The sequence below is a fragment of the Mobula hypostoma genome, chromosome 10 (assembly GCF_963921235.1).
Source record: "Mobula hypostoma chromosome 10, sMobHyp1.1, whole genome shotgun sequence".
Taxonomy (NCBI): Eukaryota; Metazoa; Chordata; class Chondrichthyes; order Myliobatiformes; family Myliobatidae; genus Mobula; species Mobula hypostoma.
This window is the reverse complement of record NC_086106.1, coordinates 27,512,525-27,800,882: the sequence shown is the minus strand read 5'-3', so window position 1 is coordinate 27,800,882 and position 288,358 is coordinate 27,512,525. Positions and strand designations below refer to the sequence as shown.

At 50.4% G+C, this 288,358-nt stretch overlaps 1 protein-coding gene and 2 pseudogenes across 1 annotated transcript; 2 read left to right on the top strand and 1 right to left on the bottom strand.

The window, feature by feature from the left end:
- The window catches only part of LOC134352465 (zinc finger protein 208-like), a 37,466-nt pseudogene extending 37,077 nt beyond the window's left edge, over positions 1-389 (top strand).
- Positions 390-65,945: 65,556 nt separating this feature from the next.
- On the bottom strand, positions 65,946-80,294 carry LOC134352464 (uncharacterized; annotated as a pseudogene).
- Positions 80,295-80,485: 191 nt separating this feature from the next.
- LOC134352463 (probable beta-tubulin polyglutamylase) lies at positions 80,486-184,969 on the top strand. The gene is made up of 17 exons (XM_063059743.1): positions 80,486-80,673; positions 111,364-111,398; positions 119,379-119,497; positions 122,654-122,784; positions 130,092-130,248; positions 134,509-134,652; positions 143,221-143,306; positions 148,760-148,985; positions 152,595-152,776; positions 159,376-159,540; positions 161,902-162,070; positions 169,040-169,498; positions 173,203-173,505; positions 175,478-175,907; positions 178,259-178,508; positions 180,716-180,817; positions 183,769-184,969. Exons 1-17 carry the CDS (start codon positions 80,486-80,488, stop codon positions 184,967-184,969), a joined length of 4,347 nt encoding a protein of 1,448 aa, XP_062915813.1.
- Positions 184,970-288,358: the final 103,389 nt, after the last annotated feature.

Here is a 288,358-nt window from a genome sequence, read left to right as displayed (position 1 = left end):
GTAAAGTTGGTTCAGTTAGATCAGGGTTGGGGTGGTGGATTGGACTGTATATTGTTAATTTCATCTGTTTTCAATTTTGTTATGTTTATTTGTATTTTTGTATAATTACCTATCTACATGTAGTTCCATGTTTTCTGCTGATTGCAGTTACCTCTTTATTTTTTGTGGAAACTACTCAGTTCCAGTGGTGGGTATCGCATTATTTAAATTATTGGTTAATTTAAGCAATGTGATTTGGATGAAATGCTCACTATCAGTAGTCTGGTATAAGAAAACCACACTACCTTTTGTTCTCCTCTTTGCCACTCACCACACTTCCCCTCGTTTCCTTTGTTCTTGTACTGCTAATAAAATATTTGTAAGCAACAAGTTTTATGCCTCACTCTTGACTTCTGAAGAAACTAGATCACGAAAATATCAGCATCTGAAAGGCAGGTAGTAATTACCCCGGAATGAACTCTGGTGATTAAGGGAAACACTTTCTTTTAATTAAACTCCATCACAGTTATAGGGTTTGATATTCTGAAATCTACACTAACTAAAGAAGTTCTGTTTAAAGTATTTTTGTCTCTGAAGTGTTTAATGTCTTCCCTGTACAGAACACGTACGGTGCAAAGACCAGCCATTCAGCCCAGCGGTAGCCACAATGGGAAAAACCCGGGACCTCACTTCCTGCCAGAGTTTCTTCTCCACAACTGTGCCTACACAGCTCCCCCTGCTGGAATATTACTGCATCTCCTTCCGCTATCTCTGTTGATTTGGCTTCTGTTTAAATGCATCTCTGCTGCTCATCTGAACTCCACCCCCACCCCCGTCCAAATTTCTTGCAACTTTCTGATTGACAAACCACCTCATGAATTTCCTGTAAGTATTTGTGACAAAGATCCCAGCTTCCGGGCTACACTATCTTCTGTCTGTTACTGTCAGGCAGGAGGTACAGGAGCCTGAAGACCCACCAGTATAGTAACACTATAATGGTTTTACACTAAAGTTGTCTGCATTGTTGTTCCAATTCTGTTGTTTCTTGAAAAGAAAAACTTGTGAATGCTGTTTATCTGATTCTGTGAGCCTGCGACGCTGCTGCAAGTGTTTCATTGCACCCATGCATCCACGCACATATTGTACTGTACTGCTGCCAAAACGACAGATTTCACCATGTGATAATAAAGCTGATTCTGACATTGGCAGGGCATTGGATTAAGCTGATTCAATGTCTTATATCAGTGTGCAATGAATGTGCTCACTGAAGCCCACAGAGTACACCATAAGATATAGGAGCAGAATTAGGCCATTTGGCCCATCGAGTCTGCTCCACCATTTCATCATGGCTGACCCAATTTTCCTTTCATCCCCCATCTCCTGCCTTCTCCCGTACCCCTTTATGCCCTGACTAATCAAGAATCTGTCAGACTCTGCCTTAAATATACCCAATGCCTTGGCAACAAATTCCACAGATCCACCACTCTGGCTAAAGAAATTCCTCCTCATCTCCATTCTAAAAGGATACCCATCTATTCTGAGTCTATGTTCTCTGGTCTTGGCCTCCCATACCATAGGAAACATCCTCTCCATATGCACTCCACTGAGGCCTTTCAACATTAGATAGGTTTCAGTGAGGTCACCCCTCATTCTTCCAAATTCCAGTGGATGTAGGTCCAGAGCCATCAAATGCTCATTACACGACAAGCCTTTCAATCCTGGAATCATTCCTATGAACCTCCTTTGAACCCTCTCATATGTCAGCACATCCTTTCTTAGATAAAGAGGCCCAAAACTGCTCACAATACTCCAAGTGAAGTTTCTCCAGTGCTATATAAAGCCATAACATTTTCTCCTTGCTTTTACAGTCTAGTCCTCTCGAAGTGAATACTAACATCACATTTGTCTTCCTCACCACCAACTCAACCTGCATATTAACCTTTAGATAGTCCTGCATAAGGACTCCCAAGTCCCTTCTACACCAAATATTTTTGAATATTTTCTCCATTTAGAAAATAATCTGCCATTTTATTTCTTCTAGCAAAGTGCATGACCGTATACTTCCATCTGCCACTTCTCTGCCCACTCTCCTAATCTGTCTAAGTCCTTCAGTCACCTCTCTACTTCCCCAAAACTGAATGTCCCTCCACTTGTCTTCGTATCATCTGCAATTTTTGCCACAATGCCATCAATTCCGTCATCCAAATCATTGACATATAACATAAAAAGCTGTCCCAAAAGGGACCCTTGTGCAACACCAATAGTCGCCGACAGCCAACCAGAAAAGGCTCAATTTATTCCCACTCTTTGCCTCCTGCCAATCAGCCAATGTTCTATCTATGCTAGTATCTTTCCTCTAATACCATGGGCTCTTAACTTAAGTAGCCTCATGTGTGGCACTTTGAGAAAGGCCTTCTGAAAATGCAACAACATCCACCAATTCTCCTTTGTCTATTCTACTTGTTATTTCTTCAAAGAGTTCCAACAGATTTGTCAGGCAAGATTTTCCCTTAATGAAACCATGCTGAAAGTGCCCCAAAACCACATTGTTAACAATCAACTCCAACATCTTCCCAACAACCTAGGTCAGAATAACTGTCCTATAATTTCTTATCTTCTGCCTCTTTCCCTTCTTAAAGAGTGGAATGACGTTTGTAATTTTCCGTTCCCCCAAAGCCATGCCAGAATCAATTGGTTCCTGAAAGATCATTACCAATGCCTCCAAAATCTCTTCAACCATCTCTTTCAGAACCCTAAGGTGTAGAGTATCTAGTCCAACTGACTTACCTACCTTCAGGCCTTTCAGTTCCCATGAACCTTCTCCCTAGTAATGGCAACTTTACACACTTCTGCCCCCCAACACTCTCAAACTTCCAGCATACTGCTAGTGTATTTCACAGTGAAGAATGTAGCAAAATACTTATTCAGTTCATCTGTCATTTCCTTGTCTCCCATTACTGCTTCTCCAGCATAATTTTCCAGTGATCCAATATCCATTTTCACCTCTCTTTTATTCTTAATGTATCTGAAGAAATTTTTGGTATCCTCTCTAATATTATTGGCTAGCTTGCCTTCGTATTCCATCTTTTCCTTCTTAATGACTTTTTAGTTGTCTTCTGTTGGGCCTTAAAAGCTTCCCAATCCACTAACTTCCCACTAAATTTTTTCTCTATTATATGCCCTCGCTTTGGCTTTTATGTTAGCTTTGACTTTCCTTGTCAGCCAGGGTTGCATCATCCTGCCTTTAGAATACTATTTCTTTGGGATGTACCTATCCTTTCAGAAATTCCAGCCATTGCTGCTCTGCCATCATCCCTGCCAGTGTTCTTTCCCAATCAATTTTGCTAACTCCTCTCACATACTTCCGTAATTCCCTTTTTTCCTCTATAATACTGATACAGCTGACTTTAGCCTCTCCTCATCAAATTGCAGGGTGAATTCTATGGTGTTATAATCACTGGCCTTTGGTGTCCCTTTACCTTAAGCTCTGTAATCAATTCTGGTTCATTGCAGAATACCCACTCCAGAATAGTTGATCCCCTAGTTGGCTCAACTAAGAGTTGCACTAAAAAGCCATCTCGTGGGAATTCTAGAAAGTCCCCCACCGCGAGATCCAGCACCAAACTGATTTTCCCAGTCTACCTGCAGACTGAAATCTCCATTACCATAGTAACTTTGCCCTTTTGACATGCATTTTCTAAATCCTGCTGCAATTTGTGGGCCACATTCTTACTACTGTTTGTATATAACTCTCATCAGGGTTTTTTCACCCTTGCATTCCCTTAGCTCTACCCACAACCATTCAAGACCTTCCAACCCTGTGTCACCTCTTTCTAATGATTTGAACTCATTTTTTTTTACCAACAGAGCCATGTCACCCCCTCTGTCTACTTGCCTGTCCTTTTGATACAATAAACAGGGTGCAGTCTTTCATTGATTCTATTTTGTTTCTTAGATTTGCAGGATATGCCCACAAGTAAGTGAATCTCAGGGTTACATATGGTGACATATATGGACGTCAATAATAAATTTTATTGAAGCGTCTGACGTTGTGGCGGTATACTGTGAAGGAGGTGGTTGATTCAAAAGTTTGCCAGCCTTGTGGAAGATGTTCTTAAGCCAGAAGGTAGAAGACAGAAGAGGGAACAGCCAGGGTACCAGGTATCCTTGATGCTGCCGTTAGCCCTCCTGAAGGAAGTGACAAGCCTGGAATGGACTGGGCAGTGTTAAGTCCCCTCTAAAGGTTCCTTGCAGGCACAACCAAAAGCAACACACTGAAACAGCACAAGGCAACATCATGCAATATTACTGCTCACTTTGATGGGCGTTGCATTGTCCAAAAAATACAATGAGTCGGTTTGGGAAACATTACAATGACACAGTGTTACAACCACAACTGTTGCAGACCAGGTAACAAGGGAACAACTCACACTGATATGAGTTTGCCATTACCATAGGAGAACATAGTGGTTACAACAGGGAAGGTTAGAGCTTCCATGCCAGTTCAAGCCAGTTGTTCCCATGCCCCCCCCCCCCGTACCACCTCCTTGCCCTCCGGATTGCTTCCCTGCAGATAATTCCCTTTTAAATGATATAATTACATCTGTAAACTACAACACAGACCAGCAGGATCACAAGGGGCCACAGAGGACTGTAGACTCAGCCTGTTCCATCACGGGCACAACCCTCCCCACCATCGAGGTCATGCCTCAAGAAGGTGACATCCATTACTAAGGCCTCACACTGTCTGGCACGTGTCTCCTTTTGCCCTCCATTGCGGAGGAGACACTGGAGCCTGAAGGTTTACACTTAACAAATCAGAATATGCCTTTTCCCTCCCCCATCAGGTTTCTGAAAGGTCTGTGCTCAGAAGTTACCTCATTATTCCTATTCTGTTGTACTCATCATCATCACCAACATCATCATCATCAGGTACCTTGCCCAGTTTGAGCTTTGACTGCCATGGCCCATACACTCCTGTTTCAGGTCAAGTGGATCAATTCATTGGTATTCATTTCCAGTTCTCTGGCTGCTGTCTCCATCATCATTTGTCTTTGTCTTCCTCTTGCTTTCTTCCCTTCAATCTTTCCCATAATTACCGTGCATTCTAACTCCTCTTTCCTAATCACACGTCCAATGAAGTTACGTTGCCTTTTCACGATCTCATACATTATTTCTCTTTTTGTGTTTGCTCTGTTCATGATACCCTCATTAGATATTCATTTCGTCCATGATATTCTTTGCATCCTCCTCAAAAACCACATCTCTGCTGCTACAATTCGTTTCCTCATGTTACTAGATATTGTCCAACTGTTGTACTATTTATACTACTTGGTTGTCTTTGCAAACTACTGCTGTAGAACAACATATTTCATCTAATTGAAGTCAGTGACAATAAATCAAATTCTGATCCTAACCCTTCTCTGTGCCAAAACAGTTCTCCCTCTTGCCATTTTTTATTCTTTTACCTATCAACATCATTCACTGTGCACTGTTTCTTGAGCGTTTGGCCATTGGGAACACTTTATCTACTCCGCCCACGTCTCACATGATTTGAAGTACCGGATTCTCTCACAGCCGCCTCTTCTCAGGTAGGACAATGGCAGTCTCTTTGTTCTGTCAATGCCACAGTTTGGTAGATCCCATACAGTATACGTTCTCTCTCGGAAACACAAGAATGCTGGAAATCCAGAGCAACGCACACAAGATGCTGGAGGAACCTCAGCAGGTCAGGCAGCATCTACGGAAGTGAATAAATAGTCAACTTTTCAGACTGAGATCTTTCATCGGGACTGGAAAGAAAAAGGGGAAACGCCAGACGAAAGGGTGGGGTGGGGTGGGGGAAGGAGCACAAGCTAGAAGGTGATAGGTGAAAGAACACACACAAAATGCTGGAGGAACTCAGCAGGCCAGGCAGCATCTAAGGAAGAGTAAAGTCAATGTTTTGGGCCGAAACCCTTCAGCAGGTAGCGAATACAGCACTCAAAGTTCTATATCTCAATGCACAGGGTATTAGAAATCAGTTGGATGGTCTTGTTGCACTATTACAGGTCGTCAGGTATGATGTTGTGGCCATCACTGAATCGTGGCTGAAGGATGGTTACAGTTGGGAGCTGAAAGTCCAGGGTTACACGTTGTATTAGAGGGATAGGAAGGTAGGCAGAGGGGGTTGGCGTGGCTCTGTTGGTAAAGAATGGCATCAGATCAGTAGAAAGATGTGACACAGGGTTGGAAGATGTTGAATCCTTGTGGGTCAATTTGAGAAAATGCAAGGGTAAAAGGACCCTGATGGCAGTTATGCACAGGCCTTCCAATAGTAGCTGGGATGTTATGATAGTAATGGGAGATTTCAACCTGCAGGTCAATTGGGAAAATCAGGTTGAAAATGAATCCCAAGAGAGTGAGTTTGTTGAATTCCTATGAGATGGCTTTTTAAAGCAGTTTGTCATTGAGCCTATGAGGGGATCAGCTATACTGTATTGGATGTTATGTAATGAACCGGATGTGATTAGTAAAAGATCCCTTAGGAGGCAGTGATCACAATATGACTGAGTTCAACTTGAAATTTGATAGTGACAAAGTGAAGTCTGACATAGCAGTATTTCAGTGGCATGGTGCCAGAGGGCTGGAAAATTACAAATGTTACTCCACTCTTTAAGAAAGGAGGAAGGCTACAGAAAGGAAATTATAGACCAGTTAGCCTGACCTCAGTGGTTGGGAAGATGTTGGAGTCAATTGTTAAGGATGAAGTGATGAAGTACTTGGTGACACAGGACAAGATAGTACAAAGTCAGCATGGTTTCCTTCAGGGAAAATCCTGCCTGATCAACCTGTTGGAATTCTTTGAGGAGATTACAGGTAGGATAGGTAAAGGTGATGCAGTGGATGTTGTATATTTGGACTTTCAGAAGGTCTTTGACAAGGTGCCACACATGAGGCTGCTTATCAAGTTAAGGGCCCATGGTATTACAGGAAAGTTACTAACCTGGTTAGAGCATTGGCTGATTGGTAGGAGGCAGCAAATGGGAATAAAAGGATCCTTGTCTGGTCGTCTGCCAGTGACAAGTGGTGTCCCGCAGGGGTCAGTGTTTGGACCGCTTCTTTTTATGTTGTATAGAAATGATTTAGATGTTGGAATAGATGACTGGCTTTGTTGTCAAGTTTGCAGATGATAAGAAGATTGGTGAAGGGACAGGTAGTGCTGAGGAAAAAGGTAGGATGCAGAAGGACTTAGACAGATTAGGAGAATGGGCAAGAAAGTAGCAAATGAAATACAGTGTTGGAAAATGCATGGTCATGCACTTTGGTAGTAGAAATAAATGTGCAGACTATTTTCTAAACAGGGAGAAAATGCAAAAACCTGAGATGCAGAAGGACTTGCGAGTCCTGAAGGTTAACTTGCAGGTTGAGCTGGTGGTGAGGAAGGCAAATGCCATGTTAGCATTCATTTCAAGAAGAATAGAATACAAGAGCAAGGATGAGGCTTTATAAGGCACTGGTGAGGCCTCACTTTGAGTATTGCAAACAGTTTTGGGCCCTTCATCTTAGAAAAGATGTGCTGGCATTGGAAAGGGTCCAGAGGAAGTTCACAAGGATGATTCTGGGAATGAAAGGGTTATCATACAAGGAATGTTTGATAGTTTTTGGTCTGTACTCGCTGTAATTCAGAAGGATGGGGGGGGGGAGATCTCATTGAAACATTTCGAATGTTGAAAGGCCTAGACAGAGTAGATGTAGAAAGGATGTTTCCCATGGTGGGGGAGTCTAGGACAAGAGGGCACAGCCTCAGGATAGAGGGGTGTCCATTTAAAACAGAGATGCAGAAAAAAATGCCTTAACCAGAGGGTGGTGAATTTGTGGATTTTATTACCAGGTCATTGGTGTATTTAAGGCAGAGCTTGATAGGTTGTTGAATAAACACGGCATCATAGGATACGGGGAGAAGGCCGGGGAGTGGGGCTGAGAAGGGAGAGGGGGGAATGGATGAGCAATGATTGAATGGCCGAGCAGAGTCGATGGGCCAAATGGCCTGATTCTGCTCCTGTGGTGTTGGTGACACTGCACTTATGAAATACCGTGCGCATTTAACAGGATTTTACTGAGCTGGATAGGGTGCTAAAAAGGTTCACGGGCTTACTAGCAGGACTGGAGGGCTTGTTACAGGAGAGATTAGATAGGCTGGGGCTTTCCCCTGGGGTGGAGGAAGCTGGTCGGTCTGTACACATCATGAGGTGGTTGGTCAGAGTCGCTTCCCAAGGACAGGGGAGCTGAAGCTCCCTATCAATGTAGGAAAATGTATGGTCATCTACTCCTCAAGATCCTGTTTCTGTTTATGGTCGTGTGCGTACAATTTCTGACCTTAATCCAGACAGTAAAGCAACGAGGAAGCCGGTACGTGGTGAAGGGCAAACAGGAGAACATCTGCAGTGGCTGGCGATCTAAGTAACACACGCGAAACGGAGAGGCGCAGAGGGCAGCCGGGCCTGGCTACAAGGCGCATGTGCAAACGCCGGCTGTGACATCACCAACCGGTTGCCGGCTGGTGGGAGAACTTCCCCGAAGTTGAGCACTGGGCTCACCTCGGTTTCTCGAGCAGCCCCCGACAGCGGGAAAGTCGGTGGGGCGACAGCAACGGCGAGGGTAACCCCTCTCCCTCCCGTCGCGCCCCACCCCCACCCGAGGACCCCGCTCGGACGGCACGCATGCGCGTTGGCGGAGTAGCGCGGATCCACTGAAGTTTGTTGGTGACGGACGTTGGGTGAATATTGTCCGTGGGGTCATTGTGGCCACCTCCGAATTGTGGGGACCCCCGTGGGCCCGGGCTGCCGTTCTGGCGCAGGTCCTGAGACCAGACCAAAAATATGATTTTGGACAGCCTCCAATTTGATTTGAAATTTTTCCTTTATATTTGTTTGTTCCAAATTACGGCTTTGGTGATCGCTTCTGGTAAGCGATCAGTCAGATCCGATTCAAGTTCCAATTCTTGCAGGCTACTTTGGTAGTGTCCAATTAAAATTTGTCGTGTTTCTTTAGCCCAAGCGTCCACATTGGCAGCAATTTTACGAAGCGTTTCTTGGGAGGGGTTCGCCGGCTTTATGAATTTAATCAGTCTATGTGCCTGGGTAGTGATCCCCTTCGGTGGCCTGTGCATTTGTTCCAAAACTCTTAGGTGGTGCAGAGTCTGGATTATTTTAAATATTAATCTAACCGTGGTGGAAAAGGAATCCCTGGGAAACTGGAGGTTTCTGCAGTTCCCACGGTAGTCTGACGCGCCATGTGCTGGCAAGCCCCCGGTCCTCTCTCTCCAATTTCTCCTCCACATCGCTAAAGTAAGACAATCACCAAACTACCGATGAAGTCCGCTTAATTAAAATTCTTACCGCTTGTTCTGCGTGTTGGGTTCAGTGGTTTCCCCTCCAGCGAAGTGCCTTTAATACTCTCCAATTTCTCCTCCACGTCATTAAAGTAAGACAATAATCAGAAAACTACAGATGAAGTCCAGTTAATTAATGTCCTTATCGCTTGTTTTTCATCTTGGGTTCAGTGATTTCGACTCCTGTGAATTGCCTTTAACAAAGCGTATTTCCCGACTGGGAGAGTCACCAATTTCGCCTCTTCTCTGCGGCTTCCTCGCGGGGAATTCTGTAAAGACTGAGGTGGTCTCTCCTTTAAAATGTTCCACTCCACCCCCGGCCCCCCCACCCAAACCTCCCTCCCACCTCCCCCTCCCACCCCTGTATTGTTTTACCAAACCTGTTTCTCCATTTCTGCTCCATTTCTTCCTCCATTCTGGAGTTTAAGTTACAATGCTGGAGTTATTGCCTATGGATAGTGTTTTGGATTTGGGGTCTTTTTTATAGGGACTGTGTGCTGTGATCTGGGGGTTGTGCGGTAGCTAATTAAGGGGTGTTGTGGGGAGGGACATGCCCAGGGGTAGAGTGAGGTAATGGGGGTTAAGGATTCACAGCGAAGGGAGGTGGGGTGGGATGGCAAATGGCATTGCGGGGGGGGGCGGTTTCCCCTGCAGTAGGGGTGAGGGCTGAAATAGGCGCATACCTGCCGGTGATATTGGGTGAATTTGGCCCCTTGATGGGTAAGGGCTTGGGTTTGAGAGGTTGGAGATGGGGTTGGAGATGTTAGGTTTAGAGGTAGGGTAAAGGACAGTTATATAAGCCCTTTGGTGTGGTGTGGTTTGGGTTATTTGGGGTGCTGTCCGGTTTAGTTGGGGTGCGCGGTCCATTGGAAGTCATGGTTCTGGTGAATGCTGGGGTTGGGGATGTTTGTGGGGTGGTGTGGTGTTGGTGATGTGGGTAAACCTGGCTCCCGGGTGGAGAGAGGGCTAGGGTTTATGGGGGTGTGCTGAAGGGTTGGAGGTGTTAGGCTGAGGTGTATGGCTGGGTAGTGAGGTCATGGGACTTTGTGGTGGTGGGAGGGTTAGAGCACCCAAACCGATGGTGTAGTCGGGTGAACTTGGCCCCCCCAGTGGAGAGAGGGCTCAGGTTTATGGGGGTGCATAGGATGGGTGAAGTCATTATGTTTAGGGATACGGCCGAGGAATGTGTGCACAGGCCTACCCATGGGGGTGTGGGAAGAAGAGGAGCATGGGATCCATCGTTAAGTAGGCCCCTTTGTGGGGCTGTGGGCAGGGTCCACAAAGGGGCCCTTTATTAGTCTGATTTAGTTGGGGTGTGAGGCCCTTTTGGATGTTACGATCAGGTTGGGGGGGTCTGCTGGGTGGTGGGAGGTATAACTGGTGGTGAGGGGTGAGTTTGGCCCCCTGGCGAGAAGAGGACCTGTGTTTATGGGGTATGAAGATGTTAGGTTTCAGGGCAGGGCCATGTGCTGGGGATGCATTCTACCCCACGGGGGCAAGCTGGGAGGTTGGGGCAAGTGCTGTGTCTGGATCAAACTGGTCGTTATGAGTCTATTCTTCCTCGTGGTTATCCCTGTAGAGTTATAATTTCTCACGTTATCCCTCTCTATTTGGGGAATTAGTTTCTGTTCTGGGGCCTAGTTGTTAGTCTCTATTTCCCAAGAAAGACGTACCTTTCCTGTTTAATGGTCACCTGTCTTAATTTTGTTTCAGGGTGGGTGACTGAAGGGGCTCCTCCTCTTCCTCCCTCCTCTAACTTTCTCAATGTTTTTAATTATTGGGCGCAGTGTTGGCCCTCCAGTGGATATATTTTATCTTGTTGGCCTAGCTTTTTAGGCCTCGTTTAGGCCATTTGGGGAATACGTCTGTAGTCTTTCAATCCATATCCTCTCTGCTCTTTTTCTTTGGAGGATTGACCAGCTTATGTTGGTTTCCAGGCCCAGGATTGCTAAGGAATACATTCCATGCTCCAGGAAGTGCCTGCTAACTGGTCTGTTTTGGTTTCCTCTCGTGATATTACTGAGGTGTCCTGTGAGTCTGGTTCCCAAGATGTTGCCTGTCTCCCCTATGTATATAATATGACATTGTTTACACTGGATTGCATATACTACATTCTTTTGTTCACAAGTTATCCTCTGCTCTATCTCGGCCCACTTTCCTGTAACTCTGTTGTGTATGCTTTTTGAAATTCTTATGTATATGTATGTCCTGCAGTTTCCCACCTCGCAGTTTCGCGCTGTTCGTATTTTGGTACTGACTAGTATGCCTTTTAAGTTTCTACCCCTTTTGAAGGCTGAGACTGTGGTGTATTATCCCAGTGTCCACCCCTCCGCTTTTAGTTCTTCGAAGTGTGTTTTAACTGTCTTGTGGATATTCACTGCCATCCCACTGTATGCTATTATCAAGGGTTATGTTGTCCTGGGTTGGGGGATTTGTGATACTTTTTAAAAAGTCAGATTTGATGTGTCTGAGTCTCCGTCTGCTGTAGCCCCTGTGTCTAAGTGCAGAGAAGAGGATAGTAGTGGCTTGGTGGAAGTCCTCTGTCCTGGTGCAAATGTGGTGAAACCGGGTCAGCTGTCCCTTGACAATGCCTCTGAAGGTGTGTTTGGGATGGTGGCTCCCTGTGTGTAGGAGGGTGTGTGTGTCTGTGGTTTTAAAGAATATTTTGGTGGCTTGTTTCTGGTTGCCATTTTCTGGTGCTAGTTTAAATACCGTAGTGTCCAGGAAGTCAACTTTCTCCCTATTTGTTGCGGCCTTAACCTTAATCGATGGATGATGAGTGTTTAGGATTTGAATAAATTCCTCTAATTCTACCTCCGAGTCTGTCCACACTCCCCAGATGTCATCCAGGTATCTATAAAGACACATGGGTATCTTGGGGCACTTTGGATAAACTGTTTCCTCCCATTTTGCCATGTATATATAGGCATAGGCTGGAGCAAACTTCTTTCCCATTGCTGTGCCGTTGACTTGTAAGTAGAATTCATTATTGAATTCAAAGTCATTTTTAGTTAGGCTGAGGTGAAGGCGTTCTGTCAAGGCCTCGTCTGGTCTCTCTAGCTGAGGGTTCTCCCAAAGGATATCCCTCACTGCCTCTATACCCCTGTCCATTTCTATATTGGTGTACAGGCTTTCAATGTCCGTGGTGAAGAGTATGGCCTCAGGGGGCACTGACATGGAACTGACTATCCGGACAAAGTGGTACATGTCTTTGATGTAGCTGGACTGTTTCTGCGATAGTGGGTTAAGTAGTAAAATGGATTCAGCAGTGGCTAGATGGGGGACGCCAAAGAGTAGTGGTGGATAACTGTGTGTCAGATTGGAGGACGGTGTGTAGCGGTGTGCCTCAGGGATCTGTACTGGGTCCAATGTTGTTTGTCATATATATTAATGATCTGGATGATGGGGTGGTAAATTGGATGAGTAAGTATGCAGATGATACTAAGATAGGTGGTGTTGTGGATGATGAGGTAGGTTTTCAAAATCTGCAGAGAGATTTAGGACAGTTAGAAGAGTGGGCTGAAAGATGGCAGATGGAGTTTAATGCTGAAAAATGTGAGGTGCTACATTTTGGTAGAACTAATCAAAATAGGACATACATGGTAAATGGTCGGGCATTAAAGAATGCTTTAACACAGAGGGGTCTAGGAATAATAGTGCATAGTTCCCGGAAGATGGAATCGTATGTGGATAGGGTGGTGAAGAAAGCTTTTGGTTTGCTGGCCTTTAGTAATCAGAGCATTGAGTATAGCAGTTGGGATGTAATGTTGAATTTGTATAAGGCATTGGTAAGGCCAGATCTGGAGTATTGTGTACAGTTCTGGTCACCGAATTATAGGAATGATGTCAATAAAATTGAGAGAGTACAGAGGAAGTTTACTAAAATGTTGCCGGGGTTTCATCTCCTAAGTTACAGAGAAAGGTTGAACAAGTTAGGTCTTTATTCTTTGGAGTGTAGAAGGTTGAGGGGAGACTTGATAGAGGTGTTTAAAATTATGACGGGGATTGATAGAGTTGACGTGGTTAGACTTTTTCCATTAAGAGTGGGGAAGATTCAAACAAGAGGGCGTGGGTTGAGAATTAGAGGACAAAAGTTTAGGAGTAACATGAGGGCGACCTTCTTTACTCAGAGAGTGGTAGCTGTGTGGAATGAGCTTCCAGCAGAAGTGGTTAAGGCAGGTTCGATGTTGTCGTTATTGGACAGCGAAATGGACAGGAATGGAGGGTTATGGGCTGAGCACAGGTCGGTGGGAATAGGATTGGGGAAGAGTTCGGCACGGACTAGAAGGACCCAGATGGCCTGTTTCCGTGCTGTAATTGTCATATGGTTATATGGAAGGCAGCAATGTATTCTGCTATCCTGTATGACTCACTGCTGCAGTCTGACACAATGGTCCTGCCGGGTGGTATTTCTCCCGGAACAGTCCATGAGTCTGGGTTCCTGTGTATTTTGGGGAGGATATAGCACTTTCTTGCTCGTGGCTGTATCCCTGTCAGGTACTCCACCTGCTTCTTCCTGAGGTATCCAGTCCTTTCTAGTTCTCGCAGAATGTTCCTAATTTCTGTGTGTTTCCCAGTATATGGGTTCCTTTAGTTTAGTGCAGTGTTCCGTGTTGTTTAATTGTCTGTGTGCCTCATATAGATATTGCTGTTTGTCCATGATAACTATGCTGCTCCCTTTATCTGCTGGTTTGATAACAATATCCATATTTTCCTTCAGCTCTTTCAGGGCTGTTCTCTGCTTCCTGGTTAAATCGGGCTTATCCTGTACTTCTCCCTCCCTCTCCATTATCTCATCCAGTGCGAGGGCGAGGGCGAGGGTGAGGGTTAGGGTATGTGGGCAGTGGGCAAAATATCCCTCTCGTGTTTGTGGATCTCATACTGGAGATGCAGTATCACTTCACCCTGCCACTTTGTTTTTGGCCCACCTTGTCATCATCTCGGTCCTCGACTGGGATCTTCCTCCTCTTTAACCTCCATTCTGGAGTTTAAGTTAAAATGGTGGAGTTATTGCCTATGGATAGTGTTTTGGATTTGGGGCTTTTTTATAGGGACTGGGTGCTGTGATCTGGGGGTTGTGCTGTAGCTAATTGAGGGGTGTGTGGGGAGTGACATGCCCGGGGTGGGGGGTTGTGTTTGGCCTTTGCAGTGGTGGTGGGGGGGGGGAGGGCTGAAATGGGAGCCTAACTGCTGGTGATATTGGGTGAATTTGGCCCCTTGATGGGGAGAGGTTTTGGGTTTATGGGGGTGTGTAGCAGGGTGGGAGGTGATAGGTTTAGTGGTAGGGGAAAGGACTGTTACATAAGCCCTTTTGTGTGGTGTGGTTTGGGTTATTTGGGGTGCGTGGCCCATTGAAAGTTATAGTGAGTGGTTAGGGTTGGGGATGTTTGCGGGGTGGGGTGGTACTGGTGCTATGGGGTGAACCTGGCTCCCGGGTGGGGGGAGGGCTCGGGTTTATGGGGGTGTGCTGAAGGATTGGAGGTGTTAGGCTGCTTGGGTTATTTGGGGTGCTGTCTGGTTTATTTGGGGTGCGTGGTCCATTGGAAATTAGGATTAGGGTGAAGTGTAGGGTTGGGGACGTCTTTGGGGTGGCGTGGCACTGGTGATGTGGGGTGAACCTGGCTCCCTGGTGGGGAGAGGGCTAGGGTTTATGGGGCTGTGCTGAGGGGTTGGTGTTGTTAGGCTGGGGTGTATGGCTGGGTAGTGGGTTAGGGTTAGGGTAAATGCTAAACCCATCGGATACACAATGCCACTGGGTACACTACAGTCAATGAAAATAAATAGGGGGAGTAGACAGCTATGATCAGTCAAGCTAAATTTAGACAGCAGAAAGACTGCAGAACTAGAATCTACAAGGCAGCTAAAATCCAGTGACACTACCTACGAGATGTTTACATTTTCCAGGGGTAACTCTTTTAAGAGTGTTGTGTATGTGGCCTGGCTACACAACAACGCTATTAATAAAAATGCTGGACGGGAGCTAAGTTTCATGGTTCTTTACTAGTAGAAAACAAATGCAGAACACACACATACGTATCAATGTGCACCTAATAGCGCATGCAATGACGTGTTACTACAACATAAAGTAGTCCCCGTATTATACAGTAGGCTGACCTGGCTGGTGATGTAGTGGCGTCACCCCGAGTTTGAATCCAGCCGGCTCCCCTGCACACTTTCCATCCGTGCTGGGTTACGAGCTGGTGATCTCTTTGGAAACTCACCCGGCAGAAGGCAATGGCAAACCACTGCTGTAACTTGCCTCGTACGTGTTTCCCCACGATGTCAGAGAGGCGTGGAGGGAAATCATCCGCTAACTGGAGAAACTCCGGATGTGACGTAACTTTCCTTTTTCCTATCTGGTACAAAGAGAGAGCAGAAGAAGGTTTTTAAAGATGTCGGCAGTAGATCTCGTTGCAAGTCTGGAGAGCCGTTTCTTGACTCCTTTCTACGATAAGGCAAGCACTAGATAAGAAGGAAAACATGCAGATTAGATATTAAAAGGAGACAAAATGTGAACGTTTCTGAAGATAATCAGAACACGCATCTATCTGTAAGCTATGACGACAGCTTGTGGGAATTCTAGCAATGGAGTATGTCATTTCTAAAATATTGCAAGTGAATTCATATAATTGCCAACTTTTAATTCCTGTTGCTTCCAGACCTATTCGGGCAGATGGGGCTCGTCAGCTCATCTAGGAGAAGGAAAATTCTGATCTCAAACCTCCGCTGCCTTGCGGCTGTATGCACTCACAGGGAAGGCTTCGGGAGTAAACCCGGAGCTGGAGTCCCTAAGGCAGTCCTACGCTGACTGACAACTCCTGTGGTGCTCCTGGAACCAAACTCAATCTGCCGTTCCTTTGGGTGCGTGCAGACGGGGAGCTTGCTACATGGGGCAACAGCTTGCTCTCCATATCGTACTGCCCAGGCTGGCGTATCTGGACAGCTAGGACACAACATCCGTGGTCGACTCTGACCGACGGAGGCCTCAGACACTAGAAGACCTATTGAATGGCAGCACTACAGACATCCCACCTCTCCCGGAAGTTCCGGGAGTCTCCCGCATATGAATAGTGGCTCCCTGATGTCTGCAAATTATATACAATATCACGGAAATCAATCTTTTTGAGAGCGAGCGAGAGAGAGCAAGAGAGAGCATCAGAGAGACCACGAGAGAGAGAGAGAGAGGGAGACAGCGTGAGCGAGAGCACGCCATGGCAGAGTGTTCCAAAAAAAAACAAAACATACATCACCCCAGACTACACTGAAGTGTACCCCTGCCTAACAGGGGTCAAAATAATGACAGTGTTGCTCGCTGCACTGCTTGCAACAGTGACTTTTCTCTTGCCCGTGGTGGGTTAAGACTGTAAAAGACGTGTTGAGGTGAGTTTAACAGGTGTCATTTGTTCATTAGCAGAGCTAACATTATTTAAACTAGCTGGCTAGCTGCTAACGGCTACTCTATTGCAGACATCCCACCTCTCCCAGAAGTCTCCCGTAAATTGATGGTGCTCCCTCCCTGAAATGAGTTTTTGCAGGGTGGGATGTCTGGCACTAGATTTTAACACCTATTCCTAAACCCTAAAAATCACCTAATATAAACACAGAACTCTTTACTGAGGATTGTACTCACAACTCTGGATTGGTTCTTAAAATATTCGGCCTACAGAAACAGGGAGGCAAGTAAGAGACAGAACTGAGAACTTCATGCTTGGCTCTATAACGAGGTTTATAATTCTGAACAATTAGCAAATCCCTCTAACTGGAAACAGTTCCAAATATCACAGCATTGTTCCAGCTCCTCGAATAACCCTCTTGCTGGTTCAGAGTTTTGAATCCATAATTTGTGTTTTATCCCCTTTAATGAACATGCTGAGGACTGCATGTTTTTCCCTGATCCTCACTAATTACACGTGCAGATTACAAAACACACATCTTTAGTTTAAAGAGCCTTTTCTACCATCAGTGCACCTACAGCAGGAACCCAGCAGACACCCACCTTGTCTTGTGCTCATCTTCAGAGACCCAGTGACAGACTCTGGGACAATGCAGGCCACAACTGCTCGAAGGGAGAATGCTTATGCTCGGACCGAGCTGGGTCCAAAGCCACAACTTACCAGTCATGGCTTCCTGTGCAAAGTACTTTACGTCCATATCTTGGTCCCGACCCAATTTCTCCAATATTGGTTTGAACTTGTTCTGTAAAGTGCTGTGATTTAAAAGCAATCTTTAGTACCTCCGACCTTCAAAACAAGACAGCAGCACATTCACTTAAATCTAAAGCGATACTGGATATTACCCAGATTAAAATCTCCTATTTCTGCCTCTCACGCAGGCTCCCACTACCACAACTGATCGTTTACTGGCCAGATACGGGTTCGAGCTCAACTAGCAGACTATGGTCAGAAACTGCAGCTGAGCTCATTTGGGGTAGTGGATGCAAAAGGAGAATAATTTGGATGCCCCATTTTTATGCCGTTGACGAGAGGGGGCACAGAATGCTTGAACTTCCTTTTAATGCAATCCATCTGTTATTGCTTTCCACACAAATTCCAATCAAATCACAAACGCACAATTTCACAAAAATCGTTCACCGGACGGGTTGGCGGGGTGGAGATACGTCGCTACCAAAGGAGATGTAGGGTGCTCCTTCCCTCCGCAGGCCTGCAGGTCACCCTTGGGCAAGGTGCAACACCTGCTTAAGCCCCCCCACCTGATCCGGGTCACGCGATGCCGTGGGAGCAGATGGTGGACAGTCATGTGTGCAGCCGGTGCAGATCACAAGTCCCGGTTGTACGACCACTGACGCCGGGCAGACAATCTCTGAAGAGCACTGATAATGGCTGGGGGGTTTGGGGGGGGGGGGGGGGTCACCTCGTCTTGTAAAGACACACACGGCCCAGAAGGCGCCAATGGCACAAACCAGTTCTGCAGGATAATTTGCCAAGAACAATCGTGGCCATGGAGAGACCACGATCGCCCACACCACATGATGATGAAGATGGTGGTGGTGTTAACTGAAATCTCACTGTGCGGTTTTCACTTCTAACCAGGATTTATCCATCAGTGGTTGAAGGAGAGAGGGAAAATGTATTAAAGAAGATCGGAGGAGTAAACTTTTCATGCAGGAGTTGGTAGCTGAGCTGCCAAAGGAGGTGGTGGTGGTGCAGGCCGGAACAAAACCTGGACAGTCACCTGATAAACCTCTGGTTAGGTCACATTTGGAGTACTGAATTCAGCTCTGGTCTCCCCTTTAAAGGGTGTGGAGACTTTGGAGAAGGTACAGAAGATGTTTACAGGACATTCCCTGTGATAAACCTCTGGTTAGGTCACATTTGGAGTACTGAATTCAGCTCTGGTCTCCCCTTTAAAGGGTCTGAAAAAGGTACAGAAGACATGCTGGCTGGTACTGCAGATGTTACCGGAGAGGTTGCTTTCTCCAGAGTGATGGAGTCTGAGGGACAAGCTGATAGAAGTTTACAAAACTCTGAGGCAAAGACAAACGGCTCACAGTTAAGATGTAAGAGTGAGAAGAGAACAGCTCAAAGATGTGCCGAGGATTTGAGTACAGGTGTCCCACCGCTTTCCCAACGTTCGCTTTACGAAACCTCACTGTTACGAAAGACCTACTTTAGTACCCTGTTTTCGCTTTCAGAAGGTGTTTTCACTGTTATGAAGAAAGGCAGCACCTTCCACATCAGCCACAGCAGACGACGAACCTCGACCTTCGACATCGAGGCGGGCAGTCATAGGAGAAGATGAGCTGCCTGCCCTGATCGACGATGAGATGACACCCCCGTGTCCCACCACCCCAACCCCCGGGCCCTGGACAGATACCGTACCAATTCACGAAGAACTCAGCGGTAGCCGGGAGACACACAGCACATCTTTAAGAAAAAAGCTGAAATAAACATGCTAATTAATTAGGTGCCGCCTGACACGTAATTGTCGGCGCAGATCAGTGCCGATTTCTGATTGCATCGCCTCTCATCTGGGCCGACAATTACGTGTCGGCGGCACCTAATTAATTAGCATGTTTATTTCGGCTTTTTTCTTAACTATGTTCTGTGTGCCACCCGGCTACTGCTGCGTTCTTCGCGGCAATGTATCGGGTCAGCGGCCTGGCCACCGCACCACCCAGCCTGCGACGACTCAGTCTAACACACCATCATCAGTGTGCTCGGCGCTGTTTTCCCAATTCCGTTAAGTGATACTACACTACATACATTATTTCTACTTTATATAGGCTGTGTATTTTTACGTGTTATTTGGTAGATTTGGCAGCTTCACAGTTTAAAGGTTACTGGAGAGCGCGTTTATGCCAACAGCGCTTGCGTGAGATTTTCTGCCGAGAGCGCTTGTGTGAGATTTTCGCTACGGAGATCTGTGCAGGCCATCATTGTAGTGAAGTATTTCTACTTTATACAGGCTGTGTATTTATCATATCATTCCTGCTTTTACTATATGTTACTGTTATTTTAGGTTTTATGTGTTATTTGGCATGATTTGGTAGGTTATTTTTGGGTCAGCGAACGCTCACAAAATTTTCCCATATAAATAAATGGTAATTGCTTCTTCGCTTTACTATATTTCCGCTTACAAACCATTTCATAGGAACGCGCTACCTTCGGATGGCGGGGGAAACCTGTATGTACTCTGAAAATATCAACTTCAAAATTGAAAATCTGAACTGTACTTTAGCTACGGACTTCATTCCAAGATTAGTTTATATGTGGTCTTGAGCGTAGAAAGTGCCTTTTGTTATGGTCTGTCATTAGCAATGATAGCAGAACATTATAAATACAATAAACTCCGTACCGTTATAATGCAAGTGTTTTCCAATAATGGGTTGGTGCCAATTTCACAAGTACTCTGGCAACCTTTATCTTGTTCTGGCATCTTCCCCCTTCCTTTCCAGTCCTGATGAAAGGTCTTGGCCCAAAACGTCGACTGTTTATTCACTTACGTAGATGCTGTTTGACCTGCTGAGTTCCTCCTGCATCTTGTGTGAACCCTTTCCCATGAACTTTCCTTCAACTATCACTTTCTAGAATATTCCCCTTCTCCTCCACCTCCCCCGCCTTCACGTTCCTGTTCTGGCATAGTCCCCCTTCCTTTCCAGTCCTGATGAAGGGTCTCGGCCCAAAACGTCGACTGTTTATTCACTCCCTCAGATGCAGCCTGACCTGCTGAGTTGCTCCAGTATTTTTGTGTCTGTTACCTCACATGGAGCTTATTTTTGAACATGGGTTAGTTATCTTATAAAGACAAACAACATAAAGTCTTCGCCTGTTCCAAGGGTAACAATCCTAAACTGACAAAATGGCTGTGTTTTCTCTGTGCTTTTCAACACCGGTCCATCTGTAATTTGCTTTAATTTTCAATCAGGTTTACAGTTTTGAATTATGTAATTTTATCCTGGGTGGTGGGGTGGAAATACATCTCTACCAAGAGAGGTGTAAGGCGTTCCTTCCCTCCACTAGCCTGCAGGTCACCCTTGGGCAAGGTGTAGCACCTGCTTAGCCAAGCCCACCCACCTCAATCAGGGTCACGTGAAGCCATGGGGTAAGAGGAAAGAAACCCAGAGAAATGTTGCCATTGTGTTCAGATGTTTATCAATGATTGGATACCTCATGCTCTGGTAAAGAAATAAATGAAAGGGGAGAAAAAGGGAATGGTTAGATAAATGATGTCCATTTAGAAGCAGCATTCTTTAGTGTTACCCAGGTAAAACATCGTCATATTCATACTTTATTGATCCCGGGGGAAATTGGTTTTCGTTACAGTTGCACCATAAATAATAAATAGTAATAGAACCATAAATAGTTAAATACTAATATGTAAATGATGCCAGTAAATTATGAAATAAGTCCAGGACCAGCCTATTGGCTCAGGGTGTCTGACCCTCCAAGGGAGGAGTTGTAAAGTTTGATGGTCACAGGCAGGAATGACTTCTTATGACGCTCTGTGTTGCGTCTCGGTGGAATGAGTCTCTGGCTGAATGTACTCCTGTGCCCACCCAGTACATTATGTAGTGGATGGGAGACATTGTCCAAGATGGCATGCAACTTGGACAGCATCCTCTTTTCAGACACCACCGTGAGAGAGTCCAGTTCCATCCCCACAACATCACTGGCCTTACGAATGAGTTTGTTGATTCTGTTGGTGTCAACAGCTGTAATGATCTATCCTTGATAATATATCCACAGATAAACCAGCTGCTTCAGTACAGATTTTACACTCATACAGAACAGAAAGATTTAATCTCAATGCTTTGAGGTGGGACCAGAATTTTCTGGCCTTAAGAGACAGAATTTTAAGTTTTTATAGGAAGGCAAAGTTGAGAAAATATTGTCGTTGATGGCTCTGAATTCGAAAGTATGGTACACAGACAACAACGTGGGCAATTGTAATCAGCTAGTTTCTCAGGTCAAAAAAACAACTAAATAATGTTATTTAATCATTAAACAATGTTTCTTGATTGTTAAATAATATTAATCTGATTGTTACTGTTTGCAATTAACTTATGTAGGCAATGTGCCTTACTTTGAAGATTTGGATCACACTGCGGTGAGAAAAGCACGGAGATTTCAGTAGATCCGAGTGTTTTCCCAGGCTGGGAACGTCTAAGACTAAAGGGCATAGATTTAATTGGAGACACAGAACAGAACAAGCTGTTCCGGCCCTTCAAACTGCACCGCCAGTAACCCACCAACTTGTGCAACAATCTACAATGACCCTTTACCCTACTAACCGGAATGCTTTTGGACTGTGCGAGGAAACCGGAGTACCAGGAGGAAGCCTGAGGCAACAGGGTTTTACACTGAGAACAAAGACCATCTGCTTCAAAAACTATAAACACACAGGAGATTCTGCAGATGCTGGAAATCTAGCACAAAATACTGGAGGAACTCAGCAGGCCAGGCAGCATCTATGGAAATGAAATAAACAGTCGATGTTTCGGGCCGCGACTGCTCTTCAGGGCTATAAATCTGCTGATGACACACTATTGTTGGCAGAATTTCAGATGGTAACAAGGAGCCGAAGAGGAGTGAGATAGATCAGCTGGTTGAGTGGTGTGGCAACAATCTGGCACTTTGTCAGTAAGACCAAGGAACTGATTGTGGACCATAGGAAGGTGAAGTTGAATCACCACCTCCCTACACCATACCCGGTCTGTGTGAAGTCAGCAGTGGGAAGGAACCAGCAAGGTCCAGTCCATCAAAAGTTTTAAGCAGCATTTAATTAATGCACGACATTACAAAATTTACCACAATGACAGTAAGACCAAGGAACTGATTTTCGACGTCAGGAAGGGGAAGTCAAGGGAACATACATCAGTCCCAATCAAGGAGACTGTGGAAAGGGTGAGTAGTTTCAAGTTCCTGAGTGTCTGAGGATCGTCCTGGGCCCAACATATCGATGCAATTACAAAAAAAAAAAGGCACAAAAGTGGCTACATTTCATTCGGAGTTTGAGGAGAATTGGCAGGTCATCAAAGACGCTCTCAAATTTCTAGAGGTGTACCACGGAGAACGTTCTAACTGGTTGCATCGCTGTCTGGTATGGAGGGAACACGACACAGGATCAGAAAAGGCTGCAAGTCGTTATAAAATCAGCCAGTTCCGTCACAGGCATTAGCCTCTCTGGCATCCAGACGCCTTCAAAAGGCAATGCATCAAAAAGAGGGCATCTATTAAGGACCCCATCACCCAAGATATGCCCTCTTCTCATTGCTACCATCAAGGTGGGGGTACAGGTGGCACACTCAATATTTCAGGAACAGCTTCTTCCCCTTTGCCATCAGATTTCCGAATGCACAATGAACCCATGGACACTACCTCAGTAATTTTTAAATATCTACACATTTAATATATTTAGTAATTTTTTAAAATTATGTACTGCAATGGACTGCTGGCATAAAACAACCAAGCTTCACAACGTATGCCAGTGATATTAAACCTGATTCTGGGATGAGGTGAAAGTAAGGAAATAACACCCTTCTTGGAGGAGATAGATGAAAGAGTTGGAGAGTTTGCAGAAGATGTCAATGAGAGGCTGTTGGAGATTCAGAAAAGGAAGCGAAGTGTCAGAATTAATTTGTAAATTCAGAGTAAATCCAGGTAACTCTGCGGCAAGATAAAAGTTGGTGGCAAAGGTGATGAAAATGTTGGGCTCCGCACGAGAGTATGAAGCAGCTCTGATATTATTGATGCCAGGGAGAGGGGGAGGAAGGCGAAGGTGTGTACAGGGATATGTTTGGACAACCAAAAGATAGCTGCAGTGAAAACCCATGTGACTGTGTCCTTTTAGTCCCATTACTCCTCAGGTTTTTTTGAAAATTTGTTTAAGCTTACTACTGGCTTTTCGACCTTTCGGCTCATTTTTAAACAGAACTGAAGTTCCCCTTAACTTCCTCCAGTCAAAAGTAAAAGATATCAGTGTCATCAACCTGTGCACGTGCTGAATCCCCAGATCCCTGGCACTATGCCAACAAGTTTGTTCTAAACCCTTGTCACAGGATTATCCTTCAGATACACTGAAAAAGATCTGAGCTCAATTCAGACCAACTTTGTTCTATTTCACATCCATGTTTAAATACAGGCTAATTAAATGAATCTGGAAAAAAATCTCAGCACCTTTTGGCATGTCAGCCGAACGGCTTTTTATATTAAAAATACGCAGGTGCTTGATTTAATGATTTTTAAAAACTATATTAGAGGAACTAATTGTGTTTTCATGGCTTTTGACAGAATCAGAAGGGATTCGAGCTGGAACAAAAAACTTAAAGACTAGTTTTAAAATATAAATGCATCATATCATCATACCAAAGAGATACACTTTGTGCTTTAGCAATAACACGTACTTCAGAAAATTTATCTGCCACCATATAGCGAACACGCCAGGATTTATCTTCCACTGCCTGCTGGAGGGTCGGCATCACCAACGATTCCAGGTCTTCCTGGGGCAGCAGCTGGGCTGTGCTCACACAAGCCTCAACTGCCAACAGCCTCACCGAATCCTGTGAAAAAGATGTTCAAACCGGGTTTGAGCTGGTTCTTCATTAAAAAACAAAATTAATTTACTGAAGTTAACATTAGGAAGAACTAATCTCATCCAAAAAATCATAAAAATAAATACTGACAATATAACAATTGTTTCCCAGATGATATCCGTTCAGATCACCTAGAAAGTAGCAACAGGTTTCATTACTTAGCAATGTGTGCCGGAATCTTCCCAGGATACAAGTACTGGAATGGAGATACTGAACTTGTAAGTTATCACTGCTGAAAAGGCATGTTTAATTGGGGCCCATGCAATTGTCCGAGGCTACACCTTTAGTTTGGAGAAAGTGGGAGAAACCTAAGTCAAACTTGAGAGTAAGAACTAGTTCTACCAGGTGAGGAAAGATGGTGATGAAGGGGAACTGATAAGGTCTGTTGTCTAGAAAGAAGCAGAACTTTAAGGACTTCCTGGAAGGGGATGAAAACGTATAAACACTAAATCCATAGTGAAAATAAAGTGATCTGGGCCAGGCAACTGAAAGTGATTGAAGTGATGGGGAGATTACAGACCAGATAATGTTCTAAGTGTCGGTTGCCAGAAAAACATTGGCAAGAACTCGAGGAAGAACACTTCCTACTTCTTTTTAAAATTAGGACAACATTATTCGTTACATTGACAAAACCAGACAGGCTTCCGAATACCATTGCATCTCTATTGGTAGAGTAATCCTTCAGTACCGTACCATGTGAATAGCCTGGATTGTGGGACTCCAGGTCGGTCTTACAAGAGATATTGTTAAGCCTGGAAAATTGTAGCTATGGAGGAGAGATTGGATAAGTTTGGGTTGTTTTCTAGTCTTGAGATGTATACAGTTGGGAGGATTAAATGGCAGAAATGAGGACTTATTTCCTGAACAGGGGGATTAAAAATAAACTGAGGAGCATAGTAACTGCTGGTAGTATTAAAAGTATTTTCACTCAGAGAATGGTAGAGGGATATGAAATACTTCCAAGGCATAAATTCCCCTCATATTTAAAAAGTAAATGAATATCTGAAGAGCTGTGATCAACTGGGCTACAGAGCCTGAGGTAGGACGTGGAATTAGAATGGGTAGGTCTTTTCTCGACCATCACAGATACAATTCCCATCATATTTATTCTTATGGTTCTATGAGCTTGGCTTAGGAAATAGGCAGGTAGGTTTTATTTTTAGAAACACAATTTAGTTGTTCAACTAATTTTTACAAGTGTTTATACTTGTAAACTTTCAACTTAAAAGACTTTCTTTTATCAATTTTTTTTGGAATGTGTCATCTCAGGTGTTTACAGAGAGAACATTTTGAGATGCAGACGTACCCTTTTTAACAATGCAGCTCAATGACACATTAGATCCTTCACCCTTTCCAGCTCTTTGCAGATTCAGTCCTGAAAACAAAAAGCAGAAAACTAATTTTGAGCTTAAGAGCTTGGCAGATAAATATCATATTGTCTTTGGAATTTTGCAGTGCAGAGGATCGCAGATCGACATTGTAGACTGCTTTTCTTTTCACAAATTCTGCCCTATTCCGTGCACGTTACAGCAAGCTACTCACAACATTTCTGAGCCAAATCCCAGAGTCTCAGAAGCACAGCAAATTTTACAGATTATCATTAAACTGCAGAATGAATTATGTCACTGGATGGACAGTGAGCTGTTGAAAGAAAACCTGCTAGAAACTTAGGTAAACTTTTTGAAAATAGAAATCAAAATATCACAGATGCTGGAAACGTAAAGAGAATGACAGAAATATTCAGCAGCTGAAGCAGTGTCTGAAAAGAGAGAAACAGAACTGCTGAAATAATATTTCAAAAGTCACTGTCATTGTTTCATGCTCCACCTCCTCAGTAGAAAATACTGTACTACTCTTTAAAGAAGTCCGCTAAATAAATGAACAACAGTCACGTGCAACCTAATTTTAAAAAAAGTACTTTCAATAGGGGAGAAGGCATCCCATTATGTTTAACTTATAAAACAGTGATACTACCAATATTCTGAGAAGTCTTTTTCCAACTAAGGCTGTATTGCCCAGTGTCATTACCTTTGTAGAGAAAGTGGTTTAGCCTTGGGCTTCTCGGCAGCAATGGAGGGAGGGGTTTTGGTTTGTGGTTTGGTGGAACTGGACACTTTGCTTAGTTTTGCTTGAGTCCTTGAATCATTTCATCACAGGACTGGTAATACAAGAGAAAGAAAAAAGGTTAAATGTTCAAAGGTTCATTTTATTGTCAAAGTATGCATGTACAACTCTGATAGTTGTCTTCTCCAGATAGTCCTGAAATACAGAAAGACCATGAGAGTTGATGAAAGAAGAAACCAACTCTCCCCCACCATCAGTACGAAAAAGAAAAGAAACAATAACAATCCCCGACTCCCTGACTCACAGAAAAAAAAGCAACAATAACAATCTGCAATCCCCTGACTCACAGAGAAAAACAGCGACAATAACAATCTGCAATCCCCTGACTCACAGAGAAAAACAGCGACAATAACAATCTGTAATCCCCTGACTCACAGAGAAAAACAGCGACAATAACAATCCCCGACCTGCTCACTTGCAGAAAAATCAGGGACAATAGCATGCTCCCCCACAGGAAAAAAAAATTACAATAATAATCCCCGACCCCCTCACCTGGAAAAAAGAACAGTGACAGTAGCATCAAAACCCCCAACCCCGACCTTACACACAAAATATTTACAGATCACCCACCCACCAACCAGCCACAATTGGAAACCAATATACAGTACTGTCTAAAATTCACATATGTCTCAGAATATTGGAAACAGCTTTCCATCAGCATATGAAGGCAGTGGCTGCAAACTCAACAAATCAGCAAACGCATTTTCAACTTAATAAATCCAATTTTAGTTGGTAAATTAATCAAAGCTGACAACTGAAAATATTCAGAGGATGGCAAATCAATTTGGCTAGATGCTGTAAAAAATAAATTGTAAAGCCTGCAACAATCCAGATTTCTCCAAACTTTCAGAAAGCGTTGCCTCCTGCTGCTTTAACATAGCAGATACAAAGCAGGAGAATACCAGCAATTGGGGAGAGACAACCGAACGCACTATTGAATGCTGCATACTTTTCAAAGACTTTTGAAAGTCAGAAGCAATATAGCAATGCAAACAGCCTTAAGAATGAGTTGAGGGTGATATAAAGGATTTTCCAGCAATGGAACAGAAACAAAAAGAATAAAGGTAGATCAAGTCCTTTGAATACACATATACTTAATTTCCTCAAACACCAGGAAATCTGCAGGTGCTGGAATTTCAAGCAACACATATAAACGTTCACCAGCAACTTTTATGTGTTACTTAAGTTCCTCAACAAATTTCCAAATTAAACAATGAATATTGTGGATAGCAAATTGATTTTGGAGTAGTATATACATACAATTTTCTTATTGCCCTAGTCAAAGACTGGCAGGACAGTCAAGGTGAGAAGGTACGACGATAATCTTACCCTTAGCTCTTTAATGAGACTGGCCTCCTGCGCCTTCAATCTCTCCTTCCAAAGCTTCTGCTCTTTCTTCAATTTGTTTACAACAGATTTATGTTTCCTCAGATCATCTTTCAGTGCATGAATCCTGCCATCAATATCACTCTGCTCAGATACATTCTCTGCTAGGGATGCAATCAAATCAAAGTTATAATAGGTAGGAGCTTCCAATTCAACCAATTATTTATCATTCAAAATACATACCTCAGTAGGGTGAAATCAACTAACAATTTTACTTAGTTTCTATTCATTTATTGTTACTTGAAGCTTAAATTTCCACTTAAAATCCACCTGATTCAATGCAGTAATAGCTGCAAGAATTAAATGGAAACTCTCACATACCATTTTGTTTTGTTTATCACACATGTCCTGAGATCCCCAGTCACAGGAAATGCATTTTGATTTTGACACTGTCCTCCTGGTACCATTCTCCTGTAAATATAATCAAAAGCTGTCACTGTACAGTGCAATCAGATCCATAACTCACCAAATGCACTCTTAGAGCTCAGAATACTACTAACACACAGCTGAGCAAAGCAAAAGACTCTTAAATGCCTTCTTAATTGGCCCAGTAAGCCAACAGATGAAGGGCAAACAGGGAAGGAAAGAAATACTGATATCCCCCAAAATACCAATTACGCACATAAAGCCCCAACCTCGTCGGACACCGACCGGCCAGAGTCACGGCCTCGTTGGAGACATGGCTCACACTCTCAACAGCAAATACAGTTGTGAACTCATTGAGATCATAAGCAGGGAAACATCAGGAAACAATTTAAATATAAAATCGGATTTTTAAAAATGTCCAAGCTAATGGTGAGCATTGCACCAATAGGCAGAGAAACACTTGCTGCAAAATAGATTACATGCAGCAGTTCACTAAGCAAAGTTAGAACTCACTGACCACTGCTTTTAAACCCTTTCCTTTGTGTGGCACAAATCTTGCCAGTGTAGTTTTCACGCTGATTTCCAGAGTTCAATTTGATTCAGGCTATGTAATCCCACACCCTGTCAAATACAGCCTCATTAAAGGCAGTCACTCAAATCACCTGTAAACACTGCACTAACTCTGACCATAGAAAGTCAAAATGGGCATGGGGGAACAGATTACTGAAGAGCAAATGTCCCTTCAGAGCACTGTTGGTGACACCTCCCATTACTTTTACGACAGGACAGTAATTAGCCAGATCGGATATACTCTGTTTTTGGTGGATAGAACGTAACTAGGGACATGTAGTTGCCACTGACAGACCTGTACTGGATATGCTTGGCATGCCAGGCATTTAGTTCTGAAGTGCAACTTTAAGCACGACACATCGGAGGTTACCCATTTTCATTATTATTGCTGTTCCTGCTACTCGCTCATTCTTTGATTTCGCTGAAAACTACCATTATAACACTGAGGACTTTGGGAGGAAGCACAGATGCATCATTCACTCAGTTCTTCAAGTTGAATATAGTTTCACAAAGTTCATTCCAGGCTCTGGTTTAATTGAAGGTGGGGATCTTTACTGGAGAAGTGTCCTCATGTTAGCTAACCTATCACCATCATGACTGTGTGAACCAGGGTGGCAGAACTTTGATCAGATCCATTAGTTGGGGAACTGCTGAACTCTTAATTGAAGATGAGAAAATCTGTAGATGTAGGAAATCCAAAGTAATACCCAGAAAATTCACTCCACAACTCTTCCTATGCTACAAAGATAACTGCATTGGTCCTGCTTCCAGCACCCATGCTGAGCTCATCAATTTCCTCACTTTCTCCAATTTCCACACTGCCCCCAACTGGCCATTTCTGACACCTCTCTCCCCTGTCTCGATCTCTGTCTCCATCTTTGGAGACAGTTTATCTGCTGATACTCTTTACAAACCCACTGACTCTCACAGCTCTCTGGACAAGACGTCTTCCCACCCTATCACTTGCAAAAATGCCATTCCCTAGCCTCAGTTCCTCCATCTCCACTGCATCTGCTCCCACAAAGAAGCTTTTCATTCCTCGTCCCTCCCCACTGATCCCCCTCCTGGCACTTATCCTTGCAAGCAGAACAAGGGCCACACCTGCCCCTACGCCTCCTTCCTCACTAACATTCAGGGCCTCAAACAGCCCTTCTACGCCAGGCGACACTTCACCCGTGAGTCTGTTGGGATCACCTATTGTATCTGGTGCTGCCTCCTATATATTGATCAGACAAGATTGCGAGACTTTTGTCAAGCAGCTTCGTTCCATCTGCCACAACAAGCGGGATTTTCCAGTGGCCAGCCATTCCAACTCTACCTTCCATTCCAATATGTCAGTCCATGGTCTCCTGTCACTGTGAGGCCACCCTCAGGTTGGAGGGGCAACAGCTTATTTTTTGTCTGGATCATCTCCAACCTGATGGCACAAACATCAATTTCTCAAACTTCCAGTAACTGCCTCCTCCTCCTCTCCCTTGGTTTCCCTCTCTCACCTCATCTCCTTACCTGCCCATCACCTCCCACTGGTGCTCCTCCTCCTTCCCTTCTTCAATGGTCCTCTGTCCTCTCCTGTCAAATACCCCCTACTCCAACCCTTTACCCCTTTCACCAATCAACTTCCCAGCTCTTTACTTTAATCCCTCCACCTCCCCCAGTATCACCTATCACCTGCCAGCTTGTATCTCTTCCTTCCCCTCCCCCTACCTTCTTTTTCTGACTCCTCCTTCCTTCTGCTCCAGTCGTGAAGGTTTTCGGCCTGAAACATCGATTGCTTACTCTTTTCCGTTAATGCTGTCTGGCCTGCTGAGTTCCTCCAGCATTGTGTGTGATGCATCTGTTTACTGCATGCTGCTTTTGCCATTTAACAAGCTGATGGTTCTGTGTAGCAGCTCTATTCAGTTCAGATCCACCCATTGCAACTTGTAAAACTTCTTTCTATACTCGCCACTGAACTGGCATTGGTCCCTAGCTTGATAGTAATGGTCAAAAGGAGTGATAGACCAGGCCTGGAGATTACAGTTTGCAGTTGAATACAATTCTGCTGATATGGACAATTGCAACCCTTCATGAGCAACTAAATTTACTCAGACTATCCCATCAGTACTGAACTATAATGTTAGCTGTGGTTACATGGAATTCTGTGAGTACCTACCAAGTATTTTCAATAAATACTGAAAAGCTCACACATAGCTGTTAGAAACTTCATACCTGATTGTGTCACAGATACAGATTCGTCAGACGAGCTGCAGGATCCTTGGCGTGACTATAAACTCGGACTGGAGGTATTCTTCCTATCAGCTTCGTTTGATGCAGGGACACTCACTTCTGAGGAAGCAGACTGCACAAGGGCAAGGGAATGGCAATAGATTAGTTCCCGACCTGTTAGTATTTTCTGATTTGATAAAATAAAGATTAGATGGGCAGGAAGCTTGCAAAAGTTTAACATCCAGCAACTTAAATTCTGTACATCCGTCCACTGGATTGCCCCCTCCCTGCCCTTTCAATGAGTCCCATTATATCCTTCTATATATTTCACTAAACTGCTCCAACCTATTAGCCGAAACCCTCAAAGTTTAATGTTCATCTCAAACATGTTACCCTTGAAAGAACCACACAAGAAACACCCCCTTGACCAAACTGATCTAAAAATAACCTACCAAATCATACCAAATAACACATAAACCTAAAATAACACGAACATATAGTAAAAGCAGGAATGATATGATAAATACACAGTGTGGCAGCTCGCCCACGTGGCAAGCGAACCGGCTCCAGCAGTCGCAGGCGAGTCTGCAGCCAGTGGCAACCGAGAGGGCTCTGAGTGCGGGGCAGACCTCGGCCTGAAAGCCGACGTCACTTCCGCCCTGCGAAGAGCGGGGGATGCTGGGAGCAGGCACTTAAGCGTGCGCAGTTTGAAACAGTAAACAGTTCAACCAGACTATACTCGACTCAGTGTGTTGCTTTCACTCGTTGCATATCAGCGCGACCACAACAGCCTATATAAAGTAGAAATAATATATGTACAGCAGTGGTCCCCAACCTCCGGGCCGCGGACCGATACCGATCCGCGAAGCATGCAGTGGTGCAGCAGTAGCCAGGACATACCCAGCACATTTTTTTCAAAAAGCTGAAATAAACAAGCTAATTAATGCTGAGCTCGCTGCATTGGCACTGCTTCCTGCATGCATGCTAAGCTCATTGACTTCATTAACTTTGCCTCCAACTTTCACCCTGCCCTCAAATTTACCTTTATACTTTATTGTCACCAAACAATTGGTACTAGAACGTACAATCATCACAGCAATATTTGATTTTGTGCTTCACACTCCCTGATTACAAATATTAAATATTAAATATATTAAAAATAGTAAACATTAAAAATTTAAATTTTACATCAGAAATATCAAATAGAAAAATGGGAAGTAAGGTAGTGCAAAAAAACTGAGAGGCAGATCCAGATATTTGGAGGGTACGGCCCTGATCTGGGTCAGGATCCGTTCAGCAGTCTTATCACAGTTGGAAAGAAGCTGTTCCCAAATCTGGCCATATGATTCTTCAAGCTCCTGAACCTTCTCCTGGAGGGAAGAGGGACGAAAAGTCTGTTGGCTGGGTGGGTCGTGTCCTTGATTATCCTGGCAGCACTGCTCCGACCGCGTGCGGTGTAAAGTGAGTCCAAGGACGGAAGATTGGTTTGTGTGATGTACTGCACCGTGTTCATGATCTTCCGCAGCTTCTTTCAGTCTTGGACAGGACACCTTCCATACCAGGTTGTGATGCACCCTCAAAGAATGCTTTCTACAGTGCTTCTATAAAAATTAGTGAGGGTTTTAGGGGACAGGCCAAATTTCTTTAGTTTTCTCAGGAAGTAAAGGCGCTGGTGGGCCTTCTTGGCAGTGAACTCTGCTTGGTTGGACCAAGTCAGGTCATTCGTGATATTGACCCCAAGGAACTTAAAGCTTTTGACCTGTTCCACTTGCGCACCACAGATGTAAGTTGGGTTATGCGGTCCGCTACTCCTTCTGAAATCAGCAATCAATTCCTTCGTCTTGCTGATGTTGAGGGACAGGTTATTGTCTTCACACCATGCCACCAGGTTCTTAATTTCCTCTCTGTACTCAAACTCATCATTACCCGAGATACGGCCTACAATCGTTGTGTCATCAGCAAACTTATATATTGATTTTGATGGAAACTTGGCTACACAATTATGGGTGTACAGTGAGTACAGCAGGGGGCTGAGTACACAGCCTTGTGGAGCACCGGTGTTCAGAGTGATTGTAGAGGAGAGCTTGTCCCCTATTTTTACAGCCTGGGTCCTGTCTGTGAGGAAGTTGAAGATCCAGCTGCAGATCTGAGTGCTAAGGCCCGGGTTCCGGAGCTTAGGAATCAGTTTATTTGGAACCATGGTATTAAAAGGCAGAGCTGTAGTCAATGAAAAGGAGCCTTACGTATGCGTCTTTATTCTCCAGGTGTCCTAAGGAGGAACGTAGGGCCAGAGAGATGGCACCTGCCGTTGACCTGTTGCTCCGGTAGGCGGATTGCAAAGCGTCGAGGTTGACCGGTAGGCTGTGGTTGATGTGTGCCAAAACCAATCTCTCGAAGCACTTCATAGCAATTGATGTCAGAGCCACAGGTCGATAGTCATTCAGGCATGCCACCTTCCTCTTCTTCGGCACCGGGATTATCGTTGCCTTCTTAAAACACGAGGGGATCTTAGACTGAAGCAAGGAGCAGTTGAAGATGTCAGCAAACACTCCAGCTAGCTCCCTTGCACAGGCCTGGAGAACCCATCCTGGGACGCCATCTGGGCCCGTTGCCTTCCTTGGACTTATCTTCAGGAAGGCCCTTCTAACGTCCTCCTCGGTGACGATGAATCTCGATGCCACCAGGTCTGGTTCATCCAGAGGGAGTGGGACGCTCCTCTTCTGTTCGAATATTGCGTAGAATACGTTAAGTTCGTCAGGAAGAGAAGCGCCACAGTTGTTGATATTCCCAGCCTTTTCTTTGCGCCCAGTGATCTTATTTAGACTCTGCCATAGTCTACTGGCATCCCTTTGGTTAGCCTGGGCTTCCAACTTGGCTCGATATTGCCTCTTGGCGCCCTTAATAGCTTTCCGGAGTTCACGCCTGGATTCTGTGTAGCGTCTGGTATCCCCGGACCTAAAAGCCGCAGCTCTAGCCTTTAAAAGGGACTTGACCTCATAATTCATCCAAGATTTCCGGTTAGGGATTACCCAGAACGTCTTGTGAGACACACAGTCCTCCCTGCATTTCCAAATAAAGTCCATGACAGCTGAGGCATACTCATCGAGGTTAGCTGCTGAGGCCTTGAATACTAACCTTGAATATCTGGTCCATTTCTGACATCTCCCTCCCCTTTCTAGATCTTTCTGTCTCTATCTCTGGAGACAGCTTATCTACTGATGCCTACTATAAGCATACAGACTCTCACAGCTATCTGGACTATTGCTCTTCTCACCCTGTCTCCAGAAAAATTGCCATCCTCTTCTCGCAATTCCTCCATCTCCGCCGCATCTGCTCTCAGGGTGAGGCTTTTCATTCCAGAACGAAGGGGATGTACTAGTTTTTTAAAGAAAGGGGCTCCCCTTCCTCCACCATCAACTCTGCTCTCAAATGTATCTCTGCCATTTCATGCACATCTGCTCTCAACCCATCCTCCCACCACTCCACTTGGGATAGGGTTCCCCTTGTCTTCACCTACCACCCCACCAGCCTCCAGGTCCAACAAATAATTCTCCGTAACTCCCGCCACCTCCAACGGGATCCCACCACGAAGCACATCTTTCCCTCCCCACCTCTCTGCTTTCTGCAGGGATCGCTCCCTATGCGACTCCCTTGTCCATTCGTAACCCCCATTCCACCCCACCGATCTCCCTCCTGGCACTTATCCTTGTAAGCGGAACAAGTGCTACACATGCCCTTACACTTCCTCCCTTACTACCATTCAGGGCCCCAGACAGTCCTTCCAGGTGAGGTGACACTTCACTTGTGAGTCGGCTGGGGTGAAATACTGCGTCCCGTGCTCCCGATGCGGCCTTCTATATATTGGCGAGACCCGATGCAGACTGGGAGATCATTTCACTGAACACCTACGCTCTGTCCACCAGAGAAAGCAGGATCTCCCAGTGACCACACATTTTAATTCCACGTCCCATTCCCATTTTGATATGTCTATCCATGGCCTCCTCAACTATAAAGATGAAGCCACACTCAGGTTGGAGGAACAACACCTTATATTCCGTCTGGGTAGCCTCCAACCTGATGGCATGAACATCGACTTCTCTAACTTCCGTTAATGCCCCACCTCCCCCTTGTACCCCATCCATTATTGCTCATCCTCTCAGTTTCCTCCCTTCCCCTTTCTTTCTCTCTCGGCCTCCTGTCCCATGATCCTCTCATATCCCTTTTGCCAATCAGCTGTCCAGCTCTTGGCTCCATCCCTCCCCCTCCTGTCTTCTCCTATCATTTCGGATCTCCCCCTCCCCCTCCCACTTTCAAATCTCTTACTAGCTCTTCCTTCAGTTAGTCCTGACGAAGGGTCTCAGCCCGAAATGTCGACTGTACCTCTTCCTATAGATGCTGCCTGGCCTGTTGCGTACACCAGCAACTTTTATGTGTGTTAATTAATTAGGTGCTGATTGCATCGTCTCTGATCTGGGCCGACATTTACGTGCTGGGCGGCACCTAATTAGCTTGTTTATTTTGGCTTTTTTCTGGGTGCGTTCTGGCTACCGCTGCACCAGATGCTGAGTGTAGTTCCCGGGGAAGAAGTTTGGCTTTTCACCACTCTCGCAGCTCTGGGTGCACGCTGCCTCTATAACGGCTCGCTTCACAACAAACGCTGAACGCTATTTTCGCCACTCTCGCTGCTCAGGGTGCGTGCTGCATTTTTTTGTAACAGTGAAAACACCTTCTTGTCAGCGAAAACAGGTAACTAATGGAGGTCTTTTGTAACAGCGAGGAGTCGTAAAGTGAACGTTCGAAACACGGGGGCCACCTGTGCACTGAACACTTGCTGACAAGTTCGGAATTACCTGAGATCTTTCCTCTTCATCCTGCCTGAGCAAGCATCTGCTCCATCCCAATCCCATTTGTTCGGGAGTTATCACCTCTTTAGCTCTCCAGTATTTCCTAGCTGAAGACTGAGACACAACAGTTTGTGCTTCTTATCTGATATCAATACCAAAATATTTCTCATCGTTTCTGATTTAAAGCAACTGTGATGTCATCAGCCATTGTGATGTCTTGAGCTACTGTGATGTCATCAGCCACTGTGATGACATCAGCCACTGATTAAAACTAATTAAAACATTCAATCTGATAAAATGAAGCTATCCCAAATATTTGAAGCATTTCATTATTTGAACCTTCCCATCATTGATTATAATCATTGGCCACAAATTTCAGTTGTGGTAGGTCTTGTGATTTATTTAATGAAACAGTTATGTCTGACAGACTTTTTGTTCCAATGTACACAGTAAAGAAAACGACACAGAATGACATCATGATCCCAGTACATTAATAGTCACCTCTTTGGGCAAGTTAGCTTTTAAAAAAAGATATCACTCCAAATTGTTCTCTGAGCCCAAAAAAAAGGGGAAAGTTGACAGTTGTCCATACAACAGGAATTCTGCAGATGCTGGAAATTCAAGCAACACACATCAAAGTTGCTGGTGGACTAGTTCTAGGAAGAGGTACAGTCGACGTTTCAGGCCGAGACCCTTCGTCAGGACTAACTGAAGGAAGAGTTAGTAAGAGATTTGAAAGTGGGAGGGGGAGGGGGAGATCCAAAATGATAGGAGAAGACAGGAGGGGGAGGGATGGAGCCAACAGCTGGACAGGTGATTGGCAAAGGGGATATGAGAGGATCATGGGACAGGAGGCCCAGGGAGAAAGACAAGGGGTGGTGGGGGGGGGAACCCAGAGGATGAGCAAGGGGTATAGTCAGAGGGACAGAGGGAGAAAAAGGAGAGTGAGAGAAAGAATGTGTGTATATAAATAAATAACGGATGGGGTACGAGGGGGAGGTGGGGTATCAGCAGAAGTTAGAGAAGTCAATGTTCATGCCATCAGGTTGGAGGCTACCCAGACAGAATATAAGGTGTTGTTCCTCCAACCTGAGTGTGGCTTCATCTTTACAGTAGAGGAGGCCGTGGATAGACATGTCAGAATGGGAATAGGATGTGGAATTGAAATGTGTGGCCACTGGGAGATCCTGCTTTCTCTGGCGGACAGAGCATAGATGTTCAGCAAAGCGGTCTCCCAGTCTGCGTCGGGTATCACCAATATATAGAAGGCCACATAGGGCGCACCGGACGCAGTATATCACCCCAGCCGACTCACAGGTGAAGTGTTGCCTCACCTGGAAGGACTCTCTAGGGCCCTGAATGGTGGTAAGGGAGGAAGTGTAAGGGCATGTGTAGCACTTGTTCCGCTTAATTGGCTTTAATTGATTCCTAATCTAAATTACCTTACCACGAATGGTTAGCCAAATAACCTCACACCTCCTCCCTTGCAGGGAGCAAAGAATCTTTAAAATATAGAAATGGTCTTTGAGAAAAACAAACCCTGGCACTGCTAGGAGAATTGCCAACTGAAGAAAACTCAATTCTACCGTTGACTTGTTTCCAAAATGCATCAGGCTTGTTTAGATGTTCCTTTGCAAACTGCTGATGCTGAAATTTGTGGTGAGGATGCAGGAAAAGTTTTCTTCTGATGACTCTTCCATGAAGATCATATTTGTTCAGTGCTGCTGCACAGTAGAACAGTGCACCACCACTCCAGAGTCTGCTAAATCTTCCTGAAGGTCTTTTGCAGTCAAACAGGGGTTTTGATTTGCCTTTCTAGCAATCCTACAAATAGCTCTCTTGGAAAGTTTTCTTGGTCTTACAGACCTCAACTTGACCTCCACCGTTCCTTCTAACTGCCATTTCTTAATTACATTATGAACTGAGGAAACAGCTATCTGAAAACACTTTGCTATCATCTTATAGCCTTCTCCTGTTTTGTGGGCATCATTTATTTTAATTTTCAGAGTGCTGGGCAGCTGCTTAGAGGAGCCCATGCTGCTGATCGTTGGGACAAGGTTTGAGGAGTCAAGGTATTTATAAAGCTTTTTAATTTGCATCACCTGGCATTTCCTAATGATGACTGTGAACAAGCCATAACCCTAACAAGCTAACTAAGGTCTGAAACCTTGGTAAAAGTTATCTGAGAGGTCAAATCTTTTGGGGTGCCTAAACTTTTCAATGGTGCTCCTTTCCTTTTTTTCACTCTAAAATTGTACAAAACCAAAATAATACACTAATCTTGCTCAAAATGTTGAAAAGAATGTTTCATCTTCAACTTTATGATTTTTGGAGATCAGTTCATCTTCTACTCACTTAACTATTCACAGTAACAGAAATTTTGACCCGGGGTGCCCAAACGTTTTCCTGCAACTGTATGTCAACTTAGGCAGCTGCAAGTATCATGATGTTTACTTCTGCATAGACTGCAAATCAACGTTATTTTTTTTTCAATAATATTACTGGTATTGTGAAAATGGTATTCTTCACCATCCACTTCAAGGTTCGACATGTGTGTTTAGAGATGCTCTTCTGCACACCACTGTTGTAACGTGAGGTGATTTGAGTTACTGTCACCTTCCTGTCAGCTTGAACCAGTCAGTTGTCGTTTTGGGCCAAGATGCTTTATCAGGACTAGAAAAAAAAGATGAAATCAGAGTAAGAAGGCGGGGGAAGACGTACAAGGTTGTGGGTGATAGGAGAAACCATTAGATGGGGAGTGGTGAGGTGAAGAGCTGAGAAATTGGTGAAAGAGATAAAGTGCTGGGGAAGGGGGAATCTGATAGGAGAGGACAGAAGGCCATGGAAGAAAGGGAAGGGGGAAGAGCACCAGAGGGAGGTGATGGGCAGGTAAGGAGAAAAAGTGAGGGAGCAAAATGGGAATGGGGAATGGTGAAGTGGGTGGGGGGGGTCATTACCAGAAGCAGGAGAAATTGATGTTGATGCCATCAGGTTGGAGGCTACCCAGACGGAATAAGGAGTTGTTCTTCCAACCAGAGTGTGGCCTCATTGCGGCAGTAGAGGAGGCCATGGACCGACATGTTGGAATGGGAATGGGAAATAGAATTAAAATTGGTGGCCACCAGGAGAAGTGCCACACCTGCCCCTGGATCTCCTCCTTCACTACCATTCGGGCCCCAAACAGTCCTTCCAGGTGAGGCAACATTTCACCTGTGAGACCCGGCCCAGATTGGGAGACCACTTCGACGAGCACCTACAGTCCATCCAGCAGAAGAAAACAGGACCTCTCGGTGGCCACCAATTGACCTGGATGAGGAAGTGGAGGGATAGGTTAGTAAATCTGCTGATGACACAATGATTGGCGGGGTTGTGGATAGTGTGGATAGCGGGACATTGACAGGATGCAAAACTGAGCTGAGGAGTGACAGATGAATTTCAACGCAGATAAGTGAGAGGTGGTTCATTCTGATCGGTCAAATATGATGACAGAATATAGTATGAATGGTAAGGCTCTTAGCGATATGGTGACCTTTTATCCAATATTTTCATTTAATTATTTATTACTCTTTCAGTCTTTTTTCAAAGTTTTAGATTTCATCAGAAAGTCTTTCTTTCTTTCTTTTTTGATCGTATCCTCAAAATGGAATGCCCAGTCTGTTTTTTTTTAGTGTAGTGGGTTTTTTTTTCCTTTTCATTTAAAACCCAATGTTTTTTCCTTTCTCTTCATAAACTGCTAAGAGAATTGTTATTTTCATTTTTTTATTATATATTTTATACTAGTATAACAATATCTATGATTTTGACAATGTCTATCTTAATCTTGGGTTATATTGTTACTGGTATATATATTTGAATTAATTCTCTTGATTGTATTTATGCTTTTTTTAAATCAATAAAAAGATTAATGAAGAAAAAGACTCTTGGCAGTGTGGGGGATCAGAGGGATCTTGGGGTCCGAGTCCATAGGACGCTCAAAGCTGCTGCGCAGGTTGGCTCTGTGGTTAAGAAAGCATACAGTGTATTGACCTTCATCAACCGTGGGATTGAGTTTAGAGCCGAGGGGTAATGTTGCAGCTATATAGGACCCTGGTCAGACCCCACTTGGAGTACTCTGCTCAGTTCTGGTTGCCTCACTATAGGAAGGATGTGGAAACCATAGAAAGGGTGCAGAGGAGATCTACAAGGATGTTGCCTGGATTGGGGAGCATGCCTTATGAGAATAGGTTGAGTGAACTCGGCCTTTTCTTCTCGGAGTGACGGAGGATGAGAGGTGACCTGATAGAGGTGTACAAGATGATGAGAGGCATTGATCGTTTGGATAGTCAGAAGCTTTTTCTCAGCTGGGACGAGAAGGCACAGTTTTAAGGTGCTTGGAAGTAGGTACAGAGGAGATGTCAGGGGTAAGTTTTTTATGCAGAGAGTGGTGAGTGCGTCGAATGGGCTGCTGGTGATGGTGGTGGAGGTGTTCTAAGAGTAAACCTAAGAGTAAATTGCTAGGTTCTAAGAGTAAACCTAGCAACTATTGGCCTGTGAGTTTGACATCAGTGGTGGGTAAATTAATGGAAAGTATTCTTAGAGATGGTATATATAATTATCTGGATAGACAGGGTCTGTTTAGGAACAGTCAACATGGATTTGTGCATGGAAGGTCATGTTTGGCAAATCTTATTGAATTTTTTGAAGAGGTTACCTGGAAAATTGACAAGGGTAAAGTGGCGGATGTTGTCTATATGGACTTCAGTAAGGCCTTTGACAAAGTTCCAGACGGAAGGTTAGTTAGGAAGGTTCAATCGTTAGGTATTAATATTGAAGTAGTAAAATGGATTTAACAGTGGCTGGATGGGAGATGCCAGAGAGTAGTGGTGGATAACTGTCAGGTTGGAGGCCGGTGACTAGTGGTGTGCCTCAGGAATCTGTACTGGGTCCAGTGTTGTTTGTCATATACATTAATGATCTGGATGATGGAGTGGTAAATTGGATTACTAAGTATGCAGATGATACTAAGATAGGTGGCATTGTGGATAATGAAGTGGATTTTCAAAGCTTGCAGAGAATTTGGGTCAGTTAGAAGAGTGGGCTGAAAGATGGCAGATGGAGTTTAATGCTGATAAGTGTGAGGTGCTACTTTTTGGTAGGACTAATCAAAATAGGACATACGTGGTAAATGGTAGGGCATCGAGGAATGCAGTAGAACAGCGTGATCTAGGAATAATAGTGCATAGTTCCCTGAAGGTGGAATCTCATGTGGATAGGGTGGTGAAGAAAGCTTTTGGTGTGCTGGCCTTTATAAATCAGAGCATTGAGTATAAGAGTTGGGATGTAATGTTAAAATTGTACAAGGCATTGGTGAGGCCAAATTTGGAGTATTGTGTACAGTTCTGGTCACCGAATTATAGGAAGGATGTCAACAAAACAGAGAAAGTACAGAGGAGATTTACTACAATGTTACGTGGGTTTCAGCACCTAAGTTACAGAGAAAGGTTGAACAAGTTAGGTCTTTATTGTTTGGAGCGTAGAAGGTTGAGGGGGGACTTGATAGAGGTATTTAAAATTATGAGGGGGATAGATAGGGTTGACGTAGATAGGCTTTTTCTATTGAGAGTGGGGGAGATTCAAACAAGAGGACATTAGAACAAGAGAGTTAAGGGGCAAAAGTTTAGGGGTAACACGAATGGGAACTTCTTTACTCAGGGAGTGGTAGCTGCGTGGAACGAGCTTCCAGTAGAAGTGGTAGAGGCAGGTACGATTTTGTCATGAAAAAAAAATTCGATAGGAAAATGGACAGGAAGGGAATGGAGGGTTATGGGCCAAGTGCAGGTAGAAGGGACTAGGTGAGAGAAAGCATTCGGCACGGACTAGAAGGGCAAAGATGGCCTGTTTCCGTGCTGTAATTGTTATATGGTTATATGGAAAGCAGGAGATTGCAGCTGAGAGGAAAAATGGATCAGCCATGATGAAATGGCAGATCAGACTTGATGGCCCAAATGGCCTAATTCTGATCTGCATCTTATGGTCTTAACCACATTCTCTACTACCCCTTTATAATCCCTCCCCAATCCTATCGCCCTCTTTTTGATCCCACAGCACTTCCCCACTACCTACAACACAATTGTGTCATGTTCTGGTTGCTTCATGATTGGAAAGGTGCAGAGGAGGTTTGTAAACGTAACTTTGCTGGATGAAATAACAACAGTACAAAAAGATCGTTACTTATCTTTCCACCCGTTTATTTCCGTTTATGAGCTCAGCCGGCGAGTGAATTTGGACCCGACATCAGGGAGAGAACCTTTCAGATCTCCCCGGCAGTTCAACAAATTCACTGCCTGATGTCAGAATTGTCAGAAGTTATAAGGCCACCGATACAAAAGAACAATCAATTTGATAAGCATTCCAGCCAAGTCAATGGACTATTGATACAAAGAACAATCAGCTTGATAACCATTCCGGCTAAGTCAATGGACTACTGATACCAATGAACAATCAGTTTCATAATTATTCCAGCCAAGTCAATGGACTATTGATACAAATGAACAATCAATTTGATAGACACTCTAGCCACCTTAATTAAAGTAAGGAATGTCCTACCTGGTTTGCTAGAGCCACAACATAATTACAAAGATAAGTCAAATTTGTGCTTCAATGAAGAAAGCAATGTTCTGTCTAATTTCCATCAGGTACTGCTTTTTGTCAAAATCAAAAGGTGTGAAAAGCCCAGAGACATCTTATGTGGATCTGGACTAACCTTAACCCTTATCTTGCTCCAAAGAAAGCAGCTGTGAGACATTATTCAAACACACTGCAGTCACAGACATAGTCAGTACCGAATCCATTGTTTACAGGGATCTGAAAATCCCCTATTCCCTTAAACTTTATCAGGTTTTCCAGGATGCTGCCCAGATCAGAGAGCATGTCTTTATGGGAATGGGTGAATGAGTTAGGGCTTTTCTCTTTGGAGCGAAGGAGGGTGAGAGGTGACTTGATGAAGGAGATGAAAAAGGCATAGATCAAATGGGCAGTCAGAGACTTTTTCCCAGGTTGGAAGTGGCTAATGGGGAAGGGGGGCATCATTTTAAGGTAATTGGAGGAAAGTATCGGGGGGATGTCAGAGGTAAATTCTTCACACAGAGTAGTGAGTGCATGGAACACCCTGCCAGGGGTGGTGGTAGAGGCAGATACATTAGGGACATTAAAGAGACTGTTAGATAGGCACATGGATGATAGAAGAATGGAGGGCTCTGTGGAAGGGAAAGGTTAAATTGACCTTAAAGTAGGTTAAAGATTAGCACCACATCGTGGGGTGAAGGGCCTGTACTGTGCTGTCAGGTTCTATGTTCTGTCCCTCCACAGCTATCTATTCTTACCATCATTAAGGACCCCCACCACCCAGGACATGCCCTCTTCTCATTGCTACCATCAGGGAGGATGTACAGGAGCCTGAAGACCCACAGTCAACGATTCAGGAACAGCTTCTTCCCCTGTGCCACCGGATTTCAGAATGGACATTGAGCCCAGGAACACCACCTCACTGTTTCTTGCAGTCTTTTTGCACTACTCATTTAGTTTAATTTTTAGTATGTTTCCTATTGCAACTTACAGTGTTTTTATGTCGCAAGTTTCGCAACAACTTTCCCAATATATATCAATGATGTGAAACCTGATTCTGATCAAGTGTGGTGATTCATCACTGGTGATACGGAACAGAATCAGAATTTGGTTCATATCACTGGGGTACGTCGTGAAACTTGTTGTTACGTGGTAGCAGTACAATGTAATACATAATAATCAAAACTGTGAATTACTGTATATATATAATAGTTAAATTAATGAAGTAGTGCAAAAAGAGGGGGAGAACAGTAGTGAGCTCGTGTTCATGGTTTTATTGTCCATTCAGAAACCTGATGGCTGAGGGGAAGGAGCTGTTCCTGAGTTGTTGAGTTTGTGCCTTCAGGCTCCGGTACCTCCCCCCTGATGGTTGCAATGAGAAGAGGGCATGTCCTGGGCGATGGGGGTCCTTGATGGTGGAGGCCGTCTTTTTGAGGCATCGCTCCTTGAAGATGCCCTGGATGCTGGGGGGGCGGTGAGTGCTCATGATGGAGCTGACTGAGTTCACAACTTTCTGTAGCTCCTTTTGGTCCTGTGCAGTGCCCACCCCCCCACCATACCAGATGGTGATGCAGCCGATTAGAATGCTCTCCATGGTACATCTGTAGAGATTTGCAAGTGTATTTTGCAGACATACTAAATCACCTCAGCCTCCTCATGATATGTAGCCGATGTTGTGCCTTCTTTGTAACTGCATCGATATCCTCAGAGATGCTGACACCCAGGAACATGAAATTGCTCACTCTCTCCACTTCTCATCCCTCTGTGGTGGTGAGCAGCGAGTTAAACGGACCTTCCAGGTCGGAGGAGGGGCGGCAGGTGAAGCTAATGACTCAAATTATCAGCTGATATAAGCAAGGCTCGCTCTAGGGGAGCCGCCTTGTCGAGGGAAGTGCCTTGTGAGAAAAGTGCGAGCCTTTGGCTCGGGAGTCTTCAGCGAGGAGGCTGAGAGTGGAGACTATGCCACAGTTGGACGGGGTGAGAAGTGGTGAAGAAATGGCCGCTAGGCTGATTCAGTGTGCTGCGTGCATGATGTGGGAAGTCAGGGACACTGATAGCGCCTCTGGCTCCTGCACCTGTGGAAAATGTGTCCAGATTCAGCTTCTGAAGGACCTTGTTGCAGCACTGGAGAGGAAACTGGATGACATTAGGTTCATCTGGGAGAACGAGAGTTTTCTGGACAGGACCTACAGTAAGATCATTACACCCAGGATACCAGAAGAGGGAAGGGGGACGACGATGAGCAAGGAAAGGATGCTTTAAGTACAGGAGACCCCGGGAGATGTGCCTCTCGTAAACAGGTTCTCCCTCTTGGAAGCTGTCGGGACAGAAGACAGTGCCAGTCTGAGAGGCGGACGGGTCCGCGAGTCAACAATTGGCGCTGAGGCAAAGCCGAGGAGACAGATGTCAGGCAGAGCCGTGGTAGTAGGGGATTCCATAGTAAGAGGTACAGAAAGGGGTTTCTGTGGCAACAGGTGAGATTGAAGGTTGGTGTGTTGCCTCCCTGGTGCTGGGATCCAGGATGTCACGGACTGATTGCAGGGAATCCTCAAGAGTGAAGGTGAACATCCGGAAGTGGTGGTGCATGTGGGCACAAATGACGTGGGGAAGAACGGGAAAGACATTCTACAGCGTGACTTCAGAGAACTCGGAAGAAGGCTCAAAAGCAGGACTTCCAGGGTGGTTATCTCCGGTTTGCTTCCAGTTCCTCATGCTGGAGTGGTCAAGAACAGGGAGATAATGGATCTGAATGTGTGGCTGAGGAACTGGTGCAGGAAGCAAGGATTTACATTCTTGGACCACTGGGGTATGTTTCAGGGTAAGGATGAATTGTACAAAAGGGACCGGTTGCACCTTAATAAGCGAGGCACCAGCATTCTGGCAGGCAGGTTTGTCTCTGCAACACGGGTGTGTTTAAACTAAGTAGTGGGGGGGAGGGGACGAACTGGAAACATAAGAATGGAGATAAAGGGAAAGTGAGAATAAGAAAAGTTCAGAAAGACAGCAGAATCAACAGAGCAGAAAGCTCAAGAAGGAATTGTACAGTATGGCCAAGTGAAATAGGAATTGATGTGGGAGGTGAGGGGAGTAATGAATTAAAAGTATTGTATATGAATGCACGGAGTATAAGAAATAAAGTGGATGTGCTTGAGGCACAGTTGGAAATTGGTAAGTGTGATGTTGTGGGAATAACAGAGACATGGCTTCAAGTGAACAGGGCCTGGCAAATGAATATTCAAGGGTATACGTCCTATCGAAAGGACAGACTGATGGGCGGAGGGGGTGGGGTTGCTCTGTTGGTGAGGAATGATATTCAGTCCCTTGCGAGGGGGGACATAGAATCAGGAGACGTAGCGTCAGTATGGATAGAACTGAGAAATTCAAGGGTAGAAAGACCCGAATGGGAGTTATCTACAGGCCCCCAAACAGTAGTCTGGATGTAGGGTGTAAGTTGAATCAAGAGTTAAAGTTGGCATGTCGCAAGGGTAATGCTACAGTTGTTATGGGGGACTTCGACATGCAGGTAGACTGGAGGAATCAGGTTGGTACTGGACCCCAAGAAAGCGAGTTTGTGCAATCCCTCCGAGATGGATTCTTAAAACAGCTTGTACTGGAGCCTACCAGAGAGAACGCAATTCAAGATATAGTGTTCTGCAATAAACCGGATTTGATCAGGGACCTCAAGGTAAAGGAGCCATTAGGAGGTAGTGACCATAATATGATAAGTTTTAATCTGCAATTTGAGAGGGAGAAGGGAAACTCTGAAGTGTCAGTATTACATTTGAACAAAGGGAACTATGGTGCTATGAGAGAGGAGCTGGCCAAAGTTCAATGGAACAATACCCTAGCAGGGATGACAGTGGAACAGCAATGACAAGTGTTTCTGGGAATAACCCGGAAGGTGCAGGATCAGTTCATTCCAAAGAGGAAGAAAGATCCTAAGGGGAGTAAGGGGAGGCCGTGGCTGACAAAGGAAGTAATGGACAGTATAAAAATAAAAGAGAAGAAGTCTAACATAGCAAAGACGAGTGGGAAGCCGGAGGACTGGGAAACTTTTAAAGAGCAACAGAAGGTAACTAAAAAGGCAATTCGTGGAGAAAAAATGAGGTACGAAGGTAAACTAGCCAAGAATATAAAGGAGGATAGTAAAAGCTTCTTTAGGTATGTGAAAAGGAAAAAAATAGTTAAGACCAAAATTGGGCCCTTGAAGACAGAAGCGGGTGAATTTATTATGCGGAACAAGGAAATGGCAGACAAGTTGAACAGGTACATTGGATCTGTCTTCACTAGGGAAGACACAAACAATCTCCCAGATGTAATAGTGGCCAAAGGACATGGATGAATTGAAGGAAATTTATATTAGGCAAGAAATGGTGTTGGATAGGCTGTTGGGTCTGAAGGCTGATAAGTCCCCGGGACCTGATGGTCTGCATCCCAGGGTACTTAAGGAGGTGGCTTTAGAAATCGTGGATGCATTGGTAATCATTTTCCAATGTTCTATAGATTCAGGATCAGTTCCTGTGGATTGGAGGGTGGCTAATGTTGTCCCTCTCTTCAAGAAGGGAGGAAGAGAGAAAACAGGGAATTATAGACCGGTTAGCCTGACGTCAGTGGTAGGAAAGATGCTGGAGTCAATTATAAAAGATGAAATTACGACACATCTGGATAGCAGTAACAGGATCGGTCATGGATTTACGAAGGGGAAATCGTGCTTGACTAATCTTCTGGAATTTTCTGAGAATGTAACTATGAAAATGGACAAGGGACAGCTAGTGGATGTAGTGTACCTGGACTTTCAGAAAGCCTTTGATAAAGTCCCACATAGGAGATTAGTGGGCAAAATTAGGGCACATGGTATTGGGGGTAGAGTACTGACTTGGATTGAAAAGTGGTTGGCTGACAGAAAACAAAGAGTAGCGATTAACGGGTCCCTTTCGGAATAGCAGGCGGTGACCAGTGGGGTACCGCAGGGTTCAGTGCTGAGACCGCAGCCGTTTACAATATATATTAATGATTTAGATGAGGGAATTAAAAGTAACATTAGCAAATTTGCCGATGACACAAAGCTGGGTGGCAGTGTGAAATGTGAGGAGGATGTTATGAGAATGCAGGGTGACTTGGACAGGCTGGGTGAGTGGGCAGATGCATGGCTGATGCAGTTTAATGTGGATAAATGTGAGGTTATCCACTTTGGTGGTGAGAACGGGAAGGCAGATTATTATCTAAATGGAGTCAAGTTAGGAAAAGGGGAAGCACAACGAGATCGAGGTGATCTTGTACATCAGTCACTGAAAGCAAGCATGCAAGTACAGCAGGCAGTGAAGAAAGCTAATGGCATGCTGGCCTTCATAACAAGGGGAATTGAGTATAAGAGCAAAGAGGTTCTTTTGCAGTTGTACAGGGCCCTGGTGAGATCACACCTGCAGTACCATGTGCAGTTTTGGTCTCCAAATTTGAGGAAGGACATTCTTGCTATTGAGGGAGTGTAGTGTAGGTTCACAAGGTTAATTCCTGGGATGGCAGGACTGTCATATGTTGAAAGACTGGAGCGACTGGGCTTGTATACTCTGGAATTTAGAAGGCTGAGAGGGGATCTTTTTGAAACATTTAAGATTATTAAGGGATTGGACACGCTGGAGGCAGGAAGCATGTTCCGGCTGATGGGTGAGTCCAGAACCAGAGGTCACAGTTTAAGAATACGGGGTAGGCCATTTAGAATGGAGTTGAGGAAAAACTTTTTCACCCAGAGAGTGGTGGATATAAGGAATGCTCTGCCCCAGAAGGCTGTGGAGGCCAAGTCTCTGGATGCTTTCAAGAAAGAGATGGATAGATCTCTTAAAGATAGCGGAATCAAAGGTTATGGGGATAAGGCAGGAACTGGATACTGATTGTGGATGATCAGCCATGATCACAGTGAACGGTGGTGCTGGCTCGAAGGGCTGAATGGCCTACTCCTGCACCTATTGTCTATTAATGATTTAATCTACAAGATGTAGATGATTTCAGCTGAGCTGACATCTTGTAGATGATTTACAGCTCAGCTCAAAGAGACATCTCAGCTCAATCAGGGTTGCGAATTAAATATCAGGTAATACGGTAGGATAGGCAGGAAGGTAAGGGAGGTGGGGTAGCGCTCTTAATTAAGGATGAGATCAGGGCGACAGTGAGAGACGATATAAGATCTAAGGAGCAGAATGTTGAATCCATCGAGGTAGAAATTAGGAACAGTAAGGGAAAAAAAAATCACTGGTGGGAGTTGTTGATCGGCCACCGAATAATAACATTACAGTGGCACAGGCAGTAAACAGAAATATCTCAGGAACAGAAGAATGGAACAGCAGTTATCATGGGAGACTAACTTGCAGAAAGATTGGGTGAATCAAGTTGATCAAGACAGTCTTGAGAAGGACTTCATAGAATGCATAAATGATGGCTTTCTTGAACAGCATGTTACTTAACCTACAAAAGAATCTGTTATCTTAGATCTGGTCCTGTACAATAAGACAGGTAAAACTAGTGATCTTGTAGTTAGGGATCCTCTTGGAAAGATTGATCACAGTATGATTTAGTTTCCCATACAAATGGAGGGTGCAAAAGTTTAATATAAAACTAGTGTATTATGTCTAAACAATGGAGACTACAATGGGTTGAGGAAGGATTTGGCTAGTGTCGACTGGGAACACAGGCTATATGGTGGGACTATTGAGGAACAGTGGAAGACTTGCAAAGAGATTTTTCATGGTGCTCAATAAAAGTATATTCCAGTAAAAAGCAAGGACAGTAAGGGTGGGGAGAGCCAGTCTTGGATGACTAAGGAAATTAAAGAAGGTGTCAAACTAAAAGCTTGTGAATACAAAGCCTCCAAGAGTAGTGGGAAACTGGAAGACTGGGAAAACTTTAAAAAGCAACAAAGGACCATCAAGCAAGTAATAAAGAAAGGGAATAAAGAAAGAAAATAAAGAAAATATAAAAACGGATAGTAAAAGTTGTTATAATTATATAAAGTGGAAAAGGGTGGCTAAAGTGAACGTAGGTTCCTTGGAGGATGAGAATTGGGAATTGATATTGGATAATGAGGAAATGGCAGAAGCTTTGAATGACTATTTTGTGTTGGTCTTCATGGTGGAGGACATGTTTAACATGCCAAAGAGAGATGCTATGGAAGTGATGGGAGGTGAAGACGTCGATACAATAGCTATCTTTAAAGAGGTAGTGCTGAGCAAACTTGTGGGCCTGAAGATACATAAGTCCTCTGGTCCTGATGGAATGCATCCTGGGGTCCTGAAAGAGATGGCAGAAGTTATAGTAGAGGCTTTGGTGAGAATCCACTAAAATTCTCTGGATTCTGGGCAGGTTCTGGTGGATGAGAAGACGGCGAATGTCACACCACTGTTCAAAAAATGATGTAGGCAAAAGCAGGTAACTATAGGTCAGTAAGTTTAACATCTGTAGTTCGGAAAATGCTTGAAGCTATCATTAAAGAAGAAATAGCGAGACATCTGGCAAGAAATGGATCCATCAGGCAGATGCAGCATGGATTCAGCAAAGGCAGATCCTGTTTGACAAACTTACTGGAGTTCTTTGAGGTTATAATGAGCGCAGTAGGTACAGGAGAACAGATGGACGTTATTTACTTGGATTTCTGGAAGGTGTTTGATAAGGTGCTGCATAAAAGACTTATCCATAAGATAAGGATGCAAGGAGTTGGGGTGACGTCTTAGCATCATACAGGATTGGTTAACTGAAAGAAAGCAGAGTTGGGATACATGGGTGTTACTCTGGTTGGCAATCAGTGGTGAGCGGTGGTGCCATACGGGTCGGTGCTGGGCCTGCAACTGTTCACGATATATATTAACGATCTCGAAGAGGGAATCGAGTGTAGTGTATCTAAGTTTGCTGATGATACCAAATTGAGTGGGGAAAAGTAAATTGTGAAGAAGATACAGAGACATATGTATAGATAGGTTAGGTGAGTGGGCAAGGCTCTGGCAGATGGAGCACAATGTTGGTAAATGTGAGGTCATCTACTTTGGAAGGGAAAATGGAAGAGCAGATTATTATATAAACGGTAAAAATTTCCATCATGCTGCTGTGCTGAGGGACTTGGGAGGACTTGTGCATGAATCACAAAAGGTTGGTTTGCAGGTGCAGCAGGCTATCAAGAAAGCAAATGGAATGTTGGTCTTCATTACTAGAGGGACTGAATTGAAGAGCAGGAAGGTTATGCTGCAACTCTACAGGGTACTGGTGAGGCTGCACCTGGAGTACTGTGTGCAGTTCTGGTCTCCTTACTTGAGGAAGGATATACTGGCTTTGGAGGCGGTGCAGAGGAGGTTCACCAGGTTGATTCCAGAGATGAGGAGTTTAGACGATGAGGAGAGATTGAGTAGCCTGGGACTGTACTCGCTGAAATCAGAAGAATGAGAGGAGATCGTACAGACACATACAAAATTATGAAGGAGATAGATAAGAGAGAGGCAAGAAAATTGTTTCCACTGGTAGGTGAGACTAGAACTAGGGGACATAGACTGAAGATTTGGGGGAAGTGACTTAGGATGGAAATGAGGAGGAACTGCTTTTCCCAGAGGGTGGTGAATCTGTGGAATTCTTTGCCCAATGAAGCAGTGGAAGCTACCTCAGTAAATATATTTAAGACAAGGTTGGATAGATTTTTGCACAGTAGGGGAATTAGTCATCGTCATAGTCATACTTTATTGATCCCGGGGAAAATTGGTTTTCGTTACAGTTGCACCATAAATAATAAATAGTAATAAAACCATAAATACTTAAGTAGTAATATGTAAATTATGCCAGGAAATAAGTCCAGGACCAGCCTATTGGCTCAGGGTGTCTGACCCTCCAAGGGAGGAGTTGTAAAGTTTGATGGTCACAGGCAGGAATGACTTCCTATGACGCTCTGTGCTGCATCTCGGTGGAATGAGTCTCTGGCTGAATGTACTCCTGTGCCCACCCAGTACATTATGTAGTGGATGGGAGACATTGTCCAAGATGGCATGCAACTTGGACAGTATCCTCTTTTCAGACACCACCATCAGAGAGTCCAGTTCCATCCCCACAACATCACTGGCCTTACGAATGAGTTTGTTGATTCTGTTGGTGTCTGCTACCCTCAGCCTGCTGCCCCAGCACACAACAGCAAACATGATCGCACTGACCACCACAGACTCGTAGAACATCCTCAGCATCGTCCGGCAGATGTTAAAGGACCACAGTCTCCTCAGGAAGTAGAGACGGCTCTGACCCTTCTTGTAGACAGCCTCAGTTTTCTTTGACCAGTCCAGTTTATTGTCAATTCGTATCCCCAGGTATTTGTAATCCTCCACCATGTCCACACTGACCCCCTGGATGGAAACAGGGGTCACCGGTACCTTAGCTCTCCTCAGGTCTACCACCAGCCACTTAGTCTTTTTCACATTAAGCTGCAGATAATTCTGCTCACACCATGTGACAAAGTTTCCTACCGTAGCCCTGTACTCAGCCTCATCTCCCTTGCTGATGCATCCAACTATGGCAGAGTCATCAGAAAACTTCTGAAGATGACAAGACTCTGTGCAGTCGTTGAAGTCCGAGGTGTAAATGGTGAAGAGAAAGGGAGACAAGACAGTCCTCTGTGGAGCCCCAGCGCTGTTGATCACTCTGTCGGACACACAGTGTCACAAGCACACATACTGTGGTCCACTAGTCAGGTAATCAAGAATCCATGACACCAGGAAAGCATCCACCTGCATCACTGTCAGCTTCTCCCCCAGCAGAGCAGGGCGGATGGTGTTGAACGCACTGGAGAAGTAAAAAAACATGACTCTCACAGTGCTCGCTGGCTTGTCTAGGTGGGCGTAGACATGATTCAGCAGGTAGACGAGGGCATCCTCAACTCCTAGTTGGGGCTGGTAGGCGACGTGGAGGGGATCTAAGTGTGGCCTGACCATAGGCCAGAGCAGCTCCAGAACAAGTCTCTCTGGGGTCTTCATGATGTTGGAGGTCAATGCCACCGGTCTGTAGTCATTGAGGCCGCTGGGTTCCGGGGAAAAGGCAGGTAGGTGGAGATGAGTCGATGGGCAGATCAGCCATGATCTTATTAAATGGTGGAGTAGGCTTGATGGGCAAGATGGCCTACTCCTGTTCCTTTTTCCTATTTCTTATGTTCCTATGTAGGAGGTGGCAGTCTGGTGCTTATGGTCTCACTCCAAGGCTTGACTGATGAGAAATTTCCACTTTGTATAAGGTGCTGTTCTGGTCTCGGGGGCCCATCTATGTTCTCCTGAGTATCAGGCAGCTTTTTGTGTAGGGCATAGAATGGAATCAAGATATGAGGACATGAGTTCAGTGGGGCAGTAGCAGGCAGAGACAACAGGCCTACCCGGAGAGTCCGATCTGTAGATCTTTGTTGGGAGGTAGAAGCGAGCAGTGCAGGGTAAGGGAACTATGTGTTTGGTAACAGTGGTTGGGAGTTCTCCAGAGTGGATGAAGTCAGTGATGTGTCGGAGACAGTTTTCTGATGGTGTGGGGTGGGGTCCTCCTCGAGGGGTAGGTGTGAGGAAGTGTCTGAGAGTCGCCGCCTGGCCTCAGCAAAATAGAGGTCAGTGGGCCACAATACAACAGCATCCCATTTGCCTGCCAGTTTGATGGTCAGGTTGGGATTGGTGCGGGGAGAGTCGAGGGCAGTGCGTTCAGTGGAGGAGTGAAGGAGTGATGAAGTCGAGACGGTTCATGTCCCGTCGGCAGTTCGAGATGAGAAGATCCAGAGCAGGCAGAGAACCAGAGCGGGGAGTCGAAGGAGAGGAGGAGGTGAGTGAGGGTAATTTCAGAGATGTGAGAGCGGATCTTTGACACAGAGAGTGGTGGGTGCCTGCGTTGGTGGTAGCGATAGATACATCAGAGATTTTTAAGAGACGTTTAGATAGGCACATGAATGTGAGGAAGATGGGAGATATGGACGTTATGTAGGCAGGAGAGATGAGCTTAGTTAGCTATTTGATTACTAATTTAATTGGTCTGGCACAACATTGAGGGCCGAAGGGCCTGTTCCTGTACTATACTGTTGTATGTTCTATGAAAGGACTCCTGCCCTCAGCTGCAGGGATATCTTTGAAGGAACGTCTGAGGGTCACGCCAATGGGTCTTTTCACTGCTTTAGCCTTCAGCCCAAGTGGGGCTTTGGTTCGGAGGTTGGGAACGCGAGCTGGCTTTCAAGTTAGCAACCAAACCTGTTGGCAGATGTTTGCCCTGGCCAGACAGCTTGGTGTCAGCGTGAGTGAGAGAGAGAGAGGATTCCCGTCTTTCTGCATGTAAGGATGTAATGCTGAGGCTTTATAAGGCAGTAGTGAGGCCTCACCTGGAGTCTGGTGTGCATTTTTGGGCCCTTTATCTCAGAAAGGATGGACTGATATTGGATGTTTGAATAGGCAGCTCAGGCAACGCATCACCAAATAATTAGATAGGGCGTCAGAGGTTAAAGGAAAAATAGGTTTGAGAGGGAAATAGATCAGCCATGATAAACAGTGGAGCAGACTCGATAGGCTGAAAGGCCTAACTCTGCTCCAATGTCTTAAGTTCTTCCGGTCTTTCATATGGAGACTGTCCTCCAGTCCGCTGAAGGAGTCTGTTAATGAGCTAGACCTGGAGGTCCTCCATTGGTCGGAATGGACCATGGATGTTGTGTCCCAGCTGTCTACATGATGTGCAAGCCAGGGAAGTACAACACGGAAAGCAAGTTCTTGCCCACACAGCAGGCTAGCTCTCTCCATGCAGCTGATGAATGCAAAGGAATAGCAGAGATCGACAATTTGGCACCGGCAATGTCAGAGGAGTTTCCAGTTAGTGTTGAACTCAATGTAGGGACTCCGGCTTCAGAATTTTCCCTCTGGGTTTACTCCTGAGCCTCTCCCCAATCTGGCAAGGTGGTCCTGTTGGACTGTGAGGGAACGGCAAATTGGAATTACCAATTGCAAGTCTTGTGGAAGAATTCAAATGCACTCACTGAATCTGAAGATGCTGTTATTCGAACAGTGGCCCCCTGTGTGGCAACGGAGAGGATGTGGACTCCATCTGAAGCCGTTCAGAGTGCTAAGTCTGCTCTTCACTTCAGAGATGTGGATGGCCAAGTCCAACATGGGAGAGCCGGGCTCGGGCTTGTCCCAAAGGCTCCTCAATGGCACAGGGCAACACCAGTGCAGAAGGGACGGCTCATGGTGGAGGAGTTGAGAAGACAGGAGGAGGCAGAGTGACACGCCAGGGCCGTCTCAATGACCAAGCAGGACCACTGGACTAATTGGGAGAGCCTGGAAAAGAGGAAACTTAGCTGGCGTGACACCTGGGAGATGGAGGGATCCCGGCTAAGTTTTGTCATCAGAGCCACTTATGACCTCCTACCCACACCCCAGATCTGAACCAGTGGTGGGGAGGAGACCCCGCTTGCTCCCTTTGTCAAGCACCTGGATCACTAAGGCACATTTTAACAGGATCACCACGAGCCTCACCCAGGGGCGGTACACTTGGCGGCATAACCAAGTTCTCAGACAGCTGACATCAACCTTGGAACAGAGGCGAATCACCACAAATGCTCTCCCACAAACATTGGCAGTAAATGTCAACATCACACGATTTGTACCAGCAGGCCAACCTCCAGAGCACCATATAACATCAGAAGATGTAAGCATGCTGCAGGTTGCTCGGGATTGGAAAATGGACGTGGACTTGGAACTTGGAAAAAAAGCTTGTGTTTCCCCCAGACATTGCAGCTACAACACTCGGGCCAGACATGGTCCTGTGGTCCACAACAGCCAAGCTGGCATATATTGTGGAATTGACAGTACCATGGGAAGATGGTGTCGAAGAAGCTTATGAGAGGAAAAAGCCCAAGTACTCCGAACTGGCAACTGAAGCTGCCCAGAAGGGCTGGAAGACCAAGATTTTCCCTGCAGAAGTGGGATGCAGGGGATTCGTTGCCAGATCTACGACCAGTCTATTGAAGAAGATGGGGGTGAGGGGTCACTCCCTCCAACAAACAATCAAGTCCTTGTCAAACGCAGCAGAAGAAAGCAGCAACTGGATTTGGATTAAAAGGAAAGACAACAACTGGGCTGCAAGATGAAGACAGGAGAGTATGGAACTGAGGGGGGTGTATCTGGGACGCCAGGTAGCACCGTTGAGCCCTCTGGAGACGTCGTGGGCTTATCAACGAAACATCAAAGAAGGAGGATGCCCACCTGATGACCCCGATGACGTACCTACCCTCCCTCCTTGTCACCACTCCAAGCCCACTGCCACCATCGAGAGTGCCAACTTACCATAAAGAATTGAACATCAAGTCCTAGTAGCTCTACTACTAATGGAGAGCATTCTAACCGGCTGCATCACTGGTCTGGTATGGAGGGGCCACTGCACAGGATTGGAAACAACTGCGGATGGTTGCAAACTCAGGCGGCTCCAACATAGGAAATAGCCCACCCCACTCCCCCTCAGCATCAAGGACATCTTCAAAAGGTGATGCCTCAGAAAGACGGCATCCATTATGAAGGACCCCCCCATCACCCAGGACATGCCCTCTTCTCATTGCTACCATCAGGGAGGAGGTACAGGAGCCTGAAGGCACACACTCAGCGATTTAGGAACAGCTCCTCTGCTCCGCCATCAGAAAGGAGGTACAGGAGCCTGAAGGCACACACTCAGCGATTTAGGAACAGTTTCTTCCCCCCTGCCATCAGGGAGGAGGTACAGGAGCCTGAAGACACACACCCAATGATTCAGGAACAGCTTCTTCCCCTCTGCCATCAGATTTCTGAACGGACACTGAACCCATGAACACCACCTCGCTGCTTCCTTTGCTCTCATTTTGCACTCTTTAAATTTTGTCTCAGGACCAGGTTTAACATCGCCGGCATACGTCATGGAATTTGTTAACTTTGCGGGAGTGACACAGTGCAATAACAAGCGAATTACAGCAAGTATATGTACAGTATATTAAATAGATAAATTTAAACAAGTAGTGCAAAAAACAGAAAATTTACAAAAAAAAGTAATGAGTTCATGGGTTGAATGTCCATTTTGAAATCTGTGTATATAAGCTATCTTATGTTTTTATATTTATTCTGTTTTTTTTAAGTTACAGTGTTCTTTATCTTATTGTGTTGGTTATCTTGTGTTTTTTTTTGTCCTGTATCAGATCTGGAGTAACATTTATTTTGTTCTCCTTTACACTTGACATTAACCAATCGTGGACTTCTCCTGCGTTCCGAGAATCAATCAGTAACTTCACTGAGGAACTGAATCGACTTGCAGCATCTAAGGTCCCTCTTTTGGGCAACACTCTACGAGCAAGCTGGGTGCATCGGAAGCTTTCAAACTCCCCTTACCTTCGAACGTTACTTGCTGCTGGCGTTCTACCTGACCGGCCTCCTTCGGGACAGGAGCCCAAACAAACGTGCGGTAATCTCCAGCTGTACTCCGTCCAACCTGCGGCAAAACGGAAGGATAGCTAAAAGCCAAAGAGCTGTGCAGGCAGATGACAAAACTACAGGACATAAAGCACTGTGCAAAAGGCTCAGGTATATAGTGGGGTGCCCAAGACTTTTACACAGTACTGTCGTAAATTTATGTATCACACAGAATCAGGTTTATTATCACCGGCATGTGTCGTGTAATTTGTCCAATTAGGAGCGACCGTTCAATGCAACACGTAGTGTAGAAGGAAAAAAGAAAAATAAATAAGTAAATCAATTACAGTATATACATGTTGAATAGAATGTGCAGAAACAGAAATAATATATATTAAAAAAGCGAGGTAGTGTCCAAGGGTTCAATGTCCATTTGGGAATCGGATGGCAGAGAAAGAAGCTGTTCCTGAATCGCTGAGTGTGTGCTGTCAGGCTTCTGTCCCTCCTACCTGATTGTAACAGTGAGAAAAGGGCATGCCCTGGGTGCTGGAGGTCCTTAATAATGGACGCTGCCTTTCTGAGGCACCGCTCCTTGAAGATGCCCTGGGTACTTCGTAGACTAGTACCCAAGATGGAGCCGACTGATTTACCACCCTCTGCAGCTTCTTTCGGTCCTATGCAGTAGCCCCCACCCCCATATCTGACAGTGTCAGAATGCTCTCCACAGAAGTTTTCAAGTGCATTTGTTGACATACCAAATCTCTTCAAAGTCCTACTCTGTAGCTCTCAATTCTGTACTGCTGCCATGAGGAATAAAATTTCACGACATATGTGAGTGACAATAAACCTGATTCTGATGTGGGTGTCCATTGTGGACTGAGAGTAGAAGGGGGCAGGGAGAGGGGAATCATGGTTGGGAAAAGGGAAAGGGAGAGGGGAGGGAGCGGGAAGTACAAGAGGGACATTCTGTAATGATCAATAAACCAATTGTTTGCAATCAGATGACCTTGCCTGGTCTCTCAGGGCTGGGTGTGTTTGTACCTGCCTCTGGCACTCCTTCTCTGCCACCTGTCCCACACCCCTCCCGCAGTGCTCCGTCCTCGCCATTCCCAACGTCCTTTACTCTCATCGGATTTACAAACTCACTCTCCGCTCCACATTGACAAATACAGTACTGTGCAAAAGTCTTGGGCCCCCTACCTATATACAGTACATATATATATACCTAACATCATCATGCGCCGTGTTGCATGACGTGGGCGATCACGGTCTTTCCATGACCATGATTGTTCTCGGCAAATTCTTCTACAGAAGTGGTTTGCCATTGCCTTCTTCTGGCCAGTGTCTTTACAAGACAGGTGACCTCACCCCAGCCACATTATCAATACTCTTCAGAGATTGTCCGCCTGGCGTCAGCAGTCACATAATCAGAACTTGTGATCTGCACCGGCTGCTCATACGACCATCCACCACCCGCTCCCATGCTTTCATGTGACCCTGATCGGGGGGTGGGGGCTACGCAGGTGCTACACCTTGCCCAGGGGTGACCAGCAGGCCAGCAGAGGGAAGCAGCGCCTCACACCTCCTTTGGTAGAGATTCATCTCCACCCCGCCACCCACATGTCCCTCAGTACATGTGACAATAGTAAGGGGTGGGACTCCATGGTAGCCTAGTGGTTCGCGTGAGGCTATTACAGCTCGGGGCATTGGGATTGGTGTTAAAATCCCGTATCCTCAGTCAGCACGTTTGTGTGGTCTTCCTGTGTGCTCGTGGGTTTCCCCCGGTGCTCCGGGTCCCTCACACAGAACAAAGACAGGTAGGTTAATAAGATAATTCCCATTCCCGCATGTCGATCTATGGCCTCCTCTCGTGCCAAGATGAGGCCACCCTCAGGGTGGGGGAGCCCCAACATTCATATTCCATCTGGGTAGCCTCCAACCTGATGGTATGAACATTGATTTCTCCTTACAGTGAAAAAAACTCCCCCCCACCCTCATTCCCGGCTCTGACCTTTCATTTCTCACCTGCCTTCCCTTTCTCCAATGGTCCACTCTCCATCTCCAGTCAGACTCTTCCTTCTCAAGCCCCCCTGACCTTTCCCACCCACCTGGCTTCACCTAGCACCTTCCAGTTAGCCTCTCCCCGCCTCCCTCTCACCCCCACCATTTTATTCAGGCATCGCCCCCCTTCCTTCTCAGTCCTGAAGACGACTCTCCGCCCAAAGCATCACCAGTTTTACTCCTTTCCATGGGTGCTGCCTGATGTGCTGCAGTTCCTCCAGCAGTTTGTGTGTGTTGAGAGGTTGGATTTAAAATCGGTGGGGGCTGGTCGAAGGGCCTATCCTGTGCCGTGTCTCTAAATCGATAAATGGATTACTATTTTGTATTTGCGGGGGGGGGGGGGAGGGAGGTTCTTACCTTGAAAATTCCAATCCAGTCGTTCTTATGGGGTGTGATCCTGGGGGTCAAGGTGTAATTGCATTTTACAGCAACGTCTCTCGTGTACTGCTTTTCTACGTTGACAGAGATTACTTGGGCGAAGGTGCTGGAGTACAGTGAAGAGGTGCCAGTCAATGACTCTTCGTTCATGGTGTCTGGACTGAGCAACAAAGAGAGAAACAAAACGTATTTAGCCACAGTGTCTGAGATCTCCTTCATAGGGGAAAAAAAACACCTTTATGATGCCAGACCACAGATGTAGGAACAGAATTAGGCCATTTGGGACAACAGTTGGGAGGGTGAGTAGTTTCACGCTCCTCGGTATACATATCACCAAAGATCTCACCTGGATTGTACACACCGGCTATGTGGCAAAAAAAAGCACAACAGCGTCTCTTCCATCTCAGACAACTGAAGAGGTTCGGCACGAGTCCCCAAATCCTCAAGACCTTCTGCAGGGGCACCATTGAGAGCATCCTGACTGGCTGTATCACTGCCTGGTACGGGAACTGCACCAACCTTGATTGCTGGTCACTGCAGAGAGTAGTACGGACAGCCCAGCACATCTGTGGATGTGAACTTCCCTCCATTGAGGACATTTACAGCAGCAGGTGCAGAAAGGAAGATCATCGGGGACACCAGTCACCCCCCACCCAACCATAAACTGTTTCTGCTGCTTCATTACCACAGCATTAAAGCCAGGATCAATAGGCTACGGGACAGCTTCTTTCTTCAAACAGGTGGTGGCATCCGTTAGTCTCACGTGACCACGGATCCACGCCTGGAAGGTTTCCAGGGCGCAGGCCTGGGCAAGGTTTTATGGAAGACCGGCAGTTGAAGACCATGCAGCAAGTCTTCCCTCTCCACGACACCGACGTTGTCCAAGGGAAGGGCAAGGGCCGATACAACTTGGCACCGGTGTCGTCGCAGGAGTTGCCAGAATGAGGTTGAAGGCAGTGTCGGATTGCCTTAGGGACTCCCGCTCCGGATCTGTCCTCAGGATTTACTCTCGAAGCCTTTCCCATGAGTGGGTATGGCCGCAAGGCAGCCGAGGTTTGAAAGCAGAGTTTTCCCTCTCTTAGATGGACTGCCTTCCCAGGCTGATGAGCTCGATCTACCTGAAGCACTGGTTTTAAGGCAGTAGGACCCACCTTCGCCCCTTCTCCTGTCAGTAGAAACAGTTCCGCTGGGCTTAGAGGCTAAACCACACGAGAAGGCCAGGAGTTGAACTTGGTTGTCAGAGGCTATTTGAGTCACATGCCGTAAGGAGCACCTTTGGGTAGTGGGAGCTTGTCCCCATTACCACTCCTCGGCTTGACAACCTTAGGAACCAAACTTCTTCAAACTATTAGACTTTTAAATTCACATGTCTGTACACTGCGATAGAGTCAAAGATTTTTACTCCCTCACGTTGTGGGATGGATGCAAGATTTAAATAGACGCAATTTAAATTCAAATTCAAATCTCCTCCACCATTCCATCGAGGCTGATAAGAGCCCAAGAAATAGGAGCAGGAGTAGGCCATCTGGCCTGTCGACCCTGCTCCACCATTCAATAAGATCATGGTTGATCTGGCCATGGACTCATCTCCACCAACCTGACTTTTCCCCATAACCCTTAATTCCCCTGATCTGCAAAAATCTATCCAACCTTGTCTTCAATCTATTTACTGGGGTAGCTTCCACTGCTTCATTGGGCAGAGAATTCCATGGATTCACCACCCTCTGGGAAAAGCAGTTTCTCCTCATCTCTGTCCTAAATCTACTCCCCCGAATCTTGAGGCCATGTCCCCTAGTTCTAGTCTCACCTATCAGTGGAAACAACTTTCCTGCCTCTATCTTATCTATCCCTTTCATAATTTTATATGTTTCTGTAAGATCTCTTCTCATTCTTCTGAACTCTCGTCCCAGTCCCAGGCGACTCAATCTCTCCTCAAAATGTATTATCCCCCTCAACCCCATTCCCCTGCCTCCTCCTTGTATCTTTTGACATCCTTGCTATTTACAAGACAGGTGACCGCAGCCATTATCAATACTCTTCAGAGATTATCTGCCTGGCATCAGTGGTTGCATAACCAGGACTTGTGATCTGCACCGGCTGCTCTTATGACCATCCACCACCTGCTCCTGTGGCTTCATGTGACCTAGATCTGGGAGGGTGTGGGGGGGGGGGGGCTAAGCAGGTGCTACACCCTGCCCAAGGGTGACCTGCAGGCTAGTGGAGGGAAGGAGTGCCTTACACCTCCTTTGGTAGGGACGTATCTCCACCCGCCACCCGGAAGGCGGCAGTGGCAAATTACTTCTGAGGAAAAATATGCCAAGAACAATCATGGTCAAAGACCGTGATTCTGTGAAATGAATTCCACAGATTCATCACCCTCTGCCAAAAGAAATTCCTTCTCATCTCTGTTCTAAAGGGAGGACCTTCTATTCTGAGGCTGTGCCCACCATGTTCACTCTGTCGAGGCCTTTCACTATCTGACGGGTTTCAGTCAGATCCTCCCGTCTCAACTCTGGCGAGAACAGGCCCAGAGCAGAGCATTCAAATGCTCCTCACACGTTAACCCTTCCATCCCTGGGATCATCCCCGTGAACCTCCTCTCTAATGTCAGCACATCCTTGCTCAGATAAGGCTCCCAAAATTGCTCACAATACTCCAAGTGGGGCCTCACCAGTGCCCTATAAAGCCTCATTATCACATCCTTGCTTTCGTATTCTAGTCCTCTCGGGATGAATGCCGACATCACATATGCCTTCCTCCCGGCTGTCGTATCCAGCAACTTATCCTTTAGGTAATCCTGTGTGAGAACTCCCAAGTCCCTCTGTACATCGGGTTTTTAAAATTGTCTCCGTTTCGAAAATAGCCCATGCCTTTACTCCTTCTACCAAAGTGCATGTCTGTACACTTCCCGACACTGCATTCCATCTGCCACTTCTTTGTCCATTCTCCTAATCTGTCCAAGTCCTCCCTGCTTCCTCAACACCACCGGCCCCCACTACCCGTCTTTGTATCGTCCACAAACTTGGCCACAAAGCCAGCAGTTCCGTCATCCAGGGATGGCAGCTGGAGAGGTGAGGGAAGGATCTGAACACACGGATTGCTTTTAAAAAAAATTAATCAAACCTGATCCTCATATATCACCAAAGAAAATGAGACCAACTTGGATCAGTCTGTGCAAGGAAAGAAATTCAAACACAAGTGACATGAAAGGGAATGAAAAAGAAATTGCAGAGAACAAGCTGTTTAAAACAGCCAGAAACACTGCAGCAGACCAGCATTTAAGATGGACAATGGTGGCAGACAGGATCTCATGAAAACCTGACATTAATCATTCGGCATCTATTCAGTCAAAAAGTTGGGACTAGGAATCAGACACAGTTTCTCATATTGAGAACAACAGATCTTACAACACACAAGGTGTACATTATATGTGTGTGTGTGAGAGAGAGAGAGAGAGACACACACACACACACACACACACACACACACACACAGAGCGAGGGAGGTTAAAAATTTGCAGAACACTGTAGTAATTTTATGTATTGTACTGCACTGTAGCCACACAAAATAAAACAAGTTTCATGACATATATGAGTGACGATAAACCTGATTCCGATGTGGGTCTCCATTGTGGACTGAGAGTGGGAAGTCGGGCAGGGAGAGGGGAATCATGGTTGGGAAAAGGGTGGGAGTGGGAAGCATCAGAGAGACATTCCGTAATGATCGATAAACCAATTGTTTGGAATCAAATGACCTTGCCTGGTGTCTCAGGGCCGGGTGTGTCGGTACCCCCGCCAGACACACCTTCTCTGCCACCTGTCCCCACACCCCTACGGCGGTATTCCACACGCAAAATTCCCAACATCCCTTTGCTCCCGCCGGATTTAAAAGCACGCTCTCAGTGCACATTGACAAACACAATACTGTGTGCAGAAGTCTTGGGCACCCCAACTATATACAGGCGCCCGAGATGTTTGCACAGACTGTAAACAGCAGAATTAAGCCATTCAGCCCATCGAGTCTGTTCTGGAAGAGGAGAGAAAACAGGGGTACAGTTGAGCAGTGATAGGATCAATGTTCAGGCTGTGATACAATAAAAGGGTGTACATTTCATAGTGTGCCCAACTTGCTGGAACACAGATGGAAAAATCATATAACTCCCATGAACGGAAAATCCACCAGAGTGGGGCAGAAACATCTGTGAGCAGTAAAATTATATCCCAACAACTGCCTAACACATTAACCAAAGAGAATAAATGAAATGTCCAAATCACTTCTACTGTTTTTGTGTGGGGGAGATAGGGGAAGGGGGGGGGTTGTGGATTGATGTTCAATCTGACGTTTCTGTGTGGACAATCAGTTAGTTTTTGTGTGAGGGAGGGGATTGGGGGGGTTTGGGATTTGATGTTCAATCTGACGTTTTTGTGTGGATGATCTGTTAGCTTTTGTGAGGTGGAGGGGATTCGGGGGGGGGGTGTAGAATTTGGGTTTGATGGTCAATCTGAGTTTCCCTGTGGATGATCTGTTAGTTTTTGTGTATTGGAGGGGATTTGGGAGATTGTGGTTTGATTTTCAATCTGACGTTTCCCTGTGGACGATCTGTTGGTTTTTGTGTGAGGGAGGGGATTCGGGGGCGGTTTGGGGTTTGATGTTCAATCTAACGTTTTTGTGTGGATGATCTGTTAGTTTTTGTGAAGTGGAGGGGTTTGGGGGGTGTTTGGGGTTTGATGGTCAATCTGACGTTTCCCTGTGGATGATCTGTACGGTTTTGTGTGAGGGAGGGGATTGGGGTTTGATGTTCAATCTCACGTTTCTGTGTGGATGATCTGTTAAATTTTGTGTGAGAGAGGGGATTGGGGGGTGTTTGGGGTTTGATGGTCAATCTGACGTTTCTGTGCGGACAATTCTATCTCCTGTGATCAGAATTCCTATCTCCCTTACCACAGCATTGGAGAGGGATAGTAACAGACAAGTTAGGAAAACGTTTAATTGGAGTAAGGGGGAATATGAGGCTATCAGGCAGGAACTTGGAAGCAGAAATTGGGAACAGAGATTCTCAGGGAAATCTACGGTGAAGTGTGGCAAATGCTGAGGGGATATTTGCGTGGAGTTCTGCTTAGAGACGTTCCAATGAGACAGGGAAAGGACGGTCGGTAACAGGAACTGTGGCGTAGAAAGGCTGTTGTAAATCTAGTCAAGAAGAAAAGCTTACGAAAGGTTTAAGAAACTATGTAGTGATGGAGATCTGGAAGATTATAAAGCCAGCAGGAAGGAGTTTGAGAATGAAATTAGGAGAGCCGGAAGGGGCCATGAGAACTTCGGAGCACCCCGAGGTGTCATGGCGCCTTGCCGTTGGCGGCGTTACCGTGGCCCCCGTTTGAGGTTGCGAGGAGAGCGAGTCCCACCTGGCGCGGAATTATTGGGACCCCTTTCGGTTCCCGAGCCAGGAGCTCGGCCTGTGGCGGAGTCTAACTGACCGGCCAACCATGCCTGGTGTCGGTGACTGGCCTCGGCCCCATTCGGACCAAAAGCGCAGCCGAATCTGTTGCTTTGCCTCGGGTCTGACGGGGAGATTTCTCTCTCTCGCTCTGATCTTCCGGAAAAATGAAACGCTCCCTGATGAGCTGTCCCGAGGCTCCTCAAAGAAGGGTCTTCCAGAAGGGAGCTCGGGGGCTGCGACTGCCAGCCACGGGGAAGATGGCTGCGAGACCCTGCAAGACGCTTCCCAAACCGACACCGGAATTCTCTGCCAAGCCCGTGAAGCCCGGGCCGAGATGATGAGGCGGGAGAGGTAACGACCAAATAAATGGCGGGCAATCCGGTATTGGGTGGGTGGGGTGTGTTTGTCCGTCGCCGGTAGTGTTGTGGGCGGGTGGGAGGGTGTTTATGGGTCGGTCCGCTCATCATCCAAGTCGAGTTCTTAAATTTAGCCTCAGAATAGACGGTCGACCCTTGGGAGCAGAGATGAAGGAAAACATTTCCACCATGGACTAGATGGGCCGAAGGGCTCGCTTATGTACTGCAGTGCTGCCTGCGGAGGGCCCTCCTCGGCCAGAGGGCGCCGAGTCTGGGGAATGCGTTGTCACAAGATGGCGGACGAGGCCAAAGCGGGGTTGGTGCCGCCTTGTCGAGTCAGAGCTTCAGAGGTTATGGGGAGAAAGCTGGAGACTGGGGTTGAGAGGGAAAATAAAGGATCAGGGATTAAATATTACGTTTTCCTGTACTAGGAACTTGCTGTGGTGTGTTTGTCAGGACTCAACATATGAAAAACATTCAAAAATTATAAAGAATTGACTTTATTTCTTACATCCTTCACATACATGAGGAGAAAAAAATCCTTTACGTCATGTCTCCATCTAAATGTGCCATGTGCAAATTATTCTACCTGTGCTCCTTTCTAATGGTTGAGGGGTAATAAATGTTCCTGAACCTCATGGGGTGGGCACTGAGGCCCCTGTACCTCCTTCCTGATGGTTGAGGAGTAACAACTGTTCCTGAACCTGGTGGTGTGGCTTATGAAGCTCCTTCACATCTGTCCTGATGGCTGAGGGGTAACAACTGTTTCTGAACCTGGTGGTGTGGGACATAAGGCTCCTGTACATCCGTCCTGATGGTTGAGGGGTAATAAATGTTCCTGAACCTTGTGGTGTGGGACCTGAGGCTCCAGTGCCTTCTTCCTGATGTTTGAGGGGTAATAAGTGTTCCTGAACCTACTGGTGTGGGTCCTGAGGCTCCTGTATCACCTCCACTTATCGTTGAGGAGTAATAACTGCTCCTGAACCTGGTGATGTGGGTCCTGCCATTCCTGTACCTCCTTCCTGATGGTTGATGGGTAATGACTGTTCCTGAACCTGGTGGGGTGGGCACTGAGGCTCCTGTACCCCCTCCTTGATGGTTGAGGGGTAATGACTGTTCCTGAACCTGGTGGGGTGGGACCTGAGGCTCCTGTGCTTCCTTCCTGATCGTTGAGGGGTAATAACTGTTTCTGAACCTGGCGGTATGGGTTCTAACGTTCCTGTAAATCCTTCCTTCTGTTTGAGAGGGTAATAAGTATTCCTGAACCTTGTGGTGTGGGACCTGAGGCTCCAGTGCCTTTTTCCTGATGGTTGGGGGGTAATAACTGTTCCTGAACCTGGTGGTATGGGTTCTGAGGCTCCTGTACCCTCTTCCTCATAGTTGAAAGGTAATAACTGTTCCTGAACCTGGTGGTGTGGGTCCTGAGGCTCCAGTGCCTTTTTCCTGATGGTTGGGGGGTAATAACTGTTCCTGAACCTGGTGGTGCGGGTCCTGAGGCTCTTGTACCTCCTTCCTCATAGTTGAAAGGTAATAACTGTTCCTGAACCTGGTGGTGTGGGACCTGAGGCTCCTGTACCTCCTTCACTTATCGTTGAGGAGTAACAACTGCTCCTGAACCTGGTGATGTGGGTCCTGCCATTCCTGTACCTCCTTCCTGATGGTTGAGGGGTAATAACTGTTCCTGAACATGTGGTGTGGGACCTGGGGCTCCTGTACATCCTTATTGATGGTTGAGGGCTACTAACTGTCTATGAACCTGGTGATGTGGGACCTGAGACTCCTGTACCTCCTTCCTGATGGTTGAGGGGTAATAACTGTTTCTGAACCTTGGTCTTGTGGTACCTGAGGGACTTGTACCTCCATACTGATGGTTGAGGGCTAATAACTGTCTCTGAACCTGGTGGTGTGGGACCTGAGGCTCCTGTCGCTCCCTCCTGATGGTTGAGGGGTAATAACTGTTTCTGAACCTTGGTCTTGTGGTACCTGAGGGTCTTGTACCTCCATACTGATGGTTGAAGGCTAATAACTGTCTCTGAACCTGGTGGTGTGGGACCTGAGGCTCCTGTCGCTCCCTCCTGATGGCTGAGGGGGTAATAACTGTTCCTAAACTGGTGGTGTTGGATCTGAGGCTCCTGTACTTCCTTCCCTTACTGTTGAGGAGTAGTAACTGTTCCTGAAGCTGGTGTTGTTGTTCCTGAGTCTCCTGTACCTCCGTGCTGATGGTTGAGGGGGTAGTAACTATTCCTAAACCTGGCGGTGTGGGACCTAAGGCTCCTGTACGTCCATCCTGATGGTTGAGGGGTAATAACTCTTCCTGAACATGGTTGTGTGGGACCTGAGGCTCCTGTACCTCCTTATTGATGGTTGAGGGCTAATAACTGTCTCTGAACCTGGTGGTGAGGGACCTGAGGCTCCTGTCCCTCCGTACTGATGGTTAAGGGGTAATAACTGTTCCTGAACCTGATGATGTAGGTCCTGACTTTCCTGTACCTCCTTCCTGGTAGTTGAGGGGTAATAACTGTTTATGAACCTGGTCATGTGGGACCTGAGGCTCCTGTACCTCCTTCCTGATGATTGACGGGTAATAACTGTTTCTGAACCTGGTGGTGTGGGTTCTAATGTTCCCGTCATTCCTTCCTTATGTTTCAGGGGGTAATAAGTATTCCTGAACCTTGTGGTGTGCGACCTGAGGCTCCAGTCCCTTTTTCCTGATGGTTGAGGGGTAATAACCATTCCTGAACCTGGTGGTGCAGGTCCTGAGGCTCCTGTGCCTCCTTCCTGATGGTTCAGGGGGTAATAACTGTTCCCGAATCTAGTGGTGTGAGTCATAAGCCTCTTGTGCCTCCTACCTCATGGTTGTGTGAGTAATAATTGTTTGTGGAACTGCTGTTGTAGGACCTGAGGCTCCTGTGTCTTCTCCTTGATGGTTGAGGGGTAATAACTGTTACTGAACCTGGTGGTGTGGGTTCTAACGTTCCTGTAAATCCTTCCTTCTGTTTGAGGGGTAATAACTATTCCTGAACCAGCTAGTCTGGGACCTCAGGCTACAGTGCCTTCTTCCTGATGGTTGGGGGGTAATAACTGTTCCTGAACCTGGTGGTGCGGATCCTGAGGCTCCCGTACCTCCGTGCTGATGCTTGAGGGGTAATAACTGTTTCTGAACCTGGTAGTGTGGGTTCTAACGTTTCTGTAAATCCTTCCTTCTGTTTGAGAGGGTAATAAGTATTCCTGAACCTTGTGGTGTGGGACCTGAGGCTCCAGTGCCTCACTCTTCCCCTCTCCCTCCCTCACTCTCCCTTTCTCCCCCCTCCCTCACGCTCTTCCTCTCCCTCCCTCACTCTCCCTCTCCCTCCCTCACAGTTTCCCTCTCCCTCCTGCACTCTCCCTCTCTCACTCTCCCTCATTTTCTCTGCCCCCTCCCTCACTCTCCCCCTCCCTCACTCTCCCCCTCCCTCACTCTCCCCCTCCCTCACTCGACCCTCCCTCACTCGCCCCCTCCCTCACTTACCCCCTCCCTCCCTCGCTTACCCCCTCCCTCCCTCACTCTCCCTCTCCCTCCCTCACTCTCCCTCTCCCTCCCTCACTCTACCTCCCCTCTCACTCTCCCCTCTGCCACACTCCCTCACTCTCCCCCTCTCCTTTCCTCCCTCCCTCACTCTCCCCCTCCATCCCACACTCTCCCCTTTCCCTCCCTCACACTCCCTCCCTCTCTCACACTCTCCCTCTCCCTCCATCACTCTCCCCCTCTCCCTCCCTCCCTCACTCTCCCCCTCCATCCCACACTCTCTGTCTCCCTCCCTCTCTCACACTCTCTCCCTCCCTCCATCACTGTCCCCTCCCTCCCTCACTCTCCCCCTCTCCCTCCCTCACTCACCCTCTCCCCATCACTCTCTCCCTCCCTCACTCTCTCCTCAACCTCCTTCCTGCACTCTCCCCCTCTCCCTCCCTCACTCTCCCCCCTCCCTCACTCTCACCCTCTCCCTCTCTCACTCTCACCATCTCCCCATCACTCTGTCCCTCCCTCACTCTCCCCTCCCTGACTCTCCTCCTCTCTCCTTCCCTCCCTAACTCTCCCCCTCAACCTCCTTCCCGCACTCTCCCCTCTCCCTCGCTCACTATCCCCTCCTCCTCCCTCACTATCCCCCTCTGCCACTCTCCCCTCCTTCTCTCACTCTCGCTTCTCCCTCCCTCACTCTCCCTCTCATTCTCCCTCCCTCACTCTCGCCCTCTCCCTCCCCTCCCCCTCTTCCTCACTCTCCCCCTCCCTCCCTCACTCCCTCTCTTCCTGACTCTCCCTCTCCTGCCCTCACACTCCCCCTCTCCCTCCCTCACTCTCCCCTCTCACACTCTCCCTCACTCTCCCCCTCTCCCTCACTCTCCCCCTCTCCCCCTCACTTTCTGCATCCCTCCCTCACTCTCCCCCCTGCCACACTCCCTCACACTCCCCCTCTCCCTCCCTCATTCTCCCCCACCTTCCCTCACTCTCCCCTCTCCCTCACTCGCCCCCTCCCTCACTCTCCCACTCCCTCCACCACTCCCTGCCTCCCTCACTCTCCCCCTCTGCCACACTCCCTCACACTCCCCCTCTCCCTCCCTCATTCTCCCCCACCTTCCCTCACTCTCCCCTCTCCCTCACTCGCCCCCTCCCTCACTCTCCCACTCCCTCCACCACTCCCTGCCTCCCTCACTCTCCCCCCCTGCCACACTCCCTCACACTCCCCCTCTCCCTCCCTCATTCTCCCCCACCTTCCCTCACTCTCCCCTCTCCCTCACTCGCCCCCTCCCTCACTCTCCCACTCCCTCCACCACTCCCTGCCTCCCTCACTCTCCCCCTCTGCCACACTCCCTCACACTCCCCCTCTCCCTCCCTCATTCTCCCCCACCTTCCCTCACTCTCCCCTCTCCCTCACTCGCCCCCTCCCTCACTCTCCCACTCCCTCCACCACTCCCTGCCTCCCTCACTCTCCCCCTCTGCCACACTCCCTGACTCTCCCCCTCTCCCTCCCTCCCTCCCTCAATCTCCCCCTAACCCTCCCCTTCCCCTCTCCATCACTTTCCCCTCTCCCTCCCTCACTCTCTCCCTCTCCCTCCCTAACTCTCCCCCTCAACCTCCTTCCCGCACTCTCCCCTCTCCCTCGCTCCCTCCCTCACTCTCCCCTCTCCCTCCCTCACTATCCCCTCCTCCTCCCTCACTATCCCCCTCTGCCACTCTCCCCTCCTCTCACTCTCGCTTCTCCCTCCCTCACTCTCCCTCTCATTCTCCCTCCCTCACTCTCGCCCTCTCCCTCCCCTCCCCCTCTTCCTCACTCTCCCCCTCCCTCCCTCACTCCCTCTCTTCCTGACTCTCCCTCTCCTGCCCTCACACTCCCCCTCTCCCTCCCTCACTCTCCCCTCTCACACTCTCCCTCACTCTCCCCCTCTCCCCCTCACTTTCTGCATCCCTCCCTCACTCTCCCCCCTGCCACACTCCCTCACACTCCCCCTCTCCCTCCCTCATTCTCCCCCACCTTCCCTCACTCTCCCCTCTCCCTCACTCGCCCCCTCCCTCACTCTCCCACTCCCTCCACCACTCCCTGCCTCCCTCACTCTCCCCCTCTGCCACACTCCCTCACTCTCCCCCTCTCCCTCCCTCCCTCCCTGAAGCTCCCCCTAACCCTCCCCTTCCCCTCTCCATCACTTTCCCCTCTCCCTCCCTCACTCTCTCCCTCTCCCTCCCTCACTCTTTCCCTCCTTCTCTCACTCTCCTCATCTCCCTGCCTCACAGTCCCTCTCCATCCCTCACTCTCCCCTCTCCCTCCCTCCCTCACTGTCCCCTTTCCCTCACTCTCCCTCACCCTCCCTCACTCTCCCCCTCCCTCCCACACTCTCCCCTCTTCCTCCCTGAATCTTCTCCTCTCCTCTCTCCTTCCCCCACTCTCCCCCTTTCCATCTATCCCTCAATCTGCCTCCCTCCCTCTCCCCTCCCTCACTCACTCTACCCCTCCCCTCACTCTCCCCTCTCTCCCCCTCCCTCACTCACTCTACCCCTCCCCTCACTCTCCCCTCTCTCCCTCCCTCTCCCCCTCCCTCACTCACTCTACCCCTCCCCCCTCACCCCCTCTCTCTCCCTCCCTCTCCCCCTCCCTCACTCACTCTACCCCTCCCCTTCACTCTCCCCTCTATCTCCCTCCGTCTCCCCTTCCCTCACTCACTCTACCCTCCCCCTCACTCTCTGTCTCGCTCCTTCCTCACTCTCCCTCCTTCACTCTACCTCCCCTCTCACTCTCCCTCTGCCACACTCCCTCACTCTCCCCTCTGCCACACTCCCTCACTCTCCCCTCTGCCACATTCCCTCACTCTCCCCCTCTCCCTCCTTTCCTCACTCTCCCCCTCCCTCCCTCATTCTCCCCTCTCCCTCCTCTCACTCTCCCCTCTCCTTCTCTCAATCTCACCCTCCTCCATTCCCTCACTTTCTCCCTCCCTCCCTCACTTTCTCCCTCCCTCCCTCACTCTTCCATCTCCCTCACCCTCCTCTCTCTCCCCTCTCCCTCCCCATCCTCCTCTCCCTCCCTCACATTCCCCGTCTCACTCACTCTACCTCCCTCCCTCACTATACCTGTCTGCCTCACTCCCTCACTCTCCCTTCCTCCTTCACACTCCCCGTCCCACCCTCCCTCTCCTCTCTCCCTCCCTCACTCTCCCCTCTCCCTCCCTCACTCTCCCCCTCTCTCAATCTCCCCATCTCTCCCTCACCCTCCCGTCCCCCTCTCACTCTCCCTCACTCTCCCCTCTCCCTCCGTCACTCTCCCCCCTCCCTCACTCTCCTCCTCTCCCCCTCACTCTCACTCTCCCTCACTCTCCCCTCTCCCTCTCTCACTCTCCCCCTCCCTCCCTCACTCTCCTCCTCACTCTCCCCCTCTGCCTCACTCCCTCACTCTCCCTCTCCCTCCCATCCTCCCTCTCCCCTCTCCCTCCCATCCTCCCTCTCCCCTCTCCCTCCCTCACTCTACCCTCCCACCCTCAGTCTCTCCCTCCCTCCCTCCCTCACTCGCCCCTGTCTCCCTCACTCTCCCCTCACCCTCCCTCCCTCACTCTCCCCTCTCCTCTCAATCTCACCCTCACTCACTCTCCTCCATTCCCTCCCTCACTCTCCTCCTCTCCCTCACTCCCTGAATCTCCCCCTCTCCCTCCCTCCCTCAATCTCCCCGTCTCCCTCACTCTCCCCTCTCCCTCACCCTCCCTCACTCTCCTCCTCTCCCTCACCCTCCTCTCCCTCCCTCACACTCCCCGTCTCACTCACTCTCCCTCCCTCCCTCACTATACCCCTCTATCTCACTCCCTCACTCTCCCTCTCCCTCCCTCTCTCACACTCCCCCTCCCACCTTCCATCACACTCCCTCACTCTGCCCCTCTGCCTCACTCCCTCACTCTCCCTTCCTCCTTCACACTCCCCATCCCACCCTCCCTCTCCCCTCTCCCTCCCATCCTCCCTCTCCCCTCTCCCTCCCTCACTCTACCCTCCCACCCTCAGTCTCTCCCTCCTTCCCTCCCTCCCTCACTCTCCCCTCACTCTCCCCTCACTCTCCCCTCCCTCTCCCTCCCTCCCTCACTCTTCCTTTCTCCCTCAGTCTCTTCCTCTCCCTCCTTCACTCTCTCCCTCACACTCCCCTCTCCTTCACTCTCCCCCTCCCCCACTCTCCCCCTCTTCCTCCCTCCCTTCCAAACTCTCCCCTCTCCTTCCCTCACTCTCCCCTCTCCCTCCCTCACTCTACCCCTCCGTACCACACTCTCCCTTGCTCCCTCACTCTCCCCCTCTCCCTCCATCCCTCAATCTCCTCCTCTCCTTCCCTCACTCTCATCTCCCCAACCCCCCTCTCTGAGACCACAGACCATCACACATCCCCTGACCATCCCCCACCCCCTCGCTGAGACCACCGACCATCACACATCCCCTGACCGTGTCCCACCCGCTCTCTGAGACCACGGACCGTCACACGTCCCCTGACGGTGTCCCACCCCCTCTCTGAGACCACGGATCATTTCACGTCCCCTGACAGTGTCCCGTCTCCCCCACCCCGCCCTCTGAGACCACGGACCATCACAAGTCCCCTGACCGTGTCCCACCCCTTCTCTGAGAGCACGGACCGTCACACGTCCCCTGACCGTGTTCCACCCCCTCTCTGAGACCACGGACCGTCACACGTCCCGTCCCTCTCCACCCCACCCCTCTCTGAGACCACGGACCATCACACATCCCCTGACGGTGTCCCACCCCCTCTCTGAGACCACGGACCATCACACGTCTCATGACCATGTGCCACCCCCTCTCTGAGACCACGGACCATCACACGTTCCCTGACCGTGTCCCACCCCTCTCTGATACCACAGAGCATTACACGTCCCCTGACCGTGTCCCACCCCTCTTTGAGACCACGGACCATCACACGTCCCCTGACTGTGTCCCACCCCTCTTTGAGACCACAGATTATTACATGTCCCCTGACCATGTCCCACCCCCTCCCTGAGACCACGGACCATCACACGTCCCCTGACAGTGTCCCACTCCTCTCTGAGACCACGGACCATCACACGTCCCCTGATCGTGTCCCGTCTCCCCCACCCCGTCTCTGAGACCATGGACCATCACACGTCCCCTGACCATGTCCCACCCCCTCTCTGAGACCACGGACCATCACACGTCCCCTGATCGTGTCCCGTCTCCCCCACCCCGTCTCTGAGACCACGGACCATCACACGTCCCCTGACCGTGTCCCACCCCCTCTCTGAGACCACGGACCATCACACGTCCCCTGACTGTGTCCCACCCCCTCTCTGAGACCATGGACCATCACACGTCCCCTGACCGTGTCCCACCCCCTCTCTGAGACCACGGACCGTCACACGTCCCCTGACTGTGTCCCACTCCTCTCTGAGACCACGGACCATCAAACGTCCCCTGACTGTGTCCCGCCCCTCTCCACCCCCCCCCCGAGACCACGGACCATCACACATCCCCTGACTGTGTCCCACCCCCTCTCTGAGTCCACAGACCATTATGACCAGGATGGATTAGAGGACTCGTCTAGGGAGGCTATTTGGGTGGAATTGAGGAATGGGAAAGATGTAGTAACGCTTGTAGTGGTGTATTATAGACCACCTAATGGGGAGCAAGAATTGGACGAGCACATTTGTAAGGAGATAGCAGATATTTGTAGTAAGCACAGGGTTGTGATTGTGGGAGATTTTAATTTTCCACACATAGACTGGGAACCCATTCTGTAAAAGGGCTGGATGGTTTGGAGTTTGTAAAATGTGTGCAATGTAGTTTTTTGCAGCAATACATAGAGATACCAGCTAGAGACAGGGCAGTGTTGGATCTCCTGTTAGAGAATGAGATAGGGCAGGTGACAGAGGTATGTGTTGGGGAGCACGTCAGGTCCAGTGATCACAATGCCATTAGTTTCAATATAATTGACACAACAATTGTAGGCCGTATCTCGGGTAATGGTGAGTTTGAGTACAGAGAGGAAATTAAGAACCTGGTGGCATGGTGCAAAGACAATAACCTATCCCTCAACGTCAGCAAGACGAAGGAATTGGTTGTTGACTTCAGAAGGAGTAGCAGACCGCACGACCCAATTTACATCAGTGGTGCGCAAGTGGAACAGGTCAAAAGCTTTAAGTTCCTTGGGGTCAATATCACAAATGGCCTGACTTAGTCCAACCAAGCAGAGTTCACTGCCAAGAAGGCCCACCAGCACCTTTACTTCCTGAGAAAACTAAAGAAATTTGACCTGTCCCCTAAAACCCTCATTAATTTTTATAAATGCACTGCAGAAAGCATTCCTCTGGGGTGCATCACAATCTGGTATGGAAGTTGTCCTGTTCAAGTCTGAAAGAAGCTGCAGAAGATCATGAACACGGTGCAGCACATCACACAAACCAAAAGTGAGTCCGTGGACTCACTTTACACCGCACGCTGTCGGAGCAGTGCTGCCAGGATAATCAAGGACACGACCCACGCAGCCAACAGACTTTTCGTCCCTCTTCCCTCCGGGAGAAGCTTCAGGAGCTAATATTTACTAATTTTAACTATTTTTAATATTTATAATACTTAATATCTGTAATCCAGGGAGTGTGAAGCGCAGAATCAAATATCGCTGTGATGATTGTACGTTCTAGTACCAATTGTTGGAATTTTGAGGGTACAGAATCTTTATGTTATGGGAACAGCGATGAAGAGTCCTTCTACACAGACAGAGATGGGGGACCGTCAATGCTGCTCTCAGGTAGTGAGTAAATAGGTTTTGTTCAGAGGCCCTTCAGTATTCGTCCGCCATTTTGTGTGTGTCCTTCAAGATTTCCAGCAACTGCAGAATCCCCGTGTTTCTGATTTCACTAGTTGAGGAACTTCTGTCAAAGTCAAAGTCCAAACTGAATTTGTTATCAAAGTACCTATCTGTCGCCATGTCTTGTACTACCTTGAGGTTTATTTTATTGCAGGTATTTACAGGAAAATAAAGAAATACCATCGAGTTTATGAAAAGCTGTAAATAACACAGACTGACAAACAACCAATGTGCAAAAGAGGGAATACTGCGCAAATATAAAAAGTAAAGAAGTAATACTGAGAACATGAGTTGTAGAGTCCTTGAAAGTGAGTCTGTGGGTTGTGGAATCAGTTCAGTGTTGAGGCAGGTGAAGTTATCCACACTGGTTCAGCAGCCTGATGTTTATAGTGTGATTGAACCTGGCAGGGTGGGACCTAAGGCTCCTGTGCCTCCTGCCCGATACTTTGGTCAAAACATTTGGAGTACTTTCAGCACCTTTTACTTTTAGTTCTTCTGAACTCCTACCCGACAGAAAGGCTGCACTGTGGGTGGGGTGTCAGCAGTCTGCTCATCGAGGAGTGGGGATGGCATGGGAGATTAGAAGTGCAGCAATAGCACCAGAACGATCCCTTCAAAGTGTCATCGTTCAATGGTAGAATTGATTGTACTTAAGGAGGCTGTGGGTTTCAACGCTCATCAAGCAAAGGATTTAGTTTCCCTGTGGCACTGAGAGGCCTGTTGCCCTGTTGTGGGGCTTTTGGACAATATGAGAAATGGAGATTCCACTTCCCCTTACAGCAGGGCATTATAGTGTGTTTAATATTGGAGTAATGTTGTAAATATATTTTTGATTAAGCATTCTTTGTTGTTTACATAATCCATTACGGGTTATGCAAATGGCACATGTTATTACGTCACCGCATCCCATGTGAGCGCCTCACAAAAGCAAAATGAAGTAGACACGTTTTCTCGCATATTTTTCTCTTGATTGATTTTTGAGTTACAAACATGACAGGCATAATCTTCTACCAACATTATTGAAAGGTGATTTTTGAGTCCTTGGTATGTGATTGTTTTACAATCATAATCAGAACCAGATTTAATACCACTGATATATTTTGTAAAATACGTTGTTTTGTGATAGAAGTGCATTGCAATGCATAAAATATACTATAAATAATAATAATGATAAGTACTTTATTGATCCGGAGTAGGAAATTCTTTCGTTGCAGCAGCAACATTTAAAAACACACTCATCAGTGTGCAGACTTAACTGATAATAAAGTACAGAATAATAATATACACAATAGTAATAAATTGCAATAAGGAATATATATCCTACTGTGCATCAGTCTTAGACACACAGAGCTTGGGTGTCTGAGATTTTTGCACGTACTACATTTGTCAACGTGTAGCAGAGAGCAAGTTTGTAAATCTGGCAGGAGCACAAGATGTTGTGAATGGCCACGGGAGGGGTGTAGGACAAGCGGCAGAGGAGTGCCAGAAGCGGTGGGCAGTGCGGGTGCAGACACACCCAGCCCTGAGACACCAGGCAAGGTCATTTGCAGGGGCGGCGCTGAGGTGGTGCTAGCTGGGGCTGTAGCCCCATCAGAAATTGCAATAGCCCCACCAAGACATTGACTGCAGCTGCTTTGCTTTCTCTGAATAGTTTTGAATACAGCTTGTTTCTCTGGTTGATCTAGTGAGACAGCGCCCCCAATTGCCATAGCACCCACGCAGCAATGAAGTTATAAACTCTGTCGGGTGCACTCTGCACTTCTGCTTATTCGCTCCTTGTCCTCAGATCAGTTCAGCTGATCCCAGTCACTGGAGGTGGTGACGTCACTGACTCTCCGTCCCGGCGCGGACCCGTGCTCTCGCGAGACGAACCGATGCCACGCGCGCACGTGGTGCTTTGACACGCGAGCGCGGGCCCGGCACGTGCACGGTTTTGGCGGGCGTGAGAAATGGGTGGATCGAGCTCATCCAGAGGGATCAGCCTGAGCCGGTCTGAATCGAAAGTGAGATGCAGAAAGGAGTCAGTGGGGATGAGGACGGCAGCGGTTCATCGGAGGAGGAGAGGGACAGGAAATGGAGCGGGATTGGGAAGAGAAGGTCTCAGTGCGAGTGGGAATACTGTTCGCCAGCAGCCTGAGGAAGGACCCTTCGCAAGTCTGGCAATCAGCAAAGGAGTTTTATTCGTGGCTGGTTTGAATATTCACTCACAGAAGATGCTACCTTCTGCTTGGCATGCAGGCATTTCCTGCGTGGAGGACATGGGCTCCATTCTGAGTCTCCGGTTACCGCAACTGGCGGAAAGCGACAGCAGCTTTCAAAACCCACCGTGTCAGTGCAGCCCATAAGTTTGCGATGGAGGCGCGGGCCGAATTCAGATTGAGAAAACAAGACGGTGCAAGGCTGGGAAATATGCTTGATAAAGGACATGCAAAGATTGTCCAAGAAAATGGTGAGTATATGCGAGCAGTGGTTGGGTCTCTGCGCTGTACTGCGAGCCGAGGCGTTGCCCGGCCAGGACACCGGGAGAATGATGGATCTGGCAATAGGGGAAACTTTGTTGAGTTGCTCCCTGTAATTGGGAAGTTTGATTAGACTGCAGCTAAAAAAATAGAGGACAATCCTGGAAATGCAAACAACACCCATCACGATATCCAAAATGCAATTATGGGTATTATGGCAGATATGGTCAGACATCAAATAAGTGCAGAAATTAAGGAGGCTGGATATTTTGCCGTCATGGTGGATGAAGGTAAAGACTTGGGTAAACAGGAGCAAATGTCAGTGGTGGTGCGGTATTTGAATTGAAGAATTCTTGCACTTCACTCCAGCTGAAGGGTTGGACGCAGAGTCGCTTCTTAAAAGCATTGAACAGACACTCGCCCGGCCGGTGTGTTATTGATGAGAACGCGTGTCCGGGTCAGTGTCGGTCCTCATGCGAACCGAGTTTCTCTCGCCTCAGACGCGTCAAAAACTACTTCAGGAACAGCAGCGGCGATGCTCGGAGCAGCAACTTGGCTCTGTTGGCCATAAACAGCCGGAGGACCAGGCACTTGACATGCAGAAAATCATTGATCACAACAACAGGCGGATTGCGCTTCTCTGAAAACATTAATGGTGAGTGCAGTTGATTTTTTAAAAGTTTGGGCCAAGACTAATGCTGATTATTGTTATTATTATTTTGTGGTAGATACCCCATAGTCCTTATGTTTACTGCAAATCCTAAAATATTACGTTTACTGCTATTAAGCCTACTGGTTTTGTTTAGACTTCCAAGCGGTGATTCTGTTGATTTTTGTTTAAATTCAATAGCCGAATTAATTGGGGTATTGCATGGTCAGAGTACGCCTGGTAAAGCCTTGCATCTGTTGTTTGCCTTATTTGACTTTAATAACGGTGTATCTTTTGGCATTGCTGTCTATGTGATGCGAATAGCGGTGGGTTGGTGTTGTGAACACGCATTTGACACTGATTGCGGGATCGGTGCGTGATTCACGTTGTCCGCTGGTGCTCGGATGCTCTGTTTGTTTTGTTTATGCTCCGTGTCGCCCCGGTTGTCTCCGATGCCGTTGACACTGTAACAGTTCACTTCTATATTAGATCTATCAATTGCTGTTGCTTGTGGATCAACGGAGGCATTTGTAGTCGGCTTGAAACTGACTTTTTAACGCCACGCGTCTGGCCTTGCGAATACATGTGACCGTACAGTGCATCCCTCAGCACCATCACTGAATCATTTTGCCCCTCCGTAGCCCCAGCAAGAAAAAATCTCCGGCGCCGCCACTGGTCATTTGATCCCAAACAATTGGTTTATTGATCATTGCAGAATGTCCGTCTGGTGTTTCCCACTCCCTCCCCTCTCCCCCAATCATGATTCCCCTCTCCCGGTCCCCCCTTCCCACTCTCAGTCCACAGGAGACACCCGTATCAGAATCAGGTTTATCATCACTCCCATATGTCATGAAATTTGTTTTTTTTTGTAGTAGCAGTACAGTGTAATACATAAAATGACGACAGTACACTTCAGAAGTCTTGGATACTTAAGACATTTGCACAGTACTCTTCATATAAGTTGACCTGTAAATTTAATTGTTTATAGTATTTATTTTAAATAAATTAAATATGTAGTGCAGAAAGAGAGCAAAAACGGTGAGGTAGTGTTCCTGGGTTGATGGTCTGTTCAGAAATCTGATGGCAGAGGAAAAGAAGCTGTTCCTGAATCGCTGAGTGTGAGCCTTCAGGCTTCTGGATGGTAGCAATGAGAAGAGGCCATGTCAGAGGAGATTTACCAGGATGCTGCCTGGTTTAGAGAGTATGCATTATGATCAGAGATGAAGGGAGCTCGGGCTTTACTCTTTGGAGAGAAGGAGGATGAGAGGAGACATGATAGAGGTGTACAAGATAATAAGAGGAATAGATAGAGTGGATAGCCAGTGCCTCTTTCCAGGGCACCACTGCTCAATACAAGAGGACATGGCTTTAAGGTAAGGGGTGGGAAGTTCAAGGGGGATATTAGAGGAAGGTTCTTTACTCAGAGAGTGGTCGGTGCGTGGAATGCACTGCCTGAGTCCGTGGTGGAGGCAGATACACTAGTGAAGTTTAAGAGACTACTAGACAGGTATATGGAGGAATTTAAATTGGGGGCTTATATAGGAGGCAGGGTTTGAGGGTCGGCACAACATTGTGGGCCGAAGGGCCTGTACTGTGCTGTACTATTCTACGTTCTATCTCCTGGGTGAGGATGCCGGTGTTCTCACATCACAATAGTGGCTGCACTTCAAACGTAAGCTGCAAAGAACCACCGACACTTCTAGACCCACCGCCATTCCAACCCGCCATTCCCGTGGGCTCAACTGTCAAACTGCTGGACATCAGTTCCCAGTTGTGTCGGCGTGACCGGGGGTGTCTGGTCAGGAATCCTGTCAGGGCTCTCTCTCTCTCTCTGTCTTTTCTCCAGAGGGACAGAGATCGATCGGAAAACTCGGGTCTGACGGGGAGATTTCTCTCTCTCGCTCTGATCTTCCGGAAAAATGAAACGCTCCCTGGACGAGCTGTCCCGAGGCTCCTCAAAGGAGGCTCTTCCAGAAGGGAGCTCGGGGGCTGCGACTGCCAGCCACGGGGAAGATGGCTGCGAGACCCTGCAAGACGCTTCCCAGTCCAACACCGGAATTCTCTGCCGAGCCCGTGAAGCCCGGGCCGAGATGCTGAGGCGGGAGAGGTAACGACCAAATAAATGGCAGGCAATCCGGTATTGGGTGGGTGGGGTGTGTCCGTCCGTCGCCGGTAGTGTTGTGGGCGGGTGGGAGGGTGTTTGTGGGTCGGTCCGCTCATCATCCAAGTCGGGTTCTTAAATTTAGCCTCAGAATAGACGGTCGACCCTTGGGAGCAGAGATGAAGGAAAACATTTCCACCATGGACTAGATGGGCCGAAGGGCTCGCTTATGTACTGCAGTGCTGTCTGCGGAGGGCCCTCCTCGGCCAGAGGGCGCCGAGTCTGGGGAATGCGTTGTCACAAGATGGCGGACGAGGCCAAGACATTGGGTGTGGCCAAAGCGGGGTTGGTGCCGCCTTGTCGAGTCAGAGCTTCAGAGGTTATGTGGAGAAAGCTGGAGACTGGGGTTGAGAGGGAAAATAAAGGATCAGGGATTAAATATTACGTTTTCCTGTACTAGGAACTTGCTGTGGTGTGTTTGTCAGGACTCAACATATGAAAAACATTCAAAAATTATAAAGAATTGACTTTATTTCTTACATCCTTCACATACATGAGGACAAAAAAATCCTTTATGTTTTACAGAGAAACACAGAAAATAGGTGCAGGAGTAGGCCATTCGGCCCTTCGGGCCTGCAGTGCCACTCAGTACGATCATGGCTGATCATCCAACTCACCACCCTGTACCTGCCTTCTCTCCATACCCCCGACCCCTTTAGCCACAGGGCCATATCTAACTCCGTCTTAAATATAGCCAGTGAACTGGCCTCAGCTGTTTCCTGTGGCAGAGAATTCCACAGATTCACCACTCTCTGTGTGAAGAAGTTTTTCCTCATCTCGGTCCTAGAAGGCTTCCCCTTTATCCTCAAATTGTGACCCCTTGTTCTGGACTTCCCCAACATCGGGAACAATTTTCCTGCATCTAGCCTGTCCAATCCCTTTAGAATTTTATACGTTTTAATCAAATCCCCCCTCAATCTTCTAAATTCCAGGAAGTATAAGCCTCGTCGATCTAGTCTTTCATCATATGAAAATCCTGCCATCCAAGGAATCAATCTGGTGAACATTCTTTGTACTCCCTCTGTGGCAAGAATGTCTTTCCTCAGATTAGGGGACCAAAACTGCACACAATACTCCAGGTGTGGTCTCACCAAGGCCTTGTACGACTGCAGTAGTACCTCCCTGCTCCTGTACTCGAATCCTCTTGCTATGAATGCTAGTGTATGGGGTCTTTCTTTTTTGTATGTTAAATTTAAAATGGCTTCTTTGTGATGTTAAATGCTGAGAAAGTCTCGAGCTGGACATTTGCTTGGGTTAATACAAATTGCAGGGTGTTATTAGCCAGTGGGTGTTCATGTGTCATTTTTTTCGGATCTCTCTCTCCCTCCCTCCCTCTCCCATTCTCTCTCTCCCTCTCTCTCATTCTCTCTCTCTTTCCCTCCCCCTCCCCTCCCTTGTATCTCACTCTCCCCCTCTCTCCCTCCCTCCTTCTCCCACTCACTCGCACCTCTCCACTGTCCTCTCCCCCTCCCCTTTCTCACCACCCTCTCCCCTTTCTCACCCCCCTATCCCCACCCCCTACCCCTCTCCCTCCCCCTCTCCCCCTCTCTCCCCCTCCTCCCTTCCCTCTCACTCTCTGTTTCCCTCCCCCTCCCCTCCCCTGTATCTCTCTCCCCCTCTCTCCTTCCCTCCTTCTCCCACTCACTTGCGACCTCTCTCAACCCCTGTCCACTGACCTCTGCCCTACCCCTTTCTCACCCCCTCTCTCCCTTCCCCTACCCCTCTCCCTTTCCCCACTCTCCCCCTCACACCTTGCCCTCTCCACTCCCTCTCTCCACCTTCCTCCCTCCTTCGCTCTCTCTCCCTCGCCTACACTCTCCCCCTACTGTCTCCCCGCCTCTCTTCTTCCATCCGTCTCCCCCTCGCTCCCTGCCGCCTCTCCCCCGCTTGCCCTCTCCCCCTCGCTCTCTTCCCCGCCCTCTCTCTCCATCCCTCTCTCTCGCTCCCTCCCTGTCTCCTTCCCTCCCTCTCGCTCGACACCTCTCTCTCCCCCTCCCCTTCTCACCCCCACTCGCTCTCTCCCCCAACCTCCCTCCCTCCCTCTCTCGCCATCCCTCTCTCGCTCTCTCCATCTCTCCCTCCCATCGCGTTATCCTTCACCCTCCCCATCTCCCTCCCTCCCTCCCTCTATCCGTCCCCCTCTCTCACCCCTCTCTCACCCCTCTCTCACCCCTCTCTCACCCCTCTCTCACCCCATCTCTCCCTCCCATCGCATTATCCCTCGCCATCCCCTCCTCCTCTCCCTTTCTCCCTCCCCCTACCTCCCTTAACCTCCCCCTCTCCTCTCCCCCCTGCCCTTTCCCCTCTCCCTCCCTTCCCCTCCCCTCCCCTCCCCTCCCCTCCCCTCCTCCCCCTCCCTATCTCCCTCCCTCCTCTCCTCTCACCCTCTGTCCTCACCTCTCCTCTACTCCCACCCTCCCTCCTCTCCTCTGCTCCCACCCTCTCTCCTCTCCTCTCACCGTCTCCCCCACTCTCCCATCCTCTCCCCTCCCCCTCCCCTCCCCCTCCCCTCCCACTCCTCTCCCCCTCCTCTCCCCTCTCTCCTCCCTCCTTCTCCCTCTCCCTCACCACCTCTCTTTCCCCTCCCCCTCTCCCTCCCCCTCTCCCTCCCCCTCTCCCTCCCCCTCTCCCTCCCCCTCTCCCTCCCCCTCTCCCTCCCCCTCTCCCTCTCCCTTTCTCTCTTTCCCTCCCTCTCTCCTCTCCCCCTCTCTTCCCTCCTTCTCCCTCTCACTCGCTACCTCTCTCAACCCTCTCTTTCTCTCTTCTGCCCCTCCGCTTCTCACCACCCCTCCCCTCTCCCCTCCTCACCTCCCCTCCCCCTCTCTCCCCCTCTCCCCTCTCCCTGTCTCCCTCCCTCCCTCTCCCTTTCTCTCTTTCCCTCCCCTCCCCTGTATCTGTGTCTTCCCCCTCTTCCCTCCTTCTCCCTCTCCCTCGCCACCTCTCTCACCCCCTCTCTTTCCTCTCCTCTTCCCCTCCCCTTCCCTCTCTCTCCCTCCCTTTCTCTCTTTCCCTCCCTCTCTCCTCTCCCCCTCTCTTCTCTCCTTCTCCCTCTCACTCGCCACCTCTCTCACCCCCTCTCTTTCTCTCTTCTGCCCCTCCGCTTCTCACCACCCCTCCCCCTCTCCCCTCCTCCCCTCTCCCCTCCTCCCCTCTCCCCTCCTCCCCTCTCCCCTCCTCCCCTCCCCTCTCCCCTCCCTCTCTCCCCTCCCCTCCCCCTCCCCTCTCTCCCTCTCCCTCTCCCCTCCCTCTCTCTCCTCTCCCCTCCCTCTCTCTCCTCTCCCCTCCCTCTCTCCCCTCCCCCTCTCTCCCCCCTCTCCCCTCTCCCTCTCTCCCTCCCTCACTCTCCCTTTCTCTCTTTCCCTCCCCTCCCCTGTATCTGTGTATCCCCCCTCTTCCCTCCTTCTCCCTCTCTTTCCTCTCCTCTTCCCCTCCCCTTCCCTCCCTCTCCCTCCCATCGCATTATCCCACGCCATCCCCCTCCCCTCCTCCCTCACTCCCTCACTCTCTCACTCTCTCTCTCCCATCTCCCCTCCCCCTCTCCTCGCCCTCTCCCCCTCCCTCTCTCCTCTCCTCTCCCCCTCCCCCTCTCCTCTCCCCCTCCCCTCTCCTCTCCCCCCTCCCCCTCTCCCCCTCTCCCCCTCCCCCTCTCCCCTCTCCTCTCTTGTCTACCCCTCCCTCCATCCTTGCCCCTCTCATCCTCCCCTCTCCCCCTCCCCCTCTCCTCTTCCCCTCCCTCCTTCCTTCCCCCTCTTACGCTCTCATCCTCCCCCTCCCTCTCTCCCTCACTCCCTCTCCCTTTCTCTCTCTCTCCCTCCCTCTCACTCTCTCTTTCCCTCCCCTCCCCTCCCCTGTATCTCTGTCTCCTCCTCTCTTACCTCCCACTCTACCTGAGTTTATCCCTCACTCCCCCTCTCCCTGTCTCCTCTCCCCCTCCCTCTCCCCCTCCCCCCTCTCCCCCTTCCCCCTCTCCTCCTCCCCCTCTCCTCCTCCCCCCTTCTCCTCCCCTCCCTCCCTCCCTCTCTCTCCCCTCCCCTGTATCTGTGTCTCCCCCCTCTCTTCCCTCCTTCTCCCTCTCCCTCGCCACCTCTCTCACCCCCTCTCTTTCCTCTCCTCTTCCCCTCCCCTTCTCACCACCTCTCTCCCTCTCTCTCTCCCACCTCCCTTCACCTCCCTCTCCCCTCTCCCTCCCATCGCATTATCCCACAATATCCCCCCTCCCTCACTCCCTCACTCTCTCACTCTCTCTCTCCCATCTCCCCTCCCTCTCTCCTCTCCTCTCACCCTCCCTCTCTCCTCCCTCCCTCGCCCCTCGCCCCTCGACTCTCTCCCCCTCTCCCCCCTCCCTCCCCTCTCCCTCTCTCCCTCCCTCTCACTCTCTCTTTCCCTCCCCCTCCCCTGTATATGTCTCCCCCCTCTCTTCCCTCCGTCTCCCTCTCCCTCGCCACCTCTCTCACCCCCTCTCTTTCCTCTCCTCTTCCCCTCCCCTTCTCACCACCTCTCCCCCTCTCTCTCTCCCACCTCCCTCCCCCTCCCTCTCCCCTCTCCCTCCCATCGCATTATCCCACAATATCCCCCCTCCCCCCTCCCTCCCTCTCTCCTCTCCCCCTCCCTCCCTCTCTCCTCTCCCCCTCCCTCCCTCTCTCCTCTCCCCCTCCCTCTCTCCTCCATCCCTCTCGCCTCCCTCCCTCTCTCCTCCCTTCCCCTCTCCCCTCTCCCCTCTTCCCCCTCTTCCCCCTCTTCCCCCTCTTCCCCCTCTTCCCCCTCTCCTCTCTCCTCTCGTCTCCCCCTCCACTCTCCTCTTCCCCTCCCTCCATCCTTCCCCCTCTCACGGTCTCATCCTCCCCCTCCTTCTCTCCCTCATTCCCTCTCCCTTTCTCTCCCTCCCTCTCACTCTCTTTCCCCTCCCCCTCTCCTCCCCTGTATCTCTGTCTCCTCCTCTCTTCCCTCCTTCTCCCTCGCCACCTCTCTCACCCCCACTCTTTCTCTCTTCTGCCCCTCCATTTCTCACCACCTCTCTCCCAACTCCCTCCCTCCCCCTCCCCTCCTCCCCCTCCCCTTACCTCCCCTCCCCCTCCCTCTCTCCCCTCTCCCTCCCATCGCATTATCCCACGCCACCCTCACTCTCTCACTCTCTCTCTCCCCATCTCCCCTCCCTCTCCCCTCTCCCCCCTCCCCCCTCCCCCCTCTCCCCTCTCCCCTCTCCCCTCTCCCCTCTCCCCTCTCCCCTCTCCCCTCTCCCCCCTCCCCCTCCCCCTCCCCCCTCCCCTCTCCCCCTCTCCCCCCTCTCCCCTCTCCCCCCTCTCCCCTCTCCCCTCTCCCTCCCTCCCTCCCTCTCCCTTTCTCTCTTTCCTTCCCCTCCCCTCCCCTGTATCTGTGTCTTCCCCCTCTTCCCTCCTTCTCCCTCTCCCTCGCCACCTCTCTCACCCCCTCTCTTTCCTCTCCTCTTCCCCTCCCCTTCCCTCTCTCTCCCTCCCTTTCTCTCTTTCCCTCCCTCTCTCCTCTCCCCCTCTCTTCTCTCCTTCTCCCTCTCACTCGCCACCTCTCTCACCCCCTCTCTTTCTCTCTTCTGCCCCTCCGCTTCTCACCACCCCTCCCCCTCTCCCCTCCTCCCCTCTCCCCTCCTCCCCTCTCCCCTCCTCCCCTCTCCCCTCCTCCCCTCCCCTCTCCCCTCCCTCTCTCCCCTCTCCCCTCCCTCTCTCCCCTCTCCCCTCCCTCTCTCTCCTCTCCCCTCCCTCTCTCTCCTCTCCCCTCCCTCTCTCCCCTCCCCCTCTCTCCCCCCTCTCCCCTCTCCCTCTCTCCCTCCCTCACTCTCCCTTTCTCTCTTTCCCTCCCCTCCCCTGTATCTGTGTATCCCCCCTCTTCCCTCCTTCTCCCTCTCTTTCCTCTCCTCTTCCCCTCCCCTTCCCTCCCTCTCCCTCCCATCGCATTATCCCACGCCATCCCCCTCCCCTCCTCCCTCACTCCCTCACTCTCTCACTCTCTCTCTCCCATCTCCCCTCCCCCTCTCCTCGCCCTCTCCCCCTCCCTCTCTCCTCTCCTCTCCCCCTCCCCCTCTCCTCTCCCCCTCCCCTCTCCTCTCCCCCCTCCCTCTCTCCCCCTCCCCCTCTCCCCTCTCCTCTCTTGTCTACCCCTCCCTCCATCCTTGCCCCTCTCATCCTCCCCACTCCCCCTCCCCCTCTCCTCTTCCCCTCCCTCCTTCCTTCCCCCTCTTACGCTCTCATCCTCCCCCTCCCTCTCTCCCTCACTCCCTCTCCCTTTCTCTCTCTCTCCCTCCCTCTCACTCTCTCTTTCCCTCCCCTCCCCTCCCCTGTATCTCTGTCTCCTCCTCTCTTCCCTCCCTCACTCCCTCACTCTCTCCCTCCCTCCCCGTCTCCCTCTCTCCTCTCCCCCTCCCTCTCCCCCTCCCCCCTCTCCCCCTTCCCCCTCTCCTCCTCCCCCTCTCCTCCTCCCCCCTTCTCCTCCCCTCCCTCCCTCCCTCTCTCTCCCCTCCCCTGTATCTGTGTCTCCCCCCTCTCTTCCCTCCTTCTACCTCTCCCTCGCCACCTCTCTCACCCCCTCTCTTTCCTCTCCTCTTCCCCTCCCCTTCTCACCACCTCTCTCCCTCTCTCTCTCCCACCTCCCTTCACCTCCCTCTCCCCTCTCCCTCCCATCGCATTATCCCACAATATCCCCCCTCCCTCACTCCCTCACTCTCTCACTCTCTCTCTCCCATCTCCCCTCCCTCTCTCCTCTCCTCTCACCCTCCCTCTCTCCTCCCTCCCTCGCCCCTCGCCCCTCGACTCTCTCCCCCTCTCCCCCCTCCCTCCCCTCTCCCTCTCTCCCTCCCTCTCACTCTCTCTTTCCCTCCCCCTCCCCTGTATATGTCTCCCCCCTCTCTTCCCTCCGTCTCCCTCTCCCTCGCCACCTCTCTCACCCCCTCTCTTTCCTCTCCTCTTCCCCTCCCCTTCTCACCACCTCTCCCCCTCTCTCTCTCCCACCTCCCTTCCCCTCCCTCTCCCCTCTCCCTCCCATCGCATTATCCCACAATATCCCCCCTCCCCCCTCCCTCCCTCTCTCCTCTCCCCCTCCCTCCCTCTCTCCTCTCCCCCTCCCTCCCTCTCTCCTCTCCCCCTCCCTCTCTCCTCCATCCCTCTCGCCTCCCTCCCTCTCTCCTCCCTTCCCCTCTCCCCTCTCCCCTCTTCCCCTCTTCCCCCTCTTCCCCCTCTTCCCCCTCTTCCCCTCTTCCCCTCTTCCCCTCTTCCCCCTCCCCCTCTTCCCCTCTTCCCCTCTCCTCTCTCCTCTCGTCTCCCCCTCCACTCTCCTCTTCCCCTCCCTCCATCCTTCCCCCTCTCACGGTCTCATCCTCCCCCTCCTTCTCTCCCTCATTCCCTCTCCCTTTCTCTCCCTCCCTCTCACTCTCTTTCCCTCCCCCTCTCCTCCCCTGTATCTCTGTCTCCTCCTCTCTTCCCTCCTTCTCCCTCGCCACCTCTCTCACCCCCACTCTTTCTCTCTTCTGCCCCTCCATTTCTCACCACCTCTCTCCCAACTCCCTCCCTCCCCCTCCCCTCCTCCCCCTCCCCTTACCTCCCCTCCCCCCCCTCTCTCCCCTCTCCCTCCCATCGCATTATCCCACGCCACCCTCACTCTCTCACTCTCTCTCTCCCCATCTCCCCTCCCTCTCCCCTCTCCCCCCTCCCCCCTCCCCCCTCTCCCCTCTCCCCTCTCCCCTCTCCCCTCTCCCCCCTCCCCCTCCCCCTCCCCTCTCCCCCCTCTCCCCCCTCTCCCCTCTCCCCCCTCTCCCCTCTCCCCTCTCCCTCCCTCCCTCCCTCTCCCTTTCTCTCTTTCCTTCCCCTCCCCTCCCCTGTATCTGTGTCTCCCCCCTTTTCCCTCCTTCTCCCTCTCCCTCACCACCTCTCTCACCCCCTCTCTTTCCTCTCCTCTTCCCCTCCCCTTCTCTCCCACCTCCCTCTCCCTCCCATCGCATTATCCCACGCCATCCCCCTCCCCTCCTCCCTCACTCCCTCACTCTCTCACTCTCTCTCCCCCTACTCCCCTCCCTCTCTCCTCTCCTCTCCTCTCCCCCTCCCTCTCTCCTCTCCCCCTCCCCCTCTCCCCCTCTCCCTCCCTCCCTCTCCCCTCCCCTGTATCTGTGTCTCCCCCCTCTCTTCCCTCCTTCTCCTTCTCCGTCGCCACCTCTCTCACCCCCTCTCTTTCCTCTCCTCTTCCCCTCCCCTTCTCACCACCTCTCTCCCTCTCTCTCCCACCTCCCTCTCCCCTCTCCCTCCCATCGCATGATCCCACAATAATCCTCCCTCACTCCCTCACTCCCTCACTCCCTCACTCTCTCTCTCCCATCTCCCCTCCCTCTCTCCTCTCCTCTCCCCCTCCCTCTGTCCTCTCCCCTCTCCCTCTCTCCCTCCCTCTCACTCTCTTTCCCTCCCCCTCCCCTGTATCGGTCTCCCCCCTTCCCTCCATCTCCCTCTCCCTCGCCACCTCGCTCACCCCCTCTCTTTCCTCTCCTCTTCCCCTCCCCTTCTCACCACCTCTCCCCCTCTCTCTCCCACCTCCCTCCCCCTCCCTCTCCCCTCTCCCTCCCATCACATTATCCCACAATATCCCCCCTCCCCCCTCCCTCACTCCCTCACTCTCTCACTCTCTGTCTCCCACCTCCCTCCCCCTCCCTCTCCCCTCTCCCTCCCATCGCATTATCCCACAATATCCCCCTCCCCCCTCACTCCCTCACTCTCTCTCTCCCCCATCTCCACCCTCTTTCCTCTCCTCTCCCCCTCCCTCTCTCCTCTCCCCCTCCCTCTCTCCTCTCCCCCTCCCTCTCTCCTCTCCTCTCCTCCCTCTCTCTTCCCTCCCTCTCTCCTCTCTCCCTCTCCCCCTCTCCCTCCCACTCTCTCTTTCCCCCTCTCTACTCTCCCCCTCTCCTCTCTCCTCTCGTCTCCCCCTCCACTCTCCTCTTCCCCTCCCTCCATCCTTCCCCCTCTCATGCTCTCATCCTCCCCTCTCCCTCTCTCCCTCTCTCCCTCTCTCCCTCATTCCCTCTCCCTTTCCCTCCCTCTCACTCTCTTTCCCTCCCCTCTCCTCCCCTGTATCTCTGTCTCCTCCTCTCTTCCCTCCTTCTCCCTCGCCACCTCTCTCACCCCCACTCTTTCTCTCTTCTGCCCCTCCACTTCTCACCACCTCTCTCCCAACTCCCTCCCTCCCCTCCCCCTCCCCTCCTCCCTCCTCCCCTTAACTCCCCTCCCCCTCCCTCTCTCCCCTCTCCCTCCCATCGCATTATCCCACGCCACCCTCACTCTCTCACTCTCTCACTCTCTCTCTCCCCATCTCCCCTCCCTCTCTCCTCTCCCCCTCCCCCCTCCTCTCCCCCCCTCTCTCCTCTCCCCCCTCTCTCCTCTCCCCCCCTCTCTCCTCTCCCCCCCTCTCTCCTCTCCCCCCCTCTCTCATCCACCCCCCTCTCTCCTCCACCCCCCTCTCTCCTCTCCCCTCCCTCTCTCCTCTCCCCTCCCTCTCTCCTCTCTCCTCTACCCCTCCCTCCATCCTTGCCCCTCTCACCCTCTCATCCACCCCTCTCCCTCTCTCCCTCCCTCCCTCTCTCTTTCTCTACTCTCCTCCTCTCCTCTCCTCTCTACTCTCCTCCTCTCCTCTCTACTCTCCCCCTCTCCCCCTCTCCTCTCCACTCCCCTCCACTCTCCTCTTCCCCTCCCTCCATCCTTCCCCCTCTCACGCTCTCATCCTCCCCTCTCCCTCTCTCCCTTTCTCTCTTTTCCTCCCCCTCCCCTCACCTGTATCTCTGTCTCCCCCTCTCTTCCCTCCTTCTCCCTCTCACTCGCCACCTCTCTCACCCCCTCTCTTTCTCTCTTCTGCCCCTCCGCTTCTCACCACCCTCCCCTTCCCCACTCCCCTCTCTCCTCCCCTCTCTCCTCCCCTCTCTCCTCCCTCTCTCCCCCTCCCTCTCTCCCCCTCCCTCTCTCCCCCTCCCTCTCTCCCCCTCCCTCTCTCCCCCTCCCTCTCTCCCCCTCCCTCCCTCTCTCCCTCTCTCCCTCCCTCCCTCTCCCTTTCTCTCTTTCCCTCCCCTCCCCTGTATCTGTGTCTCCCCCCTTCCCTCCTTTTCCCTCTCCCTCGCCACCTCTCTCACCCTCTCTTTCCCCTCCCGCTTCCCCTCCCTCTTCCCCTCCCATCGCATTATCCCACCCCAGCCCCCCTCCCCTCCTCCCTCACTCCCTCACTCTCTCACTCTCTCTCCCCCTACTCCCCTCCCTCTCTCCTCTCCTCTCCCCCTCCCTCTCTCCTCTCCCCCTCCCCCTCTCCCCCTCTCCCTCCCTCCCTCTCCCCTCCCCTGTATCTGTGTCTCCCCCCTCTCTTCCCTCCTTCTCCCTCTCCGTCGCCACCTCTCTCACCCCCTCTCTTTCCTCTCCTCTTCCCCTCCCCTTCTCACCACCTCTCCCCCTCTCTCTCCCACCTCCCTCCCCCTCCCTCTCCCCTCTCCCTCCCATCACATTATCCCACAATATCCCCCCTCCCCCCCTCCCTCACTCCCTCACTCTCTCACTCTCTGTCTCCCACCTCCCTCCCCCTCCCTCTCCCCTCTCCCTCCCATCACATTATCCCACAATATCCCCCCTCCCCCCCTCCCTCACTCCCTCACTCTCTCACTCTCTGTCTCCCACCTCCCTCCCCCTCCCTCTCCCCTCTCCCTCCCATCGCATTATCCCACAATATCCCCCTCCCCCCTCACTCCCTCACTCTCTCTCTCCCCCATCTCCACCCTCTTTCCTCTCCTCTCCCCCTCCCTCTCTCCTCTCCCCCTCCCTCTCTCCTCTCCTCTCCTCCCTCTCTCTCTTCCCTCCCTCTCTCCTCTCTCCCTCTCCCCCTCTCCCCCTCTCCCTCCCACTCTCTCTTTCCCCCTCTCTACTCTCCCCCTCTCCTCTCTCCTCTCGTCTCCCCCTCCACTCTCCTCTTCCCCTCCCTCCATCCTTCCCCCTCTCATGCTCTCATCCTCCCCTCTCCCTCTCTCCCTCTCTCCCTCTCTCCCTCATTCCCTCTCCCTTTCCCTCCCTCTCACTCTCTTTCCCTCCCCTCTCCTCCCCTGTATCTCTGTCTCCTCCTCTCTTCCCTCCTTCTCCCTCGCCACCTCTCTCACCCCCACTCTTTCTCTCTTCTGCCCCTCCACTTCTCACCACCTCTCTCCCAACTCCCTCCCTCCCCTCCCCCTCCCCTCCTCCCTCCTCCCCTTAACTCCCCTCCCCCTCCCTCTCTCCCCTCTCCCTCCCATCGCATTATCCCACGCCACCCTCACTCTCTCACTCTCTCACTCTCTCTCTCCCCATCTCCCCTCCCTCTCTCCTCTCCCCCTCCCTCTCTCCTCTCCCCCTCCCTCTCTCCTCTCCCCCTCCCCCCTCTCCTCTCCCCCCCTCGCTCCTCTCCCCCCCTCTCTCCTCTCCCCCCTCTCTCCTCTCCCCCCCTCTCTCCTCTCCCCCCCTCTCTCCTCTCCCCCCCTCTCTCCTCCACCCCCCTCTCTCCTCCACCCCCTCTCTCCTCTCCCCTCCCTCTCTCCTCTCCCCTCCCTCTCTCCTCTCTCCTCTACCCCTCCCTCCATCCTTGCCCCTCTCACCCTCTCATGCACCCCTCTCCCTCTCTCCCTCCCTCCCTCTCTCTTTCTCTACTCTCCTCCTCTCCTCTCCTCTCTACTCTCCTCCTCTCCTCTCTACTCTCCCCCTCTCCCCCTCTCCCCCTCTCCCCCTCTCCTCTCCACTCCCCTCCACTCTCCTCTTCCCCTCCCTCCATCCTTCCCCCTCTCACGCTCTCATCCTCCCCTCTCCCTCTCTCCCTTTCTCTCTTTTCCTCCCCCTCCCCTCACCTGTATCTCTGTCTCCCCCTCTCTTCCCTCCTTCTCCCTCTCACTCGCCACCTCTCTCACCCCCTCTCTTTCTCTCTTCTGCCCCTCCGCTTCTCACCACCCTCCCCTTCCCCCCTCCCCTCTCCCCTCCCGCTTCCCCTCGCATCGCATTATCCCACGCCAGCCCCCCTCCCCTCCTCCCTCACTCCCTCACTCTCTCACTCTCTCTCCCCCATCTCCCCTCCCTCTCTCCTCTCCCCCTCCCTCTCTCCTCTCCCCCTCTCTCCTCTCCTCTCCCCCCTCTCTCCTCTCCCCCCTCTCTCCTCTCCCCCTCTCTCCTCTCCCCCCCTCTATCCTCTCCCCCCCTCTCTCATCCACCCCCCTCTCTCCTCCACCCCCCTCTCTCCTCTCCCCTCCCTCTCTCCTCTCCCCTCCCTCTCTCCTCTCTCCTCTACCCCTCCCTCCATCCTTGCCCCTCTCACCCTCTCATCCACCCCTCTCCCTCTCTCCCTCCCTCCCTCTCTCTTTCTCTACTCTCCTCCTCTCCTCTCCTCTCTACTCTCCTCCTCTCCTCTCTACTCTCCCCCTCTCCCCCTCTCCCCCTCTCCTCTCCACTCCCCTCCACTCTCCTCTTCCCCTCCCTCCATCCTTCCCCCTCTCACGCTCTCATCCTCCCCTCTCCCTCTCTCCCTTTCTCTCTTTTCCTCCCCCTCCCCTCACCTGTATCTCTGTCTCCCCCTCTCTTCCCTCCTTCTCCCTCTCACTCGCCACCTCTCTCACCCCCTCTCTTTCTCTCTTCTGCCCCTCCGCTTCTCACCACCCTCCCCTTCCCCCCTCCCCTCTCTCCTCCCCTCTCTCCTCCCCTCTCTCCTCCCCTCTCTCCTCCCTCTCTCCCCCTCCCTCTCTCCCCCTCCCTCTCTCCTCCTCCCTCTCTCCCCCTCCCTCTCTCCCCCTCCCTCTCTCCCCCTCCCTCTCTCCCCCTCCCTCTCTCCCCCTCCCTCTCTCCCTCTCTCCCTCCCTCCCTCTCCCTTTCTCTCTTTCCCTCCCCTCCCCTGTATCTGTGTCTCCCCCCTTCCCTCCTTTTCCCTCTCCCTCGCCACCTCTCTCACCCTCTCTTTCCCCTCCCGCTTCCCCTCCCTCTTCCCCTCCCATCGCATTATCCCACGCCAGCCCCCCTCCCCTCCTCCCTCACTCCCTCACTCTCTCACTCTCTCTCCCCCTACTCCCCTCCCTCTCTCCTCTCCTCTCCCCCTCCCTCTCTCCTCTCCCCCTCCCCCTCTCCCCCTCTCCCTCCCTCCCTCTCCCCTCCCCTGTATCTGTGTCTCCCCCCTCTCTTCCCTCCTTCTCCCTCTCCGTCGCCACCTCTCTCACCCCCTCTCTTCCCTCTCCTCTTCCCCTTCCCTTCTCACCACCTCTCTCCCTCTCTCTCCCACCTCCCTCTCCCCTCTCCCTCCCATCGCATGATCCCACAATATCCTCCCTCACTCTCTCTCTCCCATCTCCCCACCCTCTCTCCTCTCCTCTCCCCCTCCCTCTGTCCTCTCCCCTCTCCCTCTCTCCCTCCCTCTCACTCTCTTTCCCTCCCCCTCCCCTGTATCGGTCTCCCCCCTTCCCTCCATCTCCCTCTCCCTCGCCACCTCGCTCACCCCCTCTCTTTCCTCTCCTCTTCCCCTCCCCTTCTCACCACCTCTCCCCCTCTCTCTCCCACCTCCCTCCCCCTCCCTCTCCCCTCTCCCTCCCATCGCATTATCCCACAATATCCCCCCTCCCCCCTCCCTCCCTCTCTCCTCTCCCCCTCCCTCCCTCTCTCCTCTCCCCCTCCCTCTCTCCTCCATCCCTCTCGCCTCCCTCCCTCTCTCCTCCCTTCCCCTCTCCCCTCTCCCCTCTTCCCCCTCTTCCCCCTCTTCCCCCTCTCCTCTCTCCTCTCGTCTCCCCCTCCACTCTCCTCTTCCCCTCCCTCCATCCTTCCCCCTCTCACGGTCTCATCCTCCCCTCCTTCTCTCCCTCATTCCCTCTCCCTTTCTCTCCCTCCCTCTCACTCTCTTTCCCTCCCCCTCTCCTCCCCTGTATCTCTGTCTCCTCCTCTCTTCCCTCCTTCTCCCTCGCCACCTCTCTCACCCCCACTCTTTCTCTCTTCTGCCCCTCCATTTCTCACCACCTCTCTCCCAACTCCCTCCCTCCCCTCCCCCTCCCCTCCTCCCCCTCCCTCTCTCCCCTCCCCCTCCCCTTACCTCCCCTCCCCCTCCCTCTCTCCCCTCTCCCTCCCATCGCATTATCCCACGCCACCCTCACTCTCTCACTCTCTCTCTCCCCATCTCCCCTCCCTCTCCCCCCTCCCCCCTCCCCTCTCCCCCTCCCCCCTCCCCCTCTCCCCTCTCCCCTCTCCCCTCTCCCCTCTCCCCCCTCCCCCCCCCCTCCCCCTCCCCCCTCCCCTCTCCCCCCTCCCCCCTCCCCCTCTCCCCTCTCCCTCCCTCCCTCCCTCTCCCTTTCTCTCTTTCCTTCCCCTCCCCTCCCCTGTATCTGTGTCTCCCCCCTTTTCCCTCCTTCTCCCTCTCCCTCACCACCTCTCTCACCCCCTCTCTTTCCTCTCCTCTTCCCCTCCCCTTCTCTCCCACCTCCCTCTCCCTCCCATCTCTTTATACCACGCCATCCCCCTCCCCTCCTCCCTCACTCCCTCACTCTCTCACTCTCTCTCCCCTTACTCCCCTCCCTCTCTCCTCTCCTCTCCTCTCCCCCTCCCTCTCTCCTCTCCCCCTCCCCCTCTCCCCCTCTCCCTCCCTCCCTCTCCCCTCCCCTGTATCTGTGTCTCCCCCCTCTCTTCCCTCCTTCTCCCTCTCCGTCGCCACCTCTCTCACCCCCTCTCTTTCCTCTCCTCTTCCCCTCCCCTTCTCACCACCTCTCTCCCTCTCTCTCCCACCTCCCTCTCCCCTCTCCCTCCCATCGCATGATCCCACAATATCCTCCCTCACTCCCTCACTCCCTCACTCTCTCTCTCCCATCTCCCCTCCCTCTCTCCTCTCCTCTCCCCCTCCCTCTGTCCTCTCCCCTCTCCCTCTCTCCCTCCCTCTCACTCTCTTTCCCTCCCCCTCCCCTGTATCAGTCTCCCCCCTTCCCTCCATCTCCCTCTCCCTCGCCACCTCGCTCACCCCCTCTCTTTCCTCTCCTCTTCCCCTCCCCTTCTCACCACCTCTCCCCCTCTCTCTCCCACCTCCCTCCCCCTCCCTCTCCCCTCTCCCTCCCATCACATTATCCCACAATATCCCCCCTCCCCCCCTCCCTCACTCCCTCACTCTCTCACTCTCTGTCTCCCACCTCCCTCCCCCTCCCTCTCCCCTCTCCCTCCCATCGCATTATCCCACAATATCCCCCTCCCCCCTCACTCCCTCACTCTCTCTCTCCCCCATCTCCACCCTCTTTCCTCTCCTCTCCCCCTCCCTCTCTCCTCTCCCCCTCCCTCTCTCCTCTCCTCTCCTCCCTCTCTCTTCCCTCCCTCTCTCCTCTCTCCCTCTCCCCCTCTCCCCCTCTCCCTCCCACTCTCTCTTTCCCCCTCTCTACTCTCCCCCTCTCCTCTCTCCTCTCGTCTCCCCCTCCACTCTCCTCTTCCCCTCCCTCCATCCTTCCCCCTCTCATGCTCTCATCCTCCCCTCTCCCTCTCTCCCTCTCTCCCTCTCTCCCCTCATTCCCTCTCCCTTTCCCTCCCTCTCACTCTCTTTCCCTCCCCTCTCCTCCCCTGTATCTCTGTCTCCTCCTCTCTTCCCTCCTTCTCCCTCGCCACCTCTCTCACCCCCACTCTTTCTCTCTTCTGCCCCTCCACTTCTCACCACCTCTCTCCCAACTCCCTCCCTCCCCTCCCCCTCCCCTCCTCCCTCCTCCCCTTAACTCCCCTCCCCCTCCCTCTCTCCCCTCTCCCTCCCATCGCATTATCCCACGCCACCCTCACTCTCTCACTCTCTCACTCTCTCTCTCCCCATCTCCCCTCCCTCTCTCCTCTCCCCCCTCTCTCCTCTCCCCCCCTCTCTCATCCACCCCCCTCTCTCCTCCACCCCCCTCTCTCCTCTCCCCTCCCTCTCTCCTCTCCCCTCCCTCTCTCCTCTCTCCTCTCCCCCTCCCCCCCTCCTCTCCCCCCCTCTCTCCTCTCCCCCCTCTCTCCTCTCCCCCCCTCTCTCCTCTCCCCCCCTCTCTCCTCTCCCCCCCTCTCTCATCCACCCCCCTCTCTCCTCCACCCCCCTCTCTCCTCTCCCCTCCCTCTCTCCTCTCCCCTCCCTCTCTCCTCTCTCCTCTACCCCTCCCTCCATCCTTGCCCCTCTCACCCTCTCATCCACCCCTCTCCCTCTCTCCCTCCCTCCCTCTCTCTTTCTCTACTCTCCTCCTCTCCTCTCCTCTCTACTCTCCTCCTCTCCTCTCTACTCTCCCCCTCTCCCCCTCTCCTCTCCACTCCCCTCCACTCTCCTCTTCCCCTCCCTCCATCCTTCCCCCTCTCACGCTCTCATCCTCCCCGCTCCCGCACTCCCTTTCTCTCTTTTCCTCCCCCTCCCCTCACCTGTATCTCTGTCTCCCCCTCTCTTCCCTCCTTCTCCCTCTCACTCGCCACCTCTCTCACCCCCTCTCTTTCTCTCTTCTGCCCCTCCGCTTCTCACCACCCTCCCCTTCCCCCCTCCCCTCTCTCCTCCCCTCTCTCCTCCCCTCTCTCCTCCCTCTCTCCCCCTCCCTCTCTCCCCCTCCCTCTCTCCCCCTCCCTCTCTCCCCCTCCCTCTCTCCCCCTCCCTCTCTCCCCCTCCCTCTCTCCCCCTCCCTCTCTCCCCCTCCCTCTCTCCCCCTCCCTCCCTCTCTCCCTCTCTCCCTCCCTCCCTCTCCCTTTCTCTCTTTCCCTCCCCTCCCCTGTATCTGTGTCTCCCCTTCCCTCCTTTTCCCTCTCCCTCGCCACCTCTCTCACCCTCTCTTTCCCCTCCCGCTTCCCCTCCCTCTTCCCCTCCCATCGCATTATCCCACGCCAGCCCCCCTCCCCTCCTCCCTCACTCCCTCACTCTCTCACTCTCTCTCCCCCTACTCCCCTCCCTCTCTCCTCTCCTCTCCCCCTCCCTCTCTCCTCTCCCCCTCCCCCTCTCCCCCTCTCCCTCCCTCCCTCTCCCCTCCCCTGTATCTGTGTCTCCCCCCTCTCTTCCCTCCTTCTCCCTCTCCGTCGCCACCTCTCTCACCCCCTCTCTTCCCTCTCCTCTTCCCCTTCCCTTCTCACCACCTCTCTCCCTCTCTCTCCCACCTCCCTCTCCCCTCTCCCTCCCATCGCATGATCCCACAATATCCTCCCTCACTCCCTCACTCTCTCTCTCCCATCTCCCCACCCTCTCTCCTCTCCTCTCCCCCTCCCTCTGTCCTCTCCCCTCTCCCTCTCTCCCTCCCTCTCACTCTCTTTCCCTCCCCCTCCCCTGTATCGGTCTCCCCCCTTCCCTCCATCTCCCTCTCCCTCGCCACCTCGCTCACCCCCTCTCTTTCCTCTCCTCTTCCCCTCCCCTTCTCACCACCTCTCCCCCTCTCTCTCCCACCTCCCTCCCCCTCCCTCTCCCCTCTCCCTCCCATCGCATTATCCCACAATATCCCCCCTCCCCCCTCCCTCACTCCCTCACTCTCTCACTCTCTGTCTCCCACCTCCCTCCCCCTCCCTCTCCCCTCTCCCTCCCATCGCATTATCCCGCAATATCCCCCTCCCCACTCACTCCCTCACTCTCTCTCTCCCCCATCTCCACCCTCTTTCCTCTCCTCTCCCCTCCCTCTCTCCTCTCCCCCTCCCTCTCTCCTCTCCTCTCCTCCCTCTCTCTTCCCTCCCTCTCTCCTCTCTCCCTCTCTCCTCTCTCCCTCTCCCCCTCTCCCCCTCTCCCTCCCACTCTCTCTTTCCCCCTCTCTACTCTCCCCCTCTCCTCTCTCCTCTCGTCTCCCCCTCCACTCTCCTCTTCCCCTCCCTCCATCCTTCCCCCTCTCATGCTCTCATCCTCCCCTCTCCCTCTCTCCCTCTCTCCCTCTCTCCCTCATTCCCTCTCCCTTTCCCTCCCTCTCACTCTCTTTCCCTCCCCTCTCCTCCCCTGTATCTCTGTCTCCTCCTCTCTTCCCTCCTTCTCCCTCGCCACCTCTCTCACCCCCACTCTTTCTCTCTTCTGCCCCTCCACTTCTCACCACCTCTCTCCCAACTCCCTCCCTCCCCTCCCCCTCCCCTCCTCCCTCCTCCCCTTAACTCCCCTCCCCCTCCCTCTCTCCCCTCTCCCTCCCATCGCATTATCCCACGCCACCCTCACTCTCTCACTCTCTCACTCTCTCTCTCCCCATCTCCCCTCCCTCTCTCCTCTCCCCCTCCCTCTCTCCTCTCCCCCTCCCCCCTCTCCTCTCCCCCCCTCGCTCCTCTCCCCCCCTCTCTCCTCTCCCCCCTCTCTCCTCTCCCCCCCTCTCTCCTCTCCCCCCTCTCTCCTCCACCCCCCTCTCTCCTCCACCCCCTCTCTCCTCTCCCCTCCCTCTCTCCTCTCCCCTCCCTCTCTCCTCTCTCCTCTACCCCTCCCTCCATCCTTGCCCCTCTCACCCTCTCATGCACCCCTCTCCCTCTCTCCCTCCCTCCCTCTCTCTTTCTCTACTCTCCTCCTCTCCTCTCCTCTCTACTCTCCTCCTCTCCTCTCTACTCTCCCCCTCTCCCCCTCTCCCCCTCTCCTCTCCACTCCCCTCCACTCTCCTCTTCCCCTCCCTCCATCCTTCCCCCTCTCACGCTCTCATCCTCCCCTCTCCCTCTCTCCCTTTCTCTCTTTTCCTCCCCCTCCCCTCACCTGTATCTCTGTCTCCCCCTCTCTTCGGTCCTTCTCCCTCTCACTCGCCACCTCTCTCACCCCCTCTCTTTCTCTCTTCTGCCCCTCCGCTTCTCACCACCCTCCCCTTCCCCCCTCCCCTCTCCCCTCCCGCTTCCCCTCCCATCGCATTATCCCACGCCAGCCCCCCTCCCCTCCTCCCTCACTCCCTCACTCTCTCACTCTCTCTCCCCCATCTCCCCTCCCTCTCTCCTCTCCCCCTCCCTCTCTCCTCTCCCCCTCTCTCCTCTCCTCTCCCCCTCTCTCCTCTCCTCTCCCCCTCTCTCCTCTCCTCACCCCCTCCCTCTCTCCTCTCCTCTCCCCCTCCCTCTCTCCTCTCCTCTCCCCCTCTCCCCCTTTCCCTCCCCTCCCCTCCCCTGTATCTGTGTCTCCCCCTTTCTTCCCTCCTTCTCCCTCTCCCTCGTCACCTCTCTCACCCCCTCTCTTTCTCTCCTCTGCCCCTCCGCTCCTCACCACCTCTCCCCCTCTCTCTCTCCCACCTCCCTCCCCCTCGCTCCCCCTCCTCCCCTCCCTCTCCCTCCCATCGCATTATCCCACGCCATCCCCCCTCCCCCCCCTCTCCCCCCTCTCCCCCTCTCCTCCCCCCTCTCCCCCCTCTCCTCCCCCCTCTCCTCCCCCCTCTCCCCCTCTCCTCCCCCCTCTCCTCCCCCCCTCCCCCCCTCTCCTCCCCCCTCTCCTCCCCCCTCTCCTCCCCTCTCTCCTCCCCCTCTCCTCTCCTCTCCCCCTCCCCCTCTCCTCCCCCTTCCCCCTCTCTCCTCTCTCCTCTACCCCTCCCTCCATCCTTGCCCCTCTCACCCTCTCATCCTCCCCTTTCCCTCTCTCTTTCTCTCTCTCCCCCTCTCCTCTCTACTCTCCTCCTCTCCCCCTCTCCTCTCCCCCTCCACTCTCCTCTTCCCCCCTCCATCCTTCCCCCTCTCACACTCTCATCCTCCCCTCTCCCTCTCTCCCTCACTCCCTCTCCCTTTCTCTCTTTTGCTCCCCCTCCCCTCACCTGTATCTGTGTCTCCCCCCTCTCTTCCCTCCTTCTCCCTCTCACTCGCCACCACTCTCACCCCCTCTCTTTCCTCTTCTCTTCCCCTCCCCTTCTCATCACCTCTCCCCCTCTCTCTCTGCCACCTCCCTCCCCCTCCCCCCTCCATCCTTCCCCCTCTCATCCTCCCCTCTCTCTTTCTCTCTCTCCCTCCCTCACTCTCTCTCTTTCCCTCCCCTTCCCCTCCCCTGTATCTCTTCCATCTCTCTCCTCCCTCCTTCTCCTTCTCCCTCACCACCTCTCTCACCCCCTCTCTTTCCTCTCCTCTTCCCCTCCCCTTCTCACCAACCCTCTTCCTCCCTCTCCCTCCCTCTCTCCTCTACTCTCCCCCTCCCTCTCTCCTCTCCTCTCCTCCCTCCCTCCGTCTCTCCTCCCTTCCTCTCTTCCCCTCTTCCCCTCTCCCTCTCTCCCTTTCTCTCTTTTCCTCCCCCTCCCCTCACCTGTATCTCTGTCTCCCCCTCTCTTCCCTCCTTCTCCCTCTCACTCGCCACCTCTCTCACCCCCTCTCTTTCTCTCTTCTGCCCCTCCGCTTCTCACCACCCTCCCCTTCCCCCTCCCCTCTCCCCTCCCCTCTCCCCTCCCTCTCTCCCCCTCCCTCTCTCCCCCTCCCTCTCTCCCCCTCCCTCTCTCCCCCTCCCCCTCTCCCCCTCTCCCCCTCCCTCCCCCTCCCTCTCTCCCCTCTCCCTCTCTCCCTCCCTCCCTCTCCCTTTCTCTCTTTCCCTACCCTCCCCTGTATCTGTGTCTCCCCCCTTCCCTCCTTTTCCCTCTCCCTCGCCACCTCTCTCACCCTCTCTTTCCCCTCCCGCTTCCCCTCCCTCTTCCCCTCCCATCGCATTATCCCACGCCAGCCCCCCTCCCCTCCTCCCTCACTCCCTCTCTCTCTCACTCTCTCTCCCCCATCTCCCCTCCCTCTCTCCTCTCCCACTCCCTCTCTCCTCTCCCTCTCTCCTCTCCCCCTCTCTCCTCTCCTCTCCCCCTCTCTCCTCTCCTCACCCCCTCCCTCTCTCCTCTCCTCTCCCCCTCTCTCTCTCCTCTCCTCTCCCCCTTTCCCTCCCCTCCCCTCCCCTGTATCTGTGTCTCCCCCTTTCTTCCCTCCTTCTCCCTCTCCCTCGTCACCTCTCTCACCCCCTCTCTTTCTCTCCTCTGCCCCTCCGCTCCTCACCACCTCTCCACCTCTCTCTCTCCCACCTCCCTCCCCCTCGCTCCCTCTCCTCCCCCTCCCTCTTCCTCCCATCGCATTATCCCACGCCATCCCCCTCCCCCCCTCCCCCCCTCTCCCCCTCCCCCTCTCCCCCTCTCCCCCCTCCCCCCCCCCCCCCCCCCCCCCTCTCCCCCCTCTCCCCCCTCTCCTCCCCCCTCTCCTCCCCCCCTCTCCTCCCCCCCTCTCCTCCCCCCCTCTCCTCCCCCCTCTCCTCCCCCCTCTTCCCCCTCTCTCCTCTCTCCTCTACCCCTCCCTCCATCCTTGCCCCTCTCACCCTCTCATCCTCCCCTTTCCCTCTCTCTTTCTCTCTCTCCCCCTCTCCTCTCTACTCTCCTCCTCTCCCCCTCTCCTCTCCCCCTCCACTCTCCTCTTCCCCCCCTCCATCCTTCCCCCTCTCACACTCTCATCCTCCCCTCTCCCTCTCTCCCTCACTCCCTCTCCCTTTCTCTCTTTTGCTCCCCCTCCCCTCACCTGTATCTGTGTCTCCCCCCTCTCTTCCCTCCTTCTCCCTCTCACTCGCCACCACTCTCACCCCCTCTCTTTCCTCTTCTCTTCCCCTCCCCTTCTCATCACCTCTCCCCCTCTCTCTCTGCCACCTCCCTCCCCCTCCCCCCTCCATCCTTCCCCCTCTCATCCTCCCCTCTCTTTTTCTCTCTCTCCCTCCCTCACTCTCACTCTTTCCCTCCCCTTCCCCTCCCCTGTATCTCTGTCTCCATCTCTCTCCTCCCTCCTTCTCCTTCTCCCTCACCACCTCTCTCACCCCCTCTCTTTCCTCTCCTCTTCCCCTCCCCTTCTCACCAACCCTCTCCCTCCCTCTCTCGTCTCCTCTCCCCCTCCCTCTCTCCTCTCCTCTCCTCCCTCCCTCCGTCTCTCCTCCCTTCCCCTCTTCCCCTCTTCCCCTCTTCCCCTCTTCCCCTCTCCCCCTCTCCCCCTCTCCCCCTCTCCCCCTCTCATCTCTCCTCTCGTCTCCCCCTCCACTCTCTTCCCCTCCCTCCATCCTTCCGCCTCTCACGCTCTCATCCTCCCCTCTCCCTCTCTCCCTCATTCCCTCTCCCTTTCTCTCCCTCCCTCTCACTCTCTTTCCCTCCCACTCTCCTCCCCTGTATCTCTGTCTCCTCCTCTCTTCCCTCCTTCTCCCTCGCCACCTCTCTCACCCCCACTCTTTCTCTCTTCTGCCCCTCCACTTCTCACTACCTTTCTCCCAACTCCCTCCCTCCCCCTCCCCTCCTCCCCCTCCCCTTACCTCCCCTCCCCCTCCCTCTCTCCCCTCTCCCTCCCATCGCATTATCCAACGCCACCCTCACTCTCTCACTCTCTCTCTCCCCATCTCCCCTCCCTCTCCCCTCTCCCCTCTCCCCTCCCCCCTCTCCCCCCTCTCCCCCCTCCCCTCTCCCCCCTCCCCTCTCCCCCTTCCCCTCTCCCCCTTCCCCTCTCCCCCCTCCCCTCTCCCCCTCCCCTCTCCCCTCTCCCCCACCCCCTCTCCCCTCTCCCCTCTCCCCTCTCCCCTCTCCCCTCTCCCCTCTACCCCCTCTCCCCTCTCCCCTCTCCCCTCTCCCCTCTCCCCTCTCCCCTCTCCTCCCTCTCCCCTCCCCTCTCCCCTCTCCCCCCTCTCCCCTCTCCCCCCTCTCCCCCTCTCCCCCCTCTCCCCTCTCCCTCTCTCCCTCCCTCTCCCTTTCTCTCTTTCCTTCCCCTCCCCTCCGCTGTATCTGTGTCTCCCCCCTCTTCCCTCCTTCTCCCTCTCCCTCACCACCTCTCTCACCCACTCTCTTTCCTCTCCTCTTCCCCTCCCCTCCTCTCCCACCTCCCTCTCCCTCCCATCGCATTATCCCACGCCATCCCCCTCCCCTCCTCCCTCACTCCCTCACTCTCTCACTCTCTCTCCCCCTACTCCCCTCCCTCTCTCTTCTCCTCTCCCCCTCCCTCTCTCCGCTCCTCTCCCCCTCCCCCCTCCCTCCCTCCCTCTCCCCTCCCCTGTATCTGTGTCTCCCCCCTCTCTTCCTTCTCCCTCTCCGTCGCCACCTCTCTCACCCCCTCTCTTTCCTCTCCTCTTCCCCTCCCCTTCTCACCACCTCTCTCCCTCTCTCTCTCCCACCTCCCTCTCCCCTCTCCCTCCCATCGCATGATCCCACAATATCCTCCCTCACTCCCTCACTCTCTCACTCTTTCTCTCCCATCTCCCCTCCCTCTCTCCTCTCCTCTCCTCTCCCCCTCCCTCTCCCCTCTCCCCTCTCCCTCTCTCCCTCCCTCTCACTCTCTTTCCCTCTCCCTCCCCTGTATCTGTCTCCCCCCTTCCCTCCTTCTCCCTCTCCCTCGCCACCTCTCTCACCCCCTCTCTTTCCTCTCCTCTTCCCCTCCCCTTCTCACCACCTCTCCCCCTCTCTCTCCCACCTCCCTCCCCCTCCCTCTCCCCTCTGCCTCCCATCGCATTATCCCACAATATCCCCCCTCCCTCACTCCCTCACTCTCTCACTCTCTCTCTCCCACCTCCCTTCCCCTCTCCCTCCCATCGCATTATCCCACAATATCCCCCCTCCCCCCTCACTCCCTCACTCTCAAACTCTCTCTCTCCCCCATCTCCCCTCCCTCTCTCCTCTCCTCTCCCCCTCCCTCTCTCCTCGCTTCTCCCCCTCCCTCTCTCCTCTCCCCCTCCCTCTCTCCTCTCCCCCTCCCTCTCTCCTCTCCATTCCTCACTCTCTCCTCTCCACTCCTCCCTCCCTCTCTCCTCCCTCCCTCTCTCCTCTCTCCCTCTCCCCCTCTCCCCCTCTCCCTCCCACTCTCTCTTTCCCCCTCTCTACTCTCCCCTCTCCTCTCTCCTCTCGTCTCCCCCTCCACTCTCCTCTTCCCCTCCCTCCATCCTTCCCCCTCTCATGCTCTCATCCTCCCCTCTCCCTCTCTCCCTCACTCCCTCTCCCTTTCTCTCTTTTCCTCCCCCTCCCCTCACCTGTATCTGTGTCACCCCCTCTCTTCCCTCCTTCTCCCTCTCACTCGCCACCACTCTCACCCCCTCTCTTTCCTCTTCTCTTCCCCTCCCCTTCGCATCACCTCTCCCCCTCTCTCTCTGCCACCTCCGCCCCCCTCCCCCCTCCATCCTTCCCCCTCACATCCTCCCCTCTCTCTTTCTCTCTCTCCCTCCCTCACTCTCTCTCTTTCCCTCCCCTTCCCCTCCCCTGTATCGCTGTCTCCATCTCTCTCCTCCCTCCTTCTCCTTCTCCCTCACCACCTCTCTCACCCCCTCTCTTTCCTCTCCTCTTCCCCTCCCCTTCTCACCAACCCTCTCCCTCCCTCTCCCTCCCTCTCTCCTCTCCTCTCCTCCCTCCCTCTCGCCTCCCTCCCCCCTCCCCTTACCTCCCCTCCCCCTCCCTCTCTCCCCTCTCCCTCCCATCGCATTATCCCACGCCACCCTCACTCTCTCACTCTCTCTCTCCCCATCTCCCCTCCCTGTCCCCATCTCCTCTCCCCTCTCCCCTCTCCCCTCTCCCCTCTCCCCTCTCCCCTCTCCCCTCTCCCCTCTCCCCTCTCCCCTCTCCCCTCTCCCCCCTCCCCCCTCCCGCCTCTCGCCTCTCCCCCCTCTCCCCTCTCCCCTACCCCCTCTCCTCCCCCTCCCCTCCCTCCCCCCTCCTCCTCCCCCTCTACCCCTCTCCCCCCTCTCCCCCCTCTCCCCCCCTCTCCCCTCTCCCCTCTCCTCTCTCCCCTCTCCCCTCTCCCCTCTCCCCCTCTCCCCCTCTCCCCCTCTCCCTCTCTCCCTCCCTCCCTCTCCCTTTCTCTCTTTCCTTCCCCTCCCCTCCCCTGTATCTGTGTCTCCCCCCTCTTCCCTCCTTCTCCCTCTCCCTCACCACCTCTCTCACCCCCCCCTTTCCTCTCCTCTTCCCCTCCCCTCCTCTCCCACCTCCCTCTCCCTCCCATCGCATTATCCCACGCCATCCCCCTCCCCTCCTCCCTCACTCCCTCACTCTCTCACTCTCTCTCCCCTGCTCCCCTCCCTCTCTCCTCTCCTCTCCCCCTCCCTCTCTCCTCTCCTCTCCCCCTCCCTCTCTCCTCTCCTCTCCCCCTCCCCCTCTCCCCCTCTCCCTCCCTCCCTCTCCCCTCCCCTGTATCTGTGTCTCCCCCCTCTCTTCCCTCCTTCTCCCTCTCCGTCGCCACCTCTCTCACCCCCTCTCTTTCCTCTCCTCTTCCCCTCCCCTTCTCACCACCTCTCTCCCTCTCTCTCCCACCTCCCTCTCCCCTCTCCCTCCCATCGCATGATCCCACAATATCCCCCCTCCCCCTCCCTCACTCCCTCACTCTCTCACTATCTCTCTCCCATCTCCCCTCCCTCTCTCCTCTCCTCTCCCCTCTCCCCCTCATCCTCCCCTCTCCCTCTCTCCCTCCCTCTCACTCTCTTTCCCTCCCCCTCCCCTGTATCTGTCTCCCCCCTTCCCTCCTTCTCCCTCTCCCTCGCCACCTCTCTCACCCCCTCTCTTTCCTCTCCTCTTCCCCTCCCCTTCTCACCACCTCTCCCCCTCTCTCTCCCACCTCCCTCCCCCTCCCTCTCCCCTCTCCCTCCCATCGCATTATCCCACAATATCCCCCCTCCCCCCCTCCCTCACTCCCTCACTCTCTCACTCTCTCTCTCCCACCTCCCTCCCCCTCCCTCTCCCCTCTCCCTCCCATCGCATTATCCCACAATATCCCCCCTCCCCCCTCACTCCCTCACTCTCAAAATCTCTCTCTCCCATCTCCCCTCCCTCTCTCCTCTCCTCTCCTCCCTCTCTCCTCTCCTCTCCTCCCTCTCTCCTCTCCATTCCTCCCTCTCTCCTCTCCATTCCTCCCTCCCTCTCTCCTCTCTCCCTCTTCCCCTCTCCCCCCCACTCTCTCTTTCCCCCTCTCTACTCTCCCCTCTCCTCTCTCCTCTCGTTTCCCCCTCCACTCTCCTCTTCCCCTCCCTCCATCCTTCCCCCTCTCATGCTCTCATCCTCCCCTCTCCCTCTCTCCCTCACTCCCTCTCCCTTTCTCTCTTTTCCTCCCCCTCCCCTCACCTGTATCTGTGTCTCCCCCCTCTCTTCCCTCCTTCTCCCTCTCACTCGCCACCACTCTCACCCCCTCTCTTTCCTCTCCCCCTCTCCCTCCCCCTCTCTCCTCTCCTCTCCCCCTCTCTCCTCTCCTCTCCCCCTCTCTCCTCTCCTCTCCTCTCCCCCTCTCCCCCTTTCCCTCCCCTCCCCTCCCCTGTATCTGTGTCTCCCCCTTTCTTCCCTCCCTCCCTCTATCCGTCCCCCTCTCTCACCCCTCTCTCACCCCTCTCTCACCCCTCTCTCACCCCATCTCTCCCTCCCATCGCATTATCCCTCGCCATCCCCTCCTCCTCTCCCTTTCTCCCTCCCCCTACCTCCCTTAACCTCCCCCTCTCCTCTCCCCCCTGCCCTTTCCCCTCTCCCTCCCTTCCCCTCCCCTCCCCTCCCCTCCCCTCCCCTCCTCCCCCCTCCCTATCTCCCTCCCTCCTCTCCTCTCACCCTCTGTCCTCACCTCTCCTCTACTCCCACCCTCCCTCCTCTCCTCTGCTCCCACCCTCTCTCTTCTCCTCTCACCGTCTCCCCCACTCTCCCATCCTCTCCCCTCCCCCTCCCCTCCCCCTCCCCTCCCACTCCTCTCCCCCTCCTCTCCCCTCTCTCCTCCCTCCTTCTCCCTCTCCCTCACCACCTCTCTTTCCCCTCCCCCTCTCCCTCCCCCTCTCCCTCCCCCTCTCCCTCCCCCTCTCCCTCCCCCTCTCCCTCCCCCTCTCCCTCCCCCTCTCCCTCCCCCTCTCCCTCTCCCTTTCTCTCTTTCCCTCCCTCTCTCCTCTCCCCCTCTCTTCCCTCCTTCTCCCTCTCCCTCGTCACCTCTCTCACCCCCTCCCTTTCTCTCCTCTGCCCCTCCGCTTCTCACCACCTCTCCCCCTCTCTCTCTCCCACCTCCCTCCCCTTCGCTCCCCCTCCTCCCCTCCCTCTCCCTCCCATCGCATTATCCCACGCCATCCCGTCTCCCACCCTCTCCCACCCTCTCCCCTCCTCCCCTCCCCCTCTCCCCTCCCCCTCTCCCCTCCCCCCTCCCCCTCCCCCTCTCCCCCTCTCCCCCTCTCCCCCCTCTCCCCCCTCTCCTCCCCTCTCCTCCCCTCTCCTCCCCTCCCCCTTCCCCTCTCCTCCCCCCTTCCCCTTCCCCCTCTCTCCTCTCTCCTCTACCCCTCCCTCCATCCTTGCCCCTCTCACCCTCTCATCCTCCCCTCTCCCTCTCTCTTTCTCTCTCTCCCCCTCTCCTCTCTACTCTCCTCCTCTCCCCCCTCCTCTCCCCCTCCACTCTCCTCTTCCCCCCTCCATCCTTCCCCCCTCACGCTCTCATCCTCCCCTCTCCCTCTCTCCCTCACTCCCTCTCCCTTTCTCTCTTTTGCTCCCCCTCCCCTCACCTGTATCTGTGTCTCCCCCCTCTCTTCCCTCCTTCTCCCTCTCACTCGCCACCACTCTCACCCCCTCTCTTTCCTCTTCTCTTCCCCTCCCCTTCTCATCACCTCTCCCCCTCTCTCTCTGCCACCTCCCTCCCCCTCCCCCCTCCATCCTTCCCCCTCTCATCCTCCCCTCTCTCTTTCTCTCTCTCCCTCCCTCACTCTCTCTCTTTCCCTCCCCTTCCCCTCCCCTGTATCTCTGTCTCCATCTCTCTCCTCCCTCCTTCTCCTTCTCTCTCACCCCCTCTCTTTCCTCTCCTCTTCCCCTCCCCTTCTCACCAACCCTCTCCCTCCCTCTCCCTCCCTCTCTCCTCTACTCCTCCCTCTCTCCTCTCTCCTCTACTCCTCCCTCTCTCCTCTCTCCTCCCTCTCTCCTCTCTCCTCTACCCCTCCCTCCATCCTTGCCCCTCTCACCCTCTCATCCTCCCCTCTCCCTCTCTCTTTCTCTCTCTCCCCCTCTCCTCTCCCCCTCCACTCTCCTCTTCCCCCTCCATCCTTCCCCCCTCACGCTCTCATCCTCCCCTCTCCCTCTCTCCCTCACTCCCTCTCCCTTTCTCTCTTTTCCTCCCCCTCCCCTCACCTGTATCTGTGTCTCCCCCCTCTCTTCCCTCCTTCTCCCTCTCACTCGCCACCACTCTCACCTCCTCTCTTTCCTCTTCTCTTCCTCTCCCCTTCTCACCACCTCTCTCCCTCTCTCTCTGCCACCTCCCTCCCCCTCCCCTCCCCTCTCCCCCCTCCATCCTTCCCCCTCTCATCCTCCCCTCTCTCTTTCTCTCTCTCCCTCCCTCACTCTCTCTCTTTCCCTCCCCTTCCCCTCCCCTGTATCTCTGTCTCCATCTCTCTCCTCCCTCCTTCTCTTTCTCCCTCACCACCTCTCTCACCCCCTCTCTTTCCTCTCCTCTTCCCCTCCCCTTCTCACCAACCCTCTCCCTCCCCTCCCTCCCTCTCCCTCCTTCTCTCCTCTCCCCCCTCCCCCGCTACCACATCTCCCCCCCTCTTTATATCCCTCTCCCTCACTTCCACACCCTCCCTCCCTCTTCCTCCCCTCCCCTTCTCTGTATATCTCTCTCCTCCTCTCTCCCTCAATCTTTCTCCCTCCCTCTCCATCCTCCCTCCCTCCTCTCTCCTCTCTCCTCCCTCCCTCTCTCCTCTCCCCTCCCTCTTTATATCCCTCTTGCTCGCTTCCCCTCTCCCCCCTCCCTCCCTCTCTCTGTCTCTCCTTCTCCCTCGACACCTCTCTCACCCCCTCTCTGCCCTCTCCTCGCCCCCTCCCCGCTCGCTCTCTCCCCCTCCTTCCCTCCCTCCCTCTCTCGCCGTCCCTCTCTCTCGATCCCTCCATCTCTCCCTCCCATCACATTATCCCTCCCTCTCTCCCTCCATCTCCCTCCCTCCCTCCCTCCCTCCATCTCCCTCTCTCTCCCCACTCCCCCTCCCTCTTTATATCCCTCTCCCCCTGCCCCCTCCCCCCCACTCTCCCTCCCTCTATCTCTCCTCTCCCCCTCTCTCCCCCCTCTCTGTCCCTCCTTCTCCCTCTCCCTCTCCCTCTCCCCCCTCTCTCCCCCCTCTCTCCCCCCTCTCCCCCCTCCCCCTTCCCCCTCTCTCCCCCCTCTCTCCCCTTCTCCCTCTCCCTCGACACCTCTCACCCCCTCTCTCCCCTCTCCTCTCCCCCTCCCCGCTCGCTCTCTCCCCCTCCTTCCCTCTCTCCTTCCCCCTCTCCCCCTCTCCCCCACTCTGTCCCCCCTCCCCCCTCTCCCCCTCCCCCTCTTTCACCCCCTCTTTCCCCTCTCCTCTCCCCCTCCCCGCTCGCTCTCTCCCCCTCCTTCCCTCCCTCCCTCTCTCGCCATCCCTCTCTCTAGCTCCCTCCATCTCTCCCTCCCATCGCATTATCCCTCCCTCGCTCCCTCCATCTCCCTCTCTCCCTTCCTCCCTCCATCTCCCTCTCTCCCCCTCTCTCACCCTCCCTCATCCCCCTCTCACCCCGTCTCTCCCCCTCTCCCTCCCTCCATCTCTCCTCTCCTCCTCTCTCCCCCTCTACCCCCTCTCTTTTTATATCCCTCTCGCTCGCTTCCTCCCCCTCTATATCCCTCCCCCTCCCTCCCCCCTCCTTTCAACTTTCCTCTCCTCCTCCCTCTCTCCCTCTCCCTCTCCCTCTCCCTCTCCCTCTCCCTCTTTCCCCATCCCCCCGCCTAAGAGAGAATTGCCCCTTGCAGCAAGAGATTGCCCTTTTTTACCCCCTATTTCTCTATTCATTGAGATACAGTGGGGAGTGGGCCGTTCCGACCCCACTGAGCCGCGCTGCCCTGCAACCCTCTGGATTTAACCCTGGCCCCATCACAGAACCACCCACCTACCCAGTGGTCGGTCTTTGGGAGTGCGGGAGGGAACCGGAGGGACACCCGCAGGTCCACGGGGAGGGGACGGTACATCTCCTTACGGCAGCGGCGGGAATTGAACCCGCCGGCGGCAGCTCTGTAATGCGCTGTGCTGACCACTACTCTACCTTGGTGGGAGGATGATTACCTGTCTGTGTTAGAATGTTCCCAGATGAACCGGGGGTGGGGGGAGAGAGGGAGAGGAAGAAAGAGAGGGAATGAGTGAGAGAGAGGGAGAAAGGGATAGGAATGGGGAGAGGGAGTGTGGGAGAGAGGGAATGAGGGAGAGAAGGAGAAAGGCAGAGAGAGGGGAGAGGGAAACGGAGAGAGACGGGGAGAGAGGGAGTGAGGGAGAGAAGGAAAAAGGCAGAGAGAGGGGAGGGAAACGGAGAGAGATGGGGCGAGAGGGAGTGAGGGAGAGGCAGGGAAAGAGAGAGAGAGAGACTCTGATCTCACATTACAGCACCTATGTTAAAGATGAAAGGTAACAGAACAATTTATTTAGTTCTAATGCCCTTATAGTGATTCTTTTCAACTGCACACAACTTTCATCCCTCCCTCTTCACACCCACGTTACTGACTTCCAGGTAACGAATACACATCAGCCCTGTCTTGTTTTCCATTTAGCTGTGCTTCATGCTTCTTAGGAACCCATTGTTTGGGGTTGCATTTTGAGTTTACTGTACAGTCCATACTCAGATTGGCAGCTGCAGTCAGTTGCTGAAGTTATTTGCTCTTCATGCTAACTCCACTGATCCACACTGATCGTATGGAGGCCATTGGCCATTGTCGGTGGGAAAAATGTGGGGTATTTTATGAAGAAAGATATGAGGTTTAGATAACTACTGTTGCCTTTCTGCTTTGAGGCAGTGTTCTTGTGGATGTGTCTGTCTCTCTGTATCTTTTATTTCAGATGAATATGGATTAATCTTTCCAACTGCAAGCAATCCAGTGGTGAGTATGTGCAGTTCCCTTCAACTCCGCGTGTAACCTGCATTCTATTTCTTTTTGTATACGTCCGTTTGTTCATTCGTTACGTGCCCTTCCTGGATGATGTGGGTGATCACGGTCTTTCCGTGGCCATGACTGTCCTTGGCAAGTTTCTCTACAGAAGTGGTTTGCCATCACCTTCTGGGCAGCGTCTTAACAAGATGGGTGAAATCCCAGCCATTATCAATACCCTTCAGAGACTGTCAGTGGCCGCATAGCTTGTGATATAGGCTGGCTGCTCATGCCTGTTCCCATGGCTTCACCTGACCCTGATTCGAGGCTTGGGGGGTGGGGGGGGGCACTGCTAAACAAGTGTTACACCTTGCCCAAGGGTGACCTGCAGGCTAGCGAAGGGAAGGAACGCCTTCCACCACCTTTGGTAGAGACGTGTCTCCACCCAAGTGTATACTGAGTTGTCGCAAAACCTGCGGAGATAATTGCCTGGTGTTGATAATCTACAGCCTCGGCGAGGCCACCTTCAGGATAGAGGACAAGCAAGCACTTTGTATCCCATCTGGGAAACCTCCAGCATCGACCTGGAACTTAGGATATAGAACAGTACGTGAGTTCAAAGAAGAGATAGGCCATCCCTACTTTGTGCAGTTTCTGGTGATCTCTTTCGTATCAGGGTGTTCAGGTGACCCCAGTCTGGATTAAGTTAACAGGGAGTAATCCTATTCTAAGTGCTCTAACTTTATGGACCCAATTCGTATTCTTAGGCCTAGTTATTAGGCTGAATTTGGGGAGTAAGTGTTGCTTTTAGGCCTAGTTTGTAGGCTTCATTTAGACTGTTAAAGCCCTTTTGGCCCTCAGCATTGTGCTGATCCAATGAAATGGTCAATTAAGCCAGTCTCCTCTGCCTACCCAATGTCCATATTCCTCTATTTTCCTCGCAGTCAGGGGCCTATCTAAACGTCTCCAAAAAAATCCCGAACGTTTCTACCTCTACCACCACCCGAGACAGTGCATTCCAGGGACCCACTACCTTCTATGTGGGGAAAAATAAACTTGCCCTCACATCCCCTTTGAAGCTACCCACTCTTACTTTAAGTGCATGCCCTTTGGTATTAGACGTTTCAACCCTGGGAAAAAGATACTGTCTGTCTACACTCTCCATGCCTCTTATGCATCTCTATCAGATCCCCCCTGCACCTCTGAAGTTAGTTTTCTCTAACTTCCAGTAATTTTCCCCCTCCCCCTTACCTCTTCTTCAATTCTTCACTCTGGCATCTTTTCTCCACTTCACCTGCCTATCACCTTCCCCTGGTTTCCCTCTTCCTCCTTTTTCTCCCATGGCTCTCTCTCCTCTCCTATCAGATTCCTTCTTCAGCCCTTTACCTTTCCCACCTATCACCTCCCAGCTCTTTATTTCATCCTCTGCGCGCGCGCGTGCACACACACACACACACACACACACACACACACACACACACATACACATACACACACACACACACACACACACACACACACACACACACACACAGACCTGGCTTCACCTATCACCTTGTACTCTTTCCCCTCCACACCACCTTACCCCCCCGCTTTCCTTTCCAGACCTGAGAAGGGGCCTCGGCCCAAAACGTCGACTGTTCAATCCTCTCCACAGATGCTGCCTGACCTGCTGAGCTCCTCCAGGAGTTTGTGTGCGCTGCTCTGGATTTCCAGCGTCAGCAGGATCTCTTGTGTTAAAGTTAGTGGGGGACCGCAGCACCCATTATAACGGGAAATTTTGTGTTCATGTGAGTAGGGAGCTCAGTGTGTATTCCATGGCTCACAACTGCTTAGGCTGAACAAATAAACCTGTCCCCATGCTCAACTGGGTGATTCATCCGGGGGAACGATGGGAGCATCTATGTTGGGAAATAAAGAGTTGCCACTTCCGGCCGAGACCCTTTGTCAGGACTGGAAAGGAAGGGAGAAGAGGCCAGGATAAGAAGGAGGGGGGAGGTGGGGGGAAGGAGGGCAAGCTGAGTCAGATCTTCCCCGGCTGGAGAAGGAAACAGGGGCAAGAATTTCACAGAATTTGCCCCAGAAGATGGGTTGGAAGGTTACATCATCCTCATTCACCAACGTTCTTGCCTCCTCTCCTGAGCCTGTGCTTGGAGATGAATGCCAAGACCCCAGAGTTGGTGCGCAGGAGATTTGTTCAAGGGCTTCAGCTGCAGGGAGAGAGACTGGGGAAGCTGTTGCATTGACGGAGGAGTAAACAAGGTTATTCTATAAATAAAGGACAGATTTTACTGTAAACATCTGAAAACGTTGCCACAGTGCCGGGGAAGGGAGCCATTTCAGCGTGAGGAGTACGAAGTCTGGCCGTAGTAATCTCTGCGGCATTCACTAAATGCTAGAGGAACTCAGCATGTCAGGCAGCATCTATGCCGGCCGGTGGTGTGGTGGCATCCGCACCAGACTTCGAGCCGAGTGGCGGTTCGAGTCCGGCCGGTTCCTTGCACGCCTTCCATCCGTGCTGGGTTGAGCGTCAAGCTGGCGACTCGGCCTGGTAAAAAAACAGACAGATGTGAACGAAACGGCAAGGTTACTGCCCAATGCGCCATGAGCCACGGAGAGGAACAACTAAAACAGTCGGCGTTTCGGGCCGAGGGCCTTCATCAGGACTGGAAATGAGATGAGAAGTCAGAGGTGAGGGGAGAAGAAGAAGAAGTACAAGGTGGCAGGTGATAGGTGATAGAAGGGGTGGGGGTGAAGTAAAGAGCTGGGAGGTCGATTGGTGAAAGAGATAAAGGGCTGGAGAAGGGGGAATCTGATAGGAGAAGACAGAAGGCCATGGAAGAAAGGGAAAGGAGAGGAGCATCTGAGGGAGGTAAGGAGATGAGGTGAGAGAGAGAAATGGGGATGGGAAACGGTGAAGGCAAGGGTGTTGGGGGGGCGGGAAATTCGCCGAAGTTCGAGAAATCAATGTTCATTCTATCAGGTTGGAGGCTACCCAGAGGGAATATAAGGTGTTGCTCCTCCAACCTGAATGTGGCCACATCGTGGCAGTAGAGGAGGCCGTGACTGACATGTCTGAATGGAAATGGGAAATAGAATTGAAATTGGTAGCCACCGGGAGATCCAGATGGAGTGTTTATTGCTCGGCGAAGCGGTCTCCCAGTCCACATTGGGTCTCACCGATATACAGGAGGCCGCACCTGGCGCAACAGGTAGTCGACCCCAACAGACTCACAGGTGAAGTGTCGCCTCACCTGGAAGGACTGTTTGGGCCCTGAATGGTAGTGATGGAGAGTGTGGGGGCAAGTGTGGCACTTGTAAGTGCCAGGAGGGAGATCAGTGGGGAGGGACAAATGGACAAGAGCGTCGTGTAGGATTCAATCCCTGCTGAAAGTAGAAAGTGGGGAGAAGGGAAAGATGTGCTTGGTGGTGGGATCCTGTTGGAGATGGCGGAAGTTGCAGAGAATTATGTGTTGGACGCGGAGGCTGGTGGGGTGGTAGGTGAGGATAAGAGGAAATCTCTCCCTGCAGGGGCGGCATGAGGATGGGGTGAGAGCAGACATTTGTGAAATGGAAGAGAGGTGAGGGCAGCTTTGATGTTGGAGGAAGGGAAGCTCCTTTCGTTGAAGAAGGAGGACATCTTCTTTGTTCTGGAATGAAAAGCCTCATTCTGAGAGCTGATACGGCAGAGCCAGAGGAACTGAAAGAAGGGGATGTCATTTTTACAAGTGACAGACTGGGAAGAGGTATATTTCAGGTAGCTGTGAAAATGAGTAGGTTTATAAAAGATATCAGTAGATAAACTTTCTGCAGAGATAGAGACAGAGAGATCAAGAAAGAGAAGAGAAGTGTTGGAAATGGACCAGGTAAATTTGAGGGCAGCGTGGAAGTTGTAGGCAAAGTTGGTGAAGTGGACGAGTTCAGCACTGGTGCAGGAAGCAGCACTAATGCAGTTATCGATGTAGTGTCGGAAGAGTTGGGACATGATACCAGTGTAGGCTTGGAACATAGACTGTTCCACGTAGCCGATGAAAAAGCAGGCATAGCTGGGACCCCCGCGAGTGCTGGTGGCTTCACCTTTTAGTTTGAAGGAAGTGGGAGGAGCCAGAGGAGAATTTGTTGAGGGTAAGGAACAGTTCTGCCAGAGGGAGGAGAGTGGTGGTGGAGGGGAACAGGTTGGGTCTGGTGTCCAGAAAGAAGCAGAGAGCTTTAAGGCTGCTAGGGACTGGAGGTGTGTAGGGACTGGACGTCCGTAGTGAAAATGAGACGACCAGGGCTAGGGAACTTGAAGTGATTGAAAAGATCAAGAGCAAGTGATGGGTTTACCTGGACTAGTAGGTTTGTGGATCTTGGGTAGGAGGTAGAAATGGGAGGTGCAGGTTGAGGGAATAATGAGGTTGGTGGTGGTGGGTTGGAGATCCCCAGAGTCAATATGGTTGGTGATGGTGTGGAGGACAATGGCCTGGTGCTCCTTAGTGGGGTCCTGTTCCAGGGGTAAGTAAGAGGAGGTGTCTGAGAGCTGGCGCTGGGGCTCAGCAAGGTAGAGGTCAGTTCGCCAGACTACTACAGCACCTCCCTAATCTGCAGGTTTGATGGTGAGATTAGGATTAGTGCGGAGGCAGTGCAGAGCGGAGTGTTGAGAAGGAGTGAGGTTGGAAATGGAGAGGAATGTTGAAGTTGAGACGGTTGATGTCCCATCGGCAGTTGGCAGTGAAAAGGTCCAGGGCAGGTAAAAGACCAGGGTAGAGTGTCCAGGAAGAGGAGGAGGGTTAAAGATGGGAGAAGGGGTCACTGGTGTGGGGTGGGACGTCCTTGCCTAAGAAATAGGCTCGGAGACGGAGCTGGTGGAGAAAGAGCTTGGCATCATGGTGGGCGCGGAACTCATTGAGGTGTGCGTGCGGGGGGACAAAAGTGAGGCCCTTACCGAGGACAGAACGGTCTGCCTCAGAGAGGGAGGTTGGAAGGAATTGTGAAGACCTGGCACGGATGAGAGCTGGGATTGGAGTGGGGGAGGGGGTTGGTCGTGTCTGAGGAGAGGGGAGGATTGAGGTGTTCAGGGAAGGTGATAGATGGGTGAATAGAAGAGAACTCGTAGGGGGGGAGCCAAGATGGAATATATTGTGTGTGCTGCTCTGAATATAGAGTATCTGTTGAACCTCTTGTGTTTAATCTCTGGTGTGTTTCTGGTTTTTAATTGTGAGGAGAGTTAATTTGCTCCAAAAACAATAATTCAAACTCAGGGATGGAAGAGCTTCAGGAGTCTATTCAGCAGTGGTGGGAATTGAACCCGGGTCGCCAGTACAGTAAAGCGTTGTGTGGACCGCTACGCCACCGGGCTGCCCCACGGTTCACTTGGAATCCAGCACTGTGTATGGAGTATATGATCGACAGGATTATGTTAAAAACAGATCCAGTGCCCTCCTTGGTTGGCGGGGTGGAGACACGTCTCTACCAAAGGAGGTGTGAAGCGTTCTTTCCCTCCGCCAGCCTGCAGGTCACCCTTGGGCAAGGTGTAGTACCTGCCACCTGCCTAGCCCCCCAATCTGGGCTATGTGAAGCTAAGGGAGCAGGTGGTGGATGGTTGTATGAGCAGCCGGTGCAGATCACAAGTCCAGGTTATGCCACCACTGATGCCAGGCAGACAATCTCTGAAGAGTATTGAAAATGGCTGGGGGGGTCACACATCTTGTAAAGACACTGCCCAGAAGGTGGCAGTGACAAACCACTTCTGTAGAAAATTTTGCCAAGAACAATCATGGTCATGGAAATACTGTGATTGCCCACATCACACGACACGGTGCATAATGGTGACGTCATATGACACGGCACATAATGATGAAGCAGCTTAATTTCCAACTGACAAATGCTGGAAATCCAGAGTAACACAAGCAAAATGGAGCAACTCAGGAGATTAGAGAGCTGGATAAAGAGCCAACATTACGGGCTGACCTCCAAGAGGTCCACAGCCTTGTTGTGGTTTGAAGGCTTGCATGCCTCAGTGACCCAGAGAGCTCTGCTGGCTGGGGTCAGGGCTTTGTGCTTTGGCTTTTGGTAGGATCGCCCACGCCGAACAGGTCAAAGGGTAGAGGTCAAACTAAGAGTGGTCCAGCAGTCCTCCGGATTCGGGGGTTCAGCTCAGAATTGTTACGGAAACAGTAGTGAAGATTCCTTCTACGCCTGAGTGCTGATGATACTCCTGAGTCTCCACCCAGGGCTTGCATGGCTGACAGTAGTGAAAACGGAGAGAAGCCACCGACGTGATGAAGGGAGTCCTGAAGATCGTCAGAGACGGAGGACCTTCATTGCAGAAGATAAAGTAAGTTTCAGTCCGAGACCCTTCATTAGGACTCACTAATACTTTCTGATTCGTGAAACCGACCATTGTGTGTGGGACATCCTGACTCTGCCCAGCTGAAACTACATTGGGGGAAGGCATCAGATCGGTATCGGCACTTTGTGAAAGATATATCCCTGCCTCTTAAGGCCCAGTTCAGGACAGATCTGTTTCATCACTTAAATCTCTGTTTAGTTGTATATTCAGGGTGCCATGCGTCAACCCTGTAACAGAAAGGGTTCTGCTAGTTGGGACGTGCTACCATTGTAATTATGTGATTCTGTCAATCTGCCTGACTCTATTCAAAATGTTCACATTAAGTAGGTGATTAGTTAATCAATCATGGTGTCAACGAAGTCAAAGTCAAAGTAAAATTTATTATCAAAGTAGGTATGCGTTTCCATCTACAACCCTGAGATTCATTTTCAATAAATCTATGGAATAAAAACCTTAACAGAATCAGTGAAAGACCGCGACAACTTGGGGGTCAGCCAGAGTGCAAAAGGCAACAAGCTGTGCAAATCCGAAAAGAAAGAAACAATAAACAATAAATAAGCAATAAATGTCGAGAACATGAGATGAAGAGTCCTTGAAAGTGAGTCCACAAGTTGTGGGAACATTTCAGTGATGGAGCAAGTGAAGTTGAGTGAAGTTAACCCCTTTGGTTCAAGAGCCTGTACCACCTTCCTGATGGTTGAGGGGTAATAACTGTTCCTGAACCTGATGGTGTGAGTCCTGAGGCTCCTGTACCTCCTCCTTGATGGTTGAGGGGTAATAACTGTTCCTGAACCTGGTGGTGTGAGTCCTGAAGCTCCTGTACCTCCTCCTTGATGGTTGAGGGGTAATAACTGTTCCTGAACCTGGTGGTGTGGGTCCTGAGGCTTCTGTACCTCCTTCCTGTTGGCAGCAATGAGGGAGGGAGTCGGATGATGGATGCTAATTTCCTGTGACAATGTTTCATGTAGATGTGCTTTACCTGTGATGGAGTGGGCAGCATCCACTACTTTTTGTAGGATTTTCCATTCAAGGGCATTGGTGTTTCCCTACCAGGCTGTGGTGCAGCCTGTCAGTATACTCTCCACCACACATCTATAGAAGTTTGTCAAAGTTTTAGAGGTCACGCTGACTCTCCACAGGCTATCAAGGAAGTAGAGACGCTGCCGTGCTTTCTACAATGGAATTTACAATAAAAACTCCACGTAAACACAGATTGCCAAACAACCAATGTGCAAAAGAATGCAAGTCGTGTATTAAAGAAAAGCAGGGAACTTGAGTTGTAAAATGTCCTTGAAATGTGAGTTTGCAGTTTGCAGGAAATCTGAAAAATAGTGTCTGGAGAGTAAGAACCTCTCGGATTCACCTACACCCTACATAAGGACTGAAAAGGGTTCTTGGCTTGAAACATCGACTGTGTATTCAATACCTTAGATGCTGCCTGACCTGCTGTGTTCCTCCGACAGTTTGCATGTGTTGTTCTGGGTTTCCAGCTTCTGCAGAGCCTCTCGTGTTTATGAAGACCCTCCCCATTCCTGCATTTGTTGCTCCGGTGTTTCTCCATTCTCCAGTCCCCCACCTTCCTTCCTTCCTCCTGCGACGGCGGCAATCTATTGGTCTCCAGTCTACAATCACAGACTGAACTGGCATTGTTTCTTTCGCAGTTCACCGTGCAGCCACAATCTTTGGGTTGAAAGAGGTCGGCGAAGAGGAGCAATGGACATTGTACTGGTCGGACAATTTCGTGTCATGGGATAAAGCCATGTCACTAAAGCGGTACCAGGTAATTGACCCACGGAAGAGCCAATGAGAAGCTCCCATTCTGCCCCCACCCCCAGAAACTGCACCATTGTGAAACTCCACTCAGCTTTTAAATTTCATGATGTTGATGCTGTAGTTACAAGGCATTCCTTCCCTCCGCTAGCCTGCATGTCAGCCTTGGGCAAGGTGTAGCACCCGGTTAGACCCCCCCGCCCCACTGATCAGGTCACATGAAGCCATGGGGGCAGCTGGTGGATGGCCGTATGAGCAGCCAGTGCAGATCAGAAGTCCTGGTGATATAACCACTGACGCCAGGCAGACAATCTCTGAAGAGTATTGACAATGGTTTGGTGGGGAGGGGGTTAACCATAGAACATAGAATAGTACAGCACAGTACAGGCCCTTCGGCCCACAATGTTGTGCCGACCCTTAAACCCTTCCTCCCATATAACCCCACTACCTTAAATTCCTCCATATACCTGTCTAGCAGTCTCTTAAATTTCACCAGTGTATCTGCCTTCACTACTGATTCAAGCAGTGCATTCCACGCACCAACCACCCTCTGAATAAAAAACCTTCCTCTAATATCCCCCTTGAACTTCACACCCCTTACCTTAAAACCATGTCCTCTTGTACTGAGCAGTGGTGCCCTGGGGAAGAGGCGCTGGTTGTCCACTCTATCTATTCCTCTTAATACCTTGTATACCTCTATCATGTCTCCTGTCATCCTCCTTCTCTCCAAAGAGTAAAGCCCTATCTCCCTTAATCTCTGATCATAATCCATACTCTCTAAACCAGGCCCCATCCTGTTAAATCTCCTCTGTACCCTTTCCAATGCTTCCACATCCTTCCTAAAGTGAGGCGACCAGAATTGGACATGGTACTCCAAGTGTGGCCTAACCAGTTTTATAGAGCTGCATCATTACCTCGCAACTCATAAACTCTGTCCCTCGACTTATGAAAGCTAACACCCCATAAGCTTTCTTAACTACCCTATCTACCTGTGAGGCAACTCATATTGTCCTCACCTTCACCAAGTTCCCTCTCATTGGTGAATACGGAAGAGAAGTATTCATTGAGGACCTCGCTCACTTCCACAACCTCCAGGCACATCTTCCCACCTTTATCTCTAATTGGTCCTACCTTCATTCCTGTCATCATTTTGTGCTTCACATAATTGAAGAATGCCTGGGTTTTCCTTTACCCTACTCGCCAAAGCCTTCTCATGCTCCCTTCTTGCTCTCCTCAGCCCCTTCTTAAGCTCCTTTCTTGCTACCCTATATTCCTCAATAGACCCATCTGCTCCTTGCTTCCTCGACCTTGTATGCTGCCTTCTTCCACCTGACTAGTTTTTCCACCTCACTTGTCACCCATGGTTCCTTCAGCCGATCATTCTTTATCTTCCTCACCGGGACAAATTTATCCCTAACATCCAGCAAGAGATCCCTAAACATCGACCACATGTCCATAATACATTTCCCTGCAAAATCATCATCCCAATTCACACCCGCAAGTTCTAGCCTTATAGCCTCATAATTTGCCCTTCCCCAATTAAAGTTTTTCCTGTCCTCTCTGATTCTGTCCTTTTCCATGATAATGTCAAAGGCCAGGGAGCGGTGGTCACTGTCCTCCAGATGCTCACCCACTGAGAGATCTGTGACCTGACCTGGTTCGTTACCGAATACTAGATCTAGTATGGCATTCCCCCTAGTCGGCCTGTCAACATATTGTGACGGGAATCCATGCTGGACATACTTAACAAACTCTGTCCCGTCTAAACCATTGGAACTAATCAGGTGCCAATCAATATTAGGGAAGTTAAAGTCACCCATGACAACAACCCTGTTATTTTTGCACCTTTCCAAAATCTGCCTCCCAATCTGCTCCTCGGTATTTCTGCTGATACCAGGGTGCCTATAGAATACTCTCAATAGAGTAACTACTCCCTTCCTGTTCCTGACTTCCACCCATACTGACTCAAAAGAGGATCCTGCTACATTACACACCCTTTCTGTAGCTGTAATAGTACCCCTGACCAGTAATGCCACCCCTCCTCCCCTTTCCCCCCTCTCTATCCCTTTTAAAGCACTGAAATCCAGGAATATTGAGAATCCATCCCTACCATCTTGTAAAGACAATACCCAGAAGAAGGCAATGGCAGACCACTTCTGTAGATAACATTTGCTGAGAACAATCACGATCAGGAGACCGTGATTGCCCACGTCATACGACATAATGGTTATGATGTGCACATAGTACTGTATTTGTCATCGTGGAGCAGAGAGCGAGTTTGTAACTCTGGCGGGAACAAAGGATTTTGGGAATGGCGAGGGTGGAGCACCCCAGGAGGGGTGTGGGACAGGTGGCAGAGAAGGAGTGCCAGGGGTGGGGGGGGGGTGCAGACACACCCAGCCCTGAGACACCAGGCAAGGTCACTTGATTCCAAAAATTGGTTTATTAATCATTACAGAATGTCTCTCTGGTGCCTCCCCCTCCCTTTCCCTTTTCCCAACCATGATTCATTTCTCTCTCCCTGCCCCACTTCCCACTCAGTCCGCAATAGACACCCGTATCAGAATCAGGTTTATCATCACTCACACATGTCATGAAATTAGATTTTTTTTGTGGCAGCAGTACATAAAACCACTACAGTACTGTGCACCCCTGGTATTTAGATGTGCTCCTAAGACTTTTGCAGAGTACTCTACCTCATTATGATCTTGCATTTTGTCATTTATCTGTGCTGCATTTTCTGGGCAGCTTTTACACTTTATTCTGTACTTTGATTATTTTACCCTGTTCTGCCTCATTGTACTGATCTGTGTGAACAGTAGGCAAGACAAGCTTTTCACTGATTCTTGGTATGTGCATGAAAATCACAGGAGGTCAGCAGTTTCTGACATACTCAAACCACCCTGTCTGTCACCAGCAATCATTCCACGGTCAAAGTCACTAAGATCACAAATTCTTCCCCCTCTATTCTGATGTTTGGTCTGAACAATGACTGAACTTCTTGACCATGTCTGCATGTTTTATGCATTGAGTTTCTGCCACATGGTTGGCTGATGAGATATTTTATATTCAGGAGCAGGAGCACCTAGTAAAATGGTCACTGAACGTATGCCACGTCATACTGGTATACCGTCTGCATGGATTGATAATTCTTTTCCTCACACAGAAAATGAATTACTTTCTTGGGATGCACGAAATCTGTATGAAGGATTTGCTGGTCATGAACTTAAATCGCATGCTAAGGCAATTCCCAGAAGATTACAACATCTTCCCAAAAAGCTGGCGTTTACCATCTGAGTAAGTTTAAAGACCACCTCGAAATGGAGTGGGGCTCTGTTCATGCGTGTGTGTGTTTCGAACTTTCAAAGTACATTTATTATCAAAGAATGTGTAATTTAAACAACCCTGAGATCTCCTTGCTTGTCAGCAGTTGCAAAGGAAGAAATCCAAAAGAACCCAATTAAAACTAAAGGCCAACACCCGATGCGCGGAGAAAGGGAAAAAGCACAAATCATGCAAACGGTAGAAGCAAGCGACAACATTGTGAACCAAAATCTGTATGGTCTCTCTGAACCATAAAGTGTGTGTGTGTGTGTGTGTGTGTGTGTGTATAGGTTATGAAAAGATTAAAGATTAGCCTTACTTGTCACATGTACAGTACATCGAAACATACAGTGATATGTGGTCTCAGGCACAGAGCCGAGAGTGCATCGAACCGGCAGAGCCCGGGTCCCGAGAACGAGGAACGACCTGAGATTTGGACGAGTTAAGTGCCGGGCCAGATTGAAAAGGTCAGGAGGTGACGAACGGGCTGGTATTCAGCTCGCTGCTCGGCAAGGTTTACTGAGCAGTGCGCTGAACTGAGGCCGTGGCCTGCAACGAACAGGCTCCTGGACTGGCTGCAGTGACGACTGGCTTCGTGTCAGTGCACTCACTTCTGTCAACTTCAGTTCTGAAAGTTATTTGCTTACTTTTATTGTTGGCACGATTTAATTTTGTTTCTGCCCATTGGGTGTCTGGCAGTCTTCACTTTTTTAATGGGTTCTTTTATGTTTCGTTGTTCTGTGGCTGCCTGTAAGGAGACGATTCTCAGGATTGGATGTCGTATACCTACTTTGATAATAAATGTACTTGGAACTGCGTCAATGACACTTAGCACCACTTTCCCATCTCTATTACATCAAAGGTTAAAGTTCAAAGTAAATTTATTATCAAGGTACATATATGATATGACCTTGAAATTTGTTTTCTTGCAAGTACAATAGAATTTGTGAAAGACTATAAATAACAAAGACTGACAAACAACCAGTGTGCAAAAGAAGATGGATTGTGCCAAGTTGCAGAGTTCTTGAAAAAGAGTCCATACGGTTGTAGAATGAGTTGAGGGTGGAGGTGAGTGAAGGTATCCATGCTGATGGTTGAGGGGTAATTACTGTTCCTGAACCTGATGGTGTGGGACCCCAGTCTGCTTGGACCTCTTTGTCCAATGAGCTGAGAGCATGGGTGTGGATGTTGGATGCTGTTTTCTTGTGGCAGTTAAGTGTACTTAATGGTGGGGAGGATTTTGCCTGGCATGGACTTTCTATAAACTCTTCCATTAATGCACATTGGTCTAAAGTTGAGATACGTTTTAAAAAAAGCCTCAACATATCTCATCTTAGCAATCTTTGTTGAACATACACCCAAGTTGCAAGGGTCCATTAAGTTAACACCTAATGGAAAGAGATATTAAATGACCATTACCAGTCTCTCCTCCCATGTACCCACCCTCACCCCCTCTCACTCTCCCTGTCACTTCCTCTGTTGCTTCCTCTTCCCACTCATACCCACTCTCTCTCCCAATACTCCCCCCACTCCCCTGCCACTCTGCTCTTGCACTCCCCCGCTCCCAATCCCCCATGCATGCCCTCCAACACACAGCTCCCAATCCCCCCTTTCACTCCCCCCAACACCCCTCCCACTCCCCTCTCTGAGTCCTCTCTCCCACTCCTCCCTCCACTACCACCTCCCCTCCCCTCTCACATCTGTATCATACAGCTCTCCAGTGATGTGGATGCAGCGTATAAGATATAGCTGACCAATCTCCCATCATTGCCCAAAGGCAAAGGTACCCACATGATTGTTATAATGCCTGCATCCCTCACCTGCTTGAAAAATTATGATGTCAAAGGCAAGTGCTCATTCAATAGTCAACAAATTAGGAAAAGAGATGGCAAGGTGGGACTTGTTAGGCAAAGAGATTGCATGGTGGGACTTGTTAGGCAAAGAGATGGTGTAGTGGGACTTGTTGGGCAAAGAGATGGCGTGGTGGGACTTGTTAGGCAAAGGGATGGCATGGTGGGACTTGTTGGGCAAAGAGATGGCGTGGTGGGACGTTAGGCAAAGGGATGGTGTGGTGGGGCTTGTGAGGCAAAGAGATGGCGTGGTGGGACTTGATAGGCAAAGGGATGGCGTGGTGGGTCTTGTTGGGCAAAGAGATGGCGTGGTGGGTCTTGTTGGGCAAAGAGATGGCGTGGTGGGACTTGTTAGGCAAAGGGATGGCGTGGTGAGACTTGTTGGGCAAAGAGATGGCCTGGTGGGACTTATGGCCTCCAGTTAAATTGACAGCAACAAAAGAGAGTTAATTTAAAATAAGTCTCTGCAATCAGCAGCAAATATATTTCAGCCATGTCTCCTGACTAAAAGCAGTGAGTGAAGGAGAGCTGAACAAGGTACAGAGGGAATGGATCTTTGATGTAGAAAGGAAAGCTAGGGGTCCAAGTTCATAACTCCCTGCAAATGGCCATGCAGATAGGTAGGGTGGTCAAGAGGTGTAGAGAAGTCTTTGCCGCCTTGGTTGTACACTCAGTACCCGAGTAAAGACGACATTTCACAGCTGTATAAAGCTTCAGTCAGCCTCCATTTGGAGTATTGTTGCAGTCTGGTCACCCTATTGCAGGAAGGATATGGAGGCTAAGCCTGCAGGACCATAAGACACAGGTGCAGAATTAGGCCATTTGGCTCATCGAGTCTGCTCCGCATTCCATCATGGCTGATCTATTATCCCTCCCAAACCCACTCTCCAGCCTTCTCCCTATAACCTTTGACACTCTGACTAATCAAGAACTTATCAGCCTCCACCAGTGGTTTGTCGTCCACAGTCATCTGTGGCAATGAATTCCACATGTTCACCACCTTCTGGCGAAAGAAATCCCTCCTCATCTCTGTTCTAAGGGGACGTCCTTGTACTCTGAGGTCTTGAACTCTCCCACGATTCTCCTCTAGGGGAGAAAGTGGTCCAGGGACTGACTTACACAGGCGTGGGGACATTTGGTTGGATTTTGAGGACGGGTAACTAGACCATAGACAGGGGCTTGGCCTCCACAGCTGTCTGTGGCAACAAACTCTGCTGATTCACCACTCTAGCTGTAGCTCAGGAGTTACCAACCTGTTTTATGCCATTGACCCCTACCGTTAACCAAGGGATCCATCGACCACAGAATGGGAATCCCTACAAGACCAGCTGAGAAATTCTTTCTTGTATCCGTTGAAAATGGACGTCTCTCTATTTTGAGACTATGCCCTTTGGTCTGAGACTCATTTGAGAGAGGATGCAGAAAATGTTGGCCAGGACTGACTGAGAGAGTATAAATCTCTTTTGTCTCTACATTGAGGTTGGACAAGATTGGGATTTTTTTCTTGGGAGTGCAGGAGGCCGAGGGAAGTTTATAAACGTTGGACAAGATTAGATTATGAGGACATTCAGTCCACGTTTATTGTCATTTAGAAATACATGCATTAAGAAATGATTCAATGTTCCTCCAGTATAATATCACAGAAACACAGGACAGACCAAGACTAAAAGGGACACAAACCACATAATTATAACATATAGTCACAACAGTGCAAAGGAATACCGTAATTTGATAAAGAGCAGACCATGGGCACAGTAAAAAAAAGTCTCAAAGTCCCGATAGCCCCAACATCTCACGCAGACAGTAGAAGGGAGAGACTCTCCCTACCATGAGCCTCCAGCGTTGCAAACTTGCCGATGCAGCATCCTGGAAGCACCCGACCACAGCCGACTCTGAGTCCACCCGAAAACTTCGAGCCTCTGACCAGCCCTCTGACACCGAGCACCATCTCTGCCGAGCGCTTCGACCCCGCCCCGGCCGCCGAGCAACGAGCAAAGCCGAGGATTCGGGGCCTTCCCCTCTGGAGATTTCGGATCACACAGTAGCAGAGGCAGTGTAACAGGCATTTCAGAAGTTTCACCAGATGTTCCTCCATGCTCTCACGTCTGCCTCCATCAAATCAGAATTGTGCACGGCACCCTACTTGACAGATAACAGACATTCATCACCGGAGTGGCCGCTGCGCGCTGTGTCGCGCCGTCATCTTCTCCTCTGCAATTGGGTTATTTTATCTGGAGTGCAGGAGGATGAGGAAAGTTTATAAAGGTTGGACAAGTTTGGGTTATAGACAATGGACAATAGGTGCAGGAGTAGGCTATTCGGCCCTTCGAGCCAGCACCGCCATTCACTGTGATCATGGCTGATCATCCACAATCAGTACTCCGTTCCTGCCTTCTCCCCATATCCCTTGACTCCGCTATCATTAAGAGCTCTATCTAACTCTTTCTTGAAAGTATCCAGAGAATTGGCCTCCACTGCCTTCTGAGGCAGAGCAGTCCACAGATCCACAACTCTCTGGGTGAAAAAGTTCTTCGTCAACTCCGTTCTAAATGGCCTACCCCTTATTCTCAAATTGTGGCCCCTGGTTCTGGACTGCCCCAACATCGGAAACATGTTTCCTGCCTCTAGCATGTCCAATCCCTTAATAATCTGAAATGTTTCAATCAGATCCCCTCTCCTTCTAAATTCCAGTGTATACAAGCCCAGTCGCTCCAAGCTTTCAACATATGACAGTCCCAGCATCCCAGGATTTAACCTCGTGAACCTCCGCTGCATTCCCTCAATAGCAAGGATGTACTTCCTCAAATTTGGAGACCAAAACTATACACAATACTCCAGGTGTGGTCTCACCAGGGCCCTGTACAACTGCAGAAGGACTTCTTTGCTCCTATACTCAACTCCCCTTGTTATGAAGGCCAACATGCCATTAGCTTTCTTCACTGCCTGCTGTACCTGCATGCTTACTTTCAGTGACTGATGAACAAGGACACCTAGATCTTGTTATACTTCCCCTTTTCCTAACTTGACACCATTCAAATAGTAATCTGCCTTCCTGTTCTTGCGACCAAAGTGGATAACCTCACATTTATCCACATTAAACTGCATCTGCCCGCTCACCCAACCTGTCCAAGTCATCCTGCATTATCTCAACATCCTCCGCACATTTCATACTGCCACCCAGCTTTGTGTCATCTGCAAATTTGCTAATGTTATTTAATCCCTTCATCTAAATCATTAATGTATGTTGTAAATAGCTGCGATCCCAGCACTGAGCCTTGCCGTACCCCACTAGGCAACGCCTGCCATTCTGAAAGGGACCCATTATCCCTACTCTTTGTTTCCTGTCTGCCAACCAATTTTCTAGCCCTGTCAGTACCCTACCCCCAATACCATGTGCTCTGATTTTGCCCACTAATCTCCTATGTGGGACCTTATCAAAGGCTTTCTGTAAGTACAGGTACGCTACATCCACCGGCTCTCCCTTGTCCATTTTCATAGTTACATCCTCAAAAAATTCCAGAAGAATAGTCAAGCATGATTTCCCCTTCATAAATCCATGCTGAGTTGGACTGATCTGTTTCTGCTATCCAAATGTGCTGCTATTTCATCTGTTATAATTGACTCCAGCATCTTCCCCGGCACTGATGTCAGGCTAACTGGTCTATAATTCCCTGTTTTCTCTCTCCCTCCTTTCTTAAAAAGTGGGATAACATTAGCTACCCTCCAGTCCTCAAGAACTGATCCTGAATCTATAGAACATTGGAAAATAATTACCAATTCGTCCACGATTTCCAGGGTTGTTTTATCTGGGGTGCAGGATAGAAACATAAGGTTTCGGGGCTAAGGACTGGAGGACTGTCTGAATGTATGAGTGGATGGGTGAGTAGCAGAGTGGAAGAGGAGCTTTCAGAGTCATAGAAAAGTACAGCACAGAAACAGGCTCTTTGGCCCATCTAGTCCATGCTGAACCATTTAAACAGCCTAGTCTCATTGGCTGCACCGGGACAATAGCTCTTCATACTTCCTACCATCCATGTACCTATCCAAACTTCTCTTAAACATTGAAATCGAGCTTACAGGCACCACTTGCGCTGGCAGCTCGTTCCACACTCTCACCACCTTCTGGGTGAAGAGGCTTCCCTTCAGGTTCCCGTTAAACTTTTCAGCTTTCACCTTTAACCTGTAACCTCCGGTTGCACTCCCTCCTAACCTCAGTAGAAAAAGCCAGCTTGCTTTTACCCTATCTCTACCCCTCATAATTTTGTGTACCTCTCATTCTTCCGCATTCCAAGGAATAAATTCCTGACATATTGAGCCATTCCTTGTAACTCCTCCAATCTATCTCCCAGACCCGGCAGCATCCTTGTAAATTTTCTCTGTATTGTTTCAATCGTACTTACGACTTTCCTGTACGTTTGTAGGTGACTGAAACTGCGCAGGATACTCCAAATTTGCCGTGTTTTGTTGCTTGTGTTGCTCTGCTGAACATGGTGGGCACGCTACGTTGTCACTGGAACATGCTGCCCCCCAGCACACTTTGGTTGTGTTGTCTGTTAACAAAGTGGCATGTTTCACTGTCTGTTTCGGTGCACCTCCGATAAGTAAATGAACCTGATCTGATCTGAATTGTGGTCTGTAAAAAAAATAAGGTTGTATAATCAACGCATAGAGTTGTCGTGATGTTTATCATTGTTTTATGCCCCAAAGCCGGTTTGTTTAAAGATGATCTTAAAGGAGAGTTTAACCTGTCAAATCACACCCATTTTTGCCAGAACGTGTGTCGATATTTGTCCCTGCTCATCCTTTGTTTTGCCAATGCAAATGACACATTTCACTGTATGTTTTGACGTACCTGTGACGTATCTATGAATCTGAACTTTTAACAGTGAAATTAGCAAATCTGGTTGATGGAGGGTTTACAGAAACGTAAACCACAGTAGACAGTAGTGATGGCTGGAGTTGAGTAGTGTGGAAGAGAACAGGGGTGCAGCGGGCGTGCTGGAATCCGTGCTGGTCTGGGGTGGCTGGTTGCTCCTGTCGATGCTCTCTAGTGTCCACTCCATGGAATACAAACTTAATTGGTTGCGGCGGACCCAGCATGAGACAAGCTCATTTGCCCTCGCCTGCTGAACCGGGGCAAGTTGAGGAACTGCTACAAGCTTATTCCTGGCTTCAGGTCAACATCCCAAGCACCCCATCAAACTTCAGGCCTGTGCGATAATTTTTGGTGACTGTATGTCCTATCATAACTGTATGTACTGTGTGTGTCTTTGTGTGCTTGTGCTTTGCAACTTTGGCCCCAGAGAAATGCTGTTTCATCTAGCAGCATACATGTGTACGGCCGGATGAGAATTAAACTTGAGCTCAACCTTGAACTTACAGACCTTATGACCTTCTTCTCTCAGTACTAATGAGTGCTTCTCGCTGCAGATATCTTGATTTTGTGGCCTACTATGAAGCTGAGAAACCCAAGACCTTCATCTGCAAGCCAAATCCTGAATATGACTGGCGCAGCATCTTTTTGACCCAGGACATCAGAGATACGCAGTCCAGGAAGGACTTCATCTGCCAGGTCTACATTCCGAAGGTACTTTACTGCATTCTTGACTCTCTGCCTAGAATGTTAACTCTTTATCTGCATTTTGGTTTCCCTCTCGCCCCTTCTCTTCTCCTCCTCCTTCCCTCTCTCCCACGGTCCACTGTCCCCTCCTATCAGATTCCTCCTTCTTCAGCCCCTTGCCTCTTCCACCTATCACCTCCCAGCTTCTTACTTCATCCCCTACCCCCCCATCCCCACCCACCTTTCTCCTCACCTGGTCTCACCAATCGAGCTTGTGGCAGGTTCCCCTTGCACCCCTTCTCTTCTCCTCCTCTCCCTCTGGAGCCCCTTCTCCTTCCCTTTCTTCCGTAACCAACGGGAGTTGTTATCTTGTTATTTCATCTTCTCATTATTTATTGCTATTGATTTATATTTGCATTTCCACAGTTTGTTGTCTTCTGCACTCTAGTTGACCTTTCACTGATCCTGTGATAGTTACTCTTCGATAGATTTGCTGAAAATTAATCTCAGGGTTGTACATGGTGACGTACACGTACTTTGATAATAAAATTTACTTTGAACTTTGAACATAGACCACTCTCCTCTCTTATTATATTCCTCCTTCAGCCCTTTCCATTTTGCACCCAACTCCTTTTGGCCTCTGATCACCCACACCCACCTACCTTCCCCGCCCCCCCCCACCTCACCTGGCTTCACCTAGCACCTGCCACATTCTCCTCCCCCTCCCAACCCACCTTCTTATTCTGGCTTCTTGCCCCCTTCCTTTCCTGTCCTGGTGAAGGGCCTCAGCTCAAAACATCAACTATTTATTCCTTTCCTTCGATGCTGCCTAACCTGCTGAGTTGCTCCAGCATTGTGTGTGTGTGTCTGAATTTCCAGCATCTGCTGAACCTCTTGTGTTTATGAGTTACTGCACCCTTTCCTGCTGAGTATAGGCTATCATAGAGGTGGATCCTAAAATAGACTTTGCTTTATTCGTTATGTTCTGCGTCATATGACGTGGACGATAGTCATAGTCATACTTTATTGATCCCGGGGGAAATTGGTTTTCGTTACAGTTGCACCATAAATAATTAAATAGTAATATCTAAATTATGCCAGTAAGTAAGTCCAGGACCAGCCTATTGGCTCAGGGTGTCTGACCCTCCAAGGGAGGAGTTGTAAAGTTTGATGGCCACAGGCAGGAATGACTTCTTATGACGCTCTGTGTTGCATCTCGGTGGAATGAGTCTCTGGCTCCATCCCCACAACATCACTGGCCTTACGAATGAGTTTGTTGATTCTGTTGGTGTCTGCTCTCCTCAGCCTGCTGCCCCAGCACACAACAGCAAACATGATCGCACTGACCACCACAGACTCGTAGAACATCCTCAGCATCGTCCGACAGATGTTAAAGGACCTCAATCTCCCAAGGAAATAGAGATGGCTCTGACCCTTCTTGTAGACAGCCTCAGTGTTCTTTGACCAGTCCAGTTTATTGTCAATTCGTATCCCCAGGTATTTGTAATCCTCCACCATGTCCACCCTGACTCCCTGGATGGAAACAGGGGTCACCGGTACCTTAGCTCTCCTCAGGTCTACCACCAGCTTCTTAGTCTTTTTCACATTAAGCTGCAGATAATTCTGGTCATACCATGTGACACGGTTTCCTACTGTAGCCCTGTACTCAGCCTCATCTCCCTTGCTGATGCATCCAACTATGGCAGAGTCATCAGAAAACTTCTGAAGATGACAAGACCCTGTGCATTAGTTGAAGTCCAAGGTGTGAATGGTGAAGAGAAAGGGAGACAAGACAGTCCTCTGTGGAGGCCCAGTGCTGCTGATCACTGTGTCGGACACACAGTGTTGCAAGCACACGTACTGTGGTCTGCCAGTCAGGTAGTCTTGAATCCATGACACCAGGAAAGCATCCACCTGCATTGCTGTCAGCTTCTCCCCCAGCAGAGCAGGGCGGATGGTGTTGAACGCACTGGAGAAGTCAAAAAGCATGACCCTCACAGTGCTCGCTGGCTTGTCCAGGTAGGCGTAGACACGGTTCAGCAGGTAGACGATGGCATCCTCAACTCCTAGTCGGGGCTGGTAGGCGAACTGGAGGGGATCTAAGTGTGGCCTGACCATAGGCCGGAGCAGCTCCAGAACAAGTTTCTCCAGGGTCTTCATGATGTGGGAGGTCAATGCCACCGGTCTATAATCATTGAGGCCACTAGGGCGCGGCGTCTTCGGCACAGGGACGAGGGAACCCTCCGGAGCCTCAGGCTCAGGTTGAAGACATGGCGAAGTACTCCACATAGCTGAGGGGCACAGGCTTTGAGCACCCTGGTACTGACACCATCCGGTCCTGCAGCCTTGCTTGGGTTGAGACGTTTCAGCTGTCTTCTCACCTGTTCAGCTGTGAAGCCCACCGTGGTGGTTTCATGTGGGGAAGGGGTATCGTCATGAGAGCAGGGTGGGGGGCTGTGAGGAGGGGTAGGAGGGGAGAGTGGAATATGTGTTGGTTGGGGGCCGACAACAAATGACTCATGTAGGGGATGGGCAGCGGCCACAATATCAAATCTGTTAAAGAACAGGTTAAGTTCATTGGCCCTGTCCACACTGCCTTCAGCTCCTCTGTTGCTAGTTTGCCGGAACCCAGTGATGGTCCTCATCCCACTCCAGACCTCTCTCATGTTGTTCTGCTGGAGCTTCCACTCAAGCTTCCTCCTATACCTGTCTTTAGCCTCCCTGATCCTAGCTTTCAGGTCCCTCTGTATTGCCCTCAGCTCCTCCCTATATCCATCTCTAAATACCCTCTTTTTAGCGTTCAGGATGTCCTTAATGTCCTTTGTTACCCATGGCTTGTTATTTGAATAACAAAGGACAGTTCTTGTCAGAACATTGCGGTCCTTCCATGAGCATGATTGTTCTTGGCCAATTGTTCCACAGAAGTGGTTTGCCATCGCCCTGTTCTGGGTAGGGGTGGGTGACCCCCAGCCATTATCAATACTCTTCAGAGATTGTCTGCCTGGCACCAGTGATCGCATAACCAGGACTTGTGAACTGTACCGGCTGCTCATATGACCATCCACCCCCTGCTTCCATGGCTTCACGTGAACCTGATCCAGGAGCTAAGCAGGTGATACACCTTGCCCAAGGGTGACCTGCAGACCTTACATCTCCTTTGGTGGAGACCTATCCCACCCCGTTACTCAACCAAGATAATGGAAATTTTATTACTGCTCTGGTGGTAATTTTGTGTTTGGACTGGTTATGCACAGCATTCGGTCACCGCGAATGATAGGCTGGTGGGAATGGTGGAAATTTGGGTAAGAAGGAAATCGGGGGATTTGAAGATGTGTGGGTTGAGTGGGATAGTGGGGGGCATAATTCACGAATGGAATAAGGACTTGAGGGATAGGCTGGGCAGGAATTTCCATTAGCAAATCCCTTTTGTAATTGTCGAGCCAACTTCACATGCTAAACTGATTATGCATTGGAGTGGGATTGATCAGAGGGAATTTTGAGGGTTTCTGTGTCGAGGGCTGGAGTAGGGGTAAGTCCGAAGGAAAGGACCAGATGCAGATAAAGACAAGAGTTTCTGCAGGTGCTGAAAATCCAAAGTAACATATCCAAAATGCTGGGGGAAGTTAGCAGGTCAGGCAGCATCTATGCAGAGGAAAAAAGAGTCGACGTTTCAGCCCAAGACCCTTCATCTGGAATGCAGACACACATTTCAAAAATTAGTTACCAATGCGGATGGCGACCGAGGGTTCAGCACCGGATGCCTGCGTTCTGATCACTGATGGGATCCCTCTGCCTCCAGGGAAGGAGCCTGTGGTAGCCTATCGCTGTGTGGCGGCTCAGGTGGCCAGAGGGTAGGCCTCCGCAGTGTCTCTTTCTCTTTTGACAATGTCAGAGGATGTTACCGAGGTTCTGTGTTCACGGACCGGACTACTGGGTTCTTGTACTCTGGTCTTTTTCAGTCTAATGGATTTTATATTCTGGGTTTTTCCCCATTCTTTCCTGTTTTTTATTTGAGTGGGCAGAGGGTGGAGGGATTTGGGGGTTGATGTTCTGTGTTTTGTGCAGGGGAAGGGGGATTTGGGGGGCTTGATGATTGTGTTGCTGTAGTTTCTACGGGGGGGGGTGCATGGGTTTGATGTTTCTCTTTCAACGACCTCCATGTTTTTTCCTTTGTTCCGTGGCTATCTGGAGAAGATGAATCTCAGAGTTGTTCACTGCATACATACTTTGATAATAAGTGAAACCTTTGAACCTCACAGTGTGTTAACTCTCTCTCTACTTGTGCAGCCCTTCACTTTGGATGGTTTCAAGTTTAACCTCAGGCTCTACGTCTTGGTTACTTCTTGTGACCCTCTGCGGATATACCTCTACAATGAGGGCCTGGTCTGTTTTGCCACTAAAAAGTATTCCGAACCAACCGAAAAGAATTTAGTAAGTGACACATTGACTTATCTTTAAGACATACAGTTAATTCTCTGAAAGTACGATCCTACTTTTATAAGAGGTTAATTCTTGCCTAACTTACTGTTGTATGGAAATAATCGACTTGGGTGGGATCTTGCTGTTACGTTCCCAACCCCAACCAAAAGCTGACTACTCTGGGGGCGCGGGGAGTGGGAGGTTGGTGTGGTTACAGAAGCATCTCCTAATGAGTCTAGTTCGCAAAGCTTACAAGACAAAGTCAGGAAAAGCCCTTCCCACCATTGAACACGTCTACAATGAGCGCTGCCATAAGAAAACAGCAACTATCATCAGGGATACCCACCATCCAGACCATGCTGTCTTCTCATCAGGAAGAAGGCACAAGAGCCGTAGATCTGTCATGGTAAGTTTCAGGAACAGTTATCACCCTACAACCATCAGGCTCCTGAACCAGTGTGGATAACTTCACTCAGTTCAACACTGAACTGGTTCCACAACCTATGGACTAACTTTCAAGGGCTCTACAACTCATGTCCTCAATGCTTCTGTCTGTCTTTATGTACTTGCGCAGTTTGTCTTCTTTTGTACAGGTTATTTGGCCGTGTCTGTGTGTTGTTTTTCGTCAGTTCTATTGTATAAGACCATATGAGATAGGAGCAGAATGGGCCATTCAGTTCATCGAGTCTGTCACCATTTCATCATGGCTGATCCACTTTCCCCCTCAACCCCAATCTCCTGCCTTCTCCCGGTAACCTTTCACACCCTGATCACCTCTGCCTTCAGTATACCCAATGACCTGGCCTCCACAGCCCTCCATCTGCACAATTAATTCCACAGATTCACAACCCTCTGGATAAAGAAATTCTCTTCATCTCCATTCTAAATGAACGTCCTTCTATTCTAAGGCTGTGCCCTCTGATGCTGGAATCCCCCACCATAGGAAACATCCTCTACACATACAATCTGCCTACGCCTTTCAATATTCAATAGGTTTCAATGAGATCGCCTCTCAGTCTTCTGAATTCTCATGCGTACGGGCCCAGAACCATCAAGTGCTCCTCCTGTAGTCATTCTGGTGAACCGCCTCTGAACCCTCTCCAATGTCCGCTTATCCTTTCTTAGATAAGGGCTCACGATACTCCAAGTGAGGCCTCACCAGTACTTTATAAAGCCTCAACATTAACTCCTTGTTTTTATATTCTAGTCCTCTCGAGATGAATGCTAACTTTGCATTTACCATCATCACCACAGACTCAACCTGCAAATTAATCTTTAGGGAATCCTGCATGAAGGCTCTCTCATCCCTTGCACCTCAGATTTTTGGATTTTCCGCCTGCTTAGAAAATAGTCTACCCTTTTGTTCCTTCTGCCAAAGTGTATGACCGTAAACTTCCCGACACTGTAACTGTTATACTCTGTTCTGCATCTGCCACTTTGCATATTCTCCTTATCTGTCCATGTCCTTCTGCAGGCTCCCTGCTTCTTCAACACTACCTGCCCCTCCACCTATCTTCATATCATCCGCCAGTCGGCCACAAAACCAACAATTCTGTCTTCATAGACAATACAGAAAGAAGCAGTTACTCCCGAACCCCAACACTGATTCCTGTGGGACGCCAGTGGGTGCTGTGAACGCCTGCACAAAAATGAATCTCAGGCTAGTATATGGTGATATAGTTGTACTTCGATAATCAATTTACTTTGAAATTTGAACTTTGAAGATTTTATAAGATAAGTTTGTCATATGTACATCGAAACATCAAAACTGGGCTGAGAAGTGGCAGATGGAGTTCAACCCAGATAAGTGTGAAGTGGTTCATTTTGGTAGGTCAAATATGATGGCAGAATATAGCTAATGGTTAGACTCTTGGCAGTGTGGAGGATCAGAGGGATCTTGGGGTCCAAAGCCATAGGACGCTCAAAGCAGCTGCGCAGGTTGACTCTGTGGTTAAGAAGGCATACGGTGTATCAGCCTTCATCAATCGTGGAATTGAGTTTAGGAGCCGAGAGGTAATATTACAGCTATATAAGACCCTGGTCAGAGCCCACTTGGAGTACTGTGCTCAGTTCTGGTCGCCTCACTACAGGAAGGATGTCGAAACCATAGAAAGGGTGCAGAGGAGATTTATAAGGGTGTTGGGGAACATGCCTTATGAGAATAGGTGAACTCGGCCTTTTCTCCTTGGAGCGACGGAGGATGAGAGGTGACCTTATAGAGGTGTTTAAGATGATGAGTGGCATTGATTGTGTGGATAGTCAGAGGCTATGAAATGGCTAGCACGAGAGGGCATAGCTTTAATGTGCTTGGAAGTAGGTACAGAGGAGATGTCAGGGGTAATTTATTTACTCAGAGAGTGGTGAGTGAGTGGAATGGGCTGCCAGCAGTGGTGGTGGAGGCGGAAATGACAGGGGTCCCCACCTTTTTCGCACCGCGGACCGGTTTAAGATTGACAATATTCTTGCGGACCGGCCCGGCCAATGGTGGGGGGGCGGTGTTCAAGTTCGACAGTGTGTGACAGGGAATGAGGAAAGGTGCAGCTGACTCATATCGCGAAGTCATATCATTTCCTCGTGGCCCGGTAGCACATGCTTTGCGGCCTGGTACCTTTCCGCGGCCCGGTGGTTGGGGACCACTGTTTTAAGAGACTCCTGGATGGATACATGGAGCTTGGAAAAATAGAGGGCTATGGATAAGCCTAGGTAATTCTAAGGTATGGACATGTTTGGCACAGCTTTGTGGGCCGAAGGCCTCTGTTGTGCTGTAGGTTTTCTGTGTTTCTATCCTCATAATCCAATCCAGGCAGCATCCTGGTAATCCTCCTAAATATTGAGGAAAATTGATGATTCCATCGTAAAACAGATTGAAAATGGGAGGTTGTGTGATATAACACTCAAGGATATATCTAGCCAGGGTTATTGGCCCTGCATCTTGCCCGGAGTTAATCTGCCTTGATTTCAAGAAAAAGCAATAGAGTCATAGAAAAGTACAACACAGAAACAGGCTTTTTGGCCCATCTAGTTGGTGCCAAACCATTTAATCTGCCAAATCCCATCAACCTGCACTCGGACCATAGCTCTCCATACCCCTCCCATCCAAACTTCTCTTAAATGTTGATATCAAAATCATATTCACATGAGGTTACGCGTTGTATCGGAGGGATAGGAAGGTAGGCGGAGGGGGTGGTGTAGCTCTGCTGGTAAAGAACAGCATCAAATCAGCAGAAGGGTGTGGCATAGAATCAGAAGATGTTGAATCCTTGTGAGTTCAGATAAGAAACTGCAAGGGTAATGGCAGTTATATACAGGCCTCCCAACAGTAGCTGAGACATGGAGCACAGATTACAACAGAAAAAGGAAAAAGGTGTTTCAAAAGGGTAATGTTATGGTAGTCATGGGAGATTTTATCATGCAGTTCGATTGGGAAAATTAGGTCGGTAATGGAATTCAAGAGAGTGAGTTTGTTGAATGCCTAAGAGATGGCTTTTTAGTGCAGTTTGTCATTGAGCCTGCAAAGGGATCACCTACACTGGATTGGGTGTTATGTAATGAACTGGAGGCGATTAGGAAGCTGAAGGTAAAGGAACCCTTAGGAGTCAGTGAACACAATATGATTCAGACAGGGAGAAAGTAGAGTCTGATGTAGTGATATTTCAGTGGAGAAAAGGAAATTTGAAAGGAAAGTAAAGTAAAAGTATGAGAGAGGAATTGGGAGGAGATGCTGGCAGGGAAGACAGCAGAGCAGCAATGGCACAAGTTTCTGGGGAAAAAATGGGGAAGGTGCAGGATAAATGTATTCCAAAAACAAAGAAATACTCGGATGGCAAAATGCTACAACCGTAGCTGACAAGGGAAGTCAAAACTAATGTAAAAGCAAAAGAGAGGGTATACAACAGAGCAAAAATTAGTGGGAAGATAGAAGGTTGGGAAGCTTTTATAACCCTAGAGAGAGCAACTAAAAGAATCATTAGGAGGGAAAAGATGAAATATGAAAGCAAGCTAGCAAATAATATCAAAGTTGATAGAAAAAGCATTTTCAAGTATATAAAAAAAATAAAGGAGAAATGAGAGTGGATATAGGACCGCTAGAAACTGAGCCCAGAGAAATAATAACGGGGGACAAGAGGTGGCAAATGAACTAAATGAGTATTTTGCACCAGTCCTCACTGTGGAAGACACTAGCAGTGTGCCAGATTTGAAGAGTGTGAGGGAAGAGAAGTGAGTGCAGTTTCTATTACAAGGTTGAAGGTGCTCAAAAAGCTGAAAGACCAAAAGGTACTTTTTTCAGCTGGACCAGATGAACTGCAAACTGGGGTTTTGAAAGAGGTAGTGGTAGTGAGTGTTGAGGCATTTGTAATGATCTTTCAAAAATCATTGGACTCTGGTATGAAAATTCCAAATGTCACTTCACTCTTTAAGAAAGGAGGGAGGCAGCAGAAAGTTTGCAGATGATACGGAGATTAGTGGAGGGGCAGGTAGTGTGGAAGAAGCAGGTAGGATGCGGAAGGACAGATAGATTAGGAGAATGGGCAAGAAAGTGGCAAATGAAATACAATGTTGGAAAATGCATAGTTATGCAGTTTGGTAGTAGAGATAAATGTTCAGATTATTTTCTTAATGGGAAGAAAAATTCAAAAATTTATGAGGCAAAGGGACTTGGGAGTCCTTGTACAGAACACCCTAAAGGGTAACTTGCAGGTTGAGTCAGTGGTGAGGAAGGCAAATGCAATGTTAGCATTCATTTCAAGAGGTCTAGAATACAAGAGCAGGGACATGATGCTGAGGCTTTATAAGGCACTGCTGAGGCCTCACCTTAAGCACTGTGAACTGTTTTGGGCTCCTTATCTAAGAAAAGATGTGCTGGCATTGGAGAGGGTTGAGAGGAGGTGCACAAGGATGAGTCTGGGAATGAAAGGGTTATCATATGAGGAACATCTGATGTATCTGGGCCTGTACTCGCTGGAATTTAGAAGGATGAGAGGGGATCTGATTGAAACCTTTCGAATATTGAAAGTCCTAGGCAGAGTAGACGTGGAAAGAATGTTTCCCATGGTGGGGGAGAAGGACAAGAGGGCAAAACCTCAAGGTAGAGGGGCATCCGCTTAAAACAGAGATGCGGAGAAAGTTCTTCAGTCAAAGGGTGGTGAATTTGTGGAATTTGTTACCACAGGCAGCTGTAGAGGACAGGTCGTTGGGTGTATTTAAGGCAGAAATTGATTAGTTCTTCAATGGCCATGGCACCAAAGTTACGGGGAGAAGGCTGGGCAGTGGGGTTGAGGAGGGGAGGAAAAGGATCAGCCATGATTGAATGGCGGAGCTGACGATGAGCCAAATGGCCTAATTCTGCTCCTGTGACTTATGGTTTTATGGTAGTACAGAGAAATTAACACCGTGAACGTTAGGACTGAAAAATGCGTTCAAACAGAGGGATCCATAACTTCTTGAAAAAGAAATCACAGGTAGGTAGGGTCGTAAAGAGAGCTTTTAGCACACTGGCTTTCATAAGTCAAGGTACTGAGTACAGAAGTTGGGATGTTATGTTGGAACCACTTCTTTTTACATTATATATCAAGGATTTCGATGATGGAGTTGATGGCTTCGAGGCTAAGTTAGCGAACGATCCGAAGATCGGTGGGGGTGGGGGGGGCAGGGAGTATCGAGAAAGCAGAGAGGTGCAGAAGGATTTAGACAGTGTAGGAGAATATGCAAAGAGGTGGCAGATGGAAAACAGTGTATGGTCATGTACTTCGGTAGAAAACTTAAAAGCATAGACAATTGTATGACTGGAGAGAAAACTCAAAAATTGGAGGTGCAAAGGAACTTGGGCAGGATTCCATAAAGGCTAATTTGTTGGTTAAGTCAGTGATAAGGAAGGTGTGAGCATTCATTTTGAGAGGAATAGAACATAAAAACAAGGATATAATGTTTTATATGGAACACTCACAGAATGCTGGAAGAGCTCAGCAGGCCCAGGAGCATCTATGGAGTATTTGGGGCCCTGAATGGAAGTGAGAGAGGAGGTGCAGGGCAAGCGGGTGGAACAAGCATTGCACCTGACACTACACCTCGTCCCTCACTGCCATTCAGGAGGCAACACTTCATCTGTGAGTCTGTTGGGGTTCATCTACTGTATCTGATGCTCTTGGTGTGACCTCCTGTATGTCAGTGAGACCCGACGCCGATTGGGAGACCGCCTTGCAGAGCACCTACACTCCGTCTGTCAGAAAAACCCGTTTCAAGTCTACTTCCCATTCCCATTCTGACATGTTAGTCCTCGACTGCCACGATGAGGCCACACTCAGGTTGGAGGAGCAGCACTTTGTATTCCATCTGGGTAGCCTCCAACCTGATGGCATGAATGTCGACTTCTCTAACCTCTGGTAATTGCCCCCAACTTTATCATTCCCATTCCCATTTCCCTCTTTCACCTCATCTCCTTACCTGCCAATCACCTCCTACTGGTGCTCCCTCCCCTTCCCTTTCTTCCAAAGTCTTCTGTCCTCTCCTATCAGATTCCCCCTTCTCCAGCCCTTTATCTCTTTCACCAATTGACTTCCCAGTTCTTTACTTCACCCCCTCCCCCCTCGCAGTTTCACCCATCATCTACCACCTTGTACTCCTTCCTCTCCTCCCCGCCACCTTCTTGCTGTAACTTCTCATCTGTCCTGATGAAGGGTCTTGGTCTGAAACGTCAACCTTTTGCTCTTTCCCATAGATGCTGCCTGGTCTGCTGAGTTCCTCCAGTATTGTGTGTGTGTTGCTCAGATTTCCAGCATCTGCAGGGTTTCTCCTCCTTGAGGCTTTAGAAGGCACTGGCGAGGCCTCCCTCCCTTGGGGTATTGTGAGCTGTTCTGGGCCCCAGAAAGGATATGGTGACACTGGAGAGGGTTGAAAGGAGGTTGACAAAAATGATTCCGGGATTGAAAGGCTTATTATATGAGGAGCATTTGATGGCTCTGGGCCTTAACTGACTGGAATTTAAAAGAATGAGGTGTTGGGAGAGGGTGTGAAATCTCATCAAAACCTATCGAACGTTGAAAAGCATTGACAGAGTGGATGTGGAGAGGATGTTTCCTATAGTGGGGGAGGCCAAGACCAGAGGACACAGCCTCATAGTAGAGGGACATCGATTTAGAACAGAGATGGGGAGGAATTTCTTTAGTTTGTAGAATTCGTTACTACATGCTGTGAAGGCCAAGTCGTCGGGTATACTTAAGGCAGAGCTTGTTAGGTTCTTGATTTGTCAGGGCATAAATGGATACGGAGATTGGGGCTGAGAGGAAAATAGATCAGCCATGATGAAATGTCAGACAAGACTGGATGGGTCAAATGGCCCAATCCTGCTCCTACAACTTACAATCTTGTGACGTGGACTACTCCGAAAAGAAAAGCTCAGCCCATATTTCATCAGCAGAATTGGAATCAGAATCAAGTTTACTATCATTGTCATTTGCCATGAAATTTGAGGTTATGCAGCAGCAGTACATTGCAGTACGTAATAATGAAAGTTATAAATTACAAAAAGAAATATATTTTAAAAATTAAATAAGTTGTGCAAAACAAGACCAAGAGACAAATGTTATTGAGGTACTGTACATGGGTTCATTGTTTATTCTGAAATCTAATGGCGGAGGGGAGCAATCTGTTCCTGAATTGTTGAGTGTGTGTCTCCTCCCTGACGGTAGAAATGAAAAGAGGCTTTACCTGGGTGGCGAGGCTCCCTCAAGATGGATGTTGCCTTTTGAAGATGTCCTCGAAAGTGGGGAGGATTGTGCTCAGGATGGCTGATTTATTATCCCTCTCGACTGTTTTCTCCTGCCTTCTCCTGTTAACCTTTGATGCCCTGACTAAACAAGAACCTATCAACCTCTGCTTTAATACACTCAATGACTTGTCCTCCACAGCGGTCCGTGGCAACAAATTCCACAGATTCACCACCCTCTGGCTAAAGAAATTCCTCACCTCTGCCCTAAAGGGAAGTTCTTCTATTCTGAGGCTTTGCCCTCTGCTCTTAGAGACAGCCGTCCCCCCTCCCACTACAGGAAACATCCTCTCCACGTTGATTTTCAATATTTGATGGTTTTCGTTGAGATCCCCCATCATCCTTTTAAACTTCAGCGAGTACAGGCCCAGAGGGAGCAATGCTCCTCAAATGACAACCCTTTCATTCTCGTGAACCTCCCCCAGACCCTCTCCAATGCCAGCTCACAATTCTTAGATAAGGGGCTCAGAACTGCTCACGATACTCCAAAGTTCGGTCTGAGTTATAAAGCCTCAACCTCGCATCCTTGCTCTGACTGACAGCACCCATCCTTCTGCACTGCGCTTCAGATGAGCGATCCTTTGACTTGGCGATGTTTTGGGGCTGCAAAAACTGCTTTAAGATGCAAGGCTTCCTTCAGTTTCACCTTCTTGCCACCTGCCGACTGCTCTTCATCACCACAGGAAAAGTGAAGCCGAGAGGAATGAGGAAAATAGCATTTGAGCAGCTTCTGGTTGGGGTGGCGTTAGTGTGACACGATAACTGAGGGCAATGTCCCTGACTGAGAAACCAACATCTTTATCTTCTGCCTCTCACAGGATGACGTCCGCAAGCACCTCACCAATTACGCCATCAACAAGCGTATGATGAACGTTGTCCCAGATGAAAAGAAAGGCAGTAAAAGGTGAGACCATATGCAGCAGGGTGCACCCTTCACCACGAGCAGGCACATTATAGAAGGTCAGTGTTGGAGTGATTTTTGGGGTTAGGACATAGACATTTAGCAATTGAATTTGGCTACCAGTCTTCATATCTGAATGTGTGTTGTGGATTTTATTTGGAGTGCAGATCTGAACTTTATATGTAGGCATCCGTCTTGTGAGACCATGGAAGGTACCCCTTGGAAGTTTACACCTTGGAAGCTTTCCAGGGCGCAGGCCTGGGCAAGGTTGTATGGAAGACCAGCAGTTGCCCATGCTGCATATCTCCCCTCTCCACGCCACCGATGTTGTCCGAGGGAAGGGCATTAGGACCCATACAGCTTGGCAGTGGTGTTAATGCAGAGCAATGTGTGGTTAAGTACCTTGCTCAAGGACACAACACGCTGCCTCGGCCAAGGCTCGAACTAGCGACCTTCAGATCACTAGAGGGACTCTTTAACCACTTGGCCACATGCCAACACGTGACCAAGTCTGAACATGTGGCCAGCTCTGAACAATGGGTTCCTAAAAGCCATGAATCCCAGCTGACAATGGTGATTAAAATTCATTTGCATGTGTGTGGTGTGGCTGTGAATCAGGAGGTGTGAAGGTCGAATGTAGTTTCAAAGAAAGCATTGTCCATGCATTGTAAGTATGGAGTTGCCCTTTGCCGTTTGGCACATAAAATATCGAGCCCCACGTCAGGCCGGCCAGACCTTTCGACCAGAAGTGTCTCCATAAAATGCCTTCTCTACCTTGCTTTGTCGAATAAAGAAGCTGCTTTGTATCTACCAGTAATTTTCTTCGCTGGCTTCATTCACGCAACAACCTTAGTGAGCAGGCACGTTGTAGAAGGAAGGGGAGCACACAGCAGCAGCTTAGTGAAGCCCTTAACTCTGTTGCCACTACTTCAGGTTGTCATAACTGGCGGAATGCTCCCAATGGCATGCTATAAGACCATCAGATATAGGGGCAAAGTGGGCCATTTGGCCCATTGAGTCTGCTCTGCCATTTAATCATGGGCTGATCCAATTCTTTCAGTCATCCCCACTCCCCTGCTTTCACCCCATACTCTGGCTAATCAAGAACCTATCTATCTCTGCCTTAAATGAACTCAATGACTTGGCCCCCACAGCCACTCATGGCAACAAATTCCACAGATTTACCACCCTCTGACTAAAGTAATTTCTCTGCATCTCAGTTCTAAATGGACGTCCTTCAATCCTGAAGTCATGCCCTCTTGTCCTAGAATCCTGTACCATGCCCTCCAATAACTTCTCACAACCAAGTCTAGCTCCTGGCCTTCACATGTGGCTTAGCCACTAAGCTGGGCAGAATCATTTCTACTGACAGGAGAAGGGGCAAAGGTGGGTTAATGGCATCTTAAATCCAGTCGCTTCAGGCAGATGGGACTCATCAACCATGGCAGGCCCCTCATCTAGGAGAAGGAAAACTCTGATCTCACACCTCCCATTGCCCTGCGACTACACCCACTCATAGGGAAGGCTTCAGGAGTAAACCCTGAGGGAAAACATCTGCGGCAGTCCCACGTTGAGTTCAACACTGACTGGCAACACCTGCGACGCTGCGGGTGCCAGGCTGTGTTGCTCTCTGCCGTTCCTTTGGGTTCATCAACTGCGTGGAGATGGGGAGCTTGCTACATGGGCAACAGCTTGCTTTCCATATCCGGGCTTAGTAGCTAAGCCACACGTGAAGGCCAGGAGCTGTGACTTGGTTGTCAGAGGCAATATTGAGGCACACGCCATTGGGAGCATTTAATAGGCAGCGGGAGCTCATCCCCATTACCACGCCATGGCTATAACAACCTTAAGGAACGGAGTGAAGCTGAAATTGTTGCAATGGATGACTGGAAGCGGACCCAAGTGCAGAACACCGACACGGAGGTAGCATTAACAGAAGTGTGTTTATTAATAGTTGCGAGGAAGGTCGGAGAGTGAGGATTAGATGCTTACATGGACAACAAACCGGAGTAGCCTGAACCCAGAGCTTGGTTATGGAGCTTGGACACGGAGCCTGGACTCGGACTCAGACATGGAGCCTGGACTCGGACTCAGACATGGAGCCTGGACTCGGTCTCAGACATGGAGCCCATTGGACTCGGACACGGACTCGGACACGGAGCCGGACTTGGACTCGGACTCGGATACGGAGCCCGGACTTGGACACAGAACAACAAAACCAAACAACGACAGACAATTTGTATCTTGATTCGGAGTAGCAGCAAACAGCCAGCAATACTCAGCAGGACACGAAACTACAAAACCAAACTGCAAAACCAAACGACGACAGTCCGTTTGTATCTGGACTCGAAATAGCGGCAAAGGGCCGGCAATACTCAGCTGGACACGAGACGACAGAATTCCCAAAGCAACCCCAGGCACCGAAGCAACTTAGAGTCCACTATTCTCAGCGGCCCGGAACGTGCTTTGCCGCACTGGCTGAGGTGACGGTCCAGTCCCAAGTAGATGTAAGCCGGAGTTATTATGTTTCCAGTTGGGATGAGAATCAGGTGCCTTAGTCAAGGAGCCAGGTAAAACACGGGGAAAAGGAAATGAACAGAAATGAGGAATCAACTGACTGGACCGTGACTGAAATAACAGATAAAAGTGAGTGGAAAGACAATGCTAAACACTCTCTCATTCAAATCTGCAGACAGGAGTCATTATTAATGATCAAACTAAATATATGATCAATAAATAATGACAATAATGAGCAGGAGTCAATTATACGTCCCTTGCCACAGTGAATGTACCTGGATTGGAATATCTGTTAGGATGTCCGGCTAGTTGGGATCGTCCCAATCTGGTATTTCGTGTCCAGCAAGAACCATGGATCTAGAAAAAAGAAATGTGAACTAAATCCCATGAAGGCAGACAAATTTACATCAGTGATGGGATAAATCTGGAATAAAGGTCTGTAAGACATGGCAACTGTTGAGCTGTTGCTGAAAAGCTCTTTAGTGAGGGAAATCTCCCATTTCCTCTTCATATTTGAGGCCTACAACACTGCTGTGGCCTTACCATTGTTTGCAATGGGCCGTAAGTTCATGGACCCTATGCAGGTTACAGAGAAGGAGGTGCTTGCTGTCCTGAGGAAAATTGGGTAAATCCCCAGGGCCTGACAAGGTGTTCCCTCAGACCCTGGGGGAGGTTAGTGCAGAAACTGCAGGGGCCCTAGCAGAGATATTTAAATAATTCTTAGTGACAAGAAAGGTTCTAAACATAAACCAGGAAATTACAGACTGCTCCGTCTGACATCAGTAGTGGGATAGTTATTGGAAAGTATTCTGAGGGACTGGATATATGAGTAAACAACAGGAATTCTGCAGATGCTGGAAATTCAAGCAACACACATCAAAGTTGCTGGTGAACGCAGCAGGCCAGGCAGCATCTCTAGGAAGAGGTGCAGTCGATGTTTTGACGAAGGGTCTTGGCCTGAAACGTCGACTGCACCTCTTCCTGGATATATGAGTATTTGGATAGACATGGGACTGATTCAGGATAGTCAGCATGGCTTTGTGCATGGTAAGTCATGTCTAACCAATCCTGGAGAGTTTTTTGAGCAAGTTACCAGGAAAGCGGATGAAGACAAAGCAGTGGATGTTGTCTACATGGACTTTAGCAAGGCATTTGACAAGGTCCCGTATGTGAGGTTGGTCAAGAGGGTTTAGTCGCTCGGCATTCAGCATGGGTTTGTAAATTGGATTAGACATTGGCTTTATGGGAGAAGCCAGAGAGTGGTAGTAGAGGTTTGCCTCTCTGACTGGAGGCCTGTGACCAGTGGTGTGCTGCAGGGACCAGTGCTGGGCCCATTGTTGTTTGTCATCTCTATCAGTGTTCTGGATGATAATGTAGTTAACTGGATCAGTAAATTTGCAGATGACACCACGTTTGAGGATATAGTGGACAGTGAGGAAGGTGGTCATGGCTTGCAGAGGGATCTGAATCAGCTGGAAAAATGGCAGCTGGAAGTCAATGCAGACAAGTGCGAGGTGTTACATTTAGGTAGGACCAGCCAGGGAAGGTCTTACACAGTGAATGGTAGGGCACTGAGGAGTGCGGTAGAACAAAGGGATCTGGGAATAGAGGTCCAAAATTCGTTGAAAGTAGTGTCACAGGTAGAAAGAAAGCTGTTGTCACATCGGCTTTCATAAATCAATGTATTGAGTACAAGAGATGGGATGTTATGTTGAAGTTGTATAAGACATTGGTGAGGCCTAATTTGGAGTATCGCATGCAGTTCTGGTCACCTACCTACAGGAAAGATGTATAGTAAATAAGGTTGAAAGAGTAGAGGAAAAATTTACAAAAATGTGGCTGGGTCTGGAGGACCTGAGTTATAAGGAAAGATTGAATAGGTTAGGACTTTCTTCCTTGGAATGTAGAAGGTTGAGAGGAGATTTGACAGAAATATTCAAGATTATGAGGGGTATAGATAGGGTAAATGCAAGCAGCCTTTTTCCACTGAGGTTGAGTGTGACCACAACCAGGGATCATGGGTTAGGGTGAAAGGTGAAAAGTTGAAGGGAAACATGAGGAGAAACGCCTTCACTCAGATGGTGGTGACCAGTGTGGAATGAGCTGCCAACACAAGTGCTGCATGCATGCTCGGTTTCAACGTTTCAGCCAAGTTTGGATAGGATGGAGGACTATGATCCTGGTGCAGGTCAATGGGTGTCGGCAGTTTAGCAGGTTTTGGCATGGACTAGATGGGCCAAAAGGCCTGTTCCTGTGCTGTACTTTTCCATGACAATGACTCTAGAAACACTGATTTGTTACGTCAGGCTTGTTACACGGAGCTTGGGAGGGTGAGACTAGAACTAGAGCTCGTGGGTTAAGGGTGAAAGGTGAGAAGTTTAAGGGGAACATGAAGGGAAACTTCTTCACTCGGAGGGTAGTGAGAGTATGGAGCAAGCTGCCAGCAGAAGAGATAGATGGAGGTGCGATTTCAACATTTAAGATAAATTTGTACATGGATGGTAGGGCTACAGACTGGGTGCCGGTCAATGGGACCAGACAGATTAATGATTCAGCATGGACTAGATGGGCCAAAGGGCCTGTTTGTTTACTGCAGTGCTTTCTGACTGTGAATGTAAACCACCAGGCAACTTCACAAGATGGAATATCGTGGGTTCAGGGTGCGGTCAACCTTTTCAAAGGCAACTATGAATCGGCAAGAAATCACTTCCAATAAATCCTGTCAAAAAGGGGGGAAATTAATCAAGAGAGCTGATATTTCCTTCAATGGATACGCAGTCTATCTTGTGGCTTGCAGTGCTGTTGACCTCTCACACAATAACACAAATGGTGGGCAGAGTACTTGATCAGCGAAGTCACTCGGCAATGCCATCCGATGGATGAACGGTGGCCTGCGATAGATTAGAACTGACGGCTCTGTAAAATGTTGTTTCTTGCAGAAAGCTGTCTTTCTTTAACCAGTACATGGAGAGCAATGCCTATGACCTGGAGGTGCTGTGGAGCAGTATTGAAGACGTGATCAACAAAACCATTCTGTCTGTGCATCCGGCCCTGAGGAACACCTACCTCACCTGCTTCCCAAATCACGGGTCTGGGAGTGCTTGCTTTCAGCTCCTCGGCTTTGACATCCTGCTGGACCACACCTTGAAACCCTGGCTGATGAAGGTACGCGCGTCTCTGGGATACATAAAGGTTAAGCAGATAATTTAGGTGACTGCATAAAACATGCAAATGTAACATCATGATGGGATGGCCAGTAATATCGTGAAGGATCGCACCAACCCTGCTCACTGTTTGTCCCCACTCCCATCAGGGAGGAGGCTCTGTAGCATCCACACCAGGACCACCAGACTCAAAAACTGTTACTTTCCCCTAGCAGTCCTCCAAGAGGACCGCAACCGTGTTGTAGGGTTTGGAGACTTGCGCGCCTCAATGTCCCGGAGAGGTCTGCACGCTGGAGCCGGGGCTTTAGGCTTTGGCTCTGGGTAGGGTCACCCATGACAAACAGGTCAAAGGGTAGAGGCCAGACTGAGAGCGGTGTACCGGTCCTCCAGGTTCGAGGGCTCAACTCAGCACTAACAGCACTGACCACTAAAACAAAACCGTTACGCAAACAGCAATGAAGAATCCTCCTACATCTGAGTGTGGCGGTGTTCCTGAGTCTCCACCTGGGACTTACATGTCCGACAGTAGTGAAAACCGAGAGGAAGCTACGGGCATGATCAAGGAATCTCTGAACACCACCAGAGATGGAGGACCTTCACTGTTGTCCTAAACACCAGCGCTGTAATGGGCAGTCAGTAAGTCCCCAAGTACTGAGGCTGATCAACACCCCCGCCCACTAACCTACCCCTCCACACACCCGCAACCACCACTACTTTATCATTTCCTGTCAGAGTCACCTTATGTACAGAAACTCCTGTGCCCAGCGTCACTTTATGGACATACAATCAAGCTATGCATATAAGCTATCTAATGTATTTATATTTACTGTGTTTTTTCCCATTATTATTGTGTTTTTTTTCCGCTTTTCCATTATTATTGTTATCGAAAAGGTGTTATATTTGGATGTGTGCAGTGTAGAGAATAAGGTCGATGAACTAGTGGCACAGTTGCAGATTGGCATAGATGATCAGAATTAGAATCGGGTTTATTATCACCGGTATGTGTCATGAAATTTGTTAACTTAGCAGCAAGAGTTCAATGGAAGTGTTCAGGAACAGTTATTACCCCACTCAACCATCAGGAAGAAGGTACAGGGTCTTGAACCAAAGGGGATATCTTCACTTAACTTCACTCACCTCAGCATTGAACTGCTCCCACAGCCTATGGACTCACTTTGAAGGACTCTTCATCTCATATTCTTGATATTTATTGTTTGTTTATTTATTTATTCTGGATGTTTTGTTTGATTCCTTTTAAATACTGTGAATGTCCTCAAGTAAGTGAATCTTAGTGAATCAACATATGCCTATGGTCATATGTACTTTGATAATAAATTTACTTTGAACTTGACTTTGAGTAGAAGAGCAGAACACAGTGCAGAAGCAGTTTGACAATGACAGCCTTAAGGTAAAAAAAAAAGTTAAACCAACTTTCTGACTGTTATCCCAAAATCTGCTCCCTGTGGAAACAGATAGAAGGGTTCATAAAGAGAGATTTTGGCACATTGGTCTTCATTAATCAAATTGTTGAGTACAGAAGCTGAGTTGTTAGATTGAAGCTCTTGAAGATATTGGTGAGGCCTACTTTGGAGTATTCTGGTCACCTAACTACAGGAAAGATATCAATGATTTGAAAGATAGCAGAAAATATTCACAAGGATGTTGCTGGGTCTCGAGGGCCTGAGTTACAGGGAAAGTTATTCTCTAGAGCGCAGGGAATCAAGGAAGATTTGATAAAGGTGTACGAAACCATGAGGAACATAGAGTAAATGGAAGCATGCTTTTGTCGCTGAGGATGGGTGAGACTAGAACTAGAGGTCATGGGTTAATTGAGAAAGGTGAAATGTTTAAGGGGAACATGAAAGGGATCTTCTTCACTGAGAGAGTGGTGAGAGTGTGCCAGCGGAAGTGGCGGATGCGACATTTAAGAAAAGTTTAGATAAGTATGTGGATGGGAGGGGTATCGAGGTCTATGGTACAGGTGCAGATTGATAGGAATTGGCAGAATAATATTTTGGCATGGACTAGATGGGCCAAATGGCCTACTTCTGTCTTTTAGTGCTCTTAGACTATGACACAATGGAAGATATGCATCTGTAGATGGGTGGAGGACCATGGTCGTTTATGATAGTTCCCATAGACAAAGACCTGGCATTTGTCCATAGTTAAATCCACATTAAAATGGTTCCAGAGAGGAAGACACCAGAGGGTGATTAAAAACAAGAGAAAATCTGCAGAGGCTGGCAATCCAAAGCAACACAGACACACAGACAAAAAGACACACAGACACACAAATACACACAGACTCACAAATACACACACACATACACAAAGACATACAAGGTTGTTGGTGATAGGTGAAACCAGGAGATGGGGAGTGGGGAGGTAAAGATCTGAGAAGTTGGTGAAAGAGATAAAGGGCTGGGGAAGGGGGAATCTGATAGGAGAGGACAGAAGGCCATGGAAGAAAGGGAAGGGGGAAGAGCACCAGAGGGAAGTGATGGGCAGGTAAGGAGATAAGGTGAGGGAGCAAAATGGGAGTGGGGAACAGTGAAGTTGGGGGCGAGGGGTCATTACCAGAAGCAGGAGAAATTGTATCATCAGGTTGGAGGCTACCCAGACGGAATAAGGAGTTGTTCCTCCAATCTGAGTGTGGCCTCATCGCGGCAGTAGAGGTGGCCATGGACTGACATGTTGGAATGGGAATAGGAAGTAGTATTAAAATTGGGGGCCACCAGGAGAAGTGCCACACCTGCACTTGGATCTCCTCCCTCACTACCAATCGGGGCCCAAACGGTCCTTCCAGGTGAGGCGACATTTCACCTGTGAGTCTGTTGGGGTCATCTGTTGTATCCGGTGCTCCTGGTGTGGCTTCCTGTATATCGGAGAGACCCGGCCCAGTTTGGGAAACTGCTTCAACGAGCACCTACAGTCCATCCACCAGAGAAAAACGGGACCTCCCGGTGGCCACCAATTGACCTGGATGAGGAAGTGGAGGGATGGGTTAGTAAATCTGCTGATGACACAAAGGTTGGAGGTGTTGTGGATAGTGTGGAGGGCTGTCAGAAGTTACAGCGGGACATTGATAGGATGCAAAACTGGGCTGAGAAGTGGCACCCTACCTGGGTCACCTTCTTAATGGCTCTGGTCCAGGGCTCCAGCCAGCATTGTTCAATGGTCTTTGCCCCCAGACCCGTGCCTTTGTTTTTTTCAATTCGGTCTGGTTCAAACCAGTTAAGGTAGCTGACCCAGGCACTGAGGTTGTAATGAGGGTGTAGATTTCTTCTCCAAGTCTGCCACTTTACATTATAAATAGCTGCTTGTCTGAGAGTGGTCCCGGGTTAGCCGGTCGTTAGCTGAAACTCCTTGCGTCCACATTCAATTGCTGTGATTAAATAATCCCAGAGCTAGAATCGAAGAGTTCACAAAATGGAGGGTGGGCAAGGACAGTCTCACAAAATGGCCACCTCCACCTCCTTTCAGCATGTGGCAAGAACAAAGACAGTTTGTTTGCCTACTTGCACTGCCCTTGATTCATTTGAATTCACTGATTTGTAGACTGTTGTTCTTTTTGGCCAACACTATTAATTTTTAATTATTAATGTTGCAGGTTAAGCATTCCCTGAGCTCTGTGATGGACTCCAATCTTGATCAAGAGGTGAAGGAGGATCTTCTTTATGATACACTCTGCATGATTAACCTTGCAGCTTGTGGCCGGCAGAAAGACTTGGAGGAAGAGAGGCCGCGAAAGAAGGAACAGCTGCCTAAGATCTGGTGGTCGCGGGAGTACAGGTGACTGAAAGACTGAAGAGTGCCACGTTGGGCAACATTAATTAATGAATATTCCTGCTCTCAAATTCAGCTGCACACACAAAGTGCTGGAGGAACTCAGCAGGCCAGGCAGCACCCATTTAGAACAGAGATGACGAGAAGTTTCTTTCGCCAGAGGGTGGTGAATCTGTGGAATTCATCGCCACAGATGGGAGTGGAGGCCAAGTCATCGGGTATATTTAAGGCAGAGGTTGATAGATCCTTGATTAGTCAGGGCATGAGGGGTTATGGGGAGAAGGCAGGAGATTGAGGCTGAGATGGGAAGGGATCAGTCGTGATCAAATGGCAAAGCAGCTTCGATGGGCCAAATGGCCTAATTCTGCTCCTCTTACGGAAATGAACAAACAGTCGCCATTTTGGGCCGAGACCCTTCTTCAGGACTGGAAAGGAATAAAAAGGTGTGGGGAGGGAGGGGAAGGAGGATAGCTAGAAGGTGATAGGTAAAGCCAGGTGGGTGGGAAAGGTGAAGGGTTGGAGAGGAAGTAATCTGATAGGAGAGGAGAGTGGACCGTGGGAGAAAGGGAAGGAGGAGGAGTGCCCAGGGGAAGGTGATCGGCAGGTGAGAAGAGGTGAGAGGCCAGAGTGGGAAACAGAAGCAGAGGGAAAGGGGAAGGACTATTTCCCCAGAAGGGGAAGCCGATGTATGCGTTCAGAATAAAGAAGTGGGCAGGAAAATCATTGAAGACTGTACCCACCCTGCAAACTCACTTTTCCAAAAGCTCCCTTCGGGAAAGCACCTTGGGTTTCTGAAAACAAGAGACCTCATGCCATCTCAAAAGATTTTTTCCCCTCAGGCAGTTCATCTGATCAACCATCCTAGTTACTCCCCCACCGACCCCCAACCCCCTCTAACTATTACCCTGTCACTGCACTGAACTGTAAACACTATAAACCACATACGCTGATACGCTGTCTACTTTGTAAATCCATACTGGGTATTTATATATTTATGCACATTATGTTCCATATCCAAACTTTAACCTCTGGCTTACCTTTGTCAACTTCCTTATTCTTTAATGGAGTGTCTTGGCCAGAAACATTGACTGTTTATTCCTTTCCGTAGATACGGCCTGACCTGCTGAGTTCCTCCAGCATTTTGTGTCTGTTACTTTGGATTTCCAGCACCTGCGGAATCTCTTTTCTTTATTCTGTATAATTGCTGTACATTGTTGGATTTTGTCGCCTGTCATTTCCCTGACCAACACCACGCAGTGAATTCCAAATACGTGCAAACTTATCTGGTGCATAAAGTTGATCCTCGATCTTAATGTTAGCCTCTCCTATCCTTCTATAAACGCTTCCCCTCCAAAGTATCGCTGCTATTCCCTGCACATTTTAAAGTTCCACATTTTCCCACTGCTCAGGCAGAGCCGCCGAGCACCTCTGTGCCATCCGCCACCAGCGTGACATTCTGCTGGCCAAAGATTTTAATTCTGATTCCCATTCCCACGTGTCGGTCCACGGCCTCCTCGTGCCAAGGTGAGTCCACCCTCAGGGTGGAGGAGTAACACCTTATATTGTGTCTGGGTAGCCTCCAACGTGACAGTATGAATATCGATTTCTCCTTCTGGAAAACAAATTTCAACCCTCCCCCCCATTCTTCACTATTCCTTCCTCCATTCTTTTCTTCTCACGTGCCTATTACATCCTTCTGTGTCCCCTGCTCCTTCCCTTTCTCCTGTTGTCCACTCTGCTCTCCTATCAGATTCTTTCCTCTCCTGCCCTTGACCTTTCCCACCCACCTGGCTTCACCTATCACCTCCCAGCTATCCTCCTTCTCCTCCCCTCACCTTCTTATTCAGGCATCTTCCCCTTCCTTTCCAGTCCCGATGAACGGTCTCAGCCCGAAATGTCGACTGTCTATTCCCTTCCACAGATGCTGCCTGACCTGCTGAGTTCCTCCAGCATTTTGGATTTCCAGCAACTGCAGACTTTCTTGTGTCAGAAGTTCCTCCTGCTGCTTAGAGCTGCAACAAAGGGGAAAGGAGATGGATTCAGCAGGCAGGCAGAGGTGGAGTGAGGACTGTGGGCTAGACTGCGCTCGAGAGGACTAGAACATATCACCAAGGAAGTAATGCTGAGGCTTTATAAGGCACTGGTCAGACCGCACTTGGAGCATTGTGAGCAGTTCTGGGTGGCGGGTGGAGTTACGTTTCTACCAAAGGAGGTGTAAGGTGCCCCTTCCCCCCTCTAGCCTGCAGGTCACCCTTGGACAAGATATAGCACCTGGTTAGCCCACTGATCAGGGAGTAGGTGGTGGATAGTCGTATGAGCAGCCGGTGCAGATCGCAAGTCCTGGTTATGTGACCACTGACGCCAGGCAGACAATCTCTGAAGAGTATTGATAATGACTGGGGTCACCCGTCTTTTAAAGACACTGGCCCAGAAGAAGGCAATGGCAGACCACTTCTGTAGATAACTTTGCCAAGAGCAATCAATAGACAATAGGTGCAGGAGTAGGCCATTCAGCCCTTCGAGCCAGCACCACCATTCACTTTGATCATGGCTGATCATTCACAATCAGTACCCTGTTCCTGCCTTCTCCCCATATCCCTTGACTCCACTATCATTAAGAGCTCTATCTAGCTCTTTCTTGAAAGCATCCAGAGAATTGGCCTCCACTGCCTTCTGAGGCAGAGCATTCCACAGATCCACAACTCTCTGGGTGAAAAAGTTTATCCTCAACTCCGTTCGATGTGGCCTACCCCTTATTCTCAAATTGTGGCCTCTGGTTCTGGACTCCCCAACATCGGGAACATGTTTCCTGCCTCTAGCGTGTCCAATCCCTTAATAATCTTGTATGTTTCAATCAGATCCCCTCTCATCCTTCTGAATTTCAGTGTATACAAGCCCAGTCGCTCCAATTTTTCACCATATGACAGTCCCGCCATCCCGGGAATTAACCGCGTGAACCTCGACTACACTCCCTCAATAGCAACAATGTCCTTCCTCAAATTTGGAGACCAAAACTGTACATGATACTCCAAGTGTGGTCTCACCAGGGCCCTGTACAACTGCAGAAGGACCTCTTTGCTCCTATACTCAACTCAACTCCCCTTGTTAAGCCATTAGCTTTCTTCACTGCCTGCTGTACCTGCATGCTTACTTTCAGTGACTGATGAACAAGGACACCAAGATCTCGTTATACTCCCCCTTTCCTAACTTGACACCATTCAAATAGTAATCTGTCTTCCTGTTCTTGCCACCAAAGTGGATAACCTCACATTTATCCGCATTAAACTGCATTTGCCCACTCACCCAACCTGTCCAAGTCATCCTGCATTATCTCAACATCCTCCGCACATTTCATACTGCCACCCAGCTTTGTGTCATCTGCAAATTTGCTAATGTTACTTTTAATCCCTTCATCTAAATCATTAATGTATATTGTAAATAGCTGCGGTCCCAGCACCGAGCCTTGTGGTACCCCACTAGTCACCGCCTGCCATTCTGAAAGGGACCCATTAATCCCTACTCTTTGGTTCCTGTCTGCCAACCAATTTTCTATCCCTGTCAGTACCCTACCCCCAATACCATGTGCTCTGATTTTGCCCACTAATCTCCTATGTGGGACCTTATCAAAGGCTTTCTGAAAGTCCAGGTACACTGGCTCTCCCTTCTCCATTTTCATAGTTGCATCCTCAAAAAATTCCAGAAGATTAGTCAAGCATGATTTCCCCTTCGTAAATCCATGCTGACTCGGACCGATCCTGTTACTGCTATCCAAATGTGCCGCTATTTCATCCTTTATAATGGACTCCAGCATCTTTCCCACCACTGATGTCAGGCTAACTGGTCTATAATTCCCTGTTTTCTCTCTCCCTCCTTTCTTAAAGAGTGGAATAACATTAGCTACCCTCCAGTCCTCAGGAACTGATCCTGAATCTATAGAACATTGGAAAATAATTACCAATGCATCCAAGATTTCTAGAGCCACCTCAAGTACCGTGGGGTACAGACCATCAGGCCCTGGGGATTTACCATCCTTCAGTCCCATCAGTCTATCCAATACCATTTTCTGCCTAATGTGAATCTCCTTCAGTTCCTCCGCTACCCTAGGTCCTCTGGCCACTATTACATCTGGGAGATTGTTTGTGTCTTCCCCAGTGAAGACAGATCCAAAGTACCTGTTCAACTCGTCTGCAATTTCCTTGTTCCCCATAATAAATTCACCCGTTTCTGTCTTCAAGGGCCCAACTTTGGTCTTAACTAATTTTTTCCTCTTCACATACCTAAAGAAGCTTTTATTATCCTCCTTTCTATTCTTGGCTAGCTTGCCTTCGTATCTCATCTTTTTTCCCCATATTGCCTTTTAAGTTATCCTCTGTTGCTCTTTAAAAGTCTCCCAATCCTCTGGCTTCCCGCTCATCTTTGCTATGTTATACTTCTTCTCTTTTATTTTTATACTATGCTTGACTTCCCTTGTCATCCATGGTCGTCCCTTACTCCCCTTAGAATCTTTCTTCCTCTTTGGAATGAACTGATCCTGCACCTTCCCAGAAGTACCTGCCATTGTTGTTCCACTGTCATCCCTGCTCGGGTATCTTTCCAGTCAACTTTTGCCAGCTCCTCCCTCATGGCTCCATAGTCCCCTTTGTTCAACTGCAATACTTGACACTTCCGATTTTCCCTTCTCCCTCTCAAATTGTATTTGAAAACTTATCATATTATGGTCACTACCTCCTAGTGGCTTCTTTACCTCGAGTTCCCTTATCAAATCCGGTTCATTACACAACACTAAATCCAGAATTGCCTTCTCCCTGGTAGGTTCCAGTACAAGCTACTCTCGGAATCCATCTCAGAGGCACTCCACAAACTCCCTTTCTTGGGGTCTGGACCAACCTGATTTTCCCAGTCTACCTGCGTGTTGAAATCCCCCATGACAACCGTAGCATTACCTTTGCGACATGCCAATTTTAACTCTTGATTCAACTTGCACCCTATATCCAGGCTACTGTTTGGGGCCCTGTAGATAACTCCCATTAAGGTCTTTTTGCCCTTACAATTTCTCAGTTCTATCCAGACTGACTCTACATCTCCTGATTCTGTGTCGCCCTTTGCAAGGGACTGAATTTCATTCCTCGCCAACAGAGCCACCCCACCCCCTCTGCCCACCTGTCTGTTCTTTTGATAGGACGTATACCCTTGAATATTTATTTCCCAGCCCTGGTCCTTTTGCAGCCATGTCTCTGTTATTCCTACAACATCATACTTGCCAATTTCCAACTGAGCCTCAAGCTCATCCACTTTATTTCTTATACTCCGTGCATGGATATATAATACTTTTAATCCATTAGAGTACTCCCCTCACCTTTCACATCGATTCCTATTGCACTTGGCCATACTCTCCGATCCCTTCCTGAGCTTTCTGCCCCGTTAATTCTGTTGTCTTTCTTAACTTTCCTTATTCTCTCTTTCCCTTTAACTCCATCCTTATATTTCCTCTCTTCCCCCCCCCCCACTATTAAGTTTAAACACACCAGTGTAGCAGTGGCAAACCTGCCTGCCAGAATGCTGCTCCCCCGCCTGTTAAGGTGCAACCCGTCCCTTTTGTACAATTCATCCTTGCCCCAAAACAGATCGCAGTGGTCTAAGAATCTAAATCCCTGCTTCCCATGGGGCCATGGCCCAATCATGGCCATGGGACCAAGATCGCCCATGTCATACAGCACGGCACATAATGATGATGTCATGTGACCCTGCACATAATGATAGAAACGTAGAAACGTACAGCTCAATACAGGCCCTTTGGCTCACAGAGCTGTGCCGAACCTCGGGTTACCCATAGCCCTCCATTTTTCTGAGCTCCATGTACCTATCCAGGAGTCTTTTAAAAGACCCTATCATATCCGCCTCCACCACCGTTGCCGGCAGCCCATTCCACGCACTCACCACTCTCTGTATAAAAAAACTTACCCTGACATCTCCTCTGTATCTACTTCCAAGGACCTTAAAACTGTGCCCTCTCGTGCTAACCATTTCAGCCCTTTAACATCAAAAAAAAGATGGGCTGGCATTGGAGAAAGTCCAGAGGAGGTTCAAAAGAATGATCCTGGGAATGAAAGGGTTAAGTTTTGAGGAGCGTTTGATGGCCCTGGGCCTGTACTTGCTGGAGTTTAGAAAAATGTGGGAGGATCACATTGAAATCTATCAAATATTGAAAGGCCTAGGCAGAGTGGATGTAGAAAGGCCGTTTCTTTCTGTACGGGAATCTAAAACCAGAGGACACAGCCTGAGAATACAAGAATGTCCCTTTTCGAACAGAGACAAGGAGAGATTTCTACAGTCGGGGGTGGTGAATCTGTGGAAATAATTGCAAAATATGGCTGTGGAGGCCACGTCATTGGGTAAGTGGAGGTTGATAGGTTCTTGTTTAGTAAGGGGGGGTCAAAGGTTATGGAGAGAAGGCTGGAGAAAGAAAATATCTCAGCCGTGATGGAATTCTGGAGCAGGCTCGATGGGCTGAATGGCCTCATTTTGCTCCTGTGTTTTCTGGTCTTATGGCAAGAGATCGATTTTCAAAAGGAATAACTGACACCTCCTCTTTGCTTTCATATTAGAGCTGACGAGACACGAAACAACCAGGCTACCTGGGTGGAACAGGTGGAAAAGTACGAAGACGAAAACATGGAGAACTTCAAAAGGATCTACCCGAGCTCCACTTCAGAAAAATACGAGAAGTTCTTGGAAACAGTTGACTCCAAGGCTCGGGAAGAATATGTCAGGCAGGTTTACACTGCCCCCTCCCTCCCTCTCCAGTGTCCCACAGCCACCCAGTGTCCCATCACCTGTCAAACGGTGAAAGGCCTCGAAAGAGTGGATGTGGGAGATGCTTCCTATGGAGGGAGAGTCTTGGACCAGGGAACACAGCCTCAGAACAGAAGCGGAGGAGTGTCCTCTTAGAAAGGAGGAGAGGAGGAATTTCTTTAGCCAGAGAGTGGTGAATCCGTGGAATTTGCTCCACAGGTGGCTGTGGAGGCCAAGTCATTGGGTATATTTAAAACAGATGCTGATAGATTCTTGATTGGTCAGGGCATGAAGCGATAAGGGGAGAAGGTAGGAGATTGCGGCTGAGAGGGAAAATGGATCAGCCATGATGAAATGGCAGAGCAGACTTGATGGGCCAAATGGCCTAATTCTGATCTGCATCTTATGGTCTTAACCACATTCTCTACTACCCCTCTATAATCCCTCCCCAATCCTTTCACCTTCTTTCTAATCCCACACCACTTCCCCACTACCCACAACACAATTGTGTCGCGTTCTGGTTGCCTCATGATTGGAAAAGTGCAGAGGAGGTTTACCAGGATGCTGCCCAGATCAGAGAGCATGTCTTTATGGGAATGGGTGAATGAGTTAGGGCTTTTCTCCTTGGAGCGAAGGAGGGTGAGAGGTGACTTGATGAAGAAGATGAAAAGGGCATAGATCAAATGGGCAGTCAAGAGACTTTTTCCCAGGTTGGAAGTGGCTAATGGGGAAGGGGGGCATCATTTTAAGGTAATTGGAGGAAAGTATAGGGGGGATGTCAGAGGTAAATTCTTCACACAAAGAGTAGTGAGTGCATGGAACACCCTGCCAGGGGTGGTGGTAGAGGCAGATACATTAGGGACATTAAAGAGACTGTTAGTTGGGCACATGGATGATAGAAGAATGGAGGGCTCTGTGGAAGGGAAAGGTTAAATTGACCTTAAAGTAGGTTAAAGATTAGCACCACATCGTGGGGTGAAGGGCCTGTACTGTGCTGTCAGGTTCTATGTTCTGTCCCTCCACAGCTATATATTCTTACCATCATTAAGGACCCCCACCACCCAGGACATGCCCTCTTCTCATTGCTACCATCAGGGAGGAGGTACAGGAGCCTGAAGACCCACAGTCAACGATTCAGGAACAGCTTCTTCCCCTGTGCCACCGGATTTCAGAATGGACATTGAGCCCAGGAACACCACCTCACTGTTTCTTGCAGTCTTTTTGCACTACTCATTTAGTTTAATTTTTAGTATGTTTCCTATTGCAACTTACAGTGTTTTTATGTCGCAAGTTTCACAACAACTTTCCCAATATATGTCAATGATGTGAAACCTGATTCTGATCAAGTGTGGTGATTCATCACTGGTGATACGGAACAGAATCAGAATTTGGTTCATATCACTGGGATATGTCGTGAAACTTGTTGTTACGTGGTAGCAGTACAATGTAATACATAATAATCAAAACTGTGAATTACTGTTTATATATAATAGTTAAATTAATGAAGTAGTGCCAAAAGAGGGGGAGAAAAGTAGCGATCTCGTGTTCATGGTTTCATTGTCCATTCAGAAACCTGATGGCTGAGGGGAAGGAGCTGTTCCTGAGTTGTTGAGTTTGTGCCTTCAGGCTCCGGTACCTCCCCCCTGATGGTTGCAGTGAGAAGAGGGCATGTCCTGGGCGATGGGGGTCCTTGATGGTGGAGGCCGTCTTTTTGAGGCATCGCTCCTTGAAGATGCCCTGGATGCTGGGGAGGTTAGTGCTCATGATGGAGCTGACTGAGTTCACAACTTTCTGTAGCTCCTTTTGGTCCTGTGCAGTGCCCACCCACCCCCGCCACCATACCAGATGGTGATGCAGCCGATTAGAATGCTCTCCATGGTACATCTGTAGAGATTTGCAAGTGTCTTTGCAGACATACTAAATCACCTCAGCCTCCTCATGATGTATAGCCGATGTTGTGCCTTCTTTGCAACTGCATCGATATCCTCAGAGATGTTGACACCCAGGAACATGAAATTGCTCACTCTCTCCACTTCTGATCCCTCTGTGAGGACTGATGTGTGTTCCCTCGTCTTACCCTTTGAGGTCTGCAATCAGTTCTTTGGTCTTACTGACGTTGAGTGCAAGGTCAGGTACACTTCCCATTCCTATGTCAAAGAGCACCCCACCCCCCTCAATGTTAGACTCGCGGGTGATTCTTGCCCCCGGTACTGCTCCCTCTGGAACAGCTGAGCGTGCTGGCCCTACTGCGCATGAGGTTGGAACATTGAAGGGGTGGGAGAGGGCATTGTTAATATTGGTGCAATGGCTTGGTATTGAAAATCTCGCTATCTCTCCAGGCAGATGCACGGGGAAATTCAGCAGAGTCAGGAGCAGAAGGAAATGCTCCTCAAAGAACGGGGGTTCCCTGAAGAGAACCTGCAAGAAGAGTCCCAGTTGCAGGAGAATCCGACCCTGTTGATCTTGGTGTCACCAGAAGGACTGCAGACGTCATCATCCTCCACTCCTGTAAGAGTTACTCTTGGTTGACGTGCTAAGTCGCCTTAGGTGGGACTAATGATTTAATCTACGAGATGTAGATGATTTCAACTGAGCTGACATCTTGTGGATGATTTACAGCTCAGCTCAAAGCAACCCCTCAGCTAAGTCAAGATTAGGAATTAAATATCCAAGGATATCAGGTTAGGCAGGAAGGTAAGGGAGGTGGGGTAGCGCTGTAAGGAAGAGATCAGTGCGACAGTGAGAGACGGTATAAGATCTAAGGAGTGGAATGTTGAGTACATCTAGGTAGAGATTAGGAACAGTAAGGGAAAAAAAATCACTGGTGGGAGTTGTCGATCAGCCACCAAATAATAACATTACAGTGGCACAGGCAGTAAACAGAAATATTTCAGGCACGTAAGAATGGAACAGCAATTATCATGGGAGACTAACTTGCACATAGATTGGGTGATCAAGTTGGTTGAGACAGTCTTGTGGAGGACTTCATAGAACGCATAAATGATGGCTTTCTTGAACAGCGTGTTACTTAACCTACAAGAGAATGTGTTATCTTAGATCTGGTCCTGTGCAATGAGAAAGGTAAAATTAGTGATCTTGTAGTTAGGGATCCTCTTGGAAAGAGTGATCACAGTATGACTGAGTTTCCCATACAAATGGAGGGTGCAAAAGTAGTCTGGGAATACAGGCTATATGGTGGAGCAGTGGAAGTCTTTCTCAAAGAGATTTTTCACGGTGCTCAACAAAAGTATATTCCAGTTAAAAGCCAGGACAATAAGGGTGGGGAGAACCAGTCTTGGATAACTAAGGAAATTAAAGAAGGTGTCAAACAAAAGCATGTGAATAGAAAGCCTCCAAGAGCAGTGGGAAACTGGAAGACTGGGAAAATTTCAAACAGCAACAAAGACCCATCAAGCAACTAATAAAGAAAGGGAATAAGGAAAGAAAATAAACTAAAATTCTCTGGATTGTGGGCAGGTTCTGGTGGATTAAAAGACGGCGAATGTCACGCCACTGTTCAAAAAATGATGTAGGCAAAAGCAGGTAACTATAGGTCAGTTAGTTTAACATCTGTAGTTGGGAAAATGCTTGAAGCTATCATTAAAGAAGAAATAGCGAGGCATCTGGCAGGAAATGGATCCATCAGGCAGATGCAGCATGGATTCAGCAAGGGCAGATCCTGTTTGACAAAGTTACTGGAGTTCTTTGAGGATATAACAAGTGCAGTGGATAGAGGGGAACAGATAGATGTTATTTACTTGGATTTCTGGAATGTGTTTGATAAGGTGCTGCATAAAAGACTTATCCATAAGATAAGGATGCAAAGAGTTGGGGTGATGTATTAGCATGGATACAGGATTGGTTAACTGAAAGAAAGCAGAGTTGGGATACATGGGTGTTACTCTTTTTGGCAATCAGCGGTGAGCGGTGGTGCCGTACGGGTCGGTGCTGGGCCTGCAACTGTTCACGATATATATTAACGATCTCGAAGAGGGAACCGGGTGTAGTGTATCGCTTAAGTTTGCTGATGATACCAAATTGAGTGGAAAAGTAAATTGTGCAGAAGATACAGAGAGATATGTATAGATAGGTTAAGTGAGTGAGCAAGGGTCTGGCAGATGGAGTACAATGTTGGTAAGTGCGAGGTCATCCACTTTGGAAGGAAAAATGGAAGAGCAGGTTATTATTTAAACGGTAAAAATTTCTAGCATACTGCTGTGCTGAGGGACTTGGGAGTACTTGTGCATGAATCACAAAAGGTTGTTTTGCAGGTGCAGCAGGCTATCAAGAAAGCAAATGGAATACAGTATTGGCCTTCATTACCAGAGGGACTGAATTGAAGAGCAGGGAAGTTATGCTGCAACTGTACAGGGTACTGGTGAGGCTGCACCTGGAGTACTACATGCAGTTCTGGTCTCCATACTTGAGGAAGGATATACTGGCTTTGGAGGCAGTTTGATGGTCAGGTTGGGATTGGTGCGGGGAGAGTAGAGGGCAGTGCATTCAGTGGAGGAGTGAAGGAGTGATGAAGTCGATGTCCTGTCGGCAATTCGAGATGAGAAGATCCAGAGCAGGCAGAGAACCAGAGCGGGGAGTCCAAGGAGAGGAGGAGGTGAGTGAGGGTAATTTCAGAGATGTGAGAGCGAATCTTTTACACAGAGAGTGGTGGGTGCCTGCGGTGGCGGTAGAGATAGATACATTAGAGATTTTTAAGAGACATTTAGAGAGGCACATGAATGTGAGGAAGATGGGAGGATATGGACACTGTGTAGGCAGGAGAGATGAGCTTAGTTAGCTATTTGATTACTAATTTAATTGGTCTGGCACAACATTGAGGGCCGAAGGGCCTGTTCCTGTACTATACTGTTGTATGTTCTATTAAAGGACTCCTGCCCTCAGCTGCAGGGATATCTTTGAACGAACGTCTGAGGGTCACGCCAGTGGGTCTTTTCACTGGTTTAGCCTTCAGCCCAAGCGGGGCTTTGGTTCGGAGGTTGGGAACGCGAGCTGGCTTTCAAGTTAGCAACCAAACCTGTTGGTAGATGTTTGCCCTGGCCAGACAGCTTGGTGTCAGCGTGAGTGAGAGAGAGAGAGGATTCCAGTCTTTCTGCATGTAAGGATGTAATGCTGAGGCTTTATAAGGCAGTAGTGAGGCCTCACCTGGAGTCTTGTGTGCATTTTTGGGCCCCTTATCTCAGACAGGATGGACTGATATTGGATGTTTGAATAGGCAGCTCAGGCAACGCATCACCAAATAATTAGATAGGGCGTCAGAGGTTAAAGGAAAAATAGGTTTGAGAGGGAAATGCATCAGCCATGATGAAACAGCGGAGCAGACTCGATAGGCTGAAAGGCCTAACTCTGCTCCAATGTCTTCAGTTCTTCCGGTCTTTCATATGGAGACTGTCCTCCAGTCGGCTGAAGGAGTCTGTTAATGAGCTAGACCTGGAGGTCCTCCATTGGTTGGAATGGACCATGGATGTTGTGTCCCAGCTGTCTACATGATGTGCAAGCCAGGGAAGTACAACACGGAGAGCAAGTTGTTGCCCACGCAGCAGACGAGCTCTCTCCATTGCAGCTGATGAATGCAAAGGAATGGCAGAGATTGACAGTTTGGCATCAGCCCAAAGCGACTGGTCTTAAGGCGTCAGTAACCCACCTAGGTGCCTTCTCCTGGCAGTCGAAACTGTTCCGCCGGTCTTAGTAGCTCAGCCAGACGTGAAGGCCAGGAGCTGGACTTGGTTGTCAGAAGCCTGCCCTGCCGTGCAATGTGATCATGTCTGCTCTATGCTGACTACAATTCTTTTTTTCCTGTACTGGTTTACGTATTAATAAACAGCCAGTAGGTGGAGATTGTGTCTCTCTCAGCCTTTGGCAGTCCATCAGGGTCAAGCATATTTTGCTTCCAACCCACAACACACACACCAAGTGCTGGAGGAACTCAGCAGGTTAGGCAGCAACTCTGGTGAGGAATAAAGAGTCGATGTTTCAAACCAAGACCCCCTCATCAGGACTGGAAAGGAACTGGGAAGAAGCTAGAATAAGACTGAGAAGTGGTGGGAGCGTGGAGGGAAGGAGTACAAGCTGGCAGGTGATAGGTGAGACCAGGTAAGGGGGAAGATGGATAAAGTTAGAAGCTGGAAGGGTTTAGGTCAGGGGTTCCCAATATCATAAAACCACAAGATATGGGAGCAGAATTAGGCCATTAGTCTGCTCTGCATTTCATTATGGCTGATCCATTTTCCCTCTCAGCCCCAATCTCCTGCCTTCTCCCTTTATCCCTTCATGCCCTGACCGACCTCTGCCTTAAATATACAAAAATACTCGGCCTTCACGGCAGGCTGTGGCAATAAATGCCACAGATTCACCACTCTCTGGCTAAAGAACTTTCTTCTCATCTTCCTATTCATCTCTAAAAGGACACCTCGCTATTATGAGGCTGTCCTCTGGTCTTAGACTCCCTACCATAAGAAACATCCTTCAAAGTTGCTGGTGAACGCAGCAGGCCAAGCAGCATCTATAGGAAGAGGCGCAGTCGACGTTTCAGGCCGAGACCCTTCATCAGGACTAACTGAAGGAAGAGTGAGTAAGGGATTTGAAAGCTGGAGGGGGAGGGGGAGATGCAAAATGATAGGAGAAGACAGGAGGGGGAGGGATAGAGCCGAGAGCTGGACAGGTGATAGGCAAAAAGGGGATACGAGAGGATCATGGGACAGGAGGTCCGGGAAGAAAGACAAGGGGGTGGGGGGGTTGACCCAGAGGATGGGCAAGAGGTATATTCAGAGGGACAGAGGGAGAAAAAGGAGAGTGAGAGAAAGAATGTGTGCATAAGAATGAGTAACAGATGGGGTACGAGGGGGAGGTGGGGCCTTAGCGGAAGTTAGAGAAGTCGATGTTCATGCACACATTCTTTCTCTCACTCTCCTTTTTCTCCCTCTGTCCCTCTGAATATACCTCTTGCCCATCCTCTGGGTCAACCCCCCCCCCCTTGTCTTTCTTCCCGGACCTCCTGTCCCATGATCCTCTCGTATCCCCTTTTTGCCTATCACCTGTCCAGCTCTCGGCTCTATCCCTCCCCCTCCTGTCTTCTCCTATCATTTTGCATCTCCCCCTCCCCCTCCAGCTTTCAAATCCCTTACTCAATCTTCCTTCAGTTAGTCCTGACGAAGGGTCTCGGCCTGAAATGTCGACTGCGCCTCTTCCTATAGATGCTGCTTGGCCTGCTGCGTTCACCAGCAACTTTGATGTATGTTGCTTGAATTTCCAGCATCTGCAGAATTCCTGTTATAAGAAACATCCTCTCCACAGTCACTCTGAGACCCCTTGCTTAATTGTACTGGTCCATGGCAAGTAAAAGGTTGGGAACCCCTGGTAGAGGTGGAAGAGTTAAAGGGCCGAAGGAGGAGGAATCTGATGGGAGAGGAGAGTGGACCATGGGAGAAGGGGAATTAGGAAGGGAAGAGGGTGAAGATGGGAAGGTCTTCATTGAGTTCACAACATCCAATCTGCTCTGGTACCACAGTATTTATGTGGGCTGTCCTGCTGAGACTCTGGACAATGTTGGCCCCTCCAGGACATTGATAGTTGGGTCTTAAACAACTGTTGGGTCATTGAATATCAGGGGTAAGCAGTTAGATGCCCTCTTGCTGGAGATATCATTACCTGGTGTACTGGTGGCATGATAACTTGGCTTCCTGGTGTCTGGCTATAACACTGAAGAGTCCCAAGCCTACTGTCTCCCCTGTACCACTGGGACCTTTCTTCGCTGTCTGCTGTAGTAGTGAAATCTGCCCCAAAACCTTGTAAATTATAATTCTTTGAGGACAAAGAAATCTGGCTGTGGGAAACAAGCTTTGATTGTGTAGAGCTTTTCATTGATGGCATGAACTTCTATTTTTCCAACTACCGGTAATTTTTTCCCTCCTGCTTCCAATTCCCCATTCTGGCCTCTTTTCCACATCTCCCTATCACCTCCCCTGGTACCCCTCCTCCTTCCCTTTCTCCTGTGGTCCACTGTCCTCTCCTATCAGATTCCTCCTTCCCCAGCCCTTTTACCTTTTCCACCTATCACCTCCCAGCTTCTTACTTCATCCCGCTCCCCCACCCACCTAGCTCCACACATAATCTTCCAGCGAGTCCTCCTTCCCTTCTCCCCACCTTTTTCATTCTGGCTTCTTCCCCCTTCCCTTTCCAGTCCTGATGTAGGGTCTTGGCCCGGAAACGTCAACTGTTTATTCATTTCCGTAGATGCTGACTGACTTGCTGAGTTCCTCCAGTATTTTGTGTGTAGAATTCCATTTGCCTTTGCCATTATCCACATTACTCACAGCTAACTTTCTGTGACCCCCCCAGCTCTCCCTGTACAGTAACATTCTGTGATGTCACTCTCTCTCTCTCTCTGTTTAAAAGATATTTTTCTTTCTTACTCCTTTCACCATCATCATTATGTGTCATGCCGTATGATGTGGGCAATCATGGTCTTTGGCACTGTGGGCAATGGCAAACCTCTTCTGGGCCAGTGTCTTTACAAGACGGGTGACCCTAGCCATTATCAATACTCTTCAGAGACTGTCTGCCTGGCATCAGTGGTCGTATAACCAGGACTTGTGATATGCACCGGCTGTTCGTACAACCAACCACCACCTGCTTCTGTGGTTTCATGTGACCCTGATCAGGAGGGCTAAGCAGATGCTATTCCTTGCCCAAGGGTGACCTGCAGACGAGTGGAGGGAAGGATCACCTTACACCTCCTTTGGTAGAGATGTATCTCCACCCCACCACCCAGCTACACCTTTAACCACACATTATAGTCCAGCTCCCCTGTGGCGTTTACCCTTCAGGGAAATATCTAAAATAACTCACACAAAATGCTGGAGGAACTCAGTAGGCCAGGCTACAGTGAATTCCAAATCACAACTGTCCATGTTAAAAAGAAATTACTTCATTGCCCCTCTGACCCAGGCCTAGGCTGATTCCAGACTGAACAAGAGGCCTGAGCGGAAATCCAAGAACTGGAATCTCAGTAGCCAAAGTGAAGAGATTTATGGCAACTTGAGAATTATCCTCAATCTCTTTCCTCCAGTTATTGACCCTCCTGCCACTGAAAGCTGTTTCTCTTGACCCACCCTCCAGTATTTGATTGCCTCTAATAAATCTGCCTTTATCACCTGTCTCAAAGGGCAGTAGCACTGGGGCTTCTCACATCTCACCACATTAAATGGTCCCCTCTCCCTGGGCCAGCTGCTCACTGACCTGTTCCATGGAAATAAATCTTTGACTACATCGTGTTCTTGTCACTGGTGCCATTGTCAAGGATTCTCCTGCACGCCTCTCTGAGTCTTTGAGGTGAAACTGAATGGTATTCTGAGCGTCACAAGTTCAGGACGTTCATCTGACACTGACTGCCAAGATTGTTTTTTACTGAGTGTTTTAAAATGCCAGCTGTTTTCAAAGTTTTTTTTCTTTTGTATCCTTCAGACCAGCCAAGTGCTAGGAATTGTCTCCAGCCCAAGCCAGCGAGCAGGCGGCTGGGAGGAGAAGAATGTGGGCCACAGCTGTGAATTATCTCCAGGCAGAGCAGATGTTGAGCCAGAGCTGGTTTCTGAACAGAAGGCCGATGGCACAGAACACTGCTCGCTGCTCCAGAACCAATCCCAAGCAGAGCAGAAAGAACCAGGCCAGAAGCAGGAGCAGACAGAGGTTCCATCGGAGATCCCTGCTGAAGCACAAGAGGGAAATGCTGTGAGTGAGGCAGTGAACCAACCGGAGGCCAATGTGCAGAAGTTCCAACAGCAGGCCCAAGTCCCAGATAAACAAGAGGCCGAAGACGGGGATCAGCAGCAGGTTCAAGATCTGGTCCCACTGGAGCCCCAAGCTGTGAAAGAGGCCAAAGACCTGGCACAGCAGGAGACGGGAGATGAATACCCACCTCTACTGGTAATGTTGCAGCTCTAACAAAACCCTAGTTAGACTACGCTTGGGAGTATTGTGTTCAGTTCCAGTCACCTCATTACAGGAAGGATGTGGAAGCTTTAGGTAAGGTGCAGAGGAGATTTACCAGGATGCTGCCTGAACTGGAGGACATGTCTCGTGAAGATAGGTTTAGCCAGCTGAGGCTTTTCTCTTTGGAGCAAAGAAGGATGAGGGGTGACTTGATGGAAGTGTATAAGACAGATCAATTGGACAGCCAGAGTTTTCTTCCCAGGCAGAAATGGCAAATGCCAGGAAGCATAATTTCAAGGCGATAGGAGGGAAATATAGAGGGGATGATAGAGGCAGAGAGCAGTGGGTGCATGGAACACCCTGTCATGGGTGGTGCTAAAGGCAGATACATTAGGGGCATTCAGGAAATGCTTAGATGGGCACATGATGATGGAAAAATAGAGGGTTAAGTAGGAGAGAAGGGTTAGATTGATCTTAAAGTAGGTTAAAAGTTGGTACAACATGGTGGGTAAAAAGGAATGCACTGTGCTGTGGTGTTCGATGATCTCTGTTCTAAATCACACATAGGCAAGTTGAGAATTTGAATTGACCAAGGCCTGTGTCAACAGGAAGCCCAAGTCATAGTCACAGAGCTATCGGTCCCTTTGCCCTAATGCCAACCACGATTACAGGGACTTGAGGACCTGAGTTATAGGAAAAGGCTGAATTGTTTGGGACTTCATTCCCCGGGGCGTAGGAGGTGGAGGGGAGACTTGATTGAGGGATACAAAATGATGAGAAGTATCCATAGTGTAAAGGCAGGCAGGCTTTTCCCACTGAGGTTGGGTGGCACTGAACTGGAGGTCATAGGTTAAGGGTGAAAGGTGAGTTCAAGGGGAACCTGAGGGGAATCTTCTTCACTCAGAGTGTGGAATGAGCTGCCAGCGGAAGTGGTAAATTGTGGTTAGATTGCAATATTGAAGAGAAGTTTGGATGGGTCCATAGATGGGAGGGTAGGGATGGCTACAGTCCAGGTGCTGGACGACAGGACTCGACAGCTTAATAAATTGGCACGGCCTGGATGTGCTGAAAGGCCTATTTATGAACTAAATGACTCTTTGGCTGCTAATCTGTAGTCAAATACTCTACCACTGAGCTTATAAAATTAATTTTAAAATGACAAAATTTTAGAAAATACTAGAAACTGGAGCAGACCATGAATTTTTTGGCCTCTGTAAGACCATAAGACATAGGAGCAGAATTAGGCCATTTGGCCCATTGAGTCTGCTCTGCCATTCCATCGTGGCTGATTTACTATCTCTCTCAACCCTGTTCTCCTGCCTTCTCCCCATATCATTTGACGCCCTGACTAATCAAGAACCTGCCAACCTTCGGTTTAAATATACCCAATGACCTGTCCTCCGCAGCCGTCTTGTGGTAACAAATTTCACAGATTCACCACCCAATGACTGGATGCATTCGATGACCCTTATAGGATTCCAAGCATTTACAGGCTCTCTCAGGGTTAAGACAGGGTTCAGTTCCTGAGAACGGTCTATAAGATGGAAATGAACAGAAATAGTGCACGGGACAGGGTCACGGGAAAAACTACGACAGGGGAGCAAACAGGTGTGGCAAGAGCAGCTGCCAGCCCGTCTCACTGACCCAGTGAGAGGCTGAATTGAATTTGATTGAATTGAATATTATTTCTTACATCCTTCACATACACGAGGAAAAAAATCTTTATGTTACATCTCAGTTTGAATGTGCAATGTGTAATTTGTAGTAATTTGTAATAAATAGTATGTCCAGTAAGTTATACAACAGTACAGTCGATATAGCTCAGAAATACAGTTGTGTCAGCGTGAATTAATCAGTCTGATGGCCTGGTGGAAGAAGCTGTCCTGGAGCCTGTTGGTCCTGGCTTTAATGCTGCGGTACCATTTCCCGGATGGTAGCAACTGGAACAGTTTGTGGTTGGGGTGACTTGGGTCCCCAGTGATCCTGCAGCCCCTTTGTACACACCTGTCCTTGAAAATGTCCTGAATCATGGGAAGTTCACAACTACAGATGTGCTGGGCTGTCCACACCACTCTCTGCAGAGTCTTGCGATTGAGGGAGGTACAGTTCCCATACCAGGCACTGATGCAGCCAGTCAGGATGCTCTCAGTTGTGCCCCTGTAGAAAGTTCTTAGGATCTGGGGACTCATGCCGAATTTCTTCAACTGTCTGAGGTGAAAGAGGCGCTGCAGTGCTTTTTTCACCACACAGCTGATACGTACAGACCACGTGAGATCCTCGGTGACGTGTATACCGAGGAACTTGAAGCTGTTCACCCTCTCAACCCCAGATCCATTGATGTCTCCATTCCTCCTGTAGTCCACAACCAGCTCCTTCGTTTTTGCGACATTGAGGGAGAGGTTGTTTACTTGACACCACTGTGTCAGGGTGATGACCACTTCTCTGTGGGCTGCCTTGTTATTATTTGAGATCAGGCCGGTCAGTGTATAGAGAGTCTGTTCAGTGGTCCCATCACTGCTCGGTCTGAACCGGCCCCCTGATTGTAGTGGCTTGGCTGGATGGAGAATGCAGTGTGGGGAGCGAACACCAACTTACAGAACCACCAATGCCATCTGGGGCACAGGCCTTTGACAGCAGCTCGCCAGAGTCCTCCATCCTGGGAGTCTTTCAACCTGTTCCCAGGTGTGGCCCATCTTCTTGGCATATCCTTCCTCTGCCAGGGATGGAGCTTCTGTTGGGGTTTCTGTAGCTCTAGGTTTTTAAACCCATACCCAGGTGGCGGGGTGGTGGGAGTGAAAGCAGTTGGGAAAGCTCCATTCCCACAAGGTAGAAGATTCCTGCGGCGTCGGAGAGTCATAGAAAAATACGGCAGAGAAGCAGGCCCTTCAGCCCATCTAGTCCATGCCGAGCCATTTTAAACCGTCTATTCCCATCGACCTGCACCGGGACCATTGCCATCCATATCCCCTACCATCCGTGTACCTATCCAAACTTCTCTTAAACGTGGAAACCGAGCTCGCACGCACCACTTATGCTGGCAGCTTGTTCCAAACTCTCCCCACCCTCTGAGTGAAAATGTTTCCCCTCATGTTTCCAGCTGGCAAATGCAGTTACTGATTTGCCCATCCTGAAAGAAACTGTCCGAGTTTTGAACAGATACTAATGGGTCCCTTGCAATTATTTTCCGAGAACATTAAACTGATCCAACACCGTGCCTTTTCTTTAAAATATCTCAGTCAGGTTAGACTGAAATGTCTAGACAGAGCGGACGTGGAGAGGATGTTTCTGAAAGTGGGAGAGTGGAGTACCAGACAGTGCAGCCTCAGAAATGAGGTTTGTCACTTTAGAATAGAGATGGGGAAGAATTTCTTTAGCCAGAGGGTGGTGAATCTGGAATTCATCGCCACAGGCGGCTGTGGAGGCCAAGTCATTGGGGATATTTAAAACCTATCAAGGCTCTTGATTAGTAAGGGTGTCAGAGGTTACGGGGAGAAGGCAGAAGGCTGGGGTTGAGATGGACAATAAATCAGCCATGAAGGAATGGTGGAGCAGACTCGGAGGGCCAAGTGGCCTAATTCTGATGCTAAGATTTATGATCTATCTACGAATAGGTTATGAGGTCAGCACAACATCGTGGGCTGAATAGCCTGCAAAATTATGTGTTCTAAACCTTTCATCTATATTTCTGTTTTTTACAGAATACCCAGTCGGAGATCTTCGAGGAGCTTGACCAGAAGAGCACAGTTGTTGGGGAGGAAACCGAACCAGCGGACGCGTGCAGCACGCTGCCAGCCGAAAGCACAGAGCAGAATGGGAGCTCGAGGCAATTCCTCCCTGAGGTCCAGAGTCAGCCCAGGAACCAAGGTGGCCTCGAGGCCCAGGCGTTCCCCCAAGAGGGGCAAAAGGCCACAAGAGAGACGCTGAGCGCAACGGGCAACCCGCATGCCGCCTCGAAGGCCATCAAGAAGTTGTCTAAGGTCCTGAAACGCAACCGCAGCCAAGTGGGCCTGGCAAGCAATGTGAATTGTTCCGGACAGACTGATGCTGCAGGGCACGCTAATGTCACTGAGGAGATTTCAAATGCACCTCGGGATCAGCGTGATTCCTGTTGCAACTGCTGGGGTTACAGTAAGTGAAATACAACCTTTTAGCCTTCTAAACTCGAAATCTGAGTCCCTCACTTGCAGGGACTCCACAGTTTGTGTTCTCAGTATTACTTGTTTAGTCTTTGTATTTGCACAGTTTGTCTTCTGTTGCACATTGGTTGCTTGTCAGCGATTGTGTGTACAGTGCCTCTAAAAAAGCATTCGTCCCCCTTGGAGGTTTTCATGTTTTGTTGTTTTACAACACTGAATCATAGTGGATTTAATTTGGCTGTTTTGACACTGATCAACAGAGAAAACCTCTTTTGTGACCAAGTGAAAACAGATCTCTACGAAGTGCTCTAAATTAATTACAATTATTAAACACAAAACAATTGACTACATAAGTATTTTTCCCCTTCAAGTCACTATTTAATAGATGCACCTTTGGCAGCAATTATAGCCTTGAGTCTGTGTGGACAGGTCTGAACCGCTGCTCGGTCACTGCTCGGTCTGAACCGGCCCCCTGATTGTAGTGGCTTGGCTGGATGGAGAATGCAGTGTGGGGAGCGAACACCAACTTACAGAACCACCAATGCCATCTGGGGCACAGGCCTTTGACAGCAGCTCGCCAGAGTCCTCCATCCTGGGAGTCTTTCAACCTGTTCCCAGGTGTGGCCCATCTTCTTGGCATATCCTTCCTCTGCCAGGGATGGAGCTTCTGTTGGGGTTTCTGTAGCTCTAGGTTTTTAAACCCATACCCAGGTGGCGGGGTGGTGGGAGTGAAAGCAGTTGGGAAAGCTCCATTCCCACAAGGTAGAAGATTCCTGCGGCGTCGGAGAGTCATAGAAAAATACGGCAGAGAAGCAGGCCCTTCAGCCCATCTAGTCCATGCCGAGCCATTTTAAACCGTCTATTCCCATCGACCTGCACCGGGACCATTGCCATCCATATCCCCTACCATCCGTGTACCTATCCAAACTTCTCTTAAACGTGGAAACCGAGCTCGCACGCACCACTTATGCTGGCAGCTTGTTCCAAACTCTCCCCACCCTCTGAGTGAAAATGTTTCCCCTTATGTTTCCAGCTGGCAAATGCAGTTACTGATTTGCCCATCCTGAAAGAAACTGTCCGAGTTTTGAACAGATACTAATGGGTCCCTTGCAATTATTTTCCGAGAACATTAAACTGATCCAACACCGTGCCTTTTCTTTAAAATATCTCAGTCAGATTAGACTGGAATGTCTAGACAGAGTGGACGTGGAGAGGATGTTTCTGAAAGTGGGAGAGTGGAGTACCAGACAGTGCAGCCTCAGAAATGAGGTTTGTCACTTTAGAATAGAGATGGGGAAGAATTTCTTCAGCCAGAGGGTGGTGAATCTGGAATTCATCGCCACAGGCGGCTGTGGAGGCCAAGTCATTGGGGATATTTAAAACCAGAGTTTGATAGGCTCTTGATTAGTCAGGGCATCAAAGGTTATGGCAAGAAGGCAGGAGAATGTGGTTGAGGTTATAAATCAGCCATGATGGAATAGAAGGACGTCCCTTTAGAAGGAGATGAGGAGGAATTTTTAGCCAGAGGGTGGTGAATCTGTGGAATTCATCCCACAGACGGCTGTGGAGGTGTACTTAAAATGAAGGTTAAGAGGCTCTTGATTAGTAAGGGTGTCAGAGGTTACGGGGAGAAGGCAGAAGGCTGGGGTTGAGATGGACAATAAATCAGCCATGAAGGAATGGTGGAGCAGACTCGGAGGGCCAAGTGGCCTAATTCTGTTGCTAAGATTTATGGTCTATCTACGAATAGGTTATGAGGTCAGCACAACATCGTGGGCTGAATGGCCTGCAAAATTATGTGTTCTAAACCTTTCATCTATATTTCTGTTTTCTTCAGAATACCCAGTCGGAGATCTTGGAGGAGCTTGACCAGAAGAGCACAGTTGTTGGGGAGGAAACCGAACCAGCGGACGCGTGCAGCACGCTGCCAGCCGAAAGCACAGAGCAGAATGGGAGCTCGAGGCAATTCCTCCCTGAGCTCCAGAGTCAGCCCAGGAGCCAAGGTGGCCTCGAGGTCCAGGCGTTCCCCCAGGAGGGGCAAAAGGCCACAAGAGAGACGCTGAGCGCAACGGGCAACCCGCATGCCACCTCGAAGGCCGTCAAGAAGTTGTCTAAGGTCCTGAAACGCAACCGCAGCCAAGTGGGCCTGGCAAGCAATGTGAATTGTTCCGGACAGACTGATGCTGCAGGGCACGCTAATGTCACTGAGGAGATTTCAAATGCACCTCGGGATCAGCGTGATTCCTGTTGCAACTGCTGGGGTTACAGTAAGTGAAATACAACCTTTTAGCCTTCTAAACTCGAAATCTGGGTTTCCTCACTTGCAGGGACTCCACAGTTTGTGTTCTCAGTATTACTTGTTTAGTCTTTGTATTTGCACAGTTTGTCTTCTGTTGCACATTGGTTGCTTGTCAGCGATTGTGTGTACAGTGCCTCTAAAAAAGCATTCGTCCCCCTTGGAGGTTTTCATGTTTTGTTGTTTTACAACACTGAATCATAGTGGATTTAATTTGGCTGTTTTGACACTGATCAACAGAGAAAACCTCTTTTGTGACCAAGTGAAAACAGATCTCTACGAAGTGCTCTAAATTAATTACAATTATTAAACACAAAACAATTGACTACATAAGTATTTTTCCCCTTCAAGTCACTATTTAATAGATGCACCTTTGGCAGCAATTATAGCCTTGAGTCTGTGTGGACAGGTCTCCATCAGCTTTGCACATCTGGACACTGCAATTTTTCCCCTTCCCCTTCCTTCTTTACAAAACTGCTCAAACTCTGCTGGATTTGCATGAGGATTCCGTGGGGCAACACCGTAGCGTAGTGGTTAGCACAATACTTTACAGTACCGGCGACCCCAGTTCGATTTCAGCCGTTGCCCGTAAAGAATTTGTATGTTCTCCCCATGACCGCGAGGGTTTCCTCCAGGTGCTCTGGTTTCCTCCCACAGCCCAAAGACCTACCGGTTGGTAGGTTGATTGGTGGTTGTAAAACTGTCTTGTGATTGGGCTGGGATTAAATCGGGGGATTACTGAATGTGTGCTAGATTTTATTACAGCCTTATGGGCTGAGCAAAACTGAATTATTAGTTGTTGAATTAAGTGTTTCAGGAAACAATTAAATGTCCAACGCGTCACCAGCACCGGACTACCAGCCATCAAGGATGTATTCCAAGTTCAAAGTACAAAGTACAGTAATTATCAAAGTATGCTTACGGTGCACAGCCTCGAGGCTCATCTTCTTCCAGGCAGCCACAAAACAAAGAAATGTCAGAGAGCCCACTTAAAGAAAGCAGCCCACGAAACAAGACCATCAGACATGCAAAGTCACGCAAACAACAGAAACCACAAACGAGTAACGCTGAGAACATCAAACATCAGAACGCAGGATCCCCAGAAGTGGGTCCACACCCACGAGCCACGGGGGGGTGAGTGAAGCTGGTACAGGAGCTTACCCACCATCAAGGGCCAGTAACGTCAGGGAGGATCCCACCCACCCTGCTCACGGACTGTTTGTCCCTCTCCCATCGGGGAGGAGGCCGCATAAGCATCCACGCCTGGACCACCAGACTCAGAAACAGTGACTAACCCCAACACTAACCCACACCCCAACCACCACCACCTGATCATTTCCTGTCAGAGTCACCTTCTGTACAGACACTCAGTGATTCAGGAACAGCCTCTCCCCCGTCATCAGATTTCTGAATGGACATCGAACCTGTGAACACGAACTCACTATTTTCTTTTTGTCTTTTTGCACCACTTGTTTAATTGTTTAATTTTTTATATATTTACTGTAATTTACAGCTTTTATTTTCTATTGCAAGGTTCTGCTGCCGCACAACGACAAATTTCATGGGATATACTGATGGTATTAAAGCTGATTGTGATTTTGAGACACTCCTGTGCCTAGAGTCACTTTATGCACGTACAGTCAATCCATGTATATAAGCTATCTTATGTATTTATATTTATTGTGTTTTTATTATTATTATTATTGTGTTCTTTATCTTAAGGAGTTTATTTTAGTAGTGAGTTAAACATCGATTTGTCGAACTTCTAGTTTTCTTCTTCACCATTCCCCATTCTCATTTCTCTCTCTCACCTTATCTCCTTACCTGCCCATCACCTCCCTCTGGTGCTCCACCATCGTCCCCTTCTTCCATGGCCTTCTGTCCTCTCCTATCAGATTCCCCCTTCCCCAGCCCTTCATCACTTCCACCAATCGACTTCCCAGCTCTTTACTTCACCCCACCCCCTCTTCCGGTCTCACCGATCACCTACCACCTCGTACTTCTTCCTCTCCTCCCCCACCCTCAACGTCTCCTCCCTTCCTTTCCAGTCCTGATGAAGGGTCTCAGCCTAAAGCCTCGACTGTTTACACTTTTCCGTAAATGCTGCCTGACCTGCTGAGATTTTCTGGCACTTTGTGTGTGTTGCCTTGGATTTCCAGCATCTGCAGATTTTCTTGTGTTTGGCTTGGTGTGTTTTATTTATCTCCTGCATCCCATCCAGAGTTATGATTATTTTGTTCTCCTTGACACTTGTGTACTGAAAATGACACTAAACAATCTTGAATGTTTTTCGATAACTAAAGTATTCAGTTCATACCCCAGACAGGATCTGCTGCAGGAGCTGGTTACGGGACAGTGCCGTGGAACCCGACTGCAGGAACCCGCCCGAGCACCAGCAGAATCAAGTTGCCGAGAGGTTTCCCACCGCGTCTGCCTATCCCGAGAGGGTGACCGAGGACAGGAGCGGAGGGAAGCTGTGCGTGTCCTCCGAGCCCCCAGCTTTGCACCTCCATGGCTCTACCTGTTCCACAAAACGCAGGATTAGACAAAGGGACCTCAACAGTCATGGCAGGTAAAAACAAAAGGTGAACGCCAGAAGTTTTCTCTGGGGTTTCCTCTGGGTGCTCCGGTTTCCTCCCACCGTCCAAAGACGTACCGGTCAGTAGTTTAATTGGTCATTGTAAATTGCCCCGTGATTAGGCTGGTGTTAAATCGGGAGATTGCTGGGCGGTGAGGCTCGAAGGGCCGGAAGGGTCAATTCTGTGCCATCTCTCAATCAATGAATCAATCAACCTAACCCTCCCCTCCCGCACAGCCTGCCATTTTCCATCATCCGTCAGCCTACCTAAGTGTCTGTAAAGCACCGCAGTCAGCGTAATGCCTTCAGTGCCACCAGGTTCAGGAACAGTTATTACCACTCAACCATCAGGGTGAAGGTACAGGAGCCTCAGGACCCACACCACCAGGTTCAGGAACAGTTATTACCCCACAACCATCAGGGTGAAGGTTCAGGAGCCTCAGGACCCACACCACCAGGTTCAGGAACAGTTATTACCCCACAACCATCAGGGTGAAGGTTCAGGAGCCTCAGGACCCACACCACCAGGTTCAGGAACAGTTATTACCCCTCAACCATCAGGGTGAAGGTACAGGAGCCTCAGGTCCCACACCACCAGGTTCAGGAACAGTTATTACCCCTCAACCATCAGGGTGAAGGTACAGGAGCCTCAGGTCCCACACCACCAGGTTCAGGAACAGTTATTACCACTCAACCATCAGGGTGCAGGTTCAGGAGCCTCAGGTCCCACACCACCAGGTTCAGGAACAGTTATTACCCCTCAGCCGTCAGGAAGGAGGTACAGGAGCCTCAGGTCCCACACCACCAGGTTCAGGAACAGTTATTACCCCTCAACCATCAGGGTGAAGGTACAGGAGCCTCAGGACTCACACCACCAGGGTCAGGAACAGTTATTACCCCACAACCGTCAGGAAGGACGTACAGGAGCCTCAGGACTCACACCACCAGGTTCAGGAACAGTTATTACCCCACAACCATCAGGGTGAAGGTACAGGAGCCTCAGGACTCACACCACCAGGGTCAGGAACAGTTATTACCCCTCAGCCGTCAGGAAGGAGGTACAGGAGCCTCAGGACTCACACCACCAGGTTCAGGAACAGTTATTACCCCACAACCATCAGGGTGAAGGTACAGGAGCCTCAGGACTCACACCACCAGGGTCAGGAACAGTTATTACCCCTCAGCCAGGGGTGCAGTGCTGCCGGATCTAACCAGAATACCACTCCGGCACCTCTGTAAAAAATGTCAAAATATACAACCGGGGAATTTAACAGCGGCCGCTATAGTTGATTGGAAAGAGGCTCATTTTCTCTTTGTGTTGATAGGAAAAAGAGTAGTGAGCAATGAACGAGAGGAAATACATTTCCAAATCTCCCAAATGACTGCTCTCCTCCCCTGTTAACATTTCTCACTTATAAAATACGGTATTTTCTATTCGTACAGATACAATTATAATTTCTGTAAAGATTCAAGCTTCTTTCACATTTTACATACTTAAAGACTAAACAGGATCTCTATTGGTCTAACCATGTAATACCCGATGTGTGAGGATATTGTGAATATCCACACACACAGGTACACTTCCTGCCCAACCATTTCTGTGAGAGAAACGGTACGAGGCAGAGTTGCCAACCTACCGCTTTTGATACTAATATTCACCAATATTCGTGGCTTTACCAATCGTTCATCAGACGTTCTTGTTTCATACTTGATTACTTGGTTCCAATTTAGGTGGCTGAAAGTGTAAAAACCTTATTTGCTTTGTTTCTGTTATTTTTATACCTGCTTAGGAACACTGCTCAGCACTGCGGGCCCTGCTGTCTGCTCTGAATCAGCCGGAGAAGTAAGGCTACATCTGTGGTGGTCGCCAATACAAAAGTAAATTTTTCTCACTAACAACCCTATGGCTTCTAAGCAAACAACGTTACCTTACTTGCTTGATAATTATATTTTATGATAATTAGTGAGCACAACCATGCAATACTTTGTCATATTATTAAATTAAGTATTATATGTTTTATTGTACCAGTTATACACTGAAGTGTAGTGATAGGCTATAATCTTGTTAATGTCGTAACTATCACTATATTTCTGTGGAGCTTGGGAATTCATGTATTTCTTTCATCTTGGTTCAGTGCCTGACATTATAAGAAGCCCTATTCACATATATATGTCACACCCAATTTGTGTACCTGCTCAAGGCGAGTGAAGAGGACGGACGAGTGCGGGAGCGGTCGGCGATTCCGGGATGGCGGATACCGGAATTCGACGGTTCGGAGGTCGTGTGTGGACGGATCGGGGAGGTGTGAGCTCCGACGACTTAATCTGGTGCACAAAACTGACAAATTTACTGAGTGGCACCTTTGTTTTTTTTTGTGTCCACTAACCACACCACAAAAAGAGTTATAAAGTGTAACTTAACTGTACATTGTGTATTGTCTGATATTTTACAGTGTGGGCTTGTATCGGGGTGCATTACGTAGCGTCTACGCAAACGTGAGTACACAGTTTGGTAGGGCCTACGGCAGTTCCCCTGGACGGACGTGAGTTGATCGAGCTGAGCGTTACATATCTATCCAGCTAGGGTGCCTGAGACTTTTGCACACAGCGCTGTATTTGTCAACATGGAGCGGAGAGCGAGCTTGTAAATCTGGCAGGAGCAAAGAATGTTGGGAATGGCGAGGGTGGAGCACCGCGGGAGGGGTGTGGGACAGGTGGCAGGGGAGGAGTGCCAATGCACTTGTATAGCGTGGTTGCAGACACACCCAGCCCTGAGACACCAGGCAAGGCCATTTGATTCCAAACAATTGGTTTATTGGTCATTACAGATGTCTCTCTGGTGCTTCCCACTCACTGCCTCTCCCTTCCCCTATTCCCAACCATGATCCCCCCTCTCCCAGTCCACAATAGAGACCCACATCAGAATCAGGTTGATCATCACTCACGTACGTAATGAAATTTGTATTTTTTTGCAGCAGTGCAGTGTAATCCATAAAATCACTACAGCACTGTGCAAAAGTCTTTGGCACGCTATTTATATATATGTTTGTGTGTGTGTGTCTGTCCCTGAGAATTTGGCACAGTACTGTACATACTTTGATAGAAAATTTTTCCAAGTTCCAAGTTCAAAGTAAACTTTCACTTTTCATCTTGCAGGCGGTAACAGTCCACGTTGGCAATGATCTGCAGAAAAACCGCTTCAGCCGTTTCTAGGAGATTCAACGCCTCTACAGTACACTGATGCCCCTGTCCACTTACGCTCCAGCCTCTTCCGTCTTGGACATGATACGACGCCGCTTAAATTTGAGAAGAAATCATTTTATAACTTACTAATCTACTGAGTGGAAATTTTAGTCCTTAACTTCCTACTTTTTGTAAATGTATCTCTTTCCAAAACGTATTAAATATATTTAAAGCTTGCAACCCACTGTAATGTTGTATCAGTTCTTTTGCCTCCCCAGTAGATAACGTGTTGATGATATTTTACCTGTATGGTTGAGGGAGGGAGAGATAGCAGTGGGAACATTGACACATAGAAACAAAGAAAATCTACAGCACAATACAGGCCCTTTGGCCCACAGAGCTGTGCCGAACATGTCCCTACCTTAGAAATTACCTAGGGTTACCCATAGCCCTCTATTTTTCTAAGCTCCATGTTCCCACCCAGGAGTCTCTTAAGAGACCGTTTTGTTTCCGCCTCCACCACCACCGCCGGCAGCCCATTCCATACACTCACCACTCTCTGCATAGAAAAACTTACCCCTGACATCTCCTCTGTACCTACTTCCAAGCACCTTAAAACTATGCCCTCTCGTGCTAGCCAGTTCAGCCCTGGGGAAAAGCCTCTGACTATCCACACAATCAATGCTTCTGATTATCTTGTACACCTCTATCAGCCACCACTCATCCTCCATTGCTCCAGGGAGACCGGGCTGAATTCACTCAATCTGTTCTCACAAGGCATGCCCTCCAATCCAGGCAACATCCTTGTAAATCTCCCCTGCACCCTTTCTATGGTTTCCACATCCTTCCTATAGCGAGGCGACCAGAATTGAGCGCAGTACTCCAAGTGGGGTCTGACCAGGGTCCTAAGGAGCTGCAACATTACATCTCGGCTCTTAAACTCAATCCCACAATTGATGAAGGCCAATGCACTGTATGCCTTCGTAACCATAGAGTCAACCTGCTTAGCAGCTTTGAGTGTCCTATGGACTCAGACCCCAAGACCCCTCTGATCCTCCACACCGCCAAGAGTCATCATTAATACTATTTTCTGCCAACATATTTGACCTACCAAAATGAACCACCTCACACTTATCTGGGTTGAACGCCATCTGCTGTTTCTCAGCCCAGTTTTGGATCCTATCAATGTCCCACTTTAACCTCTGACAGCCATCCACACTGTCCACAACACACCCAACCTTTGTGTCATCAGCAAATTTACTAACCCACCCCTCCACTTCCTCATCCAGGTCATTTATAAAAAATCACAAAGAGTAGGGGTCCCAGAACAGATCCCTGAGGCACACCACTGGTCACCGGCCTTCATGCAGAATATGACCCATCTACAACCAGTTCTGTGGGAAAGCCAGTTCTAGATCCACAAAGCAATGTCCCCTTGGATCCCATGCCTCCTTACTTTCTCAATAAGCCTTGCATGGGGTATCTTATCAAATGGCTTGCTAAAATCCATGTGTTACCTTCTTCAATGTGCTTAGTCACATCCTCAAAAAATTCAATCAGGATGTAGGGCACGACCTGCCTTTGACAAAGCCATGCTGACTATTTCTAATCATATTATGCCTCTCCAAATGTTCACAAATCCTGCCTCTCAGGGTCTTCTCCATCAATTTACCAACCACTGAAGTAAGACTCACTGGCCGATAATTTCCTGGGATATCTCTACTCCCTTTCTTGAATAAGGGAACAACATCCGCTACTCTCCAATCCTCCGGAGCCTCTCCTGTCCTCATTGATGATGCAAAGATAATTGCCAGAGGTTCAGCAATCTCCTCACTTGCTTCCCACAGTAGCCTGGGGTACAACCCGTCTGGTCCCGGTGACTTATTCAACTTGATGCTTTCCTAAAGCTCCAGCACATCCTCTTTCTTAATACCTACATCCTCAAGCTTTTCAGTCCACTGCAAGTCATCCCTACAATCGCCAAGATCCTTTTCCGCCAAGATTATATGGTCAGTAAAGAAACGAAATAAAAACAAGGGCCCAATCTTATTAAACAGACTGTTGCGCAAAGTTGGAACTCACTGATAAGTCGATCGTTCAACTGCGACTTCCTCCGATCGTCGCTGCCCTTCGGACTCTCGCTCCACGTCCGGCGGTCTCCCAACAAGTGCAGATGTAATCTAAGGCGGGGGGCGTGGGGTGGAGACTGGTTCCCGGTCACATCGCTCTGGGTAGATTTTTTCTGGATATCCGTTCTGACACGTGATGTCCGGCGCCGAGAGGAAAACTTCCAGGAGCTAACCTGGCAGGGGGGAGACGGTGATGAAGAGCTAAGATCAAGCGTTCTTTACCGGAACGCTCTGATCGCCGGTGGTCATTTCAGCACACAGAGAGCGTTGGCAGGGGAGCGGCCTCGGGCTGACACGGGGTGGAATGTGGAGGGAATCGGCTCCGAAATCTGGCCCTTTCCCCCTGTGCAGCGGCGATGGAGGGAAGCATGGCTGGAGAGACGAACGCATCAGAGAAGAGGGAGGCTGGAGAGACCAGCGCTTCGATTCATGGGGCTGGGGGTCAAGAAGACGGTCAGACTGAGCGTTCGAGATTTGAAAGAAGGCAACGGTTTCAGTAGGGAGACCTTCATTCGCAAGGTGCTACCGGATTGCCGTGGCTTCAAGGTGGACGATCTTTACAGCGTCCGGGATTTCGCTGGTTACTACGGCGTCACCTTCGGGCTTGCCCCAGGGTGGCAGAAGTTACGTGACTGCTTCAGTGAGAAGGGGAGCGAGGCGCCGCTGTCGCTACTGAAAGCGCAGCCCCTCTACGCCGACGTAACGCAGCAAGAGAGAACGGTTCTGGTACAAATGTTCAACCCCTATGTACCGGTCGTTGGCATCCTCACATTCCCAGCGCGATATGTGGAGAGCGTGGGCAAGTGTGAGAACGTCAACGGCAGTCTGGGAGTGTGGACAAGTAAAGGGCAGGTCAGGGTGAAGCTGAGGGTGGGCACCAGCGGCTGTGTCATCCATCCATCCTCAGTGTTCGCAATAGGAGGGAACCGGGGCTTCCTGGTTGATGCCGGACAACCCAAGGTGTGCCGGAACTGCGGTAAAGCGGAGCACATCGCAGCCCAGTGTAAGGCTGTGCTGTGCAGAAACTGCACGGTGGAGGGACACGGAGGCCAAGTCCCGCCACCTCTGCGGGCAGGCGGACCACCTGTACAGGGCCTGACCGAAACGGGCGGGCTCCTACGCACAGGTGGCCGGGAGAGATGATAACATCGGAAAGGACCGGGATGAGGAAGAGGCACAAAGATCTTTCTTTCTTTTTAAATCTTTTTATTGACTTAGTACACAAAGAGTAAAACATATAGCAACCAATACATTGTTAGGATATAAATATAAAAGTAATATTAATACAAAAGAAAACAATACAACGTATGTTAATTATAGAATAACAAGGTAATATAATTGCATAGATACCAACAGAACGAAAAAAAACAGAAAGAAAACCTACCGTGCAACTAACCTAACAAAGCAAAGCAATAGGCTAACTGGGTATATACTGGACTTTAAACAATTAAACAATCGCGTCCTCAAACCCGACAGATAAAATCTACGAAGGGAATGTATACGTGGTCAGAGAGAAAAAAAATAGTTACATTAAATGAAAATATTGAATAAATGATCTCCAGGTCTGTTCAAATTTAACTGAAGTATCATAAAGATTACTTCTGATTCTTTCCAAATTTAGACACAGTATCGTTTGAGAGAACCAAAAAAACGTAGTTGGGGCATTAATCTCCTTCCAATGTTGTAGAATACATCTTTTCGCCATTAAAGTAAGAAATGCAGTCATTCTACGCGCTGAGGGGGATAAATTATTAGAAGTTTTAGGTAATCCAAAGATAGCAGTAATAGGATGGGGAGAAATATCACTATTCAGAACCTTTGAGATAATATTAAAAATGTCTTTCCAAAAAGTTTCCAGAGTAGGACAAGACCAAAACATGTGGGTGAAGGAGGCTATCTCCCCATGACATCTATTGCAAAGAGAGTTAATACGAGGGTAATAACGAGCTAATTTATCTTTAGAGATATGTGCTCTATGGACAACTTTAAATTGAATTAAAGAGTGTTTGGAACAGATGGAGGAGGTGTTAACAAGTTGTAAAATATAGGTCCAGTCCTCAGCCAGGATAGTAAGACCCAATTCCCTTTCCCAGTCAGTCCTAATCTTGTCGAATGGAGCTTTCCTAAATTTCATGATAGTATTATAAATAGTAGCCGTTACATCTTTATGAAACGGGTTAAGGTTGATGATAGCGTCTAAAATATTTCTGGGGGGTGGGGGTAAGGCCGGAAAGGAAGAGAGTATGGTATTTAGGAAATTTCTAACTTGCAAATATCTAAAAAAATGTGTTCTTGGTAAATTGTATTTATTAGATAATTGTTCAAAAGGTATAAGGGAGTCATCTGTAAATATGTAAGGGATGTAAGGGATAAATTTGTCCCGGTGAGGAAAGAGAAGCAGAATAAACGGTGTAAAGACAGTAAGGTAGAAGGGCTGAAATGTGTGCACCTCAATGCAAGAAGCATCAGGAACAAAGGTGATGAACTGAGAGCTTGGATACATACATGGAATTATGAAATTAGCCATTACAGAGACATGGCTGGCACCAGGGCAGGAATGGATTCTCAATATTCCTGGATTTCAGTGCTTTAAAAGGGATAGAGAGGGCGGAAAAAGGGGAGGAGGGGTGGCATTATTGGTCAGGGATACTATTACAGCTACAGAAAGGGTGGGTAATGTAGCAGGATCCTCTTTTGAGTCAGTATGGGTGGAAGTCAGGAACAGGAAGGGAGCAGTTACTCTACTGGGGTATTCTATAGGCCCCCTGGTAGCAGCAGAGATACAGAGGAGCAGATTGGGAGGCAGATTTTGGAAAGGTGCAAAAATAACAGGGTTGTTCTCATGGGTGACTTTAACTTCCCTAATATTGATTGGCACCTGATTAGTTCCAGGGGTTTAGATGGGGCAGAGTTTGTTAAGTGTGTCCAGGATGGATTCCTGTCACACTATGTGGACAGGCCGACCAGGGGGAATGCCATACTAGATCTAGTACTAGGTAATGAACCGGGTCAGATCACAGATCTCTCAGTGGGTGAGCATCTGGGGGACAGTGACCACCGCTCCCTGGCCTTTATAATTATCATGGAAAAGGATAGAGTCAAAGAGGACAGGAAAATTTTTAATTGGGGAAAGGCAAATTATGAGGCTATAAGGCTAGAACTTGCGGGTGTGAATTGGGATGATGTTTTTGCAGGGAAATGTACTATGGACATGTGGTCGATGTTTAGAGATCTCTTGCAGGATGTAAGGGATAAATTTGTCCCGGTGAGGAAAATAAAGAATGGTAGGGTGAAGGAACCATGGGTGACAAGTGAGGTGGAAAATCTAGTCAGGAGGAAGAAGGCAGCATACATGAGGTTTAGGAAGCAAGGATCAGATGGCTCTATTGAGGAATATAGGGAAGCAAGAAAGGAGCTTAAGAAGGGGCTGAGAAGAGCAAGAAGGGGGCATGAGAAGGCCTTGGTGAGTAGGGTAGAGGAAAACCCCAAGGCATTCTTCAATTATGTGAAGAAAAAAAGGATGACAGGAGTGAAGGTAGGACCGATTAGAGATAAAGGTGGGAAGCTGTGCCTGGAGGCTGTGGAAGTGAGCAAAGTCCTCAATGAATACTTCTCTTCGGTATTCACCTATGAGAAGGAACTTGATGATGGTGAGGCCAATATGAGTGAGGTTGATGTTCTGGAGCATGTTGATATTAAGGGACAGGAGGTGTGGAGTTGTTAAAATATATTAGGACAGATAAGTCCCCGGGGCCTGATGGAATATTCCCCAGGCTGCTCCACGAGGCGAGAGAAGAGATTGCTGAACCTCTGGCTAGGATCTTTATGTCCTCGTTGTCCACGGGAATGGTACCGGAGGATTGGAGGGAGGCGAATGTTGTTCCCTTGTTCAAAAAAGGTAGTAGGGATAGTCCGGGTAATTATAGACCAGTGAGCCTTACGTCTGTGGTGGGAAAGCTGTTGGAAAAGATTCTTAGAGATAGGATCTCTAAGATCCTATCTCAGGCATATAGATGAGGGTAGTGCAGTGGATGTGATCTATATGGATTTTAGTAAGGCATTTGACAAGGGTCCACATGGTAGGCTTATTCAGAAAGTCAGAAGGCATGGGATCCAGGGAAGTTTGGCTAGCTGGATTCAGAATTGGCTTGCCTGCAGAAGGCAGAGGGTCGTGGTGGAGGGAGTACATTCAGATTGGAGGATTGTGACTAGTGGTGTCTCACAAGGATCTGTTCTGGGACCTCTACTTTTTGTGATTTTTATTAACGACCTGGATGTGGGGGTAGAAGGGTGGGTTGGCAAGTTTGCAGATGACACAAAGGTTGGTGGTGTTGTGGATAGTGTAGAGGATTGTCAAAGATTGCAGAGAGACATTGATAGGATGCAGAAGTGGGCTGAGAAGTGGCAGATGGAGTTCAACCCGGAGAAGTGTGAGGTGGTACACTTTGGAAGGACAAACTCCAAGGCAGAGTACAAAGTAAATGGCAGGATACTTGGTAGTGTGGAGGAGCAGAGGGATCTCGGGGTACATGTCCACAGATCCTTGAAAGTTGCCTCACAGGTGGATAGGGTAGTTAAGAAAGCTTATGGGGTGTTAGCTTTCATAAGTGGAGGGATAGAGTTTAAGAGTCGCGATGTAATGATGCAGCTCTATAAAACTCTGGTTAGGCCACACTTGGAGTATTGTGTCCAATTCTGGTCACCTCACTATAGGAAGGATGTGGAAGCATTGGAAACGGTACAGAGGAGGTTTACCAGGATGCTGCATGGTTTAGAGAGTATGCATTATGATCAGAGATGAAGGGAGCTAGGGCTTTACTCTTTGGAGAGAAGGAGGATGAGAGGAGACATGATAGAGGTGTACAAGATAATAAGAGGAATAGATAGAGTGGATAGCCAGCGCCTCTTCTCCAGGGCACCACTGCTCAATACAAGAGGACATGGCTTTAAGTTAAGGGGTGGGAAGTTCAAGGGGGATATTAGAGGAAGGTTCTTTACTCAGAGAGTGGTTGGTGCGTGGAATGCACTGCCTGAGTCAGTGGTGGAGGCAGATACACTAGTGAAGTTTAAGAGACTACTAGACAGGTATATGGAGGAATTTAAGGTGGGGGCTTATATGGGAGGCAGGGTTTGAGGGTCGGCACAACATTGTGGGCTGAAGGGCCTGTACTGTGCTGTACTATTCTATAAGTCAGAAAACCGTGATATACCATTAGTCTTCCAAATTTGAAAGGCACGGTCTGTAGAGGAGGGGAGAAAAATATATTGCCAATAATAGGAATCGCTAGCACAAATTGATTAAGATCAAAACATTTTCGGATTTGGAACCAGATACGTAAGGTATGTTTAACTATCGGGTTGCAAACCTGCTTATACCGTTTCACATCGGAGGGAAGAGAAGCCAAGTGCATAGCCTTGAACAGAATGTAATTCCAATACTACACATTTAGGAATGGATAGTGTATCTTGGTCAAGTAACCAAAATTTCATTTGAAAATTAATTGCCCAGTAATAAAATCTAAAGTTAGGTAATGCCAAGCCTCCATCTCTCTTAGCTTTCTGTAGATGTATTCTACTCAACCTCGGGTTTTTATTTTGCCAAATAAATGAAGAGATTTTAGAGTCTACTTTATCAAAAAAGGATTTTGGAACAAAAATTGGTAATGCCTGAAATATATATAAAAATTTTGGCAGAATAAACATCTTAACAGCATTAATACGACCAGTCAAAGTTAAATAAAGTGGAGACCATTTAAAGGAAAGTTGTGTGATATTGTCAGTTGAGGGTAGATAATTAGCCTTAAATAAATTCTTATGTTTACAGGTAATTTTAATCCCAAGATATGAAAAATGATTACTAACCAATCTAAACGACTGGTTCTGATATAAGGGAACTTGCTTATTAATAGGGAAAAATTCACTCTTATTAAGATTTAATTTGTATCCTGAAGAAAGACTAAATCGGGCTAATAAATCTAGAGCTGCTGGGATAGAGTTTTGAGGATTGGAAATATATCATCAGCGTAAAGTGATACTTTATGAGACTTTAACCCACGAGTTATATCAATAATGTTAGGAGATTCTCGAATAGCAATTGCTAGTGGTTCTAATGCTGTATCAGCTAACAAAGGGCTAAGAGGACACCCTTGTCTGGTACCTCGAAATACAGGGAAAAAAGGTGAGTTTTGAGTATTAGTACGAACTGATGCCATAGCTGTGTACATACATCTATTGATGCTTCTGGACACATCTTCAGTGATGTTCCTGGAACCATTGGGTGTTTCGGGTCTTTCAACATCATACAGCCTCCTCCAGGTGACCCAGCCGGGGCTGATCAGACCCCAGCTTGTGTCCAGATGGCTAGCTACTTATGACTCCATGGCTCCCCTCTTTTGAGCCACAGCCATCTTGAGGCCCTCTCTGCCGCATCGGTGGTACTGTGGATGGCTCTCCTCTTCCTCTCTCCCTCGAAGCCCAAAATGCTGAAGGCTCTAACTAAAGAATGGGCTACAAATCCCCTACAACCAACCTCCACTGGGAGACACCTCGCTCTCCATCCAGCCTGCTGACAGTTGCTGACCAGTCCTGCGTACTTGGAGAGCTTCCTTTCAAAGGCTTCTTCTAAGCTATCTTCCCATGGGACTGTCAGCTCCAGCAGCACCACTTGCTTAGTAGAGTCAGACACTAGGACAATGTCAGGTCGCAGGGTGGTGGCTGCGATATGGTTGGGGAACTTCAGCTACCCTTCGAGGTCCACCAACAGCTGCCAGTCCCTTGCAGAGGTCAGAATGCCTGCAGATGGAGAATGGTATAACAAATTAATCCAGGTTATAAATTTCAGGCTGAAGTTAAACATTTCAAGCACCTTAAATAAGTAGGGCCATTCAACCCTGTCAAAGGCTTTTTCAGCATCGAGGGAAATGACACATTCAGGATCGGTTTGTGACGGGGTATAGACAATATTTAGAAGTGTACGAATATTATAAAAAGAATAGTGATTCTTAATAAAACCCGTTTGATCTTCCGAAATAATATAAGGAAGTGCTTTTATCTAGTCTATTTGCTAATAATTTAGAAAAAATCTTGGAGTCAACATTTAACAAGGATATTGGTCTATAAGATGCGCATTGAGCAAGGTCTTTATCCTTCTTTAATATTAAAGAGATCAATGCTCTATAAAAGGATTCTGGTAGTTTACCAAGTTTTAATGAGGCCTCCAGAACCCTAGATAACCAGGGGACTAATGAGGGTGCAAAAGATTTAAAAAATTCTAGGGTAAACCCATCAGGGCCAGGAGCTATCCCCGAGTTCATAGAAAAAATAGCATTCTTAATCTCATCAGTAGTGAAGGAAGTTTCTAACATAGAACATATATCGTGTGATATCTTAGGGAAGTCTAGGTTATCTAAAAAGTCACACATATGTTTAGAATCTCCTGGAGAGTCTGATTGATATAAAGAGGAATAAAAATCAAAGAAGGATTGATTAATCTCAGCTTGATCAAACGTCAGTTGATCTTTTTGATTATAAATCTGATTAATTTGAAGTTTAATAGAGTTAGTCTTCAACTGATTAGCCAACAGTTTACAACTTTGTCACTATGTATATAAATTCACTTCTTGTCTTCATTAATTGGTTTGCAATAGAGGATGAAAGTAATAAACTGTGTTCCATTTGAAGTTCAGTTCTTTGTTTATACAGCTTCTCAGAAGGAGCTGTAGCATATTTCTTAGCTATTTCCTTAATCTTGTCCACAAGAGCAAGCTCTTCCTTCTTCAACCTTTTCCTCAAAGCAGCAGAGTACGAAATAATCTGGCCACAAATATAAGCTTTGAAGGATCCCAAAGGGTGTTCACGGATATATCCTCTGTACTGTTAATTGTGGAAAAAAGATCAATTTGTTCATTCATGAAGTTAACAAAATCCAAGTCTTGAAGCAACAGTGATTTAAAAAGCCATTGTCTATTGTTATGAGCATTGGCCAATAATTTAATAGAAAGCTTAAGTGGAGTATGGTCCAAAATGGTTGTAGAGTCATATTCGCATTTAACTACTGAAGAAATAAGACGAGAGTGAATAAAAAAATAATCAATTCTTGAGTAAGAGTGAAGAAGTGGTACAAAGATCAGCTGCTTCACCACCATTCAGGCGACATCCCAGCTGGATCATTACCTTCCTCTTCTCAGGACTCCAAACACATTCTGGCCAACCGTTGCCTAATGGATCTCTGCTCAATGGGGCCCCTACTCAGGACTTTCTCCACCTGGAACGAGAGGACAGGGCTGCACTCCACCATAGCAGAACATCCTGCGTATGCCCAGAACATTCAGGTGGAGCATCAAAGTCAAAGTCGAGTTCACTGTCTCACACACACAAGTACATGTATGAACACAGGAGCAATGAAACGCTTGCTGCAGCATCACAGACGCGTGGCATCAGATGAGCTGTATTCACAAGAAAAACATCAATCATACAGTTTTTTACAAGGAAGCACAACTGGAACAAAATAAAGCTCAGATTGAGAGCAAAGTGCTCATAGTGTTGCTAAACCGAAGTGATTTGGGTTTTAAATAGTTGGGTCGATAACTGAATATTTTAGGGAAAGTAGTTGTTCTTGAACCTGATGGTGGGGGATTTAGGACCTAAGAGGGAAGTTGACTAAGGTATATAAAATTGTGGGAGATAGAGATAGGGTGGTGTTGGTATTAGCATTAACTTCTGCAAAGGTAGATGTCAAGTCTTCACTTAGAACAGCAGTTCCCAACCTGGGGTCCACGGACCTCTCAATGGGAAGCCTCCATAGCATAAGAAAGGTTGGGAGCCCCTGACTTAGAACAGTCCACACAATGGCAATGTCTTCGGTTTCTCGTTGGACCAGTTCTTCCCCCTGTGGAGCTCTCAGTATTTGTTGTAAGCCACCCTCTCTTCGGTTCAGCCTGCTCTGTATGCTCCTCTCCCTCCCTGGATTTTGATTTCGGAATTGCTTCTTTTATTGGTTTAGACTCGTTCTCGCTGCTCCTTCAATCACTCGCACACCTTCAAGTAACTCCCTGGCCTTTAGCATTATCATGGAAAAGGATAGAATCAGAGAGGACAGGAAAATTTTTAATTGGGGAAGGGCAAATTATGAGGCTATAAGGCTAGAACTTGTGGGTGTGAATTGGGATGATGTTTTTGCAGGGAAATGTACTATGGACACGTGGTTGATGTTTAGAGATCTCTTGCAGGATGTTAGGGATAAATTTGTCCCGGTGAGGAAGATAAAGAATGGTAGAGTGAAGTGACAAGTGACATGGGTGACAAGTGAGGTAGAAAATCTAGTCAGGTGGAAGAAGGCAGCATACATGAGGTTTAGGAAGCAAGGATCAGATAGGTCTATTGAGGAATATAGGGAAGTAAGGAAGGAGCTTAAGAAGGGGCTGAGAAGAGCAAGAAGGGGGCATGAGAAGGCCTTGGTGAGTAGGGTAAAGGAAAACCCCAAGGCATTCTTCAATTATGTGAAGAAAAAAAGGATGACAGGAGTGAAGGTAGGACCGATTAGAGATAAAGGTGGGAAGATGTGCCTGGAGGCTGTGGAAGTGAGCGAGGTCCTCAATGAATACTTCTCTTCGGTATTCACCAATGAGAGGGAGCTTGATGACGGTGAGGACAATATGAGTGAGGTTGATGTTCTGGAGCATGTTGATATTAAGGGAGAGGAGGTGTTGGAGTTGTTAAAATACATTAGGACAGATAAGTCCCCGGGGCCTGATGGAATATTCCCCAGGCTGCTCCACGAGGCGAGGGAAGAGATTGCTGAGCCTCTGGCTAGGATCTTTATGTCCTCGTTGTCCACAGGAATGGTACCGGAGAATTGGAGGGAGGCGAATGTTGTCCCCTTGTTCAAAAAAGGTAGTAGGGATAGTCCGGGTAATTATAGGCCAGTGAGCCTTACGTCTCTGGTGGGAAAGCTATTGGAAAAGATTCTTAGAGATAGAATCTATGGGCATTTAGAGAATCATGGTCTGATCAGGGACAGTCAGCATGGCTTTGTGAAGGGCAGACCGTGTCTAACAAGCCTGATAGAGTTCTTTCAGGAGGTGACCAGGTTATAGATGAGGGTAGTGCAGCGGATGTGATCTATATGGATTTTAGTAAGGCATTTGACAAGGTTCCACATGGTAGGCTTATTCAGAAAGTCAGAAGGCATGGGATCCAGGGAAGTTTGGCTAGCTGGATTCAGAATTGGCTTGCCTGCAGAAGGCAGAGGGTCGTGGTGGAGGGAGTACATTCAGATTGGAGGATTGTGACTAGTGGTGTCTCACAAGGATCTGTTCTGGGACCCGTACTTTTTGTGATTTTTATTAATGACCTGTATGTGGGGGTGGAAGGGTGGGTTGGCAAGTTTGCAGATGACACAAAGGTTGGTGGTGTTGTAGATAGTGTAGAAGATTGTCGAAGATTGCAGAGAGACTTTGATATGATGCAGAAGTGGGCTGAGAAGTGGCAGATGGAGTTCAACCCGGAGAAGTGTGAGGTGGTACACTTTGGAAAGATAAACTCCAAGGCAGAGTACAAAGTAAATGGCGGGATACTTGGTAGTGTGGAGGAGCAGAAGGATCGAGGGGTATATGCCCACAGATCCCAGAAAGTTGCCTCACGGGGGGAGGGGGAGATCCAAAATAATAGGTGGAGCCAGGAGGGGGAGGGATGGAGCTAAGAGCTGGACAGTTGGTTGGCAAAAGGGATATGAGAGGATCATGGGACAGGAGGCCCAGGGAGAAGGAAAGAGGGAGGGGGGAAAACCCAGAGGATGGGCAAGGGGTATAGTCAGAGGGACAAAGGGAGCAAAAGAAGAGAGAGAGAAAGAATGTGTGTATATAAATAAATAACGGATGGGGTACGAGGGGGGTGGGGCATTAACGGAAGTTTGAGAAGTCAGTGTTCATGCCATCAGGCTGGTGGCTACCCAGACGGAATATAAGGCGTTGTTCCTCCAACCTGAGTGTGGCTTCATATTTACAGTAGAGGAGGCCGTGGATAGATATATCAGAATGGAAATGGGATGTGGAATTAAAATGTGTGGCCATTGGGAGATCCTGCTTTCTCTGGCGGACAGATAATCAACATGGTGCCCCAGGAGTGGGTGGAACTGGTAAATTGGAAAAAGCATTAGAGCCAACGCCTGCCTTTATTGTTGATAATTTTATTGTTAATAAGTCTTAACTATTGACCAAGGGTTGAGAGTAAATAAATGGTTTATTGTAAACATCTTTCATTTGTGTATGAACAGAGAGTCAACGCATAATTTTATTGTAAGTAACTTTATTGAATAAGGACTCAGAGTCAACGAATGTGTTTTTCTTATATGCAAATAACTTTATTTTGTAATAATTCTGAATAAAGTATTTTTGGGAAAAAAAAGAACCTTTTGCCGAGGCCATCAGGAGGGATGAGGGCGTCAGAGGGGTGACGCTGCCAGGCAGTGGAGGGACCCAAGTGAAAACCCCCCTGTACATGGACGACGTCACCGTCTTCTGCTCTGATCCGAGGTCAGTTCGCAGGTTGATTGGCATCTGCGAACAGTTCGAGCAAGCGTCGGGGGCCAGGGTCAACCGCACGAAGAGCGAAGCCATGCTCTTCGGCAACTGGCCCGACCGATCCAGCGTCCCCTTCACCATCAGGTCTGACCACGGGAAGGTGTTGGGGATCTGGCTCGGAGGGGCCGAGGCGTGCAACAAGAACTGGCAGGAGCGGACTGCCAAGGTGAAACGGAAACTGGGACTGTGGGGAGGGCGCTCCCTGTCGATAACGGGCAAGAACCTGGTCATCAGGTGTGAGGTGCTCTCAGGGCTGCTGTACTTGGCGCAGATGTGGCCCGTCCCCCGCTCCTACAGCTCGGAAATCACCCGGGCTGTCTTCAGATTCGTCTGGGGATCCAAGATGGAGCGGGTGAAACGGACCGTCATGCACTAGTCCCTAGACAATGGGGGCAAAAACGTTCCCAATGTCGTCCTCACCCTGATGGTCAGCTTCGTATGTGGCTGCATCAGGTTGTGTGTAGAACCTAGGTATGTGGGCACCAAGTTCCACTATGTGCCCAGGTTCTACCTGTCGCCCTGGCTACGAAGGATGGGTCTGACCCCACTCCCGCGCAAAAGCCCTGTCGGCTGGTCGTTGCCTCCTTACCTGTCCTTCGTAGAAAATTTCTCCAAGGCCAACGCATTTGACCACAAGGCCATTAGACAGTGGTCGGCACGTAATGTCCTGCAGGCACTGCAGGAGAAGGACGAGCTGTAATTTCTCCGCATCTCTGTTCTAAATGGATGTCCTTCAATCCTGAAGTTATGTCCTCCTGTCCTAGACTCCCCTACAATGGGAAATAACTTTGCCATATCTAATCTGTTCAGGCCTTTTACCATTTGGAATGTTTCTATGAGATCCCCCCTCATTCTCCTGAACTCCAGGGAATACAGCCCAAGAGCTGCCAGATGTTCTTCATACGGTAACCCTTTCATTCCTGGAATCATTCTCGTCAATCTTCTCTGAACCTTCTCCAATGTCAGTATATCCTTTCTAAAATAAGGAGCCTAAAACTCCACACAATACTCACAAGTGTGGTCTCATGAGTGCCTTATAGAGCCTCAGTCGCATCCTTGCTCTTATATTCTATACCTCCAGAAATGAATACCAACATTGCATTTGCCTTCTTCACCACCAACTCAGCCTGGAGGTTAACCTTTAGGGTATCCTGCACAAGGAGTCCCAAGTCCCTTTGTATCTCTGCATTTTTGAATTCTCTCCTCATCTAAATAATAGTTTGCCCATTTATTTCTTCCACCAAAGTGCATGACCAAACACTTTCCAGCATTGTATTTCATTTGCCCATTCCCCTAAAATATCTAAGTCTCTCTGCGGGCTCTCTATTTCCTCAACACTACCCGCTCCTCCACCTATCTTTGTATCATTAGCAAATTTAGCCACAAATCCATTAATCCTATGGTCCAAATCATTGACATACATCATAAAAAGCAGTGGTCCCAACACCGACCCCTGTGGAACTCCACTGGTAACCAGCAGCCAGCTAGAACAGAATCCCTTTATTCCCACTCTCTGTTTTCTGCCGATCAGCCAATGCTCCACCCACGCTAGTAACTCTCCTATAATTCCATGGGTTCTTATCTTGCTAAGCAGCCTCATGTGTGACTCCTTGTCGAGGCCTCCTGAAAATCCAGGTACATCTACTGCAAAAATTCCAACTTTGCTTGTTCTTCCTGTATAAAAATATAGTCTGACTCAAAGGAGGAGTAACTTGCAAAGTGTCTTAATAAGTTACCACCTTTAAAGTAGCACTTCCTTTGTTCTCCCTTCAGAAATTATAACCAGACATCTGCATAGCGCACGCTGCTCTTGCTTTTCATAGGGATTTGTTTCTACAAATTAAAAATTAATAACTTCTCAGTAATAATTTCTTATGATATTCGTTTCCTTTAAGTTCTATGAAACATTTTTTGCAAGCGTTTAGTTCAAGCTTTATGAAGCCTGAGCTAAATGCAGTCTAATAGTAGTGATGCATTTATTTCAGCCTTTGCAATTTGGTCAGATTGATGTCAGTGTTTTGGTTTGAGTTCAAAATGTAAATTTTTGTTCTGCTTGGTTTGATAATTTAATAATTGAAATGTAATTATTTCTAGACTATGTATTAACTTAAATTGATCTATATAGTCTATAACTTTTTGTCTGTTCCTTTATTTTGTACCCATCTCAGCTGCAGGTTTTTAATGTGAGTATTCATCTGCTCTTTTGTGTTTATGTTTAATGCATGTTTGTTTTCTTCTCTGATGTATTCTGTTTGTTGCAGCTTCATGTACGTAACTAGAGGTTACAGATAATTAAATTGTGTTATTTTTATTTCGTTTTGCTGGGACAGATTTATTTTAAAAGTATAGATTTGATGCCAATGTGCTTTGTATTACCTATGCAGTGCAAGAGGAGTTGGAATTCTCTGCCTTGCATCCTATACCTCCCCTTCACTTGTTGTTAATCTCAGACAAGTTGTGTAGAGGCACTAGGTTAACCTGATATTTTCCCAAAAGGGATCATATAAACCAGGCAGATTTGATTTGATTTGGACAGGTACATGGATGAGAGGTGTATGGAGGGATATGGTCCAGGTGCAGGTCGGTGGGACTAGGCAGAAAAATGGTTTGGCACAGCCAAGAAGGGCCAAAAGGCCTGTTTCTGTGCTGTAATTTTTCTATGGACACATGGTTCCCTGAGCAGACCGTCCAGTTCATCTGGCAAAATGCCTCATCGCCAGACCTCAGCAACAGGCACAAAGATCTCGCCTGGCTGGCGGTGAGAGGGGCCGTCCCAGTCACATCGCTCCTGTACGGCCGGAACGGCGTCTCCGCACCGCTCTGCCCCCGGGAGGACTGTAATGGGGGGGAGTCGGGGGCTCATCTCTTTGCACACTGTCGGTTCCCAAAGAAGGCGTGGAGGAGAATGGAAGGGACGGTGTCAAATTCATGCCCAGCGGCTGCGTTACCGAGGACACCGTCATCTACGGGCTGTTCCCGGGGACGCACACGGAGACAAACATCCGGTGCTGCTGACAGATCATCAATTCGGTGAAAGACGCGCTTTGGTCCGCCAGAAACTTGGTGGTCTGCCAGCACATGGAGATGTCGGTGACTGACCGCTGCCGGCTGGCTCACTCTCGCCTGCAGGAGTACGAGCTGAGGGATGCACTCAAGCTTGGTGCGGCCACCGCGAAGGCCCGGTGGGGAAGGAGAACAGTTTAAGGTTCGTCACCCGCGGGAATGGGAGTGGGAGGGGTCTGGTGGGGAGGAGACTAACCCTCATCAGCGGTGTGGGTAGATGAATCAACATGGTGCCCCAGGAGTGGCTGGAATTGTAACTCTGGGAAAGGAATTAGACCCAACGCCTGTTTTTATTGTTAATAATTTTATTGTAAATAATCATAATTCTTGACTAAGGTTTGAGAGTAAACGAACGATTTATTGTAAACATCTTTCATTTGAATATGGACTGAGAGTCAACGCACAATTTTATTGTAAATAACTATTTATTGAATAAGGACTCAGAGTCAACGAATGTTTTTTAAGTAAATAACTTTATTTTGTAATATTTCTGAATGAAGTATTTTTGGAGAAAAAGCGCCGTGGAAGCGGAAGCGCTCGCACGTTCGGACAGGCGCTCCGCTGCTGGACTGCCGGCAGATGGTGATTCATTGTCTCCTACCGCTTCATTTCCTGAGGCTTGGCTCCCTCCGTTCTTCGTGATCACTGTTCGGGTTCTCTTCTTCGGCCCGGCCATCGCGTGTCAGAACGGACACCCAGGCCAGGCGAGAAACAAATCAAAACCTGCCAGTGGCGGGACTGTGATCGGGAGCTCTGATCAAGGCATAAGAGGGCTGACGGATCCACTGTCCCCGTCACCGTGAGGGGTTGAAGGTGTTGGGGATCTGGTTCAGAGGGGCCGAGGCGTGCGGGAACAACTGGCTGGAGCTGACTGCACTGCCAAGGTGAAACGGAACCTGCGACTGTGGGGAGGGCTCACGGCTCGCCCCGCTGCTGCTGACGGCCCAGCCGGAGACATCAACTGCGCCATTGATGCGGCTGGACGGTACCCCCAGACTCCTGATGGGAACGGTGAAGACAGCCCAGCTGCGAGACGCCTTTGGCACCCCCACAGGTGGAACACAGTCACAAAGCCACCTGGACACGATCGGACGGCTCAGCCCACTCCCGGCTCGACTTCCCCTTCCTCTCAGAGTCCCTCACGCTCAGGTCCACCGACGTCAAGCCGCTGTTCCTCTCTGACCACTGTCTTCTGCGAGCCACCTGTCACTTAGGAAGGCCGGAAGCTGAACGGTAAACTGCCGACCAGAGAGAATATTAGGGAACTCGACAAGGAGTACACCGGTTGGAGAACCTTGAAAGCCTTCTTTGATTCCTCGGTTCTCTGGTGGGGAGCCACCAAGGAGAACATGAAGAAATTCTTCATTCGCAAGGATTTCCAGAAAGCAAGGCGGGAGCAGAGGGAACTCCGTTCCAGCAACTTCTCCTTCTGCAGTCCAAGGGGCTGTGGTGGATGTCAGAGAAGATTTGCGAGAGGTGAAGGGCCGATAAGCCCGATACTTCGCCGCCGAATCCTCCAAGATCATCTTCCGATCAAGGGTCCAAACCGTGGAGCAGGACGAGGCGTGCTGACGCCTCTTCTTCCAGAAGGTGCACAGGGGGAGCTCTGTGATCCACAGCCTTAAGGAAGAGGACGGCTCAGACGCGTCCTCGCAGCCGGACATATTGAGGATCTGCACGTCCTTCTATGCCGGTTTGTACGACGAAAAGGCCACACTTCCTGCAACTTCCAGTCGTCTATCACGCAGGTCTTAGACGACGGCAAGCGGGAGAGTCTGGATCAGCCTCTGACCCTGGACGAGCTGACAGGCTCCATCCGTTCCTTTGGGTCGAGTAGGGCTCCCGGAGGCGACGGCCACTAACAGGTAGGGCTAACTTAAGCAACCCCTAGTGGTCGACACCGCCGAGTATACTTAGCAACGTCTGCGTGGTCCCTGAAGCAGGCGATCGACCGTGGACTGGCCAGGGTGGAGGTCCTTCGCGCCGGTGCCTGAACCTCTGACACAGGGGAGTTGTATGGAGGGGGAGCCGGTCGTCCCAGTGCGGCCGTCATCATTAAATCGGCTGTTTCACTATTGGGTGCCGATGGGGCACTGGCCGGTACGGGGGGTCGGGGATAAGGTCCCGGGGGCAGCTTTCGTTTCAGCCCCAGCCTTCTCTGTTTCAGGCTGCTTACTCTCCTGTTCCTTTGGAAGTTGGCGTCTTTTAGCCACCTCCTTCCATCGTTTAAAACATTTTAACATGTAATCAACATCCCAATTGGGGTCGCCGTCCCCATTTCGGGTGGCGTCCTCCCAGTGTTGGATTAGGCTCAAATGAAAACTTCCCGTATACGGCCGATCCCCACGTGACCGCTCATACAAATCACTACTGAACGTTACCGCATAACCATCATCCCCGGTCTCTGTAATTACCGTATCGGCCGGGGTCCAGGCGGAACCAGGGGGTCTCCTAACTGCTGGCGGTGCCGTTTTACCTGATCAGTAGTTTTGGCGGTCTTTTTTCCTACCTGCAGCTGATTATTGAAAGCCCTCGTTTTACCTCCGGACCTCTTCGGTTTACTGGCAGGATCCGCGCTGGGGGGTGACCGACTGCCGGCAGTTCCCATTTTTCCTGTTTAGGATTTTAATTTCAGTTAAAAATCACAAAGTCTCTTTATACGCACTATGTACACGATGAGCGCTCACTGAATCTCCATCTACGAACCTGGAAATCTCCCCACCCCCCTCAACTCGGGCAGGCCCTTATTTTAATGAGGACGCCACTTCCCCACCCCACCTCTTCAGCTAAATCAGTCCCTTATTTTCATTCGTTTTAAGAGTTTATGATCATGATATCGTGGGGAGTCTCCACCGCCACCAGAACTCTGATTTTTAGGTTATACATAGACATATTTATACTGCAAGACAAACAACTTCACATAACTTTGTTAAGCATCCCACGGTCAGTACATGATCAATCGTTTAAAAGACACGTCAATTACCTCTCAGCGCGAGTCTAACAGTCCTCTTTGTTCCCTGTTATCAGGGCTCATGATTTACTTCTGAGAGCGAATCTCTGTTTTCCTGTCATCAGGACTCATAACTTACCCCCGGACGCATCCTCCCTCCTGGTTCCAGGGGTTTAATATGCTGTTCATTTTAATTCCTGGCGCTGCGCTAATCATCCAAGGTTGTTCTCGACTCGCATCGGCAGCCTGAAGTCCAGCTGCTCCAGAGTGGTCAAGTATCCCAGCATACACCAGATTTAACCATTTCCACCACATAAAATAACCCTTTCATTCCCGGAATCATTCTTGTGAACCTCTTCCAATCCCTCTCCAATGTCAGCGCATCCTTTTTTAGATCAGGGACTCGGAACTGTTCGCAATACTCCAAGTGAGGCCTCACCAGCACCTAATAAAGCCTTAACATTCCATCCGTGTTTTTATATTGTAGTGCTGTCGAAATGAATGACAAGACTGCAGTTCCCTTCCTCACCAATCAAATCAACCTGCGTTTACCTTAGAGAATCCTGTAGAAGGACTGGCAAGTGCCTTTAGAACATAGAATAGTACAGCACAGTACAGGCCCTTCTGCCCACAATGTTGTGCCGACCCTCAAACCCTTCCTCCCATATAACCCCCCACCTTAAATTCCTCCATATACCTGCCTAGTAGTCTCTGAAATTTCATGAGTGTATCTGCCTCCACCACTGACTCAGGCAGTGCATTCCATGCACCAAACACTCTCTGAGTAAAGAACCTTCCTGTAATATCCCCCTTGAACTTCCCACCCCTTACCTTAAAGCCATGTCCTCTTGTATTGAGCAGTGGTGCCCTGGGGAAGAGGTGCTGGCTATCTACTCTTATCTATTCCTCTTGATATCTTGTACACCTCGATCATGTCTTCCTCAACACTACCTGCCTCTCCACCTGTCTTTGTATCACTCACAAACTTGTCCACAAAGCCATCAATTCCATCACCCAAATCTTTGACATAAAACTAAAAAGAAGTGCTCCCAACACCAACCCCTGCAGAACACCAGGAGTCACCAGCAAAGTAAGGAGACTGGGATCCAAGGGGACATTACTTTGTGGATCCAGAACTGGCTTGGCCACAGAAGCCAAAGACTGGTTGTAGACAGGTCATATTCTGCATGGAGGTCGGTGACCAGTGGTGTGCCTCAGGGATCTGTTCTGGGACCCTGACTCCTTGTGATTTTTATAAATGACCTGGATGAGGAAGTGGAGGGATGGGTTAGTAAATTTACTGATGACACAAAGGTTGGGGTGTTGTAGATGGTGTGGAGGGCTGTCAGAGTTTACAATGGGACTTCGATAGGATGCAAAACTGGGCTGAGAAGTGGCAAATGGAGTTCAACCCAGATAAGTGTGAGGTGGTTCATTTTGGTAGGTTCAAATATGATAGCAGAATATAGCATTAATGGTAAGACTCTTGGCAGTGTGGAGGATCAGAGGGATCTTGGGGTCCGAGTCCATAGGACACTCAGAGTTGCTATGCAGGTTGACTCTGTGGTTAAGAAGGCATACGATGCATTGGCCTTCATCAATCATGGCATTGAGTTTAATGTTGCAGCTATATAGGACCCTGGTCAAACCCACTTGGAGTACTGTGCTCAGTTCTGGTCCTCTCACTACAGGAAGGATGTGGAAACCATAGAAAGGGTGCAGAGGAGATTTACAAGGATGTTGCCTGGGTTGGGGAGCATGCCTTATGAGAATAAGTTGAGTGAACTCGGCCTTTTCTCCTTGGAGTGACAGAGGATGAGAGGTGACCTGATAGAGGTGTACAAGATAATGAGAGGCATTGATCGTGTGGATAGTCAACGGCTTTTCCTCAGGGTTGAAATGGCTAGCACGAGAGGGCATAGTTTTAAGGTGCTGGGGAGTAGGTACAGAGGAGATGTCAGGGGTAAGATGTTTACACAGAGAGTGGTGAGTGTGTGGAATGGGCTGCCGGCGGTGATGGTGGAGGTGGAAATGATAGGGTCTTTTAAGAAACTCCTGGATGGCTACATGGAGTTTAGAAAAATAGAGGGCTATGGGTAAAGCCTCAGTAGTTCTAAGATAGGAACATGTTCGGCACAGCTTTGTGGGTCGAGGGGCTTGTATTGTGTTGTAGGTTTTCTATGTTTTTATGTTTCTAAACAACCAAAAAGGGAAGAGCGCAAGAAGTAAGTTAAGGAAAATTATGAACAAGATGACAGGAGAACAAGTGCAATCAAAAGAAATCAATTCAGGTCATCAAGAAATGGGGGGGCGGGGAGGGGTCTACACTGCATTTTTTCCCCTCTCCATAGCAGCTGTCTGACCTGCTGAGTATTTCCTGAATTCTCTACTTCTGTATTTCAAATTTGGCCTTAACTTACCCCCAGTTTCGTTCTCCAAGATTAGAAAAGAACAGGAGTAAAAATCAGTCCAGCTATGTTCCTCCGGCATCTCAAGTGCCCTGAAAGAAAGGATTCGAGAATTACTCATACACATTTCCCCAATGTATAATGAGGAATTGGAAAGAAAGGGGCACACAATGAGACTAGTCCCTGTATAGAGGATCAGAGGTGGGGAGGGTCAGTAACTTTAAATTCCTGGGTGTCACTATCTCAGAGGAGCCAGCAAAGAAAGCATGACAGCACCTCTGCTTTCTCAGCAGACTGTGGGGATTTGGCATGTCATCCAAACCTCGGCTAACTTCTATGTACGTGTGGTGGAAATTGACTGGCTGCATTATGACCTGGTGTGGGAACACCAAAACCTTGAGAGAAAAAATTCTACGAAAGGTAGTGGATTCAGTCCAGTACATCACAGGTAAAGGCAGCATCCATCATCAAAGATCCTCACCATTGGCGCTAGCTACTCTCCGTGTGGAAAAAAAAACACAAGTTCTGATATCTCCCTAAACTTTTCTCCGCTCATCATTATCCTCTGACAATTCTCCGTATCTCCAATGGGATCCCACCGCCAAGCACATCTTTTCCTGGCCCCCCTCCTTTCTGCTTTCCACAGAGATTGCTCCCTTGTCCATTTGCCCCCTCTCCCCACTGATTTCCCTCCTGACCCTTACCTGCCCCTACACCTCCCTCACGACCATTCAGGGCCCCAAACAGTCCTTCCAGGCGAAGGGCTTTCCGGTCAAGATGGCACCTGCATACAATGCTCCCTCAGTTGGCATCTCTTGGATAGATCATGAAGCCATATATTTCACTTCTTTTATGTCTTTTACATTTGCTTTCTATCTTGGATGTGATTCTAGAACTGTTGGATACTGCGATTTGTTGTTTGGAGATCGTTTGAGTGTTCCAGTGCTCTGCAATCTCCGAGAGGATTCTGGGAGGTAAAGGCAGCATGTGGGAACCCCATGGCGGGCAGGTTGTGAGCCGATGTTGGGCTCCGTTGTGCCAATTAAATCTTCCGTTGTTCGCTGATTGAAGCGATGATGGAGAAACATCTAGGTGAACATGGAAGCTTGGAAACCGTTTGGGCACTTCAGCGCTCTGCAATCTCTGAGAAGATCCTGGGAGACAGAGACAGCATGTGGGAACCTTGTGGCAAGAAGCCTGCTGGCAAGCAAGCCATTGTTTGATTCCATTTCGCCTATTACAACTTCCGTTGTTCGCAATTGAAGCGACGAGGGAGATTGAAGCATCCTGGCGATTGTGGAGGGTGAGCACTGGCTGCCTGTATTTTAATGGTTCTGCTACAGAGAGTGAAAGGCCTGCCTCTGTGCCTGGAGAGTGTTCCCCAGGTTTTCTGTGTTTTGGATGTGGACTTGGACTACAGACTTTTATTTTCAGTCTTATAGTTTTTATATTCTGTGTTTTTCATCCTATCTTTCCTGGTTTTTTTTTTTGTGTGAGCAGGAGTGAATTGGGGTTCAACGTTCCTGTTCAGTTTTGTTCATTTTTTTTTGTGCAGGGGCAGGGATTTGGGGGTTGATGTTCCTGTTCTGTTTTTTGTGCAGGGTGGGGGGATTTTTGGGGGTTGATGACCATGCTGCCTTTCTTTTCTTTCTTGGTTTCAAGGCTACCCGGAAAAGCGGAACATTTCGAGTTGTATACTTTGATAATAAATGAACCTTTGAACTTGTGAGTCTGTTGGGGTCATCCAGTGCTCCTGGTGTGGCCTCCTGTATATCGGTGAGACCCAATGTAGATCGGGAGACCACTTCGTCACCCATTTTAATTCCACTTCCCATTCCCATCCCAACATATCAGTCCATGGCCGGGTCTATTGCTGCGATGAGGCCACACTCAGGTTGGAGGAGCAACATCTTATATTCTACCTGGGTAGTCTCCGAGTTGATGGCATGAATATCGATTTCTCAAACTTCCATTAATTGCCCCCGCCCCAACACCGGTCCCCACTCCTGTTTCCCTGTCTCTCCTATCTCCTGACTTGCCCATCACCTCCTGTGATGAAGGCCCGTCACTGATTATGGACGGCACATGGCACACTCAGTGAAACACTCATCCCCAGCAGTAATAGTGAACGGGTCTGAAACAGAGCTGCTGTATAGAGGCAGCAGCAACCTGCACCAGTGTGCTGACGGTGACGGATACCATCTTTAACTGGGTCAAGGCTTATGTTACCTAATTACTCATCTTGTGGTAAAGTTTTGGGGTTTATTTAAGTTATTTAATCGGGAAATAGTGAATCCTATAATGAGGTATATGTGTTTGTTGTGAGAACTGGCAGTAGAGTTTCAGATTGTGTGAAATGGGAGATAATTGAGATAATTAGCTTTTGGTTGGTCTAGGGGGAGGGGAGGGGCCACCCTGCACAAAAAAATAGAACAGGAACATCGACCCCCAAATCCCTGCCCCTGCACAAAAAAAATGAACAAAACTGAACAGGAACGTCGAACCCCAAATCACTCCTGCTCACACAAAGGCTTTGGGGGTTTTTTTGTGCTTAGTCTGAGGGTGGCTGTTAACCAGACAGGTGACAATTGCAAGCTGTATGTATACTGTGTTTTTTTTTCAGTTTTTTCTTGTTTTGATGTGGACGTACAAGTTTTTGTTTTCCCACTAATTTTGTAAATAAAAGCACCTCAATCTATTTTTGCAACTCAAGCCATCTTGTTATTTTTCTTAAGACAGTTCACCCACAGGTTTTGTGGCACCTCCCTTTGGTGCTCCCTCCCCTTCCCTTTCTTCCATGATCTTCTGACCTCTCCTGTCAGATTCCCCCTTCTCCAGCCCACTATCTCTTTCACCAATCGACCTCCCAGCTCTTCACTTCACTGGTTTCACCTATCACCTACTACGTTGAGGTTCTACCTCCCCTCCCTCCACCTTCTTGCTCTGACTTTTCATCTTTTTTTCCAGTCCCAATGAAAGGGTTCATCCCAGAATGTCGACTGTTTACTCGTTTCCACAGATGCTGCCTGACCTGTTGGTTTCCTCCAGCATTTTGTGCGCTAATATCCTTTCATATTAGCCATTTTCTCCCCGGGGAAAAGACATTGTCTGTCCTCTGTCTAAGCCTCTCATAGTCTTATACACCTCTATCAAGTCGCCTGTCATCCTCGTTTGCTGAAAGGAGAAAAGCCCAAGCTCGCTCAGCTTTTCCTCAGAAGACACGCTCTCTAATCCAGGCTGCATCCTGGTAAATCTCCTCTGCACCCTCACTAAAGTTTCACATCTTCCTATCATGAGGCTGTAGATATTGGAAGCCGATAATTCAGGAAGGAGATTGGTGGACCTAGATGGAGGAGGATGGTGGGCAGGAGGAACCCAAAGTTGGGAAGAGGGGAAGAGAAGATAGAGGTAGGGGCTGCAAGAGGAACTAGATAAGGGAGAATGGGTCACCTCTCAGCCTCCGTCACTCAAAGGGAAACAATCCCAGCCTATCTAGTCTCTGCTTGTAACTCAAACCCTTCAGTCCCAGCAACACCTTTGTGAATCTTTGCTGCATCCTCTCCAGCTCAGTCATGACTTTCCCTGTATTCTGGTGACCAGAAATGCTCCCACTCTGATCTCACCCTCCTGACATTGCAGCCCTCACCCTCCAATGCCTTGGCCAACGCTGGCAGAGGGAAGGAGGAGTGGGGAGAGAGAGAGAAGCAGTGTCATTGAGGCCCATGTAATAAGACTAGTACTTCCTCCTCACCCTTGGCTCAGAGCCGTTGACCTCACAGAATGCTATTGTTGGGGAGGGGGTGATGTCACACAGAGAGTTCGCATGGAGCCCTTCAGCCCCTGCCCACACATCCGGTGGCACACAGGACTGAGCTGAGACGCCATGTTGGTTGTAAGTTGTGACGCCTCTTAGATATAAGAAAGTTCAGCCCACGCTCACTGTCAATGTATAAACTCAGGGAGGTGACTCAACATTCAATACTGTCCCTGGGTTTCTCCCCTCGGGGGGATATCTGTACACTGACTGGTGTCCCTTTCCCCTCAGGGGGATATCTGTACACTGACCAGTGTCCCTCAGTCCCTCTCTCTCAGGGGGATATCTGTACAGTGACCGCTGTCCCTCAGTCCCTCTCCCTCAGCGGGTATCTGTACACTGACCAGTGTCCCTCAGTCCCTCTCCCTCAGGGGGATATCTGTACACTGACCAGCGTCCCTCAGTCCCTCTCCCCCGGTGGGATATCTGTACACTGACCGGTGTCCCTCAGTCCCTCTCCCTCAGCGGGTATCTGTACACTGACCGGTGTCCCTCAGTCCCTCTCCCCCGGTGGGATATCTGTACACTGACCGGTGTCCCTCAGTCCCTCTCCCTCAGGGGGATATCTGTACACTGACCGGTATCCCTCAGTCCTTCTCCCCCGGGGGGATATCTGTACAGTGACCGCTGTCCCTCAGTCCCTCTCCTTCAGGGGGATATCTGTACACTGACCGGTGTCCCTCAGTCCCTCTCCTTCAGGGGGATATCTGTACACTGACCGGTGTCCCTCAGTCCCTCTCCCTCAGGGGGATATCTGTACACTGACCGGTGTCCCTCAGTCCCTCTCCCTCAGGGGGATATCTGTACACTGACCGGTATCCCTCAGTCCTTCTCCCCCGGGGGGATATCTGTACACTGACCGGTGTCCCTCAGTCCCTCTCCCTCAGGGGGATATCTGTACACTGACCGGTGTCCCTCTGTGATCCTCAGTCATCTCCAGGTTCTCATATCCCTTGATCTCCTGGAGTCCTGGGATCTATCCATGTCTCCCATGAGGATAATCAGCATTTGAGCATCCATCGCCAGCAGGGCAGGTGATTGCAAGATCTGTGAACCTCCTCAGTGAGGAAGACTCTCCATTCCTGTGATCACTCCATCGCTCCCTCTCAGGAAGGGAACTGCTCCATTGACACTGCTCCTGGTTTGTGGGCTTCAGTTTTGGACGATTGAAGTTTGGAGTAAGAGCAGTTACTCTGTCCGTTGTCTCTGCTTCCCTGTTTGATAAAATCACTGTGGCATCCTCAGATCTCCTCTTCAGCCACATTCACCATCAAACTCATCTCCCCACTCCCTCTTGGCCTTGAATGTATCCAGCAACTTGGCCGCCGCCACTTAATGTGGGAGAGAATTGAAGGGTTTTATCCAAAATGTGGCAGTTTTCTCCAACCCTGACCGGTGGTGTTTTACCTGCTCACTTCTCCAGCAGATTGTTCTTTGCTACACGCCCAAGTATCTCCAGTCTGCTGCATCTCCTATAGGAGTCACAGAGTACAGAAACGGGCCCTTTCACGAACCAAGATTCCCTACCATTCACTGTGAAATTCCTACCCTGAATTGTCTTCCCAAAGTGCAACACCTCACACCTATCTGAATTAAACTCCATCTGCCATTTCCCATCTCACCAAGGTGATCAACAATTCCTGACAACTAACCTCGCTGTCAGTGACACAACCTGTTTCGCCTCTGAACCTAGCCTGTAGATTCTCATCCACGTTGTTGATACTAATGACAAACGGCAATGGGCCCAACACCAACCCCTGAGGCTTCCAGTCCTGAGAAACAACCTTCTACCTTTAGCCTCTGCTTCCTACCATCAAGCCAATTCTGTATGCAATTCGCCAGCTCTTCCTGGGTCCCATGCAATCCAACTTTCCATGGCAGCTTACCCTGTGGAACCTTAACAAAAGTCTTGCTTAAGTCCATATAAACTAAATCTACTGCCCTGCCCTCATTGTCTTTTTTGGTTATTTCTTCAGAAAACTCAATCAAAGTTCACGAGACGTCATCTCCCTTATCCAAAGCCATGCTAACTATTCCTAATACATGCACACACACACATAAAATCCTACAGAAGGCCTCCAGTAACTGACCTACAGCAGGTGTTTGGCTAACTGGTCGATAGTTCCCAAGCTTTCTCGCAACCCTTTTTTATAAAGGTACAACATTAGTCACCTGCTGGTCCTCTGGTACCTCACCCGTCACCAACAATGCTGTATATTTATATTCACCAGGGTTCCTGCAATCTCTTCTCTGGCGTACCACAGCATTGCAGTGATCATGCCCCAGAGATTTATCTGCCTTAATTTATTTTAAGACATCAAGCACCTCCTCTGCTGTAATGTGGGCTGTCCTCAAGATAGCTCCATCATATATCTCAAGTTCCAAGGACTTCTGCTACGTCCTCATGGTAAAAACAGAGGAGAAGTACTCATTGAGGACCCACACCAAGATGTCCAATTTGGTCTTTGAGGGATCCCAATTCTCTCCATAGTTGCTACTTTCCCCTCAGTGTACTTCAAAGATCTCCCTGGATTCTCCTTAAAGGCTCTCTGCCAAAGTTATCTGGAGAGGAAATCTCTCCCAGTCTCCATCTTATCCGGGTAATCTCAGCCTGAGACCATGCCTCCACCCCCCCCCACAAACTGGATTCTCAACATCAGAGGAGCAACCTCAAAGCACATCCCCCATTGAATTCCCCCCTCCCTCAGGATTTCACACCCCTCAGAAAATCAGCTGTCCTTCCCCGAACTCCCTACAACACAACCCACTTCCCCTTCTCTCCCAGGGTAAATCCTTTAGTGCAGGGACCCAGATCTGGGCAGAGTGGCTCTATGGCCTACAGTCAACAAACAACACCATGCTAAAAAATCAAATGGAACTGAACTGAACTGAACTGAATATTTCTAAACTTTCAATGACCCTGTTGTTTGATGTTTAATATTCTGTGTTTCTGGCTCGTTTATTTTGCCGTTTGCAAAGTTTGTTCTTTTTGTTTTGCATGATGGGTGTTTGATATCTTCCAATGGGTTCCATGGAGTTTCTTTCTTTCGTGGCTGTCTATGGCGAGAATTTTGGGGTTTTATACTGCATGCGTACTTTGAGAATAAATGAACTTTGAACTTCAAACTTAATGCTCAAACCATCCTGTGTAAAGTGGAAGTGGGTGCAGGAGGTTTGACCAAATTTCTGAGCAGTGGGTCACTGTTCTTTGACCTCGAGGGTTTCTCCTCGGACTTGGGTTCCTCCCACCTGCCACTGATGTGCGGGTCAGGGGGTTAACTGGCTGCTGGAATTGCCCCTGGGTGAGGGGTGGGAGAATCAGGGTGGGTGAAAGAGGCTATGAAGTGGGACTGGTGGTGCAGAGCAAGGTAATGGGTGAGCCAGGTGATGCAAGTGTGCTCTCCCCACAGAGCCGGCTGTGCCTGAGGGAACGGAAAGCCAGGCAGAGAGAGCTGAAGCGGGAGCAGTAGTGGGAGGCAGAGGCACTGGGCAGGTCTGAAGCCCCAGCCAGCCACAGCTACGAGAAACTGCAGATCAGCAGGACGTCCAACAGCAGAAATGTATGTGGATCAGGGATGGGGCAGCGGTGGGGGGGTTGGAGGGGGTGGCAGGAGACCCCTCGGTGCAGGGTGGAGACCGACGGTATCATTGACAAGAGCAGTCCCCCAGGTGTACATTGAAATTCTGATCATCTGCTCTCCCACCATCCCAGAACCCCAACCCTACCCCCAGGCTTCAGCACCCGGTTCAAGAGGACGTGCCCCATGCTTGTCCGGGACTCACTTGTCTCTGCACTCCCCCTACCCCTGAGGCTCACTAGGGCACACACTTGCTCGTTGGCCTTCTGACTTGCCCCAAAGCTCTCCCATTCCCACTTCGAGCCACACACCCTGACACACACATGCACACACAAAACTCTGGTTCATCTGAAAGTTACTGAGTTCAATAGAAACTCTCTTATAATCCTGTACAACAAAATATAAATGTAATGGTAATTAATGCATTAACATGCAATTATTTATAAAACAGAGGTACATGGATAAGAAGTGGGTTATGGGTGAAACGCACTAAATAGGACTAGCCCAGGAAGACATCTTGATCAGCATGAACGTGTTGGGCTGAAGGGCCTGTTGACCTGCTGTTACATCCTTCTCCTGTGTTTTATCTTTGGGCAGTGGACTTAACTGAAGTTCCCCCCTTCCAAAACTTCCAATGTCCGGATTGGCTGCTGATCAAAGTTCTATTATTTCAGCTTTTTATTCCAGTCCCTCGTTCCCCTCTTTCACCCCTGTATCCCCATCTGCCCCCTGCCCCACTGAGTCTGCGACATACCCTTTCTGCTCCAACTCACGTTTCCCTGAGCTCTGAGCTGTGTGTTGTAGAGGATAATGGCTCCTGTGTCAAAAAATAATGCCCCCCCCACCCCCATGTACGCAGGGAATCATGCCTCCCCCAGAAGAAGGCAACAACAAACTGGTAGAAAAATTTGCCAGGAACAAGCATGGTTGAAGTCCGTGATCACCCATGGCACATCGTAATGATGGAGAATAACCAGAGCTGTCTGCTTTACAGAGTAAGGCTTGTGCGGACTGTAGTGACCGCAGGACCTGCATTGTACCAAGTCACAGCCATGCTGCTGTACCCAGCCATTCCCCTGCCTGCTCATTGTTCTTGTTCCTCTTCGCGCCTTGCGGCAGTTTTTGTCGTTTCCGTAGCACTTATCTGTTTTTACGAGGCCAGGTTGCCAGCTCGACACTCAGCCCAGCACGGATGGAAAGTGCACGGAGGAGCCGGCCGGATTCGAACCCGAAATCTGGTGCTGATGCCACTGCACCACGGCCGGCTAAATGCTTAAACTATCATACCTGCTTCCACCACAGGTGGTGACTGTATTGTGAGAGGATAACAGTCTCCATGTGTTGCAGAGAGTAATGGTAAACTGAGAAAAGGCAGAGAATAACAGACACAGCTATTACAATTACTGTCATTTATTTTAGAAGGTTTAATGTCACGGGCATATATAGTCATAGTCACACTTTATTGATCCCGGGGGAAATTGGATTTTCATTACAGTTGCACCATAAATAATAAATAGTAATAACACCATAAGTAGTTAAATAGTAATATGTAAATTATGCCAGGAAATAAGTCCAGGACCAGCCTGTTGGCTCAGGGTGTCTGACCCTCCAAGGGAGGAGTTGTAAAGTTTGATGGCCACAGGCAGGAATGACTTCCTATGACGCTCTGTGCTGCATCTCGGTGGAATGAGTCTCTGGCTGAATGTACTCCTGTGCCCACCCAGTACATTATGTAGTGGATGGGAGACATTGTCCAAGATGGCATGCAACTTAGACAGCATCCTCTTTTCAGACACCACCGTCAGAGAGTCCAGTTTCATCCCCACAACATCACTGGCCTTACGAATGAGTTTGTTGATTCTGTTGGTGTCTGCTACCCTCAGCCTGCTGCCCCAGCACACAACAGCAAACATGATAACACTGGGCACCACAGACTCGTAGGACATCCTCAGCATCGTCTGGCAGATGTTAAAGGACCTCAGTCTCCTCAGGAAATAGAGACGGCTCTGACCCTTCTTGTAGACAGCCTCAGTGTTCTTTGACCAGTCCAGTTTATTGTCAATTTATATCCCCATGTATTTGTAATCCTCCACCATGTCCACACTGACCCCCTGGATGGAAACAGGGGTCACCGGTACCTTAGCTCTCCTCAGCTCTACCACCAGCTCCTTAGTCTTTTTCACATTAAGCTGCAGATATATGGTGAAGTTTGTTGTCTTTGCGGTAGCAGTACATGGTAATACATGATAACAGTAACAAAAATTGTGAATTACAGTAAGTATCTGGATATTAAATAGTTAAATTAAATAATAATGCAAAAGTAGAAATTTTTTTAAATGGCGAGGTGGTGTTCATGGGTTGGGTGTCCATTCAGAAATCAGATGGCAGAGGGGAAGAAGCTGTTCCTGAATCATTGAGTATGTGTCTTCAGGCTCCTGTACCTCCTCCCTGATGGTAGCAATGAGACGAAGGCATAACCTGGGCGATGAGGGTTCTTAATGTCTCCTTTCTCAGGCACCGCTCCCTGGGATGTTCTGGACACTACGGAGGCTAGTGGCCATGATGGAGCTGACTGAGTTTACAACTCTCAGCAGTTTATTTCCATCCCGTGCAGTAGTGCCCCCCACCGATACCAGACGGTGATGCATCCAGCTAGAATGCTGTCCACCGTACACCTGTAGAAACTTGCGAGTGCCAATTCTCCTCAAAGTCCTGATGAAATATAGCTGTTGCGCCTTTGAAGCTGCATCGATATGTTGGGCCCAGGATAGGTCTTCAGAGATGTCGACTCTTTCCACTTCTGATCCCTCGATGAGGACTTGTGTGTGTTCCCTCGTCTTACCCTTTTTGAAGTCCAACAATCAATTCTTCGGTCTGACTGATGTTGTATCATATATGTTTTATATTATAATAAATTGATATTATTATCATTATTACTGTAAGGAATAATGACCCAGTGTGTTGCAGAGCATTATTGAGATTGTGTCGCGCAGATGTCTATTACAGAGCCTGTATAATTTGGAGAATGCTGCCCCCCGCAACAACAACCTGGCCCTTAACACCCAGAAGACCAAGGAGATCATTGTGGACTTCAGGCATGCTAGGAGCCACACTCACGTCCCCAACTACATCAACGGAGCTGTAGTGGAGCTTCAAATTCCTTGGTGTCCACATTTCCGAGGATCTCACCTGGTCCCTGAACTCCTCCATCCTGATCAAAAAGGCGCAACAGTGCCTCTATTTCCTGCGGAGCATCAAGAAAGCTCACCTCTGTCCCAGGATACTGACGGACTTTTACCGCTGTACCATTGAGAGCATACTCACTAACTGCATCTCAGTGTGGTATGACAATTGTCCCGTATCGGACTGCAAAGCACTCCAGCATGTGGTGAAAACTGCCCAGCGGATTATCGGCACCCAATTACCCACCATTGAGAATATCTACCAGAAATGTTGCCTGGGCAGGGCGAAAAGCATTATCAAGGATGCATCTCACCCTAACCATAGACTTTTTACTCTCCTCCCATCCGGTAGGCACTACAGGAGCCTCCGCTCCCACACCAGCAGGCTCAGGAAGACCTTCTTCCCTGAGGCTGTGACCCTGCTGAACCTCACATCACAGCACTAAGCAGTATTGCACCCATATTGTACTGTCTCAGTACTTTTATATTTGTGTGCTGTAGCACCTACTTTTTATTCGCGGTTATTTTGTAAATAACACTATTCTTTGCATTTCTGGTTAGATGCTGATGCATTTCATTGGCTTTATATCTGTACTTGGCACAATGACAATAAAGTTGAATCTAAATCTATCTATGATAGAACATAATGACTCCTGCATCATAGAGTATAACAGTTCCAGTGTCTCTTGTGTGTAAAATTCCACAGTCTGTTAACCGTAGGTAGTGGGAGTAGGTGAATTTATGGATCAATGTGCTAACTTGTGAGCCAAGCGTTGAGAAACGGACAAGGGTTTGAATCAATACCTTATCAGCGTTTACCACGTAGAAGCTGTCGAGTTCAGGACTGGGAGACTGTCAAGTCGTGGAGCATATCAGCAGCTCGAAGGTGGCGCCGCTAGAGATCTGGAAATGCAGAAGGCTGGATGAATCCCCGCAGCCGGACCAGTTCTGTTCTGGAATGTCATGGGGAGCATGGGAGGGGGAGGCTGGGGCAAGAAAGGAACAAAGCTGCTGGAGGAACTCGATGGCTCAGGCAGCGTCTGTGGAGAGAAATGGGCAGTCGGTGTTCCAGGGTGAGAATCCGGCTGGGGTCTGACAGGGATTTCTGTAACTTGGTTACAAAATACCAGGAGAATGGAGGAGGCTAGTGTGTCTTCATTTAAGAAGGGCCACAACGACAAACCAAGGAGCAGTAGGGCAGTGAGCCTTACAACACTGGGGGTGGGGAGTGCAGAGTTACTGGGAGAGGTTCTGAAAGATGGAATTTACTTGCATTTGGAAAAGCAAGAATTACTTAGGCATGGCTTTATCCATGGGAAAGTCTGAATCAGTTTTCGGAGGTTCATCAAGAGGATTCACGTGGACAAGTCGGTAGACACTCTCTATGCAGACTTGAGCAAGGCCTTCTAAGTAAATTTGTTATTGCTTAGGAGTACACACGTGAATGAGATTTGTTTTCTTGTGGGTAATCACAGCAAATACAAAGAAACAACAACAAATGAGCTCATTAATAATAACAAACAAATAAGCAATAAATATTGAGAACATGAGATGAAGAGTCCTTGAAAATGAGTCCACAGCAAGTGGGAACAGTTCAGTGACGGGGCAAGTGAAGGTATTGCCTCTGGTTAAAGAGCCTGATGGTTCGGGGTTAATAACTGTTCCTGAACCTGGCGATGTGAGTCCTTCTTCCTGATGGCAGCAGTGAGAACACAGCATGGCCTGGGTGGTGGGGGTCCCTGATGATGGATGCTGCTTTCCTGTGACAGTGTTTCGTGTTCAATGGTGTGGTGGGCTTTGCCTGAGATCGACTGGGATGTTCCAACTACATTTTGTAGGATTTTCTGTTCAAAGCCATTTGTGTTTCCGTAACAGGCTGTGATGCAACCATCAGTATACTCTCCACTGCACAGCTATAGAAGATAGTCGAAGTTTAGATAACATGCCAAATCTTCACAAACTTCTAAGAAAGAAGTGCTTTCTTTGTAATGGCACTTACATGCTGGATCTGGGACAGATCGTCTGAAATATTAAAACTGAGGAATTTAAAGTTGCTGACCCTCTTCATCTCCGATCCTCCGATGAGGAGTGGCCGACTGACCTCCGGTTTCCTCCTCCTGAGGTCAATAGTCATCTCCTTGGACTTGCTGACATTGAGTGAGAGGTTATTGTAACAGGATCCTGTGTGATAATGCTTGTTCAGGAGTTTAGAACACAAGGGATCCAGGATGAACTAGCCAACTGGACGACTTAAGAAGAAGACTGAAGAAGTCAGGGTGCTGGGGCCAGGGGCAAGGGACAGGCCGGTTCTTCTTGCTGATTCCTGAGGTTTACTCATCTCCGTGAAGAACTGAGGCCGTGGCCTGCAACTAATGGGCTCCTGAATCAGCTGTGACTGGCTTCATGGCTGTGGACTACCTTTCGTGAACTTCGGTTCTGAACGATATCTGCTTGCTTTTATTGTTTGTACAATTTGTTATTTTTTTCTCTCTGCACATTGGGTCTTTTTTTTAATGGTGCTATTGGATGCCTGTAAGGAGACAAAATTTGTCAATAAATGTACTTTGAACTTTGATATATTACGGAAAATAGCATCCCAGTTTACTGTAGAGAATAACTAACCACCCTGGCTGTTATAGAGAATTATAGACCCCATGCACGATAGACCCAGCGTATGATGGGATGTATAGAGCACAGTTTCCACTGCTGCCATGTGGTTTTGATAAGGGCACAGTGATAACTGTATCCCTGTCGTTTTAGATGAGGCCACAGTGACAACTTCAGTCTCTGTCCACACGTGAAGGCCAGAGTCACTCCATATGGTGTGTGGAATGTGGCAAGCTCCCTCTCCCGTCTGCACGGTGATTCACACACAAAATGCTGCCCAGCCTCAGCTCAAAACATTGACTGTTTATTAGGTGCTGCCCAACCTGCCAAGTTCCTCCTCCTTTTTTTTTGTGTGTTGCTCAATATTTCCAGCGTCTGCAGAATATCTTGCTCCCTGTGCATTGTGTCCCTGTGCACTTTTGGGAGATCAGTTCCTGCACTCCCTGGGGAATACTGCATGCAATAATTGTCCTGTGTATGTCTTATTTACCTATTTGAAACAATTGGAAGAATGCTCCTGAGCGAAGTTGAGTCTCTGATTTACAGAGCCCTGTGGATACAATACCTCTATTACATGGTTACAGGTCCTCCCAGCTTATGAACACTGACCTGCACATAAGAACAAATGTTTGGCAGAACCGCAGGAAGGATCTGTGGCTGCTCGGGGTCTCAGGCATCATCTGCCAGTGGGAATTTGGTTGAGGTCTCATTCCCAACATGTAAACTGTTCGTGTTTCGAACCGTCTATGGAAACGTACCTGGGGAGGATCTCTGTTGGTGTTCTTGATGGAGTTACAACCACTTGATATTTACAGCAAACGATATCTCCCTGTTCATAATGCTGGGTGTTTTACAGGAAGTAACCTGCTCAGGGAACATAAAAGGGAGTGATATTCAGGATTCATATTACTCTGAACAATAGACAGCATTTTCAGCATTTAAGTGGATTCCAGTTAACTGGGCCAGTTCATTATACGGCTACCCCAATTAGCAGGTTTCATGGAAATAATTAAAAAGGTATCAAAAGACTACTTTTTAACTGAGTAAGAAATTATGTATTCAGATGAAATACAGAACAACTTAGAGCACGACCAAAGCAGCATATACAAAATGCTGGAGGAACTCAGGCAGCATCTATGGAAATGAATGAACACATGACGTCTCGGGCCGAGACCCTTCCTCAGGACTAGAAAGGAAGGGGGAAGGTGCCAGAAAAGGTGGTGGGGGAGGGGAAGGAAGCTAGCTAGAAGGTGATGGGTGAAGCCAGGTGGGTGGGAAAGGTCAAGGGCTGGAGAAGAAGGAATCTGATCAGAGTGGACCAGAGCAGAAAGGGAAGGAGGAGGGGATGCAGGTGGAGGTGAAAGGTAGATGTACTACAATACCTCTACAGTATTATAAAACTATGTATTAGTCCCTAATAGTTCTCAATAGAGGTACTCATCCACTGTACACTGCAGTGTTGTTTGATTGGCTGCAAGTGAATAAAATCAGTGCAGACACCTCATGCAGATAACAGACTGTCTTCACACAGTGCTTTCAATGATTGCATCCTCCAAATCCTCATTACCATTGCAACATTCAAGATGATTGTTGATACCTTCAAATTCCTGGTAGTTCCTAACTTGTTGAATTAATGAAATAGTTTAGTTTTCACTCCCAGCTGTTTCTGGCATCTCCAAGCCTGAATGCTTGAGACCGCAGCGAGCAAAACAGTTCTGAATTGTCTTACTGCTTATTTCTCGCCAACTGATAGCGACAAAAATCACTTCTTTTTGGACAGAAACACACACAACTGATGCTATTTAAAAACAATTCGCTCTAAGCACAGTCTAATGGCCACACAAGGTGTCTGATGCTAGTTAGAAACTGCTTGGCAACAGTCTCCTGTCCAATTAAGCAGCATTGTGTCCAAATAAACGAAGGGAATTTTCTCAATTAGTTTTTTTTCTTTAAGATTTGCCCCAAATAAGCGGCTGCCCCGATTAATTGACGGCTCAATTAACTGGATTCCATTGTAATTAAAGCATTTATTGTCCGCAAAGTGGCCACTTTAGTAAATAAAGTGGCTGCCAAGTGCAAGTACGTGGTCGTTTGCTACTGTAGCCCATCCTCTTCAAGATTTGACATGTTGTAGGTTCAGAGATGCTCTTCTGCACACCACTGTTGTAATGTGGGGTTTGTGAAGTCCCTCGGGACACTAGGCTCCTGAACTCCCTGCCGTATCACATTCAAAGTGTCACCAGTTAATTTGTTCTGTACCTGACAATATTTAATTTATGCGCTTTACTTTCTTTTTTTATGCATGTTATGTCGCTATTGTGTTTCACACCCTGGTCCTGAGAAATGTTGTCCCGTTTGACAGTAACCTTGGCTCAACTTGACTGTTGCCTTCCTGTCAGTTTGAACCAGTTTGGCCATTCTCCTCTGAACTCTCTCATTCAAAGGGGTTTTTGCCCACAGAACTGCCACACAATAGATTGTTTTTTTTTAATGTTTTTCTCACCATCCTCTGTAAACTCTAGAGACTGTTGTGCGTGAAAATCCCAGGAGACCAGCCGTTCCTGAGATACTCAAACCACCCTGTCTGGCACCGACAATCATTCCACGGTCAAAGTCACTCAGAACACATTTCTTCCCCCAATCTGATGTTTGGTCTGAACAACAAATGAACTCTTGACATGTCTGCATGCTTTTATGCGTTGAATTGCTGTCAAGTGATTGGCTGATTAGATATTTGCATTAACGAGCAGGTGTACAGGTGTACCTCATAGAGTGGCCACTGAGGTGTGTACTGCAGACAATACACCCAGGGTGCTCCAGTGCAGTCTACCTGCAAAATCTCACTGGAGCTCAAAAGTCCAGCACAATCTACAGAGGGGAATAAACAGTCAATATTGTGGAATTTATGAACATTTGGAGAGGCATAATATGATCAGGAATAGTCAACATGGCTTTGTCAAAGGCAGGTTGTGCCTTACGAGCCTGATTGAATTTTTTGAGAATCTGACTAATCACATTGATGAAGGTAGAGCCGTAGATGTTGTGTATATGGATTTCAGCAAGGTTTATTGAGAAAGTAAGGAAGCACGGGATCCAATGGAACACTGCTTTGTGGATCCGGAACTGGCTTGCCCACAGAAGGCAACGAGTGGTTGTAGACGGGTCATATCCTGCATGGAGGTCGGTGACCAGTGATGTGCCTCAGGAATCTGTTCTGGGACCCCTACTCTTTGTGATTTTTATAAATGACCTGGATGAGGAACTGGAGGGGTGGGTTAGTAAATTTGCTGATGACACAAAGGTTGGGGGTGTTGTGGATAGTGTGGAGGGCTGTCAGAGGTTACAGTGGGACATTGATAGGATGCAAAACTGGGCTGAGAAGTGGCAGATGGAGTTCAACCCAGATAAGTGTGAGGTGGTTCATTTTGGTAGGTCAAGTATAATGGCAGAATATAGTATTAATGGTAAGACCCTTGGCAGTGTGGAGGATCAGAGGGATCTCGGGGTCCAAGTCCAGAGGACACTCAAAGCTGCTGCACAGGTTTTTTTTAGATTTTTTTTTAGATTATGAGGACACGCGGTCCTCTTTTATTGTCATTTAGTAATGCATGCATTAAGAAATGATACAATTTGTTCCTCCAGAATGATATCACAGAAACACAAGACAAACCAAGATTAAAAAAACTGACAAAAACCACATAATTATAACATACAGTTACAACAGTGCAAGCAATACAGTAATTTGACAGAAGAACAGACCATGGGCACGGTAAAAAGTCCCAAGGTCTCTCGAAAGTCCCATCATCTCACGCAGACGGTTGAAGGAAGAAAACTCTTCCTGCCATGAGCTTCCAGCACCGCAAACTTGCCGATGCAGCACCCTGGAAGCACCCGACCACAGTCCAACTCCGAGTCCGTCCGAAAACTTCGAGCTTCCAACCAGCTCTCCGACACCGAGCACCGAGCACTTCGACCCCGGCCCCGGCAACAGGCAATAGGCAAAGTCAAGGATTGGGGGCCTTCCCCTCCGGAGATTCTCGATCGCACAGTAGATTGACTCTGTGGTTAAGAAGGCATACGGTGCATTGGCCTTCATCAATTTTGGGAATGAGTTTAAGAGCCGAGAGGTACTATTGCAGTTATATAGGATCCTGGTCAGACCCCATTTGGAGTACTGTGCTCAGTTCTGGTCACCTCACTACAGGAAGGATGTGGAAACTATAGAAAGGGTGCAGAGGAGATTTACAAGGATGTTGCCTGGATTGAGGAGCATGCCTTATGAGAATAGGTTGAGTGAACTCCGCCTTTTCTCCTTGGAGCAACAGAGGATGAGAGGTGACCTGATAGAGGTGTATAAGATGATGAGAGGCATTGATCGTGTGGGTAGTCAGAGGCTTTTTCCCAGGGCAGAAATGGCTAGCACGAGAGGGCACAGTTTTAAGGTGCTTGGAAGTAGGTACAGAGGAGATGTCATGGGGTAAGTTTTTTTACACAGAGAGTGGTGAATGCGTGGAATGGGCTGCCGGCGGTGATGGTGGAGGTGGATACGATAGGGTCTTTTAAGAGACATTTAGATATGTACATGGAGCTTAGAAAAATAGAGGGCTATGGGTAACCCGAGGTAATTTCTAAGGGAAGGACATGCTCGGCACAGCTATGTGGGCCGAAGGGCCTGTACTGTGCTGTAGGTTTTCTATGTTTCTATGCTTCTAATGTTTTAACCAGTACTGATGAAGGGTGTTGGTCCGAAATGTTGACCATTTACTCTGTGTGTGAGTGAGTGTGAGTGTGAGTGAGTGTGTGTGTCTGTGTGTGTGTGTGTGTGTGTGTGTGTGTTTTCCAGTATCTCTGGTGTCCCTGCCTCTCTTCCCCATACACAGTTCCCAGTTTAACTCATTGTCCCTGCTCCCCACAGATGGACCTCACAGACGCAGAGACCAAGGAGGTTCAGCAATTATCCGACCACCCGAGAGCTCTGATCACTGGGAGAGGGAACAAGCTTCCGTCTTTACCCAACGTCGTGAGCAAGAAGCAGAAGGCCCCAGAGCCATCAGATGCCACTGACACGAAGAGCAGTGTGACCACAGGTCAGCAAAGGCAGGAAGGGAACTGGGGTCAACTGGAAATGTGACTGAGGGTCAGAAGATGCCTCTGTTCTGAACAAGCTGTGCACTCCCTGGTGCAGGGGGAGCCTCACCCTGTGTCTAACCCTGTCCCTGGGAGTGTGTGACGGGGCGGTGTGTGGGGGGAGCCTCACCCTGTGTCTGACCCTGTCCCTGGGAGTGTGTGACGGGACGGTGTGGAGGGAGCCTCACCCTATGTCTGACCCTGTCCCTGGGAGTGTGTGATGGGACGGTGTGGAGGGAGTCTCACCCTGTGTCTGACCCTGTCCCTGGGAGTGTGTGACGGGACGGTGTGGAGGGAGCCTCACCCTGTGTCTGACCCTGTCCCTGGGAGTGTGTGACGGGACGGTGCGGAGGGAGCCTCACCCTGTGTCTGACCCTGTCTCTGGGAGTGTGTGACGGGACGGTGCGGAGGGAGCCTCACCCTATGTCTGACCCTGTCCCTGGGAGTGTGTGATGGGACGGTGTGGAGGGAGTCTCACCCTGTGTCTGACCCTGTCCCTGGGAGTGTGTGACGGGACGGTGTGGAGGGAGCCTCACCCTGTGTCTGACCCTGTCCCTGGGAGTGTGTGACGGGACGGTGTGGAGGGAGCCTCACCCTATGTCTGACCCTGTCCCTGGGAGTGTGTGACGGGACGGTGTGGAGGGAGCCTCACCCTGTGTCTGACCCTGTCCCTGGGAGTGTGTGACGGGATGGTGTGGAGGGAGCCTCACCCTGTGTCTGACCCTGTCCCTGGGAGTGTGTGATTGGACGGTGTGGAGGGAGCCTCACCCTGTGTCTGACCCTGTCTCTGGGAGTGTGTGACGGGACGGTGTGGAGGGAGCCTCACCCTATGTCTGACCCTGTCCCTGGGAGTGTGTGACGGGACGGTGTGGAGGGAGTCTCACCCTGTGTCTGACCCTGTCCCTGGGAGTGTGTGACGGGACGGTGTGGAGGGAGCCTCACCCTGTGTCTGACCCTGTCCCTGGGAGTGTGTGACGGGACGGTGTGGAGGGAGCCTCACCCTGTGTCTGACTCTGTCCCTGGGAGTGTGTGACGGGACGGTGTGGAGGGAGCCTCACCCTGTGTCTGACTCTGTCCCTGGGAATGTGTCAGGACGGTGCGGAGGGAGCCTCACCCTGTGAAATATTGATGGGCCCATGACTTTCCTCCCTGAACAGCACATACATGCATCATAAATACTTGGTTGACATCGTATCTGCTCCAAGAGCACAAAATTGGAGAAAGCCTCATCTGTCCTTCAGTGAAATGGAGAACTGTCAGGGGATGTACACTAGGGTGAATGCAAGACTGTGCAATGGCATTCCCCTCCATAGCCAGTACTCCACATCACCTCATAGTGGTGCCTTCAGCAGGGGGGTCTCGGACAAGAGGGGACAGCCTCAGAATGGAAGGACTTTCCTTTAGAACAGAAATGAGGAAAAAATCATTTAGCCAGAGGATGCTGAATCTGTGGAATTTATTGCCACAGATATTGTGCTGGCCAAGTCATTGGGTATATTTAAAGTGGAGATTGATAGGTTGTTGATTAATAAGGACATCAAAGGCTGCAGAGAGAAGGCAGGAGAATAGGGTTGAAAGGATATTTAGATGAATAGATAGATACTTTATTGATCCCAAAAGAAATTACAGGAGCATTACAGAAATAGAAATATACAAATATTAGAAGAGAAGTAAGGAAGAATAAAAAATAAGTTACCTCAGTCTAACAGGAAGGGGTCATCACTTCCCCAGCGATAGGTTGACTCATTATGGAGCCGAAAGGCCAAGGATAAGAACAACCTCATATAGAGGTCGTTCTTTGGAACAATACAGCTGTCTTTGTCTATCTGTAAAAGTGCTCCTCTGTTCAGCCAAGGTGGCATGCAGAGAGTGAGAAACATTGTCCAGAATTGCCAGGATTTTTCGTAGGGTCCTTTGATCTACCACAGCCTCCAGTGCATCCAGTTTGGCTCCTATAACAGAGGCAGTCTTTCTAGTCAGGTTATTGAGCCTGTTGGCATCACATGTTGATGCCATTGCCCCAGCAAACCCCTGCATATAAGATTGTACTGGCAACAACAGACTGGTAGAACATATGAAGGAGAGGCCTGCATAGTCCAAAGGACCTCCGTCTCCTCAGGAAGTAGAGGTGACTCTGGCCCTTCTTGTACACAGCCTCTGTGTTGGTGCTCCACTCAAATCTGTCGACCAAGTGCACCCCCCGGTACTTTCCTCACCACATCCACATCCTGACCGTCAATAGTAACAGGGAGCAGAGCTGAGTCTCCCGAAAGTCCATCACCATCTACTACTACTACTACGTCGACTCAGGCCTAGGGGGCCGGCGTCGGGCACGATGACGGACTCCCCACTTCTCCCTCTCCCTCATCAGTGTGTTCAGTTCATCTACATTAGCCGCGCCGCTGTCTTCTAGGAGCGTGTTGACCATCGTCTCGTGAGGGCGCCCAGGGTTCATCCTCCCGTGCTTGGGCTCCCATATGATGACTGGGCTGGCAGGTAGCTCGGGGTGGCGTAAACAGTGCCCCGCTAGTTGCAGTCTTCTCGCCTCGATTTTAGTGGTGAGCATCGGTAGGTTGTTACAGAGCTGGACATTCGTCATGTGCTATTGCCAACTCACTTCAAGAGCCATCCGCAGCATTCGTGTATAGCAACCATCTAGAGGCTTCCGCATCGTCTCCTTTGTCACCATTACCATCACCGTCACCATCTCCTTTGTCCTAAATCAGCCACGATAGAATGGTGGGGTAGACTCGATGGGCCGAATGGCCGAATTCTCCTCCTATTTCTTATGGTCTTATAAGCTTTAAAAACAGAAAGGCTTGCATTCTTCTTTTTGTCAACTAAATGCATCTTGAAACTGTTTCAGAGTCTGAGTCAGGTTTGTTTTCACCTGATGTACATTGTGAAATCTGTTGTTTCGGGGCAGGAGTACAGAGTAGGACATAAAAATTACTAAGTTACAATAAATAAATGAACAATTCGATAAACAGATATATAAATTATAAACAATAAATAAAAATACAAATAAACAAATAAATAACTGGAAAGAAATTAATAAATGGGAAAATAGATAGATTGTGCAAAAGACTAATTAAGGAGTTGGTGTTGATGGACTCGAGGACCATTCAGAAATCTGATGGCAGAGGGGAAGAAGCTGATGGTAGCCTAGCGGTTAGCGTGGCGCTGTTACAGCTCGGGGCATCGGAGTTCAGAGTTGAGTTCTGGCGTACTCTGTAAACTAGCCTATACGTTCCGTCCCGTGTGCGCATGGGTTTCCCCGGGGTGCTGCGGTCTCCTCCTCCCACAATCCAGAAACAGACTGGTTAGTGGGTAATCCGGTCCTTGTAAGTTGTCCCGCGGTTCAGCAAGGGTTTGACCGGTGGCACGGCTCAAGGGGCTGTGTAAATGTATTGAAACTGGTTGAGTATGGGTCTTCAGGCTCCCGTGCGTCTGCCCTGATGGTAGCGATGAGAAGAGGGTACGTCCCGTACGGTGAGGGACCTCAGTGCCGGAAGCCACCTCCTTGAGGCACAACTGCTTGAAGTTGTCTCCGATGGCGCTGGCAGAGTCTGTACCCTCTGTTGCGGTCCCGCGCCTCGGAGCCCCCCACACCTGTCAGAATGTTGCTCACGCCGTACAGTTCTCGCAGGAGGCTGTGTAGGAAGAGTGCAATTCCGGTCAACACGCTACTAAAAGGGCGTGGATGCGCTGGAGAGAGTGCAGAGGTGTTGCCTGTTGTCGAGGACCTCAGTTCTGGGGAGAGATTGGACGGGCTGGGCTTACTTTGCCTGGAGGGAAGAGTACGAAAGATTACGGGGGAGACACAGTAGATGCAGGAGTTAGTCAGGATAGTATTCCTTTGTGAGGGGTATCAAAACCAAGAGCGGGTAGGTTTAAGGGGAGGGATAAGGGAGTCTGATGGGTAAGTGTTCTCACACAGAGGGGGTTTGATATCTGTTATGTGCTGCCAGAAGAAGTGGTGGAACCACATACAGTAAAGAAGCATTTAGACACGGACTTCAATATGCACAGCGCAGAATGACACGGCTTGAATGTGGACAGAACGTAGTGCAGTTGGGGGAAGGTCACCATGGACGCAGTGCCTCCAAAACACAGCGAATGGTTCGGACGAGTCGCCAGGGAGCACTGCTCTCTGGTCTCCTCGGATGGGGAAAGCACTGGGCAGGAGGCACTCCGGCTGCTGGAGAAGATCTTGTGGGGAGGGAGGGGGGGTTCTACCTGGTTAGAGATGAAAGAATTGGCAAATACAGAAAACAAACTTGTTTAATTTGCTGTGAGGGTGGGGGAGGGAATGGCTGGGATGAAGGGAGCACCTTGCTGAGGGGGTCACTTGGCAAAAAAGCTGACTTGTTGATAGGCGAGCAAGGGTAGAAAAGAGACAAGTGGAGAGAAAAGAGTGTGGGAGGGAGAGGAGGGAGTGGAAGAGAATGAGGGGAAAGTGAGGGAGAGAGAGGAGAGAAATAGAGGCAAGGGGGAAAGAGAGAGGGAGGGAGAAAAATAGAATAGAAAGAGAAGAGAACAACGGAGGAAATGAGATGGAGAGCAATAGAGAGGAAAAAAAGAGGGAGGGAGAGGAAGAGAGGAAGGAGCAAGATAGGATAACAGAAGGTGAGTGGAAGAGAGCAGTGGGGAGAGAGGGAGGAAGGGAGAGAGTGGAGGAGTGTGAAAGTAGGTGTAGGAAATGCAGACAACAGATTGAGTGGAGCTTTGAACGGTTACACAAGCCCATGACCAGGTAGACGGAGGTGGGCTGTTCACTGGAGCGGGCAGTCTGTGAACTGCGCTTGCAAAGTGGGAAGGTGGGGTCCACAGACAGAGAGTCTGAGGCACACGTCGCAGTGTGGCGGCAAGAGAAATCAGGAGTAAAAACATTTCTATTCTGAGAGCAATTTGCACGGGGATGGGCTTGCCTGCAGTCGGCAAAATGGGGTTGGCCGTCAAGGAGGAGGCATTGAGTGCAGAGCTCGGGGGAGAAGGGAGCTGAAGGGATTGGTTTATCAGGAGACAATGACCATCTCTCTCCATGCCAGAATGACTCCTCTGCCCAGATGAAGGATTTCAGTTCAAAGTCTTCACTACAGGGACCACATGGTCCATAGTCAATGAAGGGCTTCCTTCAGAAAGGGCTCGGTGTCTTTCCCGGGTGGGGCCTGAGCCTGGACAGGACATCATTCCTGAGAAACAGACTGTCCAGTCACTTCCCCATCACTCTCTGTGCGGTCTCACCACCCGCCAGTGGGTGCTCAACTCTCAGGGAGGTCACAGTGTGGGAGGGGGGCGCGCCTGTGGGCCATGGAGTCTGTTTTGGTGTGGCGTTCCTCCAGGCCAAGAGGAAAGGTCCCTGCCCTAAGATGTATGGGAAAAGCAGAGACAATGGACAGAGCAGGGGCTAACAGTGTAAGAGATGGTGAAGTCACGGTGTCAGAACAACAACCTAGCCTGAAAAGTCAGCAAGAGTTGGTCGTTGACCTGCTAGGGTGAGGGGGGGGGTTGGGGATGCACTGAGGGTTGGGTGGAGTTGAAGGACACCCTTGTGCATTGAAGACACAAGAGAGTCTGTGCAACACACAAATTGAAAACTTCTATAAACGGCAACCCCTCAAGAAAATTTGGTGTGTTACCAAAGAAGAGCAAATTACTACAGATATACAGTGGAGAGCATACTGGCTGATTGCATGACTGCCTCCAATGCACAGAACTAAAAAAAGCTGCAGATGGTTGTAGACTCGACCAGCTTCATCATGGGCACAGCTCTCCCCACCATTGAGGCCATTGGGAGAGGGAGGAGAAGATGGCGGCGCAACGCAGCGCGCGCGGCCTCTCCGAATTGATATCATATTTGTGACCTAGGATGCCGTGCACAATCCTGATTTGATGGAGACAACCGTGAGAAGCACGGAGGAACATCTGGAGAAACTTCTGAAATGCCCGCTTCGCTGTCGCTGCTACTGTGCGATTGAGAATCTCCGGAGGGGAAGGCCCCAAATCCTCGGCTTTGCCTATTGCCTATTTCCGGGGCCGGAGTTGAAGCGCTCGGCAGAGATGGTGCTCGGTGTATGGTGTCGGAGAGCTAGTCGGAGGCTCGAAGTTTTCAGACAGACTTGGAGTCGGACTGTGGTTGGGTGCTTCCAGGATGCTGCATCAGCAAGTTTGCAGCACTGGAAGCTCATGGCAGGGAGAGTTTTCTTCCTTCAACCGTCTGCGTGAGATGATGGGACTTTTGAGAGACTTTGAGACTTCTTACCGTGCCCATGGTCTGTTCTTTATCAAATTACGGTATTGGTATTGCTTGCACTGTTGTAACTATATGTTATAATTATGTGGTTTTTGTCAGTTTCTTTAGTCTTGGTTTGTCTTGTGTTTCTGTGATATCATTCTGGAGGAACAAATTGTATCATTTCTTAATGCATGCATTACTAAATGACAATAAAAGAGGACTGCGTGTCCTCATAATCTAATCTAATCTTCAAAAAGCCATGCAAAAAGGCAGCATCCATTACTAAGGACCCTCACCACCCAGGACGTGCCCTCTGCTCGCTACTACCATCAGGGAGCCTGAGACACGCACTCAACATTAGGAACAGCTTCTTCCCCTCCACCGTCAGATTTCTGAATGGTCCACGAGCAATGTTCCCTCTAATTTGTAATGACCAGTGTGTGCAAAAATCTTGTGCTGTGCAAAATTATTTTTGCCCAGTGACAACAACATGTGCACACTGAATTTTATATGTAGGGTATTCATTTTAAAAGCGAGCAAAATGCTGTCAATAAGAATTTTGATCTCCTCTGGGTTTGATCCGCCCATATGTGAGTTGCTTGCTATAAAAAGTCAAGATTCCAAATATCACTCCACTTCTTCCCATGTGCGAATTCCCCAGCAACTTTTACATCGCTACAATACACGCAGGCAACATCAGTTTCTGTATTGTACATAAATATTTCTCATAGCTGCACATTCCTTAACTCATGAGGTTTCAGTGTAGCAGTTTCTACTGTTTGGTTAAGCCATTCCGTTTTAAATGAACTATCAGTTCTATTGTGCTTCATGCCCTTTCTTTCTTTGGAATTTGACACAGGGAATCAATAATTTCTTCAATAAAAACAGTGTAAATAATCCAGTTCTAAAATCTGCAGGCAGATCATCGCAAACTCCATGTTGTCAACACGGTCCACCTCAGAAACCAAAAAAAGAAATGTGATTTGCGTACAATCGTGAAATATATTTAACATGCCAATGAGGTAGATGGTTTTGTGCGCAGTTTAAATTGCTTTGTACGCTAGTAGCAAAAGATGCGTGTGCGCACGTCTTAAGGCTGATTTATACTTGTGCGTACTAGTTTACGCTGTAGCCTACGCAAGTGGGCTACGCCATTGTGAGCATTTATACTTGTGCGTTGGTGTGTCTGCGTCGCTCTGCTATTCACCGCCAAAACACTAGTTGGCGGTGGGGTTTCTATGCCACTGTGTTGAGTTTCTTCCTGTTGAAACTCAACACAAAGAAACTCAAACTTCAAACAATGGCGACAGAAACTGAAGGAGGGTGAATTTTCTGTGCTTGTCCGGCCTCTGAGAGACATGGACGAGGAAATGCATTTCAAATATTTTCGGATGTCGGCAGGTAGATTTGACGATTTGGTTCATCGTCTCCAACCGTTTATTTCGCATCAGTGTACACACAGTATACTCAGAGACTGGCAATCACCATTCGAGTTTTAGCTTCAGGTAGAAGTCAACAGGCTGTAGCAGCTAGCTACAAACTGGTATCAAGCACGGGGTCCTCCATAATTCCGGAGGTCTGTAAAGCTTTATGGAAAGCATTGCAGTCAGAGTTCCTTCCCTGCCCTTCAGTCGCCCAGTGGGAAGCTATTGCAGTGTAGGAGGAAATGCGATGCTACCAAGCGGATCAATCACAGTTGTTTTGGTCTGCGTCGCCGTGTCGCGTAGTTACATTTTGGGAGAGGTGCGCGTCAGGCTACGGCGTAGGGTTCGGCGTAGAGTATAGTGTAGGGTAGGCGGCTACGTCGTAACTACGGCGTACATTTGACGCACAAGCATAAATTGGCCTAATACTACCTCACTATTCCTTTTTCACCCTATTTATTTTGCTTTAATTTTTGTTGTAACTTACAAGAATTTATTCGAGTCTTGCACTTTGCTGCAGCCACAAACCAACAAATTTCATTACAAATGTCAGTGATAATTAATCTGAAAATGCTGGACGATCTCAGCAAGCCAGGTTCAGCTGGAGGGAAGTCGCGTTTCAGGCCGAGACCCTTCAAGGGGACTGGAAAGGAAGGGGGCGAAAGCCAGAATAGGAAGGTGGTGATGGGGGAGGCTGGGTGGGATTTGGGAAGGTGGGGCAGGTGATAGATGAGATCAGGTGAGGGGGGAAGGTGGGTGTGTGGGGGAGGGGTAAGTGGAAGAGGTAAAGGGCTTGAAGGACCATGATAGAAAAAGACTGCGGACCATGGAATAAAGGGAGGGAGGTGGGAAAGAGAGCGGTGATGAGCAGGGGAGGAGAAGTGCGTCCAAATAGCTGTCTTTCACACCAGACCGCAAGTCAGGGTACTTTGAGCAGTGTGTATGAGTGATTATCGAGATCTCCTCAACCTTCCAGGCATCACCTTGGTGATGGCATCTATGGACCGGGGCCAGAGCAGGTTCATCATCTGAGGGGTTTGAGGTTGCTGGCTCTCTACACCTCCGAGCCTCCAGTGTGGCCCACCACGTGGTCTCTGAGCTTCCTCTTCCCAGAGTGCTGCTCGGTTATCCTGCGGCATTCTGTTCGTATTATTTCAGAGTGGCACGACAATCTTTGCACCATTCTGCCCTTCTGTGCTCATTGCTCGATTTATTTTCACCGCAAGTACTTCTACAGCAGAGAAACCGGCCCTTTGGCCCATCTGGCCCATGCTGACCTAGGTGCCCATCCCATTGGGGGCGGCACGGTAGCCTAGTGGTCAGTACAGTACAGGCGACCCGGGTTCAATTCCCGCTGCTACCTGTAAGGAGTTTCCACGCTCTCCCCGTGACTGTGTGGGTTTCCTCTGGGTGCTCTGGTTTAGTCCCACAGTCTAAAGATGTGTTAATTGGTAGGTCATTTGGTCATTGTAAATTGTCCTGTGATTAGGCTGGGATTAAATCGGGGGAATCGCTGGGCAGCGCGGCTCAGAGGGCCAGAAGGGCTTATTCTGCACTGTATCTCAATAAATAAATTACATTTTCCTACATTTGGCACATGACCTTCCAAACCTCTCCTAACCATCTACCTGTCCAATCTTTTAAAATATATTACTGCATCTACCTCAAAAACCCTCCTGTAGATTCTCATTCCACACTCTACCTCCATGTTTCTGCTACCATTCTCCCCTGCCGCTGGTTCTGGAGCAACACACACACAGAGTGCAGGGGAAACTCAGCAGGTCAAGCTGCAGGGGTAAATAAATAGTCAGACATTTTGGACCACTTGGCCAGCGGGCAGACTTGAGGTCGGTACTGACTGAGGTTGGGCATCAGGAATTGGAATAACATCCTAGCTAAAGTGCACACTGAGGGTTTTACTCTGAGCTTCACATGAGCAAAGAGTCTCGTTCTCACTGGCTGTATCACCACAAGGTAGGCTACAGGGATACGAAACGTCGCCAAAGCCCAAAGCAAAGTTTATGCTGAGCTGCTGTGGACAACTTTCTGACTCACCATTTGGTGTGGAGGCTCCCACTGCCAGAGGCTCAGTCAGCTCCATCACAGGCACAACGCTTCCCTCCATAGAGGACATCTTCTCAGTGTCCTCCCGACACCGTACCAGGGAGGCCCGGTACCATAGTGGTTAGCACAGCGCTTTACAGTGCCAGCGACCTGGGTTCAATCCCCCACCTCGGCCTGCATGTTCTCCTCCTGACCATGTGGGTTTCCTCCGGGTGCTCCGGTTTCCTCCCACAATGTACCCTTTGGTAGGTTGGCACATTAAATTTGGGGGATTGCTGGGCTCAAAGGGCTGGAAGGGCCTATTCTGTGCTGTATCTCAATCAATCAATCAAATGCACTGTTTCAGGAAGGCAACTTCCATCACTAAGGACCCTCACCATCCGGACATGCCCTCTTCTCATTACTACCGTCAGGCACAGGCACAGGAACAGGAGCCTGAGGACCAACACTCAACATTTTAGAAAAAGCTTCCACCCCCTGCCATCCGATTCTCCCTGAATCGTTGACAGATGCTGTGTTTTGTGGCAGCAGTAGAGTGCAATACCGTAAGTTACAATGAGAAGTAAATGCACAATGTACAAGGGAAGTTGGGAGCTCAAACTCATGGGCTCATGGACCATTCTGAAATCTGATGGCAGAGGGGAAGATGTTATTCAATCATTGAGTGTAGGTCTTTAGGTCTGGCCAGATTGATGGTAGTATCGAGAAGAGGGCATGTTCCGAATGGTGAGGGTCCTCAATGATGGATGCGACCTTTTGAAGATGCCCTCGAAGGTGGGGCGGGGGGGGTGGGGGAGGCTCGTGGCCGTGACGGAGCTGGCCGACTCCCCAGGCCTCTGCAGCCCCTTGTGATCCTGCACATCCGAGCCTGCAGCCACGCAGTGACGCAAACTGAATTCTCTCCACCGTGCATCCTCAGAAACTTGCTGGAGTCGTTGAGCCATTTGGAGACGTACCAGATCCCCTCAAACTCCCGATGAAGGGCTGGTGAGCCTTCTTTGTGATTGCATCAGTGTGTTGGGCTCAGAATAGAACCTCTGAGATCCCATTCCTCTTTGACACTATTACTAATCTGTAACTAATTGCAATAGTTATGTCTTGCACTGTAGCTCTGTAGCAAAACAACAAATTTCATGGCCTGCGTCGGCGACATTAAACCGGATTCTGATGCTAATTCCCCGTTCCAGGCGACGACCATCGTCCCACCACCCCGGTGCACAGTTGGCAGCTCAGGGCCAGGAGGAACCTCACCCCACGTCGGGGCTCGGCAGGGGCTCAGGGCAGAAGGACAAACTCAGGGTGCTTATGCTGTGCCGGCCAGGCCGAGCAGCAGGAGGAGGTGGCTGAGGGGCGAACGGAGCCCGGGCTGTGTCGAAAGCAAGCCAGCTGTGTCCTGCGGAAGCTGAGGAGGGAGAGGCTGCACCCGGAGCAGGCGAGAGAGCTGCCGAGCCACAGGGGCAACCTCCCCTTCAGCCAGGACGTGCAGACCAACGCCTCGCCCCTCCACGGCTTGGCGGAGGGGGGGTCCAGGCTGCTGGCCTTGGGGCCAAACCGTCTCCAGCCCGTCACCAGCACCCGACACCAGGGCGCGGTGGGCAGGGCCACTCAGGAGCCAGGGGCTGGGAGCCGATCTCCCACACCAAGAGATGCTCTCGAGGACCCCCTCCCTGTGATGGTCCCGAGGAGCCAGGGGCCGAGGGAGAGGGCACTGGAGGAACCTGTGACCCTCAGCGAGGAGGGAGAAGGCCAGAGGAACCCAGTTGATCCAGAGGCACTCCGGAGGCTACAGGAGAGGTGGGTAAGCAGGGATGGGGAAGGGGAGGAGAAAGAGAGATGAGGGGAGAGAAGGGAGAGCAAGAGGAGGGAGAGGACAACGCATCTTCCCAGACAGTCCCTTGAGATCAAAGGTGACTTGTGCCTACCTTAAGTTGTTGGTTCTGAAGTTGCTGGTGTGGGACCCAGAGATTCCATCTCAATGAAGCATAAGGTGCCCAACAGGGCAAGCTGGGGCAAGCTGGGGGTGGTACACTCACTCTGTCTCTTATACTGGGCTGCTGGTGTGTTCCCAACAAAGAGCACAGGGTTTTAGTCTTTCTAAGCACGGTCCTGAATGGGGGGGAGGGGGTGTCGGGGAGAAGGAATAAGGGGGAGCGAGTAGAAGTGGAGAGAGGGAAGAGGAGAGAGAGGAAGAGGGAGGTGGGGTGGGGGTTGGGGAGGAAGGAATGGGGAGCAGAGGGAGTTCTGTGATCACCATTGTTAAGAGTGGATAATATTCCAGATTTGTTAGGTTTGTTCGATCAATTACATTGTATGATTGAAGTATGTATACTTTATAGAATCTTACAGACAACCACAAAACAAAGACCCCAATAGAACCCATTAAAAACAAAAGAAGTCCATCACACATGCACACAATAAATCAAGCAGACAGCATTCAGAACTGAAGTTCACAGTGGCAGGCGTCAGTGCAGCCAATCCAGTCGTTGCAGGCCACGGCCTCAGCCCAGCACAGAAACGAACAAACCCCGTGGAGGAATGAGCCTAACCCGGCCGTCTCTCACCTCCGACCCCGACGCCCCGACCGTCTCAATCTGACCCGGCGCTTAAACCGTCCGAACGTCGGATCATTCCTGGCTCACCGGCTCAGGCTCCGTCACCTCAATGTCCGACCTTTCTGATGAAGCATCCCAACTTGTGCTCCCAATCCCAGCCCGTATCTCTGAGCAGGCTCCCTCGAGCTGGGGCACTCCCTTTTGATTTAAGGTGGGTTACATGCTGGAGACAGATTCCTCCCCTCCCCTTCTCTTCTATCCCTCCCCGATTCCCATTTCTCAGCCTTTCCCAGTCCTTTCACTCATTTGCCTTCACTTCTCATCCCCTCCTCTTCTCCCTGATCTCCTCACCCCCTCTGTCCAATATCCTTTGTCTCACCCTCTCTCCCTCTCTGCATCTATCCTCCCACACCCCCTCGCCCATCTCTCCTGTCTTGCACATCCCTCTCGTATGGCCCTCCTCGCCCATACCCACCTCCCCCTCCCCATCTCCCCCTCACCCTTCTCCCTATCTGCTTTCCCCATCCGCTCTCCCCACGCCTCCTGCAGCCCCCTCGCTTCCCAAACCATGCTCGCCCCGCAGTACCAGCTTGCCCTACCCACCCTCTCTCCCCCTGCCAGCAGCAACCATTCACTCACTCTGCCTCTCTGCCCACACCCCACACCCTCCCCCACACCCTCCCTCCACACTCTCCCCCCACACCCTCCCTCCACACCTTCCTTCCACACCTTCCCCCCACACCCTCCCCCCACACCCTCCCCCCACACTATCTCCTGTCCACAGCCTGCTGCAGGAGGAGGAGGAGGAGGAAGACGGAGACAGGATCTGCACCCTCCTCAGACCATGCAAGTGCGTGGGCGTCCTGCAGTTGATGCACCAGGACTCTCAGAAGGCCAAGGCCACCTCAGGTCAGTGGGTGAGAGGGGGCGGGGTACGGTCACTGCATGGGATTCGTAACTGTCTCTGTTCACCCACCGGGACCTGTCTGGGCTCAGTGACTGTCCGTACTCACCTTCCGGGATCTGTGGCGTCTGTTGCTTTCCCTATTCACATGCTGGTAGGACCTATGAGGTCATTAACCATCTCTCACCTGCTAGGGCCTGTTGGGTCCAAAAATGCCCCGAGTTACCTGCTCGAATGTATGGGGGTCTGTAATCATCCCTATTCACCTGTCGGGACCTGTTGGGTCGCCGACCGTCCCTGCTCACCGCCAGTCCCGCTGCGCTGACAAAGGCCATTCCGCCTCCGGACTCTGTGCTGGCCCCTGTCCGTTTCTCTACCTCCATGCTCCTGCGCACAGTTCCCCTTCCCATTCGCGTTCCAGTCTGCTCACCTCCTGTTCCCACAAGGCGCCACTGACTGTGAGGAAAGTCCCAGTGTCACAGAGCACAGAAACAGACCCTTCGGCCCACACTCTCTGTTCTGACCACCTCAGCTAGTTCCACTTGGCTGCATTTGGCCCAGCTCCCTTGGCGCCTTCCCCATACATGTTCCCGAATAATTATCTGATAAATGTTGACATTGTCCCCGCTGCTACCACATTCCCCGGCAGCTCGTTCCACACACCCCTCCTCGGAAGCAGGACCCTGGGGCATAAAACTCCCTGACAGGGTCTCAGCTTGTGAGGTAGGTTCTGCAGAGGGGAGTGAAGGGCTGATGTTTCTTGTTCAGACACTTTCATTCGAAAGTGCACGTGGATAGGGTGGCTCAGAAAATGTAAGGTGTTTAGTGTGTCGGTCTCCACTGGTCAGGGACTGAGTGTAAGAGCCGCAATTAACGCAGCAGCCTGAGACGACACTTGGAGTATTGTGTTCATTTCTGGCCGCCTCATTATAGGAAGGATGCAGAAGCTTAAGCAAGCGTCCAGAGGAGATTTACCAGGAGAAATCAGCAGATGCTGGAAATCTAAGCAACACCCACAAAATGACTGGAGGAACTCAGCAGGCCCTGCAGCGTCTACGGAAAAAAGAGTAAACAGTCGACGTTTTGGACTGAGGCCCTTTCCCCAGTCCTGATGAAGGGTCTCGGCCCGAAAAATCGGCTGTTTAACTCTTTCCCACAGATGCTGCCTGGCCTGCTGAGTTCCTCCAGCATTTGGTGTGTGTTTACCAGGATGCTGCCTGGATTAGAGAGCACGTCACATGAGAAAAACTCAGGTGAGCCTGGACTTTTTTCTCTGGAGTGAAAGAGGATGAGAAGTGACTTGATAGAAGTGAAGAGAGGCATAGTAAGAGTGGATAGCCAGCGCCTTTCCCCCAGTGGGTAATAAAAGAGGTGGCAATGGGTAATAACAGTGGACATCGTTTTAATTGGCAGAGAGTAAAGAGGAGATGTCAGAGGTAGGTTTTTTATACAGTGAGTGGTGAGTGTGTGGAATGCACTGTCGGGCTGGTGGTACATTAGGGACATTTAAGAGATAGACACATGGATGATAGGAAAATAGAGGATTATTGGCTGTGTAGGAAGGAAAGATTAGGTTAACCTTAGAAGGTCAGCACAAGATCATGGACCGAAGGGCCTGAGTTGTTCTACGTTCTACTGCAGAGGAGAGGTTGGTGAAGAGGTGAAGGGGAAGGCACGGGGCAGCAGCTGGAAGTGATAGGTGGATCCAGATGAGGGAGATGGAGTTGGGTAGGGGGTGAGAGGAATGGGGACAGGAAGATGATTCCACCTCAGGCCAGTGTTAGACAGTAAAGGCTGATTTATACTTGTGCGTCAACTCGACTTCGTAACCTACGCAAGTGGCCCACGCGTGTTGTGAGCATTTATACTTGTGCATTGGTGTCTCTGTGTCACTCTGCAATTCAGTCACATCGCCCATGCGCACACACCTGCCCGCGCAAGGCTTCACGGTCACAGTAGTCTTTCTCGGGGTAAGCAAGTTTAAAGCGAGCGTCCTTTTTCGTAAAAGCGAAATGCGTCCTCCATAACTTCGGAGGTCTGTAAAGCTTTATGGAAAGCATTGCAGCCAGAGTTCCTTCCCTGCCCCTCAGTCGCCCAGTGGGAAGCTACTGCAGCGTAGGAGGAAATGCGATGCTACCAAGCGGACCAATCACAGTTGTTGCGGTCTGCGTTGCCGCGACGCGCAGTTACATTTTGGGAGAGGTGCACATCAGGCTACGGCAAAGGGATCCGCGTAGGCACTGCGTAGGGTTCACGGCGACGCCATACCTACGGCGTCGAGTGGACGCAGGAGTATAAATCAGCCTTAACCCGGAAGAGTCGAGCACCGTGATCAGCAGTCAGGAAGGAGCGCACCCTGATGCTTCCCCGTCATTGTGAGGAACTTCACCCAGGCCAGCTTGAAGAAGCCTCTGAACAGCGACCACTGACATGCCACTTGTGGAACGGGGGGAGACACCACACTTGACCACTGTTAGCAGTAGGCAGCCGTGGACTGTGTCCTCTCCAGGGTGGAAGCCTGGGTGGAAGATTTGAAGAACCGGCTGGCTCCCCCTCTCCACGTCACTGATGTCGTCCAAGGGAAGGGCAAGTGCCAATACAGCTTGGCACCAGTGTCGTCGCAGAGGTTGCCGGAGTGAACTTCTGAACAACATCAAGCTGCCTTAGGGAGCTCCAGATTTCTTCCTCGGGGTTTACTCCCGAAGCCTTTCCCATGGGCGGGTATGGCCATAAGGCAGCGGAGGCTTAAAATCAGAGTTTTCCGTCTCCTAGGCAGGCTGCCGTTCAAAGCTGACAGACCCCACCTGCCCGAAGATACTGGTCCTGAGGCACCACTGGTCCATCTTTGCCCCTTCTCTTGCCAGTAGAAACGTTCCGCTGGGCCTAGTAGCTAAGCCACACGTGAAGGCCCAGAGTTGGACTTGGCTGTCAGAGGCTGTTAGAGTCGCACGCTATTTGGAGCACTTTATAGGTAGTGGGAGTTTATCCTCACTACCATCCCCGGCTATGACAACCACTATACCACCATAAAGAATGCTTACAGTGCCAACCCACGCCCACACTTTGGAACGTCTGATCCTCTGGCTGTACTTCTACACCCAGCTACAGGCAGAGACTAAAAACCATAGCACCAGTGGTGAGGACCACAAAAGTAGGGTAAAAGGAGGCGGAGGAGCACTTAAAAAACTGTTTTGAGTCGGTGGACTGGACAATATTCAGTTAAAATCTGAATGAATACGCCACAGTTGTCACCGCCTTCATTAAGACTTGTGTAGATGAGTGTGTGACTTCGAGAACATACCGACATACCCAAACCAAAAGCTATGATTGAACTAGGAGATTCATTGGCTGCTGAGGGCTAGATCAGTGGGATTCAAGACCGGTGACCCAGAACTATACAGTAAGTCCAGGTATGAACTATGGAAGGCTGTTTTAAGGACAGAAGATGAAGAGGGTGTGGAGGGGCCTCACCGGGACGCTGACTGGATGAGATGGTGTGAGCTATGAGGAGAGGTTGGACAACTTTGCGTTGTTTCCCCTGGAGCAACAGAAGCCGAGGGGAGAACTGATAGAAGCTTATAAATTTGAGAGGCATAGATGGAATAGATGGCCATCAGTTTTTAGCCGGGGTCGTAAGGCCTAATACCAAAGGGCAGGTGAGAGAGGGAGAGTTTAAAAGGAGATTTACGAGTCATTCCTTCTACCCTTGGAGACAGTGGTGGAAGCAGACACGACAGAAGTGTTTCAGAAGCTGTAAGATTGGCGCAGAGAGTGGAGAGATATGGATCATGGGCAGGCAGAAGGGATTAGATTTAATTGGGTGTCATTAGTCTAATTATTTCAGAACAACACGGTGGGCTGAAGTCTTTGTTCCCACGCTGTACTGTTCCACGTTCGGTATTCCTTCAGCTTCCATTGGGCTGCGTTGTGGCAGTGCCAGAGGTCAGAGTGGGAGCGTGACGAACAACTAAACCAGCAGCCTTCAGGAAGCTCAGGGACCGCGGACTGAGTCAGAATCCTCTTGATTATCACTGGCATTCTGATCAGTTGGAATTGGTTCATTATTGGGAACTAAACGAAAAAGTACAAGATCATAACGAGGTTGATCTTAGTGATAAATAAATAGTTGAAAAGAAGAATAGTGAGGTGGTGCTCACGGGCTCAGGGTCCGTTCAGAAATCTGATGGTGGAGAGGAAGGAGCTGTTCCTGAATCACTGAGTGTAGGTCTTCAGGCTTCTGTACCTCCTCCCTGATGGTAGCAATGACACGAAGAGGGCATGTCCTGGATGGCGAGTGTCCTAAGTTATAGGTGCCATCTTCCTGAGGCATCGCCTCAGTGGCGGGAGGCTGTGTCTGTGACGATGCTTGGTTGAGTCCACAACCTTCTGCAGCCTTTTGCAATCCTGCGCATTGAAGCCTCCATCTTAGGTGGTGATGCAGCCAGTCAGAATGCTCTGCACCATACATCTTTAGAAATTTGCTGCAGATTTTGATGACTTAACAAAGTTCCTCAAACTCAAGTCAGTGGCGTGCCTTCTGCATGATTGCATTAGTGTGTTGGGTTCAGGGTAGAACCTCCTGAGAAGCCAGTCCTCTTTCATTCTACAGGTGCACTGTGGAGACTTAAGGCCAATTTATACTTCTGCGTCAAATCGACGCCGTAGGCACGGCGTAGCCATGTACCCTACGCCGTAGCCTGACGCGCATCTCCCCAAACATGTAACTACGCGTCATGGCGACGCAGGCCACAACAACTGTGATTGATCCGCTTGGTAGCATCGCATTTCCTCCTACACTGCAATAGCTTCCCACTGGGCGACTGAAGGGCAGGGAAGGAACTCTGGCTGCAATGCTTTCCATAAAGCTTTACAGACCTCCGGAATTATGGAGGACCCCGTGCTTGACACCAGTTTGTAGCTGGCTGCTACAGCCTGTTGACTTCCACCTGAAGCTAAAACTCGAATGGTGATTGCCAGTCTCTGAGTATACTGTGCGTACACTGATGCGAAATAAACGGTTGGAGACGATGAACCAAATCGTCAAATCTACCTGCCGACATCCGAAAATATTTGAAATGCATTTCCTCGTCCATGTCTCTCAGTGGCCGGACAAGTTCACCCTCCTTCAGTTTCTGTCGCCATTGTTTGAAGTTTGAGTTTCTTCGTGTTGAGTTCAACAGGAAGAAACTCAACACAGTGGCATAGAAACCCCACCGCCAACTAACTTTTTGGCGGGGAATTGCAACGAGATGCAGACACACCAACGCACAAGTATAAATGCGTAGGCGATTACGCAGAAGTATAAATCAGCCTTTATAGTGAAGTTACTGTGTAACTTGGAGTAACGGTCATGCACTTTACACCTGATTCTGATGCTAATCCCGTTCCAGGTGACGACCATCGTCCCGACGTCCTGGCGCAGAGGCGACAGCTCAGGGCCAGGAGGAGCTTCACCCCACGTCAGGCCTTGGCAGGGGCTCAGGGACGAAGGACATGCTCATGCTGTGCTGATGAGGCCGAGCAGGAGGAGACCGAGGGGCGCAGGGAGTTTGGGAACACATGCTCGGCTGCCGCGCTGTGTCGACAGCAGACCACCCATGTCCTGCAGAAGCTCAGGATCGAGAGGCTGCACGGGAACGAGGGAAGAGTACTGCGGGGCGGCAGGAGGGACCTCTCCGAAATGTCACCTGCCCCACTCCTCTTCAACCAGGGCACGCAGACCACAACCTTACGCCACCATTGCTGGGTAGGGGCAGAGTCTGGTCAGCCAGCCAGGATACCGGGCATGGGACCAGCCCGTCTCCAGCCCGTCACCAGCACCAGGCACCGGGGCACGATGGGCAGGCCGGGAGCTGGGAACAAACCTCCCACCGTGAGAGATCCTCTCCAGGGCCTCCTCCCTGTGAGGGTCCCATCGTGCCAAAGGCCGGGGGAGCCGATACCGGAGCAACCTACACCATGCAGCGAGGGTGGAGAGCGCCAGAGGGCCCTGGCTGACCCAGAGGAGCCGCAGAGGAGGTGAGTAGGGAGGGGAGGATGAGGTGAGGGAGAGGAGGGGAAGAGATAGAGAGAAGAGGGGACAGCAATGGGAGACCAAAAAAGGAGAGGAGGGAGAAGAGGGGAGGATGAGGTGAGGGAGAAGACGAGAGGTTGCAGTGAGGGAGAAGAGGGGACGGCAATGGAAGACCAAAAAGGGAGAGGAGGGAGAAGAGAGGGGGCTGAGGTGAGGGAGAAGAGGGGAGGATGAGGTGAGGGAGAAGAGGGGAGGATGAGGTGAGGGACAATGGGGAGGATGAGGTGAGGGAGAAGAGGGTATGGCAATGGGAGAGCAATAAGGGAAAGGAGGGAGGAGGAGAGGCTGAGGAAAGGGAGACGAGGGGAGGATTGGTGAGGGAGAAGAGGTGAGGTTGAGGTGAGGGAGTAGACAACCTCTTCTCAGACAGACCTGTGATGTCAACAGTGACTTGCTGCTACCTTAGTTTGTTGGGTTCTGAAGTCGGTGATATGGCACCCAGAGACCCGGCCTCTGATGATACACCCATTCTGTCTCTTATACTGGACTGCTGGTGTGTTCCCAGCAAAGGGACACAAGGTTCCTGACTCTCTCAGCACTGTCCTGAACAAGGGAGGAGTGGGGAGAAGAAAGAAAGTGGAGGAAGGGAGTGTTACGTCCTGTAACTTCAGAAATTAATCAATAGAAAAACACGGGGCTGGGGATACTCACGTACACTTTGTTTTTATTTTGGTGGTGGAATGACAGTTGTCATACACATACTTTCACATATAACAAAGAAAGCTTAATCAAACAATATATTCACAATGCTACTGAGATATAAAGGCACAAAACTCCTTCCTGCTTAGCTATAAACTCCAACTCAATATAGAATGTACCTCAACTCAATTATGTAACATATTGCTCTCACGCTTACTTCCAATCCAGACTGCAACTCAATTGTGTCTATGTCTGCTGTTTCCATTGACACAGCAATTTCAACTGCTCTTTTAAATGTGAGTTGTGCCTCAGTTAGGAGTCATTTCTTAATGCCTTCTTGTGAGATTCTTCAAACTAATTGATGTCTCAGGGCATCATTAAGCCCATCACGGAACTGGCAACGTTAAGGCAATTTCTTCAATTCAGCCATGTAAGCTGAGATGGACTACCCTGCATATTGATTCTGCTTATGAAACTTAAAGCATTCTGCAAACAATATTGGCTTTGGTTCTAAATGTTCCTGTGTTACATTCACCGTATCAGCAAAGCTCATTTCGGCTGGTTTGGATGGAGTTCTTAAACTTCTAAGCAAACTGTATGTTCTTTCACCTGTTGCACTCATTTCTCATCGGCTATTCCATTTGCTTTCAAATACTGCTCAATTTATTCTGCATGCAACACCCCTTTTGAAGAAACACATGCTGCACTATTTTTAAAAAAATCAAATATCTCTTTCTCCCCTTTCCAAAGAGAAATGCGTTGCACATTTTTTTTAAACTTGACCATCTCTCTGCACTTCAGTAGGTAGGTAGTTATCTCGGGTTCATTCCAAAACGTTCTCATCACCGCCGTTAAGTTTTTTAAGTTCAGAAATTAATTGAAAGTAAAACAGGGAGCCGAGGATACTTGGGTACAATTCATTTTTACTTTAGTGAGGAATGCAAATATGACGTATTGACATCTGCCATTCACTTACTTTTACATATAACCTATAATGAAGGATGCAAACAACAAAGAGTACTGAAATATAAATTCACAACAGGGAGGAGGGTTGAGAGAGGAGGGGAGGGTTAGAGGGGAAAGTGGGAAGGGGGAGTCTGCGATCACAATTACTGGGTGGGTTATTATTCCAGGCTTGTTAAATCACTCAGCAACCCCGGTAAACCAGGGGTGCGATCTGAATATAGACTGGGATCTCTGGATGCCCGAGCAGTCACTAATGGCGCACCCATTCCCAGTCCTTATCTCGGAGCAGGTGCCCTCGGGATAGGTACTGTCCCTTTTGATTTGAGGTGCGTTATTCGCGTGAGAAACATCACTCCCCCTCTCTCATCTGTCCTTCCATTTATCCTGCTTCCCGGCCTTCCCCACTCCATTCACTCACTTGGCTTCACTTCCCACCCCCTCCTCGTCTCTCTGATCTCCTCTCCACTTCCACCCTCTCCCCCTCTGTCTAATTATCCTTGTCTCACCCTTACTCCCTCAACTCCTCCCCTTCTACCCCTCAAGCCCTCAACCATTCCACTCTCCCTTTCATCTCCTCTCCACCCTCCCCTTTCCACCCAACCACTCCACCCTCTTTCCTTCAATCCCTCCTTCAGCTCTCCGTCAATCCCTCCCCTACCACGACTCCCCCTCAACCCCTCAATCTCTCAATGCTCCCCCTGCCCGGCCCCCTCTCTTTGCGCCTCTCTCTCCACACCTCACAACCCTTCCTGTCCCACACCACCCTACATTATTCCCCCCACATTCCCCTGCCACACATCCCCCACCCCCACACACACCTCGCCCAAAACCCTTTCTGCTCCACACACACCCCTACCAAACAAACATACCCACCCCACATCCCCATCTCACCCCCCCCCCCCGCTCATCTGCTCTCACCCTGTGCCCCACCTCCCCCTCTCCAGCCAGCAAAGCCACCGGTCACTCAGAATGCCCCTCCCCATTGTCTCCTTTCCCCACAGCCTGCTGCAGGAGGAGGAGGATGAAGAGGAGGGAGACACGTGCAGGATCTGCCTGGTACCCGGAGGTACCCTCCTTAACCCACTTCTTGAGCCATGCAAGTGTGTGGGCAGCCTGCAGTTCGTGCACCAGGACTGCCTGAAGGAGTGGCTGAAGGCCAAGGTCATAGCAGGTCAGTGGGGATGGGTCACTGCGTGGGATCCATAACTCACCCGTCGGGACCCGTAAGGTCGATAACCGTCCCTGCTCACCCAATGGAACCTGTGGGGTCAGTCGCCGACCCTACTCACCCATCAGGGCCTGTGGGATCTGTAACTGTCCCTATTCACCTGCCAGGACCTGTGGGGTCTGTAAGTAACCCTGCTCACCAGCTAGGACCTGTGGGGTCAGTAACCATCCGTAGTAACCTCCTAGAACCTGTAGGGTTAGTAACTGTCCTGACTCACCCATCGGGACCTGTAGATCAGTGTCCCGACTGACCTACCAGGACCGGCAGGATCACTAACCATTCCTACTAACCTCCTAGACTCTGTAGGGTTAGTAATTTTCCCAACTCACGCATCCAGACCTGTAGGATCTATAACCGTCCCTATTCACCTACAAGGACCTGTGGGGTCGGTAACCGTCTGCACTAACCTCCTGGAACCTGTAGGGTTGGGCCAGCTGCTGGCACGATGACATCGGCGCCAGACCCGGGAGCGGAGGTTCCCGGGTTCGAAACCAGTCGGGTCCGCTCCCAAGTACGCTTTCCGTCCGTGCCGGGTCGAGTGTCGAGATCACAACTCGACCTCGTAAAATACAGGGAAAATACTGTGAAAATATCTGTGTGAGGAGTGGCCGCCACACAGTCTCTCTCTCTCTCACTCCACGCCTTGTAATAGCCATGAAAAAGACATCGTCATGGACGTACACATGGACGTACACACGGACGTGCACACGCGGACGCGCACGCACGCAGGCACACGCCAAAAAAAAAGAAAGAAAGAACCTGTAGGGTTAGTAACTGTCCCGACTCACCCATATGAACCTGTGGGGTCCATAACCAACTTGGCTCACCTAAACGTCCCAACTCACCCACCAGATCCTGTGGAGTCAGTAACTGGCCCTACTCTGAGCTAGCTTTTCTCACAGTAGCCCATGTTCTTCTGCACCTCATGTTCCTGCGCACACCGACAGACATCCCATTCTCGTTCCAGCCTGCTCGCCTCCTGTTCCCACAAGGCGCCGCTGACTGTGAGGAGAGTCGCGGTGTCACAGAGCACAGAAACGGTCCAATCGGCCCACACTCTCTGTTCTGACCACCTCAGCTAATTCCACTTGGCTGCATTTGGCCCATCTCCCTCAGCGCCTTCCCCATACATGTTCCCGAATAATCATCTGATAAATGTTGTCATTGTCCCCGCTGCTACCACCTCCCCTGGCAGCTCGTTCCACGCACCCCCTCCTCAGTTTGAAAGATAAAAGACTGCAGAAGCGGGAACCTGGGGCATAAAACTCCCTGACAGGGTCTCAGCTTGTGCAGTAGGTTCAGCAGAGGGGAGTGAAGGGCTGATGTTTCCGGTCATATCTTTCATTTGCTTCATGCATAGATCCCTCAAAAGCTGCTGCGCAAGTTGAGTGGGTGGTTAGGAAGATGTAAGATGTATAGTGTGTTAGTCAGGGGATTGAATTCAAGAGCCCTGAGGTAAGGTTGCAGCTCTATAAAACCCTGGTATATTGTGTTCCATTCTGGAAGCCTCATGATAGGAAGGAAGTGGAAGCTGTAGATATTTACCAGGATGCTGCCTAGATTAGAAGATAGTTGAATAGTTTGGGCTTTTCTCTTTGGAGCAAAGGAGGATGAGAAAAGCATCTGATGAAGCGTTAAAGAACTGAAGCTGCAGCTCGATGACCTTTGGCTCACTCGAGAAACTCAGGAGATGACAGGTTGCAGGAGGCAGGTACCTGGCTGCATGTCAGGAGAGGGATAGGGAATGGCCAGCGGGCACAGAGTGCCCCTGTGGCCATTCCTCTCGATAATAAGTATACTGCTTCCGATACTGTTGGGGAGGGACGTCCTACCAGGGGACAGCTGCAGCGACCAGATCTCTGGCGGACGAACTGAATGAGTATTTTGCATCCACCTTCACTGTGGAATACAGGAGCAGTATGTCGGAAGTTCGAGCATGCCAAAGGGCAGGTGTGTGAAGTTGCCTTTAGAAGGGAGAAGGTGATTGGGAAGCTTAAAGGTCGAAAGGCACCTGGACCAGATGGACTACACCCCAGGGTTCTGAAAGAGGCGGCTGAAGAGATTGTGGAGGCTTTGATCGTTCAAGAATCAATAGATTCTGGAATGGTTCCGGAGGACTGGAAAATTGCAAATGTCACTCCACTCTTCAAGAGGGGAACAAGGCAGGAGAAATGAACGTATAGGCCAGTTAGTCTGACCTCAGTGGTAGGGAAGATGCTGGAGCCGATTCTTAAGAATGAGGTTTCAGGGTACTTGGAGGCACGTGATAAAATAGGCCAATGTCAGCATGGTTTCCTCAAGAGAAATTCTTGCCTGACAAACCTGTTGGAATTTTTTGATAGACGAAGGAGAATTGGTGGATGGTGTGCACTTAGATTTTCAGAGGTCTTTGACAAGATGCCACACGTGAGGCTGCTTAACATAAGAGCCCCACTTGGAATATTGTGAGCAGTTTTGGGCCCCTTAAATTGTCCCGTGATTAGGCTGGGGTTAAATGGGGGGTTGCTAGCCGGCACTGCTTGAAGGACCATAGGGGCCTGTTCTGTGCTGTATCTCAATCAATCAATCAATAAATCTAAGAAAGGACGTGCTGACATTGGAGAGGGTTCAGAAGAGGATCATGAAAATGATTCCAGGAATGAAAGGGTTAATGTATGAGGCGCATTTGATGGCTTGACCTGGACTCACTGGAATTTAGAAGAATGAGGAGGGACCTCATTGAAACCTGTGGAGGAGATGTTTCCTCTGGTGGGAGAGTCCAGGACCAGAGGGCACAGCCTCAGAATAGAGGGACGTCCATCTAGAACAGAGATGAGGAGGAATTTCAGCAGCCACTGAACCCATTGCCCCAGGCGGCTGTGGAGGACAGGTCACTGGGTGTATTTAAGGCTGATGGGTCACTGGTTAATCAGAGCGTGAAAGGTTATGGGGGGAAGGCAGAAGAATGGGGTTGAGACGGAAATAGAGATGAAATGACAGAGCAGAGTTGATGGTCTGAATGACCTGATTCTTGCCCCTATGCCCCATGTCTCATGGTAAAGGCGTATTAGATGATAAGAGTCATAGTAAGAGTAAACAGGCAGTGCCTTTTTCCTGGGGTCACCACGGGCGATACGAGAGGACATCATTTTAAGGGGTGATTGGAGAAAATTATAGGGGGGATGTCCGAGGTAGTCTTTTTTTGCACAAAGGCTAGTGGGTGTGTGGAACGAGATGCCAGGGTGGTGGTAGAGGCAGATACATTAGGAGCATTTAAGAGTCTCTTAGATAGGCACATGGATGATAGAAAAATTGAGGGTTATGGGCCATGTAGGACGGAAAGGTTAGTAGATTAAAAGGTCAGTACAAGGTCATGGGGCGAAGGGCCCGTGCTGTTCTCTGTTCTGTGGACTGGAAGACGAGGGGTTGGTGGCCTGTGTAAGGAGGTAAGGGGAAGGGAGGGGCAGCAGCTGGCAAGTGATAGGTGGGTCCAGGCAAGGAGAGGCAGATGGGCTGATAGAGCGGGGTAGGGAAGGGAGGAGTGGAGGTAAGGAGTGGAGACAGGCAGCGAGGTGATAGGATGGAGGCAACAAAGGGCTGCCAGTGATGGAGACACAAGAGAGATTACAAGTGTCACAGCTACTCAGAGAGTGAAGTGCGATGTGCAGGATCATAATGGGAGGACAAGAGTCCTTATCGTACCAGGGAGCCACTAAATACCACCGGGACAGAAGCTGACCTTGAACCTGGTGGCCCGTGCTCTCAGACCCTTGCATCCTTTGTCCAGCAGAGTGAGTGGAAAAGGCAGAATGTTTGGGGTGAGTCAGGTCTTTGATTATGCTGGCTGAATTCATGAATTTCTGCGATGTGCATCAACCTCCACTTCCTCTGCCAGTTTCTGTCCTGGGTGGGGAGGTGTGTTATTGGATTAGGTTTTGCTACAGTCACACGTACCGAGATAGTGAACACCGTTCCTACAGATCAGAAATTCATTACACAGTGCATCGAGTCAGAGCAAGGTCAAACAGTAACAATGCAGAATAGAGTGTAACAGCTCCAGAGAAAGTGCAGTGCAGTGGAACGATGAGGTGCAAGAGTAACCAGGTAGATCTTAATGAGGTTACAATAAATAAGTAAATAATGGAAAAGAGGTAGTGTTGCAAACACAAGGAAATCGGCAGCTGCTGGAGAGCTCATGGGCTCGTGTTCGTGTAGCCGTCACCCCGAAGTGTGTTCCTCCAGCATAGAGGAGACCATAGAAAGAGCCTGTAGTCAGATGTGGGGATGAAGCCACCGGAAGGATGGTGGTTTTCTTTTACCCGTGTGACACCGTGTGATGTTCAGGCAACAGTGAGTGAACTCCCTGGGTAGAAGGAACTATCTGATGTCAGGGTGCTTGTGGGACCCACTGCTTACTCCACCTCCACTGAAACCCGCTCTCCCCCCTCACAAGCGCTGCCTTCCCATCCTCGGTGTCAGGCCCCCAAACGCCCATTCCCCCGGGCCCCGAGCTGGAGACTGAACCCTCCCCCCTGTGTTGGCCCACAGGGGCAGAGTTGGCTGCCGTCACCTCGTGCGAGCTCTGCCGACATGCTCTCAAGCTCGACTTCGACAACTTCGACGTGATCCAGTTCTACCACGAACAGGCCGCCCGCCAGGTAAGGTTGTGGGGGGGGGGGGCGGGGTAGTGGGAGGGATCTGGAGGAGGCAGGTCCGTAGGGGCTGAGACTGTGAGGAAGATTTGCCAGTTAATAGGGCAAAACTTGTAGTCAGTGGGATGTGTTGAAGATTGGGAAAATCAGTATGGTGCTGGATCCCTTCAGAAAGAAAAGATATAATAGCTACAAGATGGCCTCTTAAAGCAGCTTGTTGTTGAGCCCACAAAGTAAAAGTCAATTCTGGATTGGGTATTATGTAATGAAGCAGATCTGATTAGGGAGCTTAAGGTAAAGGAACCCTTAGGAGAGAGCGATCATACTATGATAGAATTCACCCTGCAGTTTGAGAGGAAGAAGCTAAAGTCAGATGTATCAGTGTTGCAGTGGAGAAAAGGAAACTACAGAGGCATGAGAGAGGATCTGGCCGAACTTGATTGGAAGAGGACACTAGCAGGGATGAAGGCAGAACAACAGTGGCTAGAGTTTCTGGGAGCAATTTGGAAGGTGCAGATGTACTTTAGTAGAAGGAATAAAGGTATAGACTATTTTCTAAACCAGGAGAAAATTCAAAAATCAGACGTGTAAAGGGGCTTGGGAGTACTCTTGCAGAATTCCCTGAATGTTAACTTGCAGGTTGAGTTGGTGGTAAGGAAGGCAAATGAAATGTTAGCAAGAGGACGACAATATAAAAGCAAGGATGTAATGCTGAGGCTTTATAAGGCAATGATCAGACTGTACTTGGAGTATTGTGAACAGTGTTGGGCCTCTTATCTAAGAAAAGGTGCGCTGGCTTTGTAGGAGCTGCAGAGGAAGTTCAGAGAATGATCCTGGGAATGAAAGGGTTAATGTATGAGGAGTGTTTGATGGCTCTGGGCCTGTACTGTTCAGAAGAATTGAGGGGGAATCTCATTGAAACCTACTGAATATTGAAAAGCCTAGATAGAGTGGATGTGGAGAAGATATTTCCTACGGTGGGAGTGTCTAGGACTAGAGAGCACAGTCTCAGAATACAAGAATGTCCCTTTAGAACAGTGAAGAGGAGGAATATCTTTAGCCAGAGAGTGGTGAATCTGTGGAATTCATTGCCACAGTCAGCTGTGCAAGCCCAGTCATGAGGGATATTTAAATCAGAGGTTGATGGGTTCTTGATTAGTCAGGGCCTGAAAGGTTATAGCGAGAAGGCAGAAGAATGGGGTTGGGAGGGACAATAAATCAGCCATGATGGGATGGCAGAGCAGACTTAATGGGCTGAATGGCCTTATTCTGCTGCTACATCTAATGGCCATGGAAGAATGGGAATGACACACGTGGTGAGGAGAGGTAGAAATCTCACTCTCTCTCTCTGTCAATCTCTTTCTGTCTCCCATTTTTTCTGTCTCACTCACTCGCTCTCCTCTTCTCTTTTCCTGTCTCCCTCCCTCCAATTCCTCCTGTCTCACGCTCTCCCTCTCCATCTTTCTGCACTCGCTCTCTCCTTCTCTCACTCACACTCCCCTCTCTTCTCTGCGTGCCTCCCTCCATCGTTGACCCCTCACTCTCTCTCTCTCTCTCTCTCTCTCTCTCTGTCTCTCTGTCTCTCTCTCCATTCTTCCTGATCTTACTGCCTTCCCTCCATCTTTCTCATGCTCTTGCACTCTCTCCATATCTCCCCAACTCTCCCACTAACTCTCTCTCTCCCCAGCTCCATCCCTCTTGGACTGGAGTCATGTTACCTATATCACTGATAATAAATCTGACTCTGTTTCTCTTTCTACTTCTCTATCCCTCCCTCGCTCTCTCTCTCTAACCCTCTCTCTCTCTCCCTCTCTCTCACCCCATCTCTATATGTCTCTCTCTTCCCCTCAATGCTCTCCATCTCCATATCTCTCTCACTCTCAATCAATTTCCCTCCTCCCATTCTCCCTTTATCCATCTCCTTACCTCAGAATTAATCCATCTCCACCTTCCTCTGAATCTTTGCCTCGCTCCACATCTCTCACTCGATCTCTCTCTAGCCATATCTCTCCATCTCTCTCTCTTTCCCTCCGACACGTATACAGAGCACTTACCTCTCACCTTCCCCCCCCACCCCCCTCCCGCCCTGCCACTCAGGCGGAAGAACAGACGGGTGACTCCAATCTCCTCGGAACCGCGCTGCTGCGCTTCTACGAGCAGCGGTTCAGCGAGCTCGTGCAGCTGCTGAATGGGAGAGCCACCACTCATCAGGTAACAGGTTAATGCCGACACGCGAGGTATTGCACTCTGGGAGGTCGAATGTAAGGGGAAAGTGCACCACAGTAAAAGCCAGATCCTTAACGGCATTGATGTACAGAGGGATGTGGGTGGGGGGGGGTGCGGGGTGACAAGTCCACAGCTCCCTGAATGTCGTACACACCTAGATAGGGAAAGGCCTAGATAGAGTGGACATGGAATGAATATTTCAGAAAGTGGGGGAGTGTAGGACCTGAGGGCGGAGCCCCAGAATAAGGGAATGTCCCTTTAGACCAGGGGTTCACAACCTGGAGTCCATGAACCCCTCCGTTAATGGATGGTTCTGTGCTAATGAAATGTTGGGAACCCCTGCTTTAGACAGAGATGAGGAATTGCTTTGGCCAGAGCGTGGCGAATCTGTGGAATTCATTGCAATGGAGGCCAAATCATTGAGTAAATTTAAAGTTGAGATCAAGGGTGTCAAAGGTTATGGGGAGAAAGCAGGAGGATGGGGTTGAGAGAGACAATAAATCAGCCATGATGTAATGGCGGGGCAGATTTGATGGACCAAATGGCCTCATTGTGCTACTATATGTTATGGTCTGGCAGACGTTCCCAAAGTGGTTGCTATTGCAACCCCCCCTCACGCCTCACCGGGGCAGTGGGAGTTTCAAAATGGGTGATATGATGAAGGGCACGGTGGAGGGAGCCCTCGGTAGCAATGAGGACAGTTGAGAGATTACAGGCTTAACTTTAGAAATGAATTATTTATTCTAAGCATTTGATCCTCAGTGCTTCATAATTGGTCTCAATGATCACATAATTACCTCATCTCTTGCAAACCCGCCGTTCTATTAGACTTTGCTCAAAGTGCATCATAATTCTTGAAAAACAATGTGACACTTCACTGTTTGGCATATCATGAGAAATCTGGACTGAAGAAATTGTGTTATTTACAGTCCCCGCCCACGCACTATTGATGTTCACTACTGTAGTACAGTGATAGCTTGTATGATTCCCATACTCTATAATCACACAGTGGCACAATTCCTCTGAATTAGGCTGTGGTGCTCAATGGGGCAAAGTTCAAAATCTACCCTTTGATGGTCGTGACCACATTTCTCTCACCTATGGCCCAACCGAGATATTGCTGCCCGACTCTATGTACCTTCAGGCAGAGGGTGAGGATTTGTCTGAGCTATGATGATGTCATAACTTACCCCTTTATTGATCGCAGTGCTTGAGGCTGAACTTAAACACTAGGTGATTGACCGTGGTCGTTAATCTATAATAAAAATGGCAGAAGCAGACCAAGCAAAAAAGAAGTACAGACAGTGTAGTGTGCAGTATTTGAAATATGGATTTATACCAATAACAGGCAACCAACAGTAGCCAATATGGCAGTTGTGTGAAAATGTGTATTCAAGTTAGGCCATGAAATTGTCCAGGCTGCTTGAACATTTAAAGATAGAGCAAACATGAACTTGGTTTATTTTCTGTCACTTTGTGAAAACTTTCAGAAATGGAAAACACTTCCAAAAGTGTTTACCAGCACTGCGGTGGCTTGTGTGCTTCATACAACATTTCATTAATCACGTCTTAATCTGGAAAGCCCCATACAATTGAAGAGGGACTGACTCTGCCAGCAGTAAGGGAGGTTCTGAGTGCAGTTTTGCAGAAGTCACCATACCAGATAGTTAAAGTGATTCAGCTCAGTGACAAATCCGTTCAAAGATGAATAGATGAAATATCTAAGAATGTGGAAAGACACATTGTGCAACATACTTAGGACAGCAGAATTTGCTCAGTAGTTGACTGAGTAAAGTTTGCCAAGCAATAAATCTTTGCGTCTTGGTTATGTTCACTTCGTAAAAGATGAAAACATGGTTCAAGAGTTGTTATTTGCATGTGCACTAGAAACAGATACAAAGGGGAAGTCAATATTTTGGGCTGTTGAGCAATTTTTCAAAGAGAAGGATATTTCGCTCACCAACATTCTTGTTTGTGCAACAGATGGAACAACATCAATGAAAGGACACCATCGTGGGGATATTTCTTTCTTCAAAAAAACTGTACCTTACATATTTACCATTCCTTTTGTAACTCACAGACAACATCTTGTCGCAAAAAACCTCAGTGATCAGCTGCACAATTCATTAAATATTGTTATCACAGCAGTAAATAAAATCAGGTCCCATGCTCTCAATTTTTGACTATTTCCAGAGCTTTGTATTGCAAATGATGAATAGTTTGAATGCTTACTGGTGCACCCAGAAGTCAGATGGCTCGCAAAAGGAAACTTCCTGAGACACTTTTATGCGGATTGTAAAACTGTGATAAAAATTCTTTGCAACACACATCAAAGTTGCTGGTGAACGCAGCAGGCCAGGCAGCATCTCTAGGAAGAGGTACAGTCGACGTTTCAGGCTGAGACCCTTCGTCAGGACTAACTGAAGGAAGAGTGAGTAAGAGATTTGAAAGTGAGAGGGGGAGGGGAGATCCGAAATGATAGGAGAAGACAGGAGGGGGAGGGATGGAGCCAAGAGCTGGACAGGTGATTGGCAAAAGGGGTATGAGAGGATCATAGGACAGGAGGCCCGGGGAGAAAGACAAGGAAAGGGGGGAGTGGGAACCAAGAGGATGGGCAAGGGGTATATTCAGAGGGACAGAGGGAGAAAAGGGAGAGAGAGAGGAAGAATGTGTGTATAAAAATAAGTAACAGATGGGGTACAAGGAGGAGGTGGGGCATTAGCGGAAGTTAGAGAAGTCGATGTTCATGCCATCAGGTTGGAGGCTACCCAGACGGAATATAAGGTGTTGTTCCTCCAACCTGAGTGTGGCTTCATCTTTACAGTAGAGGAGGCCGTGGATAGACATGTCAGAATGAGAATGGGATGTGGAATTAAAATGTGTGGCCACTGGGAGATCCTGCTTTCTCTGGCGGACAGAGCGTAGGTGTTCAGCAAAGCGGTCTCCCAGTCTGCGTCGGGTCTCACCAATATATAGAAGGCCACACAGGGAGCACCGGACGCAGTATATCACCCCAGCCGACTCACAGGTGAAGTGTCGCCTCACCTGGAAGGACTGTTTGGGGCCCTGAATGGTGGTAAGGGAGGAAGTGTAAGGGCATGTGTAGCACTTGTTCTGCTTACAAGGATAAGTGCCAGGAGGGAGATCAGTGGGGAGGGATGGGGGGGACAAATGGACAAGGGAGTCACATAGGGAGCGATCCCTGCGGAAAGCAGAGGGGGGGGGGAGGGAAAGATGTGCTGAGTGGTTGGATCCCGTTGGAGGTGGCGGAAGTTACGGAGAATAATATGTTGGACCCGGAGGCTGGTGGGGTGGTAGGTGAGGACCAGGGGAACCCTATTCCTAGTGGGGTGGCGGGAGGATGGAGTGAGAGCAGATGTGCGTGAAATACGGGAGATGCGTTTGAGAGCAGAGTTGATGGTCGAGGAAGGGAAGCCCCTTTCTTTAAAAAAGGAGGACATCTCCCTCGTCCTGGAATGAAAAGCCTCATCCTGAGAGCAGATACGGCGGAGACGGAGGAATTGCGAGAAGGGGATGGCATTTTTGCAAGAGACAGGGTGAGAAGAGGAATAGTCCAGATAGCTGTGAGAGTCAGTAGGCTTATAGTAGACATCAGTGGATAAGCTGTCTCCAGAGATAGAGACAGAAAGATCCAGAAAGGGGAGGGAGGTGTTGGAAATGGACCAGGTAAACTTGAGGGCAGGGTGAAAGTTGGAGGCAAAGTTAATAAAGTCAACGAGCTCAGCATGCGTGCAGGAAGAAGCGCCAATGCAGTCGTCGATGTAGCGAAGGAAAAGTGGGGGACGGATACTGGAATAGGTTGGAACATAGATTGTTCCACAAAGCCAACAAAAAGGCAGGCATAGCTGGGACCCATACGGGTGCCCATAGCTACACCTTTAGTTTGGAGGAAGTGGGAGGAGCCAAAGGAGAAATTATTAAGAGTAAGGACTAATTCCGCTAGACGGAGCAGAGTGGTGGTAGAGGGGAACTGATTAGGTCTGGAATCCAAAAAGAAGCGGAGAGCTTTGAGCCCTTCCTGATGGGGGATGGAAGTATATAGGGACTGGACATCCATGGTGAAAATAAAGCGGTGGGGGCCAGGGAACTTAAGACTCGAATGCTTCCTTCACTAATCAATATTTGTGAGATTGCATATTTGTAAGAATTATTCACAAAATTTAATGAAATCAAACTTCAAGAGCAAGGAAATGATGTAAGTCTTATCAAAGTCAATTCAGTCATCTCCCGCTTACTGTATTGGTAGTCCAACTATTCAAGAGAAGATCCTGAAGTTCTTTGATGTGCCTTTATGCAGCTCACCCATGTATCCCTAGTTAACCCATTTAAATGCAACATTATCTTCTTCAATATCCGAGTCTCTCTGAGTTGGAAGAGGAAGAAAGAACACCACATGATGATCTTCAAGTATACTGTGCCCACCTGGGTGAGCTACATGAAGACATGTCAAAGAGACTTCAGAATCTTTTCTTGATCCAAATTCCCGATTGGATGCTAAATCCATTCCTGAACACTTATAGTGAGGAATTGACAGGAAGGATGGAGGGAGAACTGATCTCACTACAAAGTGACTTTGAACTGAAGCCAAGGTTAAAAAAAAATCGTATCAAGGTTGCAGAAAGAAATCGCAGACGTTATCCTGGTCAAGAAGTTCTTTATTACTTTTCCAACATCGCATTTATTGCAGTGTGGTTTCAGTGCAGTTGCCCAACTTCTTTCAAAGCAATGAAGCAGACTGTAAATTACTGGACATGGAGATCTGAGACTTCTCCTGAGTGACATTCAGCCTGTTGAGAAGCTGATATCCCTCCACCAAGCCCACCCATCTTACTGAAAGATGAAAAAGCATAGAAGTGGTGAATAGTTGGACGAACAATATACACTCTAAAATTATTGCTGAAAATTAAATGAAGAAATAATTTTATTTGTAGCGTTAAATAGATTTGAATAATTTTGCAATTACATGTCACTGCTTTGAATTTGCAATTCTATTTTCTTTCATTGTGCATCGTAAATCAAGATGCTTTCCAGTTTTTATGTAATGTCTGGATGTGGCCTGGGAGCCAAGGGGGTGGTAACCTTGGTGGTCCTCCTGAAGTTGTACAGGGCCCTGGTGAGACCACACCTGGAATATTGTGCACAGTTTTGGTGTCCAAATTTGAGGAAGGACAGTCCAGCTATTGAGGGAGTGCAGCGTAGGTTCACGAGGTTAATTCCCGGGATGGCAGGACTGTCATATGTTGAAAGATTGGAGCGACTGGGGTTGTATACACTGGAATTTAGAAGGATGAGAGGGGATCTGATTGAAACATATAAGATTATTAAGGGATTGGATTAAGGCAGGAAACATGTTCCCGATTTTGGGGGGAGTCCAGAGCCAGAGGCCACAGTTTAAGAATAAGGGGTGGACAATTTAGAACGGAGCTGAGGAAAAACTTTTTCACACAGAGGGTTGTGGTTCTGTGGAATGCTCTGCCTCAGAAGGCAGTGGAGGCCAATTCTCTGGTTTCTTTCAAAAAAGAGTTAGATAGAGCTCTTAAAATTAGCTTAGTGAAGGGATATGGGGAGAAGGCAGGAACGGAGTACTGATTGTGGATGATCAGCCATGATCACAGTGAATGGCGGTGCTGGCTGGAAGGGCTGAACGGCCTACTCCTGCACCTATTGTCTATTGTCTATTGTCTATTGTCTATTGTCTAACCTGAAAATTTTGGGAACCACTGGTCCAAGGCGAAGAGCATGCTTGCCTTTGTCGGCTGGGGCACTGAGTATAAGAGTCGGGAATTCACGTTGCAGCATAAACCATTGGCTGGGCTGTACTTGGTACACTGTGTACAGCTGTGTTCGCCCCGTTACAGGGATGGTATGGAGACGGTGCAGAGGAGGTTCCCCAGGGTGCTGTCTGCACCAGAAGGGACGAGCTATAAGGAGAGGTTGGGTAAACTTGGGTTGTTTTCTCTGGAGCCCCTGAGCCGGGGAGCGGGGGGTGGTGAGAGTAGGGGAAAGGTGTCGGGTGGGATTGGGGGGGCGGGGTGCAATCTGAGAGGCATTCATAAAATTAGAGAGGCTTAGATGGGATAGAGAGTCTATTTCCCCAGGGTTGAAATGTCCAACAGGAGAGGGCAGAGGTATCGGTAAGAGGAGGAAAGGTTAAAGGGGATGTGCTGGGCTAGATGGAGAGTGGTCAGTGGCAGGGGACGTGCTGGCTCCAGATATTTTAGTTCCATTCAAGAGTGTTTTAGAAGAGGCTCATGAATGGGCAGGAAATGGAGGGATAGTGTTCATGTGCAGAGAGATGTAGTTTAAATTGGAACTGGGTTCACCACCAATACTGCGGGCCAAAGGGCTCGTTCAACGTTTACACACGCTTCACAGATACTCACCTGATTACATGTCCTGTCTCTCTCACGCATTCCTCTCCTACAATTCTCAAAAACCACGTTAACTTTCACTCACTTCCCATACCCACAGACTCATCGTCCCTCACCCATCACTCTCACACACCCAGACTCATCGTCCCTACCCCCTCGCTCTCTCACACCCACAGACTCATCGTCCCTACACCCCTCGCTCTCCCACACCCACAGACTCATCGTCCCTACCCCCTCGCTCTCTCACACCCACAGACTCATCGACCCTACACCCCTCGCTCTCCCACACCCACAGACTCATCGTCCCTACCCCCTCACTCTCTCAAACCCACAGACTCATCGACCCTCACCCCCTCACTCTCTCACACCCACAGACTCATCGTCCCTACCCCCTCACTCTCTCACACCCACAGACTCATCGTCCCTCACGCCCTCACAATCTGACACCCACAGACTCATTGTCCCTCACCCCCTCACTCTCGCACACCCACAGACTCATCGTCCCTACCCTCCTCACTCTCTCATACCCACAGACTCATCGTCCCTCACCCCCTCACTCTCTCACACCCACAGACTCATCCTCCCTACCCCACTCCCTCTCTCACACCCACAGACTCATCGTCCCTACGCCCTCACTCTCTCACACACACAGACTCATCGTCCCCCACCCCTCACTCTCTCACACCCTCACACCCATCGTCCCTCACCCCTCCCTCTCTCACACGCACAGACTGATCGTCCCTCACCCCCCTCCCTCTCTCACACCCACAGACTCATGGTCCCTACCCCCTCACTCTCTCACACCCACAGACTCATCGTCCCTCCTCCCCCTCACTCTCTCACAACCACAGGCTCATCGTTCCTCACCCCGTCACTCTCTCACACCCACAGACTCATCGTCCCTACCCCCCCCTCACTCTCTCACACCCACAGGCTCATCGTCCCTCACTCCCTCACTCTCTCACACCCACAGACTCATCGTCCCTCACCCCCTCACTCTCTCACACCCACAGACTCATCGTCCCTACCCCCTCACTCTATCACACCCAAAGACTCATCGTCCCTACCCCTCCTCACTCTCTCACACCCACAGACTCATCGTCCCTACCCCCTCACCCTCTCACACCCACAGACTCATCGTCCCTACCCCCTCACTCTCTCACACCCACAGACTCATCGTCTCTACCCCCCCTCACTCTCTCACACCCACAGACTAATCGTCCCTCACCCCCTCACTCTCTCACACCCACAGACTCATCGTCCCTCACCCCCTCACTCTCTCACACCCACAGACTCATCGTCCCTACCCCCTCACTCTATCACACCCAAAGGCTCATCGTCCCTCACCCCCTCACTCTCTCACACCCACAGACTCATCGTCCCTACCCCTCCTCACTCTCTCACACCCACAGACTCATCGTCCCTACCCCTTCACCCTCTCACACCCACAGACTCATCGTCCCTACCCCCTCACTCTCTCACACCCACAGACTCATCGTCCCTACCCTCCTCACTCTCTCACACCCACAGACTCATCGTCCCTCACCCCCTCACTCTCTCACACCCACAGACTCATCGTCCCTCGCCCCCCTCACTCTCTCACACCCACAGGCTCATCGTCCCTAACCCCCTCACTCTCTCACACCCACAGACTCATCGTCCCTACCCCCTCACTCTCTCACACCCACAGACTCATCGTCCCTACCCCCTCACTCTCTCACACCCACAGACTCATCGTCCCTCCTCCCCCTCACTCTCTCACACCCACAGGCTCATCGTCCCTCACCCCCTCACTCTCTCACACCCACAGACTCATCGTCCCTACCCCCCCCTCACTCTCTCACACCCACAGACTCATCGTCCCTCACCCCCCTCACTCTCTCACACCCACAGACTCATCGTCCCTCACCCCCTCACTCTCTCACACCCACAGACTCATCGTCCCTACCCCCCTCACTCTCTCACACCCACAGACTCATCGTCCCTACCCCTCCTCACTCTCTCACACCCACAGACTCATCGTCCCTACCCCCTCACCCTCTCACACCCACAGACTCATCGTCCCTACCCCCTCACTCTCTCACACCCACAGACTCATCGTCTCTACCCCCCCTCACTCTCTCACACCCACAGACTAATCGTCCCTCACCCCCTCACTCTCTCACACCCACAGACTCATCGTCCCTCACCCCCTCACTCTCTCACACCCACAGACTCATCGTCCCTACCCCCTCACTCTATCACACCCAAAGGCTCATCGTCCCTCACCCCCTCACTCTCTCTCACACCCACAGACTCATCGTCCCTACCCCTCCTCACTCTCTCACACCCACAGACTCATCGTCCCTACCCCTTCACCCTCTCACACCCACAGACTCATCGTCCCTACCCCCCCCACTCTCTCACACCCACAGGCTCATCGTTACTCACCCCCTCACTCTCTCACAACCACAGACTCATCGTCCCTACGCCTCCTCACTCTCTCACACCCACAGATTCATCGTCCCTACCCCCCCTCACTCTCTCACACCCACAGACTCAACATCCCTACCCCCTGACTCTATCACACCCACAGGCTCATCGTCCCTCGCCCCCCTCACTCTCTCACACCCACAGGCTCATCGTCCCTCACCCCCTCACTCTCTCACACCCACAGACTCATCGTCCCTACCCCCTCACTCTCTCACACCCACAGACTCATCGTCCCTCACCTCTTCACTCTCTCACACCCACAGATTCATCGTCCCTACCACCCCTCACTCTCTCACACCCACAGACTCAACGTCCCTACCCCCTGACTCTATCACACCCACAGGCTCATCGTCCCTCGCCCCCCTCACTCTCTCACACCCACAGGCTCATCGTCCCTAACCCCCTCACTCTCTCACACCCACAGACATCGTCCCTACCCCCTCACTCTCTCACACCCACAGACTCATCGTCCCTCACCTCTTCACTCTCTCACACCCACAGACTCATCGTCACTACCCCCTCACTCTCTCACACCCACAGACTCATCGTCCCTACCCCCCTCACTCTCTCACACCCACAGACTCATCGACCCTCACCACCTCAGTCTCTAATACCCACAGTCTCATCATCCCTACCCCGCTTACTCTCTCACACCCACAGACTCATCGTCTCTACCCCCCCTCACTCTCACACACCCACAGACTAATCGTCCCTCACCCCCTCACTCTCTCACACCCACAGACTCATCGTCCCTCACCCCCTCACTCTCTCACACCCACAGACTCATCGTCCCTACCCCCTCACTCTATCACACCCAAAGGCTCATCGTCCCTCACCCCCTCACTCTCTCACACCCACAGACTCATCGTCCCTACCCCTCCTCACTCTCTCACACCCACAGACTCATCGTCCCTACCCCCTCACCCTCTCACACCCACAGACTTATCGTCCCTACCCCCTCACTCTCTCACACCCACAGACTCATCGTCCCTACCCCCCCCACTCTCTCACACCCACAGGCTCATCGTTACTCACCCCCTCACTCTCTCACAACCACAGACTCATCGTCCCTACGCCTCCTCACTCTCTCACACCCACAGATTCATCGTCCCTACCCCCCCTCACTCCCTCACACCCACAGACTCAACATCCCTACCCCCTGACTCTATCACACCCACAGGCTCATCGTCCCTCGCCCCCCTCACTCTCTCACACCCACAGGCTCATCGTCCCTCACCCCCTCACTCTCTCACACCCACAGACTCATCGTCCCTACCCCCTCACTCTCTCACACCCACAGACTCATCGTCCCTCACCTCTTCACTCTCTCACACCCACAGATTCATCGTCCCTACCACCCCTCACTCTCTCACACCCACAGACTCAACGTCCCTACCCCCTGACTCTATCACACCCACAGGCTCATCGTCCCTCGCCCCCCTCACTCTCTCACACCCACAGGCTCATCGTCCCTAACCCCCTCACTCTCTCACACCCACAGACATCGTCCCTACCCCCTCACACTCTCACACCCACAGACTCATCGTCCCTCACCTCTTCACTCTCTCACACCCACAGACTCATCGTCACTACCCCCTCACTCTCTCACACCCACAGAATCATCGTCCCTACCCCCCTCACTCTCTCACACCCACAGACTCATCGACCCTCACCACCTCAGTCTCTAATACCCACAGTCTCATCATCCCTACCCCGCTTACTCTCTCACACCCACAGACTCATCGTCTCTACCCCCCCTCACTCTCTCACACCCACAGACTAATCGTCCCTCACCCCCTCACTCTCTCACACCCACAGACTCATCGTCCCTCACCCCCTCACTCTCTCACACCCACAGACTCATCGTCCCTACCCCCTCACTCTATCACACCCAAAGGCTCATCGTCCCTCACCCCCTCACTCTCTCACACCCACAGACTCATCGTCCCTACCCCTCCTCACTCTCTCACACCCACAGACTCATCGTCCCTACCCCCTCACCCTCTCACACCCACAGACTCATCGTCCCTACACCCTCACTCTCTCACACCCACAGACTCATCGTCCCTACCCCCCCCACTCTCTCACACCCACAGGCTCATCGTTACTCACCCCCTCACTCTCTCACAACCACAGACTCATCGTCCCTACGCCTCCTCACTCTCTCACACCCACAGATTCATCGTCCCTACCCCCCCTCACTCTCTCACACCCACAGACTCAACATCCCTACCCCCTGACTCTATCACACCCACACGCTCATCGTCCCTCGCCCCCCTCACTCTCTCACACCCACAGGCTCATCGTCCCTCACCCCCTCACTCTCTCACACCCACAGACTCATCGTCCCTCACCCCCTCACTCTCTCACACCCACAGACACATCGTCCCTACCCCCTCACTCTCTCACACCCACAGACTCATCGTCCCTCACCTCTTCACTCTCTCACACCCACAGATTCATCGTCCCTACCCCCCCTCACTCTCTCACACCCACAGACTCAACGTCCCTACCCCCTGACTCTATCACACCCACAGGCTCATCGACCCTCGCCCCCCTCACTCTCTCACACCCACAGGCTCATCGTCCCTCACCCCCTCACTCTCTCACACCCACAGACTCATCGTCCCTCACCCCCTCATTCTCTCACACCCACAGACACATCGTCCCTACCCCCTCACTCTCTCACACCCACAGACTCATCGTCCCTCACCACCATCACTCTCTCACACCCACAGACACATCGTCCCTCACCCCCTCACTCTCTCACACCCACAGACTCATCGTCACAACCCCCTCACTCTCTCACACCCACAGACTCATCGTCCCTGCCCCCTCACTCTCTCACACCCACAGACTCATCGTCCCTACCCCCCTCACTCTCTTACACCCACAGACTAATCGTCCCTCACCCCCCTCACTCTCTCACACCCACAGACTCATCGTCCCTACCCCCCTCACTCTCTCACACCCACAGGCTCATCGTCCCTACCCCCCCTCACTCTCTCACACCCACAGGCTCATCGTCCCTACCCCCTCATTCTCACACCCACAGGCTCATCGTCCCTCACCTCCTCACTCCCTCACACCCACAGACTCAGCGTCCCTCACCCCCTCACTCTCTCACACAAACAGACTCATCGTCCCTACCCCACCTCACTCTCTCACATCCACAGACTCATCATCCCTACCCCCCTCTCTCTCTCACACCCACAGACTCATCGACCCTCAACCCCTCACTCTCTCACACCCACAGACTCATCGTCCCTACCCCCTCACCCTCTCACACCCACAGACTCATCGTCCCTCACCCCCTCACAATCTGACACCCACAGACTCATTGTCCCTCACTCCCTTACTCTCTCACACCCACAGGCTCATCGTCCCTACCCTCCTCACTCCCTCACACCCACAGACTCATCGTCGCTCACCCCCTCACTCTCTCACACCCACAGACTCATCATCCCTCACCTCTTCACTCTCTCACACCCACAGACTAATCGTCCCTACCCCACCTCACTCTCTCACACCCACAGACTCATCGTTCCTCACCCCCTCACTCTTTCACACCCACAGACTCATCGTCCCTACCCCCTCACTCTCTCACACCCACAGACTCATCGTCCCTCACCCCCTCACTCTCTCACACCCACAGACTCATCGTCCCTCACCCCCTCACTCTCTCACACCCACAGACTCATCGTCCCTCAACCCCCTCACTCTCTCACACCCACAGACTCATCAACCCTCACCTCCTCACTCCCTCATACCCACAGACTCATCGTCCCTCACCCCCTCACAATCTGACACCCACAGACTCATTGTCCCTCACCCCCTCACTCTCTCACACCCACAGACTCATCGTCCCTCACCCCCTCACTCTCTCACACCCACAGACTCATCCTCCCTACCCCACTCCCTCTCTCACACACACAGACTCATCGTCCCTCACCCCTCACTCACTCACACCCTCACACCCATCGTCCCTCACCCCTCCCTCTCTCACACCCACAGACTCATCGTCCCTACCCCCACACTGTCTCACACCCACAGACTCATCGTCCCTCCTCCGTCTCACTCTCTCACACCCACAGGCTCATCGTTCCTCACCCCGTCACTCTCTCACACCCACAGACTCATCGTCCCTACCCCCCCCTCACTCTCTCACACCCACAGACTCATCGTCCCTCACCCCCTCACTCTCTCACACCCACAGACTCATCCTCCCTACCCCACTCCCTCTCTCACACCCACAGACTCATCGTCCCTACCCCCTCACTCTCTCACACCCACAGAATCATCGTCCCTACCCCCCTCACTCTCTCACAGCCACAGACTCATCGTCCCTACCCCCTCACTCTCTCACACCCACAGACTCATCGTCCCTCCTCCGTCTCACTCTCTCACACCCACAGGCTCATCGTTCCTCACCCCGTCACTCTCTCACACCCACAGACTCATCGTCCCTACCCCCCCCTCACTCTCTCACACCCACAGGCTCATCGTCCCTCACCCCCTCACTCTCTCACACCCACAGACTCATCGTCCCTCACCCCCTCACGCTCTCACACCCACAGACTCATCGTCCCTCACCCCCTCACTCTCTCACACCCACAGACTCATCGTCCCTGCCCCCTCACTCTATCACACCCACAGGCTCATCGTCCCTCACCCCCCTCACTCTCTCACACCCACAGGCTCATCGTCCCTCACCCCCCACTCTCTCACACCCACAGATTCATCGTCCCTACCCCTCCTCACTCTCTCACACCCACAGATCTTTGTCCTTACCCCCTCACTCTCTCACACCCACAGACTCATTGTCCCTACCCCCTGACTCTATCACACCCACAGGCTCATCGTCCCTCACCCCCTCACTCTCTCACACCCACAGACTCATCATCCCTACCCACTCACTCTCTCGCACCCACAGACTCATCGTCCCTACCCACTCACTCTCTCACACCCACAGACTCATCGTCCCTCACCTCTTCACTCTCTCACACCCACAGACTCATCGTCCCTCACCCCCTCACTCTCTCACACCCACAGACTCATCGTCCCTCACCCCCTCACTCTCTCACACCCACAGACTCATCGTCCCTACCCCCCCTCACTCTCTCACACCCACAGGCTCATCGTTCCTCACCCCGTCACTCTCTCACACCCACAGACTCATTGTCCCTCACCCCCTCACTCTCTCACACCCACAGACTCATCGTCCCTACCCCCCCTCACTCTCTCACACCCACGGACTCATCGTCCCTACCCCCCTCACTCTCTCACACCCACAAACTCATCGACCCTCACCACCTCACTCTCTAATACCCACAGACTCATCGTCCCTACCCCCTCACTCTCTCACACCCACAGACTCATCGTCCCTCACCTCTTCACTCTCTCACACCCACAGATTCATCGTCCCTACCCCCCCTCACTCTCTCACACCCACAGACTCAACGTCCCTACCCCCTGACTCTATCACACCCACAGGCTCATCGTCCCTCGCCCCCCTCACTCTCTCACACCCACAGGCTCATCGTCCCTCACCCCCTCACTCTCTCACACCCACAGACACATCGTCCCTACCCCCATCACTCTCTCACACCCACAGACTCATCGTCTCTACCCCCCCTCACTCTCTCACACCCACAGACTCATCGTCCCTCACCCCCTCACTCTCTCACACCCACAGACTCATCGTCCCTCACCCCCTCACTCTCTCACACCCAAAGGCTCATCGTCCCTCACCCCCTCACTCTCTCACACCCACAGACTCATCGTCCCTCACCCCCTCACTCTATCACACCCAAAGGCTCATCGTCCCTCACCACCATCACTCTCTCACACCCACAGGCTCATCGTCCCTCGCCCCCCTCACTCTCTCACACCCACAGACTCATCGTCACTACCCCCTCACTCTCTCACACCCACAGACTCATCGTCACTACCCCCTCACTCTATCACACCCACAGACTCATCGTCCCTACCCCCCTCACTCTCTCACACCCACAGACTCATCGACCCTCACCACCTCAGTCTCTAATACCCACAGTCTCATCATCCCTACCCCGCTTACACTCTCACACCCACAGACTCATCGTCTCTACCCCCCCTCACTCTCTCACACCCACAGACTAATCGTCCCTCACCCCCCTCACTCTCTCACACCCACAAACTCATCGTCCCACACCCCCTCACTCTCTCACACCCACAGACTCATCGTCCCTACCCCCTCATTCTCACAACCACAGTACGCCCCCTAAATCTCTCACACCCACAGGCTCATCGTCCCTCACCTCCTCACTCCCTCACACCCACAGACTCAGCGTCCCTCACCCCCTCACTCTCTCACACCCACAGACTCATCGCCCCTACCCCCTGACTCTATCACACACACAGGCTCATCGTCCCTCACCCCCTCACTCTCTCACACCCACAGACTCATCATCCCTACCCCTCCTCACTCTCTCACACCCACAGACTCATCGTCCCTCACCCTCTCACTCTCTCACACCCACAGACTCATCGTCCCTACCCACTCACGCTCTCGCACCCACAGACTCATCGTCACTACCCCCCTCACTCTCTCACACCCACAGACTCATCGTCCCTCACCCCCTCACTCTCTCACACCCACAGACTCATCGTCCCTCACCCCCTCACTCTCTCACACCCACAGACTCATCGTCCCTACCCCCCCTCACTCTCTCACACCCACAGACTCATCGTCCCTCACCCCCTCACAATCTGACACCCACAGACTCATTGTCCCTCACCCCCTCACTCTCTCACACCCACAGACTCATCGTCCCTCACCCCCTCACTCTCTCACACCCACAGACTCATCCTCCCTCCCCCACTCCCTCTCTCACACCCACAGACTCATCGTCCCTCACCCCCTCAAAATCTGACACCCACAGACTCATTGTCCCTCACCCCCTCTCTCTCTCACACACACACAGACTCATCGTCCCTCACCCCTCACTCACTCACACCCTCACACCCATCGTCCCTCACCCCTCCCTCTCTCACACCCACAGACTCATCGTCCCTACCCCCACACTCTCTCACACCCACAGACTCATCGTCCCTCCTCCGTCTCACTCTCTCACACCCACAGACTCATCGTCCCTACCCCCTGACTCTATCACACCCACAGGCTCATCGTCCCTCACCCCCTCACTCTCTCACACCCACAGACTCATCGTCCCTCACCCTCTCACTCTCTCACACCCACAGACTCATCGTCCCTACCCACACTCTCTCGCACCCACAGACTCATCGTCACTACCCCCCTCACTCTTTCACACCCACAGACTCATCGTTCCTCACCCCCTCACTCTCTCACACCCACAGACTCATCGTCCCTCACCCCCTCACTCTCTCACACCCACAGGCTCATCGTTCCTCACCCCGTCACTCTCTCACACCCACAAACTCATCGTCCCTCACCCCTCACTCTCTCACACCCACAGACTCATCGTCCCTAACCCCCCTCACTCTCTCACACCCACAGACTCATTGTCCCTCACCCCCTCACTCTCTCACACCCACAGACTCATCGTCCCTACCCCCCCTCACTCTCTCACACCCACGGACTCATCGTCCCTCACCCCCCTCACTCTCTCACACCCACAGGCTCATCGTCCCTCACCCCCCTCACTCTTTCACACCCACAAACTCATCGACCCTCACCACCTCACTCTCTAATACCCACAGACTCATCGTCCCTACCCCCCTCACTCTCTCACACCCACAGACTCATCGTCTCTACCCTCCCCTCACTCTCTCACACCCACAGGCTCATCGTCCCTCACCCCCCTAACTCTCTCACACCCACAGACTCATCGTCCCTACACCCGCTCACTCTCTCACACCCACAGACTCATCGTCCCACACCCCCTCACTCTCTCACACCCACAGACTCATCGTCCCTACCCCCTCACTCTCACAACCACAGACTCATCGTCCCTACCCCCCCTCACTCTCTCACACCCACAGACTCATCATCCCTCACCCCCCTCACTCTCTCACACCCGCAGACTCATCGTCCCTCACCCCCTCACTCTCTCACACCCACAGACTCATCGTCCCTACCCTCCCTCACTCTTTCACACCCACAGACTCATCGTATCTCACCCTCCTCACTCTCTCACACCCACAGACTCATCGTCCCTCCCCCTCTTTCTCTCACACCCACAGACTGATCGTCCATACCCCCCTCACTCTCTCACACCCGCAGACTCATCGTCCCTCACCCCCTCACTCTCTCACACCCACAGACTCATCGTCCCTACCCCCACACTCTCTCACACCCACAGACTCATCGTCCCTCCTCCGTCTCACTCTCTCACACCCACAGACTCATCGTCCCTACCCCCTGACTCTATCACACCCACAGACTCATCGTCCCTAACCCCCTCGCTCTCTCACACCCACAGACTCATTGTCCCTACACCCCTCGCTCTCCCACACCCACAGACTCATCGTCCCTACCCCCTCACTCTCACAACCACAGACTCATCGACCCTACCCCCCCTCACTCTCTCACACCCACAGACTCATCGTTCCTACCCCCCCTCACTCTCTCACACCCACAGGCTCATCGTCCCTCAACCCCCTCCCTCTCTCACACCCACAGACTCATCGTCCCTACCCCCCCTCACTCTCTCACACCCACAGGCCCATTGTCCCTCACCCCCCTCACTCTCTCACACCCACCAACTCATTGTCCCTCACCCCTCTCTCTCTCACACCCACAGACTGATCATCCATACCCCCCTCACTCTCTCACACCCGCAGACTCATCGTCCCTCACCCCCTCACTCTCTCACACCCACAGACTCATCGTCCCTCACCCCCTCACTCTCTCACACCCACAGACTCATCGTCCCTACCCCCTCACTCTCTCACACCCACAGACTCATCGTCCCTCAACACCCTCACTCTCTGACACCCACAGGCTCATCGTCCCTCACCCCCCTCACTCTCTCAAACCCACAGACTCATCGTTCCTACGCCTCCTCACTCTCTCACACCCACCAACTCATCGTCCCTCACCCCTCTCTCTCTCACACCCACAGATTGATCGTCCATACCCCCCTCACTCTCTCACACCCGCAGACTCATCGTCCCGCACCCCCTCACTCTCTCACACCCACAGACTCATCGTTCCTCACCCCTCACTCTTTCACACCCACAGACTCATCGTCCCTCACCCCCACCACTCTCTCACACCCACAGACTCATCGTCCCTCACCCCCTCACTCTCTCACACCCACAGACTCATCGTTCCTCACCCCCTCACTCTTTCACACCCACAGACTCATCGTCCCTCACCCCCACCACTCTCTCACACCCACAGACTCATCGTCCCTACCCCCCCTCACTCTCTGACAACCACAGGCTCATTGTCCCTCACTCCCCTCACTCTCTCACACCCACAGACTCATCGTCCCTACCCCCCCCTCACTCTCTCACACCCACAGACTCATCGTCCCTCACCCCCTCACTCTCTCACACCCACAGACTCATCCTCCCTACCCCACTCCCTCTCTCACACCCACAGACTCATCGTCCCTACCCCCTCACTCTCTCACACCCACAGAATCATCGTCCCTACCCCCCTCACTCTCTCACAGCCACAGACTCATCGTCCCTACCCCCTCACTCTCTCACACCCACAGACTCATCGTCCCTCCTCCGTCTCACTCTCTCACACCCACAGGCTCATCGTTCCTCACCCCGTCACTCTCTCACACCCACAGACTCATCGTCCCTACCCCCCCCTCACTCTCTCACACCCACAGGCTCATCGTCCCTCACCCCCTCACTCTCTCACACCCACAGACTCATCGTCCCTCACCCCCTCACGCTCTCACACCCACAGACTCATCGTCCCTCACCCCCTCACTCTCTCACACCCACAGACTCATCGTCCCTGCCCCCTCACTCTATCACACCCACAGGCTCATCGTCCCTCACCCCCCTCACTCTCTCACACCCACAGGCTCATCGTCCCTCACCCCCCACTCTCTCACACCCACAGATTCATCGTCCCTACCCCTCCTCACTCTCTCACACCCACAGATCTTTGTCCTTACCCCCTCACTCTCTCACACCCACAGACTCATTGTCCCTACCCCCTGACTCTATCACACCCACAGGCTCATCGTCCCTCACCCCCTCACTCTCTCACACCCACAGACTCATCATCCCTACCCACTCACTCTCTCGTACCCACAGACTCATCGTCCCTACCCACTCACTCTCTCACACCCACAGACTCATCGTCCCTCACCTCTTCACTCTCTCACACCCACAGACTCATCGTCCCTCACCCCCTCACTCTCTCACACCCACAGACTCATCGTCCCTCACCCCCTCACTCTCTCACACCCACAGACTCATCGTCCCTACCCCCCCTCACTCTCTCACACCCACAGGCTCATCGTTCCTCACCCCGTCACTCTCTCACACCCACAGACTCATTGTCCCTCACCCCCTCACTCTCTCACACCCACAGACTCATCGTCCCTACCCCCCCTCACTCTCTCACACCCACGGACTCATCGTCCCTACCCCCCTCACTCTCTCACACCCACAAACTCATCGACCCTCACCACCTCACTCTCTAATACCCACAGACTCATCGTCCCTACCCCCTCACTCTCTCACACCCACAGACTCATCGTCCCTCACCTCTTCACTCTCTCACACCCACAGATTCATCGTCCCTACCCCCCCTCACTCTCTCACACCCACAGACTCAACGTCCCTACCCCCTGACTCTATCACACCCACAGGCTCATCGTCCCTCGCCCCCCTCACTCTCTCACACCCACAGGCTCATCGTCCCTCACCCCCTCACTCTCTCACACCCACAGACACATCGTCCCTACCCCCATCACTCTCTCACACCCACAGACTCATCGTCTCTACCCCCCCTCACTCTCTCACACCCACAGACTCATCGTCCCTCACCCCCTCACTCTCTCACACCCACAGACTCATCGTCCCTCACCCCCTCACTCTCTCACACCCAAAGGCTCATCGTCCCTCACCCCCTCACTCTCTCACACCCACAGACTCATCGTCCCTCACCCCCTCACTCTATCACACCCAAAGGCTCATCGTCCCTCACCACCATCACTCTCTCACACCCACAGGCTCATCGTCCCTCGCCCCCCTCACTCTCTCACACCCACAGACTCATCGTCACTACCCCCTCACTCTCTCACACCCACAGACTCATCGTCACTACCCCCTCACTCTATCACACCCACAGACTCATCGTCCCTACCCCCCTCACTCTCTCACACCCACAGACTCATCGACCCTCACCACCTCAGTCTCTAATACCCACAGTCTCATCATCCCTACCCCGCTTACACTCTCACACCCACAGACTCATCGTCTCTACCCCCCCTCACTCTCTCACACCCACAGACTAATCGTCCCTCACCCCCCTCACTCTCTCACACCCACAAACTCATCGTCCCACACCCCCTCACTCTCTCACACCCACAGACTCATCGTCCCTACCCCCTCATTCTCACAACCACAGACTCATCGTCCCTACGCCCCCTAAATCTCTCACACCCACAGGCTCATCGTCCCTCACCTCCTCACTCCCTCACACCCACAGACTCAGCGTCCCTCACCCCCTCACTCTCTCACACAAACAGACTCATCGTTCCTACCCCCCTCACTCTCTCACATCCACAGACTCATCATCCCTACCCCCCTCTCTCTCTCACACCCACAGACTCATCGACCCTCAACCCCTCACTCTCTCACACCCACAGACTCATCGTCCCTCACCCCCTCACTCTCTCACACCCACAGACTCATCGTCCCTCACCCCCTCACAATCTGACACCCACAGACTCATTGTCCCTCACCCCCTTACTCTCTCACACCCACAGGCTCATCGTCCCTACCCTCCTCACTCCCTCACACCCACAGACTCATCGTCCCTCACCCCCTCACTCTCTCACACCCACAGACTCATCATCCCTACCCCCCCCTCACTCTCTCACACCCACAGACTCATCGTCCCTCACCTCTTCGCTCTCTCACACCCACAGACTAATCGTCCCTACCCCACCTCACTCTCTCACACCCACAGACTCATCATCCCTCACCCCCTCACTCTCTCACACCCACAGACTCATCGTCCCTCACCCCCTCACTCTCTCACACCCACAGACTCATCGTCCCTCAACTCCCTCACTCTCTCACACCCACAGACTCATCAACCCTCACCTCCTCACTCCCTCATACCCACAGACTCATCGGCCCTCACACCATCACTCTCTGACACCCACAGACTCATCGTCCGTCACCCCCTCACTCTCTCACACCCACAGATTCATCGTCCCTGCCCCCTCACTCTCTCACTCCCACAGCTTCATCGTCCCTCACCCCCTCACAATCTGACACCCACAGACTCATTGTCCCTCACACCCTCACTCTCTCACACCCACAGACTCATCGTCCCTACCCTCCTCACTCTCTCACACCCACAGACTCATCGTCCCTCACCCCCTCCCTCTCTCACACCCACAGACTCATCGTCCCTCCTCCGGCTCACTCTCTCACACCCACAGGCTCATCGTCCCTACGCCCTCACTCTCTCACACACACAGACTCATCGTCCCTCACCCCTCACTCACTCACACCCTCACACCCATCGTCCCTCACCCCTCCCTCTCTCACACCCACAGACTGATCGTCCCTCACCCCCTCCCTCTCTCACACCCACAGACTCATCGTCCCTACGCCCCCTCGCTCTCTCACACCCACAGACTCATCGTCCCTACACCCCTCGCTCTCCCACACCCACAGACTAATCGTCCCTCACCCCCTCACTCTCTCACACCCACAGACTCATCGTCCCTGCCCCCTCACTCTCTCACACCCACAGACTCATCGTCCCTCACCCCCTCACAATCTGACACCCACAGACTCATTGTCCCTCACCCCCTCACTCTCTCACACCCACAGACTCATCGTCCCTCACCCCCTCACTCTCTCACACCCACAGACTCATCCTCCCTACCCCACTCCCTCTCTCACACCCACAGACTCATCGTCCCTCACCCCCTCAATATCTGACACCCACAGACTCATTGTCCCTCACCTCCTCACTCTCTCACACACACAGACTCATCGTCCCTCACCCCTCACTCACTCACACCCTCACACCCATCGTCCCTCACCCCTCCCTCTCTCACACCAACAGACTCATCGTCCCTACCCCCACACTCTCTCACACCCACAGACTCATCGTCCCTCCTCCGTCTCACTCTCTCACACCCACAGACTCATCGCCCCTACCCCCTGACTCTATCACACCCACAGGCTCATCGTCCCTCACCCCCTCACTCTCTCACACCCACAGACTCATCATCCCTACCCCTCCTCACTCTCTCACACCCACAGACTCATCGTCCCTCACCCTCTCACTCTCTCACACCCACAGACTCATCGTCCCTACCCACTCACGCTCTCGCACCCACAGACTCATCGTCACTACCCCCCTCACTCTCTCACACCCACAGACTCATCGTCCCTCACCCCCTCACTCTCTCACACCCACAGACTCATCGTCCCTACCCCCCCTCTCTCTCTCACACCCACAGACTCATCGTCCCTCACCCCCTCACAATCTGACACCCACAGACTCATTGTCCCTCACCCCCTCACTCTCTCGCACCCACAGACTCATCGTCCCTCACCCCCTCACTCTCTCACACCCACAGACTCATCCTCCCTACCCCACTCCCTCTCTCACACCCACAGACTCATCGTCCCTCACCCCCTCAAAATCTGACACCCACAGACTCATTGTCCCTCACCCCCTCTCTCTCTCACACACACACAGACTCATCGTCCCTCACCCCTCACTCACTCACACCCTCACACCCATCGTCCCTCACCCCTCCCTCTCTCACACCCACAGACTCATCGTCCCTACCCCCACACTCTCTCACACCCACAGACTCATCGTCCCTCCTCCGTCTCACTCTCTCACACCCACAGACTCATCGTCCCTCCCCCCTGACTCTATCACACCCACAGGCTCATCGTCCCTCACCCCCTCACTCTCTCACACCCACAGACTCATCGTCCCTCACCCTCTCACTCTCTCACACCCACAGACTCATCGTCCCTACCCACACTCTCTCGCACCCACAGACTCATCGTCACTACCCCCCTCACTCTCTCACACCCACAGACTCATCGTTCCTCACCCCCTCACTCTCTCACACCCACAGACTCATCGTCCCTCACCCCCTCACTCTCTCACACCCACAGGCTCATCGTTCCTCACCCCGTCACTCTCTCACACCCACAGACTCATCGTCCCTCACCCCCTCACTCTCTCACACCCACAGACTCATCGTCCCTACCCCCCCTCACTCTCTCACACCCACAGACTCATCGTCCCTCACCCCCTCACAATCTGACACCCACAGACTCATTGTCCCTCACCCCCTCACTCTCTCACACCCACAGACTCATCGTCCCTCACCCCCTCACTCTCTCACACCCACAGACTCATCCTCCCTACCCCACTCACTCTCTCACACCCACAGACTCATCGTCCCTCACCCCCTCAAAATCTGACACCCACAGACTCATTGTCCCTCACCCCCTCTCTCTCTCACACACACACAGACTCATCGTCCCTCACCCCTCACTCACTCACACCCTCACACCCATCGTCCCTCACCCCTCCCTCTCTCACACCCACAGACTCATCGTCCCTACCCCCACACTCTCTCACACCCACAGACTCATCGTCCCTCCTCCGTCTCACTCTCTCACACCCACAGACTCATCGTCCCTACCCCCTGACTCTATCACACCCACAGGCTCATCGTCCCTCACCCCCTCACTCTCTCACACCCACAGACTCATCGTCCCTCACCCTCTCACTCTCTCACACCCACAGACTCATCGTCCCTACCCACACTCTCTCGCACCCACAGACTCATCGTCACTACCCCCCTCACTCTCTCACACCCACAGACTCATCGTTCCTCACCCCCTCACTCTCTCACACCCACAGACTCATCGTCCCTCACCCCCTCACTCTCTCACACCCACAGGCTCATCGTTCCTCACCCCGTCACTCTCTCACACCCACAAACTCATCGTCCCTCACCCCTCACTCTCTCACACCCACAGACTCATCGTCCCTAACCCCCCTCACTCTCTCACACCCACAGACTCATTGTCCCTCACCCCCTCACTCTCTCACACCCACAGACTCATCGTCCCTACCCCCCCTCACTCTCTCACACCCACGGACTCATCGTCCCTCACCCCCCTCACTCTCTCACACCCACAGGCTCATCGTCCCTCACCCCCCTCACTCTTTCACACCCACAAACTCATCGACCCTCACCACCTCACTCTCTAATACCCACAGACTCATCGTCCCTACCCCCCTCACTCTCTCACACCCACAGACTCATCGTCTCTACCCTCCCCTCACTCTCTCACACCCACAGGCTCATCGTCCCTCACCCCCCTAACTCTCTCACACCCACAGACTCATCGTCCCTACACCCGCTCACTCTCTCACACCCACAGACTCATCGTCCCACACCCCCTCACTCTCTCACACCCACAGACTCATCGTCCCTACCCCCTCACTCTCACAACCACAGACTCATCGTCCCTACCCCCCCTCACTCTCTCACACCCACAGACTCATCATCCCTCACCCCCCTCACTCTCTCACACCCGCAGACTCATCGTCCCTCACCCCCTCACTCTCTCACACCCACAGACTCATCGTCCCTACCCTCCCTCACTCTTTCACACCCACAGACTCATCGTATCTCACCCTCCTCACTCTCTCACACCCACAGACTCATCGTCCCTCCCCCTCTTTCTCTCACACCCACAGACTGATCGTCCATACCCCCCTCACTCTCTCACACCCGCAGACTCATCGTCCCTCACCCCCTCACTCTCTCACACCCACAGACTCATCGTCCCTACCCCCACACTCTCTCACACCCACAGACTCATCGTCCCTCCTCCGTATCACTCTCTCACACCCACAGACTCATCGTCCCTACCCCCTGACTCTATCACACCCACAGACTCATCGTCCCTACACCCCTCGCTCTCCCACACCCACAGACTCATCGTCCCTACCCCCTCACTCTCACAACCACAGACTCATCGACCCTACCCCCCCTCACTCTCTCACACCCACAGACTCATCGTTCCTACCCCCCCTCACTCTCTCACACCCACAGGCTCATCGTCCCTCAACCCCCTCCCTCTCTCACACCCACAGACTCATCGTCCCTACCCCCCCTCACTCTCTCACACCCACAGGCCCATTGTCCCTCACCCCCCTCACTCTCTCACACCCACCAACTCATTGTCCCTCATCCCTCTCTCTCTCACACCCACAGACTGATCATCCATACCCCCCTCACTCTCTCACACCCGCAGACTCATCGTCCCTCACCCCCTCACTCTCTCACACCCACAGACTCATCGTCCCTCACCCCCTCACTCTCTCACACCCACAGACTCATCGTCCCTACCCCCTCACTCTCTCACACCCACAGACTCATCGTCCCTCAACACCCTCACTCTCTGACACCCACAGGCTCATCGTCCCTCACCCCCCTCACTCTCTCAAACCCACAGAGTCATCGTTCCTACGCCTCCTCACTCTCTCACACCCACCAACTCATCGTCCCTCACCCCTCTCTCTCTCACACCCACAGATTGATCGTCCATACCCCCCTCACTCTCTCACACCCGCAGTCTCATCGTCCCTCCCCCCCTCACTCTCTCACACCCACAGACTCATCGTTCCTCACCCCTCACTCTTTCACACCCACAGACTCATCGTCCCTCACCCCCACCACTCTCTCACACCCACAGACTCATCGTCCCTACCCCCCCTCACTCTCTGACAACCACAGGCTCATTGTCCCTCACTCCCCTCACTCTCTCACACCCACAGACTCATCGTCCCTCACCCCTCACTCTCTGACACCCACAGACTAATCATCTCTACCCCCTCACTCTCTCACACCCACAGACTCATCATCCCTACCCCTCCTCACTCTCTCACACCCACAGACTCATCGTCCCTACCCCCTCATTCTCACACCCACAGGCTCATCGTCCCTCACCTCCTCACTCCCTCACACCCACAGACTCAGCGTCCCTCACCCCCTCACTCTCTCACACCCACAGACTCATCATCCCTACCCCTCCTCACTCTCTCACACCCACAGACTCATCGTCCCTCACCCTCTCACTCTCTCGCACCCACAGACTCATCGTCCCTCACACCATCACTCTCTGACACCCACAGACTCATCGTCCCTAACCCCCTCGCTCTCTCACACCCACAGACTCATCGTCCCTACACCCCTCGCTCTCCCACACCCACAGACTCATCGTCCCTACCCCCTCACTCTCACAACCACAGACTCATCGTCCCTACCCCCCCTCACTCTCTCACACCCACAGACTCATCGTTCCTCACCCCCTCACTCTTTCACACCCACAGACTCATCGTCCCTCACCCCTCCCACTCTCTCACACCCACAGACTCATCGTCCCTACCCCCCCTCACTCTCTGACACCCACAGGCTCATTGTCCCTCACTCCCCTCACTCTCTCACACCCACAGACTCATCGTCCCTCACCCCTCACTCTCTGACACCCACAGACTAATCGTCACTCACCCCCCCCCTCACACCCACAGACTGATTGTCGCTCACCCCTCACTCTCTCACACCCACAGACTCATTATCCCTACCCCCTCACTCTCTCACACCCACAGACTCATCGTCCCTACCCCCCCTCACTGTCTCACACCCACAGACTCATCGTTCCTCACTGCCTCACTCTTTCACACCCACAGGCTCATCGTCCCTCACCCCCTCCCTCTCTCACACCCACAGACTCATCGTCCCTACCCCTTCACTCTCTCACACCCACAGACTCATCGTCCCTCACCCCCTCACTCTCTCACACCCACAGACTCATCGTCCCTCACCACCCCTCACTCTCTCACACCCACAGACTCATCGTCCCTACCCCCCCTCACTCTCTGACACCCACAGACTCATCGTTCCTCACCCCCTCACTCTTTCACACCCACAGACTCATCGTCCCTCACCCCCTCACTCTCTCACACCCACAGGCTCATCGTCCCTACCCCCCCTCACTGTCTCACACCCACAGGCTCATCGTCCCTCACCCCCTGACACTCTCACACCCAGAGACTCATCGTCCCTACCCCCTCACTCTCTCACACCCACAGACTCATCGTCCCTCAGCCACCTCACTCTGTCACACCCACAGACTAATCGTCCCTCACCCCCCTCACTCTCTCACACTCACAGACTAATCGTCCCTCACCCCCCCTCACACCCACAGACTGATTGTCCCTCACCCCTCACTCTCTGACACCCACAGACTCATTATCCCTACCCCCTCACTCTCTCACACCCACAGGCTCATCGTCCCTCACCCCCCTCCCTCTCTCACACCCACAGACTCATCGTCTCTACCCCCCTTCACTGTCTCACACCCACAGACTCATCGTTCCTCACCCCCTCACTCTTTCACACCCACAGACTCATTGTCCCTCACCCACCTCACTCTCTCACACCCACAGACTCATCGTCCCTATCCCCCCTCACTCTCTCTCACCCACAGGCTCATCGTCCCTCACCCCCCTCACTCTCTGACACCCACAGACTCATCGTCCCTACCCTCTCTGTTTCTAACACCCTGAGACTCATCGTCCCTTAACCCCTCACTCTCTCACACCCACAGACTCATCGTCCCTACACCTTCACTCTCTCACACCCACAGACTCATCGTTCCTCACCCCCTCACTCTCGCACCCCCACAGACTCATCGTCCCTACCCCCTCACTCTCTCACACCCACAGACTCATCGTCCCTCACCCCCTCACTCTCTCACACCCACAGACTCATCGTCCCTCACCACCCCTCACTCTCTCACACCCACAGACTCATCGTCCCTACCCCTTCACTCTCTCACACCCACAGACTCATCGTCCCTACCCCTTCACTCTCTCACACCCACAGACTCATCGTTCCTCACCCCCTCACTCTCTCACCCCCACAGACTCATCGTCCCTACCCCCTCACTCTCTCACACCCACAGACTCATCGTCCCTGCCCCCCTCACTCTCTCACACCCACAGACTCATCGTCCCTACCCCCCGCACTTTCTCACACCCACAGGCTCATCGTCCCTCACCCCCTCACTCTCTCACACCACAGACTCATCGTCCCTCACCCCCTCACTCTCTCACAACCACAGACTCATCGTTCCTACCCCCCTCACTCTCTCACACCCACAGACTCATCATCCCTACCCCCCCTCATTCTCTCACACCCGCAGACTCATCGTCCCTCACCCCCTCACTCTCTCACACCCACAGACACATCGTCCCTACCCCCTCACTCTCTCACACCCACAGACTCATCGTCACTACCCTCTCACTCTCTCACACCCACAGATTCATCGTCCCTACCCCCCTCACTCTCTCACACCCACAGACTCATCGACCCTCACCACCTCAGTCTCAAATACCCACAGTCTCATCATCCCTACCCCGCTTACTCTCTCACACCCACGGACTCATCGTCTCTACCCCCCCTCACTCTCTCACACCCACAGACTCATCGTCCCTCACCCCCTCACTCTCTCACACACACAGACTCATCGTCCCTCACCCCCTCACTCTCTCACACCCAAAGGCTCATCGTCCCTCACTCCCTCACTCTCTCACACCCACAGACTCATCGTCCCTCACCCCCTCACTCTATCACACCCAAAGGCTCATCGTCCCTCACCACCATCACTCTCTCACACCCACAGGCTCATCGTCCCTCACCCCCCTCACTCTCTCACACCCACAGACTCATCGTCCCTACCCCCCTCACTCTCTCACACCCACAGACTCATCGACCCTCACCACCTCAGTCTCTAATACCCACAGTCTCATCATCCCTACCCCGCTTACACTCTCACACCCACAGACTCATCGTCTCTACCCCCCCTCACTCTCTCACACCCACAGACTAATCGTCCCTCACCCCCCTCACTCTCTCACACCCACAAACTCATCGTCCCTCAGCCCCTCACTCTCTCACACCCACAGACTCATCGTCCCACACCCCCGCACTCTCTCACACCCACAGACTCATCGTCCCTACCCCCTCATTCTCACAACCACAGACTCATCGTCCCTACGCCCCCTCAATCTCTCACACCCACAGGCTCATCGTCCCTCACCTCCTCACTCCCTCACACCCACAGACTCAGCGTCCCTCACCCCCTCACTCTCTCACACAAACAGACTCATCGTTCCTACCCCCCTCACTCTCTCACATCCACAGACTCATCGACCCTCACCCCCTCACTCTCTCACACCCACAGACTCATCGTCCCTACCCCCTCACCCTCTCACACCCACAGACTCATCGTCCCTCTCCCCCTCACAATCTGACACCCACAGACTCATTGTCCCTCACCCCCTTACTCTCTCACACCCACAGACTCATCGTCCCTACCCCCCCTCACTCTCTCACACCCACGGACTCATCGTCCCTCACCCCCCTCACTCTCTCACACCCACAGGCTCATCGTCCCTCACCCCCCTCACTCTTTCACACCCACAAACTCATCGACCCTCACCACCTCACTCTCTAATACCCACAGACTCATCGTCCCTACCCCCCTCACTCTCTCACACCCACAGACTCATCGTCTCTACCCTCCCCTCACTCTCTCACACCCACAGGCTCATCGTCCCTCACCCCCCTAACTCTCTCACACCCACAGACTCATCGTCCCTACACCCGCTCACTCTCTCACACCCACAGACTCATCGTCCCACACCCCCTCACTCTCTCACACCCACAGACTCATCGTCCCTACCCCCTCACTCTCACAACCACAGACTCATCGTCCCTACCCCCCCTCACTCTCTCACACCCACAGACTCATCATCCCTCACCCCCCTCACTCTCTCACACCCGCAGACTCATCGTCCCTCACCCCCTCACTCTCTCACACCCACAGACTCATCGTCCCTACCCTCCCTCACTCTTTCACACCCACAGACTCATCGTATCTCACCCTCCTCACTCTCTCACACCCACAGACTCATCGTCCCTCCCCCTCTTTCTCTCACACCCACAGACTGATCGTCCATACCCCCCTCACTCTCTCACACCCGCAGACTCATCGTCCCTCACCCCCTCACTCTCTCACACCCACAGACTCATCGTCCCTACCCCCACACTCTCTCACACCCACAGACTCATCGTCCCTCCTCCGTCTCACTCTCTCACACCCACAGACTCATCGTCCCTACCCCCTGACTCTATCACACCCACAGACTCATCGTCCCTAACCCCCTCGCTCTCTCACACCCACAGACTCATTGTCCCTACACCCCTCGCTCTCCCACACCCACAGACTCATCGTCCCTACCCCCTCACTCTCACAACCACAGACTCATCGACCCTACCCCCCCTCACTCTCTCACACCCACAGACTCATCGTTCCTACCCCCCCTCACTCTCTCACACCCACAGGCTCATCGTCCCTCAACCCCCTCCCTCTCTCACACCCACAGACTCATCGTCCCTACCCCCCCTCACTCTCTCACACCCACAGGCCCATTGTCCCTCACCCCCCTCACTCTCTCACACCCACCAACTCATTGTCCCTCACCCCTCTCTCTCTCACACCCACAGACTGATCATCCATACCCCCCTCACTCTCTCACACCCGCAGACTCATCGTCCCTCACCCCCTCACTCTCTCACACCCACAGACTCATCGTCCCTCACCCCCTCACTCTCTCACACCCACAGACTCATCGTCCCTACCCCCTCACTCTCTCACACCCACAGACTCATCGTCCCTCAACACCCTCACTCTCTGACACCCACAGGCTCATCGTCCCTCACCCCCCTCACTCTCTCAAACCCACAGACTCATCGTTCCTACGCCTCCTCACTCTCTCACACCCACCAACTCATCGTCCCTCACCCCTCTCTCTCTCACACCCACAGATTGATCGTCCATACCCCCCTCACTCTCTCACACCCGCAGACTCATCGTCCCTCACCCCCTCACTCTCTCACACCCACAGACTCATCGTTCCTCACCCCTCACTCTTTCACACCCACAGACTCATCGTCCCTCACCCCCACCACTCTCTCACACCCACAGACTCATCGTCCCTACCCCCCCTCACTCTCTGACAACCACAGGCTCATTGTCCCTCACTCCCCTCACTCTCTCACACCCACAGACTCATCGTCCCTCACCCCTCACTCTCTGACACCCACAGACTAATCATCTCTACCCCCTCACTCTCTCACACCCACAGACTCATCATCCCTACCCCTCCTCACTCTCTCACACCCACAGACTCATCGTCCCTACCCCCTCATTCTCACACCCACAGGCTCATCGTCCCTCACCTCCTCACTCCCTCACACCCACAGACTCAGCGTCCCTCACCCCCTCACTCTCTCACACCCACAGACTCATCATCCCTACCCCTCCTCACTCTCTCACACCCACAGACTCATCGTCCCTCACCCTCTCACTCTCTCGCACCCACAGACTCATCGTCCCTCACACCATCACTCTCTGACACCCACAGACTCATCGTCCCTAACCCCCTCGCTCTCTCACACCCACAGACTCATCGTCCCTACACCCCTCGCTCTCCCACACCCACAGACTCATCGTCCCTACCCCCTCACTCTCACAACCACAGACTCATCGTCCCTACCCCCCCTCACTCTCTCACACCCACAGACTCATCGTTCCTCACCCCCTCACTCTTTCACACCCACAGACTCATCGTCCCTCACCCCTCCCACTCTCTCACACCCACAGACTCATCGTCCCTACCCCCCCTCACTCTCTGACACCCACAGGCTCATTGTCCCTCACTCCCCTCACTCTCTCACACCCACAGACTCATCGTCCCTCACCCCTCACTCTCTGACACCCACAGACTAATCGTCACTCACCCCCCCCTCACACCCACAGACTGATTGTCGCTCACCCCTCACTCTCTCACACCCACAGACTCATTATCCCTACCCCCTCACTCTCTCACACCCACAGACTCATCGTCCCTACCCCCCCTCACTGTCTCACACCCACAGACTCATCGTTCCTCACCGCCTCACTCTTTCACACCCACAGGCTCATCGTCCCTCACCCCCTCCCTCTCTCACACCCACAGACTCATCGTCCCTACCCCTTCACTCTCTCACACCCACAGACTCATCGTCCCTCACCCCCTCACTCTCTCACACCCACAGACTCATCGTCCCTCACCACCCCTCACTCTCTCACACCCACAGACTCATCGTCCCTACCCCCCCTCACTCTCTGACACCCACAGTCTCATCGTTCCTCACCCCCTCACTCTTTCACACCCACAGACTCATCGTCCCTCACCCCCTCACTCTCTCACACCCACAGGCTCATCGTCCCTACCCCCCCTCACTGTCTCACACCCACAGGCTCATCGTCCCTCACCCCCTGACACTCTCACACCCAGAGACTCATCGTCCCTACCCCCTCACTCTCTCACACCCACAGACTCATCGTCCCTCAGCCACCTCACTCTGTCACACCCACAGACTAATCGTCCCTCACCCCCCTCACTCTCTCACACTCACAGACTAATCGTCCCTCACCCCCCCTCACACCCACAGACTGATTGTCCCTCACCCCTCACTCTCTGACACCCACAGACTCATTATCCCTACCCCCTCACTCTCTCACACCCACAGGCTCATCGTCCCTCACCCCCCTCCCTCTCTCACACCCACAGACTCATCGTCTCTACCCCCCTTCACTGTCTCACACCCACAGACTCATCGTTCCTCACCCCCTCACTCTTTCACACCCACAGACTCATTGTCCCTCACCCACCTCACTCTCTCACACCCACAGACTCATCGTCCCTATCCCCCCTCACTCTCTCTCACCCACAGGCTCATCGTCCCTCACCCCCCTCACTCTCTGACACCCACAGACTCATCGTCCCTACCCTCTCTGTTTCTAACACCCTGAGACTCATCGTCCCTTAACCCCTCACTCTCTCACACCCACAGACTCATCGTCCCTACACCTTCACTCTCTCACACCCACAGACTCATCGTTCCTCACCCCCTCACTCTCGCACCCCCACAGACTCATCGTCCCTACCCCCTCACTCTCTCACACCCACAGACTCATCGTCCCTCACCCCCTCACTCTCTCACACCCACAGACTCATCGTCCCTCACCACCCCTCACTCTCTCACACCCACAGACTCATCGTCCCTACCCCTTCACTCTCTCACACCCACAGACTCATCGTCCCTACCCCTTCACTCTCTCACACCCACAGACTCATCGTTCCTCACCCCCTCACTCTCTCACCCCCACAGACTCATCGTCCCTACCCCCTCACTCTCTCACACCCACAGACTCATCGTCCCTACCCCCCGCACTTTCTCACACCCACAGGCTCATCGTCCCTCACCCCCTCACTCTCTCACACCCACAGACTCATCATCCCTCACCCGCTCACTCTCTCACACCACAGACTCATCGTCCCTCACCCCCTCACTCTCTCACAACCACAGACTCATCGTTCCTACCCCCCTCACTCTCTCACACCCACAGACTCATCATCCCTACCCCCCCTCATTCTCTCACACCCGCAGACTCATCGTCCCTCACCCCCTCACTCTCTCACACCCACAGACACATCGTCCCTACCCCCTCACTCTCTCACACCCACAGACTCATCGTCACTACCCTCTCACTCTCTCACACCCACAGATTCATCGTCCCTACCCCCCTCACTCTCTCACACCCACAGACTCATCGACCCTCACCACCTCAGTCTCAAATACCCACAGTCTCATCATCCCTACCCCGCTTACTCTCTCACACCCACGGACTCATCGTCTCTACCCCCCCTCACTCTCTCACACCCACAGACTCATCGTCCCTCACCCCCTCACTCTCTCACACCCACAGACTCATCGTCCCTCACCCCCTCACTCTCTCACACCCAAAGGCTCATCGTCCCTCACCCCCTCACTCTCTCACACCCACAGACTCATCGTCCCTCACCCCCTCACTCTATCACACCCAAAGGCTCATCGTCCCTCACCACCATCACTCTCTCACACCCACAGGCTCATCGTCCCTCACCCCCCTCACTCTCTCACACCCACAGACTCATCGTCCCTACCCCCCTCACTCTCTCACACCCACAGACTCATCGACCCTCACCACCTCAGTCTCTAATACCCACAGTCTCATCATCCCTACCCCGCTTACACTCTCACACCCACAGACTCATCGTCTCTACCCCCCCTCACTCTCTCACACCCACAGACTAATCGTCCCTCACCCCCCTCACTCTCTCACACCCACAAACTCATCGTCCCTCAGCCCCTCACTCTCTCACACCCACAGACTCATCGTCCCACACCCCCTCACTCTCTCACACCCACAGACTCATCGTCCCTACCCCCTCATTCTCACAACCACAGACTCATCGTCCCTACGCCCCCTCAATCTCTCACACCCACAGGCTCATCGTCCCTCACCTCCTCACTCCCTCACACCCACAGACTCAGCGTCCCTCACCCCCTCACTCTCTCACACAAACAGACTCATCGTTCCTACCCCCCTCACTCTCTCACATCCACAGACTCATCGACCCTCAACCCCTCACTCTCTCACACCCACAGACTCATCGTCCCTACCCCCTCACCCTCTCACACCCACAGACTCATCGTCCCTCACCCCCTCACAATCTGACACCCACAGACTCATTGTCCCTCACCCCCTTACTCTCTCACACCCACAGGCTCATCGTCCCTACCCTCCTCACTCCCTCACACCCACAGACTCATCGTCCCTCACCCCCTCACTCTCTCACACCCACAGACTCATCATCCCTACCCCCCCTCACTCTCTCACACCCACAGACTCATCGTCCCTCACCTCTTCACTCTCTCACACCCACAGACTAATCGTCCCTACCCCACCTCACTCTCTCACACCCACAGACTCATCATCCCTCACCCCCTCACTCTCTCACACCCACAGACTCATCGTCCCTCACCCCCTCACTCTCTCACACCCACAGACTCATCGTCCCTCAACCCCCTCACTCTCTCACACCCACAGACTCATCAACCCTCACCTCCTCACTCCCTCATACCCACAGACTCATCGGCCCTCACACCATCACTCTCTCACACCCACAGGCTCATCGTCCCTCACCCCCCTCACTCTCTCACACCCACAGGCTCATCGTCCCTCACCCCCCTCACTCTCTCACACCCACAAACTCATCGACCCTCACCACCTCACTCTCTAATACCCACAGACTCATCGTCCCTACCCCCCTCACTCTCTCACACCCACAGACTCATCGTCTCTACCCTCCCCTCACTCTCTCACACCCACAGGCTCATCGTCCCTCACCCCCCTAACTCTCTCACACCCACAGACTCATCGTCCCTCACCCGCTCACTCTCTCACACCCACAGACTCATCGTCCCACACCCCCTCACTCTCTCACACCCACAGACTCATCGTCCCTACCCCCTCACTCTCACAACCACAGACTCATCGTCCCTACCCCCCCTCACTCTCTCACACCCACAGACTCATCATCCCTACCCCCCCTCATTCTCTCACACCCGCAGACTCATCGTCCCTCACCCCCTCACTCTCTCACACCCACAGACTCATCGTCCCTACCCTCCCTCACTCTCTCACACCCACAGGCTTATCGTCCCTCACCCCCCTCACTCTCTGACACCCGCAGACTCATCGTCCCTACCCCCCCTCACTCTCTCACACCCACAGACTCATCGTTCCTCTCCCCCTCACTCTTTCACACCCACAGACTCATCGTATCTCACCCCCCTCACTCTCTCACACCCACAGACTCATCGTCCCTACGCCTCCTCACTCTCTCACACCCACCAACTCATCGTCCCTCCCCCTCACTCTCTCACACCCACAGACTGATCATCCATACCCCCCTCACTCTCTCACACCCACAGACTCAGCGTCCCTCACCCCCTCACTCTCTCACACCCACAGACTCAGCGTCCCTCACCCCCTCACTCTCTCACACCCACAGACTCATCGTCCCTACCCCCCTCACTCTCTCACAGCCACAGACTCATCGTACCTACCCCCCCTCACTCTCTCACACCCACAGACTCATCAACCCTCACCACCTCACTCTTTCACACCCACAGACTCATCGTCCCTACCCCCCTCACTCTCTCACACCCAGACACTCATTGTCGCTAACCCCCTCACTCTCTCACACCCACAGACTCATTGTCCCTACACCCCTCGCTCTCCCACACCCACAGACTCATCGTCCCTACCCCCTCACTCTCACAACCACAGACTCATCGACCCTACCCCCCCTCACTCTCTCACACCCACAGACTCATCGTTCCTACCCCCCCTCACTCTCTCACACCCACAGGCTCATCGTCCCTCAACCCCCTCCCTCTCTCACACCCACAGACTCATCGTCCCTACCCCCCCTCACTCTCTCACACCCACAGGCCCATCGTCCCTCACCCCCCTCACTCTCTCACACCCACCAACTCATTGTCCCTCACCCCTCTATCTCTCACACCCACAGACTGATCATCCATACCCACCTCACTCTCTCACACCCGCAGACTCATCGTCCCTCACCCCCTCACTCTCTCACACCCACAGACTCATCGTCTCTCACCCCCTCACTCTCTCACACCCACAGACTCATCGTCCCTCACCCCCTCACTCTCTCACACCCACAGACTCATCGTCACTACCCTCTCACTCTATCACACCCAAAGACTCATCGTCCCTCACCCCCCTCACTCTCTCACACCCACAGACTCATCGTCCCTCACCCCCTCACTCTCTCACACCCACAGACTCATCGTCCCTCATCCCCCTCACTCTCTCACACCTGCAGACTCATCGTCCCTACCCCCTCACTCTCTCACACCCACAGACTCATCGTCCCTACCCCCTCACTCTCTCACACCCGCAGACTCATCGTCCCTCACCCCCCTCACTCTCTCACACCCACAGACTCATCGTTCCTCACCCCTCACTCTTTCACACCCACAGACTCATCGTCCCTCACCCCCACCACTCTCTCACACCCACAGACTCATCGTCCCTACCCCCCCTCACTCTCTGACAACCACAGGCTCATTGTCCCTCACTCCCCTCACTCTCTCACACCCACAGACTCATCGTCCCTCACCCCTCACTCTCTGACACCCACAGACTAA

What these genes read in the sequence shown, in the direction of transcription:
- LOC134352463 (XM_063059743.1), top strand. Translation starts at nt 80,486, where the DNA reads ATGAAACGCTCCCTGGACGAGCTGTCCCGAGGCTCCTCAAAGGAGGCT. An exon ending in TGAAACCCTGGCTGATGAAG is followed by an intron (nt 148,986 to 152,594) that starts GTACGCGCGTCT and finishes TTAATGTTGCAG; the next exon opens with GTTAAGCATTCCCTGAGCTC. An exon ending in TTGCAACTGCTGGGGTTACA is followed by an intron (nt 175,908 to 178,258) that starts GTAAGTGAAATA and finishes TTCATACCCCAG; the next exon opens with ACAGGATCTGCTGCAGGAGC.